Source organism: Rhea pennata, chromosome 16 (genome assembly GCF_028389875.1).
Source record: "Rhea pennata isolate bPtePen1 chromosome 16, bPtePen1.pri, whole genome shotgun sequence".
NCBI lineage: Eukaryota > Metazoa > Chordata > Aves > Rheiformes > Rheidae > Rhea > Rhea pennata.
In genome coordinates, this window is record NC_084678.1 from 16,642,840 (window position 1) to 16,871,482 (window position 228,643).

The 228,643-nt window shown below is 52.8% G+C and overlaps 9 protein-coding genes, 1 long non-coding RNA gene and 1 other non-coding gene across 24 annotated transcripts; 4 read left to right on the plus strand and 7 right to left on the minus strand.

Moving 5' to 3' along the window:
- Positions 1 to 901: 901 nt before the first annotated feature.
- Positions 902 to 5,983, minus strand: C16H20orf204 (chromosome 16 C20orf204 homolog). Its single transcript, XM_062589552.1, has 5 exons — positions 5,900 to 5,983; positions 2,180 to 2,314; positions 1,888 to 1,950; positions 1,608 to 1,760; positions 902 to 1,246 (listed from the first exon to the last, which is right to left on the minus strand). The coding sequence occupies exons 1-5, from the start codon at positions 5,981 to 5,983 to the stop codon at positions 1,100 to 1,102; spliced, it is 582 nt and encodes a 193-aa protein (XP_062445536.1). The 3' UTR covers positions 902 to 1,099.
- Positions 5,984 to 6,553: 570 nt separating this feature from the next.
- Positions 6,554 to 33,503, minus strand: PRPF6 (pre-mRNA processing factor 6). The gene is made up of 21 exons (XM_062589236.1): positions 33,356 to 33,503; positions 32,237 to 32,405; positions 31,344 to 31,462; positions 30,654 to 30,732; positions 29,559 to 29,735; positions 28,534 to 28,689; positions 27,691 to 27,785; positions 26,782 to 26,938; positions 26,398 to 26,560; positions 23,017 to 23,135; positions 22,132 to 22,350; positions 20,427 to 20,549; positions 19,521 to 19,642; positions 18,334 to 18,472; positions 17,306 to 17,425; positions 15,903 to 16,079; positions 14,912 to 15,045; positions 14,349 to 14,440; positions 12,121 to 12,235; positions 9,966 to 10,092; positions 6,554 to 9,179 (listed from the first exon to the last, which is right to left on the minus strand). The coding sequence occupies exons 1-21, from the start codon at positions 33,424 to 33,426 to the stop codon at positions 9,027 to 9,029; spliced, it is 2,826 nt and encodes a 941-aa protein (XP_062445220.1). The 5' UTR covers positions 33,427 to 33,503; the 3' UTR covers positions 6,554 to 9,026.
- Positions 33,504 to 42,920: 9,417 nt separating this feature from the next.
- Positions 42,921 to 48,098, plus strand: SAMD10 (sterile alpha motif domain containing 10). The gene is made up of 5 exons (XM_062589553.1): positions 42,921 to 42,990; positions 43,204 to 43,382; positions 45,216 to 45,384; positions 47,477 to 47,617; positions 47,985 to 48,098. Exons 1-5 carry the CDS (start codon positions 42,921 to 42,923, stop codon positions 48,005 to 48,007), a joined length of 582 nt encoding a protein of 193 aa, XP_062445537.1. The 3' UTR covers positions 48,008 to 48,098.
- An 8,386-nt stretch (positions 48,099 to 56,484) lies between these two features.
- ZNF512B (zinc finger protein 512B) lies at positions 56,485 to 98,257 on the plus strand. Of its 3 annotated transcripts, XM_062589587.1 has the most exons (19): positions 56,485 to 56,551; positions 57,044 to 57,183; positions 60,213 to 60,395; positions 61,100 to 61,222; positions 66,747 to 66,826; positions 67,627 to 67,755; positions 68,316 to 68,488; positions 68,656 to 68,909; positions 69,938 to 70,009; positions 71,771 to 71,905; positions 73,291 to 73,415; positions 76,036 to 76,128; positions 77,009 to 77,107; positions 78,115 to 78,402; positions 79,139 to 79,330; positions 86,827 to 86,928; positions 87,979 to 88,041; positions 90,668 to 90,766; positions 91,200 to 98,257. In XM_062589587.1, exons 3-19 carry the CDS (start codon positions 60,380 to 60,382, stop codon positions 91,491 to 91,493), a joined length of 2,337 nt encoding a protein of 778 aa, XP_062445571.1. In that variant the 5' UTR covers positions 56,485 to 56,551; positions 57,044 to 57,183; positions 60,213 to 60,379; the 3' UTR covers positions 91,494 to 98,257. The 3 variants fall into 3 exon arrangements, with proteins under 3 accessions (XP_062445571.1, XP_062445573.1, XP_062445572.1); XM_062589589.1 differs by lacking the exon at positions 77,009 to 77,107; XM_062589588.1 differs by lacking the exon at positions 60,213 to 60,395.
- A 1,932-nt stretch (positions 98,258 to 100,189) lies between these two features.
- On the plus strand, positions 100,190 to 128,562 carry UCKL1 (uridine-cytidine kinase 1 like 1). 3 transcript variants are annotated; one of them, XM_062589592.1, is made up of 15 exons: positions 100,190 to 100,297; positions 112,706 to 112,899; positions 113,579 to 113,685; positions 113,898 to 114,068; positions 114,648 to 114,719; positions 115,998 to 116,187; positions 116,696 to 116,757; positions 121,788 to 121,807; positions 124,328 to 124,426; positions 125,002 to 125,095; positions 125,858 to 125,920; positions 126,340 to 126,462; positions 126,887 to 126,994; positions 127,433 to 127,589; positions 128,182 to 128,562. In XM_062589592.1, the coding sequence occupies exons 1-15, from the start codon at positions 100,236 to 100,238 to the stop codon at positions 128,256 to 128,258; spliced, it is 1,599 nt and encodes a 532-aa protein (XP_062445576.1). In that variant the 5' UTR covers positions 100,190 to 100,235; the 3' UTR covers positions 128,259 to 128,562. The 3 variants fall into 3 exon arrangements, with proteins under 3 accessions (XP_062445576.1, XP_062445575.1, XP_062445574.1); XM_062589591.1 differs by lacking the exons at positions 100,190 to 100,297; positions 121,788 to 121,807 and adding exons at positions 107,434 to 107,834; positions 118,317 to 118,333; XM_062589590.1 differs by lacking the exon at positions 100,190 to 100,297 and adding an exon at positions 107,434 to 107,834.
- On the minus strand, positions 128,424 to 132,490 carry LOC134147990 (skin secretory protein xP2-like). Of its 2 annotated transcripts, XM_062589593.1 has the most exons (5): positions 131,738 to 132,490; positions 131,318 to 131,495; positions 131,017 to 131,101; positions 130,030 to 130,115; positions 128,424 to 129,563 (listed from the first exon to the last, which is right to left on the minus strand). In XM_062589593.1, exons 1-5 carry the CDS (start codon positions 131,828 to 131,830, stop codon positions 128,842 to 128,844), a joined length of 1,164 nt encoding a protein of 387 aa, XP_062445577.1. In that variant the 5' UTR covers positions 131,831 to 132,490; the 3' UTR covers positions 128,424 to 128,841. The 2 variants fall into 2 exon arrangements, with proteins under 2 accessions (XP_062445577.1, XP_062445578.1); XM_062589594.1 differs by lacking the exons at positions 128,424 to 129,563; positions 130,030 to 130,115 and adding an exon at positions 130,133 to 130,868.
- Positions 132,491 to 136,733: 4,243 nt separating this feature from the next.
- LOC134147782 (corticoliberin-like) lies at positions 136,734 to 137,687 on the plus strand. Its single transcript, XM_062589277.1, has 2 exons — positions 136,734 to 136,761; positions 137,099 to 137,687. The coding sequence occupies exon 2, from the start codon at positions 137,123 to 137,125 to the stop codon at positions 137,522 to 137,524; it is 402 nt and encodes a 133-aa protein (XP_062445261.1). The 5' UTR covers positions 136,734 to 136,761; positions 137,099 to 137,122; the 3' UTR covers positions 137,525 to 137,687.
- On the minus strand, positions 137,405 to 139,349 carry LOC134147783 (uncharacterized). Its single transcript, XR_009960063.1, has 4 exons — positions 139,212 to 139,349; positions 138,478 to 138,631; positions 137,807 to 137,938; positions 137,405 to 137,503 (listed from the first exon to the last, which is right to left on the minus strand). It is a non-coding gene; the product is annotated as an uncharacterized LOC134147783 (long non-coding RNA).
- Positions 139,350 to 143,216: 3,867 nt separating this feature from the next.
- On the minus strand, positions 143,217 to 181,572 carry DNAJC5 (DnaJ heat shock protein family (Hsp40) member C5). The gene is made up of 6 exons (XM_062589251.1): positions 181,492 to 181,572; positions 163,943 to 164,010; positions 155,755 to 155,875; positions 153,300 to 153,513; positions 151,482 to 151,653; positions 143,217 to 150,702 (listed from the first exon to the last, which is right to left on the minus strand). Exons 3-6 carry the CDS (start codon positions 155,859 to 155,861, stop codon positions 150,599 to 150,601), a joined length of 597 nt encoding a protein of 198 aa, XP_062445235.1. The 5' UTR covers positions 155,862 to 155,875; positions 163,943 to 164,010; positions 181,492 to 181,572; the 3' UTR covers positions 143,217 to 150,598.
- A 510-nt stretch (positions 181,573 to 182,082) lies between these two features.
- TRNAE-CUC (transfer RNA glutamic acid (anticodon CUC)) lies at positions 182,083 to 182,154 on the minus strand. The gene has a single exon. It is a non-coding gene; the product is annotated as a tRNA-Glu (tRNA).
- Positions 182,155 to 184,923: 2,769 nt separating this feature from the next.
- TPD52L2 (TPD52 like 2) lies at positions 184,924 to 201,655 on the minus strand. Of its 9 annotated transcripts, none has more exons than XM_062589031.1 (10): positions 201,545 to 201,655; positions 201,049 to 201,197; positions 199,757 to 199,905; positions 198,895 to 198,954; positions 197,348 to 197,407; positions 193,165 to 193,266; positions 189,126 to 189,152; positions 188,215 to 188,256; positions 186,927 to 186,975; positions 184,924 to 186,715 (listed from the first exon to the last, which is right to left on the minus strand). In XM_062589031.1, the coding sequence occupies exons 1-10, from the start codon at positions 201,561 to 201,563 to the stop codon at positions 186,620 to 186,622; spliced, it is 753 nt and encodes a 250-aa protein (XP_062445015.1). In that variant the 5' UTR covers positions 201,564 to 201,655; the 3' UTR covers positions 184,924 to 186,619. The 9 variants fall into 9 exon arrangements, with proteins under 9 accessions (XP_062445015.1, XP_062445017.1, XP_062445019.1 ...); XM_062589033.1 differs by having other exon boundaries at positions 201,049 to 201,170; positions 201,545 to 201,654; XM_062589035.1 differs by lacking the exon at positions 198,895 to 198,954.
- Between the last annotated feature and the right edge of the window lie 26,988 nt (positions 201,656 to 228,643).

The window sequence follows — 228,643 nt, forward strand, 5'->3', positions numbered from 1 at the left end:
GGCAAAGCTTGTGTTTGGGGTGGTTGCAGGGTCCCCCCTGCCTTTCTTCCCTCTGCTCGATGCAATTAAAATCTGTCTGCATTTGCTCTCGATTAGGGAAAATTTGGGGGGGAGGGGGGAAGGAGAAGAAAAGCAAAACAGAAAAGAGCAAAGCGAACCCAAGCAGCGCTCCCACGCCGGAGCCCCCCCGGGGGCAGCGGAAAGGGCGCGAGGGAAACGCGGCTGCAGCACGCAGGGGGCTCGAGCCTGCAAAAGCAGGACCCCCGCCCGCCCCCCCCCCCCCCCCCCCGAGCCGGCCGGGCCCCGCGCCGCCCGCGGGCTGCGGGACACGCGCCGCGGCCGGGCGCCACGCGCGGCCCGCTGCTGCCCCCTCGTGTCCGCCGTGGCGGGCTGCAGCGCGGCCGCTGCGCTGCCCCCGGGGCCGGGCCGGGCCGGGCCGGGCCGCAGCGAGGGAGAGCAGGCGGCGGCGAGGCGCGGGGAGCTTTCGCTTCCCCCCGGGAGCCCGGGCGGCTCCGCAGCCTCCGTCCACGCGCGCTCGCACGCAGGGGCGGCCGCCCACGCGGGGAACGGCCGAGGGGGGGGGGGTCCCGCCACCCCGCAGGTCTCGGGGCGGCAGTCAGGCAGCAGGGGCGTTTGTCCGTGCACGCAGGCTGGACGCCCACCAGGGCCTGCCAGAAACGCAGGCCGGCCCCAGCGGCCACCCGCCCCCGTCCCGCTCCCGCTCCCGCAGGCGGCCGCGGGCCCAGCGAGCGGCAGGCGCTGCCCGGGCAGGGACGGGAGCACCCCGCAAGTCAGCGCCGCCTCCTTCTTCCAGCGCTTCCCCTCCTCTTCCCTCGGTCTGCGGTTTTGCAGCCGGCTTCTGCAGCCACCCCGCAGCGGGGGAGCCCGCCGGCGTCCAGCGCCCGTTCCCGGGGCATCGCGCGGGACGAGCGGGCGGATTCAACTCTGGCGCCCGGCGGCATCGCCTCCGCTGACTCCGGAGCTGAGCGTGGGATCAAGACACCTGCAGCGCCGAGCCCAGAGCGGCGTCGCTCTCCGGGGTGCGGGGTGGGTCCCCCCGGGAGCCGTTACCTGCCGGGGAGGGCGGGGGCAGCGGGCCCTAGGCGCCCCGCGCGTCCGGGCCGGGGGTGTGCAGCGCGTAGAGCTTCTCCCAGCACGTCGCCAGCCTCTCCGCCTTCCGCGCGATCTCCCTCAGCTGCTTCCTCCGGCGGCCGGGCTCCCCGCGCCGGGGCTGTGCCGGCGGGCTCTGCTGGCAGCAGGCCAAGGACGCCCAAAAAGATCCCCCACGGTTAGAGAGGGTGGGGTGGGGGAACGAAAGCCACGGGGGGGGGGGGTCGCGGCCGCCCAGCAAAGCTGCTGCCCGGCGCCGCGGCAGGGCCGTGCTCCGCGCGCGGCTCGGGTCCCCGGCGGAGCTGCGCAGCCCCCTCCCGCGCCAGGAAACCCCCGGGGAAGGGTTAAACTCCAGTTTGAGCGCCCTACTGGATGCAGGCGCAGCCGGGGAGGGGGCACCGGGCCGCCCCGAGCTTCCCCCGCGGTCAGCGAGTTACGGGCTGCAGCCGCCGGGCGATGCCGCCTTGCTCGCACGCTCGCGCCCAAGCGGCTCCCACCTGGCACACCTTCCTGCAGTTCTCCCTGAGCACGAACTCGGTGTTTCTGGCCACCTTCCACACGGCCGCCTCCTCGGGGTCGCGCAGGCTGCCGGCCGCCGCCTGCCGCAGGGACGTGCTGATGGTGTAGATGGACAGCAGGATCTTCTGGTCCTGCAAGAAACGGGAGAAAGCAGCCCCGCGCCCGGAGCGGGAGGCTGAGGGCTCCGGCCGGGGCTCAGCCCGCCCGGCCCCGCCGCGCGTCTCCCAGGCCTCGGCGCAGCCCGCGGCCGCCGCTCACCTTGTCCGAGCGGCAGGCCGGCCCGGCTCGGCCGCTCCGGTCCGTCGACCCGCTCAGGGCTTTCTGGAGGGACGAAGCAAAGAGAAGGTCAGGCGCCCTGAAGCGCTCGTGCCAGCGCTCTGCCCCACCGCGCCGGCCAGGGACGTAACCCCGCGCTCGGCCTTCGCGGGCACCATCTTCCCTGCAGCGGGTCCCCCCGCCACGGGCGCGGGCGGCCGCGGGCCGGGTGGCTTCGCACAGCGAGGCCTTGGACCCGTCCCCCCCCGCCGCAGCGCCGGGACCCTCGGCTCACCAGGTTCTGGATCTCGTGGAAGATGACGGCGCGGTACTGCCGCAGGATTTTGGCGATGCTGCACCTCTTGCCTCTGCTCAGCACGGAGACAACCAGGAGGAGCAGAACAGCGCAGGAGAGCGCCCTGGGGAGAATCTAGGCAGGGAAAGGCTCAGCGTCGCGGGAGGCACCGGGGGCAAAGGCAGGGCTCCAGGCGCTGCCAGCATCCCCTTGGCACAAGCCCGGAGCGGAGCTGTCCCCCCCTCCTGCTGCCTCGGCTCTTCCAGGCACAGCACGGGCAGGACGGAGAGCGACCACATCCTCTCCTAGGTGTCCTGCCCGGCAGGACGACCTCCTCTTGGATCTGCCCCGCCAGGCCGCTGGCTCAGCCCGCTCCCCAGCTCTCGCGGTCCAAAGCCGGGTGCTCGACCACCCAAAGCCAGGGGCAGCCAAGAGGGACGTGCCGTGCGCCGCGGCGGGGAGAGGGAGGCAGGGAGAGGGACGTGGCGTGCGCCACGGCGGGGAGAGGGAGGCAGGGAGAGGGACGTGCCGTGCGCCGCGGCGGGGAGAGGGAGGCAGGGAGAGGGACGTGCCGTGCGCCGCGGCGGGGAGAGGGAGGCAGGGAGAGGGACGTGCCGTGCGCCGCGGCGGGGAGAGGGAGGCAGGGAGAGGGACGTGGCGTGCGCCGCGGCGGGGAGAGGGAGGCAGGGAGAGGGACGTGCCGTGCGCCGCGGCGGGGAGAGGGAGGCAGGGAGCCGCCTGTCCCCGCCAGCGAACCGCCACGGCTCGAGGCCGATGTTTTAGGGCACCTGCGGAAAGGTCTTTGCAGTCGCGCGAACCCAGGGCGAGGAGGCAGCGCGCAGCCGCTGCCGGGCGTTTGCTCAGCCCTCCCTCCCTCGCGTGCAGCGTCTCCTGGCCCGCGCTCGGCACCTCCTGCGAGAGCCCCGGGGCAGCGGGCGGTGGGAGAAGGCGGGAGGAGGGGGCCCGCGCAGCCGCCCCTCGGCGCTCCCAGGCGTCCCGGCTGAGCCGCGGCGGCCCCGGCAGCGCCGAGCGCGGCGGCTCCGGCGGGACCCTCCAAGGGATGGGGACAAGGCCAGGCGCTTTGAGGAAAAGCCAGCAGGACCTCAGGTGACCGCGACACCGGATATTTGAGCAGTCCCACGGCAGCGGGGCGAGGACGGGAAGCCCTGCGTCTGCCAGGAAGGGCTCGACAGCTCTCCGCCTCTGCCCGCTCCGCGCCGGCTGCCGACGCACCCGCGGCGCTGGGAGAGGGCACGGCGCCGGGGGCCCGTCCTGGCACGGGCACGCTCCCATCACCTCCTACTTTCTCCGGGAGCCCAGGGGCCGGGTTTCAGGTCTGAGCAGGCGGAAAGCAGCTCAGCTCCCTTGGAAAACGCAACCGCGCGCTGCAGGCAAGCGTGCGCGAGCCGGCGGCCGCCGAGCTCCCCCCGGCCGGGCAGGCGGCGTCCAGCAACGCGGGTGATTCCGGCTGCACCGTGGAGCTTTGCTTCCCCTTTCGCCCTGCGTCGTGGCGCGCTCTGCACCGGGTGCCAGCACCCGTCTGCCCCGCGGCACGGCCCGCGGCCCTGGGGGCTCGCTGCTGCTCCAGCCGCGTCTCGGCCAGCCGCGACGCGTTCGGCCCTCCGGCCCTTCGACGCAAACCGGAGGGCTCGCTTCCAGAGGCTGCATCCGATCCCGCGCGCACCCGCCGAAGGGCTAGTCCCGGCCCCAGGAGGCTCGGGCCGCCCGCCCTTGCCCTCCGGCTCGCAGCGGCGAGAGCCGAGCACGGGGCAAAACCCAACGCGCTGCGAGTCTACAAATCCACAGACAGGGAAACTGTCCGAACAGATTAGCAAATTCACTTAAAACCGGTACAAATCCCACTGGGGTCCTTAGCTTTCCTAAGGAAAGGGCACGTTCCTGTTGGCCAGGGCTGGGCCCCGTCCGGGGGGCCACACAGGGCGGCGAAGGACCTCCCCGGGCTGCTAGCTTTGCCCCTCTGCAACCCCTGCAGAGGGGAGAGATCTTGCCCCAGAGATGATTCAGCACAGAACCACGGGCACAACCCTCGGAGACGCAGAGCGGGAACACCGCTTCCATGAGGATACCCCGTTCAAAGTCTAAGGGTTGCTCTCAGGAAGCCGCCGCCGCCAGGAAGACACGGCCACGCAGCCTTGCTCAAACCAGCAAGTCGGGAACGACTTCCCTGAAGCGGCTTATTAAACAACTGGGCCCAAATTCCAGGAGAAAGCACACCACTTCCAGCATTTCCAGGCAGCCAGACCTGGCACCGAAAGCTCAGTCCCTAACAAGCGAGGAAGCGCAGTCTGCGGCGAGCAGCTGGGAGAGGAGCTCGGAGGGCGCAGGCGGCGCTCCCCACGACCGCCCGCGCGGCACGGAGCCTGCAAACCCCGGTCCTCCCCGCTGCCCGAGGCGGGGAAGAGGAGCTCAGGCGCCGGCCCGGGGGCGCTCCTTCCCCCGCCCCGCTCTGGGCCCCGCGGCGGCGCAGACCCCGCGGCTGCCGGCCACGCTGGGGAGGGACGCAGCCCCCCTCGCCGGCGGGGAGCACGGGTGCACGACGGGGCACAGTCGCAGCGCGCTCCGCTTGGCAGGGGAAGCTAATCTCTTCCCCAGCTCTAATCCTCCAACAAATAGAAGGAGATAAGGGAAATCACTGTTATTGATAGAGCAGTTCCTGGTGGCACCTGTGCTAGCCTCAGCCACCCAAGAAGCGAGGCACAAAACCCACTGCCTGCCCGGGAACCCACCGGGGGCCCCAGGTCCCTCTAAGCCAGATGGACCTGCTCAGGCCAGGAGCCCCCTGCCCCGTCCTGCCCACAGCAGCCCTGCTGCTGACCCAGAGCCCCTGGGCCGGACCGGACCATCCATTCACCACATTGAGGACAAGCAACGCTCAAGCCCAGCTAGGTCCAAGCCCCATCCCCACCAGCCCAACCCCATCCCTGCCGGACCAGCCTTCTCCACCAGCTCCACGCCCCATCCCAGCTGGACCAAGCCCTCCCAGCTCGGCCAGCCCCCTCCCAGCCGGGTCCGAGCCCCCTCCCGGCCAGAGCAGCCCCTTCCCCTCGGGGTTTGAGCCCCATCGTGCCTGGAGCAGCCCCCACTCCAACCACACTTCCCTTTCCGCCAGGTCCAAGTCCAAGCCGCATGGGTCTGAGCTGCATCCCAGCCAGGGAGAGCCCCTTCCCAGCCGCATCAGCCCTGTCCCGAGTGGTCCGAGCCCCCTCCCGGACGCCTGGAGCCCCAGATCGCAGAGCCATGGGGCAGCAGCCCCGACACACTCACCATGGAGCCCCCCGCCGGCTCCCAGGGAGGGGGGCCCGGCCGGCCTTGCCACGTCCCGCTCCGCCGCCGCTCACGGTTTGAACTTGGCTCCACGAGCGGGGCCGCGGTGGGAGGAGACGGGTCCGGCCCGGCCCGGCCGCCGCGGGGGGGCACCGCGGCGGAGCAGCCGCCGGCGCAGCCTGGCTCCCGCTCGCCGCCTCGCCCGGGGGGCCGCCCCGAGGGGAAGCCCGAGGCGCTTCGCCGGGGCTGGGCGCCGGGAAAGGCGAGACGGCACCGAGCGAAGGGAGAGCCGGCTCAAGGATCCCAGCCTCCGGGAGCGGGCGGCCGCGAGGCACCCGTCCTGCTTCGGCGGCGAAGGGTCCTGCCTCGAGGTGGAGCGCACAAGGCTCCCCCGTGCCTGGAGAGCCTGAGACAAGCTGGCAGGAGGAGCTCCACCGGGTCCAGCAGTGGGAGACGAGAACGGACGCGCGTCCCTGCCCGGGAGCGGGGCGCGAGCGCGTTGCTGCTGTTGTAGTTCATGCTGCACAAAGTACTCCAAAGCCCAGGATCCCAGGCCACTGTGAGTTTCGATTTCTGTTAGCGTGCATTTTAATCATTATCATTTTAGATTCCTTTTCAGAAACTGCTGCTAGACCAGCTTAGCACTTCCAGCTGCATGCCATGCCTCAAGAGTCAGTCCCTTCAATTTATCCATTTATAAGCATCCAGTGCAAGATCCCCTCAAACACTGTACATGCTGCCCAGCATCACGTTCCCTTACTTTCAGCCAAACAAAAAATTCCTCTGTACAAGTAGAATTTTGAGCAAGGCACATGTCAGCACTGGCACACCAATGAGGGCACAGAAAACAGTGCCCTGACTCAAAGTTTGCATCTTGTATGAAAATGATTAAATGAAAATTATCCAAACAGCAACAAGGTTCCACTGCAAAGTGAAGCAGATATGTTTCAGTAAGAAACAACTAAAATACTTGAATAATCCAACTTTTCTTAATCTGGCAAGTGTGAACAAATAGGAGGTATCTGAAAAAGGGCAATGTTCAATCACATGAAGCAGCAACCATAGCAAACACAAGAATATACCACTGAGGACAGGACCCATATAACTTGTTTATTGAACTCTATACACAGAGAAAGTTTATAGGAGCCATAATCCATTAAAAATGTAAAGATATCTACAAACATTAAAAGGTTGCGAGATTGATGATCCGTTTCATTCAAAAAAAAGGAATCTTATAATCCTGGGCCACAGGAAGAAAAATGTCAAATAGACAAAGGGCAGGTGGCAAAAGGAGTTTGGTGCTGCAAGGAAACAAACAGGCGATCTGGTACAGTTCTCCTTGCCCAGGTCTTCCAACTCATCTCAGTGCACAGCACAGCACTGGAAAGCATTCTCTCCTGTCACAGACCATAAAAAAGTCCCCAGTAAGTTCTTCCCTCGCACCATCCCAATCCCCGTGCACGTAGCAGAGCCTTCGCCTTAACAGACGCCAGGTGCTGCCACCTGAGCAAGGAGCAGGGAAAACGGACAGATCCTGACCAGTGGGTACCTGGCTCAGGTGACACGCTCCAAACACTCTCTACAATCTGGGAGTTTCTCCAGCAGCAAGAACCATTATCTCTGCAGTTTCAGCCATCCTTTTTCCACCTTAAATTCACACCAGCAAGAGGAGAGCATCACTGGGCAGTCTTACTGCAGGGCACAGGAATTTATATACCGTCTGCACTCAAGTTTTCCCAACTCCTCACTGGAGTGCCACAGCAGCTGGAATACCATAATCACTTCCTGAACCAGTAAGACACGGTTCTCATGTCTGAGAACCTACTGAGATGACGTTATGGAGGCAAAGTAAAAGCTATGCAGAAGCAATATGGCTGATGAAGGGCCATACAGATGGAGAATAATTATTGATGCCATAAAACCTCTGCACAAGTGTCTCTCCACTCCAAACACATTTCACTCACCTTTGGAAAACAAGTTCACAGGGCATCTGTAACCTACACCCTTCTTAATGAAATTGCAGCTTCACACATTTTCACCAGCTATGCAAGAGAGCACAAGAATTTCAGTTATAAATCCAAAAGAAAACTGGCTTTTGCTCCAAGGTGAACCACTTCTACATCAGTTTTAAGACATGGGCTTCTCAAATATGATGCTAATTTCAGCAGAAGGATGTAGGAAAAACTTGGTGTTACCACCCCTGCAGATATACTCCCAACATCTTTGTACAGAGCAGTAGGAGCCTGATAAGTTCGCAGGTTTTCGCACTATCAGACCCACTCTTCCCAGTAAGAGCCAAAGTGCAAGACCACGTTCAAAAGAGAACTTAAGGAAATAAACCCAAACAAACTATATTTCATACATATTTTCCAGGCAAGTGATAAGATTTTCTTCGACTAAATACACTACATAACACACGTACACATACCTGAATACTTTTGCTAGATCCTAGTATTTAAGACAGCTTATAGTTTTTAACTGAAAGAACGATCACAGGAAAAAAAATCAGGCTCTTTGGGTCAAAATAATACAAATCATAAGTACAAAAAAAACTTAAGATAGCTGATAAAGGGTCCTAAACACAAAGCTCTTCCTCCAATAAATTTTCTTTTTTTCCATATGCACTTGAAGAGTTATCCCAAATATCCAGACTGGAAACAGTTACGGCCTTAAAAACGCAGTCTCTCAATGGCTCTAATGAAAGGTTAACTCCTTCAAAAGGGTCTTCAGGGATTATTAGGTTTTGCCTTCTTACTTTAAAATATCACTGTGCTTAATGAAGTCAGACACCTAAAAGAATGTTACATCATATACATTAAAAAAAAAAAGCTGAAAGGTCTTTAAAAATATGCTCTTGAATTTCACAAAGTGCTTCATCTGCTCAGGTTAAGGAAATCTTAGTTGTGTTGCAGCTTGACAGCAAAGGAGACCAAGTCAAATCAGACTTGTACCCAAGGAAAGAGTCACCTCAGCCACTCTCCTCCACTGCCTGGTCTCCCCCCCCCCAGCAGACTTCCACACATCTCTTCAGAGTAAATTCTATGTACTCAGATAGCAAACAAACAGATCTGCTGACAAAAAAACAGCATCAGATGGGCCAAACACTAAAGAAACTGCACAAAGGGTGGCAGGACAGGCACCTCCGTGCTAGCGGAGAAACCAGAGGAACTGCTAAACATCAGCAACCCAACAAGCAATAATTAAGGCTCATATTTACAGAAGCGATTCAGGCATCAAAATGAAAATGCCAATTGAGCATCAAAATGCTCAACTCTCCTACATTTGCCTCAGCAGCAATGTTCAGAGAGAATTTAGATGCATTTGTGCTGCACATAGCTGATGACTGCACCTGTGAGCCAAGAGCACTACATCAGGAAGAGAAGGAAATAGACCTTTTTCTTTTTGGGAAAAAAAAAAAAAAAAAGAAAGAAAGAGATCTTTCATACTGCCACCAATCTCTTGTCCTCTAAAATCTGTCCACTGTAAGGACAAATGCACTGAAAGCAGGTAAGTAGATAGGGCTAGCCCTACAGAGACATTGATGCAGCTGAGTCAGCATACTCTAGAAAGTATTTTTAAGTTTGGCTGCCACAAGAACAAGAATCTCTCCGATCTTTTTCTGCCAGTTCTCTATATCCTTGGAGATATCACACCAGAGCTCTCCATGGCGGGGTTCTGCATTCTCACAGCGTTTCTTCACCTCCTCTTGTTGTTCCTACAAAGAAGGGAAACAGCAGTTTGCGAGTCTCTCAATGCCCTAATTTGTTTCACTGTAGAGCCAAAATGTTAACAATCCTCTCCAGAAGTAAACACTCTTCCAAAGCTTTTGTTTTGTTTTTCGTTTGTTTTAAGGCAACACGGAAGCCTGTGGCAGCAGCTGTCCTGTCTTGCTGAACAAACTGGTAGTGCTATAGCCAAGCAAGACCTGGTACACCAAAGAAGTTGCAGCAGAAACTTCCTTTGTGATACCACTGCACGAGATTTGTCAAATGAGAGGTCTCTCTGAAGTCAGAAGATAAACACTCTCATCATTTCAGCAAAGCAAGACAGTAAAACCCATCATAAGAAATTAAAAACACACTGTTCAAATGGCTGTGTTCACATGCAACCCATACTTGAAACTTGTAATAATGATGCTGGAATTGTGTAACTAGTCCTGTATCTTTACAGGAAAGTCTTCTCCTACCAGGAGACTTGTGTCTTAAAGAAGGAAGATTGATTTCATACATTTTTGCACAAACTAGCATGACTGTGGACAGCAAAGCTGCCTGAAACACAATTCAGCTGATGATACCACACGTGCCTGTTCATGTTCATTCATGATCAGGCGTGACAACCTCCTGATCTTTAAGCCACACAGGCAGCAGAAGCAACGGGCTCAGCTCAGTATTGCAGCAGTTCCCAGGACCGATTACTCAACATTAGGAAGGGATTCCTGCTACCTTCCTCCACCCCTTATCTGTGCTGGGGGAACAGCTCCCTTTCCCAGATGTACACTCACCTCTGTGCCATGTTGGAGCTCAAATTTGTAGAAGAAAGCCCAGGCATCTCCCAGGTCAGAATCTATCTTCACTGTTCGGTGGAACCATTCTCGGGCCTTAGTTATTTTACGCTCACTCCAGAATAACCTTTCAAGAAAAGTAAAGATTAGTAGCCAAATTTCCTCTTTAGAGAAACACAGCAACCTGCAAGCACTCAAGCAAGGTCCTACACGTATTGAAGTTCTTGGCTATCCCAAGATGGAAATATTAGATTTTGTAGATACCTGCCAGCTCTCCTATCCTCTGGGAAGAGAGAGACAGAGGACTAAAAGGGACATCCATTGCTTATTCTTTATTTTCCATCCAATCTAATAGGTTAAGTCAGCCCCAGTCAAACGAAGAGATAGACATTCCAGAAAAGGGAAATATTGTTCTTTGAGTTCAATCTTTGCTAGCTCATCTACTCAGTACTGTTGTTTTGGATTTGAAAGAGATAGCATCCTATACTACACCTTTTTCCACTCTTAAAATACTAAGAATTTGGAAGTTGGCTTTAGCATTTAATAATTACATAACTTCTAAAGAGTTGAAAATGTATGCAAGCAAGCTTAAAAAGTCTGCAGTCACATGTTCACACATTCTAAGTTGCTGAGCATTAACAGAATTAACCTATTCTGTGAGCCTCACTTTTTACAAGGAAAGGCAAGCACAGATTCCGTACTCAAATATCAGCTTGGCACTCAGCCTGCTGTTGTCATTTCAAAAAGGTACTTGTGAATGTTGAAATTTCTCCCCAGTAATTAGCCAGGTGAGTCAATAGTCTATTGGTTTCATTCCTTCACATTAAAAGACTCCATTCGAACTAGTAAGGTTTTTATCAAATCAGACAGCCATCCCTCATAAAGAGCTTAGCTAGCCATAAAATTATACAGCTTATGTGATTGTTTTTAAGCCCTATAACACTCTTGATTGATCAGTGTTAAATAAACTGATTTAAAGGAGCATGATAGCAGAAAGGCTAAACACCTGCAGGTAGCAGCCATTTACAGAAACTTACTTATTTTTAACAGAAAGTTTTTCGTAAGTATGAGACAGACCAAGTATTACTGTACCTACATGCAAGTCTCGATGGGAGGTGGAAACTGTTTGTGCTGGGATTAGCTGCTAAACTGAGGTTACATCAGAAGGTGTCCGGAATCAGTTTCAAAAAAGCAAAAGTTAACATTTTTCTCATTTGCAGCTAAAGCTGAACAAGTCAGCTGTCATTATCTGGCAGAAACCAGTGTTGCAGTCACTGGAGTGTATCCTACAGTTTTCTTTGGCTTATAGAAAAGCATTATGAAAGAATTGGGCAACATGCTTCTTGCATTAACCTCTTCTGTTATTCACAAAGAAAGAAAAGTATTTTTTTCTGATATTGTTTTATAGCCCTTTATACATTAGATTAAACAGGGTATGGCATGAGTCAATTAGAAAGTTTTTCATCACTGGAAGCCTCACAACTTGATCTAGGCAACAGGACAATTCCTAGTAGATTGTCTTCCCACTTGGAAGCAAACTACAGCATAAGCAGTAGTCTGCATTCTAGGAAGGGCCAAAACTGGGGAAAAAAGGACATAGTAGAAATTTAGAGAAGGAGAAGACTAGAAGAGTACGTTACTATAGCTCAGAACTAAAAAGGAACAAGAAAACACCACTGAAAAATATTGCGGTAGGGAGAGAAGAGATCAGGAATACACACAGTCACCCGCAAAAACTGGACAACCACCAAAAACTGTCCTCATTTTCACAAATACTTAAAACAGAAGTTAAGTAGTTCTAGCTTATTTGAGAGCACATTCGAGTACTATCCAAGGGATGCAAACGATAAAGAATTCTTACAGCGCAAAGAGCCAACCCTGGAAAAGGACTCGGTGAGAACATGTTACTACCTCTACTGCAGTCCCAGACCCACCACAACAGCTTGAGGACAGGTGGAGACTTCCAGTTTTGAATCAAGGGATAGGAGCAGATTTGCATGGTTACTAGGAGGCAGCTCAAGAGCTGCTGTTTGCTTTGAGGTTTATTAGCGCCGCTGCAGTCAGAATCACATGGTCTTGATCAAGTGCAATATTTCATCATAGACGCAGCCACACAAGAACAGGTGTTTTTACTGCATTAAGCTTGGGAACTCACTTGGCCACAGCCAACAGGACATGTGGGTCATGTTCACACTTCTTCAGAGCATCCACACTCTTGGTCTTTCTTTGTGGTCTTGCTTCAAGGAAAATTGCCTCTGACCACAGGATTCCTTGAACAAGTCCAATAGGAAGAATGTGTTATTCCAGAGATCAACCTTCCCACCCTCTTATCAGGTCAGTGCTCTCTGAAGTAAGAGACGCTGCTGTCCATAGCCTATCAGCTATATAATTCTCCTGCTCCAATCTCAGCCCCAAGCACTCTTTCTGCATGGGTACTTCACTCAGTGCTCCGGAACTTCGAGCTACTGCTGCCACCACACTGAACCTTCAGTACTGAATGTCTCTGTACCATAACTTTCCTGCAGCTTCTGTGTTCTCTGTGCTAGCAGACAGTGACCCAGGGCTTATGACTTTCAGGTAAGACATTACAAGCAGCAAAGCAATGGAGGGTAAAGCAGGATATAAGAACAGAAAGGTATCAATTTGTCTGAATAGGAAACTACAGTGGCAGATGTTGTCCCAAAAGGTGCAAAACACACCATTTAGAAACAGCTCTAAAGGTGCCAAGAGCACTACGGTCTGACTGATGCTGGCTCTCCACACATACGATGAAGGAGAAAGCAGCCAAGAGTAGGTCCAGGAAGGCCAGGCTTAATCCCTAGTTCCTTCCATTGCCAAAAGCCAAAAAGGAAACACGCTCAGAGGAGCGTGAAATCTTCAGTTCCTTATGTCAGCCAACGATACTTGCTGATCCCTTCCAAGCCAAGCCTGAAAGCTTGTGCCTGCCAGGACTCCCCCAAGTGCTCTCACTTCCCATAAACAGCACCATGAGAACATCCACAAGCTCTGGTGACTGCAGTGACAGACTGGACCAGAACTCTCTCCCTTCTTACCTTTAGGATTTGCTCTTTTCATACACGGTAAAATCACATTTTTCAGGCCTCTATTTTCAGGCCAGCTGAGGACACAAACATCATTTGTATTTCAGCTTCGCTCTTTGTACAGTCTGCCTAAATCAGGCACAAGCTACTGGAAGTCAATGTGGCAATCAATGGCTATTCAGCAATCAACGGCAATTCAGCAATGAAAGTCTCTGGTTTACATGACTGTAGGTGCCCAGCCTGCTAATTCCAACAGGCATTTATTTTGGTTTATAGAATTTTAAGATAGAGTTGGAAGTTATTTTATTAAAACAAAAACTTAGAAGCTACTGCTTATTTTTTTTTTAGTAAGAGGCAGATTCTGTAACAGGCCTGTGGTGTCAAACACACAAATATTAGGCCATGTGTTTCACAAGACATGGGGCTTGTGTGGTATTGCTTTATTGAACCATTCTCTGTAAGCAGTTTGGAATGAATTTAATCAAATCCTAAAAATCACTTAATTCCCAATTATTTCACTGGAACTTCGGCAACTGCCAATTAAACACCTTTCAAAATCCAGTCTGAAGGCAAACTAGAAAGGCTTGCCTGCAGTAGACTATTGGGTTTTGTAATTATGCAACATCTCTCCAGAGACATCAATGTGTTTAAATAATTAAGCCTTCCAACAATTCTGCCACAAAACAAGGAAGTGTCATCCACTCTCTCCTCCCATCCCACTGCTGGTTTGAACTAATTGATTTAGACTGTATGACCTCTTTGCCTTGTTCTAAAGGAGTTAAAATAATCAGAAAGCAGGACCAAACATGTGTGGTACATGCTCCACTAATCAGGACTACGACTGAGATTTGCTATCATGCAAGTTTTTAAGCACACAGGCTTTAGTAGTGCAACCGGTGCAGGCAAACCAACAGGAAGTCTTCTATAGCCAGCGAGATACTCCAATGAGACAGGGAAAAATATATCCTTTTTCCACCAAACTTAACTAAAAACTCTTGGGAGTCAAGGTCAAACCTTGGCACTTCTTCCTTTGCAGACTACTATTAGCTTCAGAGAAAAGTCACCCAAATCTGAGATGGTTTCACAGGAAATCTGTGAATAAACACAGACCCAATACTACACCGGACACTTCAGCAAAATGGAATCAACACCAATGACCTCTCTGGTGTGAGACAGCAACTGGGACAATTCAAAAACATTTAATATTTCCTTTGCAAGAGGATGACTGAGACCTCTCTGAAGCAAATAATGTTGAGACCTGGCCAGAAGGGACATCTTTGAGAAAGAACCACCTTCTTCTACTGAGAAAATACAACCATGCTGGAGATTTTGAAAAGCTTACCTGAATTGGGACATTCTTGCAATGCCTTGGCCATCAGAGTATTTGCAATATTCTTTAATCCAGCTCTGTATTCTAATCGTACAGACTCTAGCCTGGTGAGAGACCCAGTGACAGTATTTATGAGATCATATTCACTATGTAGAAACAAACAAGCTACATGAAGGACTCAAGAAATTAAAAACATCTGCCCATACTCAGGCTACATATACATGACTGACATCATCTCAATGCTCACTGTTTGAAAATAAATAGTGACGAGTTTATTCAGCAAAGCTTAGATCAAAAAAAACTTTTATGAAAGGGACTAAAATGAAAGATTCCTGAGTTTTCAAACTCTCTACGTAACAACTATCAGTAGAAGAAATAACAGATCCCCAAATCCTTAGAACATCTGTGTACCAGCAAGGATCACCATTTCTAGGATTCAGAAGTTATTTGTCCAGAGGAAACGCTAGGATGGGCATGATCTTAACTGCTCAGTTTGCTGGGAAGATGTGAAATGTTTAACCTGAAGAATGCATTGGCCTCATAGCTCAAATTGAGTTCATGTCCACACAACTCACCAGAGATCTGGATTCTTTGGATTCTTTAGGCGAGATTTTTCCAAGATGGCTCTTGCTCTAGTCAACTGCCCAACTTTTTCCTCCAGCCTGGATAGCAATAGCCATAGGGGTATGGAATGCGGACACTTCTTCAACTGTTTTAAAAAGGAAAAGCTTAAATTATCTGTAGGTTCCCTATATCTTATATTCCCTAAAGAAACATTCCCCCCACCACCACCATCTTTCTGGAGAATTTGGAAGAGACAAGATGAAGCTGATTAACTAAGAGAAATTTGAATGGTGTAATCTTATGGTTAAGAACAGTACAAAAATCTGCTTTGTCCCATATCCAAAAGGAACAAGTAGATGTATCAAGTATGACTGAGCTATCTATGTATCAAGAGAAAGTATATCTCTCCTTTAACAGGAGATGTAGTTCGTGCTCTGTCTGGAGACAGAGGGCTCTTGCACAGCTCAAGGACGGCAACAGAATATGCAGAGAAGACTGCCTTGGCTTCAAAGGCAATCAATAGGATACCACAGCTGGCAGCAATGAACATGTTTCCATATTACTTCCATGGCTGATGATTTTTCAGGATCATTCACATGCATGGACACCATTTAAGAGACATGAGTGCTGCAGTGACCACCTCCCTTCACTGTGCATATCTAAGGGCCCACTAATAGGCTTTTCTGTTAAGAGTTTTACTGTCAGTCCTTATAAGTCTTAAAAGATTATTGTGCAATGAGCTTTTTTTCCTACCAGTGATATGTCCAGCATAGAGCAAAGTCTCTCAAGCAAAAAAGTGAATTTTGCCTATAAATAGTGGGATAAGAGATGCATTTTTCCTAATTATTTCAAAGTCCTAATAATGTCTTTGTTATTGTTGCTGTAACAGAACAAAAATCACATCTGCAATTAGTCCGGAACAGTCTTCTACATTTTGCTTCGAAGACAGACATCTCTCCACACCAGAAATGCAAAGCAAACTTGCAATAACATACAACTTACCCCTTGATTATAAGCTTCCCGTGCTTTCTCTACCAGCTCTTTTTGTTCCTCTATTTGTCCTTTCATCATCCACAGTTTGGGGAAGTCCTCGTAGTGCTTCAGGGCTTCCTCACAAAGCTCCTGGGCTGCAGCAATGTTTCCAAGCACCCATTCTAACTTCACAGACTTCATGAAGACCTAAGAACGAAACAGAGTTGTTTATCACCAGCAGCCATTGAAAAACCATTACTCTGTCAATACAGAGGGTTCTCAGTTTCAGATATTCACTGAAGTGTTATTGATTTGCTACTGTTTGAAGGGGGAAAAAAAAGTCAGAGGTAAATAATAGTGGGAACATAACAATGAGAAAACTAAATGCAAATATTAAAAAGTAGCTGGAACAATGTGATCAGACAATCTTTATCTCAACTAGCAGAAAGTTGACAGTTATGTAGTATTTGTGCAAAGAGCACAGCTTTAACAGCATACTCAAATACATAAATTTGAATTTGTCTGCCAGCTTCATCAGCACACCCAGATCTTCCTCCAAGGATGCTCACCCAAGGCTACCAAGACCAGCTTTTCTTATTTATGGCTCTAAGTTGCAGCTGATGTCCCACTAATTACAAACTAGTAAATATACCTTGCTGTTCTCAAATGTCTTTCTTTTAATGAGGCATGGAGGCTACAGCTGTGAGAAATAACTTACAGATGGAAGGCAGTTCAGCTACTCTGACCCCAGTCCTCCTCCTTCCTAAACTCCCCCCACCTATCACTCAGCAAGAGATATCAAGTCTGACAAGAAATTCATCCTCAGCTGTCCCAACTGGGCAGAAGCTCCCTGACTGACAGAGGAAAAGGACAATTTAAGAGATCAAGAATGAAGGACAAATTTGAAGGAAAAAGTCATTTCCTCATAACATAAATCAGATCTTTTCTCTTTAACTTGTTGAAACTGTTTTCTACAAACAGCTGAAAATTGACAAAGTTTATTGTACCAGGTGCAACTCTGAAGATAAACACAAGAGTGTAACTTTAAACAACACACTAGCATTGTCATTAGCACTGAAAGCATAAGTTATCTGTTAAAGTATTTTCTCTCTTTTTTCCAAGGCACACTTTTTATGTGACAAGACCATTCTACAAACAGCTGTAAACTGGGAAATTCCTGACTTTTGCCATTTGGGCAAAAAAATCTGAAACCTTTCACTTGATCCTGGTCTTTTTTCCCATCATACCCTGATTTTATGTCGCAATTTGCTGGAGAAGCGCCATAGTAAAGCTGCCACATGCTTGGAAAGGCAATGGCAGGGAGCCATCTGGTCAGTCACTGAGACTGCATAACTGAAGGAACTCCTTCTTCTGCCTGGACTCCCCTACGCCAAGAGAGGTCTCATTCTCTCCTCCCCATCACACATCCTTACCCTTGCAGTGGGGGCACTGCTGCGAGCTTTTGCCAGCAGCCTCCTTGCTCTTTCATATTCATTGTTTTCTGACTCAAGCTTCACAGCAGCCAGCCAGATCTCCTCGCTGTTGGGGTTCGCCTGCAAGAACATAAAATGACAGATAAATGCATACAATGAATCAACAGCAGATTTAATCCTTCGTTTGATCCAGATTAAAATTGAAATCAGAGCTTCGTCAATCCACATTAGACATTTTTTTTGCAGTTCAAGCTCCTCCCAATCTTCTTTGACCTTTGAAGTTCATAGAAATTCTCCAAAACAGATGCGTAATACAAAGATATATGCCAGTTTAGATGTTGGATGCTTCTCAGTTGTTGAAAAGCATTAGTGCTTGATCTCCTGAAATTTCAGTTTAAATATCAAAAAGATCATACTCTGTCACAGTGAGACCCTTGTTTTATTACCTTTGAACAAAAAATAAATAAAAAAATAGAAAAATCTTGAACTCCCTGTTCAGAGAATCCCACTACTCCAAAACAGGTCATCTCAGTGGCAACCATGTTAAGGATTCTTCAAGATGGTTATATAAAAAAAAAAAAAAAAAAAAAAAAAAAAAAAAAAAGCCAAAACCAGATTTAAGAAATAAATATCTTTATCACCTACTTCAGGAGCAAATAATTACTGTCACTCAGCTTTTGAGGCCTCACTCCCAATGTTAAAACCGTATTGCTCTGCTCATATTTCAGTGCCTGGTGGAAGACTCCCCTCATTTTGCTATGGATTAGTGGTTACACATAGTGTAGCGACTTCATTATTAGGGCAGACCACCACTCTTTCAAACGAGCATTTTCAAAGAACCCATCACAAGAGGATTCTGATCCATGAGTGGGATTTGTGGGAGCTCAGTAAAATTAATGGTTTGTGAAATTAGGATCCCTCTCATTTTAGAAGGCAGCAGGAATCAGGTGAGCATCCACAGAAAAAGCTTACAGTCTGATCTCTTAACAGTCCTACTAAACACCATCACACAAGTCTAACATACCCACCTGGAAAGCCAGGGCCAAAATGCTTCTGGCTGCTGGCACATCTCCAGCCAGCCACTTGGATTTGGCTCCCATGAGCCAGAGCACTTCTGCTTTGGGACAGTGAGCAACAGCTCTCTGCAGAAGAGCCTCCAAGGATTCTCTGAGAGAAGAAAGAGCAAGTTACAACCATTCAAAACTGCCAAATGGGAGCTCTCACACACCGTTTCCACTATCACTCAATGTTATAAATATTGTTGCAAAGTCCAACATTGTAAACCTTGGTAAGTCGTTTCATAACAAGGAGAGGGTGAGGTCTTTTTTTCACAAGAGTTCTGAAATCAGGGCTCCACAAACGGCTCATTGTTCAGATACCTTTGTTTGAGAGCTTCTGCGGAAAGACCCTACATAAAAACATCTAATTTGTCTTGGAAAGAGCCATTCTTCTAAACAAACTCAAGTAGAAACTGGGACAGAAAGTTTTTCAGAATTATTACATGAAACTGGATTAATCTTACTGATTTTTTTTATCCTCTAGAAAACATACTTTTAAGCAGCACAAAGGGCTTAAACGCCAGCCACCATCAGGAAATGTACGAGCAGGATCAAAAGGGGGGGGGGGGGGGAAAGGGTGGGGGAAAGAAACTCACTGTCTGCAGTCACTTAAACATACAAGCCCTGTTGGCTTTAATAGAGTCAGTTCCACCTGCACAAGTGGTCTGTTACACAGAAACTTTGGGCAGAAAGTTCCAAACGCATCTGACAGAGCTTTATCATAAGCTTTAAAATAAGAAGATTGAACCACAGACATTGTAACAGCAGTCTTAACTCAGAATCTGATACATACTCCCAAGATGTTTAATCAAAAAAATGTCAGAGATGTTCAGACAGCTTCAGTGATCTCAGTTTAATTTATGGAAATTAAATGAAACACATGCTGTATTTCCAGGTGGTTTGTCACTCTGTATTCCCAGAATTTTTCCGGAAATCCACTCTCAAAGATGAGAAGCCTTCATTTAAAAAAAGTCAGAGATGTTCTGACCATAAGAAAGTCAGATCCACAAACACCATGAGCAAGGTTTTCACCAACTGAACCAACTTTGCTTGTGCAGCACAGAACTTTGATCCTGTAGCTTTTTGACCTGCCCAATCTACCATACTGTAACAAGAAGTATGAACCCCGCCATCCAAAGATTGTTCAGTACACTTACCTAGTTCCATGGTTCTTTTCAAAGTAAGCTGCTCGCAGCCACACACTTTTCTTGCTCGGGAAAACTTGCAAGGCATAAGCGTAAATTGCTCGGGCACACTCCAAAGCATTATGAGCAACACACTGAAGAAAAACAGATCAGAATTAAGTTAGTCTAGGGTTGTACCAAAATGAAGGGTATAATAGAATGACAAACACGTAATTCAATACAGAACTGAACAGTTCTGATTAATATACGAATTAGGGTATTACAGGTAACTGAATAGCAATTACTAGTTTTAGAAAATTCCTCTCTGCTTCTTTTTTATAAAATATACTTCTATCAGAGCATAGGCATCACTGGCCTTTCAGTGGGACTGACTCACAGGAAAACTTGAAAAATTATCAAGACATTGTAAAGGCTCTCAAATGTTTGCACTTAGTTTTTCTACAGACAGAACTATAAGCACTGTAGCATACGCCCACCTTCTGTAGGAAGCCTAATTCAAGGCTGCTGAAATGAGCATTTCTCCTGCTGAAATATAATTTACTTTTTAGTGCATGTTTAAACTACTTCCAAAAAGCAAAGAAAGCCTGGTAAAACTTTGTAAAAGTCCTCTGGTCCACTCTTACATTAACTCTTGAGCCACAGTGTTCATGCTTTCAAGCTCAACTCCAAACTTCTTTGACCAGACTGTCATCTTTGTTGACATCGCAAAAAGAGCAGCAAATAATCCAGCACAATCACCAACTTTTTGCTTAGGAAAAATCCAGCTCTGAAAACATCTCCACAATACACCAGCCTCCTAAGAGGCAAATTTGCACAACTTTGGCCAGTCACATCCACTTTCACTGACAAAAAAAAACATGTCATTTCCCAGGCATCAGTTCCATTTCCAATTCCCCCAATTCCCCCAGCTGAACATACACTGTCTGCGTCTTCCATCCAGGTATGTTTCCGATCTTCTTCCTCAATCCCAATCCCAATGACAGCTCTCATGATTGCTTGGCACGTGGCCACACTTCCAGCTTTATCACATTCCTCAGCATCCTAGAAACAAGAGTAGATCATTGTTCCTTTTGAGAAATCTGTTTAAAAGACATTAGATTCTGCAACAGCAACTCAAGTGCAAGCATACGGAAACTGTGGGTCAGTACCATATTAAAAAATTACTCAGTCATATCTTGCTTGACACTAGTGAGACTACACCCACTCTGAAGATGCTGTAGTTGTAAATACAGAAACAACCAAAAGTTGTTTGAGAAACACAGCTTGTCAATAACATCCACTGAGAAAGGAAGTGTGACAATGCATGACCTATCCCGCCTGAGAGGTGTTGTCTTACCACCTCGCTGACTTTCCCTGGGCTGGGCTAAGCAGGGACTTCATGAATAAGAAAAGCAGCAAAGATTTGAGACGAAATACTCTTTAACATCAGAACTATTGACCTTTCAGCTTTGGATTGATTCTCAAATTCCAGAAAGGGCTAAACAACAACAGAGATTAAATAAACATATGCTCAATCACTGTTAAATTACAGGTGCAAAGCCTCTCTCACCAAAGCACATATGGAAGAATGCTTTTTCCTGACGCAAAGTTCGTGGAAGGCCAAACATGCTTTGCCTAAACTTGTTAAAAAGACCTCTGATCAAGTAACTAATACAAAACAATTCCAGCACTGAAAAGGAACTTCAGAAGACAATGACAACAAGAGGTCCCCTCCTCCTTTTACATGAGGAATTAACCATTAATGGTTTTAGATTTTAACAAGAATATCCATTAAGTACTTTGTCCACTACCAATGTTCCTTCATGTACCAAGCCAAGAACACTTTGCTGCCTTGACCCACTCTAAGTGATTTGAATAGTAAATCTTTAGTTTATGCTCAAGCATAGCAATAGAACAAATTCAGGAGGAAAGAGAGGTTTTTAACCTCAACATCAAACCGGTTAAATGGCAGGAGTCTTTAAGTGATTTACTAACTCAGGAAGCCCAAGCATCACAGCTTTCAGATATGATCAAAACACTATGAAACTCCTATTTTTGCAGTACAGAAAGTTAAAAATACAATGACCTGTAACAGTGGTTTGAAACTGCACAAAAGCAGTGTTTTGTAAATGTTATTGTAGAACATGGTTCCACGTGCCAGCTGTGACTACTTCGCACAGCCTCAGGACTACAGACCAATATAGGACTAAGAATATTTTCTGGCTACTGCAGATGCAACATTTATATTGACTTCTTATCACACTGACAAAGAGCTCTTTTGGCAAACAGGTACCTTTTAAGCCAGTAAGAACATATGCAAAAATACATAAATGCTTCACTAGGGGTTTAAAGCCTCTATCCCACTTAAGGCAGCAGCTGCTTATTTTCCAAGACAGAAGTAAACTAGACATTCCTCAGCTCAACACACAACAGTGCTACTCCAGTGCACCACCTAACCACAGACTTGGTCCTCCTCAGCAAACTCCATAGTCTCACTCACTGAATTTTTACAGGAGTTAAAGCTCCACCGATAAACCTACTGAAAAATAACTGTTTCATAATATCTAGCATCAGGAGCCTTCAAAACTGAATTCAGATAGCTCAGCTTATCTGCATCTCTAAAAGAGACCAAGCAAGCAAACACCTGTATCCATTGCTCTCTGTTGATTTCCACGCCATTAGCCCTAAGAGATGTGATGGCTCTGTCAATGATTTTCTCCACCATCTGAGTGTTTCCATTGGCTTCCTCCAGTTTGGCAGCAGTAATCCAAATGTGACGATCCGTTGGAATATTCTCACGGGCTTTGTTTAGGACTTTACGAGCATTCTCATAAGTCTCCAGTCTTGCCAGTGCAAGCCAAAGCTACAGAACAACAAAGGATGTATTTTAGATTAGAACAAGGAGATGACAACACCTCAGTACAGCAGTATCAGCCCAGAAGAAATAAGAAGTTTTATGCTGTTTGCTACAAGTTGGCAACTGTCCTCATCATGTAGCATAACCAGGCTGCAGAACACCTATGCAGAAACAGCACATCCAGAGGTTACTACTGTTCTTAAAGTTAAATCTTACAAGATATTATCTTCTCTTTGCTCAGCTGCTGGACTAATATTCTCTGTGCAGATCACCTTTTAAACAGCTGAGCTTAAAATTTTTTGGTTCAATGTCTCAGAAACAAATAGCATTGTTCTAGGTTCCCTAAGCTGCACATATGCTTGGTTTCAGAACTGTCAAGGCACTAAATATGAATGCAAACATGGCTAATTGGCTGCCACAAGCACAGCAGTCCACTGGCCTAACTAACATAACAATTGCACAAGAAAATGAGCCATATAATGACTCCAGACAATTAACTTAGGAGAAAAAGAACACAGTCCACTACTTATCACATTCTTTTGACCATAACATAAAATGTCTGGTAGAAAACTCAGAGTACACTCACCTGCCTTTCGTTTCCAAAGTTTACCACTGTCCTAAAGCACTATATATGGGAGGTTGTTTTGTTTTACCTTTTTTTCAGAAACTTACTTCAACACTAGTTGGACAACATTCCACAGCCCGACTCAGCATGATCCTGGCATCCTCAGGTTCTTCCAACTCCACTGCTGCCTTCCACAAACGTACCGAATTTGGAACATGCTCAAGGGCTAAAGAGGAAGAACAGTTATGTGAAATGTGCTAAAGTTTACCAAAGAGAGCTATATTTTTCAAGGATGATACCTTAAAAGTTTTGCCCATCAAAAGAAACATAGACGAAGTTTCCTGAAAAATAAATGTGGGAATTACACTTGTCCCAAACAAAAAGACCTTTTTCCTTTTCTAGCAGTGACAGAAGAACAAACTGAAAAAAGCTAGCTTAAAATACTACTGGCACCAATATTTTTAACAGCAGTATCTACATTATCTCTTATAGACTTCAACAAATGAGAACTTAAAAATAGAAAATAAAAACTTAATTTCAATTGGAAACAGGTTTTGGTGAGCCAAAGGCCTTCCTCTGCACAAACTACACCCTTTTGAACAGTCTCGAGTCTCAGCATGGTCAAAAGGAAATTCTGGACCCTGATCAATATTTTACTTCAGATGTTTTCTTAATACATACCAATCTAGTTTAAAATTCCACATATGCAAGGGTTCAGTTCTACAGTACTCTAGTAAAAAATTTTACATTCTTTACCACTTCCATGTCTCAGGAAACTGCATTAAGACGTATTACATAACCTGTACAAACACAGATCATCTGACAAATCTACAAAACTCTTATTCCAACTGATATTTTGAAACATATGAGCATATATGTGACCTTAAAAATTAGGGAGCTTAACAATGCTAGGTCTCCCTTCAGGGAGAATTTTTTTTTTTTTTTATTTTAACCAGTAACAGCCCTTTTCCTTAATTGCTGAAAGCAACCCTTCGCAACTGAGGTCTCCTATAAGCATCTACTGATGGCTTAACAGATACTGGTTTAGCTTTCCAAAGAGTTAGACTCACTACCCAAAAATAAAACAAAAGGATGCATAAAAACTTAAAGGTATCAACAGGGCAATGTTAACAACCCAACCCACAGAATTCAAAGCGGTCTCTCAGTAACCCAATATGCGTTCCATCTAACAAAGAGTCTTTCAGGCTTCTTTAATCTTGTCCAAGCATTTTCTATTCCTGGCAGAAACTTCATTCTCGGCAGATTTTGCTAGATGGGCTGTCCAAAGCATTAAACTCCAAACCCTCAGCCTGTCTTTTCATAACCTTGTATCTTAAAGTGACACTGAGAAATTAAACAAACTTTCTGCCTTTTGTTACTACAACTTACACAAAAGATAACCACACTTAGTGCACCATTAGTTTCATTGCTTCCATAGCAACGATACACAAGCATGCTATAGCAACAGAGAACAGAACATATCCTTCTTCAATAAAACTATAGGACCACAAGTATGGGTAGGAAGATGCATCTGAAAATATTTTGAAACCAACTAGGATCCTAGTCAACAGAGTTCTTTTAATTATTCCTGCAATGGCTGAGGCATACTGCTGAGCCCAAACCTCACAGCACATCTGAGCTTTACAGAAATACATCGAGTATTTACTAGTAGCATGCTCTGAGAACTGGGGCATTAACTGCTCCTCAGAGTCTGCAGCAGCAGGAGATTTTTCTGAAGCATTTTAAGTGAGTTATATCAGTCTGTAAGAGCTGAAAGCACCACTCAGCAGGACAGAGCACGTTTTCATAGATAGAGCATTCAATTTCAACACCTCAAGACATATTTTAAGACACAGCTTGGTGTCTCTCTACTGAGACAGAGGCTTTAAAACTCTAGAGGTTCTGCTGGATGGTAAGAATATGCACAGACAATGGACAGAACAGCAAAATGTATTATGGAAGACTGCACTTCAGTCATGTTACCTGGCATTCAGCCTTTTTTATTTTTGGATAAATACTGGGTTACACTGCCTGTTATCTCAGGCCGCGCATGCAAACACTTTCAAATGATCAGATTTCTGATATTTCCTAGGTAGTCTATGAATGCCATGAAGCTGACTGCTAACATACAGAAATTAAAAACAGCATGATAAATCATGCTCCATTCCATGAACAGCTTTGAATTGCAGCTAATATAGATAGTTCCAAAAACTGACACGAGATGTTTTCTTAGAAAACACAATGTTTAATGCAAAAGAACAGACTCAGTACTTAACACACAAGATGCTTTCCTGCACTAGCCATACTCAGGAATCTGTTTCTGCTCATGTTTTTCTTGCAGAAGAACACACGGTTTCACAATAGCAGTGACACTCCTCAGAGGACTGCACAGTTCAGCCAATGAAAATTTAATAAGCAACATCATAGTTAATATCTGAACTCTCACAAGTTCAAGTATAACACCAGCAACCTTGGCATGCAAACCTTTTACCCATGTTGACACATGCAATAAAGAGGTCATTTCACCACAGATAAGCAATTTACATGCACTAGTAAGAGGAAGGAGGTAATTTATCCCCTTTGAAGCCATGTCATTTAGTATGTGGACTGCTGCACATAGACTCAGTAAAAGCATTAAATTCAGACTCTTTTCTCTGTCTAGATTAAAGTCACAAGAAATAATTGAAACAATTCAATAGTCATGAAAGAGTTAAACTCCACAAATGTGGGCGCAATAGCTTCAAGTAATCAAAGAATTAATACTATAGGAACCTGCAAGGAAGACCTGGATTCAGGGCAACAAAACGGAAGTGTTCTAAGTGTCAACACAAGATGAGTGTTTTAAGCGAGCATGGTTTTGGAAAAGTGATAAATTCCACAAAAGAGGAAAACCTCTGAGTGCAATAGAATAAAAGATGCAAGGTTTGCATAACCACCACAGAAAGAAAACTATTTGTCAGGAATACAGAAATTTGTATGCTAAAGTAAATCCCAAGGCCCCCCCACCCCAAGACGAATGAGACAAGAACCCTGAAGCCTCTAAAGCTCCTCCACCAGAAATTATTGTGGCCTCTGCAAGCTATAGACAAGTTGGAAGTCAAACACAAAATCTAATAACCTTTCAAAAACATAGCATGAAAAGATCTGTAGAACACCATTTTCCCTTTATAGCACCACCTTTTAATTGTTTTTCTCTATTCCTCTAAGTTTGCTCAAGTTTGAATTGTTTTTAGTAAATGAAATAGCATTTTGCAATTGCTCAGCAATAGCAGCTTTCTGCCTTGGAGTTTCACAAGTACTACACGAACTCCAGCCTCACTCAACAGCAGCAAGTTCCATCATTAAGGCACACTAACAACTGCGTGCTCACCAAGAAGGCAAAAAAGAAATGCTTTTTAAATTTCATGGCCTTGAACAATTTACAGTAGACTACCCACAGAGGCAGACTTAATGAAGGTTTTGTTCTCCTCATACACAGAAGTTCTCACCTTTCCTAAGAACACGTTTCTTTGCACGGATGTCTGTTTCCAGCTCCGCTGCTCTTATATATATCCGGACAGACTGTGGAAGGTGGCGGACAGCCTGGGCCACAACAGCCTTGGCTGTATCTCCAGGCTGCAGCCGAGCAGCTTCTAACCAAACATCTTCACTCTGTCAGGAAAGAGAAACAACCTTCCTTTGTATCAAAACAGGTACTATGAACAAGAACTTAAAATTAGAGCCTTTACGTAAACCTGCTCTTTTAATACTACAGATAAGGAAACTGTATCAGGCTATATTTGATAAAAGCCTAACAGAAATGCTGCCACTTGTAATCACAAACTTTTCCTAAGGCTCTACAGGGATCAGCAGGGAAGCAAAGCAATTCTGACCTTGGGGCACATCTCTGTTCCTTTCATGATGAGGTTCCGAGCTACTTGGAGTTTGCCAGTGACCTCCTCCAATCGGGCTGACGCTATCCAGGCTGGCGGATGATGAGGATTGGTCTCTCGTACAGATTTCAGGAGCAATCGAGCCTTCTTGATATCACTAGTGAAGGAGGAGACACAGGCATTAAAATTTTCAGTATGCTAGCAAACAACCCTCCCAAATCAGCAAGTGCTCTACAGCCAAATCTTCACAGTGACACTCAGACGCACAGTAACTATGACCTCAAACTTCTCCATACTGGGGACACATTATGTAAACCGTTTCTATGTAAACTGTCCCCAGTTTACAAAGAATATAGATTAACACAGCAAGGTCACAAAGACGACTGACTAAGGTGGTTTTATTTTTTAAAAGAGTAATTACAGTTGGGCACTTGCAGTGGGAAGCCAATAAGCTTGATGCTAAAACTGTTGATGCTAAAACTTCACTTAAACTAACACTTGCACATATGGTTTTGACTTGAATAGCAATTCTTTATGGAAATAAGTGTCAGGCTTCAAGTTAGAGAGGTTTTCAGCAGTCAGTCAAGCCTAAATTAGCTGCATGAATGTACAATTAACCAGATTGTTTCCTGGCTGGCAGGCAGCCACACATGGCCATCACTGTCTGGCATGTTAGACCAGGGACAGAATGGAAACTACTCTCACAATTAACATATCCAGGTCACATCCTAAATAAATCAGTTGAAAGCATGCGCCATACCTCACGTTAAAAGAAATCATCCCCAAAACTCATCTAGCATCTTTTACAAATTCAAGGTAAGCTAAAAACCATCCACTCCGATTTCCATTTATATGCAGAAACACAGCAGTTGTTAAAAGGTTAAATCAGCTAATCCTTCTTAAACTTACTTGATATCCCCTCCATGTGTGGGAATCATCGAATTCAAGTCTGTCAGATATCCTTTCGGATCCACTACAGTCTGGCCACTCACAGAGTCCGATACCTAGGAAAGTTAAGCCAGCACTACTAAAGTGACCACTCATAGTGTCACTATTTGTCTGCACACATTAAAGCATAGAAAGATGCTGCTGCTACACAAGAGACCTCCTAGATGTTTATTCATTACCAAAATCAAGGAAGGAGGAAAAACACACGGGCTCGTTACCTTTGTTTTCACTTCTAAAATTCAAGACTAAGGTTAAGTATTTTGCACCACTGGAAAAAAGGAAAAAAAAATCCAGAAACATGCACCTCAGCTTTCAGTCACAAAAAGGCCTTGCAGGTCTGCCAGCTAAAGTCGAACTTTTTAGTCTGAACTAGACATGAATTTGGAAGGATGTGAAGCAGCGGGGGGGGGGGGGGGGGGGGGGGGGGTGTCGAAGAAAAACAGTGCTCAACAACACTTTTCAGGAGCATTTGGTCCTGCATATATCTCCATGTACGACAGAAGAAATGCCTCCCATGGTAAAACTACCAATGCTATTTGTCTGAAGTGTACTTCTGGAATGACAGTTTATTCTCCCATAATGACCAAGAATCCAGAGGCAAACTGTTGTGTCTCAGGAAATTCTGTAAGTATAGAGGACAAGATTCAGGGAGTAGGAATACAAAATTATTTCTAGGCACAACTGAGCTATATTTCATGTATCTAATGCCCAAAAGAATAAAAAAGATTTTAAAACTAGGCCTCAAACAACTGTATACCACCAAGTAAACCAGCCACAAATCCCACCTTCCAGTGTCCTCCTTACCTGGCTTAGCCTCATATCCATCAAGGTGTTCCTCGCTTGGCCAATCTTCCTCATATCCAATTCACCTGTCCCAGGTGTCATTAAGCCTGGTGTCATTCCTCCTGGATATGGAGTATTCAAACCCCCTGGATATGGAGTATTCAAGCCACCAAATTGCTAAAAACAAGAGAAAAATGTGTTCCAAAATCTCTTATGCAATTTCAAAAAGAATTCAAGCTGTTAGCTGATCTGCTCCTACTCAGCAGCTAGAGGATATAGATGCCAAAATCCCACAGGTACTTCTGAAATTTTCCCTAGTACTGATGACAATACAAGCAGAACAGTGGCTTCCCTGAATCACAACACAATTCTCACACAGGTGTTGCAAATCCATAGGGTATTACACAAGCTTAATCAAGTCAGTGAAATAGATAATGAGAAAGAAAATGAAAGATATGAGTACAAGCATTTAAAAAGAGCACATTTAAACAAGAACATCTATTAAGTCACACAGACACCTGGGGCCAATTCAGTGCCAAGCAGTTTCTTCTACAACCAGCCTGCGGCCACACAGCAGTAAATTAAATTACACACCTTACTGTCAGCTGAAAACAAAACAATTTTAGAACAAACTCCTGGGCAGAGCAAGCTATTAGGGGAAGCTAAGCTTTATTTGCTGTTCCATATTTGCAAAAATCTTCAGCTGTTACAAAAATACTGATTATGCTCACTAAAGCTCTTATTACCATTCTACATCCAGAGAAAGACAAAAAAAAAAACATTTTCTTCCATATTTAGCATGAGATTCATCTTCTTCCCCTCTCTATCAACCTCAGGTTTTGTCTAGCAATGGGAATGCACAGAAATACTGGAACAAGCACAGGAATTTAACACCCAGCAATTCTTTTGACAGGCTCACAAACTACAGCCCTTTTTTAGTTATGTATCTTTTTTTCTAAATGCCACTAACAGAAGGTACAGCTTAACCCTCATCTTTACTTATAAAGGATGGATCATAGCTTCATCAGGTTTGCTTTTAGGCTCACCGTCTGGCGGGGGTCCACAGAAGTGTGATTCTCCCCTGACTGCAAATGCTTTGCAAAGAAGCTATCAGGCACAGGAGTCAGTTTCTCGTAACGAGGATTCCTCTGACGTTTGTTCCTGGCATCACCAACTTCTGGAATACTTAGCCATTCTTCTTCTGTGACTTCTGCTAGCTTCCTCTATAAAAACATGAGTTGCCAACATTATTCATCTTAGAAACCTGTTCCTTTTATTTTAACTTCTCACATTCTTTTTTTTTTCCTGAAATAAGTACAGACCCACTGAAAACTAAGCTCAAAGATCAGTTGTTTTTGTTTGTTTTCTAAATCTAGCATACCAAAGAATTAGGTGCATTTAATCAGAATTTGGTCTTAGTCCAGGCTGGAATTCCATACCAATTTTGTTTTTAAACTCAGTGCTACAAATACTCAGAATAATCTCAGTGCCTGCATCACTGAACATTATATTCTTAAGTGTTAAACAATAGAAGACATAGTTTTAACAATACATTTTATCTAACAGAATATTTAAATTCAGGAGATCCTTCTCAATTATTATTCTAATACTAACAAATTATCAGTCCCTTAAAGATGGGAGCTAAAAATGAGGATTAATTGAAATGGGGACTAATTAGAACAGTCATAATAACGCATGAAACAGCATATTACCAAAATTTGCATAGATTCCACTATGTTGCATATCCACAAGAAATGTGCATAGACAGAAAGAATCACTGCATTCTCACACAAAATGGTTTATTAAAAATATCATACTTCTATCAATTCCAAGCACATTTTTGAATACAGCTATCAATAAAGATAATATTGCTTTATCATTTACTGCAGATTCCATCACTTTAATTTAAATGAACGCTATTAACCGTACTATCTACAACCGTTAACTAAAAATTACACTGCGAAACGTGAGATAGTTTCAAACCAAGAACACTTTTCTTCCCTCTCAACAGAAAGTAATTTTAATTTAGAGAACAACTTGCATGCTTACAGACAAGATTTGAGCAAATAAATGCAGAACATGCATTCATCTCCCATACATGAAAGACTGAAGTCACATTTAAGAAAACATTCTTTCCTTACTTTCAAATCTGAGAACTGCTGCTGAATTTTGGGTCGTTCCATACGGTATTTTTCTATCTCCTCTTTCTCTCGTTGTTCCCTTAGGAAAAGGGGTACTGAAGTTATACTCAAAGTAACAACACTTTGTTTAAGGATTTGTGCAGCGTTACTATAGAAAAACATCTAATCAGAGGTAAGGCATAAAAAAATTATCCCAAGTTTATACTACCATCTTCGTGACAAAAAAATAAATATTTCATCAAATAAGACTATTATAGTGTGAAACCCTGTAGACAAAGCAATAAAAAAAGAAAAAAGTGACACTCACTGGTTTACAAGGCATCTACATTTAGATGTCTTTTGTAGCAATTTCTAGCATTTCACACAGTACGTAATATGTACATTAGCTCGGTATTTCCCTATATCGCCCTACTGAGTTACAATGAAGCAATCCAACCAAATCTACCACTGAAGAAAATAAGCAACAAGCACCAAGATCTGTTCAGGTTAAGTTGTGCCAAATATCCATGGCTTTTACAGCAACAGTGTCTAAGACAAGACATTAAAATAAATAAACCCAGTATCTGCCTCTGAAAATATATTCAGCAGATAAGGTCAAAATTCGAATTAAAAAAGGGAAGTAGTAGAAGAAAACTCTGAAACCCAGACCAACTCAGAAACACTCCTTACCAGCATTGCAACTAATCCTACCTTCTTTCTTTTCTCCGTTCATCCATCCTTTTATCCAAAGCTGCATAAATAGCGTCTGCTTCCTCATCATCTTTTTCATAGGGACCACTTGAGAACAGGCTCCCAGCATACCCATTGAACTAAGAATAAAATAAACAACAATAAAAAACATAATCCCCACTTTAAAACTCTTTTTATGTACTTAGTACAGCCCATAGTCATCCAGAATAACGAAAATGCACGAGCAAAATATTTCTAGTAAGACTGTATTAGCTAAGACATCCCTTAATATAAACAACTTTCTTCTACCATAACATAAAGGTCTTTATTGAACCACACTATTTCAACAGCAAAACCTTCTACTAAGCAATAAACAAGATCCCAGTATATAAAAGCCACATTCTTCCATTACCAAAAAGATTTTATTACTAAAATCAAACAAAAAGAGTAACATAATAGTTAACATCTCGTAACAGTTAAACGAGATTTAACACAAGTGTCTAGACAGGCCACGTGAGACAGATGTATGTCAAAGGAAAAGAGCTTAGATTTCATTTTTGCAAGAACATAGAAGATGCATCCCACAAAGCGCTTAAACTATTTTATTTATGGATTTCTTCCCAAGACTCTCGGGGCTCTATATATATAATTAAACCACAATATATGGATAAATGCCAAAACAAAAATCTACACGCACTATGCCATTATGTATAATGGGATTCTAAAACAAAAAGAAAAAAAAAGAAAAAAAGAAAAGAAAAGAAAAAAAACACAAGAGAAAAGGAAGCACTGCAGCACTGTTAGCTGACTACAGGGAATTTTGGCCTTGAGTTTTTGGATAATCCAGAGTTTCAGAGCTAATGGGCTCCTCTTCCTCTACAGAAGAAACACCTGAAGGATTGCTATCACATCACCTCATCATAATTGGTGTCATTCAGATCTTCATCATCATCATCAGCTGTCTGATTCTTCTTCATTTGATCCCCAACAGTTCTTTTCCCTGGCGGAGCATGACGATCATCCACGGGGTCATTGGCATCCCGGGCTGGGCCAATATCAGACCGGGTGGTGAAACCTGTGGCTCTGTGTTGAAAAAGCAGTAGCAGCTATTTAGAGCACAGCAACACAGTAACTACAGAGCCTGTTAAAATTACATAAAAACAGGCAAAAAAGATAATTTCATTCACAGGCATGGTATTAGCCAGTCCTTATCCCTACTGATCATAAAACCCATTGGAAACAACTATCCTCTTATAAGAACAACTCTATTTATAAAGACACTGGCAGCATGCTATCCTGCTCACTCCTCTACCATCCGTCATCTTGCACTCAGAAATGTATTCTGTTTTGAGATGTTTCTATCAATGGGATGCAGCAAAAAAGAGGACACACACCCTGCAGGTTGTGAGATGCATGCGACTGGTGTGTGTGTGGGGGGGGGGGGGCAGAGATCAGGGCTCTTTAGAAGTCCCATTTCCAGCTAGTCAGAGCTTTCCAGGGCCCAACCTATAGGATCTGTGTGTCCCCATCCACAGGGACGGGCCATACCGAAGTAGAGACACACGCAAATCAGGATGGGGTAAACCAAGGCGGGAACTCCGTGCCACCCAGGAACAGCTCCCCACCTCCGCAGGGTAAACCCTGCTGTCCAGGCACGGCTGACACCTGCCTCTTACTCCAGCCTCTCACCGCCACCCGCACGGCCCCGGAGGCGACGGCTCCTACGGAGCCCCGGCTCGGCAGCGCCGGCCCCCCCGCCGACAGCGCTCAGAAAGACCCTCGAACCAACGCGCGGGGCCGGGGCCGCATCTAAACACGCGCGGCCCCGCGGGACGGCGGGCGCGGAGCGCCCGGGACGGATAAAACTCGAGCCCAGAGACGCAGGCGCCTGCCCCGCGGGGAGGGCGGCGGGGCGCCGAGCCGGGCGCGGCCGGGCCCGGGGGAAGGGGCCGCCGGGCCGGGCGGGGCCAGGCAAGGCCGCGGCGGGGCAAGGCGGCCCCGCGGGGCGCGCAGGGGCTCGGGCGCGGCCTCACCCGCGGCCCAGCCCCGGCACGTAGCCCAGGGGCGCGGGCATGCCCAGGAACGGCTTCTTCTTCTTGTTCATGGCGGCGGCGGGCGGCGATGGCGGGCGGCGGAGGCGAAGCCGCTCCCAGGAGGCGCCGCCGGAAGCGGCCGGGCGGGGCGGGGCTACCCAGGCAGCCCGCGCGGCCGGAAGCGCCGGCCCGGCACTTCCGCCTGGCGCTGGTTTCAGGGTGGGGGGGGTAGGAGGGAGCCTCCCTCGCCCCCTGGCGCCCGGGAGGAAGCGCGAGCGCGGCGCGCATGCGCGCGCCCTGCCGGCACCTGCGCGCGCGCCCCCGCCTGCGCGCGCGTGCGCTCACGCGCGGACACGCACACGCGCGCACACACACGCGCACACGTGCACACGCACACTTGCACTTGTGCGCGCACTCGTGCATGCGCTCCGTGCGCGTGCGAACATGCACGGACGTGCTTGGCCCGCCTGCAAGCGTGCACGCAGCCGTGCCCGCGTGCACACGCGCGTGCACACCCACATGTGCGTGCACACAGTGCACATCTGCGCACGTGCATGCATGCACAGACCTCTGCACAAATGGCATGCACACGTACACGTGTGTGTGCGCACCGTGCACGTGTACATGCACACTGCACATACGTGGAATCCCACATGCCCCTTCGTGCATTTTACACACGCTTTACACACATGCACATATAAACACACGCAAGCAGATGCACGCACACCTGTTCACACAGAGGTGGACATACTCCCACGCACGTCCCACATACTGGTTCCAGTTCAGACCCGGACACCCGCGGCCGGGGGCGTTCCCCACACCGGGCCACCTACGTAACCCGCGGCCGCGGCACGCTAGATGCGTGTGCCGGCCCACGTGTCGCGGGGCCGGGGTGACCCAGCACCCGCACGCTTCCTCCTCATTTGCTTCTAATAAATGAGAGGGGCCTGACGGGGCTGCGGCGCGCCGAACGGAAGGCACGCGCGCGCTTTGAGTCACTCGGATCTTTTCTCGCTGATTAATTGCAAACTAGCTGCTTCCTCCTTTGCATTCGCAGCTAAGAGGCCGAGCGGACGGCGCAGGCTTCCCCCGAAGCGGCCGCTCCGCCGGCCGCGCGGGGCTCTCCCTGCGCGAGGGCCCTGCTGCGGCAGGAGTCGGAGGCGAACTCGGGCTCGGGGCGACCGGGGACGAGGATTTCCTCCGGGGGCAGCGGGCCGTCAGCCCGGGCGCCCCTCCCGCTGCCGCTCGGCGCTGCCCGGCAGCCGGTTTCCTTCCCGGGGGGCAGAGGGGCGACGGCACCTTCCTCGTCCCCCTCGCCCCGCTCGTGCAGCCCGGCCGCGACTTGTCTTTCGATAGGACGTAACGCAGCGAGAAGAGGCACCAGGGCAGCGCACGGCAGGAGGGGGACGTGTGCGGCGTCCGCCGCGGGGCTCGGCGAGCCGCCGGGTCCTCAGCGCGGCGCTCGCGCCCCAGGAGTGAGCAGCGCAGGATCTGACCCACCGGGGCTTCGACCGGCTAATAGAGAGCAGATGGAGCTGGCTGAACCTTATCAACTGAGACGATTTTGGCCCCCCCGGAAAAAAAAAAAAAAAAAAAAAAAAGTTTGCAAAACACGTAATAAACTAATTGTAATTTCAGCCAAGTTGGGAAAGAAAAAGCCCCGGGTGGGAGGAAGCAGAGGATTTTGTTGGACATCGGTGGATTCCTTCCCGCTCGCTCTGCCCGACCTTCGGGACGCGGACGGTGCTTTTAGCCTCGCGTCAGCCCAAACTGACGTCGTGCCCGGGCGAAAGGGGTCGGAACCGTGCGGGAACGGCGACATCGGCTGCTTGCACGGGCGTCATGTCGGGGCAGCTCGCGGAGCCGGCTGGCGGCACGGGAGGCCCCGTTACCTCCCGCGACGCTAGCGCAGGAGCGCGGGGCGGCTCGCCGCCCCTCCGGGAAGGCCTCCGCATCTGCCGTCGCCTCTAGCATCTCGGCATCCCCGCGGGCCGCCTTTCCCAGGCATGGGAACCCCGCGGGCTGCCTTTCCCGGGTGCAGGAACACCACAGGCCACCTTTCCCGGGCATGGGAACCCCGCGGGCTGCCTTTCCTGGGTGCAGGAACCCCATGGGCCGCCTTTCCTGGGCATGGGAACCCCACGGGCCACCTTTCCCAGGCATGGGAACCCCGTGGGCTGCTTTTGCCGGGTGCAGAAACCCCACGGGCCGCCTTTCCCGGGCATGGGAACCCCACGGGCTGCCTTTTCCCACGCCCAGAAACCCCACGGGCTGCCTTTTCCCGCGCCCAGGAACCCCACGGGCTGCCTTTTCCCGCGCCCAGGAACCCCACGGGCTGCCTTTCCCGGGCACGGGAACCCCGTGGGCTGCCTTTTCCCGTGCCCAGGAACCCTGTGGGCCGCCTTTCCCAGGCGTGGGAACCCCACGGGCCACCTTTCCCGGGTGTGGGAACCCCACGGGCCGCCTTTTCCCGCGCCCGGGAAGCAGCCAGCACGGTGATTGAGGAGGACGAAGCAGGGATGCCGGAGGCGAGCGAAGAGGCAGGCAGGGCAAGGCCGTCAGCCCCGATCAGAAGCAGCCACGCAGCAGGTTCGCCCTCGGTCCGCCCGTGCTCGGCCTCGACCCTGCACGGACGAAGCCTGCAAACCCGCTACAGTCAGAAACTGCACCTAAAGGTGAAGTTTCGGCCACGTCCAGCTTGCTGAATAAATCTCGCCTCCTTCCAGCGTGCTGGCATCGCGGGCAACGTGCTGAGGCTTTTCCTGAGCCGAGAGGCTCGTTTGGCAAGGAGCACGTTCTTCATTGAACCTAGCACTTTTTCTGTTCATAAAATATCCATGAGCACAGCGCAGCTTCTTAGAATATATATTCTCTTTCTTACTGGAAGGAATTAAGATATTACTTTGACTTTTTCTTTATTATTGCTATAAATCGATTACGGGGCTGGGAAGCGTGACTCACGCCGCTTCGCTGCGCGCTGGTAGACGATGGCATTGTGTGTGTCCTCAGGCTGGATCAAGTTGCAAATTTACAATTCGCTTTTGGGAAACAATATTTAAAAAGTCTGCACCAAGAGAAAGGAGGCGACCGGGGCTATGCTCTCAAATAATTAAAAGCTGCTTTGAAAAAAACTGTGACAAGCAAAAATCCAATTAGAAATATATCTCTATAAACCTCCAAATGAAAGAGCTTCCATATTCTCAAGTCCCTCTTGCGTCCGAGGGGATACGTCTGAGGAAACAGCTAGCAAGTCCCAAGCATTACTTTGCTGGTAAATCAGCTTCCCGGCCTGGAAGGGTTTCTGCACCCCGCCTGAGCGCCCGCGCGGGCCGGCCACGCGGGTGCAAGCTCGAGTTTCGCAGCACCTGAGCCAGCTCCCGCCTTGCAACAAGTATCAGCGCGAAAATAAATTACTTGCAGGCAGAGAAGATTTTCCTAATGCTAAATATGTCCGTGCCCTGTCGCGCTGAGCGGCATCAATCACCCCTCGCCACGCACGAGGTTTAGGCGCGAAGCTGTTCCCTCCTCTGTCTCCCTGCAAACGCCACGACAAAATCAGTTAAAACCCTTTGCGCAGAATAAAGAGCAGGGGGGGAAAAACCTTCCCGGGGTTTTGCTCGCAAGCCGTAGGCTCGGGGATTTGGGGAGCACGGCCAGGCGCGGGCGCCGCGCGGCCCCGGCGCGGGCGGACAGCTGGCTCGCGGCTGGATCCGCTCCCTCTCCCTCGGCGTCTCCTTCTCCTGCCGACGGGAGGTTTCGCCGGCCGAGCGGCCGGGCGCTGCGGCGCTGCAATTAGCCGCTTTTCTCCTTGGACAAATAACTTCCGTCTGCAATCTCCTTATCTCCTCCTCCTCCTTTCGGGGCTGCGGCGGGAGGAATTGCCGCTGGTTAATCGCTTCCTTTCTGCTCTGCAAAACGGAGGTGCTGAATCGCCCGTTCTGCGCCCCCCGGGGCGCTGCCGGAGGCAGGGCTGTGCCCCCCCCCCCCGCCCCGCGCCAGCCCCCGTGCCCTGTGCTTCGCCCCCAAATTTGTGACCTCCCTCGTGCTCAGGCCGGCGGCGGCAGCGCGGTGGGTCGCGTCCCCGCCGCCTCCCGCGTTACAGCCCGGGTTCGACGCACGGACTTCTCCCCCCTGTTATTTAAATCCTGTTTGTTTGTTTTTTAACAGAGCGAAGCCCCGAATCGGACGTTAAAAGCACCAAAGGCAGCGCCAAAGCCGGGACCGTTCGTTTCACGTGGCGACGCGAGGGCCGGCGTGCCGCGGCGGGCCCGGGCCGGCAGCCGCCGAGCCGGCGCGCTCGAGCCCGGCCGGAGCCGAGCCGCCGCAGCGCAGAGAAGCCAGCGGCAGAGGCGGGAGCGGGAGCCCCGGGGCCGTCACGGCTGCTTCTCCGGCCCGGCGCGCCGCAGGCGATTCTTGGTGGGTTCAGCCCGTCCCCGCTGCCCTCAGCTCAGGAGATGTCTGCGGCCGAGTCACCGCGTTTGGAGAGGAGACGCGAAGGGACGCTCAGCCGCAGGCAGGGTTTAGTCGATGGCCCAGAAACAACCGGGGCCGGGCGGGGGGGCCCTGCAAAAGTGGAGCAAGGCCAGAGCGGGCGTGTGCCCGGCGCTCCCCAGCGATGACTTTGGGGGAGAATAAGGCAAATCGCAGAGCGAGGGCTGCACGCAGCCGTGCGGATTTGCAGCCCTCCCGGGCGTCCCGGCGCTGCGGCTGGAAGCGCCGCCCCGAGCGCCGCGGGGACGCGAGCGCCGAGCCTCTCCTCCGCGCGCGCGAAACCCTTCCTGGAGGAGGGCGACTGCGACCAGAGAAACCAGGGGAAGCGGAGACCGGGAACAGGGCAGCTCCGATTTTTAATAACAGCTTGGCGTAATCTGTACACATTCTTCAAACGGCGTTAGCCTGTTCCTGCCAAGAGCCCTGTTTAAACATATTTCTCTTGGAGGATTTCTGACACGGCTCGAAAGCTCCGTGTGTAGATGGAGACATAAAAACTGGGAATTTAGGAGTAAGGGAAAATAGGTTCTTTCTTTATTTCCAGGCATTGGGTGGCTGCAGTAAGCAACGTTGCCCAAGCTTCTCTCTTCCAGCACTACTAGCAGGATGCTAATGCCGGGGCTGTGCGGGGTTGCGGGTATCTTCCCCTACTGCTGCCCGCGAGACGGTGCCAATGTTACACACGTGCATCAGCATCCCGCAAGTCCGAGTTTTTCAAGTCAGAGCGAGGGTGAGGGTGCTGCCGGTGCTGCAGGCTCGTGGGTCTCGCAGGGGCGGTGCTGGCGAGGCGTCGCGGCCACGTGCGGGCTTGGCGTGCTGCGGCCCCCGGGGGCGGGGGCAGCGCGGACGCGCGCGAGCCGCGGGCCGGGCTGGCCGGCGTGCGCCCGAGCCCCGGATAACGGCAGGGCGCGCGGCCCCTCTGCCGCTCCGCGGCGGTCCCGGCTCCGAACCGGGTGTGCAACCCAAGGCGGGCAACCCGGGAAAACGCGCTGGCGGGGCCGGAGCTCCCGGGGGAGCGGCGCGGCCTGGGGACGCTTGTCCCGCTCACCGCCCACCGGAGCCTCGTGCCGCACGGGCAGGGAGGAGCCGGGGAGCCGCGGGAAGGGGGGAAACACCGAAACTTCCCAAATTGGGGGAATTCGAGGAGTGGCGGCCGGGGGGCAGCGGGAGCGGCGCGGCTCGCGCTGAGCCGCCGCGACGGCCGCGCACCTGCGCCGCGGCCGCGCCGGCCCCGGAACCGCGGGCGGCGGCGGCGGCTCGGCCGGGCGGAGCGGAGGGAGCGGAGCGGGCAGCGGCGGCTCGGGCTCGGCCGGGCGGAGCGGGCGGCGGCGGCTCGGGCTCGGGCTCGGCCGGGCGGAGCGGAGGGAGCGGAGCGGGCGGCGGCGGCTCGGGCTCGGCCGGGCGGAGCGGAGCGGGCGGCGGCGGCTCGGGCTCGGGCTCGGGCTCGGCCGGGCGGAGCGGAGGGAGCGGAGCGGGCGGCGGCTCGGCCGGGCGGAGCGGAGGGAGCGGAGCGGGCGGCTCGGGCTCGGGCTCGGGCTCGGGCTCGGCCGGGCGGAGCGGAGCGGGCGGCGGCGGCTCGCGGCGCCGCCCCCGGCGCGGGCACCGGGGCGGGGCGGGCGGGAGCGGCCGGTGCCGGCGGCGGCGGCGGCGCTCGGGGGCGCGGGCAGCGCGGCGGCGCCCAGGATGAGCTGCGGCGAGGCCAAGGACGTGGAAGGTACCGCGGCGGCGGGCGGGGGGCTCAGGCGCGGGCGCCGCGGGCTGCCGCCCCCCGCCGCGGGGCGGGCTGCGCCCTCCAGCCCGGGGGCCCGCTGCGCTCCAGCCCCCGGGGGTCTGCCCCGTCCACCCCCCACGCTGCCCCCTCCATGCTGCCCCTGCCATCACAAGGATCAGCTCCTCCGTGCCCATGTGCTGCCCCCTCCATCCCCCCACGCTGCCCCCTCTATCCTGGGGGTCTGCCCCCTCCAGCCCCCCTGCACCGCCCTCTGCACCCCCCCATGCTGCCCCCTCTATCCTGGGGGTCTGCCCTCTCTGTCCCCCTTGCTGCCCCCTCCACCCCCCCCCCACGCTGCCCCCTTCATTCTCCCGCGGTGCCCCCTCTATCCCAGGGGTCTACCCCCTCCATCCCCCCACACTGCCCCCCACCCCAGAGCATGCCCACCTCCATGCCCGCCAGGCTGCCCCTCTGTCCCAGGGGGGCTGCCCCCACCTGCAGCCCCTAGCTTTGGGGGTGCTGGTAAAGCCGAAGGGGAGGCTCAGCTGGAGTGAGGGGGGCAGGGCAGCTCCGGCAGAGCAGGGGCAGGGCAGGCCTGTGGGCGACGGAGCAGGGCAGGATCCCAGGAAGAGCCCGGTCCTAGGAGAGGAAGGCAGCTCACATCCACGGAGAGGCTGCCCGGGGGCGCCTGGCTGCCGCCCTCGCTCCCCTCCGGCCACTCGCCCACTCCTGCCATGGATGCTGAGCCTGCAGCGATCCTGTCTCCGGTGCTCAGGGACCAGCGAACCGGGGCCGGCGCTTCCCTGTGCCTGGCAAGCGTCGCGGGGCAGCGGGCGGCCGGGGTGCCGCGTCCCGGCCGGCTCCGAGCCCTGGCAGGTGTCGGCCGCTGTTCCCTTCCCTCCTCCGTCCTTGGGAGGAAACGGCGGCGAGCGGTCGCAGGCCTGAGCGCCAGCACGTGCAGGAGGCTCTTGATTTAACCTTCACCAGCTTGGATGATGCTAGGGCCAAATTTGCCCCTGGGATAACCCTGCGAGGATTTATCTTGGGAATATTTCAGCTCTCTGGTGTCGATGCTCCTTTGCAAATGCGGTCGTGCGGCCAGCAGGTCTCAGGGTCCGGCTCAGCCGTCCACACGGACGCCTTGGGGGTAACGGCTCCACGTTCTGCCTGCCCGGCAGGTCCTGCGGAGCGTCGCCAGGGTCCCGGGACCGCGCCAGCGCGGGCGGTGTGCCTGCACCTCGTGCGGCAGCGGCGGAGACCCAGGCTGAGCGACTTGCCCTTCGTGGCCGTGCTCCGGAGCAGGGAGCTTTGCTCCCCGTTCGTGTCCGTGGCGCGCGGAGCGGGCTGCCTGCACCCGCCGGGAGGGTGCAGAGGGGCAGCCGTGCCACACGGCCGCGGGCCCGGCGCGCTGGCCCAGCGCCCGTCCTCTCGCTCTGTCGTGCACCCTTCTGAGCGCCCTTCCCCTCGCTCGGCCTTTAGGCACCGATGCCGGCAGCCTGCCGCGGAGCCGTCCGGGGTCAGGGCCCCAAGCGATGCTGCGAGCTCTTTGGCAGGGTCTGGGGGCACGCTGTGCCCCTGCCCCACGGCGTCAGGCCCCGCGGCATGGTGTCCCGCTGCACCCTGCCCCACTGCACCATGTCCCGCAGCGTTGTGCCCCATGGCATCATGCCCCACTGCTGCGTGTCCCGCAGCATCGTGTCCTGCAGCACCCTGCTCCATGGTACCGTGCCCCATTGCACCGTGCCCCATAGCGCTGTGCCCTGCAACACCATGCACTGCAGTACTGTGCCCCACGGGATCATGCACTGCTGCACCGTGCATCATTGCACTGTGCCCCATGGGACCATGCACTGTGCCCTGCCGCACTGTGTCCTGCTGCACTGTGCACCATAGTACTGTGCCCCACGGCACCGTGCCCTGCTGCACTGTGCCCCACAGCACCGTGTCCTGCTGCACTGTGCCCCATAGTACTGTGCCCCACGGCACCGTGCCCTGCTGCACTGTGCCCCATAGCACCGTGCCCTGCTGCACTGTGTCCCATAGTACTGTGCCCCACAGCACTGTGCCCTGCTGCACTGTGCCCCACAGCACCGTGTCCTGCTGCACTGTGCCCCATGGCACTGTGCCCTGCTGCATTGTGCCCCACAGCACCGTGTCCTTCTGCACTGTGCCCTGCTGCACTGTGCCCCATGGGTCCATGCACCATACACCATGCACCGCGGCGCTGTGCCCCATGGGTCCATGCACCATGCACCGCTGCACTGTGCCCCATGGGTCCATGCACCGTGGCGCTGTGCCCTATGGGACCATGCACTGCTGCACTGTGCCCCATGGGTCCATGCACTGCTGTGCTGTGCCCCATGGGACCATGCACTGCTGCGCTGTGCCCTATGGGACCATGCACCGTGGCGCTGTGCCCCATGGGACCATGCACTGCTGCACTGTGCCCTATCGGACCATGCACTGCTGCGCTGTGCCCCATGGGTCCATGCACCATGGCGCTGTGCCCCATGGGTCCATGCACTGCTGCACTGTGCCCCATGGGTCCATGCACCGTGGCGCTGTGCCCTATGGGACCATGCACTGCTGCGCTGTGCCCCATGGGTCCATGCACCGCTGTGCTGTGCCCTATGGGACCATGCACTGCTGCACTGTGCCCCATGGGACCATGCACCGTGGCGCTGTGCCCTATGGGACCATGCACCGCTGTGCTGTGCCCCATGGGTCCATGCACTGCTGCACTGTGCCCTATGGGACCGTGCACTGCTGCACTGTGCCCCATGGGACCATGCACCGTGGCGCTGTGCCCCATGGGACCATGCACCGCTGCGCTGTGCCCTCAGCTCTGTGCCCCACGGCACCGTGGCCCGGCCTCCCCAGCAGCCAGGCGCTGCCCAGCTGCCGCACTCCCTCTTCTATTTCTCCGGCGCCTTCTGCTTCCCGAACCCCCCAGGGTGCCGGTGACCCTGTGACAGCCGCACGTGAGACCTCCGCGGCTCCGCTCGTCCCCGGAGCGCGCCGACTCCTCGCCGGGCCCCTCCACCTCCGCGGCGCCGCAGCTGCCCGCCGGTGCCATCTGGCCGGCGGATTAGCGGGGAGCCGGCAGGGAGGGAGAGCAGCGACAGCTCCCGGATCCGGCGGCGCTGCGGGTGGAGGCCTTCCGAGGGTGGCGGCCGAGCGTGCCGCGGGCAGGGGCCGGGGCGGCGCGGGGAGGGGGCCGCTCCCCCTCCCCGCGCGGGGGCCGGCCGCGGGCAGCAGGCTGCTCGCCAGCAGAAGGACGGAGGAGCCGCTCGGCTGCGGAAGAGGTGCCGGGAGCGGGGTGAGGGGGGGCGGGAAGAGGCCGGGAGGGAGCATCCCGCCGGGATGCAGCCCGGCTGCCCGGCGCTGTGCTGCGTCCCGGCCGTGCCCGGCTCGCACGGCGCCCTGCAGCAAGGTGAGGGGCTCCGGGGCTGGGGTAGGGGCTGGGGTAGGGGGGGAACTGCGGCGCGAGCAGCCAAGGTCGGCGGCGGCTGTCGAAGCAGACGTCTCGCGTGATGGGTTTGCGCCTCCGTGGGCTGCCGGCCTTTCCCCGTAGGCGAGGAGCAGCGACGGGGAGGCGGCACCGCCGGCAGCCGCGCGCCGGCTCTCACCGCCCTTCCCTCCGCAGCCGCCCGCCTCGGCTTCTGCCGCAGCCTCCTGGAGCACACGGTGTCCGCCGAAAACCTCAGCTACCGCCGGCAGAGGAACCCGGGCAGCAGCCTCACCTGGCACGACGGCCGGAGCCAGCGGGCCGAGGGCGGCCGCGCCGTCAAGCTCCTGCGGCAGCCGGGCACCGAGGGCTCCCAGGTACCCGCGGCGCGCTCCCGCTCGCCCGCCGGCGCCGTTTTGCCGGCAGCAAATTTCTTGTAATGCCTTAAAGCCCTGCTGCGGTTCGGAAAGTCCCGGAGCCGGGTTTGGAGCGTTTCGTTTACCGCCTTGAATTCTGCGCTCCGTTGCATTAGCGTGCCGTAACGCGACGGGGAGCCGTTCTCCCGTGGGGACGAGCCTCTGCCCCGCGCGCCCCGAGAAAACTGCGGACGGGACCTGCCCGGGGCGGCGCTCGGGGCGGTAGATGCAGCCTCGGGCCGCCCGCGAGCGCGCGCGCGGGGACGGCTCCGGCGAGCCCGCTGCGCGCCGGCGCCTCCCGGCCCCGAGCCGCCCCTGCCCGCTCTCCTCAAATGCCAGCGCTCAATGTTCACGGCCGAGAGTTTATCGGAGAGACAGCGCGGCTCAGCCGGCTGGAAAACGAGCCGTTGACTCGTTGCCCCTCCGGCTCGGCCTCGGAGGGGGCCGGGGCCGCGCAGCGCCGTGGCCGGGCTCTGCTCCGCTCCGGCAGCGCGCCGGCGAGCAGCACCGCGAGGACGGCAGCCCGGGGGGAGCCGCGGGTTGGCGGCATCTCGGAGGGCTGCGTGGGTAAGAGCCGCCGGAGACTCGCCGATAGTTCTGCGTTTGATGTCGAAAAGCGATCGCTTTGCGCGGGCGGGCTCCCCCCGGCGCCCCCGCTCCTCGCCGGCGCCCGCTGCTAAACGCCGAGCACGCGGGAAGGGAGCCCCGGCGGGGCCGCGTCCGGGGCGCGGTGACCGCAGCGTGTCTGCAAACCCTCCTGCTGCGCTAATTATCCCTGCTCCTTCGTTAAGCATGCCTAATTAGCCAACGCTCGCTGGCGGGAGCCGACCCTCGGCACCTGCGGTCCGAGCGCTCTCGGCCCGTTGAGCGCCGCCGGGTTCCCGCGCCAGCTGCTGCTCCGAAGGCCGCGTGTTGCTCCAGCCTGCCGGCACGGCCCCGGCCCCGGCCCCGGCCCCGGCCCCGGCAGCGCGGCCGGGAGCGTCCCTGCGGCCACGCGGGGAGGCGGCGTCCGTGCCCCCTGGTGCCGCTCCGCTCAGCACCGCCGGCAGCACCGAGCTCCAGGGCTGCCCTGGCTCCTCGTGCCCAGCTCCAGGCAGATCCCTCCTCTCCCCTGCATGCTAAAATAAAAAAAAAAAAAAAAGAGAGAGAGAGAAAAGAAAAGAAAAAACGCGGGCTTCTGCATTCCCCAGCCTCGTTTCATGCCCTTGAGGCTGGACGCCTCCCTGGGAGAAGAGGACTAGCTGCTCTCTGCTCCTGCGGCACGTGGCATCTTCTCCGCCTCGTGCCGCACGCAGTCCGGGCTGCGGTGGCCCTGCAAGGCTGGAATCGCCGTCGGGCTCCTGCCGCTCCGCGCCCTGCGCGCCCTCGGCCCCGTCCTGCCGCCCATCACCAGCGCCGGGGCAGCGGCCGCCTGGGGAAAGCCTCTCTCGCCTGTATTTCTTGGGGGGGATAAGAGGATTTTTGCACAGCCCGGTCCGGCAGCAGCTCCCAGGAGCTTTCCCACGCTGTCCTCTCCCGCCAGACGTGCGTGCAGAAAAACGAGGCAGGGCCGTGGGCACGGGTGCAGAGGCGCCCGCGCCGGAGGTGCCCGCGCCAGGCGCGCGGCCGCTCGCGCCCGTCCGTGCGGCCCGGCGGCGCCCGAGGCTCGGGGCAGCGGCTCGGAGCAGGGCTCTCCGTGCCCAGGCCTCTCCCCCTTCCCGGCGCGCCGACCTCCTGCACGAGGCGTTTGCCTGCTCGGGGTGCCGAGCCCCGCTAACGCCCTCCCGCTCTGTCTCCCGCTCCCCGTCTCCGCAGGGCCGGGCCTGCGAGCACTATGGCATCTACCACACCAGCCCCACGCTAGGCAGCCTTAGCAAGCCGGCGGTGCTCTGGACCCAGCAGGACGTGTGCAAGTGGCTAAAGAAACACTGCCCACATAACTATCTCGTCTACGTGGAGGCGTTTTCCCACCATGCCATCACAGGTACGGTGCCGGCTCGTGCCAGCCGCCTACGGCGCCCGTGGGCCGAGGCTCCTTCCGCCCCGCTGCTCCGGTCCGCGGGACGAGCAGCGGCAGCGGATGCTCGCGCAAAGCCGGGGCGCTGGCGAGGCAGGGAAACAGCTCTGCGGCCGCGCGCGTCCCAGGTCGCCGCCGACGCCGGCTCGGGCAGCGCTGGTCCGCCGCAGCAGCCGCGTTAGCCCTGCAAAACCCGGGTTTGCAAAACCCGGGCAGGGACGCTTCTGCCTGCGCGGGGGGCACGGGTTCGACTGACCGAGCCCAGGCTCGTCTACTGAACGAGTCCAGCCTTGAGTCCATGATAGGAGTCGTCAGAAGCAAGGTCTCAGGGACTGCCCTCATCCGAAGCCCTCCGCAGCGTGTCAGGAGTCTCCGGAGAGCAGCAGGCAAAATAATCTTGAATGCTTTTTTCAACCAATTTCAAACTCCCCACTTCAATTCCATTTTGCAGTGCTCAAAGCATCTTTAGAGGGTTGAACCTGACAGAAGAAGTTTTGCAGATATTTTAACCTTGTTTTCCCCTAATCTAGATATCAGCAAATAGGAATATTTCTATTTCTAATACCAAAAACCTTTTTGCAGAAGAACAATTTCCACCCAACGGGGATAAGAATTGCCCACATCCCCTTCTGGGCCTGAATCCGACTGCAAACCTGGTGCTCTGAGCGGCCATAGCTGTCGGAGCGGTTCCCCCCTGCACCGTGGTGCTTGGCCCGAGATCCTGGCTCAGAGCCTTGCCCGGTGCCGGTGGGATGGAGAGGGGCCGGGCCGGCGCGGCGCGGGGAGAGGCTCCCCGCCAGCTGCTCCCCGTTCTCGCTGGGCCACCGCGGGGTGTAAAGACGAAGGTGAGGATTTCCAGAAGCAGAAGGATTCCCGACACCACTGCTCCCCCGTCCCGAACGAGCGATTTAGCTGAGAGCGACTCTCTCGGAGAGGCTCCGAGCGGCGGCAGCCGCCCGCGGTCTGCGGACTGCAGGGAGCGGAGCTGCTGGATTAACCTTCAGGCACGTACGCGCGCCCGCGGCCAGAGCCGGGAAAGGAGGGCGCAGATCGCGCCGTCTCCCGGCAAATCCCTCGCGCCTGCGGCTGCCGGCGGCCCCAGCGCTGCCCGGCCCCGGCACGGCGGCGGGGCGGGAGCTGCGCGCCCTGCCCCGGCCTCGAGCCCCGCAGCGGTGCTGCGGCACTAATGCGAGAGCTCCGCGAGCCCGGGCACGGGGAATAAAGGAAGCATTAGCAAATGTACGCTGGGAAACAAGGACAAAAGCCGGTTGAAAAACCCTCTTTTAATAGCCCCTGGACTGGAGGAGAGTGGTTTGACGGCGACGGTGACGGCAACGCTAATGCGTTCTGATGGGTACCTCTAATTTCCCCGTGGCGCTGCCAGCCTGCCCCGGTGGAGACGGGGCACGCGGGAAAACATGTCCTGGTGCGGGAGGTGGAGCGGAGAAACGGCAAGCTCCCGCACGCGGGGGCAGCTTACGTGATCGCCGGAGCCGGCCCCGGGTTTGGGCCCTCGAGCCCCCCACCCCCACCCCCCGCCGCCGGCTGGCGATGCCGCCCGCGCCGCGGAGCGAATCCCTGCCGCGGGACAGCGGGACGCAGCCGGAGGGCGGCGAGGGCGCTGGGTCCGTCGGGAGCATCCCGCCCGCGGCCGCCGGCAGAGCCCCGCGGTCCGGCTGCGCCGAGAGCAGAGCCGGCAGAGCGGCCAGCGCAGGCGGAGCCGGTCGGCGAGGCGCCGAAGCAAAGCCGGCCCGCGGGGCGAGAGCTCTTCCCCAGCTGGGCAGCGAGCGCTGATTTAAGCTCATCACGGTGCAGCCGTTCCCTTCCCTCGCTGCAGCAGCCCGAGCCTCCCCCAGGAGCGGGGCAGCGGCGGCAAACGCGGGCTGAGCCAGGCTGCCCCGAGGCCGCGGCGCTGCCGCGGGTCCAGGCAGCAAACGGGCTGCTTTAGGATCTCATCCGTCCGCCTCTCCGTGTTCCCGGGGCGGGAAGGTGAACCAAGCTCAGCTTCTCCGCGGCGCGTTAGCGGCCACGTGCCCCTGAGCGGCGGTGTGTTCGGCAGGTCGGGCGCTGCTGCGGCTCAACGGGGAGAAGCTGCAGCGCATGGGCATCGCTCACGAGTCGCAGCGGCAGGAGGTCCTGCAGCAGGTCCTGCAGCTCCAGGTGCGCGAGGAGGTCCGAAACCTGCAGCTGCTCAGCCAAGGTAGGGCCGGCGGGAGGCCACGGCGGGAGAGAGCCGAGCTCCGTGGGGGCTGCGCCCCCGCCTGCGCCCGCGCGGACGAGGAGAGCGGTGGGCCTGGCCCGGGCGGCTGTCAAAGCCTGGGGACAAGCGTTCGTCCTCTCCCAGCCGCGCGCCGCTGCCGCACACGCAGCCGGCGGCGCTCGCGGCTAGGACGCCTCGCGATGCACGGTCTGAGCACGGTGAGTTCGGCACCGTCCGGCTCCCCGGGCGCGAAGGCATGTTGCGGCGTTTTGCATCGGAGAGGCGGGGGACTCGCTGCGGCTGGGGCTGGGGGAGCCCGAGCGCCGCTCCGCAGGCTGCTCATCCGCTTCTCTCCTCCTCGTTCCAGCTTCTTTCGGCAACGTCTCCTAGCTGATCCCTCTGTTTGGCAGATTGTACCGACACTGTGAACCGAGCCCCTCTGGGATGCGCCGTGCACCACAGCTACGGAACCTGAATCGCACGCGTGGAATACGGAGAGACAGTTCACACCGCTCCGGGGCTTTTCTCCTTCTTCTCCTCTCTCCCTCTTTTTTATTAATATATTTCTGTGCAGAGATGGGATGCTTTCGTCAGCAGATACAGCTCCTGGCTGGCGGGAAATCAGGAAAACGGCCACCGGGACAGGTGAACTTTTGCCCATCTGAGCTTGACTGTTCGCAGGGAAAGAGACCGCCAAAAGGAGCCGGCGGCAGGCAGCGCCCGGCACTAAGAACGGGTCAAGCACGGTTATTCTTGGGACGGATCGGAGCCGTGCACAGGAAGGTGAAATCTTGTGCACACGAGTGACCTCCCGTGCCGGCTCCGGACTCTGCCGGTGTCCGTACCTCGGAGCTCGTTTAGGGAGCTTTAGGTTTCTCTTCGGACCGGGCTGTCTTCCAGCGTCCTCGGAGATAACGTTATCGGCAGCAAATAAGACGACCCGAGCGGCCCAGGGAATTAAAAGCAGGGCCAAGCCGCCGGAGCCCGGCTTCACTTCACAAATTAAAAAAAAAAAGGAGCTGAGTCACCGACGCTGGAAAACGCCGGGCCGCGGAAGGCGAAGCCGCGGGGCCGGCGTCGCCCGCAGGGCGCTCGGCGGTGGCACGGGCCGGCGTTCCCGTAGCCTTGCGGCTCGCCCCCCCTTTCCCCTCCTGCATCCAGCCCCCCGTGTCTATTTATGAGCCCTCCGGCCGTTCACCCCCAGGCGCTTTGTAGAGCTCCGCACCTTGGGCGCTGCGCAAGGAGCCGGGCGCAAATCCCCCCCCCAACACCCACCCGAGGCAGAGCATCCTGCACCCGTCCTGCGCCCCCACCCTGTTTTAACCCCTCCCGCGCGGAGCTGCCATGCCGGGGGGCTGACGGCTGCCGTTTCCCCAGCCGAGCCGAGCCGGCAGCGGGGAAGGAGGCGCGCTCCCCAGGGTTTGGGGCAGGGGTGGGCGCTCCGGCCCGGCCCCCGCCTCCAGCTTGGGCAGCAAGGGCAGAGCCGCGGGCCGGGGCGCTCCGGGAACAGCGGCTCCCGGAAAAGCTGCGGCCTCTGCCGTGCCCCCGATTCCTGGGAAGCGGGCGCCTGGAGCCGGGGGCCGGCTGCGTGCCCAGCAGCCTGTCCCCTTTGCTCTTAATAAAGCAAGAGACTGTTATTTTCATTTTTCTTTTCTTCTGGCTCTTCCCGTGGTTTGAACCTGCGCCTCAGGTGCTCCCCCCTGCCCAGCACCGGGAAGCTGGAGCGGGAAAAACCAGAGCGGGAAGCAAAGGCCCTTGCTAAGGGCAGCAGCTGGGTAGCTAAGGGTAGCAGGGACGGGAGGGGGGGCTCGCCAAAGCCTCCAAATCCGAGTGTCCTCCCACGCCTCCCATTCCTTCCACGGGGAACAAGAAAAGCCGCGGAGCAGCCCGGCACGTGCGAGCGGCGCGGCCCGGCTCGGCTCGGCCCGGCCCTCTCCGCACAAGCGTCTGGCGCCATCTAACGCCGCCGGCTCGACGAGCTCGGGGGTTTTCTCCGCGCTCGGCGTTTTTTCCCCTGCAATACGCAGGGAAAGGCGCTGCGAGCGCGGAAAACGCGGGCCCCGCTCCTCCTCCGAGAGGGGGGAAATGCAGCGGCCCGTCGCGGCGGCGGCGGCCGCGCGGAGGCTCCAGCGGGGTTTTCGGGAGAGGGGGGAAAAAGAGAAAGAAAGAAAGAAAAAAAGCCCGACATGGTTGCACGTGCAAAACACATGCCTAATTTGCCCAGGTAATTACTGAGCCTGGCTTGATGACAGAGATACCTCCAGGTCTGCGGCGCGGCTGATTGCGCCTCTCAGGCAGTAAATGATCCCTGTTCCCCAAACATTTAAATTTATGCGCAGCTATAAACAGACTGAGATCTCCCTGGCTACCCCGGGCTCCGAGGCCGCGAGCGACCGAGCGGAGCCGGGTGCGCCCGCCCGCTTCGGGGCTCCGCTAAGCCGCCCTGGGTGCATTCCCGTGAGTTACGGCACCTCCGGTGGGGTGAATCGAGGCTTCCCGCGCAGCCAGGCTGCTTTTGGCGACGGCCGGACCGGCTCGGGGATGCGCCACGGCCCAGGACGGAGCCGGGCAGGCGCCTCCTGCGTTAGCAGGTCCCCGCTGCTCTTCTGAGGCTAATCAATCTCGATTCATTGCTAATGAACTTGAGAACAGCGGCGGGATGGATCAGGTGCCACTCAGGGCGAGATAGATAATATAATTAAGGTTTCCTCAAAGGTCCCGTCTCTCTTACCTCGTTAATTAAGCTGATGCAGGGCACTCAATGCAGCATGCATAATGAGCGGCTGCTAATGGGCTGCTGCTGGGAGAGACCCCGGCTGCAGCGCTGCGCAGGGCTGCGTGGTGCTGCACAGTGCCCGGTGCTGCATGGTGCATGGTGCTGCACAGCACCAGGCGCCGCACGGCACTGCACAGCGCTGCACGGCGCTCAGCGCTGCACGGCGATGCGCAGCGCCCAGTGCCGCCCAGCAGGCAGTTCCCGGAGGAGGGTGGCCGCGGCGCAGGGCCACGGCGTTTCTCACGGGCCGCCTCGCTCAGTGCGTCAAGGCGGCATCGCTCCTCACCACGTGGCCTGGGCTCGTTTTTGGTACTTGCACCCTTGATGGTGACTTCCGATGGAGAACTAATGGGCTCTTAATAATGGTGACAGCTCCCTTAATTGGAAAGTATCGGAGCAGGGACAATTGCTTCATTTCCTTCTTTTTTTTTATTTTTCCCTCCCCCCCGCCCCTATAATTTCCTTCACACTTTTAGGTTCTCATTTGCAGCTCCTAGCTGGCCCTGGGGTGAGATGCCCCCTCGGAGCCAGGAGTTCTCCGGCGCGGTTGTGGGTGCGCGGCGAGGCCGAGGGGTACGCAGGCAGGGGGGCACCCCGGGGGGGCTGCACTCGGTCCATCATCGAGGACACTGATTGGGTTTGAGTTTTGGGGTTGTTGGGTTTTTTTGTTGTTTTTTGTTTTTGGGGGGTTTTTTTGCAAAGGCAATTAATGTGGTTTTAAGTAAAAACCTTAAAACCCCCAAAAATGAAATAAGCCGCTTTTGGTTTTCCCAGCAGATGATGTGTTTCCTCAAACCCGACAGAGATTTGGGGCTTTTTGTGCTCCTTTCGGTTCGGTCGCTGGCGGGGCGGCTCTCCAGGCAGCAGCGGCCGCTGCGTTAAGCCTCCTTCTCTGCGTTTCAGCCATTTTGCTTTCTTGCTATATCTAAAATTGAATCTGTTCGGATTTGCTCTCCCTCGTGCGCGCTCTCGCTTTTTTTTTTTTTTTTTTTTTTTTTTTTTTTTTTGCTTATGTTTGCTGAGCGCGTGCAAGCGCAGGGGAGGGGAAAGGGAAAAATCAGCATAATTCACAGTTCGTGCAGTCGTCTCGGGCTCCGATTTGCAATCGCGGGCCCGCGCGGCAGGGCGAGCGCGCGGCTGAGGGCGGCCCAACACCGCTCTGCAGACCGCCAGCGATTTATTTCTCTCTTTTTCCCTCCCCTCTCCGTCTCTTTGTTCCGATACCCGTGCGTGCGGCGGCGGGGAGCCGCGGCGCGGGGTTCGCGCCCCGCCGAGGCGAGCCGAGCCGAGCCGGGCGCGCGGCACCCGCCGCCGTTCCCGCGCTCTCCCGGCCGGCCGCGGAGCTGCCTGGGGGCTGCCGGCGGGGATAAAGCCGGCGGAGGCGCGGGACGTGCCCGGCTTGGCTGGCGGGGGGGGGATCTCCGCGTTCCCTCCCTGTCCGGCACGGGAAGCACCCGGGCCACGGCAGCACCGCTGCCCCTCTGCAAACTGCCCCGCTTTCCCGCTCGCGTCGGCGAGCCACCGGCTCGCTCGGGCAAACGCGCCCTCGCCGTCCGGGGAGCCCGGGAGCAGCAGCCGGGGCTGCCGGCTCCTGCCAGACGTTGCCTCTCCCAGCACCGGAGCGTTTCCTGCCGCGGGTGCTCGGCTCGCGGCACCGGCGCTCCCTGCGCGAGCGGATGACGCCGGCGAGGCTTTTCCACGCCGTTGCAACCCGCCGCGGGGCCGGCGCGCGGGGGGCGAGCGGGGAAGAGCGCTGCTCCGCATCTGTTCCGAATCTGCTGTTCTTCTCAAGTTCGTTGCAAGGCCTGAAAATAGTAACTGTGGTTGCCTTTATATTACGTTGTTTAAGAGTTTCTGCAGCTCAACCAGCCCGCGGGCGGCCGCTTTCCAAGCCTACGTCCAGCCCCGGCGGCGGCCGGGCTCCCGCGGCCCCGGAGCCTTCGGAGGCGCCGCCGGGCACGCGAAGCCCCTCGGCAGCCGGGCCAGCGGCACGGCGCCCGCCGAGGCTCCTGGCACTCCGCCGCACGCTGCACGGGGGCAGCAGGCTGCGCCCGCGCTCCCAGCCCCCCGCTCGCCCCCCGCTCCGCTGCTGCCCACACCTGGCAGTTAGGCAGAGCTCTTTGCATGCTCTCGCCGCAGACATTAATTACGCTCTTTCCCCCCGCATGGAGACAAAGAGGGAAATTGGAGGGGGGGAAACTCCCAACTTCCTTTTCTCCCAACTTCCTTTTTTCTTCTTTTTTTTTTTTTTTGCTTCACTAATGCAACATCTGCAGCCGCTGGCGGCAGAGCCCTGCAGCGGCGGGACGGGGCTTGGCACCGCAGCGCCCGGGGCCCGGTTTTTCCCTGGCAGAGGGGCTTTTCTGCAGCCTGTTCAGCCTGGAAGCGGAGGCTGCTCAGTCCGTCGGACTTGGGGAGCAGGGGAAATCAGACGTGAATAAAGCCGGGAGCCTTGCCCTGCCCAGGCCTCCTGGGCTGCACAGAGTTATCCGAGCTTTTTGTTCCGTTTCGGAGGCGTCTCGGCGCAGCGCGGTGGCCGGGGCGCAGGCTGGCCTGGGGCAGGGTGACGGCTTAGCTCCCGCCTTGCAAAACCCGGGAATTTTCCTTGCTTGCAGGAGAAGGCGCTAAGGGAGGATCCCACCCCGCAGCTTGGGATCGGGGCGCTGGGAAAGCCTCGGAAGAGCCCAGGGCTGCGCGAGGTTGGGATTAAAGCTGGGACCGGTGGGGTTTGGTGGCCGCGGGCGCAGGCGAAGCCGCTCGCGCACGGACCGTCCCGTCCCTGCCTGTCGTCCTCCGCTCCTCGCGGCTTCCTCCGGAGGGGAAGGAGGGATTTGTTCTCTCCAAAGCTGCTAATACCTCTGCGCTTCGCCCATGGTGGGAGTCTGCATCCGACTGCAACGGACCCTACGGAAGGGGAGCGCCAGGAGACATTCCCACGGACGCGGCCTCCGTCAGCGCGGCACCTCGGCCTTGCTCGCGATGCGAAGGGAAAGGCTGGAGCAGGGGAGCTGGGGAGCCAGCAAATTCCCCCCACCCGCGCCTCGCTGCGCCCCCCGCACCGTGAGCCCAGCGGGCGAGGGTCGGGCCGGCACCCCGGCGGCTCCGCAGGGCCTCGCCGCTCCGACGCTGCCACGCGGGACGGGACGGGCTGGGACAGGACGGGATGGCATGGGACAGGATGAATTGGGATGAGATGCAACGGGCTGCGTCGGCTGGGCTGCGACAGAACAGGATGGGATGGGATGGGATGAGATGCAACGGGATGGACTGGGCTGGGATGAGATGGGGCGGGATAGGACAGGATGGCATATGATGGGACAGGATAGGATGAGATGGGCTGGGGTGGGGTGGGATGGGACGGGACGGGGTGCGAAGGAATGGAACGGGATGGGACGGGATGAGTCAGGATGGGGCATTATGGGATGGGATGAGACGGGGACGTGGTGGGATGCGAAGGAACGGGACGAGATGGGATGCACTGGGACACGATGGGATGGGACGGGATGGCACGGGCCGGGCTGGGATGGGATGGGACGAGACGGGGTGGGACGGAGCAGGACGGCGTGGGCCGGGCCGAGCCGAGCCGAGCCGAGCCGAGCCGGGTGGCGGGGCCGCGGTGCGGGGCCGGGGCCGCGCTGCTCCCCCCCCCGCCGCCGCCGCCGCCCGCGCCCCGCTCCCACCTGCCGCGGGGGCGCCGCCCGCGCCCCGCCCCCCCCCGGGGCGGTTCCCCCGCCCGCCCCGCGGCCGCCGCGGCGGAGCCACGCGAGAGCCGGGGCGGCTGGGCCGGCGCGGGGCCGGCGGCGGGCGCGGGGCGGGCAGCGCGCATGAGCCGCGGCGGGCGGGAGCGGAGCGCGGCGCCGCCGCCGCCGCGCCGGGTGTCGCCGCGCCTGGGAGCCCCGCACGGCGGCCCGCAGCCGCGGGCGGCCGGCGGCACCGCCTCGCCGCGCCGCGCCGCGCCCGGCCCCGCGCCGCCGCCGCCGCCGCCGCCGCCGCCGCCGCCCAGGTAAGCTCCGAGCGCCGCCGCCGCCGCCGCGCCCGGGCTGCCCCCGCCTCCCCCGCGCCCGCGCCCGCCGCGGCCGGCGTCGCCATTTTGCCTCGTCGCTCCCGCCGCCCCTCGTCTCCTGCCTTCCCCCCGCTCCCCTCGCCCCGCCGCGGCCCGGCGGCTCCCCCCACCCTCGCCCCGGCGACCGGCGGCGGCGGCGCGGCCCCGCCGGCCGCCGGGAGCGCACCGGGGACGGGGCGGGCGATGCGGCCGCCCGGCCGGGGAGGGGCCGGGCCGGGCCGGGCCGAGCCGAGCCGGGCGGCTGGGATGGCCCGGCCTGGTGCGCGGAGGGCGGGTGGCCCGGCCCGGCCCGGCCCGGCCCGGGGAGGTGACAGGAGAAGGGGCCTGGCCGGGGCGGGCACAGGCGGACGAGAGAGCAGGCCGGGAGGCGGCGGGCGGCCGGGGCGGTGGATGGGACCGACGGGCCGGGGAGGTGACGGGCCAGGCCGGAGAGCTGACAGTCGAGGGGACGGCCAGGCCGGGAGGGTGACAGGCGGCGGCACAACCGGGCCAGGCAGGTGACCGTCAGCAGGACGGCCAGGCCGGGAGGGTGACAGGCGGCGGCACAACCGGGCCAGGCAGGTGACCGTCAGCAGGACGTCAGGCCAGGCAGGTGACGGTCAGTGGGAAGGCCAGGACAGGGAGGTGACAGGTGGCCAGGACAGCCAGAACAGGGAGGTGTCAGGTAAACGAGGTGACAGTCGGCAGGACGGCCAGGCCAGGGAGGTGATGGTTGGAGGGACGGCCAGGCCAGGGAGGTGACAGGCAAACAGGACAGCCAGGCCAGGAGGTGATGGTTGGCAGGACAGCCAGGCGACGGAGGTGACTGGTGGCCAGGACAGCCAGGCCAGGAAGGTGTCAGGTGAACGAGGTGACGGTCAGTGGGAAGGCCAGGCCAGGGAGGTGACAGGCAAACAGGACAGCTAGGCCATGGAGGTGACAGGTGGCCAGGACAGCCAGGCCAGGAGGTGATGGTCGGACAGGACAGCCAGGCTAGAGAGGTGATGGTTGGCAGGACGGCCAGGCCGGGGAGGTGACAGGCAGATGGGACGGCCAGAGCAGGGAGGTGACAGGCAAAGAGATGGCCAGATTAGGGAGGTGACGGGCGAAGGGGTGGCCCCAGCAGGCCCGGAGAAGGGGCATCTGGACCAAAGGCTGCATCCTCTCGTGCTGGGGACCTCTGGACGAGGGGGCACTGGGGACGCCCTGGTCACTGGCCGGCACCTGCTGCCACTGCCTTGAGGCAGAGAGGAGACCTGGGGCGGACGGGGCAGGCCAGGTCGGGGACGCCGCCGTCCCCACCCGGAGGGAGCGGGCTCCCGAGGAGGCCGGGCGGCAGGGGGGATCGCCTGAAGTTGCTGCTGCTCATTGTCTGCTGCGTTTGTGCGTGCGTGTGTGCGAGTGTGTGTGTGTGTGTGTGTGTGTGTGTGTGTGTGCGCTTTCCCCATTTGCTTTTGTGCTTGGGCTCGGCGAGGGGGAGGGACTTGCTAATGTGTTTCAAACAGAAACTTTAAACCATCAGAAGCTTCACCCACGCCCAGAAATAGTCACTTGGCTGAAAGACAGCGGCTTTATGCTGTTTTTACTTGATGAGAATTATTTCCTTGAGAAGCGCCTTTGCAGGGGGATGTTAAACGTGGGAACTAGCAGCCCCTGATTTGTGCTCGGATTTTGTTCCTTGCCTTTGCTCTTAGGAAGTGTTTCCTAGTGCATAACCTTAGAGTCCTTGTGCTGCAGCTGCAGTTTCTGTCTCAAGCTAGCCAAAAGGGTAATCGGCGCTGAGAGAAAGCAGATCCTCAGGTACCGGGAGAGCAGCTGAGATCAGGGAGCTTTGCTGGTTTCCATCGGCCGTGGTGTCCTCCTGTTGTCCCTCGCTGCTGGCCTTGGCGTGCCATTAGCTCCCGTGCTTGGCAGGGCAGGGATGTGCTGGTCGCTTCCTGTTATGGCCTTACCCACCCTGAGCATCACCACCGGCCGTTTGGAACCGTTGCTAAATTATTAACGATAAGTGGAGCGCATCGAGTGGTGACGGGGCTGCGCTGCGCAAGGCATGCCCTCGGCAATGGGACCTGTGCAGGAGTTTCAGCTGGAGAACTTTGTGTCCAGACCCCGCCAGGTAATTTTTCCTGCTCTGTAGCCATATGGGTTTGCTGGGGACAAGGGGATCCCAGCAGTCCATAGTGGATGGGATCCACCAGGATCCAGCCTGCCAGCTTAGCTAAAATGGGCAGCGCTCAGGTACAGCTGTCTGTACCATCCTGTAGACTTTATCCAAGGTAAAGGATGCACATTTATGCGTGGAGTTATTTCCCTTAATACTGTGTCAGACTGACCCAGATCTCCAGGCAGTCACCGGGGTTTCCCCAACCATTGCTCGAAGTCCTGGTTCGTGCGCTTACAGCTGTGCCTGGCCAGCAGAGCTCAACACCGTCGTAGAAGTGGTTTGTAACAGAAAATAGCTTGTCTAGGAAAGCGAAGCGAGTGTGACATTAGCGGTGCCAGTGCAGGCCGCTGCTCGTCCCTGGCTGCCTCTTGTGCTGGCCCGCTAGTTTTTTTCCAGAGTGGGAATGGGATGCTTTAAAAATGGTACCTCTCACTTCTGCCCCAGGTGCCTCGAGCCAAGCTGGAACGTTAATCCGTGATCCCTGCAGTGGTTTGTGCGCTCCCGCTGCATCCCTGGCTGGTCCGTCCCTCACCTGCTGCCCTGCTCCGATGGCACGAGCATAAGGTGCCCTCGCACCATGCACAGTAAGGACCTGCTGATATCTTTCTCCCTCCCACCCCTGCCATCCCATAAGTTGCAGAAGAGTTTTAACTAAAATTTAACAAAAGCATAGAAAGGCGCAGGATGTAATCTGTTGTCTGGTTTCAGCACGTGTTAGGCAAAAATGAGTGAGAAGTTTGGACATTACAAAAAACAATGGGCTGATTTCTGCTCTTTGGCTCCGGGGCGGTTCCTCCGGGATCCCTGGGATTATGTTGGTGGTAAGGGAGTGGAGTTTGGCTCTTGCTAAGTGGTTTATTTGTTTTTATTTTTCATTTAGCCAAAAATAAGAGGGAAAATTTTCAAAGAAGTATTTGGTGGGGAAACAAAAGAAGTTCAAAGCATCCTAAGCTGGCCAGAAAGGGTCTCCGTGAGGGGATAGATGTGTTAAGGGGAACAGGAAGTGATCAGCTGTGAGAATAGGGCTGAGCTGAAGGTACTGAGTGTGAGTGTCGTTTTTGGAAGGGAGTGTTCGAGGTGGCGATGCTCGGCTCCTGCCACGGCTCCTGTAGTTTAGCTTGCACTGCCCTTGGGTGTTAAGTAAGTAAGTAAATAAAGTAAACAAGTAAATCCATGCACAGCCTGGCCAGTCCCTGCTTCTGCAGCATCACGCAGCTTGCTCCCTCTGGCATCTTCCCAGGCAGCCAGTGCTGGGAGTCCAAGTGCAACCAGGCTCCTGGCCACCAACTTTAAAGGCAGCGTTCGCCCAACATGTAATTAATGTGATCTTCCTTAAAACTACCCGAATACTTGCAATGTTTATGTTGCAAATACAGATTTTTATGCTCTATAGCATGTCTAACTACAGCCCTGCCTAGATAGACAGGAGCGCAGTGCCCCTGAGGGCGTGCACCCGCTCCGCAGCTCTGCCGCTTGCAGGTGACTATCTGCGCCGCTGGGCATGTCGGGGCTCCTGTGAGATCTTTATCCCAGTGTTGCCTTTCCTGTCTCTCCCTCTCTCTGGAAGTGTGTATGTAGCCAAACAAGTTAAATTGCAGAGCTGCTGTGTTTAGGCACTAGCCCAGGTTTGATCAACATCAACTGTGTGAACTTCCCGTTGGTTTTCACCCAGCTGTAAAATCATCAGAGATGTTGTCTTCTTCAGCTTTCAGCTAGCTTTTTTTCTCGAGTCTTCTTTCTTTCTTTCTTTCTTTCTTTTTCCCTCTTCCTGCAAGTGATTTGACTGTGAGGAGAGCTGAGAGAGAGCAGAGGGGTTAGGAGATAGCAGAGGAAGGAAGGGGGACCAGAGTGTCTGTCTCAGTGTCTGACAGAGCAGGGACAGTGCGGAGACCTCTTTGGCCATGCAGATGACTTAGGATCCTAGATTTTGGCATTTCAGAATCACCACAGGAACCACTTCTCTGCTTACTCTGGAGACCAGCAGTTGTCCCTGGGAATGTACCAGCAGCTGGGGTCAGGAGCTGAGGTGTCCTGTTTAGCTTAGATGGGAAGACAATCAGGCATAAAAAAAGGTCATCTCTTGCTCAAATGGGAAGACGACCAACTGTAAAAAGGCTTTCCAGGCCTCTGGTCTCTCCAGCCACATGCAGTTGCCTCAGTTGTGGAGATGGTACCGCTCCTTCTCTCACCCCTGCAGCCAGGCTTGTTTGTTCAGACCAAAAGGTTATTGAATGGTTTGTAGAGAGCCTAGCGTCCCTCGGTCACTGGGCCTTCCCGATGGTGCTGGCAGACAAGCTGTAGCTAATACATGAATCTCCTACCAAAGGAACCCAAATTAGCTGAATAATGATTTCTGTGTTCAGCACCAAATGCCAGAGAACCTGTTGCCAAGACTGAAATTCTCATTTGATCCGATTAACCTTTGTGTCCGTGCAAACAACCAAATATTTGTCACCAGCTGAACACGTGCTGGAGGGTTTTGCCAGAGCTTCTCAAAGCATCTGGTTTGCACATGACAGGCAGCGCAAATCTCCCCGGCACAAGGATGCCCTTGTGTCCCGCGTGGTGGTGGCACAGGCGGTCAGTGTTGGGGTCTTGCTGACTCCTGTGCTTGGGCCCTTGACTTGCTTCACAAGGCCATGCAAGCGCGCTACCACAGCAGGCTCACTCGTTCCTGGGGCCCTGCGCAGTGCTGTCCTCTGCACGGTGGGTTGAAGGAAGACTTGTTTGTCATGTGCTCTGGGCATGGATGCTGTCACACCAGCCAGCTCCTCAGAGCGCTGAAATCACTCTGGTTGCAATGTGTAGCGTTTTCTGAGCACGTGCTTGGCACACCAGGGCTGTGGCTTTGGCTGGCTTGAGGCTGCCGAGCAGCACGGTGGCTGCTGCATGCTGCAGTGCAATGCCTCTTTCCCCTCAGTTGAGTTAAGTGATGCAAACAAGCAATTTTGTGGGAGAGTTTGTGGGCGAAGAGTCAAATCTGTGTTTTTTAGAATGTGTCTGTAGGGGAGAGAAGTGCAAAGCCAAGGGGAAGAAAGCACCGATTGGCGCTTCCCTTAGACGTGCTGCTGGGCGCCTGGCTAAGGACTGGTGCTGTTTCCTCAATGTGTCCTGTCCCAGGTCTCCGGGCCAAAAGTGGCCACGGTTATCAACAAAGCTTCCCTCCCAGAGCATGAAGCTCTCGTAGAGGTCTGGAGGACTCCTTTCTCCCTGGTGCCTGGGGCGCAATCCCCAGGGCCTTACTGCTTTTCAGTCAAGGGGAATGTGGTGTCCCCTGACAGCCCCCTTCATCAGGAATGTCTTAGCTTGCGTTGTCTGGACAGGAGGAACCACAGCGGTTCCTTAGTTTCTCTGGGAGGTTGATTTGGCACCATCTTCTAGATCCCAGTGAGGAGTTGATTTATGCATTAGAGAACACAGTAAATGTCAGTATAAATAGATAGTCATCCTTCATTCTGCCCCCTAGATATCAGCTGAGTTGTAGACACGGGGCAGGGATTTGGCTCCCTTGGTGTGATTGGCCTTTCCAGTAGAAGCTGGGACAAGGCAGGAGTTGTGGAGAATTTGAATCCATCTGCTTGGTCCTAGCAGTGACCACAGCTTGTCTCTCCAGAGCTGAATCTGTCACGTACTCCTCCAAAATCACCAGTTCTCAGACCTCCAGGAAATTTCATCTGCATTTTAAGAGGCATTTCCAAAACAGAAAGACACGAGTGTCTTCTGCGAGGTGGCTGGACGTCCTTCGTTCCTGTTGCGTTGTAGCCAAATGGGAAGAAGTCAATGCCAGCACATTCAGGTGACTCATTCTAGCCGACAGTTGCTCCTCCGCTAATTTGAGCGTGACAGAGTTTGGGCTTAGTGTGCATCTGAAGATACTTGGAATAAACTCAGGCGAGATCCAGCCGTGCTGTGGGCTTAGTCCTGCAACCACTGAAGTTGAGAGGTTGTTCTGCTGCCTGCTTCCGCTGGGAGTAAGATTGGGCCTTTTGCGATAATTTCTTATGTTCATTATTTATAGAGAAGCCAAATTGAATTATTAATGTGGAAAATTTAGATAACGTTAACAATTCTCAGTTTATAACAGTTTCCCATTAATAAGGAAAATTGGAAATTTATCACTACATCTGCTCATTAAAACTCACTTTTTTTTTCTTTTGGTGTTTTAAATGAAAGCATAGAAATAAACGAAGGGGAAAAGCCGTTTATTCGTTAGTTCTTTGGCTGAAGCCAGCCCATAATTTTTAATAAAGTCTTTGCTGTTGTATGTGGGGAGAAAACCAGCCTGTAATGAAAGCAGCTTTTCAACCATGTCTGTGGCATTGCTCAGCCATATAACAAATACTTAGAAACGCATCCTTTTTCTTCTCTTTGTGGCAACACTTTAGCTGTCCACTAGTTTTGTAAGTCCCCTCCCTACCCAGCAGCTCTCCTTGCTTTCAGTGTGCGTTTCTCCCAACTCCGTGGAGCTGTGAGTTTTAACATGTCCCCTGCCTGTTTCAGAGATGGCGGATTCCTATGCCTGTAAAGGTGGAAGGAAAACTGCAGGGTCAAACAAACCCACCGCGAGCAAAGAAAGCAGGACAGACACAAGGATAAATCCACCGGCAGAGATTTCCAAGCTTGGTAAGGAACGGAGTTTTCTTTCTGCAGAGGTGAAGGGAATGGAGGGGACAAGGGACAAATGCTTTGGATCTCCTGATGCACGTGAGCAGCTCGGTGCAGCCTCAGCTCCGTGGGTTTGAATGAGCAGGGTTGGATGTGCTGGGCCATGAAAGCTCCAGGCCCCTAGACCTGTAGGGAGCTGCTCCCTGGAAACAGGGAGTGCCGAGAGGGGAGGGAGAGAGATGATCTCCCTCTCTAGAGGGGCGTGCATCTGTCTAACGAGATGGGTGTCTCGCCGTCTATTTATCACGTTGGTAGCTAAGTGTTACATGAAAGGATGGAAAGGCTTAAACAAGTTTAGACCATCTGCTGTCTCCCGTGTCGCGTCCCCCAGGATGTCGGCTTGCGAGCGTACAAGCCCAGGGGACCAGCTTGCAAAGGGTTGTCACTGATGAATAGCTGATTTCTCTATCCAGGAATTTCTGGGCCCAAGGAGATTTTTCTCCTGTCTACTTATGCCAGGCAGATCTACGTTCTGAGCACAGAAATGCTCTGGCTGCCTTCACCCAAGCTAATGAGGCTGGCAGCTCTGGATGCTGCGGGGCAGAGCTAGAGCTGGGGCCCTGCTGCTCTGGGTGCGATTTCACTGTGTTTGGGCGGCTCTGGGCCTGAGGTTTAGCCAGTGCCTCTTCACCTCTCATCTTCCCAGGCAGCCAGGCATCGAAGTGCACAGAGGCTGAGGCTGACGGGACGTAGGCCACGACGCAGCCTGGGCCCCACCAGCTGCTCGGCGTACTGTCAGTCGCTGCCCTGGCCCAGCACTTGCACAAGGTGGGAGCCTGACTCATTTGAAAAACAGACTCCAATGATGTATCTCAGACTGGACATCCAAAATCCGTGGCCTCCTGGGGAAACTTTGCCCTAAACGTTTCCCAAATTTTGCTCTTACCTTGAGGCTGTTGCAGCTGTAATTGTTCCCAGAGCAGTGATTGCTACAGAGAATGAACTACATCTGCCTGCAGTGTAAATATACCTGGGTTTTGGGGATCTTTTTCCCCTGTGCTACATCCTGTCAACAACTTTAAAGGTAGAAAAGCCTTCCCTTTTTCAGCCTTTCCTTGTGATTTAAGTGGACATGATGGAGGGAAGAAGTTTCATTGCTCCTACTAGGAAAGTGCTGGAGGTGAAAACTTCTAACAGGGTTCACTTTGTCAAGGGAAGTTAGGCTTAACTACGCAGGGGAGAAAGGGACCTCCCTCATCGTTAATTTGCTGGCCCTGCTTGAATGTTGCATCCTGGTTGGCACAGGGAGTGCGTTTTCCATGCTGTACTTTTGGTCTTGGTCTGGAGAAGCAGTGAGTATATAGGAAAGCCCTCCCCAGTGGCCGCTTTTAGAGGACCTGTCATTTCTATCTTGCTGACTCGATGCACGACTGTGGTAACCGGCTACAGGGATGCACGGCCACGATGCCAGCCGAAAAACTGAGTGCAGTCTGGCTTGCCTATAAAAGGTCTGGGTTTTGCGCTGAGCGTGCTGTGGTGCGCGTTACATGCCAGCACAGCATGTACTCGCACCATGCTCGCTGCAGCTGGCCTTGCGGCAGCAGGCTCTGCGCTGGCACGTGGCAGCACCAGGAGTGCCAGTGCAGATGTGGGGAGAGGAGGGAGCGTTTTCTGCACTCCAGGGCTCTCTCATCCCAGTCCCTGCAGTCCCCACCTGGCCACTGAACGAGGATGTGAGGGGTATCTCATCTGGGAAGTCTCATGTGCTTCTCTGCGTGAAAAGTCTACAAAGTTTTGAAGCTTTTGCAAGTTGTGAAAAGCAGAGGGAGAGCAGAGCTGTCACCGGAGCATCCAACCATGCTGCATCCCTGCACATGCTGAGTTCATTCCGGAGAGAGTGGCCAATGGGAATGGAGACCCGCTGTTCTGGCTGCTTTGGAATATTCTGAACTTGGAGTATTTTGAAGCATTTTGGAGACGAAGCTGAAAAAAAAGGAGAGGGAGTAGCAGGTAACTGCAGTGTTGTGAGCCTTTGTGATTTTTCTGCAAATGCTGTGTTACTTGGTGTTTTTCATGAACCCCAACTCACGGAGTCCCAGGATGTGCAAGACTCCCACTCCCAATTCAAGCAGAAGGTGAGGCCCTCACTTCCACAGGCATGGAGGAAAAGCCTGAACCTGTGGTCTGACTGAGCCTGAACTTAACAGTGAAGAAAATGCAAAGGGAACCTGTGATGAACAGAAGCCTTTTGCAGAAACTCTGGAAGGAGTTGAGTGAAGCCCTGCAAAGATTCGCTCAGAGCTAGCATGGTCCAGGCGTAAGCTTGTAAAATTCTCCTCTCTCCTTTCTTAAGGGCCTTACATTTTGGGGCAGAGCAAAGCAGGGGAGAGCCCAAACCAAATGGGGAATTCTTATGACCGCTATGGGAGGCAGTGTGTAAAGCTGGAGAGGGATTAAGCAGCATTAAATACATGGTTGTGAACGAGTTTGGTCTAACAGCTGCAGGTACCTGTTGACACGCCAACTGGCTCTGGGTTGCTGTGGTCGTCCTTCTGGTTTATTGTAGCTCTGGGGCCCCACTAGAGCAATGAGGTTGACTTGCAGAGGGGAAGGTAAATGGCTTTTTAAGGACTTAATTTATATTCCATAAAGGTCACTGCTGTGTTGTACGTGAACAGTCACGTCTTGCCAATGAGGCCTTCTGGGTGAGTGGGATTCCCAGAGGATGCAACATCATCAAATGATGCTTTTATGGATATCAAAGCAGAGCAAACCAGCTGGCACAGCTTCAGGGGACTGGAAATTAAATTGTCTTGTTTGCTATTTTTCCGCTGGCTGGTAGGGTAGAAGGCATGAAAAAGGAGAGAGCGTGTGTTTTTGGCAGTGCTTTTATAGGTAACCTGTTGGCTTTCTGTTTAACTTCTGCCACTTGTTCCAAAAATCCTGCCTTGGCTTCTGAATACGGCCGGCAGCAGCCTCAGAGCTGAGCTCTGGTTTCTCAGGAGCTGGAAAGGTTGCAAGCAGTGCTGCTGGCCTATTCTTTTTATCTGCTTTTCACCAGGGAAGGGTCTTTTATAGGTTGAATTAGTTTGGGTTTTTTAACCTAAATTACCCTCTGCTAGCTGTTTTGGGGTTTCCTTTGCAGGGAGGTTTTTGGTTTGTTTCTGATTTTGTTTTTGTAGCAAATGGCTTTTATTCCTAGGCCTGTTCATTAAACCTTCAATCTCAGTTTTAGTCATCCGTACACATAGTTTCCGTAGGCCATTCGTATCCGTCCAGCTTGGCTTTGGTTTACAGTGACTCTCTGTATCACTTAAAGTTACAGGTTAGCCCTTAAAATATATTTGAAAGAGCTTTGTAGCGACTCCTCCACATCCGGCTGTTTTCACTTGGAGGCATGCTCGCTTTTTGCACGCTGGCTTCTCGCATCCACACATGTAGAGTTTGACTTGCTTTCATCACGTTGTTTTGACCAAGGAGTTGCCGTGCCTCTCTGCTGTTGCCTTTGCTTCCCTACTCTTGAGCTGTGCCTGCAAGTGAGTGTGCAGGCAGATTTGCACATGCCCCAAAACAGACAAGGATTTAAAAACGGGGCTCAGGTGCCTGCAGCCTTCTCTTGTTTGCGGTGTCGGCTTTTGTGGAGTTGCAGCCAAGCTACAAACCCAAGTTGAAATCTGCTGTGGAAAACAGCCATTGCTGTTTCCTGCTATTCCCATCACTTCAGCTCTGTCGTGACTTGTATTTTCCAAAATTGCCCTGATTTTGGGTGTTTCTGTTAGCAATTGTCAAGCTTGAAAACCAGAGCCCAGCAAAGGACCCTGAGCAGTGCAGAGCACCCTTGGTGCTGGGGTGCTGTGCAGAAGAACAAGCGCAACCGGACCCCACGGAGCATCACTTGCTGCAGCTCTTGCCTGCTCCTGCTCGGGGTCCTGAGCCGCTGTCTCCAAACCAACAGACAGCTATGCGCCTCCTCGGCCACATCTTCAGTCTCCCCTTCGTTGACTAAAGCTTGTAAATACAGCTGCAAGAGCCTGAAGAGCAAGAGGCAGGTATCAGTCTGGCCCCTTCCCTCGCCAGGTATTGCCATTTAAAACCCCGAGCTCTGCGCTTGGCTCAGGCAGGGTTTGAAGCTCCCTCCACGAGCATGTGGGGAGAGAGACCTGGAAACCCGGCAAAGAAATGAGCACGCCCAAACGTGATCAAAATAAGGAAAGCAGCAGCTCGGTGGAGTCGGATGACCCCCTCTGCGAGCTGTCCCTGCCTTCTTGCATGGAGCAGCCCTCGTGCCTGGGAAATGCTGCGTATGGCAGGCTCCCGAGTGGGGCCTGGAGGGAGCTGGCGCGGCAGAGAGGCCTGTGGAGGCTGCCGCCGGCCATGCACATGTCTCGCCACCTCCGGCGCACCCTGGTACCAGGCCACGTCTCAGGGGTCTAGATTAAAGGCCACGAAACATAATGCTGCGCGAGCGCTCGGGCAGCTGCCAGGCACGAGGCTTTGTAGCGCTCGGCACCTGCTGGAGCGCTCCTGGCCCAGGCAACGTTGAACTGGCTGCCGATTTCCTGATGAAGGAGACAAAGCTGAGCACGTCTTTCCGGGATGCCTGAAAACCACCTCGGTGACTGAAAACGGGAAATAAAAGCGGATTACTCTGATGAACTGCCTCAGTCCTTGCATACAAACCTTAGAAAGATTGTTGTGATGTTTGCACCACTTCACTGAAACCGCTTTAGATGTGAAATAAGTGAAACCAGAGAGTTCGCTGCCGTTGTGAACCGAAGTGTCTGGTCTGGGGCTCAGCACAGTTGAACAAATCGCAGTTGAGTCCAGAGTGCCCCAGCATCCAACATCGGAGGCTTCAGAGTGGGCCTGGCTGTTCAACCAGGTGTTGCAGTGTTGTTGCCACTTCTGAGTTGGCCACATTGCTGCCCTGCTGATGCACGGCTGGTGCCCCACGTTGCAGTCAGGATGCTAAGAGGGCCTGCTCTGAGCTTACAGAGAGCTGTGAACCCCTTGCAGAGGCAGTGTGCACAGTCCCCATGGCCTCCCTGCCGTATGAGCCTTGCACTGTTCGCAGCCCCACAGCCAGCCCTGGCCCTCTGGGCCCAAATTTCTTTTGCTAAGTGGTACGGCTGTTGAAGGATGTCTTCCAACCCAAGTGGAAGGACTTATAGGCCAGTTTTCTAAAGCAAACCTCAGCCGTACTGGAATTGCTCTGTGCTTTGCTTTCATGAATGGAAAGAGAGAGTGTCTTGCTGGAGGGAGACAGGCACTGGCCAGGCTCTTCTGTACCCAGGAGCAGCTGGGTTGTGTGCAGCCATCTCCCATGTGGGTATCTGCGGGTGCATGGGCTGTGCCCTGAATTCCCAGGGAAGCTGTAACTGCTTTCCAAAGGAAAATCTCCATCACCACCAAGGCTGCAGCAAATCAGTCCTTTGGCAGCCAGGAGGTGAGGCAGGACTTGCTGGGCAGCTGGTGGGGTGGGACGGGCAGGGCCAGGGTGGCCGGCTGGCTGGAGGGTCATGTGTGCTGCATCTGTTTGCAGGAAACGCAACCAGCGACAAAGCAGAAGGCAGGAAGAAGGGACGACCCAAGGCTGAGAACCAGGCGCTGAAGGACATTCCCGTAAGCCCCCATATTGCCTCGTCTCAGATGCAGGCCCCATCTCTCTCCCTCTGACTTGTCCTCTGCAGCAGCTGGCTGCTCTGAGCAGTTCCCCTCTGGAGTTAAACCTGCCCCTCAGGTGGTTTAATCTTAGTCTGGGGCTCTGCAAGATCTGGGCCCTTGAGCCTCCTCCTGCAGACCCCCAGCATCACTGAGCACCTTGGAAAATCCTGGTGTAGAATGGGACCCCCTGCTTCAGACTCACCTTTCTGGGGCCGTTCCCAAATGAGCTTTATTCTCTCACAGCTGCGTCAGGTTCGTTTAACGATCAGGAAGCACCGGGGAAGGGGTGATTTATTCCCTGCGGAATTGTGCAGTTTAATTTCAATGCAAGAGCATGGACAACATACAGAGAAGTTTGTCATGAAAGTGTGGGCACGGGGTGATTTACTAACTAGATGAAATGTGGGGCGGTTAAATCACCTAAGTGACTGATTTATTCCCGTGCCTGGGCGAGAGTGTGCTTTATGCTCTGGAAGGCATGGCAGGGTAAATTTTCAGGAGGAACCGCTGGCCTGTAGAGCCTGCATCATACAACTCCATTATGGTCCTGTTTGCTGGCAGGAGCCTGAGTGTGCTGAAACACAGCCCTGTGGTTTGCTCTGCAGTGGTGCAGTGGGAAGTGGCTGAGGAGGTGGATAGGAGCAGTGCGAAGGTCTGATTTGTGTCCCTGGGCTTCTCGAGGTGCACGTGCATGCATCATGCACCTGGGTATGTGATGCTCCTCACTCAGCTATGTCCCTCCTGTCTCCTGTTCTCAGCTCCCCCTGATGAACCAATGGAAGGACGAGTTCAAAGCTCACTCCAGGGTGAAATGCCCCAATTCAGGCTGCTGGCTCGAGTTCCCCAGCATTTATGGCTTGAAGTACCACTATCAGCGCTGCCAGGGGGTAAGGAGACCTGACGGCTCTACGTCCTTTCTTGCGTTACCATCCTCGGGATAAAGTCACACCTCTTGGGCCCTCAACCTCAGAAAAAAACGTGAGATGAAAAAAGGGGAGAAAAGCCATGAGGGCACAAATGGGACAGAGGCTGTTTGTGAGGTGTGTGTGAGAGTGCCAGGGTCCCTTCGACACTGTGTCAGGTCTAGCTCAGAAGTGACCTGGGCCATCAGTAGCTCCATTTCCGTGCGGAGAAAGGTATTTATGCAGTGTCCTATTTGCCCACCCACAGTATGTGCTGCTGTTAAAGGCACTTTCAAATTATCCCTCAACCAACCAATACAGAGTCAGAGTTTGAGCCAGACCTTTGATCCAGCTCTTAGTAGTTTGTTTGCCCCAAAGGAGCAGCTTGCCCCAAAGGAGCAGCAGCGACCATCTCCTCCTGTCCACCAGCCACAAAGCACTCCTGAGCTTCCTGGCCTCACTGCAGAGCGTGCCTCTATCAGGAAAAGCCTGGTCTTTTTGCAGTCTAATGTCAGTGACCGCCTGTCTCTTCCCATCCTGCACAGGGTGCGATTTCAGAGAAGTTAACATACTCATGCTCATACTGTGAAGCTGCCTTCAGCTCCAAAACCCAGCTAGAAAAGCATCGCCTCTGGAATCACTTGGACCAGCCAGTGCCAACCAGCAAAGCAGAAAACAAAGTGCAGAAGTCCATTGGGAAAAGCAGTGGCAAGAAAAGGTACCAGGTGGTAGTTGGGCTGCTTGGCAGTGGTGTGGGGATGGTTGGGAGCAGGGGAGAAGGGAAACTTTCCCACTTTCATTCCCATGGGCTAGGGAGGGGGAGAGGTGTCAGCAATGTTTATCTCTCAACCCCTCTTTAAACAAGCCCTCTGTGCTTTGCCCTAGAGCTGCTGAGAGTTCAGCTTGCCCAACCATCCATCCCAAACAGGCAAAGACGGAAAAGGCTGTGGCCCAGGACCACGCTGAGAATGGCGAGTGCCTGGTGGAGAACCGGGAGAGCAAGGAGTTTCAGATTGCAGCAGCAGAGGCGATTGCAGCCGCAACGCCCACGGCGAAGTCTTCGAGCTGCAAGGATGCTAGGCAGCAAGGGGGCAGCCAGGCTTCTCTGCAGGAGGAGGACCCCGAGAGGATGAAGCACAGTAAGATTAGAGCCCGGGACTATGTTGGTTCGGGAGCCCGGAGAGAGTGTCCCACAGGAAGGGCAGGGACTCTGCTCCAGGGAATGCTGCTGCGAGTTTACCTCCATGAGCAGTCGGATCTCAGATGCAAGGGCAAATAGGATCCAGGGAGGGCCTGCTGTGGGTGCCTGAGGAGCAGGGTAGGAACAGGATGGCATGGTGCTCCTTCCCCAGCAAAGTGTCCTGGCCGCTGGCAGTCAGCACAGGGCTTCCCGTGCTAGAGACTGCACCCTGCACAGCTGTCCAGGTTGGCAAACCTCAGTGGCCCTATGAAGCCTGTCCTCTCTGAGTGTATCTGATCTTTTTTTTTTTTTTGAACATCCTGGAAATTTTTGCCCCCACCAGTTACTTGCAGCAGCGAGTTAAAAACAGTTTCAGCTGTGGCAGAAGTGTAACTGTGGGACCCGTGTGTTTGGAAGTGGATTGAATTACCTGCAACATAGCAAGCTGCCATATGTCAGTTCTGACTGACTGTGGAAGTTTAAACCAGAGTGATTCTAGCAAACGCATTTTCTGTAGGAGTTGGGATAGGGTAAGGAGGCTCACTGCTTTGGATGCTGCTGCGTGGCTGGCAGGCTGTGACGTGCCAGGCTGTGGTTATTCCTACCACAGTGCAGTTTTGCGCTGCTTGTGGCCCCAAAGCGAACCCGCATGGATACCATAGCTGCTGAAGCTGTGCAGGGTATGGAAACCATTAGACATTTGGCACTACGTAGCGCCACAATTTCCAGCCATTGAATTGCCTTCCTTGGATACTACCATGTCTCCTCAATTGTGGGGGTGGGAAGCAGTGTCCTGTTACTGTTTGGTGAGGTGGCTGCTTCAATAGCCCCTTTATTTCAGGGTGGAAAAGGCCTCCATGGGGTGGATCCCTTCTGCTCACTCCTGACATGGAGTCTGTGCACACCCCTTGCCTTGGGACTGCTGCAGGCCACCTTGCAGCACAGTTATTTGACCAAATCTCTCTCTGTTTCTCTCTCTTGAGTCAGGAAGGAAACAGAAAACTCCCAAGAAATTTACAGGGGAGCAGCCATCCATCTCGGGGACGTTTGGACTGAAAGGTAACGTGGGGGCAACCCTTGCCAGCTGTAGGGTTGTAGCTTCTCCCTGGGGCATATCAGGGACATCCCTTCCCCGTGGTGGTGGCACATGGGGGTTGCCTGTGCATGCCTTGGGGGACGTCATCCTGGAGGAGCATTGGAAAGGGAAGGAAAGGCAGCAGTGCTGCCAACTCTGTCCATGCTGCCTTGGGAGCCTGTCCTGGGAAATGAGGGAAGAGGGGAATAGACCTGGCTTACATCTAATTTGTAACACAAGACTGAAGAGCTGCAAACACAAGTGGTCCGTGCAAAAGGCCCGAACAAAGGTCTGGGATGTAGCAGAATTTCCAGTGGAGTCAAGAAGGATTTGTGCTGTGTAGAAAGACTCAGAGCGCATCCATCCCCCAAATAGCCTCTCCAGTGCTGGTCGCTTTCAAGGAAGTGAATTCAAAGGGGGAAGAGATGCATTACCAGAATGTTTTCTGAGAGGAGATTTGGAAGTTGTCTTACTCAGCCTGACGAAGGGAGAGTGAGAGGGACTGTGGTTGTGCTCCGTAAACACCCTAGTGTGGGTACGAGGGAGGGAGGAAACCTGGAAGATCCCTGGCACAAGAGCAATGGGACTTGGACTGACTATGAAACTCATTCAATCGGGGAAATTAGAAGAAGGTTTCCAGGCACTGGAGGAGACAGCACTTTCCAGTATGAGTCCTGAGGGAGAGGCACTAATAGCTTTGAAGGAACTAAACACACTTACCAATGAGTGGATTGGATGTGGTCCCTCCGATTTCCTGTTCTCTGGCTCCTGGGAAGTCTGGGGTCATTTCCCTTCGCTTCCCCACAGAGGCGTTGCCATGGACCGAAACATCTGTTGTGGATTCCTCGTGAATAAACCGGACCCCTGACTCACTGCCTCAAACGGAGAGTGAGAATGGGCAAGCGTTCGCCTCTGTCACGCGGTTGCAGTGGGCCGCCTGTAACACCCCAGCACGGGTAGCACAGCCAGGGGGCAGGTGTTTTTTTCCATTCATTCCAAGAATCGCAACCCAGCCCTTCGGGGACACACGCACCCTTGCAGCGGACTTGAGAGCAGGTCTGACCCTGGCACTGGCATTGCCTCGGCAGCCTCCTTCCCCCGGAAGCGCAGACGCAAGGCTGAACTGCGTGTTGGTCTGGGGTGGTCGGACCCAGGGTCAGAGCCCTAGTCCTTCATTAACTAGGCTTTCTGAAGCAGCATTTGCAAGTCCCGTTTTCCATTTCTCGTGTCAGCATGGGAATTCTGAGGCATTCGGCACAGCAGAGCTGTGAGGGGGAGACTAGGCAGTGCTGCTGCTGCCATCACGCTCTTGGCACGTGCTGAGCCTTCCTCCTGCTCGCTTGGCTCTGCTCACCGCAGAGAGAAGGGCTGGCCTGAGCCAGCGCTTCAGTGGCTGACGGCCGGTGTCGTTAGCAGCCTGAATGGGGAGCACGTGCTTTGCCCGTGCACTCATGCAGGGGAGGGTTCTCCCTTTCTGGAAGCAGCCTACCCCTGCTTCACCCTAGAGTTTCTGTAGCCCATGAACTGACTGGAGCAGGGGAAATGATTATCCTTGTGTTTACAAATCACCATGAGCTATTTTGACATTGCCTGTCATACTTAAGGGCCTGGTTCTACACAAATACGGTCGTGGCAGACCTACAGCTGACTCAGTGTCCCCGTGTCGGAGATTTTTTTTCCTCCTGGTAAATTCAGGTCTGATGGTATTAAAGCAAGCATTGAATTAAAATTCTCTCCCTCTGCAGGTCTTGTCAAAGCAGAGGACAAAGCAAAAGCCCATCGAGCCAAGAAACTGGAGGGGAACGCCAACATGGAGGACCTGAAAAAGAAACCTCCTGGAGCTGGTGTGAAGAAGGAAATGGTCATGCATTTACCAGCAGGTAGGGCTTGTGGAAACAGAGCAGCGGCAACAGCTTTGTCCACAACTTAGCTGCTCTGCCAGCTCATTCCCTTGCTCTGCTCTGAGACTGTGTGGTCCCCCACCTTTGCGCTGCAGCTGGTGGTCCTCACATCCCTCCAGGCCTTGCGGGCTGTTTTACCAGGTTAGTATTCTATGAGGTTTGTGAGCAGAAGCATGAGCTGAACCCAGCACAAGACAAGAGCTGGAAGCAGGCAGTTCCCTTATGTCTGAGATACAGCACATGTGTGGAAGCAGCCACTGGTCCTAACATATTGGTGTGACTGCAGTGGCATCCTGATATTGGTACCTTGCACAGGGACAGAATGCTTTGCTGTAAGCACTGGGAGTTGACAGCCAAATCCTGGTTCCTCATGACTGCAGTTTGACCACAATTTGGATCAACTCCAAAGATGATGACATTTTTGTACTATCACCTTCAAGAATGATGCCAGTGCCTGGCTTCAGGGGCAACTGTGTTTCCCCTGAGCCTCCAAGGCACAGCCTGCATCCTAACACAGGTTGCTGACTTTCCCTGGAGAGCTCTGACAGCAGAAGGAATGCAGGATGTGCAAGATAAACACAGCTGCAATTCCTTGCACAGGTTTCAAATTCAAATAAACAGCTCTCTGATCTCACAGATGTGTGAAAGCATCCAAATAAACAGACTTGGCAGGTTGTATCCAGGCCAGGTTTCCTTTGCTGGAAATCTAGTGTGTTCTGCTGAGAACATGGCATGAACTCTGGGTCTGGGAGCAGGTTTTGGCCCCACATATCTGTTATTCTGGGTGTTTTTTAAGCTTGTCACAGCCATTCAAATAAACACATGGCTGGAAGCTAGCATGCCTATTAGCTGCCTGTGCTTCCGCCGGAAAAAAAGAAAGCCAGGGAAAACTGTCCAGGCACATGGTCCGGATGGAACCGAGACATTCACCTTTGTTTCACTCCCACTAATTGTTTCATTTGGCAGTGGGAGTTGTTCCAAGCAGGGCAAGATGCGGTGGCCAGGGGCATTCTAAGATTTAAACTCCCTATTTGCAGGATATGGAATGGAGCTGGAAAAACAAACCTCATTTTCCTTATGAAATGTGAGCAAGTCAGGCAACAATACATAAAGTGGCCCAGTGACCCAATTTGACTCAGGCGGCTGCAGGAATTGCATAGTGGTAGAGCTGCAAGTGCCTGTGTGATTTGTGCATCTAGATTTGACTTGACCCATGACTGTGAGAGAATTTCAGTAACTTTCCCCCCTAAAGTGGCTTTCAGCTGGCGAACCAAGACTTAAAAAAGGGCTCTCCTGACAAAAGCCCTGGGCAGGTTGTTGTCTGTGCTGCTGAGCGTAACACCTCTCTCCTCTCCCCTTGCCAGCAAACCCTGAGGACCAGTGGCAACGTGAGATCAGCGAGAAGGGAGAAGTTGCCTGTCCGACTTGCAGTGTTATAACCCGAAAAACTATTGTTGGGCTCAAAAAGCACATGGATGTCTGCCAGAAGGTAAGAGCTTGCCATCCTCAATCACAGCTCGTTTGTGTTTCAGGGGGGAATGCAGATATGCATGTTCTTTCAAGCCACGCTCATAAATCTGTATTGGTAGTTCCTAAAATTGATTCTAGGGCAGTTTTATAGAGCACTTGCTAGTCATCTAAAGAGAGCTGGCTGCTTGACTTGGATTCAGATTCACAGAGGGATTTGGGTACCTAATTTTCATCAATTCTGAATCCCTTTGTGGTCTGGGCCCCTTGTCCCAGTGTCTTCAGCAGAGTTGGATATTTCTAGTAGCTAACTGAATAGTTCTAAGGCTAGTGAGATTGCTGGGCTTGTCTGTAATCTAGCCTACTTCAGAGCTCCAGCTGTGAGATTTTACTGTGCACCGTGCCTCGCATCAGGCCAGATAAATTGTGGTTGAATGAGAGCACATCTCAGAGAGACATCAAGCCTAGATGCACTCAGGCAGACTGTGAAGATGCTGGAGTTCCATAACGGTGCAGTGAAAAACTGTCTCTCTGCCACAGCGCCATCAATCAGAGCAAAGGATTATGTCTTCATCCATCACCTGGCATGGTGCAGAGCCACCGTCACAGAAACCCAATGTGGGATCAATGCCTCCCGCTTGGAAAATACGTGGCTCAGCTTTGATTCCACATTCATTTGCTGTAAATGCCTCCTCAGCCTTTGCCTCAGCTTTTATGCAGCAGTGGGAGGCTATTATTCCTTATCCCTCATATTACATTGATGCCGAGCAGAATCCTGAGGTTGCTAACATCCTCGTGGCTTCAGGGAATGCGAGATCTTGGCCATTGTCTCTCAGACCTCCTGTGCTTCCTAAACATCTCTCTTGCCGGCAGGTTGCATGCAAGGCCAACCAACCTGCTGAGCGGGGATCTGCGAGAGCAGTCAGGCCTGGCTTCCCCTCTATAAATAGGTGTGTGGGTGTTCAGAGGAGGAAATGAGGCTCCCACAGCCTGCTAAGCTTGTGACAAGGGGCAGTAACCACTTCTCTGCTCCAGAGCCAGTGCCTGCAGGCTGAATCTGCCTGGAGAGAGGGCATCACTGCCACTCTGGGATATGAGAGCAGAAGTAACTGGCCTAGTGGAGCTGCAGGCTCTGGCCCCAGGAGCAAGTATTTTGCTGTCCTTCCCCATGAGGCATGGTCCCCACTGCAGCAGGCTGGGGCTGGGGCATTTCACAGCACCCCTGCCAGAGAGCAGCCTGTGAGCCTGTTCCCGAAACACGGCCACCCCTGGGTGCATGACCTCAGCTCCATCTCTCAGCAGCAGCTCTGTGATGAGCCCGTGGCATGCTCCTAGCCTCCCAATCCCCACCCCTATTGCTGCTTTAATGGTTTGTGTTTCTTATGATGGGAAAAGGATGGACAGAGTCTAGAAACTCTTATACAGCAACTGAAATAGGTTCCTCAACTCCAGTGTTGTCACTAAGCAGTCTACCCCATTTCCTTGGGCTCTGGAAAGGAAATAAAGAACAGAGATGGTTGTGACTTGCTAGTGCCTGCAGGAGATGACGGCAGGATCTCTTCCTTGCAGCCAGTTGATGTCTTAACAGGAACTTATTAGGGTATGAACACATCATGTTCTTCAGTCCTAACCACAGGAGTAAACCCCAAATTAGTTGAAATCGGCATGTGATGAGTCAGGAAGCTTTTAGATATCCACCTTGTTAGGATCAGTCCTTAGGTCTGGCGCACGATTAACTGATCAGGGCATAAATACAAGTGAGTCGCTCTCGGCTGGCTGCAGTTCGTTCCTCATTTCCCAAGAGGTCCAGGATGAGGGTGGGTTTGTAGCTCCATCTTCACCCCCCCCCCAACTGCTAGTTCAGACTCAACTGAACAGGGATTGGTGAAGGTGGAATGGCAGCCAGGCAGCTAGGACAGATGGAGCAGGGAGCAGACCCAGCTGTCCAGCCACTAGCTTTTGTTTCTTGGAGCTGGAAGTATTCATCTCTTGAGTCAATAAATTCTGATACCTGCTCCAAAAAAAATCAGGATCTGCTTACTCACTTTGCAAGTTCCCCTTGTAAATCAGTACGTCCATGGCAGCACGGTGGAACAGTGTGTTTTTAATGCCTCTCTCAAGTCGTTCAGGAAACCAAGTTCAGGGGTCAAGCAGCAGAGTACTATGAAGCGGGAAATATTCTGCTGATGGGAATTTTGTGATTTGCGCTCAGCAGCATCTTAATTCCGAACAGTCCAGATGCCCATAAAGTGTATTGTATGCTCTGTCTGTCATAGTTAATAGGGTTGCAGAGCACAATCCACTAATATACTGCTAGATCAAAGCTCCTTCTCTTACCTATCCCTCAAACAGGAAGACTGAGAGACCAGGTCCAGATGTTTCCACCTAATACGTTTTAAATCCACATCCAAAATGGAATGTTTTCCAAAAACTGGGGCATGTGGGTTTGATAACCGTTTTCAGGATGATAGAGAGAAATCTCTGGGCTGCAGACATGAATTGGGATGGGGTAAGAGGTGCTGAACTGCCTACTGATCCCACTGCTGCGAAAACAGCTTCCCGTGGGGTTAGAGCAGAGCAGCAGCCCTTGGAAAATCATACATGTAGTAACCTCCATGGTGATTTGCCTCTAATTTCTTTAGCTGCAGGATGCCTTGAAATGCCAACATTGCAAGAAGCAATTTAAGTCCAAAGCTGGGCTGAATTACCATACGATGGCTGAACATGTCAGCAAGGTAAGAATGCTGGCCAACTCTCACCTCACACCTCATTTCCCCTCTCTCCCCCGAGATGCAGATGCAGAAGATGAGGCAATCAGCGTCTGCTTTTCTTTGTCTTTTTTCAAAGAAGGGATTCAGAACACCATCCTTGCAGTGTCTTGCACTCTGCTCAGTCCAGACAGTAGCCTTCACCCTTGGCTGCTGTGCAAAACCATTCATTTCTAGGCAACTAGTTATGTTCATGTGGATCTCTGGGAACAGAGCAGAGGATTAGAAAAATAAAAGTTCAAATACCAGAAAGGGGGACTCTTCAGTGAGTTTTGAGGCAGATTTTGAGTGGCTAAGCTCTGCCTCCAAAACTATGCCCGTAAATCCGAGACTGATGAGTTCTGTCTTGCATGAATCTCACAGTCCAGTGTTTAGTGCTCTGCCATGCATATGAGAAGTAGCCACAAAATTTGTCATGAGCAAAATCTGGCAGGCACCAGTTTAGATGCTGTTCTTAAAAGTCTGATTGCATATGTCTCTGAGATACGAGGGCAAGGCATAACTGTATTTCTGCATGTCCCATGTTTACCAGTTCTGACTTGTCTTTTATCTGTGCATGAGTGTCCTGCTGTCTAGTCTACCTGGTGAACCTTCCATGCGGGAACTGCTCATGGATTTCTCAGTTGGCTTTTTGAGGGTAAATACAGGAAATGCATGGTCCATTTTGGCATATAACAGCGAAAACATTGGCGCACAGTAAAGCAGTGGGAGATCCAACATTTTTAACAGGAGGTTCATTCCCCACCAAGAGCAACTCCTGTGAGGCAGAGGTTTACCACCCGCTCCTGGCACAGAGAACATGAGTAAATGGTTGACTCTGTCGCTTCTGTTACTTCCTTGTTTCCAGCCTGTTCCTGTGGAAACCTCTGGACTTGGTGAACAGGAAGAGCGGGAAAGGCTGAGGAAAGTGCTAAAGCAGATGGGAAAACTGAAATGCCCCAATGAGGTATAAGAACAATTCCTGTTTCTTGTTCTGTGCGAAGATGGAAGGACTGAGTCCCAGTGCAAAGGGGCACACGTGCTCTTCAGGAACCCCTTAGCACGCTCTCAACTTTTCACACGAGTGCACCTTAGCTCAGCTGTCCCTGGCCTGTTGGCTCTGAGCGCTATAGCAAAGGGCCATCCTAGCCAGAGGGCTGGAAGTAGGACAGGTTGGAGAGCATTCCCAGAAGGACAGTTTCTGACTCAAGAACTCAAGCTACTGCTTGGAAAAGGGTGTTGTGCTGCTGGTAGCGTCCTAGGCAAAGCACAAAAATAAACTAAAATAAACCAAAACAGTCATAAGCCAGCTGCAGACAAGTCATGAACAGGTAAAGGGGGCATGTGGCAGAGCTTTGTTTCTGTGGGTGGTTTGCTCTCCATACAAAGCAGTCGCTGCCATGCCGACCTCTTGCTGCCCACCTTTCGTGTTTCTGAAAAGCCCTATCGGCTTATCAAAGTGTGGCGTGTGGCACAGAGGACTGGGGCTGCTCCCTCTGCCACTCTGTGTCCCACAAGCAACTGTTGCGTCTGTGGCTGTTTGGGAGGGAGCGGTTGGACAGCAGCAGAGAGAAAGCATGAGGTCTCCAGACCGTGGCATGGGATGCGAGGCCCCCAGTGAGCCCATGTAGCCCAGCAACATGGCTCTCTGCATGGGTGGAGAGCTGGCCAGTCTGGGACAGGGGCTACAGGTTAGGAAATGCCAGACCCAAGGGACCCCAAGTTTGGGGTGTAATCATCTCTCTCAGAAATGAAGGACCTAGAAGTCCTTCAGGCTGTCAAGGCCGGTGGAAGAGTGGCCTTGGGACAGGCCTGTTGGCTGGCGATTCCCCCATTGCTTGAAGGGGACAGGGTTTATGGGGGGGACTCTCCAGGACGTGTTCCTCCCTTCCATGCAGGAAGCATGGCACCATGACTGTTACAACATGGGTATGTGAAGTGACAGTCCCCCCAACCCTTCTCTTCCCTCCGTAGGGTTGCGTGGCCAACTTCTCCAGCCTGATGGGGTACCAGTACCACCAGAAGCGGTGCGGCAAGCAGCTCACCGAGGCTGACAAGCCTGTCTTCAGCTGCCCGCACTGCGGAAAGAAGTATAAATCCAAGGCTGGCCACGACTATCATGTGCGGTCAGAACACATGGCCTCGGTGAGCCCCCCGGACACCTCCGCAGCCCGAGGACCGGGGCCATCCGTACCTGTGGGTGACTGCAGAGCTGCAGAGCCTGCGGGCAGGACCGAGTCGGGCCGGGCCGAGCCAGGCAAGGCAGGTGCAGACATCGAACTGATGCTGGTTTTTTCCCTAACATCACACTGAACGTGCGTTGCACCGTGCGTTGTAGATGGGGAACTGACCGCAGCCCGCTTTGTTCCTGCGAGAAAGCAGGGGCATGTATTTAAGTAAGGGCAGCTGTGGCCTGCTCTGGAAGGCTGAGGCAGGGCTGGTGAATGGTGCAATGGGGAACACTCCCACTCCGGAGCGCGCGCTGAGCGCAGGGCTGTGCTCTGGCCACCCTCCATCCACACACTCTGAAAAAAGACCAGGCTGCTCCCTCAGCAGCCAGTGAGCGCCGGCTGCTCGCCAGCACTGGGGTGCCTGTCCCTGGGGACCATCCTCTTGTGCTCTTTTGATCTCTACTGACAGTGCATCTGACTCATAACTCTGTAACTCTAATAAAGGGAGACATTTATACACGTGGGAACGCTAGGAGCATGAAAGGACGTGATCAGTCCGACGCTCAGGCTGTCTGCCTGGCTGCGCTAGAAGGTGGGTTTGTTGCAGCTCAGAGGCTGAGCCTCAAGTGCTGAACAGGCCTGCAGAACTGGCCCAGAGAACTTCCAGCCAGCCTGGGGGCACACTGCAGTCTCTGCAGTCCCCACTTGCAGAAAAGCAGGTCTGCAAACACCCAGACAAAGTAGACCTGAGCATCCCTACTCCAGGGGGAGGAGAACTCACCTCCTCTGCCTTGGCTGTGCCCTGCCTGACTTGGTCTCTGTTTCAGCCTCCAGAAGAGCCAAAGGTGAAGCCGGAGCCTCCCCCCATAGAAGATTTTGAAAGGACCCCGAGTGGCCGCATCCGTCGCACGTCAGCCCAAGTGGCCGTCTTCCACCTTCAGGAGATAGCAGAGGACGAGCTCGCCAAGGATTGGACCAAGCGGAGGATGAAGGATGACCTGGTACCTGAAACCAAGCGGGTGAGGAGCATTCCTTCTCTTTTGTGCAATCTGTACGCAGGGATCCTGGAAGGCCAGTGTGGCCCCAGGGGACTGATCGTTCACGCCTCTTTATTTTCTGCATGTTAAGTGAATTAGTGGTGGTGGAGGCAAAATCATTGCTTAAGAGGCCATCTAGCACTGCCTGGGTCCCAGAGCTGCCTCCACTGATCTGGAGCCTCCTTACAATGCCTGGCTGAGGGCAGCTTTGCCCTTCCCACTGCCAGGACCAAGTTTAAACAGAGCAAAAGGTGGTGCTGTTTGGGCAGTGGAGAGATCAGAGTCTGGCGTAGAGGAGGTCATGGGGAGAGGTCAGTGGAGTTGGCAGTCAAGAGGAGCATGTGGAGAGCCTGAAGGTTGGATCTCAGACACTCTCCCTTGCGCTGTCAGGGGGCAGAGACACTTCAGACAGAATTTCCTTCCTTTCCTGCCTTTCCTTAATGCTGAGAGAGGCTTCTTCCACGGGGCCCTTGGAGATAAAGCACCGGCAGTATTGCCTGCTGTCCAGCAACCCTGCGGGGGCCAGCCCTCACCATCACCAGCTCTCTGAGAGAGCAGTGCTTCCTGCAAGCAGAGGAGTCCTGAGCATGGAGACAGGGCTGGAGCCCTGTTGTCCCCAGCAGCAATGCACAGTCATCCTGGGGCTGCAGGATCTGCTCAGCAAAAGTTGATGCCCCATCAACTCTGAGCTTCATGGAGACATTGGAGTAACATGTTAAATCAAACATATCATCGGGCCTTGGGAAAAACTGATTATTGGGAGTGCTCTTGAGCTGAAATTCCCTCAAGGAATGCTTCTTCTGGACTGTAACAAACAGTGAAACAGCAGCAAATCATAAGCCTTTTCAGTGCAGAAGGAAGAAAAGAGAGGAAGTGAAGAAGTTTTCAATCATTCAGTTGATACCTTTCAGCCAGCTCAAGGACACAAAGGAGAGCCAGCCTGGAAGTCATTGCACAAGCTGCACACCTGTTTCCTGGGTGCACAGCTTTGCAACGAAGTGTCGAGTCTGTAGTTTGCTCTGTGTAGTTGGGTATTTCTTGTCCAGTGCCCTGAAATTCACTCTGGGCAGGATATGGTGTGCATTGGGAAGGTGGGAGTGAGGGACACGTAAGCACTTCAGCCTCCTCCAGAGGTGAACTCCCTTAGAGCAGAGGAAGCCTGGAAGGTGTCTTCAGCCCAGGCTTCCTTGTGGTTCTCTGAAGTGTCACTTCAGCTCACAGTACCAATCTTTCTTAGGTGATTCCTCCTACTCTGCACTGCAGGGGGGGATATCAGATGAGCAAGGAAATGCTTTAGTGCAAGAGCAGCTAGAGTGTGGCAGTGCTGAGAGCTATGAGGGTGCAGAGTGTGGGACAGTCCCAGCCTGAAGGACCTAACTGTACCCCAGAACAGAGTCAAAGAGCCAGTCTGGAGAAGTGATGCAATTCACCACAGAAAATTGGTGGTACAACAGCTGAATTTGAGTGGAAAGGCCTTCCAGCTGCCCCTGTCCTGGCTCAAGTGCTCTCAGCAGAAGTGCCATCTTGGTCCTGCAACAATTTGAAAGAACTAAGCCTGACTCAGTGCCCAGCCTGCACACAGTGGGCAGGTGAAAAGCTAGCACACAAACCAACCAGCATCTTCCTTACGTGTCCTGACATCCCTGCGAGGCAGCCTCGATGCCACTACCTGTCTTAGGAGGGCTAGAGATTTTAGTGCCAGAGCTGGTTGAAAACGTTTTTTCCCCCATACTCTGTGTTTTTTGGGGGGAAGAGTTTGATGATTTCCAGATGACTTCAGCTGAAATGCATTTATAACCTAAAAAAGTCAAGCCCAAAGTAGCTGTTTCATTTCAAATACTATCTGCAGGCCTCAGGGAGGAGAGGTGTTCTGCTCTCTTCTCCCCCCTGTAGCCTCAAAACCTGCTGTAAAACAAGGCTCTTGATCTTGAGGACTGGGACTGCAGCCCTGTGTGGTGTGTTGCTCTCCCTGGCTGTTCCTGGCCTTGTGTTGCACAGATGAATTTTCAAGGCGGTCAGTGCATTGGGTGAATGTGTGTATGGCTGTGCGTGTGTGGGTGCGTCTTGCAAAGACTGTCATGTTCACTAGACAACAGTCTATGACATTTTTACTTGAGGAACAGTGCTAGAAGGCAGCAGGAGGCAGGTTCTTCCCAGGGAGGCTGGTAGGAGCTCTGCTGACTTCAGTATGTCCTGCTGGGTCCAGCACTGCTTTGCTGAGTAACGACTTACATTGCTTCAGACTAGTCTACAGTTCATAAGTGCCTCGGCTAAGAGTGTGGGAAAAACCTGCCAACTATGAGCGAGTGGAACATGCCAGCGAATGCCTAGACTGACCCAGTTACGGCCCCAAAAATAGTGCTTTCCTGAGAACTGGCTTCAGCCATCCTGGCAGGAGTGCTGTGTTGCAGGTCCAGGTCCTGGTCGTGTGGGAGGACCAGAGGAGCGGGCAGTGTCCCGCAATGCTGCTGCTGGGGTTTGTGGTGGCTGACCTTGGCGGGGAGCTGGCAAACCAGAGCTGCTGGTGCTGCAGAAAGACAAATGCCTGTTACCTGGGACTGGGGCCTGAGGAGTAACCACGTCAAGAAGAGCCAACACATGCCACCTCCTCTTCTCCCACAGACCATACCCAGCCATTGGGAGAACGCTGTGGAGTTTCACCGAGGCACAGTGGGGCCCTCGCTGGCTTGTATCTGCAGGAAGGTGGGAGAAGCGGCGGATTGCTGCTGCACCTATTGCCATTTCAGCAGGACCTGGGGATTTCCGCTTGCTTTTTTTTCATCACTTGCATCAGAGTAAAACCAGCTTGTCCCCAAACTCTCCACACTGTTACCACCACGGTCTCCCCATGAGAGGGGATTTTCGGGGAGCTAATGAAGAAGCCCTTCCCTAGGCAGCAAGGATTTTCCTTCCTTGGAGCAATTTAGTGTGCAACAATACTGCTTAAAACCTTGGGGGAAGTAGTGCAGCTCCTCAGCAAACTGATGGGATCCCACGGGCTCCCGAGCTCCTGCGTCTCCCGTGAGCCGTGCCGTGGCGCTCCCTCCCGAGGGAGTGCAGTGCAGTGGAAAGTGTCCTTCAGCAGATCAACTGCAAGTGGCAGTGCTGGGCTGCCCAAGGTCGTCTTCCTTAGCGAGCCCCTCAAGGCTGACTGCCGGTGGCAGGCATGGCCACAGGAGGGCAATTTCCCACGCAGGCAGCACCTTGTAACTTCGCCTTTAATGCCCTGGCCCCAGGGAAGCCTGCAAGCCTGTGCCAGCACTTTTCTCTTACCTTACCTTCTTGCTCTTTCTCCTTAGCTCTCTCTTTGCCTAACTCCCCAAAGGCCAGGCCCCGTGCACGACCCTCCCCTCCCCATCCAGATGGCAGCCGGTCTTGACTGGGGAGAGGAGGTTGGGTTCGAATCCCGTTGGTGGCCCGTGGTGGGATGCATTCGCGTTTCCCCGAGAGAATGGATTCCTTCGCACCAAAGCAATGGCATCGGAATAAACGATTGCTGCTTGGATCCCAGGCCCTCCGATGCTTCCCTTCTTTACTAACCAAATCCAGCATTTCTAAATATACACTGGAGTCTTATTTTCTCGCTCTGATCTTTATTTGCCTCTGGATAAGCTGAACCAGATGGAGTGTTTCACAACGGCTGCTCGCTGGGGATGTCAGATGGGGAAGGGCACACCCCTGCTGTTTTTCTGGGAAAACCCTCCGACTCTCCGCTGGCCTTTGCCGAGGCCAAGTGGACAATAACCTTCCTGTGAACAGTCTCTGATCACACCTTGATCCACTGAGAGAGGAAACGGGCTTTTGGCAGAGGAGCGAGAGACCGCGGAGGTTGCTGGGTGGCACGGCGCAGGCAGGCGGGTGCTGGACCTGGCTCTGGCTGTCCATGTGGCTGTTTCTCTGATCTGGGGCAGGGGAGTGATTCCTCTGCCCATTTTGGAGGACTGATTTAGAGAGAAAGCCTCCTGGAGCAGAGGGGAGAAACATCTAACAGGCAAGGCAGGAGAAAATGCCATGGAAATCCAGTTATTTCATGGTTTGATGTGTTTTCAGTGCACCTGTGGAACAGCCTGCGCTGCCGGAGGTTTTAGGGGAGGGAAGTCTGTGTGCCACGCGCCTCCCGGCTCCTTGGCTGAGCTGGGCTCCTTGCCCCAGCTCCGACGGGGGCTCTGCCCCGGCACGCTGCTCCTCTCCGGCCTTGCTGGGGCTCTTTGGGGAGCAGTTTGCTTTTGTGCTCATGCATGATGAGAGCTGATTAGCTGTGCGTGGCTCCTCGTGCCGCCTTGGACTGCTGCGTTAACGATTGATTAATTAACGACAGCTCAAGGTGGAGTGCATCGTTTAGGGACATGGCAAGAAAGGAGGGTCCAGTCCCCGCTGGGTTCCTCCGTGCGGGAGGTGCTGGGTTTTTGCTGGGGCTGCCGCAAGCCCCAGTTGCACCAGGCAGCGCTGGCGCTCGGAGGAGGACTGCAGAGCACCCGTGTCTCAGCCCTGTGCAGAAGCGCAAGCGTGGTGCATTTTCAAGCCCGCAGGTGTCTCAGCACCTCTCTGGGGTCTCTGTTGCCGCAGGGCCAGGCTGCTCTCGCAGCGTGCGGCTGGGGCAGACCCCGAGGGCACTCGCTGTAAACTCTCAGCAGAGCCTGGGTGCTCCAGGGGTGGAAAGATAGGGCTGTTTGCAGTGAAGGTTTGGTGTAGACCAGTCGTAGAACAGAAAGGCAAAAGTCATCGTTGGACTTGGGTTTTTAAGCAAACCTCGCTGTGGAACCAGAATAAATTCCAGAGCAGAAGAGCCTGGCTCGGGGTTGTCCCCAGAACAGTGGCCCTGTGATCCGGGCAGAAGCCAGCAAGTGAAGGAGCCAGGCTGAGCCCTGCAGGCCCGTCTCACTGTGGGCCAAACTAGATCTGAGCCAAAGCTTCCAGGTGAGACCTTGGTTGGGCTGAGTCCTTCCTTTCTTGCCATGCTGACAAGAGCTGATTTGGTGACAGAGCTGTCCAGAACTGGCTTTCAGCCAATGCTGTTGGATGTGTTTTGACTTTGCCTTCCAGTCAAAATTAGCTGTGGTTTCCCAGGGACAGGAACGATGGGCGATCAGAGAGACATGTCTTGCACTAGGAACCTCTCTAGCTTAGCAGGCCTGCTGAAATTGAAGTTTGTTGGCTTGGGCTGAGGCAGTGTGCATGGTTCTCATTTATTGTGATGTATTTTGGGGAAGGGGAGAGCTGTCTAGGGAGCAAGGGGATTGAAATATGAAAGTTAATTAAATAAAACTGTCAGTCAAAGAAAACAAGCCTTCCCACCCCAACATCCTCCAACTGTTGAGAAGAGATGGGCTGTGGCCAAAACCAGTTGTAGTTGTTTAATGATTTGGCTATGAAGATTTTCACTTACAGGCTGTTTGAGGAAAATGAATGGAAAAAAATAAAATATTCCATGCTTGAGGCTCCTTCTTAATAGAGACATAAAGATGACTTTGACATTCCCAGAACCACAGCGCCCCAGGAAGACAGGGATTTGCATGTTATTGTGCAGTGCCTGTGGGAGGAGAGCAGGAGGGATTTTTCCCTGGAGTGGGAAGCCAGAGCAGCAGAATGCACATCTCTGAACATCCCCCCTCGTCTCCTCCCGGGGGATGCGCGGAGGGAGAGGTTGTTGCTGGGGTTGTATGTGGTTACCATTAATGTTTGCTCATTCATGGGACTGATTGGCTTTTAATTAAGGAGGCCGTTTGGCATCCCAGCTCTCAGTATCAATGACAAAAAGGGTCTCCTGTGTTCTCCCCCGGAGGTGACATTGCCTTCCCCGGTGGTGGACCAGGCGGTTGGTAGATGCACCATGCCAGCATTTCAAAGCGCTGTGCTGGCATCTTACACAGCTGTGAAGCATGACAGAGGAGCAGCACGCTGGGGCTTGGGGGGTTTTTCCACATCCGTCCTTGTAACTGTTCCTGCTGCTGTTTCGCAAGGCCCCGTGCCCCTGCCCGTCGCCAGGAGCGAGGTCTCCCCGGGCTCCCTTTCTCCTCCGCCTGCGCTCCTGCGTGCCGAGACGGGGCAGAGGGGAACGCATGCTCGCATCCCGCTTAGCTTTGCATGAAAACGAAAGGGCTGTGCCTGAGGCCAGCCCGCCGCTTCGCAAATCTGGCAATTGCAGTGGGAGCTGCCTTTTCAGGGAGCCAGAGGTTTCGGAGCAGTCTGTTCGGCGAGGCCGGTTGCCCCAGCCCAGCTGGACAACAGCAAATCCACAGCTTATCAGCGTGTTCAGGAAAAATCACATCTGGGAAAGAAATACAGCCAGCTGCCTCCCCATGTCGTCAGAAATGTGAACTCTGAGTCCTCGGGGCACATTTTAAAGCACAGCCTGTTTTTGCACCTCTCTGCAAGCACAGTTTCTGCTTCCTTCCCGGCGAGCGCAGATAGACAGACGTGACAGAGGCACTGCAGCCACATCCGTCAGCGCTTGGCCTGCACAGGGCTGCGGGCAGAAGGGCCATGGTGGTGGCTGAGTAGGGAAGCAGCTATTTGGGCATTGGGTACCTCGGTCTGTACATCACAAGCCAGTGCAAATTGCCCAGGCCATGCTCTGCCGTGGGGAGAGCGTGGGCTTTGGTGCCCAAGGAGCATCCTTCAGTCCTGGCAGAGCTCATTTGGTGAGGCCAGGAGTTGCGTCAACATAGTCTTGTGGCTGCAGGGCAGCTCAGGTTGCAGGCAGAGCATCCTGTGTCCTGTGCAGATCTCACCATAGCCGTCCTGCTGGCACCTCTGGAGTCAGCCCCGCAGCAGCAGGCAGAAACCAGGCCTTGCGGGTACGGGCAAGCGACGCGATCGCATGGCGTGGAGATGCTGCCGACGTGTTTGTATGTGCTGAACAGGCAGAAGCGGAGTTCGAAGGGCCAGCCTGCTATGCTAAGCCTCAAAGTTGCTAATAAAGCAGTAATTAAAAGCACTTGGAAGCACTCCTGCCAAAAGCAGACAGAAACACAGGAGTCTTTCATTGTTTAATGGGTTATACCCATTAATCAGTGGAAGGCAGCCACGGAGGCTCTTCAGACTTGGCGGCCGTTCCCTCTGCCCAGCCTGCAGGGTTGCTGGTTCTGCTGGTTATGAAATGCAGCAGAAGGGCCACTCTGACACAGTGCGCCGGAAGCGCTGGGTCCAGGCCTGGCCCCCTTCAGCTGGCGGGAGAGCAGACCCTGGGACATCTCTCCTCTGAAGGCAAGAGGTTTCCAGTGCTGCTTGGGCACGGTCGTAGCACAGGCGATTTCTGCCATGCTCCTCTGCCTCTGTCCTCCAGCCCTGCTGCCTCCTCGCCGGTGGCACAGCAGCTCGGACGCAGGGGGCTGATGACATCTCGAGGCGAAGCCTCCCAACTAGTTTTCAGCCCCAATTTGTTTCTCTGGGAGGCAGACCCCATTTGAGGACCAAGGACTCATCCAAAGCTGGGACTGGTGCGTGCTGCTCTGCTAATCATGTTCTGTTATTCACAGCTCAATTACACCCGACCAGGACTTCCTAAGTTAAATCCGAAGCTCTTGGAAAACTGGAAGAACGAAGTGAAGGAGAAGGGTCACATCAACTGTCCCAACAACGTAAGGACCATTTCTGTTCTTCTCTGGGCTGTCCTGGTTGCAGGCTGCGCTAGGACGGGGGATTTTCATGCCAGAAACCCACCAAAGGCAGATTGTCACTCAGCCCCTGAAGGAAACCAGCAGTGAAACTGTGGTGGTGTCTGGTTACTGTTAGGACACCCATTTCACCAGCTTTCCCTGTAGTTGCTGAAGTGGCTGCTTAAAGCCCATCCTATCCTCAGGAGCTTGCTGCTGCTCTCAAGGATTCAGAGGGGTGCAGGGGCACCGTGTCCCCTAGTAGGAGCGGGTGCTCTTGGGCTGATGGTTCAGCTTGGATTACCCAATTCAGGTTCTAGAGATGCCTTTGGGCAGTTCCCAAGATCAGGACGGAGCAAATGCTGTGCTGTCTGTGCTTAAAAGTCTCTTGCAGCATAAAACTGAGACCAGTTTTAAGTCTGTTTCTTAAGATACATGGGTAGGCACAGATCTTTGGGACATGGTGTGTGAGCTTCATCTTGCTGTAAAATGCAGCCTTGGCCTGAGCTCCTAGGGAGGTGAGCTCCACCCTCGCGCTGGGCCACTGATTTATGATCTGAAACAAAGCCTTGGTAATGGGAATGTGGAACGGGGCTGTGACCGCAAGGCTGGGGGAGACGCGCTAGCTAATTAATGTCATACACAGGCACTTTGAAAAGATGTTGCTCAGAAACTGGTCATGCTGCTGCCCGGGTGATTTCTCTTCTCCGTTAAGCGTCTGCTGTGGCTCCAAGAACTCCTGTAGCCCAGCAGGGCCTCCTGACTGCTCACAAATGTACGTTTTTCACAGAGACATTTACGGGAGACATTTTTCAGCCCGTTGCAGAGGGATGTGGCCACATGATTCCCATTAGCATTAATAGGAAACGTGTGACCAGAGCCCTCTGCCTCTCGGAGAGCATTAACCTCACGCTGATTAGCCTGGACCAGTGGCCTTGCTGGCACAGCAGGCTCCTGGCCATGGGATGAAGGAAGGCAAGGAGATGAGGCAGAAACGTGGCAAACCCTCCTTTTTTTTTTTCTTTCCCCCCACAGTGCTGTGAAGCCATTTACTCCAGCGTCTCCGGGTTAAAAGCTCACTTGGCCAACTGCAACAAGGTAGGCCACACTTCTTAAAGCTTTGGCTCTGAGTTGGAGGTGGGTCTTGTCTTTCTCTACTTGCTTCTTCTCCGGAAGAAGCAGGCCAAGGGGTAATGGCGCAGGTTAAATGTCACAGTCGCCTTCCTGTGACGGCCAGACAGTGTCAGGAGTGGATGGAAGACAGATACTGACTGCATGCTGCTCCCAAATCCTGCCCACGGGACCGCCCTCCATCCTGTAACCCCTTAGCTCAAGGCAGGGTAAGAGGCCCATGAGTTGTGGCCATTTGACGTTTTTGCACCATCTCGGTCCATGGCCTGACCCAGCTGCTCACTGCTGCACCGTTCTCCTGGGCAGGACAGGACCCTCGCGACAGGCAGCCGAAAGCAGAGGCCTGGGCCTTGCAGATGTCAGGGAGGGGATTTAGCTCGCTTCTGAGCCTAGGAGGAGAGATCTCGCCTGTGCAAACATCCTCACTTGAGGGTCAAGACCTTCGACACAGCTAGGGCCTCAGGGATGGGGAGTCTGAGTAGCGCCAGCTCCCCAGGACCCCACTGCCCTAGCCGGGTAAGGCTGCTGCTCCAGCCAGCAAACATGGTCAGCAGCATGTCAAACAGCTCAGAGCCAAGAAGGAAAGCTTGGAAGCTGAACCTTTTCCAAGGGCTGTGGGAATTAGGGCCCTTTCTCCATGGATTTGCGCAGCAAACCTTGCATCCCCTCAGGAATCTGTACAGAGAGGCAGCTCTGCATGTAACGGTGCGTTGTGTCCCTGGAATGGAAAAGGCAATGGTCTGTCTAGGGACTTGGGGGTGCCCACCGACACAAGCTCTGCTCCGCTTGCTAGACAGAGCAGTAAATGGGCTCCAGTGGCCTGTAGCCACCGCAGGAGGAGGCATCAGGAGCTCAGCGTAGGTCCCTTAGACTGGAACTGAGTAAGAGCTAGTAAAGCTTTATACTCTGAAACGTTTCCAGCTGCAGCTTCCATTGAACATAGCTTCCCGGAGGCAGCTCCACTACATACCCCATGGTTATTAAAAACAAACTTCTGCACTGCACCAACACTAGCTGGAACATCAAGCCCTAATGAGCTCATTTAGAAAACAGGCTGCAGAGATCCAGCAGAAGAAGCAGAATTTATGCAGGATAAAGTGCAAATGTTGGAGACAACATCAGTTCTTTTGCTAATGTGCAGAATCAGGCAGCCCATGAGCAAACAGCCTTGGGGGGGGGGGAGATGGAGGCTCTGAGGATGGCGCAGGCCTGTGTTAACACCACCTTGCTTGCACCGGCACGCCTGGCAGCCCGGCTGGCTCGTCTGCAGGTGCCGTTGTTACCGCTCCAGTACCTGCCTGCAGAAAGCACCTAGCCATTTGCATAAGGATTTTATTTAAGCTCACGACCACATTGCCCCGGTCTGGCGAGTCTGACGTAGCCCGCCCTGGGGCCAGGGGCTGTCCTTCCCGCAGGCGTGGGGCACAGCGAGGGCAGGGGCTGCGGGTCCCCCAGCTGCCGACCGTGGCTCCCAGTGCGAGACTCAGAGCCTGGGGCTCCAGGTCCCTACCCGGGGGCTCTGCCCGCACCCACTGCAGCCTGCGCAGGAAGCATTTGCTGTGGTCACGAAGAGTTTGACTAGAGCAATGAGTTTAGCTTTGCAGTGGAAACATGCGTAGCCAACCATGGCAAAACCAGAGTCACTCACATGGCCCCTCTGGAGCTGGCTTGAGCGATCTTTTCTGTAAAATCTTACGGAACTGGTTGAAATACATCAAGCATTAACAAGGGTGAAGAAGACTCCCAGACCCTGCCCCATCCTCAGAAGGGATTGATGAGCTGAGATGATTTTTGCATGAGTATTTATGAAGGTGGCTTGCAGCAGGCCCAGGCCTGCCTGCGCACTGCCTGTCTTAGAAATGAAAGACCTGTCTAACTCCAGATTTACAGCACGGACCCAGTTCTGGAGGAATTCCCACAGAGCATATATATCGCCTGAAGGGGCCCATCCATGAGCCCCTAGTCAATAGAGAGCACATTATCTCCCGTGTGCCGTGAACTGCAGCAGCACAGAGAGATCAGTCATTCTCACAAGGGCTCTCATGACAGAAATCCAGCAGTTGCTGCATCTCTTTGACAGCGTAGAAGGAAAATTAGGTGAGTCTGTTGGACGTAAATTAGATGACTGTTCAGTCCCAGTAGATGGCAGATTTGCTGACGGCAGGAAATGGGGCATTCGGCCACGTTAGCCTCCCGTGCGCACGCCTGTGGGCACACGCGTGGTGCTGGTGATAACGCAGCAACTGGTACTTGTAACGCACAGACAGCAACACCCCCCCCCCCGAGCTGGTAGGAACCTGCGCTTTGATGCCTGGTTTTCCTGCCGTGGTGGCCCACGCTGCTGCCCGGTGGTGGCAGCCGTGCTAACGCTGCCCAGGTAGGCTGACAGAGCAGAGTCCTGCTGCAGTTGTGACCTCCTGGCCTGGGACCGAGGGCCAGCGGAGACCTTGTGTGTTGGAAATGAACGTTTCTTTTCCGTCGCTTCAGGCCTCCTTTCACAGAGGTCCGTGGCTGGAGGAAGGGCAGGGGACGCGGCTCCTTCGGGCCGTGCTTGGCTCTGCTCCGGGCTGCAGGGGGATGCTCTCTTTTGCAGGGGGACCACTCAGTCGGCAAGTACCGCTGCCTCCTGTGCCAGAAGGAGTTCAGCTCCGAAAGCGGCGTGAAGTACCACATCATCAAGGCTCACTCAGAGGTAAGGAAGCGGCTAGGGCTGGCCTGGGCTGTTCCCTGCTAAAACGAGCCCGTGTTTGCTGTCCGCCCCCTCCATCCTGTCTGCGTGGCGTGCAGCATCGCTGCTCAGCAGCAGCATTGCTGCAACGGGTTCTCGACGTGGCGCAGACCTTGCGCATCTTGTCATGCCGGGGGGAGAGACCTTGCTGGCCCTCTTCGGGTCCCTGACACCCCCGGGCTGGCCATGGCTGCTCAGCACCCACCAGCTCATCATCGGAGAGGCCCCTGCTTCTCATCGGGCGATGACAGCGGGGTGCGGACAGGTGTCCTGCCTGGCTGCGGGGAGGAGGGCAGGAGTGGCAGCGGTCAGCATGTGCTGGGCACATCCAGCCCGAGGGATCACGCCATCCGAGGAAGGTCCCTAACCAGCCACCCTGGTCTCCTCCCGGATGCAGAACTGGTTCCGGACCTCCGCCGAGTCCAACCGAAAAAAGAAAAGCAGGGAACAGCTTTCTTCCAGCAAGGAGGAGAAAAAGAAAAGCACAAGCGGGAAGAAAAGGGGGAGGAAACCCAAGGAGAGGCCTCCAGAAACGTCCCTGAAAGGCAGAGAGAGCGTGGCAGTAAAGACTAATCACAAGAAAATGCTAGAGCACTGGGAAGGCTCCCGCTGCAGCCCCGACGGGGAGGAGCGCGTCCCCAAGCCCCCCAGCCACCGGAAGGCGGGAGCCAGTAAGATGCCCGAGAAATGAGCAGCTCAGAGACTTGTCTCCGAGGATTCGTTTACAGCCCAGGGTAACAGGGTGGGGGTCGCTCCCGGTTTTCTGTCCCCCCCCCCTTCCTCTTTCCACATCCCCCACCCTTCACTCACCCCCTTTTTACAAAAAAAAAAAAAGAAAAAAAGACAAAAAAATACCAGTTAACCACTTTAAGCAAAGTCATGGACCTTGTTTCACACTGGAAAACAAACAGGATCAAGCAAGCTGGACCGCTCTCTACCCCTCGCTGCCCATGTACATACCCCTCTGCCTTCACGCTGCTGCGCCGAGGCGGGCTGTCTGTCCGTCCTGCCCCTGCCCGGCGCCGTGCTGCCTTCCCCCTCTGCCCCTTCCCCAGGACTTTCCTCCTATCTCTGTGCGTGAAACTGGTGACGCGTAAGTGAAAGAGAAGTGCAATGGCAGCAGGGCCTCCTTGGACAGGGCCGCTCTGCGGCTGGCTGTGCTGGGGCGGGGGACGGCCGGACGCAGCGGCTCTCCCCGCTGCCCACGTCCCAGTCCGGCCAGTCCAGTCCGGCAGGGAAACCTTGGGCAGGCTGGAGCCTTCTCGTGCAGGCGCCGCCTGCGTTCCTGCACCCGGGGAGACGTTTCCAAAGATGTTTAACCCAAGCAAACGGCCAGGCAGGGTCAGGAAGGGCCAGGGAACAGCAGGGCCTGGCAGCAGGCACCGGGGGAGACTGGGTGGTGCTTTCCCCACAGCGTGTTCCCAGCACGGAGCGGAGAACCATGCTGGGGCTGTCCTTGGCAGGGATCTCCTCCGCGGTCTGCTGGCTTCGTGGCCTGCTGTGATTGCTCGGGGCAGTGGTTCATCTTCATCGTCGGAGCTGGCGAGAGCGAGCCGCATGGAGCCACGAGCAGGCGGAGTCGGGAGAACGCCGTGGCAGCGCCGGCGGTCCCGAGGAGCAGGGGAGGCAGGGCAGGGCTGGATGCGGGCTTGCCTCGTGCAGGGTGCGAGAAGGGAGGTCGGGAGAGGTGCTGAGCACTCGCAGCCCCCCTGGAGGTCGATGGGGGAGGAGGGTTGCTGTAGGACAGGTTCGCTGGTTTAGTGGAAGGTTGTGGAAATGCTCTTAGCACCTTGGAGCGTCACTGGGAGACAGGGAGGAGAACCTGTGGGATGTGGGAGAGCTGCAGCCTGTTGCTTAGATGCTCTTTGCAAACATACCTGGACACAAAGTACTGTACCGAGCTGCTGCTGATCCCGTACAGCCGACCCGCGAGCCGCGGAGCTGGGTGGGCAGCGCCGGAGAAGGCTCTGAACGGAGCGGGCAGGCAGGGCTGAGCAGCAGAGCCTGCGGCCAGCTGCCCTGCAGGGGATTTCACGTTCCCTCTCCTGCCCCGACCTCAGAGGTGAGGATTGCCCAGCCTGGGGGAGAGCGGGCGGACGTGGGACGGGAGCAGCTCCCGTGCTGAATCACGGCGGCAGCCCCAGGGCCGCCTGTCCCCAGGGCCGGGAGCAGTCCCTGCGTTTGCTCGCCCAGCTCCTTCGCCAGGCTGGGGGGAGGTCCGTAACGGGGCCAGGGGCAGCACCAAGTGACAATCATGGCTCCTGCTTTCCGGCGAGTCCCAGCTGGTGCCCGCTGGACAAGGCACATTGCATACGGCTTGTCCCTCGGTTGGGGCATGCTGCAGCTCCTGGGGACGAGTCTCTGCTCCCCTCAAATGCACCTGAGCCCCCGACCATCCCCCTTGGAAAGGGGATTTGGAATGAGGGTCTCTGAAAGATGCATTTTTCCTTGCTTGTTTTCTGTTCCTGGTCTTTTTCTCTGTATTTTCCCGCACTAATAGCATCATAACACCTCGTTCTGACCTGGAGGAAACCATCCCCAGACCAAAATGTGTCTGTCTCTAGACAAAAACCAGGCTACCTCTATCCTTGGGATACGGACACGTCTCGCTGCAGCCCGAAAGGCGGTTACAACAGTTTTCTCTCGGTAACAGAACGAAAACCTTAATTTTGCTTTTCATTCGTTCCCCTGCTCGGGACTTGGGAAGGTGATGTCTGTGGGGGAGGCAAAGTTCTGCTTTTACTTTAGTCAATTAAAATCTCAACCCTCGCTTTCCCCCGCTGCTCTGCACGGCCCGTCCTCCGCCCCGCCGAGGCGCAGGATTGCTTTTGTGCTCCGAGGAACCGTGCAGCGATAATTAACGCCCGTCTCGACTGACACGGCATTGCTGCTGCGGAGGAAGAGGGAGAGACACGGTTGTTGCCCGCGTTGGGGAAACGCTCCTTTGGGGCGCCTCTGCTCGCGCCCCCGCCGCGGCTCCGGCAGCTGGGTGCGGGGATCTGCGTTTGCCCCGGCAGCGCTCGGCCGCGGAGGCGAGAAAACCCTGTCCGCGCGTTCGCCCGGTGTTTAGGTGTTTACAGAAGACTGTTAGTTGCGTCGGGCTTTAAAGCAATTAGTGAGACAACTTAATTAGTCGCTGTGGCTCATCCTGTTTGTCTCTCGCGCTTCAGCTGAGCTTTGTTTTGATGGGTACAAATCTTATCCCCTTGGGGAAGGGCGATGCTTTCAGTAACGGCAAGACCTGAACTCTCGCAGCCTGCAAAACCTTTGCGGAACGGCAGCGGGGGGATGTTCGCCTGCAGAGGCGGGGGGAGAGGGCGCGAGCGCGGGACTTCGTGCGATGGCTCGATGGCTCGTTGGGTAGCAGGAGCCCAGGGGCTGGCGCCTGCTTGGCGCGGAGCCCGGCGGAGCAGCCAGTGCTGCAAGACGCCGTGAGGAGGCTGCTATTGCCCCGGGCCCGAGAAAAACGTGCTCAGAAGCACCGCCGGGCCGGGCCGTCCTTGGCCGGCACCGGCACCGCAGCGGGAGGTCGGGCCCGGGGAGGTGCGGGGCGACGGTGTATACTCTTCAGGTTGTTATCAGCTGCAAAAAGAGAGGGAGCAGCGGTTTGGAGCAACTGCGCAGGGCGGCAAGGGGACACTGGCAGCACCTGGGAGCTCCAGGAAAGCGGCACAGAGTTATGCACTGAAATCTCTACATTGGTGCTTTAAGTGGCCTGTTCTGGGATGTTTTTTTCTCCCCAAAACGGCCAAGAATCTGGCAGCTTTTGCTGATGCGAGAGGGAGCTGCTGGCTCCAAAAATCAGCTCACTTATTTAGGAGCCTAAGTATGGAGTCAGAGGCTCCCTCCAGGCTCCTGCTCATTGAATAGCTGCAAACGAGGTGCCGCCGGGGAGCCGCGATGCCCCGGCGAGCCGAAAGCGGAGCCGGGGCGGCACGCCGAGGCTGCTGGCGCTGCCGGGGGCTGGCGAGCCCGCGCGCGCCCTGCCCGCTGGCTGCACCGCCGCAGCCGCGGCTTCGCCGGTTGCTCAGGTGATTCTTTTCCTTATTCCCCTTGGTCCCAGTGGAAAGAGAGCAAGGTCTGGGAAAGCCATAAATCCTTGGTGACAGCTCACCCCAGCGGGGGGAGGGGATGCCTAGAAAAGTCTGAAGACTTCCTCCCAAAAGAGATTGATTCATTTTCTTCCAAAATCCTCCTTCCCTAGAGGGATGTGGCTAAAATGACTGTGGTTTAGGACTCGCTGCTTGGGCCTCCCTGCAGCTCGCAGGCTGCGTCGGCGGCTGCAGCCCCTCTGCTTGGCAGGGGGAGCGGACCGGGACTCGCCTTGAAAACGGCCCTGCGTTTCGAGGCGGCCTCGGGACGCAGCGGGGGGAAGGCGTGTTGCGTTGTCGCTCCCGCGCGGAGCAGAGCCTGCCTCGGGCGTCAGTCCCCGGCTTGGCGCGGGGTTTTACCTTCCTGCCGGCGGCCGAAAGCCGTGAGGTCCGTGCCTGCGTCCCAGCGCACGCAGGCGCGTGCCGCTCGGAGAAAGCACCGCTCCCCGCTGCGCGCGGGGAGGATCGGGCACGGCGACTGCCGGGTCCGGGCTGCAAACGGGCCGCGGCGGGCGGTGCCGAAGGTTTCGCGTGAGCGGCGACGTCGTGCTGAGCTTGCGCGGGGCGAACGAGCCGCCCGTGCGCCGCGGCCGTGCCGGCCGCCGCTCGCGCGTTCGCACCCGTGCGCTGCCCGAAAGGCTGCTCGTCGCCCGCGCTGGGGAACATCGCAGGGCTCGGTGCTCGCTAACGCGTAGTTAATGTGATTCGCGTTGGTTAAATTAGGACGCGGCGCTCTGCGCCGTACGGGTGCCGCCGCGGAGCTCGGCCCGGGCACGGCCGGTTTCCCGGTCTGCGGGGAGGGGTCGGTGCCGTGCCAGGCCTGCCGGCAGCGGGGCGAAACCACCCGAGGCGCCCGGGCTTGGCTGTCGTCGCCGTCCCTCTGCCGTCGCGGAGGCAGCACTCCCGTCGTCCGATGGAAAATTTTACAAGAAATTGAGCTCTTCAAGGTTCTTTTCCTTAAAAGGTATTTTTTCCCCACGAGGCATTAGTCAAAGAGGAAAACGTTCTCCCACTGCTTTCTCCTTTGTAAAGGAGGAGAAGTTCTGCAAAAAGCATTAATGATCATGAAAGTAGACGGATATATTTTTTCTGAAGTGCTGTCACGTAGCCAGAGCCGGCGGCGAGGGAGCCCTGAGCTGTTTGCAGCTGGCTGCCTCGCCGCGAGCCGCCCGGAGCCTCCCGCGGCGCCGCGCGGCCCGGCAAATCCCAACCGACGCGAAGCCGAGCGCGGGGCCGAGAGCGGAAAGCCGAAAGCGGAGCGTTAGAGCGGAGCGGGGCCCGCGGGGCCCGAGGAGAGAGGGCAGCGCCGGCGGGGAGCGCGTCCTGCCCCGGCTGCCTTCTGCTGGCCTGCGGCCAGCCGGGGACCGGGAGCTCGGCTCGCTGAACGTGAATCCGTTTCTTCCTGGGCCTCTGGTCCCGGCGATCCGGCTGGATCGTGCCAAGCCAAAGGGACCCCAGCTTCCACGGCAGAAAGGGCCCAAAGGTTTTATTTTCATTGCAGGTGAAAAACTAAATGGAATAATAACTCATCAGCGATGAGTCTTGATGCAGACGTTACACAGCTTGTCCCAGATTTCAGCGGGAACCGCTGCGTCCGTCTCGCTACCCGAGTCGATGGTGCAAATCCCCATTTGCTTCCGCAGCGGCAGCTTTCAAAGAGAGAAGCCGAGGCCGGGGAGGGAGCGCGAGGCTGGAGCAGACCGCGAGCGGCCGGGCGCCCCCGGGCCCTCCGCCCCGGCCGCGCGGGAGCGGGACCTCCCAGGGCGGCGCGGTGCGTCCCGCTCGGGAGCTCGCCCCGAACACAAGCAGGCGCCGGCACAAGCTCCTCATTCTCCGTTTTCTTTTCTTTGCCCAACCGCTTTGCCAGGAGCGAGTCCTCAAAGCCAAGTCGGTGCAGATCCCGGTGTCCCGAGGTCTGGGAGAGAGCAGCCCAGTTGCCCCCGAGGGACCGTCGTCCGGAAAGGCGGGTGAAGGCGGCTGCTGTTGCTCGGGGTGGGGGTCCCAGCAGGCACCCCCCGGGGCAGGGGAGGGCGCTGCGAAAGTCGGGGCGTTCTGCGCCGCGCGCCCTCGCGGCGGGAAAGCGGACGGTCTCTGCCTCGCCGTTCCCGCTTCTGCCGCCATCGCTCTCCTTGGCTCCCGCGGCCCCAGGACGCGCCGGAGCGGGCAGGCGGGGAAGGGGGAGCCCGGGCCGGGGGCGCCGCTGCCCGGCGAGGGGCTGGAGCGAGGCGCTCCGAGGGGGTGGGCGAGCTCGGCCGCAGCCCGGACGGGCCGTTCACACCTTTATTTCCGCGCTTCTGCGGGGAAAGCGGGGCGAGAGAGCTCCTTCCCCGCTCGCTGCCCTTCGCCAAAGCGATCACGGGAGCGGTGGCCGGGGGCCGAGCCCCGCCGCGCAGCGCCGTCGGGCATCGCTGCGGGACGTTGCCTTCCTCGGTGGCTCCCGGCGCAGGCGAAGGCGCTCGGGGCGCGCGGCCGCGGCGCGTCCCCTCGGCCAGGACCCTGCTGCGGGAGGGACCCGCCGGGCACCCTCGCCCCGGGTCCGCTGTCCTGCAGGCGCTGGGCCGTCTCCCGCCCGGCGCTGCGCCAGCCCGGCCGCGCGGCGACGCCGGACCTGCGCTTTGCAAAGCAAAGGGCTAACCTTGGAGCGGGTTTCTGGGCGGGCGGGCAGCCTCGCGTCCCGTTGCTCGTGCAAACCTGGCAGCAGCCTCCCCGAAACGGCTCCCGCAGCTCCGCTTGCAGGTAGCGGGCAGGAAGCCTCACCGCGAGCCCGGCGCGGTCGGCTGCACCCCGACAGCAAACGCACCGTTCGGGGCAGGGAGAAGCGGCCGCCTCCGAGCACGTCCCGCGGGGACACGTCCCTCCCCGAGGTCGCCGCCGCGGACAGGAGCGCCGAAAGGGGCCCAGCGAGCTGCCCCCAGCCGGGAGACTCACGCACGTTCACGTAGGGACCGATTCGTTCTTTTCTTTCTCTCCTTGGTGCCACCCATTCCACAGCATATCCGAATGTTTCTCGTCAATGCCAGTTATTAGTGCATAAGTGTATTTTGGGGAAAAAAACAAAATGGAAAAAAAAAGAATTTTCAATTTATCACTTGTAACCATATATATAAATATATAAATATATATATTAAAAAGTGTTTATTTGCAAAAAATAAAATTGTTTTAACAGTAAACTATCTTATAATAAACTCCCAATTTGTGACGATCTGTTCTTTTGTTAATCATTGACAAATCCTCAGTTTGAGAGTACTGTAATAAACAGCTATTAATAACAGCGCCACTGAACACCTAGAAGGGATAAACTCTATGTACTGTATGTATTAAAAACAGCTGTATCAAATAAATGTTTATTGATTTTTTATTATTACTATTATTGTTGTTTTGCAGTTTGGTGTGAGAGTTTGTTGGAAGCAAGGGGGTCCCGGCTAGGGGGGGTGAGCTGCAGACGGCCCTCGCTGCCGCTTTGCCGACGCGGTTCCCGGAGGCGCTTGCAGCTCGGTTCAAGCCCAGGCCAGTTTTCCTGGTCCCTCGATGGGCACAAGCACGCGGGAAGCGGCCGCATCGAGAGGCCCCGCGATCGGATGGGCTGTTCCAGCAGCACCTCCAGCCTCGCGGGGGAGGACGTTTCCCGGGAAATGTGCTGGCTGCGTCTCTCCCGGCAGATCCACCCGGAGCCTGCCCTTGGCACGTTGCACAGGGATGCTCCCACGGGCAGCCCAGACCCCCAGGGGCATCTCAGACCCCCAGGGCAGTCCCTGGACCCAGGGGGCAGTTTGGACCCCCAGGGGCAGCTCGGACCCCTGGGGCAGTCCCTGGACCCAGGGGGCAATTTGGACCCCCAGGGCAGCTCGGACTCCCAGGGGCAGCTCAGAACCCCGGGGCAGCCCCTGGACCTGGGGTGCAGCTCGGACCCCCGGGGCAGTCCCTGGACCCAAGGGGCAGCTCGGACCCCCAGGGGCAGCTCGGGCCCCCGGGGCAGTCCCTGGACCCGGGGGGCAGCTCGGACCCCCAGGGGCAGCACGGACCCCCAGGGCAGTCCCTGGACCCGGGGGGCAGCTCGGACCCCCAGGGGCAGCTCGGGCCCCTGGGGCAGCTCGGACCCCCAGGGCAGTCCCTGGACCTGGGGGGCAGCTCGGACCCCCAGGGGCAGCACGGACCCCCAGGGGCAGCTCGGGCCCCCGGGGCAGTCCCTGGACCCGGGGGGCAGCTCGGACCCCCAGGGGCAGCTCGGGCCCCCGGGGCAGTCCCTGGACCTGGGGGGCTGCTCGGACCCCCAGGGGCAGCTCGGGCCCCTGGGGCAGTCCCTGGACCCGGGGGGCAGCTCGGACCCCCAGGGGCAGCTCGGACCCCCGGGGCAGCTCGGACCCCCGGGGCAGTCCCTGGACCCAGGGGGCAGCTCGGACCCCCAGGGGCAGCTCGTACCCCCGGGGCAGTCCCTGGACCTTGCTGCCCTGGAGCCCAAGGCAGGGACATCCATGCAGGGCCGCAGCCCGGTGGCAGCAACAGCAGTCGGGATGGGGTGGAAAAGCCCTAGATCTCGTCCTCTGCTCTCACGCAGGAGCTTCACGCCGGTGCTTGCGGGGGAGACGCGTCTAACTGTGCCGCTTCCAGCCCTCTGGGGAGCGGCAACGACCGGGTTTCGTCCTTCCTCCGGCGAGAGCCGCCGCGAGGCGAGGGAAGCCGCCGCGGACGGCCCCGGCCTAGTGCCACTGGATGGAGCTCGTGTTACGGCCAAGCTCGCCGGGCTCCGCCAGGCCCAGCAGGAGCCTCCAGGCAGGGCGCAAGACTCCGAAAACCGGGGTGAGGAGCCGGTGAGGCAGGACCGGGGCGGGGGGGGCAAAACGGTTCTCCCGGGGCGTCGCGGGATGGCGGCGGCGGCGGGAAGCGGCAGCGCTTTGCACAGGGCCTCGGGGCGCAGCAGGGAAATCCCGCTGACAGGGACGGTGCGCACGGCCGCGCCGGCCGGCCTGGCCTCCGGCTGCGCTCGGGGCGGGGCCCTCGCTCCAGGAGCGCGGCGAAACCCCCCGCCCAGGCCCGCCACGACCCTCCCGTCCTGCGGCGGCTCCCGGAGCCACCGACACTGCAGCTCCCGCGGTGCCGCGCCCCCCCCCCCCCCAGGACTACAACTCCCGTGGTGCCGCGCGGCCCCCCCAGGACTACAGCTCCCATGGGGCCGCGCGGCCCCCCCAGGACTACAGCTCCCATGGGGCCGCGCTGCCGCCCCGTCCGCCTGACTACAGCTCCCGTGATGCCGCGCGGCGGCGGGCCCCGCCCCCGGCCCGGCCCGCCCCGGCCCGCCGGGCCCGCCGCCTCCCCTCCCCTCGCACCGGCGCACCGGGAGCACCATGGCCGCGGCCCCGGCGGTCGAGGGGGGCCCGGCGGAGCGGCCGGCGGCGCCGGAGGACAGGTAAGGGCTGCCGCGGGGGCCGGCAGCAGCGCTGCGCCGGCCTGGTTGCCATGGCATCGCCCGCGGAGGGGCCGCGCTGCCGCCAAGCACGGCCCGGCCCGGCCCGGCCCGCGCGGAGCCGGCCTCATCCCCGGGACAGCGCCGGGCGAAGCGGCTGTCCCGCCGCGGAGCTGCCTGCACGGTCTGGGGCAGGGTTTGCGGCCTCGTGTGCCACCCGCCCCTCGGGGCACAGGGACGTCGCGCCCCGCAGCTGGGTGCAGCCCCCGGGTCGGGGCCTGCGGGACAGGGATGCCCCCCCGGGGCTGCCCGCGCCATCTGGGACGGAGCCCCGGCGGTGGGCATGAGCCCCCCGGGCAGTCTGTGCCGCCCGGAATTGAGCACTGGGGCCAGGGAAGTCCCCAAGGGCTGTCCGTGCCACCTGGGATCGAGCCCTGGGGACAGGAGTGTCCCCCCAGGGTTGTCTGTGCCCTGGGTCAAGTCCTGGGGGCAGGAATGGAGAGGAATGCCCCCCCCCAGGGTTGTCTGTGCCCTGGGTCAAGTCCTGGGGGCAGGAATGGAGAGGAATGCCCCTCCCCCCCGGGTTGTCTGTGCCGTGGGATCAAGTCCGGGGGACAGGAATGTCTCCCCAGTGTTGTCTGTGCCTGGGGACAGGGATGTCCCCCGAAGCTGCCCAGGATCGATTGCTGAGGACAGAGATGTCCCCCAAGGGCTGTCCGTGCTGCCCCTAGGACGCCTGGGGCCAGAGCACTGGGGTGATCCGCAAAGGTGCGTGGTGCTCACAGCTGAGCTGGGGTGATCTGCCCTCGGGGTCCTGCTGCCAGCAGGGTTTGAAGCTGCCCCGCTGCGTCGTGCCCTTTCTGGAGCTGCTTCCCCCTCAGGGCCAGGCCTGGCGACGGCGTCGTCTTCGTCACCTGGCCCTGCTAGGGGAGGCCGTGCTGGGCGGGAGGGCGAGCAGGCTTCCTGTGTCGCTGCCCGGCTTGTCAGTGCCCCCGTGACACATCCTGTCCCGTTACGGAGCGGTGCAATGTGGTTGATTGCTTGCAAAATTGCTCACTGCGATCGTCATAGGCGGCTCTTGCTGTGGCCCTAGAGCCAGTTTCCGGGCGGCCCCACGGAGCGCCGCAGCCGAACTTCTGCTGCCTTCAATGGCACAAGGGCGTTGGTGGGGCTGGAGCCTCCCTGAAACCACTGCTCGCCTTTACCTTGCTTTCCTGGAAAAAAACTTCTTCTGCACTGAAGTCTTTCAACAAAGACAGTTTCTTAATGTAGTAGATTTGCATATCGCAACCTTTGGAAAGTTTCTAGGAAGCATGCTCCCAGCTGGGGCTCAGTCACTGCTTTTCTTCTTCCTCGTTGGATTTTGTCATGACTGGCAGATTAATCCGCGGTGAGGATTGGTCGCTGAAACGTGCTGAACTTGAGCTGTTTGTAGGTGAACCGGTGTGTGTGCGTCCACTTTAGAGAACGTGAGGTGCTGGTGAAGCGGGGAGGGGAAACCTCCCTGCCATTTCCTATCAGAGGAGAAACATGTATTTTTTCCCCCACTCAGAAGACAGATTTTTCCCTTTCTTTTTCAAATGCTTTTGTCCTTGGGCTGAGAGGAGAATAATCGATTCCAAATATGAAACGCCCAGGCAGCCTCTCAGAGCACGACCGAAGTGCTGCTCGCATTGCAGTCTTTGTTTTTCACTCCTGGAACGGGACCCGCGGGAGCACGCCTGCGCTCAGCAGGAGCCGATGGTCCCTGATGCAGAGAATGACCTTGGCTGTGACCACAGAGAAGAAAACTTTCAAACTTGGGTGCTGTGATTCTTTGCTGAACAAGCTGGGCTCCAAGTGAGTCAGTGAAAAACAGACCACTTATTTCGATAGCTAAATATGGACCCAGCCTTTGAAATGTTGCCCGTGCCCTTCCTGTGAGTCAGTTGCATCAGTTTGTAAAATGGAGATTGTGAACGTTAGTTAAGTATTAGGGGAAGAAAGAGCCTTACTGAGTAATACTAGTTAGATAGGGGATGAGTAACTGAATTGTATAACGGCATCTATTTTAACCAAGGAGCAGGCTGCCGGTTAAATTGACCACGGGGTTTCCATGTTCCAGCAGGGAGAGAATGCTGGCTTCACTTTGTATAAATAGCAGCAAGACAATTGGTTTTGAAAAGAAAAATGTTTATCCTTTTGTATTTAGTAATCAAAGCCCTTAACAGAGTTTAAAACTGTGTGCATGTGAACCATGCAGGGGCCTATTTCTCTCCATGCTTCCAGCACTGATGGAGAATAATTAGAGGCAAGGCAGGGACACCGCTGCAAAGCATGGTGCAAGTTCAGGGAAAACTGAGCTCTGAGCTGGGTTTCTTTTGAAGAAGTCCTGGCTGCTGGAGGCAATCGCTGTAACAGTCCAGGCTGCTGGCCCCGTCCTGTCCTGCCTGGGTCACTTGGCATTTTGGCCGAGGCCGTGGAGCTGGCGCTTCTCTTGCTCTCTCCCTGGGATGGGTTTGCAAGAGAAGGAAGTGGCAGGTCTCTTGCGGGCTTTGGTGTCTAGGCATTTCCCACTATGAGGGCCCCGGGCATCCTCTTGGCATCCGCCAGAGCTGGTGGCAGAGCGAGGGCAGGTCGGTCCCTCCATCCTGATGCTCAGGGCTTCAGAGCCTTTTTTGTGTGTTCCCCACAGCAGACTTGTTCTCTGGACCAGCTGACCAACAGCGTCATCAGGGTGATGGGATCCCGCAGCGTCTCACTGTGGTTGCTGAGTGAGGCTGTTCCTGGTGCAGGGCAGCACCACATAAAATAAGGGTTCACATCCTCTTTTTGCACTAGGCCGTAGCAATGCTCTCGACCTGATGCACAAAGGATGCAGGTGCAGCCTGCTGCCTGTCGAAGCTGGACTGAAGTAAGTCCTCTCCTGCTGGTGGGAAGGAAGGATTCTTCCCCCATCCCAGTCCAGGAGCTGCTGAACAGGCTGACTGAGTCTCAGGTCCTTGTGCTTAGCCTTATTGTTGCCCCAAATTCAGTGGGAACATCAACTTTCTAGCGAACCCAGGCGTAGCGAGTCTGTTGCCTGCGTGAGACGTTTGCGCAGCGAGCGCTCGCCGTCCGTGTCAGGCCTGGATCCCGTGCTCTTGCGTTACCGCAGCAGGGTCTGCGTCCTGCCCCGTGGCTGTGCTGAGCGGCAGCGGCTGCTGCGGGCAAGCTGTTCGCGCAGCAAAGGACGAGCTGCGGCCAGAGGGCTGTTCGCAGAGGTGCTTGCTCAGCGCGGTGTGCAATCCTGTGTCCTTCCCACCCCAGCTTAGCAGGCTGGGCAGACAGTGACTTGATTGTGGACCAGGTCATCTGTCACTTGGAAACTATCTGGAGATCAGACTGAGCTTCGTAGTACAATTATTTTCAGCTTAAGTAAGATACAAAAGCCAGATCTAACTCCAGGTTGGTACATGCAGACCAAGGCAAACTCCAGAAAACCAAATACTTAATAACATGTTCTGAGATAGGAATGAAATGAGATAGGAACCACCTTCAAACTCATGCGGTTCCTGCTCCTCTGCACAGCTGTGATGAGAGCTCGGTGAGTGACCCAGGGCCTGCCCTGCCTTGGACAAAAGAGCTTCTCCTGTTAGTTAACATACACATCGAAGCCAAGCTGTATTTTAATGCAAGCACCTCTTATCTTTTGGCTAGATGTTTCCTGAGCTTTTACGTGGCCTGCATGAATTCGATCACAATATTCGGATTACAGTGACCAAAACAGGAAAAACCATGTTCAATTTGGCTGCCGTCCTTAAATCCTAAGGAAAAACAATTGATCAACTTTCCATCTCTGGAAGAAAGGTGGAGGAGGAAAAGGGGACTCCAGTATCTTGTGAATCAGAACGTGTCCCATCCTGAATTCTCTGGGATAATTTTATAGTTCCTAGCTGCCCAGCAGTGACTGTCCCTCTCCCACCCGTGCAGTAGCCTGCATCGCCCTTGCTGCAGGTAAAGTCCTCTTTTCCCCATCTCCAGCACACATGGAGAACATCTTCGTCTCTTCCTGTGTGACGATCTTCATGTAATACAAGGAGCTCAGGTGTGCTTTTTTATTTCACTTTTTTTTTTAGATTAAACAATTCTATTTCTTCAACTCTCCTTACAGAATGAAGTGAGTTGAAGTAGTTGCTTCCCATACAACTTCATTAACCTTCACCATTTTACTGTTTCTTGCAATATTAAGTCCAGCTTCTGGAGTCCTGTGATTATAGAGAATCAATTTGCACTTAAAAATCTTCTAGAAGAAAAAAGTCTGAAAACATGATCTTTGGCCGGTTTAAGAGCTCAGAAACCAGGAAGCCACCTGACGAGCCGTCTGATTTCCCTGAGACATCTCGCTCCTTGAGAGCTGGTCTCACACCGTGGAGTTGGCACCATTTTTGCACGACTGTCGCTGGCGGTATCGCAGACTGTTCGTCTGGAAGATCAGCACGGTCTTTGCGGGAGGCGATGTTTGTTACCGGAAGGCAGAGCTCTCCGTCCTGCTTCCGCGTGATACCTATCATTCTTTTTAGCACTCTGTGTCCCCACACCAGCTCTTTGCTCCAGGTCGGGGGTGATTTGCGAAGGCAATGTTTGACATTACTGAGGGCTTTTTTTTTTCTTGTTACTGGGATTAAAAGTTGTTTTAGGCAATTCTCTTCCTACCTGGGAGCTCAATGAGGATGTTGAATAAGCTGTTGAGAGAATTGGTCCCATTGCTTGGACATTTTAAACAAAGACAGGAAAAAAGGCACCAGGGAGTATGTGATAAGGAACAATGATACATTGGCAAGGACTTGTTAAGTTCAAATTTCTTGTCCTTTTTTTTTCTTCTTCTTTAGTAGAAAAGAATAGAAATCGCTATGGAAAAGAATTTTATTTTTAAACTTTTGAAAGGGCTTTTGCAGAGAAAGGGGAATTGATACTAAAATTACAGGATGGAAAAGGTTCCTTTGATCATCAGTCATTTTATTGGCATTGTTAGGGGTAGTGGCGAAGGCCAGCAGTTTGAGCTGGGGACATGTTACCTCTGCAAACCTCTGTCACAGTTTCCCTCTTCCTTCAGTCAGCTATTCAGAGGCCAAAGTCTTTTCCTAAATGTCCCTGGTTTTTAGCAGTATTAAAGGGCAAGCAATTAGTAATTAGAGATTTGTTTCAGTATAATGTTCTCCTCTGTCAGTCCCGCTGCTGGGCATGAACAGAAGCGTACTGGTGTGTACCTTACAAGACTGGGACTTCCTAGCTAAGAAATCGTTCTCTTGATGTCCTTTGGGATTTATTCTCTGTTTCTAGAATCAGCAGTATTGCATTAAATGGGACCCATGTCTCAGTGCAGGCAGGATCCAGGCACTTGGGCTTTTTCTTTCAGAGCCAACTGGAGTTTGGTTTCAGCTACATATGTGGCTTCACGGGAAAAATCTGGCCCTTGAATGCCGCACTTGCCCCACTGAAGGGCAGAGGCTGCGAGGAGGCCGTGTGCGGTGCTCCAGATCTGCTCCAAAGAGCAGTCCCCGCTCTGGGTGTCCCAGAGCTGGGCTCGAGGCCTCGGCGGGTGGGCTAGCCTGCGAGCTGGGCGCAGCAGGAGCTCGCCTGCCAGCGCGCACAGAGCTGGGCAGGCGCTGCCAGGTCTCGCTGGCGTGCCTGAGAGTGCCGCAGGACACCGCTTGTGCCGGAGGTCACATCGGGAGCTCCTCTGTGCTGGCAGACCTGGAGGTCCGGTCGTGTTTGGTGCTGCCCATGCTATGGCAGCACTTTGAGTTGGGACACGTGGGTGCAATGTGTCCCAGTTTCTGGAATAACCCCAGTGCATCTGGAATGGCTGAGGGAGAGGTCTTTTCACTCTTTCTGGATCTGTCTCCCAACATCCGTCCCGGCTTGATGCTAAATGACAGAGGAGCATCCTCTGCTGCTCCTCCGCTGGAGACGGGTGCGGTGAAGCAGAGCTCTTGTCTAGCCGGCACGGAAGGCGGGTTGGGGAGCTTATTCGGTATGTGCAGGACATCATCGTGACTCACTGTGTCACTGGCAGAACGTGCTTGCTGCTCCCTGCTTAGGGTTTTGATGTGACCTCAGCTACCTCCTCCCTTCCGCATCAGCCAAGTACTGTTTGTTGGGTGCTGCTCTTGCCTCAGCCCATATGGTGCATATGGGTGTCACATGGAGGCGTCCGTGACTTGGGAGCGTTGTCCGGAACCGCTGCAGACAACTTCTCGTGTGCCATGGGAAAATAAACGGCCTGCAGGCTCCTGTTTGCTCTAGCTGACTGCTCCGGGGCTGCCCCAGGCCCTTTCTGCCATGGTGCCCAGTCGTCTCTGATCCTTCGCTGGGTATCTGGTCCTTCGCCCCTGGCTGCTTACGAGGGGCGAGGAGCCGCTGGGAAGCTGCGCCGCTGAACGGCAGGGAGGGCAGCAAGCGCCTGGCAGCGGGAAGGCTGGGAGCGCGCAGCGCGGAGGCCTAGGCAGCCGGGGGCACGTTATTCTTAGTCCGCCACAGCCCCCCGGGGTGTTGAGTTTCAGCAGCTTGTTTACGCTGAGGCCGGAGAGCGAGGAGACGGCAAGGGGCAGCTGAGCGGCCGCGGGAGCGCTCGGGGCCGGACCTGCCTGCCGCGTGGGGCTCTCCAGCCCCGCGCCGTCCCCGCAGGGCTGCCCCAGCACGCCGGCGCGGGCAGCAGCGCCCCGGCCCCGAGCCCGCGCCGGTGCCTGCGGCTCCAGCGGCGCGCGCCAGGCCGTCCGCTTGGGCCCCAATCCGTGTCCCCCTGCCCCGAGGCCGTTCCCCCTCCCCCCCGCCCACCCACTGGAGCACCCGCCGGCGCCGGCACTGGTGCCAGCAGCCTTCACCCGCGCCCGGGGGCTCGGCAGCCCCGGCGCCCGCTCGCTTACCGGGCGGCAGGGCCGATCTCCGCGCTCGCCGAGCCGGCTCTGAATGTCAGAGGCAGGTGAACGAACCCTGCTCCCGAAGAGCACCGGCACGCCGGGTGTTTATTTGTCTGTCACCAGGGGGGCGGTTAGAGGAGGTGTCACTTCTGCCCCCCCCCCTTTTTCTTTAATCAAGCCAGTGCTATTAATATCAGGTAATGAACGTAATCTCTAGGTTAAGCTATCCTCTTATGCGCGCCGACCACTCCACAACTCCAAGCACAAGACACTCCCCCGGCAGTGCTCCTCTTTCCTCCATCCTCCTGTCCCTGTCCTGTGCTACCGCTTCGGGCCCTGCACTTCGGCTAGGGGTTTGCCTCCAGCCCGGCCCCCTCGGGGCCCGATCCCCCCGCGCGCCCCTCCGTCGGCGGCGACGCTCCTGCGCATGGCTTCTCTCTGCGCGGTTCGTGCCGAGCGCTTCGCTCGCGCGGCAGCCCGATCCTAGCGCCTTGGGCACGGAGAGACGGGAAGCCAAAAAATCCACGGGCACGCACGTAGAGCCAGCACCCCTCTGCCCGGGATCGCCTGGATCTCTGCAGTGGGGTCAAAATGAGCAGTCCTCCCACCTACTCCGGCGTCCGGATATCGGGCTGCTGGGCCCTTGGGCCTGAAGGCAGGTGAGTGCCCCCTTTGCTTCGGTTTGGCGGTTTTTTCCTGTTTTCTGGGGAGCAGATTCTCGGCTGCCCTGCTCCTGGCAGCCCTGCTCCCGCTTGGCTGAGGCTGGGAAATCGCAGGCAGCAGCTGGGGGAAAGATCAGCTTCCCACGGGACGCGGGACAAAACCAGTGCAGAGAGCCTTGCACAGCAGCCTTTCCGGGACAGTCAGCGGGTGGATTTGAAGGTTGAACGTTTTGGTCAGCACGTTGTTCGTGGGGCTTGGGATGGTGGAAGAGCTCTCCCGTTCGGCTGGGAGGTGTGGTTTGGGGTCTGCTGGTTTTCCTTGCAGGCTGTGGGACCCACAGCAGGCTGCTGCACGGGGGCACAGGGAACGGGCCGAGCGTGGCGCTGGGGCACAGAGGGGTCCTCCCCCAGCCCCCGTAAACCCACACCTGGGGGAAGCAGAAAGCTCCCTGTTGGTCCGTGATCTGCACAGCTCCCATCCCTCCTGCCCAGACCTGGCCGGGGGTTACTGCAGGGTGGTTAAAGCAATGGTATTAACTTCACGCTATAAATAGAGTTCTCCTTCTCCGAGTGCTTTATGTTGCGAATAGGTGCACTGAAAATGCTTTGTCCCTGCTTCAGGGAATTTTAAGAAGTGTTAGAAACCAACAGCAAAATGAGATGCCTAAGAAGTGCCCGGGATCAGCCATTCTTTTGGAGGGCAGGAAAGCCCTTTCCTGGCAAATGCAGCAGTAGAAAACAAGCTGCAAGTACAAAACTTGAAGTGTAACATTAGTAGAGAATTTATGATCTTTGCAGCACTCCAAAACAACTGTACAACCTCCGTCTCCCCCAAAGCCCATGTTTATCTGAGACAAATCATGGGAAACTGATTTAAGAGGCGGATTATAGAATTTGTATAAAGGTCCAAAAGTATTTGGATGAGAAAAGACATAGCAAGTGAGCTTTTGGAACAGGATTAAAATGATCTTCTGAATCCAAGAGCAGGTCCCCTGGGAGTGCTAGTAGAGGATGGCTCTGCTTCTCACAGATGGAAATTCCTGTACTCTTCCTTCCTTGCACGTGTCTGTAATCCCACAGCGATCAGCGCAAGGAGTACTCCCTGCAGTCCCAGAGCGGATCTGTCCGGTAGGTCCCTGTTGAGCCCAACATACTTGGTGTGCTCTGGGTGCAGGTAACTGGGGAAACTGGGAGGTGCTGGAGTGAGACACGAGCACATTCGGTTGTCAGCTTGGACACATGGGCTGTAATTCTGGACATGGCTGAAGCCATTGCGGGCCAAAACCTCCTCGTCCCCGCAAAGGGCCGAGTCACGTCGGGTCTAAGCAGAGGTGCCAGCGGCACATCTCGGAAAGATCAGCCTGGTGCTCTGTCTCTGGGGTCTCGTGAAGTCTGGATCGAGGTTTCAGCAGTTGTCAGTAGGTTTGTGGCTTCTGGCCTCTATCAGCGTCTCCGCGTGCAAGACGCCACGCGCCGGCACGCAGCCTGCTCCAGAGGCTGCCTGGACTCGGCCGGCTGCGCCTAGCCACAGCGGTCCCCGAGCGGAGAGGAGCTGCGGCGGCTGCCTTTGCACAAGGTGTGTGTCGCGCGCTGCGCGAGCGTTACTCCGAGATTTGACTTTGTGCCGTGAGGTTAGCAAGGGAGAGCTTAGTGCCACGTTGTGTGAGACGCTTGAGGGGACAGCCTGAGCCTCGTCTCCCTGACCCGCTCGTGGGCTGGGACCCTGCGCCGCCCCGAAACCGATGTGTGCCGCCCTGGAGAGAAACCCAAGTGCAAAGCCCTGCCCAAGGAGCCCTCCGCGGTAAATCTCCCCCAGCAGCCCTCGAGTAACCGCAGTCCCTGGAGAGGGGGGCTGGACTGCAGATGAAAGGAATGATTTTATTTTCTGGTAAACAACTGTCTCTTTGTCATCTCTGCTTTTATCAGACTAAAATGACTTTGTTTATGTACCAGCATCATCGTCTGATGTCAGCCCTGCTCTGGGAATAGTGCACGGTGGCTAATTGCTGCTGCAGAGTCACTTGCAGGAGAGGAGAATAAAAGATCCCATCTGTTTTTGCCTTTTCTGCCATATTATTTCCTTTTACACAGAAAGAAACTCCAGAAGGCTTTCCTGGCTGATCTCACCTTGTGATGTTGCTTTTAAAAAATGATTGTTCCGGTGTTTATGGCTTTTGGGCAAGCTGGAGGCCTGCGGCGCTCAGTCCTCGCTGTGTGCGCTGAGGGCTCGTGCTTGCAGTGGGCAGTTTTTAGGTTGGTGCTCTGGTCCTTTGGAGAGACCTTGCAGGTGAACAGCAACACTTGTAGAGATAACATTGATGTAGGAGTGCCTGGAGCAGGGGAAAGAGCTGGAAACTGCGCTTTGTTTGGAAGAATCAGGCAAAGTCAGGCAAATAGCTATTTCCTACTGCCTTTTTGAATGGGTGCAGATATGGGAGAGGTAGAGTTGTGTGATGCTGTGCGAGGGCTGCCAGGGATAGGCAGGGATAGGAGCGAGTTTTGCTGGGTGCCACGGGCAGCTGTGGGCGTCAGCGCAATGCTCCACTCGAGCGAAGCAGTGTCCCGTGGCGGGCTGCTGCCCGGGCACGGGCAGGTCTTGCATCCCACTCCGCTACGGGGTTCCTCCCCGGGTGAGCTCAGATGACAGCACCGGGGCTGGGCTGGTGGACCAGGGGATTTTCGGTCCGTTTGTCCTTAACCACGAGCCCACTTCCCTTCTAGCAGAAGCAGAGACCTTCTCCACCCCACAGTTTGCTTGTGGCCTGCACTCGTGTTGTGTCCAGCACCGAGATGTCTGTTGATGGGGATTGCTGCAGAGGCTTTAAGCACAGATGGCTGGTCTCAAATTCTGATCATTATCTAAAAATGTTCTAAAAAGGGATGGATGAGGGAAGGCAATTAATCCTCATTACCAAAACAGCTTAAAAACAAACAGAAAAAGAAGTTCATAAAACCCTACAGCTCTTAAATCCTTTCAAGAGCAAAAAAAATTAACGGAAAGGCATCAAAGCCCCTCCAGCTGGGCCAGGCTGTATCAAACCATGCCCGCTTGGTGCGTTCCTGCTGCTCAGGGCTCTGACCTTGTGGCGATTTCGTCTCTACTGCGGGCACGGTTGGGGAAAGAAGAGTGGCCACTAGGCAGAGAGGAGCGAGTGTGAGCAGGGGAGCTCTTTGCACCAACATGGAAATCAAGCCCCAAGGCTGGATCTGGCCCTACGTGCTTGCCTGGCCTTTCCGCTGAAGCGGCTGAGGGGGGAGCACGGTGGGCGTCCTGGCCGGGCTGGGGAGATGATCCCTCTCTAATCCCTTGGCCGTGTGCCTCCTTGCTGCAGCCAAGTCCCTGGGCCAGCGGGGAAAGGTTGCAGCCTGTGGCCGTCCTGCCACGGCTGCCCCGGCGGCAGCACGGTGGCCGGCAGATCTTGGCTTCTTCCCCTCCTTCTCTTCTCAGCCTGTCCTGCCGTGGAGGCGGTTTTCCTTGGCCTCTGCCCAACATTTCTGGGACATCTCAAATGCATGTATTGTGCTCAGGGAGGAGGCGCTTGAGCCAGTATTGAAGGCACCCTTTGCCCTTGCAGCGTGCTTGGTATTTGGGGGAAAAGACTGATTTCCTGGCCAAGGAATTCCTCTGCCTGCACTGCTGGGCACCTGGCTGTAGAAACCAGGCAAATGACCCCACTGCCGTTGCAGGAATGGCACTGCTGCCTCAGCTTCTGCCGTTCCCGGGCTGTTTTGCAGACCCTTAGCTGGGAGAAGAGATGAGCTAATCCTGCTTTCAGCGCTGGCAAATCCTTAACCCCTTCTGTGATCTTACAAGGAGGAAATATCCCTCCCGAGACTCAAACAGAAAGTAGGAAGGAGCAAAGATAGCAGGAGCTGTTATAAATAATCCTTCCCATCCCTGCGCTGGCTGAGCAGTGCGGCTGCAGCTTATCTCTTGGCCAGAGTCCACTTATCGCCTCCCAGCCTCTGCCTTCCTGCTGCCAAGTACGAAAGGGCTCTGGAAGGTAGTTCGTTCCTCTCCCTACCCAGGGCCACAGTGGGAGGTTAGATAAGACAGAGGCATTTAGCAGCTCAGCGCTGGCTGCTCCAGGGCTGCATGCAGCACCCATTTGCACGGCGCCCGCTCTGTGCTGGGACTTGGGCCACAGAGTGAAGCAGATGCAAACAGCTTTGCAGCCTCTGCGAGGGTGTTTCTCCCTGCAGCTCCAGCCACAACACCGTGTGGAGCCCTTCTGCCTGGCACAGGCAAGCTCACAGCCTTGTGCCAAGGGGTTTCTTCTCTAACAGATGGAAAGACTAGAGGTTTGGCACATATTGGGGAACTCTAAATGGGACTAGAAGCGGGACTCTGTGTGGAGATGAGCGCAAAAGATGACAAGAATGTGCAAGGCAGAATGAGGTCTAACTGTATCTGGGGGTTTGGCCTCCCTGCCCCAGAAAGGTGTCTCGGGCATTTCAGGACAGGTTATTGCCCTGTGTAGCAAAACTCCTCTGTGCGTACGGGAGCTCAAACACAAGAGTAATACGTGGGTTCCCCAAGCAATGACACTCTAGGATACAATGCTTTCATTGCACCTTTTCCAGATAAAAAAGTGACACTACATGAGAAACTTGTAATGGCCTGTGACCAAAGAGGCTTGGGTGCTGGCAGAGGTACTGCAGAGTTGTGGGCATCTTTCCCTCTCCTCTGTTGTGTCCCTCCCTCACCCATACTGGCAGCACAAGGTCCTCCCAGAGACCCTGCTCCCCAAGCACTAGCAGAGTCAGACTCCTTACTGGGGACAGCCTTGCTGTGGGGTGCTCTGGCCCAGGGAGGACGCAGGCTTCTTTTTGCACCACCAGCTAACTAAATTTCTTTCTGTCCCCAGCAACAGCAGTGCTGAATCCTTAGACCGGCTGTATCCTGCAGTGGGGTCCACCAAGCCACCTCGAAAACGGACCACTAGCCAGTGCAAGTCTGAGCCACCCCTGCTGCGGACAAGCAAAAGGACCATCTACACAGCTGGCCGACCGCCATGGTACAATGAACATGGGACACAATCCAAAGAGGCCTTCGTGATAGGTAAGCAGAGGCAGCGCATGTCAGTGCTCTGTTTCACCTCCGCGCTTCAGCTCCCTGGTGTTATTGTTGAAGCCATGAGTTGCGCCAGGGCAGGCTAGCGCTGGAGGCAATGGTGTACCTATCCTGTGGGTCTCAAGGAGTCCCTGGGAGGATTCCTGCTTCACCCAAGCTCTTTACAACCTTCAGGTTGGCTCCAGACTCAGGGCTGTGAGTTGCTTAGCTGAGGCAGGAGCAGGGAGGGTCCCCATGGTTAGTCCAGTGTTGACTAAGTGAGCGCCTACAACTGGGCAGAAGCGGGGAGCTTGCAAATTGAGATGATATACTATTGCAGGCACTGGGTGGATCACAGTGTTTCCTGGCTGTTCCCACAGCTCTTGTACTTGTTGCCTGAGTTATCACGAGTTCCCAGGGATTTAGTCCAGGCTGGCTGTCTTGCCAGAGCTCCCCTTGTTACACAAGCATCATATGAAAGGTTTCACAGCTTTTGCTGCCCATTAGTGGCAATTACAGTACATCCCATTTGGCATTTTCAAGGATAACTTCTCCCTCGTACTGCCTATCAGTTTCCCTTTTCGGAAGTTCCTTCCAACTCAGTGCAACAGAGCAAGAGCTGGGCTCTAGCCTATGCTTGGAAAGGCAGACTGTGGCTAAGGTGGCTTTGTCTCCTCCTCTCTGGCAGGTCTGGGAGGAGGCAGCGCCTCTGGGAAGACTACAGTGGCCACAATGATCATTGAGGCTCTTGATGTCCCATGGGTGGTTCTACTGTCCATGGACTCCTTCTACAAGGTAAGGCTGCTTGTCATCCTGGCTAGGCTTCTTGGGCTACCCGGGTCCTTGGCGTAAACCCCCTGATGGGGGAAATGCAGTATTTGACAGCCTCGTGTTTTCTCCTGGCCCTCTCGGATGGCAGTGCTGTTGCTTGAGGGGGCTGGTAGGCAGGAGAAGCACAGCGGTGGGGAGGGGATGGCTGCAGGCTCTAACATCTCCCTTGTGGACAGGTATTGACCAAGCAGCAGCAAGAGCAGGCGGCTAGCAATGACTTCAACTTTGACCATCCTGACGCCTTTGACTTCGATCTGATCATTGCCACCCTGAAGAAGCTGAAGCAAGGCAAGAGTGTGAAGATCCCAATCTATGACTTTACCACCCACAGCCGGAAGAAGGAATGGGTACGGGGCACGGAGGGATGTGGGACAAGACGGGGGGAGGGACTGCCCTGCCAAGGAAGGGACCCCTCCAACCCCTGCTTCTTTCAGGCAGCAGACTCTTGCAGTCACCTTCTGCTCTCTGGCTGTCTCAGGGCACATATATCAGGTGAGCAGCACTGCTGTTGAGGACGCTAACAACCCGGAGAGGACTGGCAGCAATTAGCACGTGGCAGAAGCAGGCGCATATAGAGCAGGAGTATGGTTTCATCTGGACTGGAGAGGCAGGAGCAAGGATGTCTGTGCAGTCTATATGAGTCTGTTCAGTCTGCTTACAGGGGCTGGGATGTTACGAGGGCTGTAGGCTGTGCAGAAGAAGGCAGTAGCTGGAAGGATCCTGTTTGTTACATAAAATATCCCACCAGCAGCTTTTTGGAGTGCTATCAATGACTTCAAAGCCCAGGGAATAGAAAAGAAGCAGAAATTCACATCCTTCCCGTTCTTGCTAATCTCCCTGTTGCATTATTGTTTTCCCTGGAATTGGGGTATCTTTAGGAGCATCACGTGTTCTCTGTCTAACCACATTGATTTCTGACTCTACAGAAAACCTTATATGGTGCCAATGTGATTATTTTTGAAGGCATCATGGCATTCGCAGACAAGGAGCTCCTGAAGGTGAGGAAAGATTTTGGAATCACTTTGTGGGAAGCCTGACAGATGTGAGTGCTCCAGCCCCTCTGTTCTGCAGTCTGTTATCAGAGTATATTGTAGACAAAGAGAGTCCCACTCCTGCAGGTGCCCTGGGGCTCCTGTGTACTGCTGCACAGGACCTTGTTCCCCTGCAATGCTTCAGTGCCCACTCCTACAAATCAGCACTCTACTCCATGGCCTGCTGGGGGATATGGTGGGAGGATGCTTTCTCCTGAGATTCAGCAGCAGGGAAATGGATTGTCCTCCAGGTTATCCCCAAATGCTGCAGTGCATCGCTGTATAGGAGAAATAGGCTTTGACTCTTGCATAGGCAGGTGGAAAAACCCCTGACAGTGGTCAGGCTTTTCTACAGAGACTTTGATCTCCAGCCCTTTCTTCCCAGGAACTAGGAGCTGGGTGGTGACTTGGTCCCTGGCAGTGATGATGTGTAAATATGCCTAGACATAACCCACCTCCATGCTGCCTGTCTCAGCTTGCCTAGCCAGAAGCAAAGCCTGCTGTGCTGCTTGGCAGTGCAAAGCCCTGAGTTCCCAGGGTGAACTCATTCAGCACTTCAGGGTCAGGTGATGCTTTCCTGGGAATTTTTTTGGATAAGTGAAAAATAGGAGGAAGTGAGCCGTGCACAAACTTAGCCAAGTTCATTCGAGTAAGTGTCCTTCCCTGCCAAGTGAGTGTTTGTTTTATGCTTTCTTGGAGCAATGATGACCTCCAGTGGACAGCTGGGTAAATCCCCATGGAGCCTTTCCTCCAAACAGCTGTCATTCTTGCCTTTTGCACTTAAGGGCAGTGTCATGAATCTCAGCCACAGAGTCGACCTGCTGTGCTTGGCTTCATTCCAGCATTAAGAAAACAGCACTCCTGCATTAGGCCAGTTGGTCTGTGTTACGGTCATTAACTTCTCTTTTTTCCTCACTCTTACATAGCATCCAGCTGAAGGGTTGGGGGCTGTTTATAAAGGGGGACAGGTATTGGAGCAGGACAGGTCTTTTGGGACATGAGAGTAAACGGCAAATGGCAACGAGGGACTTGTTGCAATATCTGCCCTGCCTTTGGGTAGCAGGTTCAGAGCCTGCCGAGGCAAAGCTGACATCAGCCCAGCGTCTGTCCAGGCCAGAGCCAGAGATGAGCCACGCTCCATTGAACAAGTGCTCTGCTGAGGGTAGGGCTCAGCCTCCTGTCTGTGTCTGGTGGAGAAGGTTCATCCAAATTACACACTGTGTATTCCCTCCCCTCTCGTTACAGCTCCTTGACCTGAAAATATTTGTGGACACGGATTCCGACATCCGCTTGGTGCGTCGCCTGCGCAGGGACATCAGCGAGCGTGGCCGTGACATTGAGGGTGTCATCAAACAGTACAACAAGTTTGTCAAGCCTGCCTTCGACCAGTACATCCAGCCCACCATGCGGCTGGCTGACATCGTTGTGCCCCGAGGTACCTGCCCAGGGCTGTCCCCAAACTGGTGTGTGACTCAGTCCTGAGTGGAACCTGGGCAGCGCAGTCCTTCTGCTGTCTCTTTTGCTCAGCTCTGCTGACCAGTCCCCTCGGCGCTCCGGCTGATGAGGACAGAAAAGAGGCTGTACTATGCAAAGCAAAGGTTCACTGGTTCATTCTCTCCAACACTAACCAAAAGCAGATTCCTAAAGGAAATTATAATAACACTTTTACCTCAACCAGCCTCCTGCCCTACAAGCTCCTACACCTTAGGGATTTAAAAGCTAGAGGTGACTTCTAAGTATACAATAATAGATAATTAAATAATAATAATAGCAAGAATGTTTCCTGCTGAGTGATGGTTTGCAAGGGGAGGGCTGTTTTAGGAAAGCAGGAATCCTGTGTTCTTGGCCTTAGAGGGAAACAAGGGAAAGAAACTTGTTTCAGGCACTGTTAGCACTGTGGCTCTGATGCAGGCCATGTCTGTCTTGTTTTTGACTTCCTCCAGGGAGTGGAAACACAGTGGCCATTGACCTGATTGTTCAGCATGTCCACAGCCAGCTGGAAGAGGTAAGAGCTGCCTGGTCACCTGGGTGTCTCTGGTGAGGGTCAGCCTTGCCTGTGCAGTTGCAGCACTGCCAGGAACTAGTGCTAAAGCACGGTGCCTAGGCAGGCATAGCCTGGTTTCCGTCTGTGCTCCAGGAGTGTGAGCAGCAGGGCTGTCCCCAGTAAATCCTCCAAGCTCAATCCCTCTGTTTCACTGAAGGCGACCGCCTCATCCCTGTGCTCTGCTTAGTGCAACCTTCCTCTGCAATCTGTGTCCAACAGAAGCTTCCTTCCTTCCCTGTCTCTCTGGGAGAACTTGTCCAGTGAAGACAAATTAACCATCCTCAAATGTTCTAAGTGATGTACCCTCCCTGCCCTCACAGCCTTCTCAGGCCCAGCATCGCACCAAACCCTGCAATATTTCACTATCTGGCTGCTGGCTCTGGCTTCTCCTCTTCCCCCCCTCGCAGACACTGCTGCACGCAGTCTTTCCAATCAGGAGCCCAGTTTTCCACCTCTTTGTCAGGTGCAAAGTGGTGGGTTTGGATACCGTGGATATCAAAGCCCAAAGGCATGTCACATTTTAACTTGCAACCTGAGTCCAGGTCCAGGCATACACTCCTTTCGCTTTTCCCATCGCTAGCTTTAACAAATCTTTAATTCTTTGCTCTGTCCTGGGCTAGCCCTGACGAGTTGGTTGAGTCTGAGACCCTTCGATCAGAGGATGTTGTTTTATGCTGCCATTCCCTGAGCAGCACAGCCTCCCCCCACTCCATGTCACTGGACAGGCAGTAGCTTTGATGTTTAAGTTGTGAAGAGGTTTGCCAAATCCTAACACTGCAGTGCTTTCCAGCCTTGGAGTCACTTTGCTTCTCAAGACACCTCTCTGCTTGGAGCAATGTTCTGGAAGGTGACAGGAGCATGACCTGGAGATGGATGCACTTGGAAGTAAAGGTCATGATTCCTGTAGGCCTTTCTGAGCTCCCAAATGGCAGGAGCACTCAGTCCCTGGAAGCAAGGCTGCCCACCACAGCATCTTGCTCCCCACCTCTGCTCAGCAGAGACTCCTCTTATGCAAAGGCATTGGACGGTTCCCCCTCCCAGAGCTCCCGCTCTCTGCAGGGCTGCAAGCAGCTCTCGGGGCCTGCTTTCCAAGTGCCCTGCTTTGTAACACTGAACTCTGGCAGGTCAAAAAGCTGGTTTCTACACTCTGCTCCTAGGTCACAGGAGCACCTGTTTGTGCAAGGCCCACTGCCCTGGCATCATTTCTAATGCCAGGAGCACAGACCAGGAGGGCGAAATGGCTGTTTCTCCCAGCTCTTGGGATCCAATAAAAAAAAACTCTCAGCTGCATGCTGCAGCCCACAAATGTGGCAGCTCCTACCTAGAGCTCTGCTGTGAGCCTGGCTAGGGGTTGGCTTGGGGAGGGGCTTTCATTTATTTGGGAAGGGGAAGAAGGGGAAAAGGCAACATGTGACTGCAGGAAAATATTCCTGTTTTTCCTTTTCTTTTATCTTGAAAACGACCCTGATGTTGACAATGCTTAATACCGATTGCATTGTGTCTTTGTGTTGCTGCCGCAGCGTGAACTCAGTGTCAGGTAAGAGTCCCTAACTCTGTCCTGTCTGTGCAGCCCGAGGCATTTCCAATGCCAGGCACTGCTTGGCTAACCGTGACCTGTGGTGGGGACCAACAGCTCACACAACACAGCCTCGTTACACTCAGAGCTGACAAAAGGTCACCTTGTCCTCGGCTCTGGGGCCGGCAGGGCCAGGGCTGTTCATCAGGGTGCCAGCAGCTCATACCCCGCCAGAGCACAGAGCTTGGAAGCTGGGGCAGGGTCAGGTTTGTTAATTGGGGACCACAGATCTCTGCAGGGTGGGAGGTTTTGCATCCTGGGATTGTCTTTTATTTTCCTTTATTTCCTAAGACAAATGGATGTGGATGAGAGCCACTCTCCATCCCTGAACAGAGCTTGGCTGCAAGGACACTTGAAATCACAGTAAGGGTTTAAATTAAACAAAGCTGCTCGAGGAGGCTGGGAGCCCTGGATCCACACTGTGCAGAGAGGCTCCAAGCCTAATGGCACCCAAAAGGAGCATAACAGCTTCAGCATGGTGAGATACCTCTTTGAGTAGGACAAATTCCACGGCAGTTACTTTGGGACTAAGAAAATACTTAAGCCATAATCCAGCAGGATTTCTAATTTCTCAGTACCTACAGGTGGATGCTATAAAGCATACAGCACTTTACTTAACCTCTTCAGCATTTGGATCCAGATGGGACTTATGCTCTCTTACTTCCATTAAGCAGCCAACTAAGTTTCCAGGTATTTTTGAAGGAAGGAAGTGGGATGTGTTACTGCAGATGGGTTTTCATTTACATCTCCATCACTGTATGGAGACACTTAACTCAAGTAACCCTAAAATTTACATTTGGCATACAAAAAAGCTTTTAAAATACTTAAGATGAACAGGAAACTCTCTGCTTTACTTGTTTTTCTTTAAGCCATTTCTTTCCCAGACGAGTCAATGATCTATTTTATTTCTTTCTGTTAGTTTGTTTAACACCAAGGGGCTTGACATTTCCAAAGAGACATTGCAGTGCTATGTGTAAGCTTCCCTGTGTGTCTGGAGAGTCAGGTTTGAAGGTGCTGTTTAGTGTGGAGAGAAGTTTGTTGCTTTAAAAGATTACAGGAAGAACATTAGAGAACAGATGGAGATACAGATAGATAGATGTAAGATTTCTTTTCTCTCCACTTACTCTCCTTTTTTCACAAAGTAGCACTCTGCAGAGGTGATCTTTGAACTTTCTTCATGCACCTTAAAAATCAAGCATTTAATAATGTGTTAAGACAATATCAGTAATTTTATGTTACTAGTTTGGAAAGGTAACTTTGACCACCACAAATAACTGTGATAACTACAGCCACAGAAATTCTTATGTTCTGTTTAAGGTTTGTAGTTTCCATTTATGTCTTTGCCAGAAACTCTGGAAAAAAAATCCTGCAAAAATCTGTTTATACTCCTGGAGTCACAGTGGTTTTATTGCTGCCGTGGTTTCCAATAGCTCCTTTTGCAGCTCTGGGCTAGAAAGGGGAGCGAGGTGGATGGAGATGTATATCAAGTGAGACATACTTGGCAAATATGGGCTTTTCAGCTAAAACAATTCCCCATCCTCCAGTCCTGAATGGCTTCATCTAAATGTCACAGTCGTTCTGATGTCAGTGCCTTTTGGTGGCTGTGGGGACGTAGCTAGGCCTTTATCTGTAGCTGGTGGAATAAAACCTGAATGTTTAGATCTGGCCCTAATCCTAGATACCTTTTTTTGGTCCTGTGTGACTGTCAGGTACTCAGATTAGTGAATTCTCAGGAGTTTAAAGGAAATGGTGCTGTTCGCTGGACACATGGCCCCAGTTTTCCCCTCTGTAAGTGTTGGCTGCTGAGGAACACAGTTGCCTTCCTCTGTCTTTAGAGGACAGAAAGACACTTTCAGAGTGCAGGTCAGGTCTCAGTGTCATTGCAATCAGGAAGTGTCACGTCCGGCTTCACACGTTTAACCGTGTAGGTGCTGGAGGTGTAGTTACGTACACACACTCCCTTTCCCCCACACCCAGGTGAGTATTTTATCTCATGCCCAGCAGCGGAGCTTGGGCCCGCAAGGCCGAGCCTGCCGAGGTACGACGCTCACAGCCAGGCATGTTTTCTGTCCCTGCTGCCGTTCTTTTTTTAGCAACAAACCCAGTTTTCGGAGCTGGTGCTTTTTTTTTCAGCTGAATTTCCCTTGCCAATCAATATCCCCCCCCTTCCCCAGGTCTTGATCAGCTTGGCATGCCCTTTGCCAATTGTGTCTTTAAATATCAACCCGTGGTGCAGTTTAATAGCCCTTGTTTGAAATGTCAGCCGTGAAAGCCAGCCGCTGTACGTGTTTGAAATGCCTTGACTGCATTAGCTTCTTTGTAGCTGGATGTCTCTTGTCTGCTTCCTGTTTGATAGCATGTTCAACAAAGAGCTGAGGATGTTCCCTGAAGCCTTCCTGAGAGATGGTCACCCCCTTTCTCTCTCTCTTAGTCTTTCTTTCTTCTTTTTTTTTCCTTTTTTAAAGCTTTTGTGCTGGGGAGGGAAAAATAAGTTTCCAAAGTGAGACATTTTCTTGATGCGCCCATGGCTGCCTGTCTGAATTTTCCGTCGCCGTGCCGCCACGCGGGGGGGGGGGGACAGGAAGCCTTGCTGTCCCGCACGGGCCGCCCGCTCGTCGCCGCAGCGGAGCCCCGCTCCCTCCGTGCCTGCCGGCCAGCCCGAGCAAGGGGGCAGCCGCAGGGGCTGAGCTCTTCCCTCTGCCTGGCCCCTCGGCACAGCGGCGTACGAGCCCCCCACCGAGGGACGGGGACCCCAGGGCAGGCCCGAGTGGACGCCGGGGCAGGTTTCCCGGCAGGCAGGGACAGAGCTGGGAATATCCCATTGCTCCCAGGCTGGGCCCCTCCGTGCTCTCGGCTCTCCGAGGCTCGAACGGAGCCAGGAGGTGCGTGGCCGTACGGGCCCGCCGCAGAGCCGCGGGGCCCCTTTGCGCGGGAAGGGGCGCAGGAGGGGTTTGGACGAAGGTTTTGCAAGCTTGGCCCTGAGCACCCGCCTTTGCGCGGGAACCGCGGCAGCTCGCCAAGGGCCGGGCAGCCCTCGAGGCGTCTGGGCACGGAGCGCCGCCGTCCAGGACGGAGACGTGACGGTATCCCGGCGGTGACTCTGGGGCGGTGAGAGCAGACGGGGCTTTTCTCCCTTGGAGCCGGGGCTGCGTCTGCTGAGACGAGAGCAGACGTGACGCCGCTTGGCCGCCCAGGCGGGTGCGCTGGGTCCGTACTGCCTGCCGAGCCTGCGGCAGCGGCCCAGGCACCGCGCCGGTCCGGGAGCCAGCGATCAGTCAGGGCTTTTTTTTTCCCCCCCCCTTGGACTAATGACGGTGCTTTCTCCTTTGTTTCCTGTTGTGTTTGTCCCTCTCCCCTTAAACTCTCGTGTTTCCTGCCTTGTCTCCCCTGAACATCCCTCCTACCTGGTGAACAGAGGAAGCTGCGCTGGGATATGTGAGGAGACAAATGCTAACGGCCGTGTTTTGGTTGTGACGCTAACACCGGCGGATGGGGGCGAGGGCCGTGCAGCGGGAGCCGCGTTACTAACCTGGGCAGGGGGTTCGGACAGACCACGCGCAGGGTCCTGCTTTGCTGGGGCTCTGCAGGCCGAGGCAAGGAGGAGAAACTGGAGAGACTTTATCCCGTGCCTCCATCCTGGCAATGGCGCTTGCCTCTGTTTCCCCGGAGAGAGCCATGGGGATGCCCGCAATGCTGAGCGACTTTCGCGGGCTCTTGGGGGATGCCAGGCCAGAGCAGGGTTGAATCCTGACCTGCCCAGCCCCACACCGAGCACCAGCCCCTGAGCAGGCATTGCAGGAAGGCACAGAAAGCTCAATGACAAATCGCTGACAGCGTTTCAGCAGAGCCTGTTCACAGCTCGGGGTGCAGGGGAGGTGTTCCCGGGCACGTGGTGCCGCTCGCAGAGGTAGGAGGACTTGCTGGTATTTGTGGCAGGGAACAGGAGCTGATTGACACAGCTTGTCACAGCAGAGACTGGGGCAGGAGAGGAGCTGCCTGTCCCGCTGGCAGCGGAGGACGCGGGGCGTCCTAGGGGCGCAGACGTGGCGGTGACGGAGAGGTGCCCGTAGCCCGCTCAAGCACATGCCCCCGATGGGCTGGGGCAGGTAGGAAATAGCCCTGCCTGCGCGCTGCCTCCCCACGGCCGCGCCGCGGGCTCCTGCCCGTCCGGAGGGCAGCGGCGTGTCGGTGTACAGGCGCTGCGCCGCCGGGAGCGGGCACCCTCCGCCCGCCAAACGCAGTGCTCCCGTCCCCAGCCTGCACCGGCAGCTCGGGCCGCGTGGCTCTGCGGCCCTGGGGCCAGGAAGGGGTTAGGCTGAGCTGGATAGCAGAGGTGCCTGCAGGATCTGTCCCGGGGCCAGCAGCAAGGGGCTGGTGGCAGGCCAAAGCTGGAGGAAGGAGGGGAGGGCTGCAGGAGCAGAGCTGCTTGGTGCTGCTGGCAGCATGGGCCTGGGCCTGGGCAAACCTCTGAACACAGCTAACCCAAATTTTGGTGACTAACAGTGTGGCTCCTTTCTCTGATGGCTAGTCCAGGGCCTTGAGGGCTGCTAATCCCAAACCGGAGGTCTTCCGGCCGTGGGAATAGACTGGGTTGGTACAGCCTGCCTGGCCCCTGGCAGCGGCAGGTCTGCGGCGGGAACACAACCCGCCTCGTGCTCAGCAGCAGTTACGAGCTGGCTCAGCTCTTGGGAGCATTCCCTGCAGAGGGACTGTGCTGCTACGCAGAACTGGAGTGGGCAAAAGAAAGGAGCCCTTAAGTACCCTGCAGGCCTTGGGAATGTCTCGTTTGGTGTTGGTTGGCTGAGACTAGGAGATGGCTATGCGGATGGAGGCCTCAGGCCATCTAGCCCTGCCATCCTCCATTCTTAGTCATCTTCTCTGTCTTCTTTTCTGCTTGTGTGCCTCTGTGTGTGTGTGTGTGTGTGCAATTAATCCAGGTTTCTGCTCGATTTGAAACTTATTCACCAGGTGCTTTCATTTGTGTGCTTTCTTCTTCTCTTTCCCAACATCTCTCTGATTGGAAACAGCTGCTCTCACGTTTGTGGTATGACGTGTGGCTTTCTGAACCCAGCCCTCCTCCCAGACAAAGTTGCTTGTCCATCCTGCCTAGCCTTATGAGAGCCAGATAGATGTGACCTTCATCTCATTACTATCGCTCTCAAATAGAGAGGTGACTAATGGGGATCCATTGTAAGCTTCCTAGTGAATGGTGTTCCCTTGATCCAAGAATAGCTCTCAACGCTATTAGTTATGTGAAGATGAGTCACACAGAACCAGTCCTGGCCAGCAGTAAAATCTTGAAGCTGTTCCCAGTTTGGTATTGATTTGACTATCTGCAAATGGGGCAGACAGTCTCTGAGACGATCTCAATGCAGCCTGATTTCTCAGTCCCTCGCAGGTCGGCAGAGCCCTCCCCGTGACTCTGTCCTATCTGATTGAGCCATGTGCCAGCGCAGGTGGCCTGGCTCAATGTCCAGTTCCTAGTGACGTCCATCTCTTGTCTTCCAAGCGAGAGAAAGCTGTGCAATGGCTCCTCCTCACCCAGTGAGTTCAGGATCCATCACCAGCCTGTAGCCAGCTAAAGACTTAAGCAGAGGAACATTTTGGTTTTGTTTTCTATGGAAATTTTCTTCACAGCCTGTGGAATCTGGAGGGCAAAGTCTGACATGTCCCAGCTGCCTAGTGGGAAAGGAGCAGATCCTTGGGCTGTGAGGCCTCCTGCCTCCAGCTCTGCCTCTACTGACCACCTTTTCCCTGCTCCTCTAGTGCAAGGAGGTCCCTTTGCCATCACAGATGTCTGGGCAGGGCTGGCCCTCATGTGGCTTGGCTGGATGACTTGTGTGTGTATTTGCAGTGTGAAATGAACTCTGGGAGGATGGCTGTGGCCGTGTGCTGCACTCCGGCCTTTGGGCAGGCTTCGCCTGGAGTGGTTTTGATGTTGTGTTTGTTTTTCAGGGCAGCCCTGGCCTCTGCCCACCAGTGCCACCCCCTTCCTCAGACCCTCAGTGTGCTGAAGAGCACCCCTCAGGTGAGGGGCATGCACACCATCATCAGGTAAAGCCTCCAGCACCATGACCCCTTGGGCGTCATGGGGTTTGTTTGATAGCTTGGTCGGGCTCAGGTTTGTTTTTCAGAGGGCTGATGTTGTACCCTGTCCCTGTGGCTTGGGGGGTGTGGGACAAGACACCCTTCACCTCTCTCGGGTCGTGTAACATGGTGTTGGCTTTGTGAGACATGGTGTTGGGCCCAAGCCAGAGCATCTGCCCACATGTGACACCTGTGCTCTGCACCCTTGGGGTTTGTACGGGGAGAGTACGAATGGGTCACACGGAGGCGAGACTTCACCAGGCCACAGTTCAGACCATGCCGTGGTAGGGCCCTGATGCAGGAGTTGGGCTGGGGGTGCTCTTAGAGGCATCCAGTGGCTTGAATTGCTCCATGGTCCTGCCAACAATTTATCTGCTTTTTACCTTAAAATTGCCATTGCAGTTCCATCCCATGGGCACCATGTAAACAAGTTAGAGCCAGGGCCAGGGGAGCTGCCTTCTTCCAGGCAGCATCTGACTGTGTCAGCATATCCTGGGACACATTTTGGCCCAGAGCTTACATTGCCTTTCCCTTCTCTCTAGAAACAAGGAGACCAGCAGAGATGAGTTCATTTTCTACTCTAAGAGGCTGATGAGATTGCTGATTGAGCACGCACTCTCATTTCTCCCTTTCCAGGTAGGTTCAGGCTGTACTGGGAGGATGGGCAGTAGGGTGCTGTGTTTGCATCTCCAGTTTCAAACCTGTAACTGCCAGGAAGATGGAGCAGTCCTGGGTCTCTTCTGCAGTCTTCCCCATATATCAGCCTTTTCCTTCTGGATTGAAATGGGGCCAGGATTCCCCTATGCTGTGGAGCAGTGATGTAACCCCATGTGATCTGTTCCTTGCTAGAACAGCCAAGCATATTCAAGGAGGGAAGGCCTTTTACTGCCCCTGTTTATCCCACTCTGGTGATCCATGTTCACATGCCTCTCAGTGCCCTCACGTTGCTGTCCATTTACTGGGGAAGGCAGTGCTGGGAGGTTGGAGATGGGAAGGCCATACTGAACTAGGCAAGCATCCGCCTGTAAAGCTGTACCTCCTGCAACAAGGCCCCAGTGGACAGGTTAACAGCATGGCAAAGACCTCAGACCAGTCCCACTGGCAGTCCAGGGACTGGTGCTAGCCTGTGGACTGAGCTTTGCTGTCACACACCCCTAAACCAGCATTTGGAGGCTAGAAGGTCCCCTAAGAGATGACATCCTTTGGCACAGCCCTAGGAACAAGTGCAGGAAATGGTCCCATTTCCCGCATGTCTGAAATGCCTATTTCTGGGTGATGATGCTTTGTCCAGCCTCCATTTCCAAGGGCCCAAACCAGTGGACAACTGGCTCCCTGGTACCAGGGCTTCTCCAGGGCCATGTCAGAGCCTGTAGTAACACTTCCACATGGTTTTTCTAGAGTTGCACAGTCCAGACTCCTCAGGGACAGGACTACGAAGGGAGGACATACAGCGGGAAGCAAGTAAGTGGACGTAAAAGGCACTATTCAAACCTGTTGTGTGGGGCTAGATTGAAACCCCATGCTTTCAGGAGAAGGATGCCTCTGGCTTCCTGGGGCTTTGATCCGGCCTGCATTTGGTACCTGAGGTACCCGCAGTCATGCACGATACCTGATATTGTCAGGACAGGTGGCAGCCCAGTGGCCAGGGATGTCACCAGCATGCTGCAGTGTCACTGTGCCACTACTGCCCTCCAGCTGAAGGGAGGGGGGGGACTCAGAGCAGGACAAGCCTCTCCTGGAGGGGACGTGCTTGGGTTGCCCACCACAGACACTCACTGTCCAGGCACAGCACTGTACTGGGAGCATAGTTACCGATCTAGTCTAGTCCTCATCTGTTCACTCCATTGTGCCTTGCTGTTCGTCCGTGCTGTGCGCTGCAGATCACCGGAGTGTCGATCCTGCGAGCGGGCGAGACTATGGAGCCAGCGCTGCGAGCTGTGTGCAAAGACGTCCGCATTGGGACCATTCTCATCCAGACCAACTGCAACACTGGCGAGCCGGAGGTAAAGGCTCAGGCCCTGCGCTGGTGAGGGAATCTCCTGGCCATCAGCATATATTTGGGAGGTGACTTGGGTATTTCATAAGAGCTCTTCAGAGATCTGAGAGTTGATCTTGGCAGGGAGTAAGTGCTCAGAAAGCAAGTGCTTTGAAAGCCTCTGAAGTGGGTTTTCTAGTGTGTTTGTGCATGCAGGGACTGGTTTGCTGTCCAAGTGTTTGCCACCAGTGCCTGGCCCAAAGCAGACAGCTTGGGTCCTGGAGATACAGAAGAGCATGAAGGATCCCAAGATGGACTGATGTAACCCAGCTGTAGGCACCTCCAAGAGAGGGGATTGGCATGCCTCTCAATTTGGTGTGTCAGGAGAGATCTGTGCGTGACGTCTCATGCCTCTAGACCCTTGGGCTGATCTCTTTCTTGCCCCTGCCCAGCTCCACTACCTGCGGTTGCCAAAGGACATCAGCGAAGACCATGTGATCCTGATGGACTGCACAGTCTCCACGGGTGCAGCAGCCATGATGGCAGTGAGGGTGTTGCTGGTACGTAGGCTGTGGGGCTTTCTGCAGAGGGCAGGTGCTGGGTCAGAGGTTTGGTTGGGCCCCAAGAAACATGCAAAGCACCAGCCTGCAGCCATCCTGGGGGGGGGGGGGGGCTTTCCATTGCAACTGCCCCCCCCCCAGCAGAGGAGGAGGACAGGGGATACAGCATGAGCTGGGGTGACGTTGTAGCCTGGTACTGACAAAGTCACCCCTTCCTTTGGCAGTAACAACCTGGATTTAGTTGGTTTCTTGGTCCTTTGCCTAGTAACCTTGGCCAGCTGCAGGGAGGAGAGGAGAAAAAGTGGCTCCAGGAAGGCCCTCGATTGCTGCTTCTGGAGACACAGGCCATTACATAGCTCAAATACCCATTGCTTCTCAGCCCACGTGTCCAAGCTGCATCTCCCACCCTTCTGCCCTGTCTCTCTTCCTCTCCCACAGGATCATGATGTCCCAGAAGACAAGATCTTCCTCCTCTCTCTACTTATGGCAGAGATGGGTGTCCACTCAGTCGCCTATGCTTTTCCCCGGGTGAAGATCATCACCACCGCTGTGGACAAGAAGGTGAATGACCTTTTCCGGATAATCCCCGGCATTGGTGAGTAACTGAGTAGGAAGGAGCTATTGCTGGGGAATTTTGTTTCTGGCCCACTCACCAGAGGAGGTGAAACCTGCTGGTTGTCAGCAGCAGCTTAGATCTGGCCTTGTTTTACCTGGGAACTTGCAGTCTCTCCCAGATCCTGCTGCCACGGGGGTGGTGGAGTCAGTGAGTGAACGTACACACTCTGAGCACCATCAGGTATCCATGGCCTTGTTGGCAGAGAGGGCTGCTCCATGTGCCATGAGCCTCCTGCAGCCCAGGTGGAGAAGTTGGGCTGGGACAGTGGAAACAAACCTGTGCCTGCCTCATTCCCTGAGCTGCCCTCCAAAACAAGCTCGTCCAAGACAAACTCACTGTGTTCTCTCATCTTCACCTCTGCTGTGCCAGGAACACCCCTGCCACGAGGTGCTAAAAGAGCCTCCTGGCTGCTCCAGTTCTGCATCTCCACAAATTTTTAGCTCCATTCGAGCTGTCAGATGAGCCTGCTTTTGCGTTGCTGTGTACTGGGAGGAGGGCAGGCTGGCGGGGCTGGTTCCCAGGGCTCCTGCGGAGCTGCACCTTGACTGCATCTCTCTTGCTGTTCCCTCAGGGAACTTCGGTGACCGGTACTTTGGGACGGATGCTCCTCCTGACTGGAGTGACGATGAAGATGCTCTTAGCACTTAGCTGGACATGGAGATGCCACTGGAGACAGGCAGCTTCAGCACCGCACCTTAACCCTTTCCTGTCCATTGCAGAGAGATTGCTCCTTCCTCCTCACCAAGCATAGATATTTTTTTCAAATCTTACATTGGAGACCTAGGGTGTATTTTTTCAAAGAAACACAAATCCTAGTTTGACCTTGTGGACAGCCACATGTCCCAGGGTAGAGTGGAGTTAATTTATTTTAATTTAAATATTTGCCTATATAAGTTATTGGAGATATTTTATAAAGAAAAAAATAATAAACTTTTTCTCTGTTTTTCTTGAATATAGCCATTGGTTAGCGACAGCAAGGCCCTGAGGAGCTGCTTGTCTTCCTGGGCCTGCCCAGGAGGAAGGGTACCTGCCGAGGTGCCGCGGCACAGCGGGTTCGCTCTGACCTGCTCCGGCTGCAGGGGTGGGTGATGAAAGGCAGCGAGACCCTGCTGAAGAGCCCTGGTGCTGCTCTCACCGCTGCGGGTCCCGGCCGGGCGGGTGCTCCGTGAGCAGCCCTCCCACAGCCGGGCCCGGGAGGGCAACTGCGGCACATAACCCCCCCTCAAACCGATCACAGGGCTGCGAGCAGAGCCCGTCTCGCCGCTGCCGGCAGGAAGCCGCCAGCCGAGCAGCCCGGAGAGGGGCACTGAGTCAGAGCGGGCGGTGGCGGGGGAGCTTCTTTCCCGGCACGAGTCGAGGGGACGACGCGGCAGGGGCCGTAAACGGGCCGAGACGAGCAGCCCCGGCCCGGAGCCGGCTCCCGCCTGGAGCCCGGGGCTGCGGCGGGGGCAGAGGCTCTCGCAGGCCCCTTGCAGGCAGCCGCCGCCGCCGCGGCTCGTGCAGCAAACGCCCGGCTCACCCCTGGAGGCGGCAGGGGCCGAGCTCCCGCGAGCGGGCGGTGGGCGCCCGAGCCCTCCGCCGACCTGCCCTCAGAGCCGGCTAAAAATAGCCCCCGGCGTAGGCGGCGGGAAGCGCCGGCGCGGAGGGGTGGCGGCGGTTTGGCCAGCGACCCCGGGAGAGCCTCGAGGGCCGGGGCCCGGCCGCTGCCCTCGGCGAGCCCCGTTTTACCCCAGCAGCGCTGCGCTCCGTGCCAAAGCACCCTGTCCTCCTCCCTCCCGGCCTCCGGCCATCCTCGACGCCAACCTGGAGGCGGTGGCGCCATCTCGGGGGTGGGGGGAGGGGGGCAGCGGTGGTGCCATCTTGGCGGCGGCGCCATCTTGGAGGCAGCGGCGCCATCTTGGCCTCGTCCCCCACCCTTCCTCTGGAGCGCGGCTTTGCCTTGTTTACAACCAGCTGCCAGCGGAGGGGGGGGGGGGGGGGAAACAAAACAAAAACAACAACCAAAAAAAAAAAACCACAACAAAAAAAGACCCCCCCCCCGTGGTAGCCTGGCTCCCCCCGCGCAGCCCCGGGCCGGCGACCGCCGCCCAACCGGCCGCTTTCCGCCTCCCACCACCACCCCAAACGCGGCGCCGCCTTTCCCCTCGCGTTCGCTGGGGCCCGGGGCCTGCGCCGCCGCCAGCCACCAGCCGCCCACGGCCCGGGCAAGGCTGCGCCGGCCTCGAGGCTGCAGCCGCGCCGCCCGCTCCCGGCCACGGGGCTGGGAGGGCGGAGGGGGCCCCGCGCCGCCGCCCCCGCGCAGCCGCCCCCGCGCCGCAGCCCCTTCCTGGGCCCCTTCTGCCTTTCCAACTCCCCCTTCGTTTGCTATTAATTCGCTGCAAAGGGGACGGCCCGGGCGGGCGGCCACCCCGCCGCTCACCTGGGCCCTCGGCAGCTCGGCGCCCCTCGCCGCCCCGGCTCCGGCTCCGAGCAGCCCCCGGCTCCGCAGCCTGCAGTCGTGGCCAGCTGCAAAACAGGGGAAAAAAGAAAAGAAAAGGGAAAAAAAAAAAAAAAAACAAAAAAAAAAACAAAAAAAAAAACCAGTTTCAGGTTAGTCTAAAGGGGAGCATTTGTTCCAAACAGCCCCTGATGGGATTTGCTCTCGAAAAACGTCTCCTCTGCTAAAACAGGCAGTTTTTCAGAAGTCAGTAGCAAAACTGCAGTGGAAAAAAGGTAGGTATGTATGTATGCATGTATGCTGTACAAGGCAGCACTTTTTTAAACCCTGCAATGAGCCAATGCACTTGATGATGCGTTATTACAGGTTAATGTTTCTGCTTGGGCCAGCGCTGAGAATCACTGGCGGCTCTTTCATGGGCATTTTGCATTAAATTCACACTCTTGCTTGCTTGCTTACAGTGATCCTTGGTCAAGCCGCCTCGCCAGAGACACGCTTGCCTATAAAAATCAGCTATTTAAAAAAGAATTCATTCCACCCCACCAAACATACGTGCCGGGTTGTTTGACCCTATCAGCCCACACGCTGACTCAACCTGTTGCAAAGGGAAAGGTTTGGGCAAGAGCTCGGCAAAATAACGGGCCGCGTAGGCAGGGCGCAGGCGCTCGGCGCCGGGCGGCGCGGAGGCCTCGCTCTCGTCCGGCCGGGAACCCGCTCGCTCGCCGCCGTGGCCCGGCTGCCGCCGCCGCTCGGTGCCGCACGCCGCTGCGGGGCCGCTAACCGCGTTGGTTTAGCTGCGTGAAGGGTCTGCTCGCTGCCGCCTGGGAAGTGCGGAAATTCGGCTATGGTGAGTAGAGGGGTTTGCATGCACACATTTGACAGAGCTTGTAGCAGCCAACCCGCGCTCATCTGGCTTTCTTTCCTACTGTTTTATAGTGCTCATCGTTAACCAAAGAAGTTACAACGCACCTGCAAACTCTGTACAACTTCCCCAGGAGGAGGTAGCAGGAGCTCCAGGACTTCCGCGGATGTTGCAGTTTCATTTTTCTGTACCCTGCCAATAGGTTTGCACAGTTGAGCAGTTTCATCCATCATCTTCCCCATTGCCTCATTTTTTTTTTAATATTAATTAATATGAAATGATTCTTTCAAACTAATGATAATTTGCAGAGCAAATTGCAGGTGACAAGAACTGCAGCATGCTCCAATGCAATAGCCAGGTAGCTAGATAGTCAAATTACTGTACAGAGCTTTTTTTTTCCAGCAGTACCGTGAGCTGGCTGAGCACAGGGCACCCAGCCGCGGGCGCTGCACACCTGGGCGTCCCGGGGCGTCAGTGAGGCTGCTCGCGCCGAGCGCAGGGGCCTCTGCCTGTGCTGGGATCCGGCAGGAGCATCACACCAATGCGGCAGTCGGGATGCCTCCACGGTAGCCAGCTCTGAAAAAGCCTGGTTGGAAGAACAAAACAGTCAGTGCAGAGGAAGCAAGCTTGGATCTGAAATGCTCCTTCTCCACTTTCAATAAACAGAATGGGGAGAAAAAAGCAAACATGTGGCGGCCTCTGCCTTGCTTTCACTTGCAAAGAGTAGCGGCGGCATTTCCCGCGCTCGTCGCTGCCCACGCTGCAGCCGAGGGGGCCACCACGCGTGCGGCCAGTCCCCACCACGGGGACCCCAGGAGGGAGTCGCACCTGGGCGAGGAGCACGGCTCCCCGCTCGGCCCCGCGCCGCGGCAAACCGCTCCTCTCCTCCGGCGCCGGTGCGCCCGGATCCTTCGGGAGCATCGCTCTTTCCGCAGCCCGTTTCCCACCTTTCCTGGTGTTTTCCTCACACTGCTCCCAAAGTCTACGGCCAAAGTGGCTTTTCTGGGCCTGCCGAGGTTTCACAGAAAGATTAAAAAGTAGAATAAAGATCGTTGCCCTGCAGTTCTGCCTCGCTCAGAGCCGCAAGCCGCCGGCGCTGCTCTGCGCCCCGGTTTGGGCATCCCCGGGGGGGGGCTGGCGGCCAGGTGGGAAGGGGCCGGAGACGCCCACGCTGCCCACAGCCCAAAACCTGCCTCGAGCCTGGGCTGCGCTCGGGGCTGAGGGCGTTCGGGGAATTTTGGGGGGGGCAAAGCGAGGGACCTTGGGGTGTGGGCTGAGGCCGGGGTGCTCGCACGGGGGACGGGGACGCGGCTCCCGCAGCAGCCGGGCGCGAGGGGATGCCGGGGTTCCCGCGGTTCCCGCGGTGGCGGGAATCCTCCCCAGCTCCCCGAAGCCGCGCGCTTCCTTGTTTTCTAGTAAGTTGAGAGACCTGCTAAACCCCCCCCCTTTTTTTTTTTCTTTTTCTTCTCTTCACCGCCCTGTCTGTCCAGCGTGTAATGGAAATTTTACCGCAGCCGCTCGCGCTGAACAAACAGGAAGCCAGCCGCAAGCGCGGCGCTTCGCGCGCAGCCCCGCTCAGCTGAGCCGAGCGGCAGCGCGGCCCATAAAAGCGGGAGCGGGGGCGGAGGAGCGCGCGGGGCCGGGGCCGGCGCGGGCGCCCGCTCGCCGCTCCCGGGGACGCCGCGGCGCTGCAGGTAAGGCGGGCGCTGCCCTGCGCCTTCTTCTTCTCCCTTCCGCACGAGCCGTTTCTAGCTGCTCTTGGGAGTCCTCGAGGGCTTCAGCTCGGCTCCTCCTCGCGAGCGGGGAGGCGTCCGCCGGCGCTCCGGCGCTCTGTTCCGCGCTTAAACTTGCTGCTAGGAGCTCGCTGCCGCTGGCTTTTCCTTTCTGTCTTTGCAAGCCCATTTGCAAATCTTAAAAACCCAAACAAACCAAACAAAACCCGTGCTCAGGTTAGCGACAGCGGTCTTCAACAAGGTAAACCTGGGTCGTGGCTCTGCAAATCTTTCAGCCTCAGTTCCCGGCGGAAAGGTTTGTTTTTCTTTCGTTTGCTCCCTGGCCGGGCTCCCGGCGGGTGCCCGCGGGGCGGAGGGGGCTCGGGCCGCGCTCGGGACCCGGAGAGCTTCCAGCGAAACGAGGAACCCAGAAAGGGCCAGCGGCAGCTCGATCACAGGGCCCTCTGAGCCTTTCCCAACACCTCTCTAGGCCCGCTCGGGTTTTGCACGGCCGCGATCGCCTGTGCAAAGTTCAGAAAGAAAAATCCTTCTTTTTTGTAGTTCATTCATTTTTCTCATTTATGGGGCGGGGGAGGGGGAAGCTCTGCCATCAGACTGCAAGGAAAAGGCCGAGAGATCCCCTTCCCTGGAGGATGTTAAGGCCTCTGTAGAGTGCGGAAGCCGGTACGGGAATTTCCGCCTTACCTGGTCCACGCGGCCGCGGCCGCCGCGGGGTGCCGGCGGCAGAGCGGGGCCGGGGCGGCCGCCCAGGCGAGGGGCACCTCGAGGACTGTCCGACCTGAGAATGGTGAAACACGAGGGTCAATCTCAGGTTCGTCAGCCCACGAGACGCCTTCTCCAGAGCGGGAGAGGCCGCCCGGCGCCCCCGGACGCGCCGCGGCGGAGCGGGGGGGCGGGAACGGGCGCGGGAACGGGCGCGGGGCGGCCCGGGAGCCGCGGCTCCGAGGCAGGGAGCGCGGGAGCTGCTGCCGCCGGCTCCTTCGGAGCGTCCCGGCAAGCGGAGCCGGCTGACGGCTGCGGCGTGCCCGGAGCACTGCTGACGCTCGGCTCCCGGCGGCTGGGGCTACAGGAAGAGCAAGTGACAGCCTTAAAAGCGGCAGTAATTAATCCCCAGGCGGCGCGCGGGGGCTCCTCAGCGATGGCTGCGTCGTTCGTTGGTGATTGGGCCTTAAAAAAAAATGTAAAAAAATTTTTTTTTAAAATCCAAGTTGAGCTTCCTAAATAAACCGAACGAGCACAAGGCGTGCTTATCGGATTCGCTGCCTTTCCTATAATTCAATGACTAATCCTAAAGCAGAGGGACCTGCAGAAAAACGCAGCAAAGCGCTACCACCCCCGAGCCGGCCGGGGGGGACAGCGAAAGAGGAGACGGGCTCTGTAGCCGGGGGGCCCCCGAGGCCCAGCGAGGCGCTGCGTAGCCACGGCCGTAGCCTGGCAGAGCCCTGCCCTACGCGTGCGCCGCGCACACCCGCGCCGCGCGCCCCCGGGTCCCGCGAGTCCCGGCCGTGCAAAGCCCTGCCGTGCAAGCCGAGGTCCCGGAGCTCGCGTCGCCCTTGCAAAACCCCGGCCGAGAGCCGCGGGGACGGGGCCGCCGCGGTGGAAATGCGCCAGCCCTCGGCTTCCCGCACCGCAGTTTTCACGCGGCCATCGTGCACAGCAAGCGCAGACCCGGAGCCCGGGATCTCCGGGGAGCTGCCGCGGGCGCCCGGCAGGCAGCAGCTCCCAGCAGCGCCTCCAGGCTCATTAATTTCCCGGAGAAGCAAGAGCCGCCGGACGAGCTCCCTTCCGACCCTTCCTCGGCGCCCCGCAAGCCGCTTCGGCTTCGCCTCCGCGTGAGGAACCCAAACGTCCGAAGGAAACGGGCAGGCGGCCGACCCGCCGCTGGAACCTCCGAAGAGGTTCCAGCACGCCCCACGGAGAACAGTAAATCCTTTAATCGAGTAAACGTTTGCTTTTTGGCTCCTCTGTCAAAATTGTGCCTCTACCTAGAAGCTGGACCCAGGTTAACGCAAGTACGGAGGCTGCTCCGAGCACCGGGAAAGGACCCGGCGACTCCCTCGCCCGGGGGCTCTGCCGGTCCCGAGGAGACTGGAAAACGGGGGGGTTTTTTGCCCTGCGGATCGCGCCGTCACCCGTTACTCAGCCCCGGCGCTGCAGGGAGCAGGGGCGCGAGATGCGTGGGGGAGAAGCCAAGCGACGGCGGGCGCAACCCGGCGCCGGGGCTCCGAGCGCCCGGCCAGGGCGGGTTCCCCCCTCCTCGCAGCCCAGAGCCCTCCTTGCTCCTGCTGCGCGTTCCTCCCAGGGCGCGAGGGAGCGCGGCGGAGCCCCGGCTCGCCGGCCGGCCGAGCTCGGCTTGGCCCGCTTCAGGGACCCCCCAGAAAGCAGCGTCTCGGGGGTCCCCAGCCAGAGCGTGACTCTGCTGCGGTTGGCGGGGGGGGAGGCTCGTGCCCTTCACTCAAGTTCTGGTTAATGCGCTTTTCTTTTTCCCCTTTTCTTCCTCCTCCTCCTCCTCCTCCTCCTGAAACATTCAATCCTCAGGAGGGAATTTTAATTTTAGAGGCAGCACTTTTGCAAGTTGAAGTGATTGCTTAGCTCCAAGTGCTGAATGATGGAAGCTCCAGCAGGGAGGGAGGAAAAGGCGAACGAATCGCGTGTACGAGTCCCTCGGCCCCCAATCTGCATCCAGAGGTGCGTCCGCCCTGGGTGAGGAGGCCGAGAAAAGAACGTTTCCTTTGCGTTCAGCCAAAGGAGGCAAATTGCGCTCCAGAAGCACATTTAAGCTTCTGCAGTGAAGTTTTGATCTGCGTGATATCACGGAATGAATCACGCGGACGCGCCGGGGAGGACGCCGGGGCGCGCGCTCGCTCGGCAGCTTCTGGAGGAGAAAAGCTCCGCGAACCGACGGGCTGCGAAGCCGAGCGCGGCGCGGGCAGAGCCCACGCACACGCGTGTGCGCCCGGGCACGCCTGCCACTCGCCCAGCGCCCCGCACACGCCCGCACGGGCACGCGGGGCTTGGCTTTTCGAGGGGGCCTCGCTTCGGCTTCGGGGTTAAGCACCCGAAAAAGCCGTTTGCTCGCGCCGCGCCGCCCTCCGGGGCCGGGGCTGGGGCGGGTTTCGGGAGCCTCGGTAGGGGAGCCAGGAGGCCCCGCGGACGCAGACGCCCCTACGCGGGGCTGGAGCGGTTGGTGCCGGAGCAGCCCGGCCCCAGTGCCAGGGCGGGCGGCAGGTCCCGGGGGTCCATGGGGAGCGGGGGGAATGACTCACCCGCACGTGCCCCCGCCGTCCTTACACACAATCTCCCTTGCACACGCATGCACACACGCACGTGCACAAGCTGCTCCAGGCGCTCCTCACCCCCTCGGTCGCACCCTGTCTCGCAGCTTGTCCCCCGCTCGGCTCCTTAACGTCCCCAAACACGCGCTGCCGCCCCCGCACGCGCCCCTCGCACCCGCTTCACACCCTCCGCACGCCCACCCTGCGCCGCCGCCTGCACACACCCCTCCACCGCCCTCACCCTCGTCTTGCACCCCCCAGCCTTGCACACCGTTTGCTCGCACACACCGTCACTCGCTTCTGCCCCTCAGGTCCCCATAAGCCCTCGCGCAGCCCGGTCAGGACCCCTGCGTTCCCACGTGCTGCACACACGCCCACGTGCACGCAACCCTGCACACACCTGCTGCACATGCACACACATCCCCTGCACACACACGCCCACACCCACATACACGCCCGCACACCCACGCGCACACATCCCTTGCACACGCATGTTGCTGCACACGCAGTTGCACCCCTGCGCACCCCGGCACACACACGCCTGCGTGCAGACACCCCGCCGCACACTTGCACGCGCGCACACTTGCACGCGCGCTTGCACGCCCGCGCGCGAGCGCAGCCGCCGCGGCCCCGCGCGGCCCTTCAGCACCGCGGACAGCGCCCGCCCGCGGCCCCGCGCCGCGTCACGTGGGCCGCCCGGTATAGCGCGGTCACGTGTGTGTGGGGGGGGGAACCGCCGCCCCTATATAGCGCGGTCACGTGGGCCGCCGCCCCTATATAGCGCGGCGGCGGGCGCGCGGCGCCGTCTGCGGGCGAGGTGCCGCGGCGGAGCGGGCGGCGAGCGGTGAGCGGCGCCGGGGGGAGCCGGGACCCCCGCGAAGCAGCGCCTCCCTCGGGCTCCCCACGGGAGGGGGGCGGTCCCGTCCTGGGGGGGGGGGGATCCCCGTCCCTGGGGGGTCCCGTCGCAGGGACGGGGGGGGGGGGTATGAATGGTCCCCATCCCCGAGAGGGTCCCGTTGCGGGGGGGGGGGGGGGGTCCCATTCCCAAGGGGGTCTAGTCACAGGGATGGGGGGGTCCCCATCCCCGGGGGTCCCGTCTTGGGGGGAGGGGGAGTTTCCAGCCCCGCAGACAGCCCTGACCGCAGCGGGGGGCTCTGGGGGGGTGTGGGGGTGTCTTGCAGGCGCCCGGCCCCGGAGCGGCTGCGATGCGGGTCAGGATGATTTCGGCTGCCTCGGTCCTCGTCCTGCTCTTCCTGCCCTCGGAGACCTGCTCGCCCCTGCAGTGGCCCCGGGGCCCGGCCCGCCGCCTCGCCCCGGCCCCCCAGCCCACCTGGGAGCCCTGGCCAGGAGCCACGCGGCCCCCGCTGCCCGACGCCAGCCCCCCGGCCCAGAGACTGCCCCAGCTCTGCCCGCCCCACGGGGCAGAGCCCTCGGCGGCCCCCCGGGCCCAGCGGGCGCTGCACGCCGGCAGGCGGCGGGACGGCAAACCCAACTCCCTGGACCTCACCTTCCACCTGCTCCGCGAGTTCCTGGAGATGTCCCGGGAGGAGAGACTGGCCCAGAAGGCGCTGAGCAATAAGCTGTTGCTGCAAAGTATAGGGAAGTGAGGGGGGGGGGAGGTTCAACGGAGACGCGCCCCACAGCAAGCGGCGGGGGGCTGGCCGCGCTCCCCGGGGCGGGGGGCGGCGTCCCCTCCGGGGGGGCCCCGCGCACCCTGCTGTCCCGCGCATCCTCCTCCCTGTTCTGCATTAAAGTCGCCCTCGCACCTGCCCCGTGCCGTGCTCTGGCGCTCGCGCGGGGACACCGCTCCGCCGGGACGCACGGCTGCGCGGCGCCTCGAAGCGCCGGCTGCTCCCCGCGCGCCCCCGCCGACCCTCCCCGCGTCTCACCTGAAACGCCGGCGTGGAGCAAGCGCGTGGCCGGTTCTCCCTGCTTGCGCAGGGCTGAGATTTCTCCAGCTCCGCTCCGCTGCACGCGGCGCTCGGGGGTGTCGTGGCTGGCTCCCACGCTCCGGTCTGGATCTGGGGGGAAAAAAGAAAAAAGAAAAAAAAAAAAACAGAAAATGCACCACCCATCGGCAGCGGCCGCCCGAGCCGGGTCTCGGGTGCACCGCTGGGCTGCGAGGGCCCTGCCCCAGCTGCCCCTTTGGTTAAGGGGGGAAGTGAAGCCCTTTGCCCGGGGCACCCCACAGCACCGAGTGTCGGGCAGGCGGCAGGATCCTACCGGGCTTTTCTGCTCGACGGTTTACGATCCCCCCGTTTCTCCCTGGTGCCGTAAGCAACGCGAGGAGGCGGCGGGCGCAGGGGCGGGGGGGGGGGCGCGGAGGGGGCCGCGCCGCACCAAGCCCGTCCCGGCTCTCGGGGCGCCCCTCCTTCGGGGACCCAGGGCCCCGGGGAGCTGCCGGCGCACGTGGGGCTGATCCCCCCTGCGGGCTCCCGGGGCTTCCTTGCAGCCCTGTTAACCAGCCCAGAAGAGCGCCGGTGGCTCCCCGCGCCGAGCGGCAAGCGCAGCTAAAAATACACTCGCGCCGAGCCAGCGAGAGCGATTCTGGGTCTTGCACCTTGCGGGAACACAAAGTTTGATCTTCTTTGAAGTAGGCTGGTATTTACACGGGGCACGCTTGCCTCACACGGATAATGTGCTGTGATCATCCTGTGGGCTGGCTTTTAGGCTTTTATTCTTTTATTCTTTTTTTGGTGAAGGTATATTTTCTCCTATTAAAAAAAAGAAGAAGAAGAAGAAGAAGAAAAAAGTAAGGAATACATAAAAGCAGTAATTACCTCAAGGAAAGGGAGGAGCAGTCCGTTAAAAAGGAGGCAGTTACGCACTGCCCGAGCCAGCTCCGAAGCACTTTTAACCCTCTCGGGAGGGAGCTTTCGCCCTCGGTGGCTTTGGGGCCGGGCTTTGGGGAGGGGTGGGCAGGAAGGGGGAGAGCGCGTTACCCGACCGCTCCCGGGGACCGACGGCCAGCGGCCTCGGCCGGGTCCCGGACGCTGCCGCGCCGTCCCGGTGGCGAGCGGCTCCGGGGACCGGGGTCTCCCGCGGGCGGGAAGGCGACCGCAGGCCGTCGCAGGGGCGGCGGCGGCTCCCCCGGCCCCTGCCGGGCTCCTGGCCGCGGCGCCGGCGAGCTGCGGCTCTCCGGCGCGCTCAGAAGAGCGGCGTCCGTGTAGGAGCTTTCCTGGCAGCACAGGGCAGCCCCAGGAGCTTTACAACCGCCCCACTGCTTAGCGGCGGGGGCTCCTGGCACGGTCCCTCCCCGTGCCACCGTCCCCGTCGCAGCCCGCGCGGCCTCACCCGTTCACCCGGCGAAGGCAGCTCTGTGCACGGAGCAGCCCGTCCCGCCGGGCCGAGGTCCCGCCGCGCCGCTGCTCGTCCTGCGCCGGGAAGCCTGAGCGGGGGCAGCTCGGCGCTGGGCGTCCAGGGCCCCTTCGCGACCCGATCTCCCTCCGGGATGGCGCAGGCGCAGTCAGACGTCCGCGCAGAGCCGGCCTCTGCGTCCGGCGCTTGTCCCGGTCCAAGGTCACGGCGCAACCGCCGGCTTCTGCCGACTGCAACGCGGGCAGCGGCAGAGGGGCAGAACGTCCTTCATCAGTCCTAGCACTGGGCCACTGCGCGCTTGTACTCAGCATTTCAAAGCGAAGGAAAATCCATGGTAGGTTGGTGGCAGTGGGGGGTAGTCAGGAAAGCAAACTGTACTGCTTTATAGCGCGCAGTGAACAGCAGAGCACTGTCCCACGGGAGGTCCAGTATTGAGGTACAAGGGCTTCACCCTGAATTGGGGTTGAAATTCATGCACGCAAATAATCCACGATACAAACCACAAAGTGGCTTGTAAGTAGCTTTAGTTCCGTTATAGAGAATAAACGACATTCTGCAAGAAAAAAAAAAAACGCCAGGTTTGTCTGAACCGCTCAAAGGCACCGAGCTCCGGCCCCGCGCAGCCCTTGAGCACCGCGGCCCGAAGACGCCCGCCGGCAGGACGCGACGCCGTTTCCCACGGGCCGGCCGGGGATCGAGGGGAGGATGCAGCGTGGATTTCGCGGCAGAGCCCTGCCGGAGGACTGCCAGCCCTCCGCGGGCTCCAGCCCTGCTCCTGCTCCCCTGCACTGCCGTGAGCAGAAGCTCCCACCGGAGCGGGACCCCCCAGGAGGTACCAGCCTTCTGCTGCGTGCCGACGTCCGTCGGGGGAGCGACCCTCCGAAGGTCCCCGACGTCCGTCGGGGGAGCGACCGTGCCCTCCTCGTGCTGCCGGGTGGGCACCGTGCCCGTAGTGCGGCGGATGCTGGGGGTCTCTTCCACACGCTCCCCGCAGCTGGGAGGGGGTTTGGCCTTTAAATGAGGCCTGGAGCTAAATGAAGAGAGAAGAGCAAAGAAGGGAGGAGAGTGTGAACACTGGGATCGTCTTGGGGATTTTTGTTTTGGGTTTTTTTTCTTCCTGTTCCCGGCAAAGAGGGAGCACGCCTGCAGCCGAGCCGGAAAGGCACCTCCGGCTGCAAACCCTCCCGGGGCCCCGGGGGAAGCGCCTCCCGCAGCAGGGTCCCGGACCGCTTTCATCGGTCCGGGCTGGCTTTAGCCTGGAGGGACCCGGCTGCGGGTCGCTGGTGCCTGGCAAGGGCAGCCCCGGCCAGCTGAAGACACCGGTTGCTGTCGAGCACCCTCGGGCCATTAGCTGGAGCAGTTTGCTCCCACCTCTGCCTGCCCTGCCCGTGCTCCCTCTAGACGCTGTCCCCAGCCACACGCATGCACAACCCTTACGGCAGCAGGGTCGAGCAACGCGGGAATCCTTTCTCGGTTCTCGGCACCGGTGCCAAAGCCACCCAAGTGCCCTGCAGCCAGGGCAGGGTTCACCCGTGGCACGAGGGGCCCGTGCAGCAGAGCAGAGCTGCACGGTCCCAAGGGGACCGAGTCCTGCAAAGCGAGAACAGGTCATCAGGGGCTGTGTGCAGAGCAAAGCAGGACTGAAATTCCTCCTGAGGGGACTCAGAGAGAACAGTCGCAGCACCCAAAAGCCAAGGAACAAACCTGTCTGAGCACAGGCCGACTCCTGCTTGGAGATGCTGACGATGTTCTCGATCAGCAGGTTCCTCTGCAGACTGCAGGCTCCGAGTCTGTCCAGGCAGCGAAACCTCCCTGCCAGCCCTGCGGCGGTTCCTCCAGACTCAAGCGCAGATCTTCGTTGGCTACCTGTGGGCGTACATTACTCAGCTGGCTTGAAAATTCCCGTGAGACTATTTAAGGCAGTTCTAGAAGCCACAAATCCTACCAGGCACGGAGGCAAGCTGAGAGGAGGCCGTACTTTTAAAAGCAGTCAGGGCCTGGAGCGTGGGACAAAGTGCAGGCACCAGACACTCTAAATAGCTCCAAGGCAGGGATGAAAAGGGTCAGAATAAGGACATACGTGACACACCAGCGACGCCGAGTCCATACCTGTGAACTGGGGAAAAGGCTTGCCGCTGAGAGCGGCAAGTGTGCTCTGAGTTGAAACGTTAGTATTTGGTACTTACCTTCTTCCAGCTAACTTCTGTCAAATGGGGAATTCACTCTTCAAAATTACTGGGGTTGCCAGGAAAGCCACATGGATCATAAAAGCTGCTAGTGCCAACAGCACAACCTTACAGTAACGGCAATGCTTCACCTGTCACAGATCCAGGTTCAGGGGTTCAGGCAGAGCGCTCAGAGCACCGGACTTGCGTTGTTGCTGAATTCCCACCTTGGCTCTGAAACAAGTCCCGTAACAGCCTTCGGCACATCTTGCACTTGTCTTTGCTTCTGTGTCTCCACTTGTAGCAGTAAAGAGTAAAAGAGTCTCAGATGATGCAAGCATCTTAGTGAAGCGAAATTTTTGCTGTAAACAGACGAGCAGATCTTCAAGGTCTGCGTGCTGGGCCCCTTCCGTGGAGGCGCTAGGATCACTTCTCCTAACGCTCAGCAACAACAACTTCTATTTACATCCCAGATATCTGCCACGTTCCGGCTCCGATCCCTCTCGCTTTTCGGAGCTGTAATTTAGGGGCAGAACGTCACGCAGCGCTTCGAGAGGTCAGGATACCCGCGGCTTCCCCAGCGCAGCCCTGCCTGGGCTGGCAACGGCGGCGTCTCCCGGCCCGGGGGCTCCTCCGTGCGCAAGCCTCCCCGTCAGCGTCCCCCAACCGCATTTTAGCACGTTTTAGGAGAACGCCACTATAGCGGCTATTAATGGCAGAGGCCTCGGCTCCACCTGCAGAGCAGGTAGTTCTGCAACACAGACAGCTTGAGAAACGCAGCACAGCCGACAGCAAAAGGGAACCCTAGCATTTCAGTCACTAGTTCAAAAGGAGAACGGTCTGCAATTGTAGGATACGCTTCACCCCCGCACAGTTATTCAAGGTTTTAACAGGAAAAGGCTAAAAAGCAAAAAAGTAAACTAGCAGCCCTAAGACAAGAGAGACACGGATTAGATTATCTACCCTGGCAGGCAACCTCCAAGTCTGAAAAGCCGCTCAGCCTTTCTGTCTCACATCACCATCAGTGAAACTGGAATAACAGTCCTTTTCTCTCATATACACCAAAGGAATATATTCATTAAAAGACAGAAATGCACTAAACTCTGCAACAGGGAGCAAACATCTAATACGGAAAGGATATCTCTCTCTACTAATACCTTCCTAAACAATCCTTTCTGCACATTACGGATAACAAACATCTGCAGGAAAAAATCATTGGATTGCAAAGATGCATGAGGTACAGCAATTGTATTCAAAGGATATCCTACCATAGGATTAGTTATTTCTTTATCTGAGCACATGTACAGAATTCACTGAAAATACATTCTGCCAAATACATGTCAGCGCTGTGCTATACATACACCAATTCCTCTTTCAGAATTGCATTAATCTTAGTAAACTCCACGAATTTACACGATTCTCAGTTCATGTAATTTTTTGGTCATTTCTACAGGGTTTCACTCCTCCCAAGTTTCCAGAAATTTTTGTGCCTATTTCATAAATTCAGGATCCCCACGATACCTACATTTGGCATGCAGTCAAACAGCCCATTACATGTTTCGGGTCTTTGGCCTTTAGCGCTCAGAGCCAGCGACTCCGAGACGCAGGTGGAAGGGAGAGGGGAAAGGGGCGCAGCTCCGCAGCCGCTGATGAAGACCAGCCGTCCGACCTCTTTGAGGTCGCCCACCTCAACACACTCTGCCTCACCAGGTCAGGTCCTTCGGGCAGCCAGCCACGCAGGTGCTCGTTTTCATGATGAGTCCAAGTGTACAAATAAGGAAAGAAAAAGCCCATGTATATTTCCGCTTTGAAAACATTTATTTTACAACAGTGGTTTCAGATAATTTAGCAATCTTTATTTTAGTTTATATTCAGACATACAATACACAAATTGCCATGCTAAAACATAAAATAATTCCTTCTGCTGTAACTGCGTGTATGTACAGGAGCTCAGTAGTATCGAGTGTTACAATCCACAAAGTTCAGACAGCCACATTTACTTACATACAATTCAAAGTGTGGTCCTTTAGTAACATAACAAAATATATATATGTCTATATTATAATTGCTTTTCAGATGCATTTATACTTTGATTGTTTTTACAACAGCTAACTTTTTTTTTCTTTTTTCTTTTTTTTCCCCCCCTTTTTTTTTAATGTGGGCTTCTCTCCCCACCCCCTCCCACCCCGCTGGAGCTGAAGTACAGTGCAAATGCAAAATGCATTCTCTCATTATATTTTCAGCTCCCACAGGCTTCATAAAGAGGCCAATATAACAAAACCCCATAATGAATTACTTATTTTAGGGCCTTGCTCACATGCAAAATTAATCTGAACTGCCTCGGATGTCTGTGATAACGCAAACCAAATAATCCACACCCAACCCCAAAAAGTGGGAGAAGGTGGGGATGTAGTGGAAGGAAGGAATGACAACAACCGGCTTAAGTGGCACACATCCAAACAAGGAAACATCAAGTGTTTTGAACTTGGCAAACTTCAAAGTTCATCTATAGTGACAGACACAAATATAACTTCAAACATGTAAGTAATAAAAGGAATTCCCCATATATTTCCCCATTTCTGCTGATTGCCATGAAGCAGAAAACTCACGTGTGTTTTGTATGATAGGCAACAGCTTCTGGAACATAGGGCCCAACTAGGGCCAGCTGCATTCTCTACCCAATATGACTAGAAGTAATTTGGTGGTACATACACGTACGTTGGCCACAGTCTTTTTGCCTTTATGCAAATCACCAGCTAACTTTAGTTTTATGACTTGCAGTATTTCCAAGTCTTATGAATCCAACCTGTAAGCACTATAAATTGAGTAACTGGACCAGACTGTGCAAATGCATCATACGATTCAAGTTTAAATTCTCACTAGCAAGGAGGGAAGACTTTAGGAATCCACTTGAGTAGAAGATTGATTTTTCCCTTTTCTAACAGCACAGCTCTCTCACTAGTACTACCTATTTATTTATACAACAGGATCCTTTCACCACTTCCTTCATCAGTCACTTAAACTGACAAATCTTATTTGTTTTTTCCTGCAGTTGAAAGGAGAAAGCACAATCCTGGGCACACAAAACTCACACCTTTGGCTTTTCTGTCTGAGAGTTCATAGAAGTACTTTGAGCCAAATTTCATGTTTTACCACCAAAGAAGAAACAGCAGCAAGTACTAGATGCACACCTGTTGTATAAATATATACATATGTGCATATATACATACATACACACACATGATGTTGCAATCCAAAACCTACAGCACAGGTTTGGACCTTGCTTTGTGAAGTCACCGAGTCCCACTTTGTAGAGTACAAAGTAGTTAAAACCAGTATAGGAAAAAAAAAAAAAAACATATCAATGTATTCTATTATACCTTTAGTGATTAGCATATTGACCATATTTAATATACCCCCACATACCAGCCCATGCAAGTCAAAGTTATTCCAGAGATTGCCCTTACCCTCCTTGCTATTGTTGGGTTTTCTTTCTTTCCTCTATGGGAGAGGTAAATCCCAGCTTCACCTTCACGGGACAGGGTCTAAGAGCAGTTGGCAGGAATCAGGTAGATCATCACATTTTTTTGGAAGCCATTGCTGTATACAGAATATGATAAGTGACCATTCACAAACTACAAGAATACACCCACGTTGCTGGCTGTGGGGGAAAGGGAGCAGAGAAGACAACAGCACTCAAGTATGGATGGCCATTTTGTGCAAGAGGTTCCTCTATACATATACATAGCTACCAATAATTCCCAGCATCTCTCCTTCTAACAACCAAATTAACTGTACATGTAACTGGTATTTTATTTTCAAATGACAGAATAGCTTCCAGATTTATGGAGTTTGGCTTGTGCAAACAAAAACAACAGAAAGCTTCCCTTACACAGTTTTTTCTTGTAAAGAAAGCACCATCTTGGAATGAAATGGGAATTTCAGTCTTGCAGAGTCTTAGACAGCAGTTAAATCTCCAAATACAGTACGTAGAGCAGACCATAGTTCTAGCAGGACTTGAACCCTGACAAATTACCTGTCACCTATACTTCTTTCAAGATATTTTAAGCAGTTGTTGGCATAATGATATACTACAAACTAGATGATTTCCACTATAATAAGAGAAGCGGCACCAAACGGTAAAGCAAGTTAAGTTAATACCAACCTTACACTATAAATATTTGTATGGTGGGGGGAGAGGTTATGTTTCAGTGCTCTGATTCTAAGATTAATGCAGATTGAAACAGCATCCAGAATTATTAACACGAGGCAGGAGCTGCTGAGTGGCAAAAGCCTGCCTGACTACCTAGGAAGAATCTCCTGTTAAACATTAAGCCAATATTCAGTTCCATTGGGTAGGAAAAAAAAATGCAGCACAAAGGCATTTCCTAAGTTATTTGGAAATGTCAAGAATACTGAAGGGCACCAGATAAAGGGCACAAACTAGTTAAGAAAACAGGTACCTCTCAAGGACTGCATATGTTACAAATACTCAAAGATTAGTCCCTAAAAAGCATAGTCACATCCCACACTACATAACAATTTAAAAAATGGAACAGGAGTATATTTTCTGTCAGGTTCCTGCCCTGGTTATACCTGTAATGCTTATATGCTCCGACATCAAAGGTTTTTAACGCACCGCCCCCCAACCACAGCACTGTTGCCAAGACTCAGTATTTCTTAGTATCATGTTAAAGCCCTCTTCCTAAGCAGGTGTTTCTAATTATACTGTAGACTGTGTACACAAATTTCAAGAGCATTACATTTTCAAGAACACTATGAGCACTAATATCTAAAGCAGTTTAAAAATACTACAAATGTAAAAATAAGACTAAAAAGATAGTGTCTCTAGAACATCACAGCATGGAATTAACAGAAATCTACACAATATCAGACACCATTGATGTTTAAACAAATTTATATACAGATAAATATTTAAGAACTTTCTACATATATTACTAACAAAATGAAACTGGCATTTAACAGGTGCGATGCCCCTTCATTCACTTCAAGTGAAATATTGAATTATTTGTTGTACTACATTGGGTTTGGGGAACTCCCTGTGCACAGGCAGGACAGGGCACAGCAAGCCCAGCACCAGCTACTTCCAAGACAGCTTTGCTGCTGTCAGAAAAGACGGTACCTAAACATTCCTTGAAACGAGGCAGTAGCTTTCCTTATTTATCCTAAGTTACAAATACCATGGCTCTCCATACAACAAAACTTCCGGATAAAAATCGGTGGTCTTTGATATCAGCCCATGAAACTCTCCAAATCAGATTCTCCCATACACTCCTCCTAAATACAAGGAGCTACAACTGTTAAGAAAACAGATGCTGACTAGGTTTGATGAGCTAGATGGAAGTGGCTGAACTACTCAAACAGAGATCTCACGTAACTCGTTAAAACGATGTGACGTGTCAAAACAAAACAAAACAAAAAAAAAAGGAAAGAAAGAAAAACAAACCTCAGTTTTTAATTCTGGCAACACACCAAATAGAAATCAACAGTGCTCAGGTTTAATTTTGGAAGGAAACATTCTGCATATAAGCCAGTAAAAAGTATTTTCACCCAGATTTTATTGCCTGTAAAGCTATGCTATTTCAGCTCTGGCAGGGACATTGCAGCTCCATAAACTTAAGCTCTGAAATGCAAGTTGATCTTAAGTGCCAGATTTTTAACCACCATTTCCAATACAATCTTGCATTCACTGGGATTCAATTTGGCCATTTTGCAAAGACAGAACTGCGACTCATGCAATCCCAGGACACATTTGTACCTTACTTAGGACATAAGGAAAAAAGTGGGCATTAACCTACCTATCTTCTGATTATACAATTTTTGTTTTAAAGAAACACTGTTTAAATAACTATTTCTTACACAGTTTGAGAAGTCAAGAAGACATTAATATATAGTAATCTTAAACTCAGAGATATAAAACTAACCTGGGCAAACTTAGCAGTTTTAAAAAATACTCATATTCATATTTCTCTCCTTCATTCCTTGTTGGGATCTCAGAGTAACTTCACTTGGAGCATCTAACATCATATGAGCATATACAATATACAGGCAAAATTATGACTCCCGCAACCACAGAAAGAACTGAGAAGAAAGCAGTATCTCTTAAATTCATGACTTGCTAAACAAAAAACTAATTGCTGGTTGGAATGTTGGGTTTTGGAAAGGAGGGGAACTGTTTGTTTGTTTTTAAAACAGAAAATTTATCCTGAAAGTCATCTCTTTCAAGTAGTGCAAAACATGGATAAAGGTATCATCTCCAACCTTCATCTGCTCTATATATTTCAGTTTTGACACTGGCTCACACAGAGAAATCTGTAGGGCTTCCTCACACTGCACTGCTTCTGGGGAACAGAGTAAGAGTGACTCTCACCATGGCCCGGCGGTACATTAGACAAGTGCCTGGAGTGCTCAGTTTCCATGCCACAATCTCCAGTCAACTCTTCTAGTCCAATGTAAGTACCCCAGGGTGATTAAGAAATAGAACCTTATTTGGAATTAACACCAACAATCAACCCCGAGGTAACGAACATCAGTTGTTCCACAGCAAAGCAACAACCAGCCTTTTGTGTTACACATCTAGACCAACACACGGGAATGGAAGAGTATTATAGACAAGGAAACACAAGGAAACAGCATTTTTCTCATTCTACCAAGTCACTCTTAACAACTATGCTGATTTACAAAGCCAAAAAAGTTTTAATGCTTTATTTTTATCAAGAACATTGACTGATTTGCACAGATTATAACGGCAATTTTGAGCAGCGAGTTTTTAAGGGGATAAAGTCTGCACAGATATTCAAGCATATTCAAGGGTGGAATTCTACTTTAAGAACAGGTTTCAGACAAAATCTACACAAAAAGCCCATGAGACATTATATTCTCCACCTTAAAAATTACTTTTCATTACAAGGGGTCAAAGACTTTGATTAATAAAGACCTCAAGTCAAATCATATATGACTGTCCTCAAAGCCACACAAGACAGTTTTGCCTGATACAAAAAGTTAAATAAGTAAGCCACAAAGTTTCAGCTCTGAAGGACTATCAACAAGGAAGAATTTACTTAACAACTGTGTTTCTTAAATCTCATCAGTTAATTAAAAGTTCATTTTGGATTTTTGAATCTCAGTGTGTTATGGAAAGCATACCTATCTGCAACAAGCTCACACACAGGCAATAAATGTGCTTGTACCAACTGCTACGGCAAAGTCCGAGTTTGCAACCATCTCACGCTTAGTATTTAGACTGTGTCAAGAACCTTTTCTTTTACCTGATATGTTTAACAGGGTTTCACATCAGACTATCCGCTCTATCATTTTCAGCCCATGGAAAGACAGAATGAAATATATTCAGACAGATTTTCACATTTCTCTTTTCCCCTTTTATCTGGGCAATATCCAGAAAAACTGTACTTTTTTACAAACCTAGAACAGCCAAGTGGCAGTATGCTTTGCCCTCCTCAGGCAGGAGAGTCCCCTTTATTTTCAGATAGTCTTCCTACAAACTGTCAGTGCTTTAACCCATTCAAAAGCAACACTTGGACCTTGTAAAAAAGTAGCATAAAAGATTGTCAAATAAAATACTGGATGGGTCAATGGGAGGATTTAGATCACTCCCCAGGAGAAATAGGTGAAAAATGAAAAGGGGAGCTAGGGGACGAAAAGGACAGTGGAGGCAACATGATATAAAACCATGAAGATGAAAATTAAAGAAGCTGTAAATAAATGCTAAAAGTGTCAAGTGCAGATTTACTGGTAGCTATTCTAGATCCTGACTCAATATTATCTAAAGCAAGATTATTAACAACAAAAAATATCAGCAATTTACCAGCTGACTAAGATGTTGTCATAAATCTCAATAATCCACAGTTTCAAGAGTAGTATTCAAAAATGATTTGGTTTCAAAAGGGAAAACCTTTCAACAGTTTTCCCATAGTTTTTATGAGGAGCAGAAAAACACTGATGTAAACAAGTCTAAATGCAAGACTGTGCAAATTATACAATATAAACAGAAAGAAAGGTGTTTTGTTCTTAAAAAGTTATTTAAGTATTCCACAAAGATGTTCATGAGAAAATTAAAGGGCTTCTGTGTTATCAAAAGCTGTTTAAAAAAAAGGTAATACCCTATTTGTATATTTGAATAATTTACATTCTAATAGATTTCAATTTCTAATTGATTCTAATAGATTTCTAATAGAAATCAAATTTTGTTTTTGTTTTTTTTTTTTTTTACATTTACACTATTGCCTACTATCTGCATTTTATTTACTTGGCCAATTAAAACTGATGAACCAGTTTCACCTCAAGATTCTCATGTATTCAGAAAAGCTGCATTATTTGCTCTTCAGAATTTCAGGAAAAAACGTCAAACTGAAACAGAATTGTGCTTGAAGTTTAAAGTCTACCATGACCACCACCGAATAAACCTACTTACATTTGGTTTTGTGGCAAATTAATCTTCGCGGTTACACTGTCACTGAAGATCTCCTTAGGCAAAAACAGCTGTTCATCTATTTATTCTTCAAAGATTGGAAACTCTCCCTTTTAATTTTCAAGATAGATTTATTTAAGCTGAAAACCAGCTTTAAAGAAAAATCTGGTTCTGCAGTACTGGCATTTTTGGTTCTTGGCTTTGTAAACTTGCTTAGATAACAGTGCAGGAAAAGAAGGACAAATGAGAACTGACTCATTGCATTCACACGAAAAAACATGAACTTTTAAAGGTCTTCAGCAGCTCAGCTATATGGAAGCATGGTGGCTTCTATGAAATGCTTTCTTTTTTAAAATCTCATTTTTAGGCCAATACCACTGCTTAAAATGCAGAATGTCTCCATCACACTTATTTTGTGACAACTCAGTACATTACACCACATTTAACATAACTCCATACATGCTATTAAAAAAAAAAAAAGGAGAAGGAGGAGGAAAGGAAACAAATAAGATCATAGATAAACTGCTTTAAATACTGCATGCTACAGCACTTCACGTATCATCAAGATACGACACAGAAGGTGACAAAAGGCTGAAGGGATTACAAAATATTTTCAGCAGGTTGGAAAGCTGCCTTCTTACTGTGGCAGAATTTTTCCCCCTCCCCATCTCTACTTCTAATGTTCATGATCCTAGTGTTGAGTTGGCCATGTATTTATTTATCCATTCTAATTACAGTATTTCCTTAACTTAATTAAATCCGTCAGTGTGGTAGCTGGGGTGAGAGTCAGCTGTGAGCTGGGTTGTCTCTGTGGCTGATGCTGGCTGTATCACAATAGGTGTGTCTGAGGCCTCTGAAAAGGGAAGACAAAAGGTTTAGTATACTGAGGAAGAAAACCAGTGCCCTGTGTTTTGTTACGTATTAGTTACGTCCCTCTGAAACTAATACAATTTTACACTCCTCTTTAAAAGCACAATGTTGATACACTGTTCTTCAGTCTGTACACAATGCCAACGGACTCAAACTAATACATGAACCATTTATTACATTTTTTTATTCACCTAAGAGCAGCTGCTACTCTCCCACCATTCACAGTTTCAGTTAAAAACATGATCAGAGCACACAGAAAAGTCTACATTTAAAAGAAATAATTGGTTTAACTCTACAGAAGTTTAGGTGCTTCATAAATAGTAATGGATATAGCTAGGTGGGTAGCAGTCCTGTCTCCCTTATACCTGACATAGTTTACAAAACTGCCATGATACTTCCTATTATTTGGGACAGAGAATCCCTTTGTGGAGCCACAAGAGTCTGGCATATATGTTATTCAAATGAATGTTGAAGGGAGGCTAAATGATGATCACCTACTTCTCTGAAGCTGACCTCTCCAAGATCTGTGAAGAACCACTGGGATTTCTTATGAGTTTACAGGAACTACATTTCTGGTGGTGGCATTACCCAGAGCAACTGACTCTCATGCCACAAATACTCACCCCTCCCACACATACACAATTAGAGATCTATGCCAACCTCTGTAAAGCAAGCATTGCCTCTTAAACGGGAACCCTGAGCGCTAGGTCAGAGGCTCTGCTAATATGGTAATTCTAGAAACCCCATAGCTTTTTCACCTACCTCTTTCATCTGACTGCAACTGTGCCTCCAAGTCCTCTGGAGAGACGTAGTATTCCTGCTCTTCACCTTCAGGAGGTTTAGGTTTACATTTCCCACAGCAACAATTACAGCAGCAGCACAGACAGCAACAGCAATAGCAGCCTGTGATCAGCCCACAGAACACAAACAAGGCCTGCAGAGGGCAGAAGGAAAAGAAATACTTGTAACCTACATCTATCACACTGTAACCACTGAGTTGGTGAGAATCAGATATGGAAACCAGGGACGAAAAATAAAGCATTGTAAAGACAGCTTTTTAGCTATAAACTTTGAGATATATGCTGATTGAATAAAAAATGTGCAAAACTGGCTACAGTTATGATAATTTCACACTGAAGTGAATACTGATTCACTGAAGTGAACACTAGTTCACCTGAAAAATTTTCTAGAAATTAGGTTTAGAGTATCTGTTTCTGCTACATATGCAAAAGAATAAAAATTTAAGCAGCATCCCCGTACTGAAACCCAGAAGTACAATAGTCTAGAACAGATTGTAGCTTGTATTAATATGGTTGGATTAGATTTACACTAGCTAGTGGAAATACAGATTGCGATGTGCCTATAGAAGCAGGAACTTAGAATTACCAAAGGTTGCAGTTGTTCATATTGAAGTTAGAAGTACTGGGGCTAGAACGCTACCAATATCCGAGCAAGTCAACTTAAAATTAGCCATGCTGGTCAGTGTGCCTATCACAGTCAGAGTGGCAAAGGGCAAAATTAAAATATTCACACTGATCACTGCATAACCATTTCAAAAAAAAAAATAATTTTAAAGATAGCAAGTCAGCATGGTGATATAAATATTTCCTTACCACAGGAAAATCAAGAAATAGAAACAATATTGGCAACAATGAAGAAAAATGAACCCATGAAGTGAAATGCCAAGGCTAGGAAACAGCTTTGATCAGCCACAACACATTGTAAGCAATATCATTTCACTAAATAAAGCAAGCTGGTGCAGTTATAGTTTCTTACTTCGATTTCTTAGCCATAATCTTTTACTCATTGTATTGTGTGCAACAGACTGCAACCATGTGAACTCTGAAATGCAAAGCTTGAAAATGTAAATGTGAGAAACGCATAGTCTATAGATTGCTTGCATTTTTGAATAAAAGTGGTAATTTAAAATATATTACTTAAATGATAAAAGCATATTATGATTAAAAGTGTTATGAGTCCCATAAAATATAATAATTATTTGGTGCTGGAAAAGGACTCCTAGAAGGCCTCAATATAATAATTATTATACCTACTATTCAGTGCACACAGGAAAATAAAGTATTTCTGGGGAAACATGAGCTTGCAGTGTCATTTGCTATACTAGTGACACTCAGGTCTGTTTATGCTGCACCAAAAATGAGGATTGACTAGTGAACAATTAATCTGAATTCCGCAAAACCAGAGAATAGCTTTTGAGGAAGTCTGTTAGCATACTTCTTTACAGGATCTTATGTGTGGGCTCAAGTTTGCAGTCAGGAGTCCTCTTGTAAAATTATTTAGTAGACAATACCAAAGGGCATACCCCTCAAACCCTCACTGCTTTAAATCCACTAGGAATACCCAAGCTTCTCTTAATAATGCAAGTGTTACTATTATTTAGACCCAGATCATTGATAGACAACAGAAAAATACTTGTGAACTAGAGACTGCAACACAGTAAGAGAAGGTTAAATTACAAGGTGTTAAGAGATTTGGCAATTTCCAAGAATAAACAGAAACATTCAATTTCTAAAAATTTTGAATGTAAATCCAGAATAACTTCTTTGCACTTTTATTTACCTTTGCCCACCAGCTGGATAGGACGAAGTATGTATTCACATTTTCTTCTCCAAACTGCTCTGCTACATACAGACCCAGAGAACCATACTTATCATAAATGTTTCTCTTTGTGGCATCAGTCAATATTGCATGTGCATTATTGATCTCTTTAAATTTTTCTGCTGCCTCTGGATTATCAGGATTCTTATCAGGATGGTATTTCAATGCAAGCTTCCTGCAGAAGGAAAAAAAAAGAGATTGTTATGAGTTAAAAACTAGGATTTGGGCTCCTGGTTTTTGACTTCTTTAATTCATTCCATTATTTCAGATAGATAGCCTGTGACTCTTTCAAGGGAGACTCCTAAGGTGCAGTTGAAAATGTTCATTCTGCTATGGTTTCCTTCACCTCTGATTTTGTTTCCCTCTTTATTCTTTCTTAGGTGATAGCAAAGGGCTAGAGCATAGGCTAGCTAAATTCAAAGGACTCATTTCAGACTGCTTAAGTGGACTCTCAGAAACTCACTGGGGGTAGGGGGGGAGAAGGCCACTGCAGACAAAGAGAAAGCATTCGGTTTTTACCCCTCAGCTCCTGCAATTTACACCATTAAGTTTTACTTCTACTAAAGCAAGGACCAAGCTAACAGAAAAAGACACACCACAAGCCCATGACATAGGTTCAAAGGGTAAATACAAGCAAGCTGCCACAGCTAATCTGTAGTATCTGAACACAAAAATAGAATAGACAATAACTTGTGGTTATTTCACCAATTCCTGTGCAGAAAGAGAACAGTTTTTCAGTTCAAGCCTCACGAAAATAGAACAAGCTTTCAGAGTTTCGAGACACCAGGAAATCACAATGCAGCTCCGTAATCATTTTACATCTCTCACAACTAAATGACAGCAGTTTATAGTCCCTTTGAGGTCTCTGAACACAGCACAACGCTTCAGATTAAGTGTTGATAAATTTGCCAGTTGAAGCATTGTCCAGGCAATAAAATAAGTCAGTAGAAATAACTGGCCAAACACTTTCTAAATGAACACAGAAAAAAATCCCACTGTTTTGAAGTCTGAGCCATTTGTGCTCCTAAGTAGAAAAATGCTACAGAATTCTACGCAAAGTTTTCCATCACCAAAAAAGGTACTTGTCCTACAGAAAATTACCACGAAAGCCCCATATTTAAGAAATAGCCTAAAAGCCTGCACAGCAGTTTACACATGACAACTTTCAGATTAAAAAAATATTCAGATAAACACAAAGTAAGGATTTGGGCAAGGGCACATTTGCCACACACACAAATGTATCACAGCATTCACACAATAAATTGAGTGTGCACTTGAAACACTCTAGAGCTGTAAAAGATGTTGCTTGGGAAAATAACTTCCAGGGCTGCCACTAATGGCATGGTCTCAGCAAGGACTGAAATAATCAGAGTTTTTATAATTACAGAGAAGTTATGTAAACTTCATTGAAATGGCTTGGCTACTATCAGGCTGCAATAGATAAGTATTTTTCATTTGCCATTTCCTATACGTGCATAAACCCCATAGCTCATAGGCCAGCAAAGGGTGTTGCAGATACAGTGGTCAATCCTCCTTTTACAAAGAAACAGCGGAGAAAACAATACTGCAGGAAGTTTCAGGTAAGTATGAAGCACTACTTTTCATTCTGGGATTTTGGAGTGTTCTCATTCCAAAGAAAATCTTCAGCAGTTTTTCCTCAATGAGGAAACATTATCTCCTGGTTGCTAAGGCTGCCTCAAAATTTCCAGCTAAGTTTTTAGAAAGATGTGGATAATTTTAGAGAGTCTATGAGCCCATTTATTCACAGATTTCACTAAGCAATTACAATCAGTACTAAGAAGTGACTTTAAAAGGGAAAAAGTCATGGTAAATGTTAAAGACTACAAGAAAAAAAAATGAAAAGAGTATCCTCAAGTAAAGATTACTACTGACCCCTAGTGTAATGTTAAACCCATTGCCACTAGTCCATAGTCATATAAAACCAGAGCTCATGCTTAAGGTAAAGAAGCAATTGCATATAAGCAGATTTGGGGGGAATGTGGGAAAGGGGGACAGTTGCAGTACTCTTCTTTTGGTTTTTAACTGGACAATGCGAAGCCATTTCACTTATCTGACCCTTCAAAAAAAGAAATACAGTAAAAGTTCCTCTTTTAAAAAATAATCACCCCACTAGTAGAAAAAAAACATTGTTGATACTCAGTTTTCATCTTTATTTGCATCTTTAATCCACACCTCACTGTGCCAGAATTAAAATTGATGGACAAAGAAAGAATATTGCATAGCTATGGTCTCTGTAAGCCAGACACAATGCTCTGTAACATAAAATAAGAATTTAATGCTGAACCGACTGTCTTAAACCTTTGCTGAACTTTAAATAAAAGCTTCCAGAATGAGACTGTGTACTAATTTAAGCTCTTTGTTCTATTTATCAATCAGTGTTAGACTTAAACTTTACCTGTATGACTTCTTAATATCGTCAGAAGTTGCATTCTTGTCCAGTCCTAGCACATGGTATAATGATTCTCCAGAGGTAGACAGCGAACGTTGCCTCTGGTCTGCCATGTTGAGTTAATAACCTGAATAGAGAATGGTCCCCAAACAAACAAATGATTAAGAAATGCTTTAACAAAACAGAACACAGACCTCATTCACCAAATCACCCTTTAAACCAGAGTTTTCACATAAAAATTCCTTTGTTTTTTTTTCTTTTAAAACAAGGTTTAAATGGGCTTTGAAGAAACAACTATTATTTTCAGCACAATTCCAGGCACTACAGAATCTCAATTCCATTCCTGTCAAAAACCTGAAATCAACAGTTGAGGTATAGCTACAGGTATGTACTATACATCCCTAAAGCCCCTTCATCTTCTTTCTTAGTCTTATTACTTAGATAATTTATCCTTGGCAATACCTATAAGAAAAACTTGACAACAGACAGGTGGTTATTACACTGAGGCTGTCTTTTTGCAATGCACCTCTATAGTGCTAAGCAAAAAGATCTAATTCAAGGACTAGAGATTTCGTAAGCTACCTAGAAATAAGTTACTCTGTTTCATTTTAAGCACTATGCAAAAGTACTGTACTGAAGAAACAAGTCCCTTGTCACTCACCATACAAGCTGGGCAATGCATGGTTTTCCAAACTTCCCAGCAACACATCTCTATGCCGATGTGAGTGACTTTATGCACTGTAGGTCTAACGATCTGCACTGGGACAGCCACCATGGCTCCATCCACAGTAGCTACATATCACAGAAAAGTCTACTTATACGAGCAAATAATCATGAGATACTGCCTTGCCTGGAGAAGGCCTATGTATCTCAGAGCAACCATCCAATAGCAACTGAAAGCCAAGAGTAGGCTAAATTGGATACGCTTTGTTATGTTAAAGAAACCTCCATCACCTCCTGAAAGCCCCAGCCTCTCCTCCCGTCAGTGTCACTGGGCCAAGCAGAATCCTTTAAACAAAACTGCATATGGCTAGGCCTGTGCATCCCAGTATGAAGAGGGGAACAGCTGTCCACTCAAAGAGGAGGCAATCTTCCCTCTTATAATTTATAGCAGTGGATCAATATTTAACATGTATTCTAGTTAAATGATAATACTTGAATGTGAATTAAGCTCCTAGTCTAAATTCAAATACAAAAGACCCTAGAGGTCTCCCGTGGGACATGTCACTGACAGACACGCTATGTCCTCTAACATCCTTAGGAGATTAGCATTTGCCATTCTTTAGCTGCAGAACTGCAGCAAGGATGAGCATTGAAGAGAGGACTATTGGCTATTTTTGGATTATGTCATTACAGTTAGCCTACATCAGATTATGCAGTCTTTGAAAAAGATATTTAAAGCACCAGACTTTTCTAATTTAACCCTTTATCTTCTATAATAAAGTTAATAACTTTAGCTTTTAAAGGGCTACCTAAACCAAATGCTCTAAGAGGTTGCTTCTTTCACTACAGGTTTCTTAAGCACAAATTTACAGGAAGAACTGGATACATTTCCACTCCACAGAGAAAACAATCCTGTTTGCTATCACAGTGGAGAAAATTCCTCACTACCCTTAGCATCTTATTCCTGAGTAATTTGTGTCAACTCCAGGTCATCATCTCACTGGGTTCAAATTTTCAGAGAAAACACAATTTAGATAAAAGAATGACAAAAAGTACAAGATTATGTAAAAACAAAGACGCAAGGATAATAATAATGCAGAAAAACACTGAGAACACTTTCGTTTTAGTGTTCAAGTCTACCTGTTCTGAAAGCATATCCAAGTGTACCAATCCGGATAGTGCATAACAAACAAGCAGCCAAGTAAGTCTAAAAATACAGTCCAAATACCATATTTTGAGCATTTTCTCTGTAATTGAAGTCAATTGTAGTGAGTTCTACATAGTTATTTACTGATGTACATTCATACAGACCACCAGTTTGCTCACATCACTTTCTCAATAGCTCTCCAAGATGCAGCTTGCCATACTTTCCTATGATTCATACAAAAGTTCCTTTGACAAACCTGATGAAATTCTACCCTGACACTCGATTTCTTTGTGAGTCAAAAATAGTCAAATAAAATTCAAATGGCTAGGGAAAAGGGAAAAAAAAAGAAATTTAACAAATAGATCTTTTTAGAAAATACCTTCTTTGAAATTTTAAAGTCAAAAAAAAAACTTTGGCTGGTTTAAGTAAATGTCTGCTAATGTTCTGGCAAGCCTATCATTTGGAAGGTAGAGAAATGCTATCACACAACCACCATAGAAATAACACACCTTTTTGCTGACCACGGGATTAGAAATGGAAGTCATTTCTGTTCTCTGGATCCTCTCACACCCCCCCATCCCCATCTAAACATTTCACCTAAAAACAATAAAACTTTCTATTAAAGAAAAGATTAATCTTCCAAAAATCGTTTAACATTTGAGAACACCTCTCCCGGACTAATAAAGATGCTCCACTCAGCAGTTCACCCAGCAATCCACACTGGCTGGGGTTGCTGTGATCTGAAAAACTGGTTGTATTAGGGTCAGATATATACCACTAGGCTTCACTATGAAATTGCCATCAAAAGTCATATACGGTTCTATCAGTTACAGGTTATACAGATCACTCAAAAAGGCTAGTAATCGCAATAAAAAGGGCATTAGAAGCAATTATTCAGTCTCACCATTATCTCTCACTCATTATCTAAACATTTTCACCTTAGAATGACCATGTCTTTTTATTTCTAAATGCAAGGAAGCATGTATTTCAAAATTAAATCTGCTTAGACTGCAAGGACAAACTCAAATTTCTCCCTTCCTGAAAGCACAACAGTCAGACATTTTAAATATCAGCTAATGGTCTTGTTTCTTTTGGTGCTAGCAGGAACAAAACTAAAGAAAAGGCTCTCATGTTAGATACTAGAGGAAATGCTTCTCAGCAGCACATTACTGCCACTGCCATTAACAAGATTTGTAAATATCCCCCAAAATCCTGAGAGTGTAAATACAGTGCAACCTGTTACAATGTGCTGCTAATCCTCGTGCATGAAATACAGTATTGCTGAATGAAAATTACATGGATGAATCAATCATTTCACATCTATACAAGCAAATCAGTGACATTTTGCTGATCAGTCAGCATAATACAACTGCTGATACAATCTCATACTGTTGATATGCCTCACAGAAAACACATCAATTCTGTCCTTACCAGTACATGGGTGCTGCTACGCTTTTTAAGGTGTGAGCAGGTGGCAGGGATACGGATATAGACATTAAGACTTTTCTTATTCACCTCAGAGTCTATGGTTAATACTTTTCTGCATTTGGCCTTCCCAAATTGATTCAACATTGGGAACCATGTCCAGTTTCTTTAAATTTCTATAGGTAGAAATAGCAGGTAATTTCTATACCTGCTAAACTAGCCATTTCACATCTAATTTCCCCCAAGAAGTCATCAGCATCTCTGCTAAGTTTAATTAAATTCTACCTATTGAGGAAGCTATATATTAATGAAAAGAAAGAAAAAGAAATAGCTCTAAGCCCTAATGCTTTGGTTAAGAATTTATGATATAAGAAAAACACACCCCAAATCAAGAAGGTGAAGATGTCGGTAGGGAGAGAACCAAACTCTTCTCTTTTTTCTTTTTTTTTTTTTCCTCCTTTAAAGGATAGTATTAAGCTACTGAAAGGTTTCTGCACAAGAGGAAAGACATTGACAGCTCAGAGACACAATACAACTGATGCACTTATTTGGGCATTATCTGATCCAGTAAAAAGGAAAAAAAAAAAACACTTCAGGAAAGAAAGAGTTCTGCATAACACATCCAAGAACACACTAGGTAAACCTCCTCAAGACAGCTAGTAGTCTGCCTGGCGGCAGCCTCCCTGCCCCCCTCCCGAAGCAGTCCCAGGCTGAGGTCAGAGCCCCGTGATCCCGCTGTCTTGCAGGTAATCTAGCTAATCGCAGAGGCCCGCTCCAACTGGCTGCCCTGGCTCCCCTGCGCCGCTTCGCCCCCTCTCTTCAGCTAAGACCACCAGCTCTTCTCACAGTCTTCCTAGAAACTTCTCGCGTGCAATGACCATCCTGCCAATCATCCATCAGCAGCATCCAGTCAAGAGAAGCTTGTCTCTCTGCCCACTATTTCAGTGCCTTCTTGACAGGCTGTTTCTCAGGGACCTGTGGGATTAATCTAAATTCAGGATTAAAAAAACAAAAACAAAAACAAAAAATCCTGTTTGAGATTTTACATGTTAGTTTAACTTTTCCAAAGAAGGTATCGCCTCAAACTGGAAGCTTGAGGGCATTACGAACATTTGTGGCATTTAGGTTGTTAGAAGTCTCTCTGTTTAGGCATAACGAGCTTTCTTTAAAAGCAATCCAAAATGCCCTCGGTGCACAGATGCTGCAGGTATACACTATGTTCTGTTTAATAAACTCTGCACTGTTAAACTAAGACTAACTTGTTTTTTTAAAAAAAGTGAAATTAGTTTGATGCAGGCTATGTCTATCTGTGTGTAGGCTGCTGTCAAAAGTAGAGAGACACACAGAAATAAAATTTCATACTGCTACAATCTTCAATCATTTCAGACCCAAAAGTTCAGCTTATCTGGAGCTCAGAGTCTAGTCTAATGGGGTGCTTGTAGTTATTTTTCAAATCTGTTAAGATATGGACAAGTAGACCATAGCGGAGAATGAAGAAGGACAAGGGGGTAACAGGAATTCATCTGGGATGATTTGTTATTTAAAAGAATGGAACAGGTCAAGTCTTACTACTATGTATATAATCCTTGGCCCTTCAAATATGGGACAGAATAAGACAGACAAGGTAGAAGCTATTCAAGTTTAATATAGGATCAGGATATTATCTATCCTGCTATTTTACAACTGGCTCTAATCTACAACATTGAAAGCTGCTCAGTACTTTTAAAAAGTGTTGTATCCAGTGGTAACAAGCCATCTGCTATATATCCTAACCAAGCAGGATTTCCTGAAGAGGTTTCTCTCAGACAGCTATGAAGAAAAGTAATCCCTTGGATTAAACAGCATCATTTTTAACCATCTGGGTACCACCACGTCCTGCATTAGTCAGCTTTAACAGAAAATGTAGCTGTAGCACAACAAAAAAAGTATAATTGCTACCATCTTGATTAAAAGACTTGGATTAAACCTAATCTATTATATGGAAACCAGTCTTAACATTTTGAAGCACAGAAATGGTAAATTGGACCTTGGAAAGACTAGTTGTCTTTTTAGTTTCCCCAGAGCTGTATCTAATTTTGAACCTGTTGGCCTACTCCAATCAAACTTGGTAAGGAGGCAAAGGTCTCAGAAAGGTTTCATGAAATTGGTGACATCTTTGTTTGTGCCAGGTCTGCTGATCTTCAAACCCTTTTGTAAGCCAAATTTTGCTCAATAAAACAGCAAACTATTATTCCAGTCAAGAATAATCGACAGTTCTCTCTCGTTCTAGGGAATTAAACATTCCCTAGACAGAGAACATTCCAATGAGTGACAGCACCAAAAAGGGTGGTGTTAGCAGATCAGATAGTGGTCAGAAGCAGGGAGGACTAAAACTTCTCTCTTTTGTCAAGAGCAAACCTCCAAACTGGATCAGCCACATTTGACAATTTAGCTTTAGATCAGCTGAGCTAACAGTTAACTGCCCGCAGAAAAGGCAGTCTTGCTTTCTCTCCCAATCCCAGCTGCCTATTTCCACTGCTTCCAGCGCAAAGGCACTTGCATTCATCTAACCCCACAGTTAGTGGGGTTATCTAACCCAAACCAGTGCAAAGAATGTAAGTGGAGAGAGTGGGGAAAAGAATCAACTTTCCCCCCAAAGCACACTTATTTCTGTGGTGGGGAGGCTTCTTACACTATTCACACAGTCAACAGATGCTTTTAACAACACTGAACCGCAAGTCAGATCACTGCTAGCAAGAAACAGTCTTACAGCAATAAAGCTATGGAGGGCTAATTTAATGGAAAGTATCAACAATACTTCAGCGTCATTAGCATTTGAAAGCAGATTAACAATGGCAGCTTTTCATTTTGCTTCAAAGCTTCAGTATTAAGTATTTATTCACTAACAAATGTTTGGAAACTTTAAAATACCAAGGTACCCAAAATATCAATTTCCACATTTCAGATTAATTTTGCGCTTTTTTTCCAAACAAGTAATAAAGGCACTGCAGCTCCTTCCAATTTCCTGGATGCATGACTTCTTTTTTAAAAGAAGAGCTGAAAATGTTCAGCACCACTGATAAATCTGACCCTCCTTCAATAACAGGTAAGTTCCTGAACCTTAACAAGGCAAGCAACAGGCGGCACAGCATTTTTTGAACAGAAAGCCATTAACAGGAACTCCTTCTGGATCTCTTTTGCATCCTGCTTCATTTAAATATGGAACTAAAATTCTATTTTACAGGACATTCTCACTCTATGCTAAAACACCCTGCTAGGCGTGGAACACACCATTTCAGTGAAAATACTAAGCTTGCCAGACCCCATAGTGTCTCCTTCTTGAACACTGACACAGCTGTGGGGTCAGTTTTCTTTTTCTTTTTTCTTTTTTTGTTGTCGCTATTTTTGCTTTTGTTTTAAATCCGCATCTAAAAACATCTTGTTGCCCAAGACACGCCAAAATAACATGCATCACATACACTTCTAGAGCCTTATATCCCATAATACCTAATTGCATAGCTATAGGAAAATAAATCTAGTTATTGTACTAAAGTATTCCACTCCAATATGTTTGCTCCTTCACATTAGACACTAAGGATACTTGGAAGTTTACCTTAATAAAGAATCTGATGAAGGGAGGGGGAACTAACCCATATTAATTTAAAAATAGTCCTACAGTAGGACATTGCAGTAAAACATTAACCAGAATTTTTTTTCTTAGTATCTGTATATTCATAAGTTCAAGTTACTAGAAATCAAACCATGAATGCAAGTGCCAAAGTAAAGATTTCAGCAGACCTTTAAATACATGCTGTCCAAAACAATTTTAGCAAGGATCTATCTTCAGTGCTGGGAATCTGGTTGCTACTGGTGGTTCTGAAAACTGGAACACTGCTGTAACAGACATGAAATCCACCATCTTGGGCTTGGTAGATGATACTTACCCACTAGATATAGGACAATGGAGAGTCATTAACCTTAATGGATACACTCTATCCAAATTGCAGGAATGCAAACGAGTTTGGTTGAAACCAGAAGAACCAATCCGTCTGAGTCTTTCTATAGGTAGCCAGTAACACAGAGAATAGAGAAATTCCCAAAAAGGGACAGATAAGAAACAACAGGAAAGAGAAAGAAAAGAAACCCAAAGCAATGTAGGAAGTGTTGGACTAGAAACGAGAATGCTGCTTTCCTAGCAGAGCCCAATATAACCGAGGTATCAACAGTATAACTGTCATTAATATATACTACATGTAATGTTAGTGACTGTAACATAAGGCCTAGTTGTCAAGCTTTTTGCAACCATAACAATTGCAACAGTGTATTAGCAAACACTAAAGAGCCTTGCTTGGAAATGGTTTATCAACTTTTACAAAAATTACATCAGTTGATGTTTTATTATACAACAAGTTCACGAAGCAACAGAATATTTTGGGCAAGATGTGTATTCCACCAGGCATTTCTGCCAACTATCTTTTGCCTGATGAAAATAATGCCAATTAAATTTAAGATTACCAGTTTTTCAAAGTTTTCCAAGGCGGAAGATTAAATACAGGTGTTAATCTTAAAAATACTTTGTCTCAGTCACTATTACTAGTAAAAGTCTATACAAAAACCACAAAATCAGAAAACATATTAGTAAATATTGATTTATCCCAAAAATGAAACAACACCACTGGCCTCTGCATCCTGTCCATCTGTCTTAGATTAATTACGGTAGTTCTCATAATCTGGTATTTTTCTAGGGAAAATTTGTTTTTTGAAGAGAAAAAGAGAGAAACACACATACAAGATTATACTATCAACACAAATACTTGAAAGGCATTTTAAACTTGGCTTAGTGAAGCAGTAGAAGAATTTCTATGTGAAATTCTGAACTTCACACCTTCAACATTATCTTGCATTTAATCGAGGTGGGGTTTTTTTGGTTGGTTGTTTTTTTTTTTTAAAGCTACAGGAAGTCAAAAAAGTGTTACTTACCTGGGATCTATTTTCACTGGTTTACGGTAAGTGGTAAAGGCTTCTACACAGCTCTAAAATTGGATCTCCTAAAGATAAAACAAAAGCAAATCAAAACTTGTTGTAGTAAAATAAGATGGTGATAACTTTGTAACAACCCCTCCTTTGTGCTATGCTAACAATAACAGATGGAAGTGAAATAGCAAAAAACAAAACAAAACAAAAAAACCCTCTCTAAACTTACAAAGAATTCACACTTAAAATAGATAAATATTGAAGCCATTGGGAATCTACACGTGTTCTGCAGTTTGAATAGGTTTAACAGCCACACACCTTCCTATAACATAGTCAGTAATCTAACAGTGAATAATTTTGAAGGCTGCATTTTGTTACTTCCCTTATCCTTTCATTCAAACAATGCCTTGCTGGGATTTTCTATACTAAAACAAACCTGAGGTTTTTTTACTGTCCGAAATACTGTTTATTTTATTTCATACTGCAGTAATATGTTTAGAAATGATCAGCTGTCAATGAAAGTTACAAATATTTTAAAGTATATTTTCAAGAGCCCTACGCTTTTATCCATGGCTTCAGCATCTTCTCACAGACTTTTTACCGCATGATACACAAACTCATACAAAACAGGGACACCACTCACACAGATTTGTCCTGGATCATGCAAGAACTATGCTATAGTTATCTGTTTAAGACTTTAGACTTTTTCATCCTAGGCACATATATCTACTTAGAGAAGCGTGTTTCTGAAGTCTTGATAATCTGCAATGTTGTTAGAGACTGCTAAAGCAGCTTAAACTAATACAACGGACTGCGAACAGTGGCATACAAGAAGCAGGAACACATCCTATTCTGCCACACCTGTGAGGCAGCAGCAAGACCCAGGCAAAGCGTAGGGCTAAAGAACAGCAGCATGATATATAGCTAGAAATAAGAAAAACCAAATGAAACCAAAATAAATTCCAAATGAAACATTTTTTTTTTTTATAAAAAACAAAGCATATGAAAAACTCCAGACAGCTATTTCGTATCATCTCTCCCTTTCCACGTACTCCTGTGCGCCCTCCCTGTCAACACAGCAGCCAGCTGCAGTACAGATTTCTGGGGTTTTTCTCAATTGGGTTTCTGTTGCAACTGGCAATTCTAATTCAGTGACTCAGGAATGTTTTGATCTACACACCCAATCTCATTATGCAGTAGGCTAGATCCACTGACCTAGAGCTCTACATAATACCCTGCCTGTAATTACTTGTAAATATCTTCTCATTATTAGGTGATATTCAAAATACAAGCAAACTGAGAGAAAATGAAACGACAGAAGCCAGTAAAAAAATGGAAAGAGTTTAAAACCACAATTAATCACGACTGTTTTCTGGTTTCGAGAAAACAAAGACCACAAAGAAAAGAATTCCAAGAAAGGAAAGGAAAAAAACAATCAAGAGCCACAGAATATTTATATAAGTATGAAAATCAAAAGGAAAGAGTAAAGAATGACCGCGATAAAATAACAATAGACAGCAAGGCTATGTTAAAAAATGGGCAACATTAAAATTATGGAAAGAAGTTTTACCACACAAGTGAAGAAATAAGTTTAAGAAGTTTACCTGTTCTTTCAACTGTATTGCTCATTCCAAAAAAAATTCTATTGATTCATTTGTTCTGCAAACCTGAATCTGATCTATCCAACATTTATTATGTTTTCTCTATGTATCGTGACCACAGCTCTTAGCACACTTTCTTCCTCTAGCCAATAAATCAATCCAAATTTTTCCTTTTGGAAATCTATCATGTTCTCTTGTCTATTCTTTGTGATAAAAAGCTTATCTGTTTGTCCTAATCTCCTCTGACATACATAGAAGAACCATTTTTATTTAACAGTTCTATTAACAGAATTGTCATCATCCCAAATAGTATGTCGTTAAAAAGAAAAAGAGAGAAGTATCTGTAGAATACCTATCATAGTTGACAAGTATCTGAGGAATCAGTGCTGCAAAGACAAACAGAATAAAAAATACAAACTGAACAAAATAAAAAACTCTTCAGTCTTTATTTTCCCATTTTTGCTTGCTTGCATGATTTACAAAATGAATCAGTACAAAAAAAAGACACAAAGAGGCTGAAGGTAAAGCACACTGCTTCGTAAGTGCAACTCAGGAGGCTGATCATGAAACGTGTTTTAAAACAATAATATTCTAGCTGTCTTAAAATAGTCATCTTTTACCTGTTTATTGAACTACTAGCACTTATTATTTCACTAAAGCATTCAAGAGTGAATCTTTTATATATAGGTGGATTATACTTTTAATAACAACACAAAACCTCATGGCTAAATTTTACTGTAGTCCTTTGCTGAAGACCATGTAAGAAATCTCCTGTCTTGGAAGAGAATGTTTTTATATTCTGCAGTGTAAGAGCCATACACAGGACAGGTCTTACAAGCACTACAAATCAGAAGAATTATTTTACTTCATTGCAAATTACAAACAACCATCAGTATCTAAGGGTTGTATTTTAAGTCATGAGATCTGTGCATTACTAAAGTTTGAATCAAAATTTTTGTTTTTTTAAAAAAAAGCATGATTACAGAAAGCTGCATAGAAATATTTGTGACTTGAATTATGCATGGCATATACTCACTCCAATCAGTTTTTACAATTTAGCCCTAATGTAAATCCAACCTAGTATTCAGGAAATTAATCTCAAACACATACAGCTTTGTTGTCCTCTCCACCACAAAAATGGAGCTCTAGTAAGACCAAATTCATTTGCCTTTGAAACAGAAGATGCACCTTGATCAGTGAAAGATTATGACTTTAAAGTATCAGTTAAATTCTCTGAAGTATGAGGCATAAAAAAATAGAAACAGAGTTGTAAAATAAATGAAATCAGGACAATACAACTCTGCTAAATTCAAATCCAAATTGATTTAACAGCCATCATTAACAATTGAAATAAAGGTTACACTGAAACTTGTGACAAACTCAACTAGAGCAATGTTAAGTGTTGCTTCTCTAATAAGCTTAGCAGATTAAAATTTAGCTATTTAAGTCTGATTGACCAACTTGTTACAAAGACTTGAGACCTTGTGCACTATACAAAAGTAAGATTCAAACCTACTAAAGGAGGACCTTCAAACCAGGAAGAAAAAATTTTAAAGCATTAGATTCACATTTTCCATCCTCTTACCTCAACTAAAAGAATTACACTTTAAAAACATGTGTTTTTCAGTGGATTCCTTACTTAAGACTCCATTGCTCCTATTTAGTCCTGCAGCAAAAATTGTTTACATCATCAGTCATTTGTATGGTAGAGTACAAATGTCACAAACTACATAAGCCATAAAAATATAACTCAATTTGCCCACCCGGCTATTTAAAAGTTTATTAAAAACAGTAAATTCTGTTTGCTTGCCTCTGTCTTACTCTTAACTATTTCTCCATATAAACTTTTACAGTGTTTGAATTCCTGTAACTACTCACAGCAAGTTCACTAGAACATACCAGAAAAAACACAATATTCACTCCTGTGAGTAGAGTGATACCGAAGTATCTTATTTCTCCTAAAGAAATACCCTACACTTTTCAGAAAGCATTTATACAGAGGTATAGTTATATTCATACAAGTCAAGCTGAATCACATAGCTAATAACTATACCAATATAGGCAAATCAGTAAATTTTAAACAAAGTCCTGAAAGACAAATGGATGGGTTTACTTGAATAAGAATAGGAATTATACTGCTACAAAACAGCTGTAGACAAGACAACCAGAGATTTCAAAGCGGTAATAAAAGCAAAATTTGAAAAAATGAACATGTCTATTCTTCCGTGTGAGAAAGGGTTCAGCAAATTGGATCACATTGTTAAAACACAGCCACTGACCTCTAGAAAGACTATTCAAACTGGCTTGCCAGTTTTGACAGGTTAGGATGAGCCTTCTATTACTTGACCGAATAACTGTACAATAAACATACAGAAAAGTGAGACAACTTTACTCGGGTTAAGGAGACACAGCTGATCTGATCAGCAGCTTCTTACAGCACAGGCAATTTTTGCCTAGTCAAGAATAAATCAGCACAAACAAAGTAGGATTGTACAGTACTAAAAGAGGTCTATAACCAGTGTAAGGAATAAGAAATGATGCCATGATATTGCTTAGATGCAAGCACATCTTTCAAACTACCGACTGCTCTGCAAAAGAAAATATAAGATTTATTAGAAATTAATTTGAAAGCATAGAGCAGGGGAAGGTTACCCTCTGTAGCTATATCTACAGCAGCAAAAAACGGAGAGAAAAAGAATGTGAATAACTTCTTTTGCTATCAGTCATGGAGGTAAAACCTAAAACTTTTCCCCTCTCCAAAAAATTTCAGCTTATGTACATTTTGCAATTTGCAAAACCATACTTGTAAGTCTAAACTATTCCACAATTAATTTATCATTGGAATTGTTTCGTTTTTAAACAAATACATCAGTTTCAGTCTAACCAAGGCCAGCTTTTGTTAATGACTTCAAAGATCATAATACATTTTATTTTTGTATATTCTTTTACCAGTTAATGACCAAACAGTAGAAAATAATTCACATATGTTCAACCTGGCATAAAATTATCACACCTATTGCTTCCTTCTCAGAAATGTTACCTCTGTTTTCAATTTATTAATCTCTACCATTCAGTTCTGAATTAATTATCTCTTCCCCTACCAAACACACAAATCTCCCTTTTAAAAAAAGATATGAATAAGAAAGGAAAATACACAAAACTGAACAGCAGAATTTATAAAACCAAGTTTCCAGAAGCTATCGCTCACCAAGCCAAACTAGCTCAGGAAACAGAAAAGCTAAAATGCCTTCACAAAACCACTAGGAACTCAAAATAATTGTGTTTGCAAAGCTAGATCCTAATATTTTTTTTTTAAATCTACAAAATTTTGCTCTTATTAAAAAAATAAGTTTTTAAAAATAGGCAGAAAAGGAGAATCCTTTTTTTTTTTTCCTTCGGATAATAGTTTTACCGCAGCCATATCCAACCAGGTCTTCCTAGCCTAAGAAGAAACACAATGATTCTACCACTTTTATCCATTTAGTTAAGTTTTGAAGATCTTACTTCCAGTGTTTTATCTTGAAGAAAAACATTGCGAAGTTTGAATTATGCATATCTAAAAATTCTTTCTTATCCTAACTGCTCAGGGAAGGGGAGGAGACTTTACTGTTTCAATATTTCACTTCCTCACATAAACTGCCAGAGGAAAGAACATTATAATTTCCTCCTGTCCAAAAAAAAAAAAAAAAAAAGGAAAGAAAATAAAGACTTCTAACTTTCAAAAACGTCTTTATTAGACCCTAAAGAAACAAAGACAAAGAAATACAACATATTTTCCCTCTTTCAAATAACACTAAATTCTTTTTAGAAACATAAAAATACTTCCTTTACTAATTGCAAGATTACATCCAACATCACAAGCTTCAGCCAGCTAAGCTATGAAAGACACGAACAAATGTGCTAGTGATCAACACAGTCATGTTTTAATAACATAACCTGTTTTACTCAAGGGTTAGGGACTTAATACTACTACAAAGCACAGTATCAGCACAGCATCATCACTAGGAAGACGTTACCAACAGAAGAACATCATTATACTCTAGCAGTAAAATCATCTCAGAAGGGTATAAAACAAGAACAGGGTACAGTCAGCCTCTTATTATACATTTATGGATTATATAACTTATGAACTAATAATACCCTTATGCAGACACAGTCCAGTTCACTAAGAGCTGTATAGCCACCTCCACACAGCACTCTGGGGCATGAACTCATCGAGCAGTATTGGCTCAGGGATCCCTACACTTGAGCTCTGCCAATGACCTTTCTTTTCTCTGTAAAACTTCAATTATTCATATCAATAATATAATGTGTTGTGTATTGCCAATTTGCTTCATTCATGTTACCCTATTCCTCTTTATCCTGCATTTGCAGGCTCTTTATCCTGCATACAGGCGTCTGCTGGCAGTATTAAATGTATCAGGCCAAACATATCTGCAAACCCCCAGTCAGATAAACACTGTCATAACTTTTTGGTGCAAATTTGGCAATTGAGCATTTTGCTGGTATAGCTTAACGTTAAGGCCCTCCAAGCAATGACAGCAGCTTAAGCATCTAGGTCAGCAGAGCTAAACCAACTTTAGATGAAGGTCTTTGGCATAAACACACCAATTATCACCAGTCCCTGTTACTCAAACATCACAGACAATGAGAAGTCACTCTTGCAGTCCTCCAACTACAAAAAACACGCTAGGACAGAGCAATCACTGTGTCTTTTTTTTTTTTTTTTTTTTTGAGAATAAAATTTCATATAACTTTTAAAAAAACAAAGCCTCCCCGCAAAAAAAACCTCAAACCTCCTGCTTCCCAGAAACTACAGATTAAAACAGCAACCCTCTAATATATATATTAATTTATAGTCATTTAAAGTTAGCTATATTGGCACGATCTGTAGCAATATTTTAGACCTCATTATGTCATTCAAGATATGGGTATAAACCACCTAAAAATTAAAGACATAAATGACATTTCCAGCCTCAACTGCATAGCATTAAACTGTGTCATTTAAACCGGTCTGTCCACGCGAAAAACCTAACACTCTTCTGCCCTAGGATCACCAGATTCTTCACATGGAAGTAGAGTACTGCAAGCAAATAGCAATAATGACATTAGTGTTCCCTGCCACTGAACTGCACAATCTGATCGAGTTTCCCCCAAAAAATCACCAGGAATAAGTGGTTCTCTGGTTATAAATGGGGCATAGCATACAGGATAAAACCTCTCTAAATTCCAACACTATGCTATAGGGATTGTATTGTGCATTGCTACACAAGGCAGGCCATCTCTATGCCTCCAGAAAAACATCTGCTCAGAACTCAACTTGTTAACCGACATAAAAAACATGACTTGCTTTTTCTACATTTGATGTCATCTGAATTAAGAACAATATTCTCCCCAGCAACTGAAAGTCCTCAGCACGTATCCCTCAATACTGCAAATCAGAAAAAATCAGTTTTAAAATCCAAGCACACAGAGTAGTAGAACAGGCCCGAGAAAACTGTAAGGAAAGGATTAATGGCAAGTCAGATTTTAAGGAAAATATAAATTCACTAAGCCAGGTAGGACATTAAAAAAATATAAAAATAAAAAGGTTTTGGACATGCAAGACACTTGAGTTATCTTCACATTTCACACTCCTTCTCCCTGAATAATGTCAAATTTTACTGAAAGTCATTTAAAGGACATGAGGAGATGAGTTTCATACCTGCCCCATTTAATTCGTTAGCCCGTGGACATCTGGAAACATAAAAGGAGTGAAGACGAGATTTCCACAATAAAAATCTGAATTGAGCAGCATAGCTCCTATCACTGATATTACTATTTGTTGTTTTGGCATGAAAATACAATACAAGGCTCTTTCTTTTGAGGCCTGGCATATGTTGGAGGGGTGTGCCTTCATTGAAAATATTTTTGTTTCACTTTAGGTTAACTAAAATCGAGTAGATGTCCAGAAATAAATGCATAGTGAAGACACAGCAATTAAGTTTCTTGGGATAGCAGAAACTCATTCATTCCCCAGAGATCAAAACTGGTTTTCATAGCACGGAAGGTGCTCGCTATGAGTGCTTTGCTAATGTAACCATGCTCATATAGCATATCAAAAACATATAAACCAGTATACCATTCATATGTTTAAGTTGGTCTGGACCGTGTGGAGCTCAGGACCTAAGATCTTATTTTGTATCTTTATTAGGCATATTTGGCTAGAAACATATTCAGATAAATCACAGAGATGGGTAAAAGTGGTTTCAATTTAAAAGGACATCTTCTTACAGGAGACAAACTTTGGGGTAATTTCTAAGTAGATAGTATGGTTTCACCAACAAACCTTTATTTTATACTACTATCAATCCTACAGAAACTGCTGATAGTTAATTCCACTTTCTCTCATTCTGCATACATTTAATATGCAAACTGTGAGACAAAATTTGTCCTCAGTTCCACCATACAATCTTGTAATAGTATTTCATGGCTTTTAAAACAAACAAAACAAAAAATCTTCCCACTCCCAATTTAGAAATAATAATGTAACTGAGAACAGCATTTATCCTACTGATTTTCCCACTAACTCCCTAGTGACTAACACGAAAATACACAGCTTGAATTTCTGACTGTAGACTTAGTTTGCAAACCTAGTAGTTAAGAGAAAAAACATCCTATAGACTTTAACTGAGTTATTCTAACATAGTAATGGGAATAAGAAATAGAACATCTGAAAAAAATGCGTATTTTACAAACCAAGTTTTCAGACTAGAATCACACTTCAGAGGGCTTACAATAAAAATGTCAGTATGTTACTGTGTATAGTTTAATCACTGTCCTTCCCAAAACACACTGCTTTTAGTTTTGGTGTAAGGTATAGAATTAATCACGTTCGGTCTTTTATTCACTTAAAGCAATGGCGAAGAACATGAAGCTTTTGTGACTGCAATGTTTTTGCCCTTCCCGCTGATCTTAATACCAGACTGTAAGAGATGCCTCTTAACTCAGACCGTATACATGTCACGATGCTGTCAGCACAGCTTTGAGCTAGCATCAATGTTACGGGTAATCCTCTAACCAAGAGTGCCTCTTCCTGAAGACCTTTACCAGGGAAACAGTTAGATGCAAAACACCACTTATCTTCATTTAGAGTTTTAAGTTTTTTGGTTTGGGGGATTTTTTAATAATACTTCACTCATCTGCGCATTTTAAACGGCAAGGAAGGAAGAGTGAAAACCGTTACTGAAAGATAATTTTTTTAACAGAAGAGGAACTAACTTGTCTTTATACAGAAGACATCAACTAAACAAATCACCGGAACAAACAGTTTTAAGATAAGATGCTGGAAACTGGGGTAAAAAGCTGCATATTAGAGAACAACTACGGGAGACATAGAATAGAGATGCTGGATTTTCATCAACTGAGATAAACCTTCCATTTCCGTATCAGTAACAGAAACAAAATAAATTTGTGTTGATTTTTGTCCTTGTTATTATCCAAACCACTCTGCAAAACAATAATGGATGCCTGTGAAATTATAAATACAACATCTTCCAAACAACTTGTGATTAGGCCAATTTGCCTGGTCTTCCTAAGTTAACAGTGAATAGCAAGTCTCATGTGGAAAAGCAATTTTTGTAAGTGCAACAGAAACTCAGTAAGCCAGCACGCAAATTGGAAACTTTGTGTGAAAAGAAAAAAAGAATGAGGGAAACAAGTGTTAAGGAAGATAAAAATCCTCACTGTTTATCTTCCAGGAAACTTGTCAAATATTTCTGTTTAAAATGCATTTATTTTGCTCAGTGTTAAAAAATGGGCAACTTAAAACAGGTATGTTACTTTCTGCTATTAACTTTAGGGCAGTCAAAAGAAGCACTGATTTATTGGTGATTTGTCGAACCAAAACTCGATAATAATAATAAAAGGAACTTTGCAAGAAAAGACACGGTTCATCACTTATTTTCTTTCACCACTCTGATTTACTGCGCAGAGCAACTTCTTGAGACACACACTAGACTCATACTACACACAGAGAAGTTCCCTGGGCAACAGATCTAGTTACTGCTATTTGGTTTTGAACAGTAACTGAATCAGATTTTTAACCAGTTTAGAGTATATAAGCACGTCTGGCTATACCTTCTGAGAAATGAGTCATCTCAATTTTTGATTGAGCTACCAAACAGTTTAGTGTTCCCTGCCTACCTCACTTCCCTCCTCAACCTATAAAGAACAGTTGGCCAGGAGAGGCAAAATGAGGGTGTACTGTGAAGAGTGGAGGATCTAGGAGCTGCAGAAGTTAAGCAATGTAGGGTGAAAGGGAAAAAAGAGACATTTGCTCCCACCAAAGTTCCACTGACCACTCGGAATATTCTCACCCTCTTCCAGAGTTCCCACCAAGCAGCTAGGACCCCTATCTGAACCTTTAAGTGAAAAAAGTTAGTTAAGGCATATTGAATAAGTCATCAAACTGGTTCAGATCAAACTAATTATTAGCCTGATCTGGAAGCATATCAGGATAACTCCAATCCCTGCCGAATCTGAACTAGAACATAACTAAAAAAAGGACTGTTTCAATTCCCTAAGCAAGATACCAGATGATTTCACAAGGTCCGCATGTGTCCCTTGTAAAGCATGTGAATACTCGTTAATTTTATTCCTCTTTCACCCGCTGTTACCACAACCATCACATGCCTCTCATACAGACACACTGCTGCACTCTACTCTAGTATCTAAACAAGATCTTAACACATCCCATTTTATCTGCTGATCACACTTCTCTCATCTTTCTAAATAATCAGAAGCAGGAACTCTAGCTTCATGCTGACTTTACAGCTACAAAGAAATAAAGAAGGATTAAGACATTTCCTAACATACTTCCTAAAAACTGCGCTTTAACTGCACATCAAGTAATGATAGATGCAACACGAAATTATAAACATCTCGGTGCAAACAAGTCTTGGTAGAATGAATCTGTGCCTACTATATTCTAGATTATTTACAGACGTTGTCACTATTAACTCCAGACATTTTTGTGGGCTGTTAAGATTTCAAAGTCCCCCTCCTTTCTATAAGCATCTTTATAACTAAATTACATTATTACAGCAAGTATTCCTAAATCTTCATACCATTAAAAGCAGATTCATAAGAAAAACCCTTTAATGACTGGCCTAATCCAGACAAAGGCCCAAATATATTTTACATACTGTCCCTAAAACTGTGACTCAAAAATTACAAAATATTCCTGAGACATGAATAAAATTGCTAGGATACAACAATCACAGTAACAAAAAATCCTGTTAAGATATAAAATATGTAATGACAGACGGAAGAGAAAAGAATATTTCATTTGAAATACAACCAAAAATTTAAAGGCATAAAAGGAGAAAAGAAACAAACAGAAAACCTATGCAAGTCTACTTTTTGTAAATTTGTGCGTGGCTACCGTAATAGATTACTCTACTTTGCACTTTTCCCCACTTTCACTGCAAACTATTATCAACATATAGATCCTACATATTCCCTTCTTCTAGACTATCCTATGACAGTTGCAATAAATACTCCAGAATATCCATAGCTACCGCATAACACGATTTTAACAAGAAATGAAACAAAGTAAAGTTCTGCAAATCTCATATTACAATAGTGTGATAGTATACAATAGTATTCCTAGATCAAAGTTAAAATTTGATTCTTTATAGATATGTAAATATACTGTATATTACTCAGAATAAGGAAATGGTTAGAATGAAACTACTTATGTTGATAAATCATCCAGTACTGCTTTAATGCAATGAATAAACCAGGGTAGTGGCACCCTTCTCATTGTGAAAAGAGAAGAGGAGAATGTAAGCAGGAGGTTGCAGTTAGATTTTTTTGATTGTTTTTTTCCTAACAATTTCTCCTCCATGTTATTATATATTGCATGTCTTTATAATCAAGTCTAAAGAAATATTTACTTCTCTAATTCATCTGCCAGAACTCATCAGACCATTATTATCATAAAAACACAAGTTAATGGAAGCATACTCGTAACTGCTCCTTTTGTGCTGCTATTTTAAATTGTTAAGACAGAAATATATATGTGTGTGTATATATAACATATACACACACACATACATACATATATATATATATATATATATGTGTGTGTGTGTGTATTTATGTATGTATATATGTATATTTACCATGTCATCAAAAAATGAGCTGGCTAACACTGCTTTGGAAGGAGGTAACTGCATGCCACCAAGTTTTTCTATTTCTTCCCCCATTCCTCCATCAAAATTTAGATCACAGAGCTGAAGTATATTTTTAAAAAACAAAACCAGAAAACTTTAATCAAAAAACTCTATTCTCATTACAAAATACTTAAGGAGATCATGAATGAAAAAAGAGAGAAAAGCTGCTAATTTAAAGCAAGCTGGGTCTAAAGCACTTTTTTCTGTCTGTGTGGGAACTACTATACCACTGCCTACCACATGCCTTGAATTTTCTTCAACTGATGCACTCACAAGATCATTCAAAACTTACACCTCTAAGAAAAACGTACTGTAATTTTACAATTGGCACTTCAACATGTTCGAATTGAAAGTGTTTCAGCGTTACTGAAGAAGGCAGAATAGGATTTTTAAAAGGTACATTTTAGTGCAATATAGAAACAAGGTAAGTACAATTAGGAGAAATTGCCAGGACATCTCTCTCACTCTAACCCAAGAAAAATCTACATATCAACAAAGTACTAAAAAATCTGCAGCTTAAAATCAACAGTTTTAACTCTTTCAATTATTCTGCAGCTAAAAAGTGCATTATGCTTTTTGATAGCTCTACCACTTCATTAAAAATCTTAAAATAATGTTTTGAGGAACTTTTCTTCTGAAATGCAATTCTTTTACAGTTTACACTGATAGGAAACAGTACCTCTGAAGCTTTTAAATATATATTTATATATACATACATATACACACACATGCACATGTACATACATGTATACACATGTATTATATATATGTGTATACATATATATGTGTATAATACATGTACTTTATAACTACTGTGCTGCTTTTATGGGTTAAAAATACAGTAATCGAATTTCTAACTAAATCTTAAAATATACTACTGTTCAAATTCCTATCTTTCAAGATTAAAAAATAGTCACTAGTTAACCGGTTAACCAAAATCATCACATAGTGGTTGACACAGTAACAAAACCATCATAATAAAAAACACACTAAAACAATGGTGAAAATCAATGTATAGCTTCTGAGAGATTATAAATGTTGGCAATATGATGATACTATATGCTGACCAAGTGTACCAAGATCAGTCCCCTAATCCCTCTTCGCCCCCCCCCCCCAAGTTTTGTTTTGCAAGAGTCCAGAGAATCGCCAAATATTCCTGAATGTCTAAAAGAGCTTTATTGGCCAGTAACTAAAGAATTAAATACACAAAGTATTTATATAGATCAGTTCTATAAGATCAGTTCTACTGATTTTTATTATTGGAGCACAAATAAAGCAATTTTTTTTTTACAATGTTGAAAAAAATCACTTTGATCATCAGTGTTAGGTAAGTTCCTCATACCTCCATCTATGTATTTTTGACACGATCCATCTGTCTTACAGCACAGGTGGTCATACAACTATTTCCTGAGACTGTAAACTGGTCCACTGCAGTCCTTTGTGCCATCTGTTTGCAAGTTTGGGGTCACATCATGAAAATTAAAGGACTTGCCAAACAGAACACAAACCTACTCTTTGAAAATTTATTTCCTCAGACTAGCGGTGGGAGACAGAAGGACCACACCTTCCTAAGAACAGACAATCCCTCTATGTGCCACTCCGTCACCTACCCAGTGAGTCATGAAACAGGCAAGTAAACCTCAAGGAGGATGACCACTGCAGGAGCTGCGGAAGAAGCCAGTGTGCCCTCGGGCCTGCTGGACAGCTCCAGAGGAGCAAGCCCGACCAGCAAGCCTTTCCTCCCAGTTTTAGTCTCATCCACAACGACAGGATTCTTGATGTGAATGAAAAATTAAGTGGCAAAGCAAAACAGACAGGACTCATATGGCTCAAGATCAAACTGTGAATGAAAAGCAGTTAGCTTATTAAAATTATCTTAAAGTAACTCCAATGCCTGCATGTTTGACAGGATGGAAAAGCAGTAAAAATGCTGGAGGATACTGTTTTGCATGCTTTGGGGAAGATACTAGAGCATTCAATTGTATACGTAATAGAAGCTTTGTATGAAAGTTCTGTCAATCTGTTTCCTTTGCAAACGTATAGAAATAGTATTTAAATCTGGATATTAACATCAATAGTACTTTAAAAAGAAAACACTGGCAAACCGAACAAAAGGGAGAAACATGGCTAATTATAACAGACAAATAATAATAATAATAAAAGTCTTTTTCATGGACAAAAAAAAATCTGCAGAACCATTTTCTGATCTTATATTATGTCCACTTTCCTGTCAGCAAATTTTACTTTTAACCAAAACCATATTTTATTAAGTAATTCACTCAGGCTGCAATTAATATTCACTGTCAAAGTGCCTTAAACACAAAGAAAAATCTCTCTCAAAGTTTACTAAGAGAAGATACAAGATGATTAGCAGCATCATTGATGATGACTACTACCTCCTAATAGCGTAACTTGCAAATTAGACTTCATAACTGAAGTTAGGTTGATGACCATGCTCCATCAGTCACAAATCGCATGGGCTTACTACAACTGAGTTACCAAAAAAAAAAAAAAATCAAAAAAACTAACTCATCAAAAAACAGATTTCTTGGTATTTATAAACAACTGAAAGATTATTTATACTTTTTGGATATGATCAACACAGAGATAAGATCTATGTTAAAAGACAAAACATATTACAAAGCCATGACTTTTTTCAGATATTCACTGATAAGAGACAGTTAGATAAAGCACACAACCGCCCTGTGAAGCTAGGAAACCACTACGTTAGTCTTCCAGCACTTTGCATCTACAGCCTATTATTTATCAATACAAAGCATCAAAAAATTAGCAGGAAAAAAAGTCTCAGACTAAGCTGCAGCTTCTTCCCTTTCATTTAAAGGCAGTGAGCAGTAACTAAAATGAAATAAAGAAGGAAGGAAAGAAAAAATATTCATTCATGCTTATAAAAACTTATTTGATTGAAAATCTCATCTCCAATTTCTAGGTCATCCACAATACAGGTTCCACAGGGCCAAAGCTAGCACCATGACAAGTTTCTCAGAAGTACATGGAGCACCACAGAGCACAACCTTAAACCACGAGTCTTAGAGCACAGGAAGGCAATCAAGAAAAATAAATATTTTTTCATTTTACAGTCCACATATTAAAGATAATTTCTCATCATCTCTAGCTTCTGTCTCCCCTCTTTCCTCACTCCTAAAGCATAATTTTATTTAGAGTTATTAGAGCTAAGTCACTAATGCCAATGAATTTGACATCTATTTCTTAGGATCTTCTAGTCAGATTAGGACTCTGCCATTTTATATGAAATACAAACAAAAACGTAAACAGTAATCCCAATCAGCCATAAATTAATGGATTCCTTAAAACCTAAAACCATTTCATCTGAAATTGAGTTTATAATAATAATTTTAACTTAAACATGGCTGATAATATCCAAGAATTTAAACAAGTAAACATCTTGAAATATTTTAAAAGGAAAATTAAGAATCTTTTGTCTCCTTTCAGAGATGCATACTTTTGATAGCTTAACTTACCAATGAAATGGCTGAAACATCACCAGTCAGCCACTGGCGGCCCACAAGTTTTTGCCTCAACAGTAGCAAATTAATAAGGTATCTAAATACGTATTTAACATTTTCATTTCCTTAAGAGATGCTAATATGAGACTATCAGACAGATATTAGCTGTAGGAATAATTTCTTTGTATTGATGCAAGATGATTTACCAAATTTATGCAATTTTTTAAAGCTCTATGGCATAAGAGTGAATATTATGCATACAGAGCTCTACAGCAATGACTCTCAGCATACATTGCATGGAAAACAATGGATCAATAAAAACAAACCTAAAGAAAATAAAAAGTGTTTAGCTTTCCTTTCTTTTTACAGCGACAGTCAGGCATGGACGGCTTTCACCTTGCTCTCCAAGGGAGAAACGGCTCTATCGGTGTAATATACTCCAATAATAAAGTCAACTGCATTGTGTCACTATGCATATAACAGCAAGATACTGATAAAGCATAAAAGCAAGAGCAAAGCGCTATCTGTAAATTCACTGCCTATGCTTCATCCAGTTACATTCAAAGAGAACATCATAAGAATTACCTGACTAGAATTCTTAATTCAAGAACCAGAAAATACTGCACAAATAAATAAAATTGTGCTTCCTTTGCAAGTTTCTTGTTTTAAAGCCTGGATTTACTTTCCATTGTCAATACATCATTAAACACATAATAATCTGAGCAGTAACAAATTATTTTTTAAAAAATAAGTAGAACAATATAAGGAAGGGGAAGCAAAAAAAAAAAGGGGGGGAATCCCTCAAGCTAAGAACAGTCATCATGAATCATAGATTGCACATAATATAAATAACTTTCATTTAGAATTCACCTTTGCAGGCCTCTTGATTTCTTTTTTGGAATTTTTCACAGCTCAGAGACAGAGGATGCAAGCCCCTAAAACACCATGGTTCTCTCAACTAAGGAATGCGCATGTGGGTGGGAGGAGGAGAAAGACGGGATTTCCACCACCACCCAAAGCAGGAGGTCCCCAAGGAAGACACAATGCCTATAATTTTTCCAATGCTGTATCACAAACGGATGCTTTATGAAATCTGTAGCAAACTGAGAAGACTTGCTTTGTCCCACAAAGACAGAGCACCCCAAGAGCCAATTCCACACACACCCCAAATCCAGGTTCAAGAAACGCCTTAGTAATCGGCCACCTTTACGATCCAGACCCAGCAGACAGCAGGAAGAGGCAGGAATATCCCACCTTCCCCTGAGGCACTCCATTCTCTCTCCAGTGCCCTCTCCTCCAGCTCCCCTCACAGCAAAATCTCCCTCTTAATTTTTAATTCTCCCACCCTACTGCCCACCTCTACTAGCACCCCGCCCTTCCTGGCCACTGCACCTCCCCAGCTCCCCTTGCCCCCTTCATCCTCTGCCCTTCTCCTCTCTCTGTGAGCTCCATCATCCTCCTCACTCCGCATTGCCCCTTCCCCTACGCCTGGCAGCTCCTCCCAGCCCTTCTCCATACCCCTTCTCCTCCCCCCTTCCATGCCCTACCACTCCCCCCCAAACCCATCTTCCTTCCCCCTCAGCTCCTTCATCTCTCCAGAAACCCCATCCACTCTGCCTCATCCCTCTGCCCCCCAGTGCAAAGCCCCTCAATGTCCCCCCACCCCCTTGCCTGGTCCCATCCCCCTCAGCCCCGCAACATCCCCCCCATGCCTCTCTCTTGCCTGGTCCATCCCCTCAGCCCCCCAGTATCCTCCACATCCTATTGCTAGGCCTGGCCCCATCCCCTCAGCCCCCCCATCCCACCCTCATGCCTGGCCTTCATCCTCCTCAGCCAGCTAATAACCCCCCCATCCCCTCAGCCCCCCAATGCCCCCCCCTCTTACCCTCCGGCTTTGCCCTGTCCCCTCAGCCCCCCAATATCCCCTCACCTCACCCCCCCGCCTGGCCCCGGCCCCATCCCCTCAGCCCCTAATATCTCCCCATCTCACCCCTAGGCTTGGTCCCATCCCCTCAGCCCCCCCAATATCCCCTCATCTCACCCCCATGGCTCCATCCCCTCAGCCCCCCAGTATCCCCCCGGCCTGGCCCCGTCCCCTCAGCGCCCCCCATCCCGCTTCCCCGCCTGGCCGCCCCCGGCCGCCCGCGCCGCAGCGCCCCCCCCCCGGCACCGCCACCTCCATCTTGGCGTCCGGCCTGCGGGCCGGGCCCGGCGGGGCGAGCGAGGCCCCAGCCGCGCCGCGCCGCGCTCACCTGCGCCCCGCGGGCGGGCGGGCGGGCGGGGGCCGGGCAGCCCCGCGCAGGAGGCCGCCTCGGCGGTGTCGCGTCGTTTCGCGGCGCGGTGCGGCGCGGCGGCTGCTCACAGCGACGAGGCGGCCGGGCCGGGCCGGGCCGGGTAGCGGCGGCGCCCCCCGCCCTCAGCAGCTGCCGCGCTCGCCGCCGCCGCCGCCGCGCGCCCTCCGCCAGACACCGAGCGGCACCCGGCGTCGCCGACCGCGGGCGGGGGAGGGGCGAGCGCCGCCGCACGGCGACTGCGCGCGCGCCCCCGCCCCGCCCCCGCCCCGCGCGGGCGCGAGCACGCAGCCCCCCTCAAACCCCCCCCCACCCGCGGCGAGGCGCGCGCGCGGGTGTGTGTGTGGGGGGGGGGGGGGGGGGGGGGGGCTGAGCTGCGCATGCGCGCAGGGAGATTTGCGGGTGGAGGTATGCTGTGGGCTGCGTGGCAGCGTTACGCGCGTCGCGGAGCCGCGCGAGTCCGCGCGCGTTTGCGGGAGACACCGACACGCGCCAAAAAGCTCCCAGAAAAGCGTTCAGAACGATGGGAGGAAGGAGGAAAAAAAGAACTCTTTCCCTGACCGGGAATCGAACCCGGGCCGCGGCGGTGAGAGCGCCGAATCCTAACCACTAGACCACCAGGGAGCTCTGAGTGAAACTTTCCGCTCGGCACTTGTCAGGAGTCCCGCCGGGCCGGTCGCTGCCGCGCGGCGGCGCCCCCTGGCGGCGAGGGGCGGAGCTGCAGGCGGGGCGGAGCGGCCGGGGTGGGGGGGGGGGGTGCTGCAGCGCACGTACCTCGCAGCGGGCAGCAGCGGGTCGGGGGGGTGGTCGAGGTGGTGGTGGTGGGGGGGGGGGGGGACACCATGGCTTTCCCGCCCTCGCCCCGCACAGCTCGCGGCAGGCAGCTGCCGGCACAGGAGAGGCGGCCGCGTAGCGGAGGCCGGCAGGCCCCGGCGCTGCTGCTGGGCCCGGCCGCACGGCGCCTCGTCTGCGGTGCTCCGACAGCCTTTCCCGGCTGCCGCCTCTGACTCACGTTTCAAAGAAACGCACGATGACGAAGGCTGTTTGCTGCTGGAGTCATCGCTGCTGATGGCATCACACGCGGCTGTGCGCGATCCCTGCTCCTGCTGCAGCTCCCGGTGGCCGCGGCAGCCCCCGGCCCTGCTCTCAGCGGTACCAGTGCTCCGGAGCGGATCCAGCTCCTTTCCCCTCGACACCAGCTATTTGCTGGACTCACCAGTGCGGATATTGGGTCTGGGGACCCCGGGGCACAAGCCTGCGATGGACAGGAGATGCTGGACTCACCCCAGCCCCCACGCAGGACCGGGCTGGCCCTAGGCAAAGACCTCAGCATGGCGCTGGAAAAGGGACAGGGGTTGTCGTCACACCCTAAGGACACGGCTGATTTCCCTGGAGGGAAGAGGGTTGTTCTGCCTCCAGCTGCCATCTCTGTCGCACTGCCCAGGGGGACCCACGTGCTCCCAGCCCCTGGAGCAGTTGTGCAACCCATTGCAAGCACAAATATCAAATCTTTCTTTTTTTAAGGAGGAATCTTATACAGACAAGGAAAAAAAAAAACATTTCCTTTTATCTCTTTGCAATCAGTTGCTTTTTAATTTTGTCACTTAACTGCTTGTTCTTGCTCTGGGGGACGGAGCAACCTGGCTTCCTCTGACCCTTTAACCGCTTCGCGCGCCTCAGGCATGGGTGCTCACCGTCTCCTTTAGCATGAGGGAGGTCTCTCTGCAGTGTCACAGGTGGTTTTGGTGCCCTGCACAGGGCTATCTCATCTCTCCTTCCAAGCCAAGGTTGCAGGCTCGGGAGCCACCTTAGCAAGCAACAACAAACCATGATGGTCATGGGGATGACCTTGTTACTCTATGTTTTGTACCGAGATGTTTCATCTAAGAGAAGCAACAGTGGGGGGGGGGGGTGGAGAAAGGGGAGCAGCTCTAAATACACACACATCTCCAAGACAAATCTCCAGACCAAAACAGGCTCTGAGAAAGCAGGAGAGTTGCCCTGGGACACCAGGAACCCAGAGGCCCTTCTAAATCCACCAAGACTACTGACAGAGTTGGATTATTGTTATCAAACCCCTTTCCCTTGGTTAAAGCAGAGCAGGTGTGTGTTCAAGAGGTTGCCAAGGTGGCTATGTACACTTCTGGCCTTGGGTTTTCATGGGGAAGGCAGGTGCATTTTCCCCAACCCAGCTTGTACCCACGCACAAGACACTGCAGTCAGGGCTCAGCCCAAATGGGAAACTGGGGCTTTCATATGCAAGAGCTGGCACCCAAGGAATGCACTTAGATACCAGGAACTGGCAAAGACGCTTTGAAGCCTATAACCAGGAAGGTTAAACAGTGCTTAATTAACCTTCCTTCAACACTTCAGTTCCCTTCATAGAAGAGATTAGAGAGAAAGAAAAGCACCTCTCTACCCCTTCGGGCTCTCCCCGGGGAGCTGCCAGACACAGCTCCCCACCTGGGGCTCTCCCTGCCTCACTACCTGCTCTAGGATCTCTCCTCCACAAAAGGCTCCAGGATGACCTATTATATTGAACCCCTTACTCTTAAACCACTTGCAGAGAGAGGCAGTTTTATTCATGGAAGTCAAATAGCAACTCCACCACCACCACACTGCCCCCCAAAACCAAAAAACACCTCAACAAATCCTGCACACACAAACAAGACAAAAAATCCTCACCACCAGGCAGATGCATCAGTTCAGCCAGACAACCTTCCTCTGAAGATACAATACAATGTGCAGTTTTGGCACCCTGTTGTCCTCTCTTATACCATTTACCTACTCTCCACAGCTCCTTTTAAATTTAAGGGAGCAGATCCCAGTTGAAGTCATAATTTATCACTTCCGCCTTTACGGTGCCATTTAAATCAGTAGCGACTGCTACGCAGCTTCCAAGAAGCTGATCCCTGGGGTAGCACACTGTAAATATGAGCCAGCATCACAGCTGCTCCTTTTCCACATTAGAAGTTCCTCACGCTTCAGCTCCAACTGCCAAGGTTACCGCTGCAGCCACAGCCCAACACTATAAATCCAGAAAAACAGAGTAAGGAAGTTCAAGGCATGTCTGGCTAACCTGCAGCACCAATGCTTAGAAGTATAACATTGCTTAGAGGAAATATGTGGGGCTACAATGCCCCCCACTTTAGTTGAGCATAGCTATGTGTGTCAGAAGTGGCTGGTGTTTAGTAACTCAAATGGGAATTCCAGACTGGAAACATTATTTAAAATATCACTTAATGAAAATCTTCCAGAGATCCAACAGACCACCAAGTCAGAGAGGAGCACTTACCAGAAGTTACTGCAGGTAGCTGGAATTTGCCCAATGCATTCACAACACTAAGAACAGAATTCAGTACTGTTAAATAGAATGAGACAAAAAACATCAACTCATTTTCTCCCAAAGGAATGCTTTATTGACACTTCTCCTCCGCATTTATCTGTAAAGAGAAACAGTTCAATACCCAAGCTCCAGCAGTACCCATTTCACTGACACTGTTCCTCACATTGAGGCTGGCTTTAGTCACAAACAAGGAAATCCCATAAATGACACTCTACACTCCACCTACTGCCTAGTACATCTGCCTTCTAGGATTTCATAGCATGTCCCCAGACCTGAAGAGGGAGGGGAGCAGGAGGTGAGGGAAACTGAAATTAGTCAAAAGATAAAAGTGTCAAAACTTGCTTCTCTAGAGAAGAGGCAGAGAAAGTTCAGTCCCTCTAGGGTGATAACCACTAAAACTACTCAGATATGTACATAAACAAGTCTAAAGACCTGAGTAATCCCACTTCACCTCTAAGGCACAGAATTGCTCACTCTAGGTGTTTTTGATGTGCCTAGAATAAGATCAGGCCTCTATAGGAAAACTTAGTTGTACAGCTCCTGAGCAATGAAGTTGGACATCAGAATAGCAAAACATCCAGCCACTTGGGAAACTGGTTGAGCTTCATGACTCGCCACCATTTTTTGTAAAGCAAGATCATAGCTGGGGCTCTCAGCTGAGAGAACATAGTCACAGTCAGATGTACCAGATGGAGTGTCCCACAGAGCAAAGACCCTCCAATACAGTGTCCATATTGCTAGAGACAGCTTTGTCCTTCCCTAATCTGGACTTCTTGCTAGCAGCCTTCAGAAATTCTTCCTCCAAGAATGAACGCATAAACTGAGAAGGGAGAAGCAAGTTTCATACACTCAAGCAACAGAGCGCACCACTGAAAATTAACACAAGAACTGGCTTATAAGCATGCTGCTACTACTGTATGATGCAAAACTCCAGTGCTCAATATTCAGCTTTGTAACCCTCACAGTCCCCTCTATAGAGAAAAAATTATAAACAAGTAAAGCATAAAGTGATGTAAGGCTTGCATTTCAGAGTCCAGGGGAACATTTCCCTATATGATGCCAAAGCTGTTTTTTTTTTTTTATTTTTTTCCCTCTCCTTAAAGTTCATTGCATTTAAAAATAAAGATTTTAGTTTTGTTAAAGCTAGAGCATTAGTGTAACAATGAGGCAGCTGCTAAGTGAAGTTTCCCTTTTGGGAGCCCAGAAAAAAGTTCACCCCATTTACCAGACTACCCCACTGAGAGCAGGAAAAAAACCATAATGGGAGAAGGCTGGGAGATCACAAAGTAACTGCATGGTGTGCTCTGAACACAGAGCATCACCAGAAGCTGAGGCTAAGATCCTCATGCACTTGACTTCTCCTTTAACTGTTCTCCTCCTTTCCTGCTCACAGTTACTTTTTCCTGTCCAAAGTTATGAGAGCCAAGGAAAAGATTTTTCTCTCTCTAAACCAATGGCATTTCTGAGCTACCTTAAGGAAACTCCATTTTGAAGTGCTCTCCCAAAAGGACAGCACAGTGATACATTTCATTTACAAACTTTAGTGTAAAATATTTGTGTACAAAACTTTGCATTCTCTTTGACTTGGATCCAGTAGCAGTGTCTATGAATGGATTATGGATCTCTCTAGACTGGCTCTCAGCCCCTTCTTGCACTCGCATGTTGTTGCTGTTGTGAAGATTTGGGAAGGAAGGGGGCTTGCTCTTGCAGTTGTGCACAGCCGTGCAAAGCCATATAGCAAGTCTAGAAAGGAGCATTGTCTTGTGGAGGCTTGTCTCCAGCTCCTGGCGGGGAGTGGAGGCCATCAGTGCTATTTTCCCTGCTGCCCACCACTCTGGACTGAAAGGAGAAAAGAGAGTTAGGATAATAAGAAACCAACACTGAGAATGACAAGTAAATTCTCCTTTGTCAAGGTCACCTCCCGTAGCAAAGACTTCATGCATCTGAGAGGCCTTTTGCCTGAATACTAGTCTACAAGAAAAACATGGCAGAAATTAAAGTTTCTGCCTAAGATTTCACACTATGTTTATGAGACAGAGGAGACAGTTACCTTTATGGTTCCAACTCTATCTTCAAATGACTTGAAGGTTGCAGAATTCCTTGAAGAAAAGAAGGAAAAAATAAAAAAAGACAAGACGACAAGTTAGTTCTTAACTAAAATAGGCCACCCACTGTGACCAGGCTCTCTTGCCCTTCCCATGTAAGAGCAGTAGTACCCAAACACTTCTAGCTCCTCACTCAGCTGTCTTGTGGCATGAATCTCACACACAGGCAGAAGCACTACATACAAACTCTAAAGACAGACATTTATACCACAGGGGTCTGTGCACTCCAATTTACCTGCCTAAGCAGAGAACTTAGTTGGAAGCCTTGTAAAACTAAGAATTAGTTTGTTTTCTGCTTATACGCTGACTCTCTAGTGATTTTTTTTTTTAACTAAAAGCATACTTTCTTAAATAATGGAGAGAAAAAGCTGAAAAAGATTTAAAGGCTTCACTTTCCCATATTACATCCTGCTGGCAGAACAGGAAGAGCTATGTGCATGAACCTGCAAGATTTTTACTGACACAGAAGTGATCATTTACATCAGGAAATACTCTTAGAACCTCAGCACAACAAATTAAGCAGAAAAATTCATATTTCTAACGAAGATAAGCCAGTCATTTGACAATCTGAACAGCTTTTCCACTTGTGAATGATTCCAAGGAGTGCTCTGTACTGAGCTTTCAGACCAGGCAATTATTCATACAGAGTTATTTTCCCTGCATAAGCACCAGGAGCTGGGAAGTGACTAGCCTCATCCTAGTTACTTTTACTCAGATTCATATTTGTGCCCATAAAATAGCCTCTGTCAATGTGAAACGAAGATGAATAGGGAGAGCTTCTGTAGGCCTGGTCCAGTTTTAGCAATCGTTTGTCCTACATGGAGATCTGATGCACCATGAAGGCATTTTGAGAAGAGCTCCTAGCTTCTAAGCTAGAGACAGAAGATTCAAGTTAGGATTCACCTTAGTATTAGTAATGGCTGTGCTGCACATTGTAAGAGGAGAACTGTAATCCCCTTCAGGGACCTCTGAAAGCTACACGTTTCAGGTAGACTTTGGTACAGCTGCAACAGCGCACTTAGTCTATTTTGATAGTTATTAGCACCTGTAGTGTTCTCGGACTAACAAAGCCTTGAATTACTCAAGCTGCAGGACACAGCTACCCCATAATCAAAGTAGCATCAGTTGAAGTGAACCAATTGCACAAATTAGAACCCAAAATCCCCCACAGGGCACAGTCTGCTACATATCCCACCTACCCCACTCAGGAGAGACAGGGGTTTGCTACATTACCTCATCGTTGGCATACTTATCGAGTGGCGAATGGAGTAACTGCTACTTGGAAGCATTCAGAGCAAGGAGGAAAGAGTTAGACAACAATTTTAAATAGACATTGTGTAAAAGCAGTTTACCCCCACTTCCAAGCACTTGCTGCCACACACAGGCTGCTGTGGACAACTGAAGCAATAAGAGCTAGCCCTCTCTTCCCTTATTTTCACAGCCTGCAGCTCAGAACTAGTTCTGTATCATAGGACTGTTAGCATGAGTACTTAACTGAGAAAGCGAACAAGCAGAAAATGAACATAGCGCATCATTTAAAAGCTCTTCTAAATTTGATGGACAGATCTGCTTATGTCAGTACACGGAAGCAAATCTCCCACAACACAATCCTTAGAAAAGAGGTTTTTAACTATGCTCAAGACAAGAGACACCTGGCCTATGATCAAAAATCTGATGGATGCAGAGGTGAGGCATGGGCACCTCTAGGAGACAAAAAAATGTGCATGACCGGTTTTACTGTATCAAGTTACTCACATTATCAAGTTTTACTAGCAAAGACTTCTTGCCCCAGGTTTTCTTTCCCAAAACTTGGGCTGACAGAAAGACGCAAAAGCATGCAGCAAGTGCTACCAAAAGGTACGCTGAACCATAAGCTTTCAAATTGGTAAGTTGTTGTAAACTGCTCATGGTCCCATTATATTATAATTAAGCTAGGGGTCTCATACTTGCAGTTGTGTTATATTCTTAACCTGCACTGCAAGTTGCAGCCATGATATAAAAATTATAGGAGATGATTTTAGCTAGATTTCTCATTCCATTTCAAAAGCATTGACAAGCTTTACATAATCAGCCTCCCCTTTAACATCTGCAAAGACTTGGCAAAGTAACATATGCTCATTTAGTAGCCTTGAAGAATATCTTACCTAAAGGAATGCGAGAAGGGATGAGCCCTGAGGAAACCCACGACAGCAGAGGGGGAAAAAAGGGAAGCAGTAGTCAGACACTTGTGCAGATCTAAACACTAAATACAGGACAATTAAGCAAGGACATGGTCACAGGACAAAGTCAACTGCCCAGAAGGAAGCCTCTCAAGATAAATTAGAGAAGCAAACAAAAAGCAATTGCTTTTCATTAATTCAAATTACCTAAACTAAGATGTTTCTTCAGAAGATGAGAGCAGAATCTACACTAAGTCAGAACAAGGGTGCTGAATTGAGGTGGAAAAGAACAGCGGGAAGATTTACTCATCCAGATCCATTTTTTTCACTTGAAGTTTTAGAGCACTTTTTCCTAAACTGAGGTTTTATCTTTTACCAAATTAGCTAACTAAGGTACCTTGTCCACCTCCCTATGAGATCTCATTTAAAAACAGCACTGCTCAGACTGCTGGTTGAGCACCTCTGCAATAGGAACCAAACAGATGCCTGCACATACGTTGCCAAGCCTGCAGATCTTAAAAGTTATACTTGGGGGGGGGGGTAGGGAAGGGGAGAAAGGGGAGGCAAAAAAAACCCAAACAGATCAACATAATAAAAAGATAAGAGCATATGGATAGAAGGTATGATGCTTAACCCACAACCCAAGTACTGATTGCCCATTTTTAGGTTCCAAGGCAAACTATCACATGGAAGCTACCAGCTTTCCATGCCGGATTTTGCACTACAGTAGCATTTCAGTAGTCTGAAATAATAAGCCAAGGTTTTCTACTTCTACTAAGACTGCCAAGATAGTCTGAAGAGGTTTCCCTACTGGAAATGCCAGTGTTCTATTCCACTTAAATATTGTTTTTATTCGCGCAGCAGGAAGCAGTCATGGCAAGCTGGATGTGACGTATTTGGCAAGGAGTACAAGGGCCCTTCCTTACAGCTATAGCAAAGATGCTAGGCTTCATGATTTCATTTCCCCATCTATTCCAATCAGCTCTTTGGCTGGATAGGCTCCTTGTAATGCTGTCTTTGCATGCAACATAGAAGTTAACTTGCTCTCACTTAAAGCAATGGAACACAGAATATGTATATCCATGCACCATGCTACTCTGTACGTAATTCTACAAGCACCAGTAAATTTGCTCAGATTCTTGACCTGGGCTTAACTGTTATCCTTTTTTTCCTTTCATGAGGATTTAAATTTTATATAAATTCAAGAAACAGCCGCCACCTCTGGGGCTCAGATTAACATTTTATAATAAATTTGCTTGTAGTATTATGTACAGTAGCAAACTCGATCAGACAACATGAAAGGTATTGAGGACAAAAACCACAACGCAAGCTGTTATCACACAAAAGAAAACACTTCCAATTTGCAGTTTAATGAAGACAGTAAGATGTAATAACGTCTAACAGTTTATTTTTTAACTGCAAGTGGAGATAACAGAAAAGGCTGAAGTAGCCAAAACTTGAGAGAACCCACTTGTTAAAGATACACCCCCCTCCCCCAGCAATCTACTAGAACAATAGCTTTAATACATTTAGTACAGTAATCACATAAATGTCACAATTTCTCCTCAAAATCTGCAGCTATAGCATTTGAAAGTGTTTTGACCACTCTGTTAAAGCACTGTAAAGATTGTAGCCAAGGACAACTTACTCTCATTTCATAGCATTTCTGTCCAGGCGGTTTTAATGGAATTATAACTACGCCCTCTGAATATCAGAGGTGTTTGTCCCACATTCATCATCCTTTCCTTGCATTTATCAACCGGTGAAAGCTGACTAAACAAGGAAATCCTTTCTGTTATCTCAACACTTCCAGTGTTGGAAGATAAACCTGCTTTAGAAGTGAATTTGTAGTGTAGGAGGAAAAAGTACAGTAACAACACTGATTATAGCGTAGGCCACAAGGCCTAGAACTGAGATTCTCCAGGAACAGATATCATCCTCATCCATTCAGAGAGGTGATCACAACAATAAAACAGACTTCACTCCTTGTAATCTCTGATCACATATCAGAATACCATTTACAGTTTCACTTGGCAGGCACAGAAAACAGAACAGTTCCTGTGCAAGTTTATGCTCAGAAGCTAAACTTCAGTCACAATCAGAAATATCAAGACTTCAGCACAACAGAGGAGACAAGTTTATAAATCCAAAGAAAAACTGAAAGCCTTATTAGAAGCCATTACTGCGTTCCCCCATAAGGCCATATATACAAAGCAAGTCCTACTGAAATAACTGTGGTAGAGACAATCCCAGATTATCAGTAAGACAGCAGCTACCTCTAATATCACATCACTCAAGGTATTAGCCATAAAAATGAATATGGGCGTTTAAGTTATGACTGTGCTGAGCAATACTATTGTTGCAGAGGTCTGATATGTATGTAGTCAGACCAGCTCTGTCACCAAGAGTGACAGTTCCACTCCTCACTTGGCCACATATCCCCTCCCTCCATCATCTGCTCCTGGGATAGCATAAATATTTGCACAGCTGCACAGTGAACTGGATTCTACCAGCCAAAATATGACAGGCAGGACCAAGGCTGTCAGAACAGCTTCTGGTGGCAAGATCAGTTGAGGAGTTCCCCGTTTGGTCCAAAAAGGTCAGTTCCTATGCCTTTGCAACAACAGCCTCACCAGTCTGCAGAAGGCAGTCAAATTTATTTTACCATTATCAACTTGGCAAAATATATTACCATTACATCTTGCCAGTGTCTATCTGCTGGCAGCTTAAGTGATTATATATCTAAATCTCTTCTTTCAGAAGATAAAATAATTTCTAGGGAAAAAAAAAGTAAAATTTGAGTACTAGAAAGGCCGGAAAGCCAGCTAGTCCTCTCCTAAATTCAGAACAAGCCACAAAAAACATTCACCAATAATTGCTCTCCAGGAACACAGTAAGTAACTCCATGAGGATAGATGTAGAGTTTCAGTTCAATGTGATCAGAGACCAACAAATTCTTACCACTTGGATACTCCCAGCCACAGTGGAATGGGAAAATCCCTACAAAGAATGACAACTGCCTGTTCAATCCAAGATCTGATACATCATGTTAAATACAAGCACCAAGGATGCTTCCTTAATAATCTAGACAGCTTGTACATTAAGAATTAGCTCTCAATTCTGAGGAAAAAAAATGCAGGCAGAGTATTTTGAATGAAAGCCTTTGACATCACCATTAACACGGAAACAGTCTTTTGCTTAAACTCCTGAATGAGGTAAATCAGCTCTATCCTTAAACTTTGTACAGCTGAGAAACTCACAGGGCAAGAACCTTAGCCAGCAGCCAGAAGAACCAGCCCTCCTTTTTCCATTGCAGAGGGGTTTACATTTGCAAATACTTCAGCTGTCATCTGCTTCAGGAAGCTAGATAACCACCAAGCCCAAGAAGAGTTATGTCATTATAGTCTTCTGAATCAGTTCATATCTTCCAAAACACACTACATAGCCATGCTTGAAAGTCACACTGCTCTTCTCCATGGAAAGATGGTGCATGGAATTTGAAACTGCACAATGCACAACATCCAGACTTTGCCCCAGTTTAAAGCACAAAACAGAACATAGGAATGACAACCCCTTCCTAATTCTAAGCATAACAATGAGAAAGCAGAAGACTAATTCAATAATGAAAAGTGTCAAATTTTACGTTATATGCAAGAAGCTAGCATTAAAGTTGCAGCACAACCATATGACAATAAAAAGGGAAGGGAACTAAAAATGTTCTGTCAGCTCTTTTGAGCTGAATTAGACTAAGTGCTTTGAAATGAGCTGGTTTTATTCTATCAACACAAGTCTTAGAACACTTTCAGAGGAGACAGCAATAGTTTTTTTCCTGAGGAGTGTTTAAGAGCGTTTAATGCGTCCCAAAGTCTGATGTACATGACCACACGGAAGAAGCTACTCCATCAATAGCAAAGTGCTGCCAACCAAGTAGGGGAAAAAAGGAAAAAGCCTAGCTATTGTCTAAAGTCTCAAAACTGTTTAAATCTTTTAATTAAAACACTAGAGCACAAAACCGAAATCTTACCTCATGTCGCCAAGTTTCCTGCTGATAACAGAACCTACATTGGAAAGTGCTGCTGAAGTCTTCTGTCCTGCCTGGGACAGGGTTTCCTGGGTCTTCTTATAACTATATAGAAGAGAAACTAAGTTGAATTAACATGTAGATCCAAAAGCAAAAAGCACCCCACCTTTTTGAAAAAGGAACCCATATTAAAGGAAAGAAGCTAGGCTAGTGAGCTTAACTGACTTCACTAAAAAAAGCCCACTCCGGTTTTACACATATTCAAAGATAAAGTTTTAAAAAAATCGTAAGTGTAGTAAGTGCAGGCTTAGCTTTTCCATACACTTTGTATTTTTAAATCTCAAACATTTGCCAAAAAAATCCCAGTTTTCCACATGGGAATTACACATCATAGCATCATACCCGATCTGCTCTAAAATTGTATTTTGATGTCCTTCAGAAAATAAGTCAAAGAACCTATTCCATAATACATTTGCAGCCCTGAAGAAGCTGTAACATTTGTTAGTGTTAGGGAACAGAGGGAAGAGGCAATACTGATGTTACTGTCTAGAAAAGAAATGCAGAAATGAGCATTACCTCTACAACTGCAGTTTTGAATTAAATTGGTACGGAAGTTTCCCATCAGTTACCATTAACCACAATAAGTCTGACAGTTTATGCTTGGCAGCTGATTACATTTGAGAAGTTTATATAAGAACTAGAGAAGACAGACACTTGAGAACCTTGGTTTCCTTCAAATGAGACAATTTTAAGAACAAAGATTCCTTAAGTCTTTTTCATCAACTCATCCTTTAAGTTCTTCTACAGTTTGCATTTAACATCTAGATTTACGGCATTCTTCAAACTGTAAGAAAAGGTTCAGGTAGGAACAAGTCCATCAACTTAAGCCAAATTTTTTTATTTCAAATATTTAATCTGAGGGTGGGTGTAGTGCTTCCCCCCCCCCCATTCTTTTCTGGTTTTTTTGCCTATCCACTTGTATTGTAATATTTAAGAGAAAAATGACTTAATGTTCACATCTCCGAACTTCTGAGGCCAAAAGCAACATGTTTACAGCTGACTCAATTCTTTATATCTCATCCTCTCCAGAGCAGAGTGCAGGAGACAATGCCTAAACATGTTGCTTTAGTTTTTTTGTTGTTGTTGTTTTTTAGACCCTAATCAAGTATTTTGGAATCATGAACGTACACAAGACAAATAGGGCAAAAATGCATCAGCTTTATTTCTACATCTGCTGAAGGAAGTCTTTTCATTCTTGTAACCTAATATTTTCCAGACTAATTCCACTAATTCAGTGACTCCAGAAGAACCTAATAGGCTATGCCCAGACAGAGGAACTCAACATTGTTTCTTTACAGCGTGATGTTTTGTGAGAACTAGTCATCTCAAGACTATTTAGGAGAGCAGTAGTTAGCGTTGCTTGCTCATAGACATGCTTTCCTATCATAGTAAGCTCTGAACCCCAGGGCCTCACACTCATTGAAATATGTTGTGCTGACCACTTCTACCCAAGCCAAGGAAAAACAGCTTGAAACTGAACTCTCTCTGATCAGCATCAAGTACCAAAGCAGTGATAAGAGGAATAGTTTACAGAATCAAATGACACCATCACACCAAACACACTGCAAACTCAGATATTAGGCCTAGCTTCAGCAGACAAAGGTAAGACACCTCCCAACTGTTGTTTCACCCTTGATAGCACTATTTCTAAGCCAACTCAAGACGACCTAGCATCCAAGTGCTGTTCCTTCTGCCTGACAGTGCTCCTTCATAATGCCAAGACAGCTGTTTGTGCTGACAATGATTAAGATGAAGGAAGTGATCCAGATGAAATATGCTTGGAGGAAAAAAAAAAAAAAAAAAAAAAACACACAGCTGCTAAATCAGATCCCCAACCTGGTTCTGCAGCCACAGTTCTCACACATGCACACCTCACAAGTGCAAGCAGGAGGTAGAGTCAAGGAAATGCAGAGGAGGTGAGCTGTTTCACCCAGAACTGCCGTCATTGGCATACATATGGAAGCACATCTGAGACAACCAGGGTCAAGGCATACCAGACTTCAATGCAACTTAACTACAGCTAGCTCTGACCACCCATCTCCTACCCCCTGGAAAAAAAAAAAACAAAACAAAAAAAAAACCAAACACACAAACACACTACTCTTCTGCAACTGACACTGCCAGGTTTACCACTAGTACTAATTCACACTCACTCACTTTCTTCCCTTAATGTTGGTACAAAGCGTATTGGAATAATCCAGATCTGGAAGTAGAAAGTATGAGCTATGATTAGTACCTTGCTGTTCTGATGGGCAATTTGCTCAAAGGAGAAGCTGTAGAAGAGATCTGCGTCCACTTCAGAATCCTGTGGTATACAAACACTTCACTGCATCCCTCTCCTGCACATCCTTCCAGGGAAGGGCCAGAGCTGCACTCTCAAATTCTTCTTTACCATTAGTACCAGCTTCCTCTCATTTGCTTTTATACAGCAATCACCATTTGTGCTCTCCGTCTATGTTCAAAATCCAACTAAGCCATCATCCCAGTTACAAAAAAAATGGAGCTAGAGACAGACTGGGCTGATTTCTGTCCTCTCTACACACACACAGCTTGCAGAGGACAATTCAAGTTCTGTAGCCAGGAACAGCAACTACCAGGAAATTCAGTAGTGTACAAAAGCACCTAAGGTCACAGGTTAGGCCCATTTCCAGTTCAATCAGGCCACCTGCCAGCTACAATTCAGAGAAGCTTTGAAACAACAGGAAAGAAGATGTCTTTGCCAAACAATCCCAAAACACAAGTAAAACCTCATCCTTTGCTTCCTTGAACTCGACCACTAGTACTTACTGAGCTTTAGATAAAGGAAATGGAAGTTGTTTGTTTTCTGAAATGTTGCTAGAATCTTACCTTTGAAGCACCCTTGCCTCTCTTAACTGGCATCTGTCTTGTTAGCATGAATTGTCACTCTGTCTAGTGCCAATGCAAGCAGGAAAGCTAGTGTGCCACAGCTATTCAAGGCCCTTAGCACTCTACAGAACCACATTTCTAATGTATTTTTCTTGCACTTAAAGTACAAGGAAAAACATATGACAAGAAGTTTTCTATTCTAGCAGGCACACCCAAAAAAGAATTATGATTAAAAACTGCCAGAATCATGTACACAGTCAGCAAGGATAAAGGTCATTCACTACATAGCAAGCAGCAACAACTAACATCTTTTTAATCCAGAAAACATACAATGAACTTGGAAGGTAGAACTTGCCTATTTGAAAGCTTTTCTGAGCACAGGCAGAAAGCAGGACTATCATCTTTCATCCCTCTTATGAAGAATACTTTCTATTGACACAAACTGCCAATGGCAAGCCAGTTATAGGCTGCCTCTCATGTGCTCAGGTTAGAAGACTGAATTTCATATCCACTACAAAGAACTGGACAATCTGGCTTACCCAAGCCCTACACATACCACAGTCTAAATCAGTTCAGAAAATAAAGACACTATCTACTTGCTCCCACTGCACTGCTGTCGAGGAGTCTCCTGTACACTGTGGGAGAGATGCAGTGAGAAGGATAAAGGCCAACTTTCATAATACACTTTCATGATTTAGTCCAGTTGAGAATTTAATTCCAGACATTCAATAAAAACATGACTAAGAGACTGTTCACATGCGCAAAAAAAAAGAGGAGTATAACAGCTGCGAAGTTTAAGCTGTTCAACTTCATTTGGGGCTCCAAAATGACAGAACAGCTGCCTTGGACACTAAAGTTGTATTTGCTCTCATCAGGTACTACAGGAAAAAAGAAAAAAAAAAGGTTCTGATTCCCCACAGAGCAACATGATTACATGTTGAGGCATTACAAGAAGCCAGTCTATTCTATCACTTGTCAGCTGAAGTTATAAAACATGGCATGCAAGTCTCAGGTGCTCAGTGGCTCCTGCCCGTTGCCCTGTAAGGGCAGGCAGTCATTTGAAGAGAACGTCACTCAGACCACAGGAAATCATTCAGTTACTGAGCTGATGAAAGGCTACTTCTCACAGAGGATACATTTATCAGTTTTTAAAAAAGTGAAGGCTTGAAAAAAGTTTAGATAGGACTAAAAGCAGAGAACTGTGAGCAGGGGCAGAGAGTGCTAGAGGCAGCAGGCTGTCATGAAAGCATTTGTTAATGCTGAAGGTTAAGACACTCACGCTTCTGATTGAGTTAATTTTTCATTCCAGTCCTCCAGTGTGCTGCTGGCTGAAAGATATCTACAAACACAACGGAGGTTAGATTCAGTGCCAAGATTCATGACAGATGCTTCTTTTGACACTTTCCATAGCATTAGTGTCTCTTTACACTTAAGGTATCATAAGTTCCCCCCCCCCTCCTCTAAGTAAGAGGGAGAAGAGTTCTTTGAGAGGGAAGACAACATCCAAGTCCTGGATTCTTTCTTATTTAAACATATGCAAACACTGAGCACAAAGCAAACTAGACCTGCAGATTAGAAGGTGCCAAGATTTTTCAAATGGAAGACTTCATATCACCTACTCCCTCCCTACACCTGCATGGTAGCTACACACTAAAAAGCACAGAGCAGTGAGCTGAGCACAAAACTAAAAATTTGACTGTCACACCCAAGGCTGCATCAACATTGCATGACCTGGACAAACCGTAAAACTGACTCATCTTCTAATCCGCAGAGTGCATGTGTGTACATACACCTATACGCATATATATACACCAATATCCTGTTATTTGTAAGAATTAACACTTGGAAAAAACAGATTGAATATACCTGCTACAAGTGTCTGGTACCAGCTCAAACGACACACAAAAGCGGTCAGAGGTGATACATGTCAGGCAGTTCATGCCACACATGGAGAGTTAGCTATCCCTCATTAAACCAGAGCTAACTGTTTTGCCTATTGAAGAAAACCTTCCAACCCACATCCACTCTTAGCTAACTTAAGATCTCCTTGAAAAAAAACACTGAAGGGAAAGAATCCTCAGTTCAGAAAACATTCAAGATCTCCCTGACATTTAACTATACAACAAAAATCAAAATGATGCATGTCTAATATGAATTGAGGGCTAATACAACTAAAGAATGAGTTCTGGAGACAAAGGTAGCCAGACATTCCTTGTCCACATTTATCACCTGCTTGTATATACTGCAAAGACTAAACCTCATAGCTGTCAAAAAGGATCACTACATCAATCCCACAGAGCCCCAGTATGGAAACTTTCAAAAGCTAATGTATGTATTTACATAGCCCATGTTTTCAGCTACAGTTGAACGCCTTCAGAGACTTTGTCTCCCCCAAGGCCATACAGGAAGCCAATGATCAAACTGATCGCTACCACATCTGGTGAGGAGAAGAGAAATAGTTTCAGAGTAAAAAGATAGAGGTCTAGTAATAAGACATCTGGTTATAACAGACTAGCCTAAGAAAGACCAGTTACAGGAAAATTATTATTTTTTTTTAATTTAAGTGTGGTCTGGTAACTGATTGGAATTTTTCTGCAGGGGAAAGGCTACCAGAGAGATGACAGCAGTAGCTTTTATTCATCTCCTTCCCAACTGAGGGATGCTTATAGTTGGAAGTCAGGCATGCTGCTAATAACAGTCCTGACTATAATTCACCATATCTCCAGCTCCCAATCAACCCCTGATGCCTGAAAGAACAAGGAGCAGCACAACTGGGGAACGGAGCAAGGAGCAAGAAGGTGTTGCTGAGGAGCCCAAGGCACTCACAAGTCAGACTGTGTCACTTTCTCATTCCACTCTCCAAGTTTCTTAGATGTTTCCACATAACTAGAAACAGAAAGTATTAATGAATATAGTTTCTTCAATATTCATTTTTAGAAGACAATAACAGATTTAAGGTAAAGGAGTAACAAAAGCTGGACAAGGGGTGGGGATGGGAGATGAGGAAAAGAAAAACAGTGAGATGAGCTCAAAAATCTACAGTAGCACCATGAGTAACTCTAGATTGCAGTTAAGCAGCACAAAACCGTTTAGACTTGGGGGGGGGGGGGAAATCAAAAAAATCTGTGGATCCTCAGAGCCCCTCACACTTGGGCACAAATATAACAACATTAAAAACTTACCTCTTTGACTGTCATTCTGGAACTGCCCAACAGCACAGCAACAATACTCTTAGTACTTGTTCAGTAACACTAGCATCGTATAATTTTGCCCCAAGAAGCATAGGCTTTTTAATTCAAGCTGTGCATCCTAGGAAATAGGTAGCCTCCAAACTAACATTAGAAAGTAGAACTTCAGCACTTTTTGCTTCTCTCTAAGCCTAAGCTCAGAGCCTGAGCTCAGAACAGAACAGTAGCAGCCTGCTCCCCAAAGAAATGGTCAGAAACAGGCAAATAAAACCATTCTATTCAGTGGTGATCTAGATTATCAAGATTACAGACATGAAAGTTTTATTTACACCGATACGTGAAACCAGTGAAACAACCAGATTTATTCTTTTCTCCTTTTACTCTATCTATCCATCAGAACAGAAGTCTGTCATTTGGAAAAGCCTTGGAATGTAATGCTTGGAAATAATTTCTATTGAGTTATACTTAAATGTGAAACTTGTGCCACAAACAACACTTACGCATTGGAGACTTGGACATCGTGCCAGCTTTTAGACAGGTTTTGTTTTAACCCATCCAAGGGAGTCAAACCTAGTTTCCTCTTCAGCTCTCCACAGTGCCTCTCTTTAGCAGCCAGAACTTGTCTGAGAGTACCAATTTCTTCTTCAACCTTAGAGAGAGGCACATGCATATCTTAATACCACAGCCTAATAAAGTTCTGAAAATTAAATGGACCTCCCCCACACTCCCCCTGCAAGAAAAAAAGTTTTGTTACCCTGAGTATAAGAGAACTTATGGAAACTCTACATGCACACAGAACAAATCAATTGAGCATAAACGGTGCTGCAACAGGACACTTGCACCTCAGACTTCCATCAGGAAAACATCCACAAAAGCTAGTATATTGGCTGCTTAATATCACTGAGACTTATCAGAGCTTGACCCTAGCATTGTAATTTCAACAGTAACAGCAGGTATCATTTTAAATCATCTACCAAATACTTCTTATTAGCTAAGGTTTCTATTTTATAGTTCTCTTCCTCTGACATCATTAAAACAATGTTCGTTCTGTTCCAGATGGTCACACAGGTCTAAGTAGAAGTGATACCACCCTCATGACAAACAACACTTTCAGTACTCTGAAAAAGACATAAGAAGGATCTCTAATAAGCAGCTGGTTTCAGTTGCTTCTATTTTATAATTTTCTTCCTCTAGCATCATTAAGAGCAGGAGAACAACTCAAACCATCTTCTACTGCATTTTAGATAGAAATTATAAACTGACCTTTTCAAAACTTATGTGCTCAAATTTTAGGGTATTACATTACAAACTCTCAACATTTCAGAAGCATATAAGCACCAAAAATAGTTCCCTACAAATATCCAGGAGGAAAAAAAAAACATAAGAAAAAAAAGGGAGTATATTAAGTAGTTCATTGTTTCAGGTTCCCAACAAAAAGCAGTTTATTTTGCCTACCACTTACCTAAAGAGTTTTCTGACTTCAAATGAAGCCCGAATTAAGTTTACTGCACAAAAAAATTTCCTTACAGTCCTAAACTAAGAATAGCTCTGGGAAGAGCACACCATGTTGTCTGAAGTATGGGTTAGCTTTGCGGATTTTAACAATGAACTAAGTGATCCAGAGACCCAGGTAACACCAATGTAAAACTGAAAACAAACAAACAAACAAACAAAAAAAAAAAACCCAACACCCTGCTCCTGTGGTACATCAGATTCCTGCTTTTCCCTTCCCAGGGGAATGTAACTACAGGTATACATAGTTCCAGCTGATAAAACTCAAGTGTCATTTTACCTTTGCAAGCTCAGATCTCAATTCCTCCTCTTCAGCAAGAGTGAGCCCTTCAGGTGCACAGGTCCTTGCTGAGGCAGCAGCGTTATCCACAGGAACGTCTGTCATGCTGTCCGACAGCAGACCTTTGTTGGGAGAGTTAAGGTTGATATCTGTCACAGACAAGAGGCAGAACGCAGACAGGATAAGCGGCCAGCAAGCAAAGCACGTTATGCAAACCTGGGGAGGCTGCAGGGGAAGGTGAAGGAAGGGGCAGATGCTTTACAGAAAGAGGAAGAGAAACTCCCGAGCTTCCTCCGCAAGCACCTTGCGGCGGCACGGGCAGCAGAGCGGCCCGCGAGCTGGAAGCGGCCTCCCGGCCCCGCTCGAGGCAGCGGCCGTTGAGGAGCCGCCGCGGGGCCCACACGAGGCCGCAGGGACGAACCGCCAGCGCCCTCGGGGAGCCCCGGCCCCGGCCCCGGCCCCGGCCCCGGCCCCGGCCCCGGCCCCGGCCGCCTACCCTGGCTCGCGCTCTCCATGGCGGCGCCCCGGCACCGTTCAGCCGCCGCGGAAGAAGAAGCCGCCGCCGCCGCCGCCGCCTCCCTCTGGTGACGCAATCAGCGCCGCGCCGCGCCGCGCGCCGCCCGCTTCCGGGGAGGCGCGGGGAGAGGGCGTCACCCGCCGCGTCGCCACGGCGACGGCGCCACGTTCCCCCGCGCCCCCCTCCCGCGGGCGGAAACGTCAAACGGGGCGGGGGTGACATCACCGCGGGGAGCGGGGGATGACGTCATCGCCTGGGACTGCGCGTTGTGTCGTAGCGGGACGAGGAGGGGCGGGCTCGGGCGCCCGGGGGTGGGAGCTGCTGGGCCCTGGCAGGCGCTAGGGTGCTTCCAGGGTGCCAGGCCCTGCCGTGGGGCGCAGGGGCCCCGTGTGGGGCTCAGGGTGCCAGGCCCTGCCGTGGGGCGCAGGGGCCCCGTGTGGGGCTTGCAGGGTGCCTGGCCCTGCCGTGGGGCACAGGGACCTGTGTGGGGCTCAGGGTGCCAGGCCCTGCCGTGGGGCGCAGGGCCCCCATGTGGGGCTCAGGGTGCCAGGCCCTGCCGTGGGGCGCAGGGGCCCCGTGTGGGGCTTGCAGGGTGCCTGGCCCTGCCGTGGGGCACAGGGACCTGTGTGGGGCTCAGGGTGCCAGGCCCTGCCGTGGGGCGCAGGGACCTGTGTGGGGCTTGCAGGGTGCCAGGCCCTGCCGTGGGGCACAGGGACCTGTGTGGGGCTCAGGGTGCCAGGCCCTGCCGTGGGGCACAGGGCCCCCATGTGGGGCTTGCAGGGTGCCTGGCCCTGCCGTGGGGTGCAGGGGCCCCGTGTGGGGCTTGCAGGGTGCCAGGCCCTGCCGTGGGGCACAGGGACCTGTGTGGGGCTCAGGGTGCCAGGCCCTGCCGTGGGGTGCAGGGGCCCCGTGTGGGGCTTGCAGGGTGCCTGGCCCTGCCGTGGGGTGCAGGGGCCCCCATGGGGTTTGCAGGGTGCCAGGCCCTGCCGTGGGGCACAGGGCCCCCATGTGGGGCTCAGGGTGTAGGGCCATGCCGTGGGGCACAGGGACTCGTGTGGGGCTCAGTGCCAGGCCCTGCCATGGGGCACAGGGACCTGTGTGGGGCTCAGGGTGCCTGGCCCTGCCGTGGGGTGCAGGGGCCCCCACGGGGCACAGGGTGTCAGGCAGTACCGTGGGGCACAGGGACCTGTGTGGGGCTCAGGGTGCTAGGCCGTGCCCTGGGTCACATGGGGCTCAGGGTGCCAAGACCTGCTATGGGGCGCAGGGGCCTGCGTGGAGCTCAAGGTGCCAGGCTGTGCCATAGGGCGCAGGGTGCTGTGTGGGGCAGGGCCCTGCTTTGGGGCTCAGGGTCCCGCAGTGCCGTGGGGCTCAGCGCCCCCGGGCCGGGCAGGTGTGGGGTGCAGGGGGCCCGCAACGGCCTGTGCCGGGGGCCCTGGCTCTGCACTGGCCCAGTTTTCCGTGCGGGTTGTGGGGCGGTGGGGGTGCCCGGCGCCGCTGGGGGGCCAGGCCTCGTCCCCCAGGCGCCGGCCCGTGGGGCAGCAGGGGCTGGCGGGGGCCGCCGCGGTGCCGAGCGTCGGTCTGGAGGGAAGGTGGCAGCACGAGCGCGGCCCTTTCCGCTAGAAACCCCCCGCGCTGGTCGCCTTTAGTCCCTGGAAATACCCCCACCCCCCTGCACCCGGCTCTCCAAAGGGATCTGCAGGAAAACCCGGCTGCCTCCGAGCCCGGCAACCCCCCGAACGTCGCCTCTCCTCCCCAGCCCCGAGCTGCGGCGCGGCGGAGCGTCGTGCCGAGCCGGAGCCCGTCGCTGGCGCCGGCCCCGGCAGGACCTCGGGGGCGGCGCGAAGACACGCGGCTTCGCGCCCGGAGGCCGCCTTCTCCCCGCCGGAGGGGAGCCGCTGCCCGTGGGGAGCAAGCCCCCAGGAGCGCTGGTCAGCTCGCAGCGGGGCGCTGCCCCTGCCCCGGCGGGCTCGTCCCCGCCGCGGTTAGAAACGCCCGCGTTAATCGGAAAGTCGCTGGGAAACGCGGATCCCTTTGCTCTCCCTCCCTGGCTTAGAGACGCCGCTCGGAAGAGCGGTGCGGATGCCTGGCGCGCTCCTGCCGGCACCGCCGGCGCTGCGGCCCGAGGCGCCGGGGCTCGGGCTACGCCGCTGAGCCGGAGGAGACCGGCGGGGACAAAAGGCTGGGTTTCTCGCCACCGTCCCTGCGCTGAAAATAAAGAACTGAAAATAAAGAGCGTCGCCTGCGAGCTTCCCAGCGAGCTGGCAGGTCTCTCGCTCTGCCCCCCGCCGTGCCGCGCTCCTGCGAGCCGCCGTGCAGCGCCGGGGCAGCCTGCCGTCGCGCTCCGCTGCGTCCCCTCTCGGCCTCGCTCGCCCTTGCTCCGGGCAGGTATTTATTTCCCCATCTGCAGGGGACCTTCTCTTTTCTGGAGAGCTAAAACCTGCCTGACTTTGATTTTGGAGGGACTGCTCATGGGCTTAAAGCCGGGCGTGTGCCGGGACGCTCCGGACGTGACGCCTCAGCTGCTGCCTCCTCCTTGAGCTCTGCAGCCGTCGGAAGCGCGCTGGGGAAGCCCTACGCTGCTCTGCTTCTATTAATTTTGCAGTCTGGCTTGTTGAAAACCCAATTCGGTTATAATTTTGTTTCTCATTACTTTCATTTTTCGGAGCCTTTTCTACCTGGTCTTTTTTCATTGCCCGAGACGAGCGTGAAAAGGGAAGCGAATGTAAATGGGGAAACGTGCATCAGTTTTTCAGAACCGTTCCCGGCAGCGGGCGCTGGGCAGCGGAGGAGAGCGCGTTTGAAAGCGTTGCGCAGAGGCGCTGTTGGAAATACCCTTTCTGGGGCACGGCGGATCAGCTCAGACAAGTGCCCCAAATTCCCTTGGGTCGCACAGCACCGCCGTATATCCCAGATATTTTGAGGAAAAGGATAGGGGGAGTTTTAAGAGCTTGGCTCTTTTTTTCGGAGGGGAGTAGAACTGCTCCAAAGAGTTTGGAGCCTCAGCACAGGTCTAATTTTAAAGCGGGGCCCGGTGCAACGCCGGGGGGTGGCAGAGCCCGTGCGAAAGCCTGGCCAGAGCCTGGATTCCTGAAAATCTGGCCCCGGGAGACGAGTGCAGCAGGAGCAGCTCGGAGGCATCACGGCTTGGAGGGAGCCCTAATGGCCCCCGATAGCTCCGTCAGGCGTAAAAACTGGATCTCCGAGCCCGGCACCGCTGCGCCGCCGCCGCCAAGTTCCCCTTTCAGTGCTGCTGGCTGGGCTTTTTGCTCGCATGGGGCTTTTTCGGCATTCACTGGTAAATGCCGAAATGTCAGGCCCGGAGTCGGTTCCCTTCGCTGGCGCCCCGTCCGGCCGCTCTGCTCGGGGCCGAGCGCGGGAGCCGGCGCTGGAGCGGGACGGCGGCGGCGTGGGCTCCGTGCCGGGGACCTCCCCGGGCTCTCCCGTTTCTCCCGTCCCGCCGTTTGTCCAGCCCGGCTGCCCTCGCATGGCAAAACAGCCATTTCCCTGCACAAAAAAAAAAAAAAAAAAAAAGAGGAATTGCGGGCGCGGCAACGCGAGCGGCAAGCAGCACCCTCGGGCGCCGCGGGGCCCCCGCCGGGCGCCAGCTGCGTGGAGCGCGGCCGTTCCCAGCACGGGCACGGCGGCGTTCCTCTTTCCAGACAGCATCGCCTCCCCGTCGTCGAAACTGCCGCCGGCCGCATGCAACCTTCCTCTTTTCTGGAGACCTAAAATAACCCTGGGCCGGCGCGGGAGGCAGCCGGGGGCCGCGCTTCCGCTTTCCGAGCCCCCGGCGGCGCGGAAGGCACCTTCTGGAGGGGGCCCGCGTCCTCCCCGGCCGCGGGCAGCGCTCGCTCTCGCCCCCCAGGGCCGCCGGGGGCCGCGTCTCCGAGCCGGGGCGGGGGTTCGAGGCCAGAGCGGCTCCGTCCCCGGCAGCGGCACCTCGCACCTCTCCCTCCTCGGGCGCCGGGTTTCCCTCCTCGGCCGCCCCTCCGCGTGGCGTTAACGCCTTTCCGCGCTCCTCGCCCGGGAACTCCCTCGGCAGCTTTGGGGGCGACGCTGCTCGTCTCAGCAGCTTCGGAGCCGCTCCGGGCAGGCGGGCGCGTGGAGCGTGGACCCCGTGCACCCGTGGGACTGCGCGTGCTCGCGGGTCCCTGTGCGCTCACGGGCCCGTGCACGCTCACGGCTCCGCGTGCATTCACGGGAAAACACACACTCACGGGTCCGAGGGCACTCACGGGGCTGTGCACACTCAGAGCTCCGCGTGCATTCACGGGAAAACACACACTCACGGGTCCGAGGACACTCACGGGGCTGTGCACGCTCACGGCTCCGCGTGCATTCACGGGAAAACACGCGCTCACGGGTCCGAGGACACTCATGGGGCTGTGCACGCTCACGGCTCCGCGTGCATTCACGGGAAAACACGCGTTCACGGGTCCGAGGACACTCACGGGGCTGTGCACGCTCACGGCTCCGTGTGCATTCACGGGAAAACACGCGCTCACGGGTCCGAGGACACTCACGGGGCCGTGCACGCTCACGGCTCCATGTGCATTCACGGGAAAACACACACTCACGGGTCCGAGGGCACTCACGGGGCTGTGCACGCTCACGGCTCCGTGTGCATTCACGGGAAAACACACACTCACGGGTCCGAGGGCACTCACGGGGCCGTGCACGCTCACGGCTCCACGTGCATTCACGGGAAAACACACACTCACGGGTCCGAGGGCACTCACGGGGCTGTGCACACTCACAGCTCCGCGTGCATTCACGGGAAAACACACACTCACGGGTCCGAGGACACTCACGGGGCTGTGCACGCTCACGGCTCCGCGTGCATTCACGGGAAAACACACACTCACGGGTCCGAGGGCACTCATGGGGCTGTGCACGCTCACGGCTCCGCGTGCATTCACGGGAAAACACGCGTTCACGGGTCCGAGGACACTCACGGGGCTGTGCACGCTCACGGCTCCGTGTGCATTCACGGGAAAACACGCGCTCACGGGTCCGAGGACACTCACGGGGCCGTGCACGCTCACGGCTCCATGTGCATTCACGGGAAAACACACACTCACGGGTCCGAGGGCACTCACGGGGCTGTGCACGCTCACGGCTCCGTGTGCATTCACGGGAAAACACACACTCACGGGTCCGAGGGCACTCACGGGGCCGTGCACGCTCACGGCTCCACGTGCATTCACGGGAAAACACGCGCTCACGGGACCAAGCGCAATGGGCCGCGGGCGCTCGCAGGTCTGCGCGCACGCACGGGGCCCTGTGCACCTCGCCCGGCCACGTCTCACCCTGCCAGCGACGCGATGCCACCGTGCCGAACGGGGCAAGGGCTCAGAGGTGCCCTTGCAGAAGGCACCTGCTGCCTCCCCCCTTCCCTCGCCTCGTCCCGGGGCTGGAGGGCCAGATGTGCCCCAGCTGTGGAGCGACAAGGAGGGGGACAGGGCTGCGCAGCTGGGCTCTCGGGCGCGAGGGAGCCGCTCTGCCACGGCGGCTGCAGCAGCGCTCAGCCTGCCCAGCTCTCGCTGGCACCCAGCACGCAGCAGAGGTGGGGGCAGGATGCGGCCCCCTGGCGCTCCCGCCAGCCAGGAAACGGGCTGGACACAAAGCCACCTCCTCCCTGCTTTCGCTCCATTTTCCCCTGCTCTGCCCAGGCTGCTCCCAGGCCCGTTTCCCACCCCGCTAACCTCACCTTGGGACGCATCCAGCACCATCTGCTGCTTGGAAAAACCCTGCTCCCTAAGCTGCTCTAATCCCCCAATCCTATCTGCGTCCCGGGCGGGATGCGGAGGGAATGGAGAGGTGTCAGCAGCGCCGGCGCCGCGGCCTGCGGGCGCTGACGCAGGAGCTCCCGCCTCGCCGGCCCGGACCTTCCACCGCAGAAAAATGTGAAATGCAAAATTCACACGACGATTCTGCAGATTTTTGGTTTTTTTCAAGAGGACAAGGAAGAAAAGCGATGGAAGGTTTCAGCCGTGCCCACCTCCGTGCCCTCCCCGGGGAGCAGGGGGAGCTTTGCAACGCGCGCGGGCGGCGGAGGGCCGGCGTGGGCCCCGGGCAGGGAGCATCTCCCGGAGCCCCGAGCGCAGCGTCCGGCCCCGCGCCCGCCCGGGAAGCTGCGGAGGGGCGAGATGCCCCGAGGGCCGCGCGGACGGAGGCAGCGGGAGTGACCCACCGCTGGCAGGAGAAGAAAGGAAGCGGTGGGAGAAGAGATAGCGGCGGAGGGAGGGATGCGCGGCGAAGAGCCGCCCCGGCGAGCAGAGGAGCGCAGCGGCTCAGGAAGCCGGGGCCGGCGGAGAGGTGATGCGGGGGCTGCTCCCCCCGCTCTGCCGGCCGAGGAAACGCAGGGGAGATCTTCCCGGAGGATGCCGGGCGCGGGGGGAGGAGAGGAAACGGCGGAGACAGCTGCCGAACATCTGGCAGCGGCGCCGTCCCCCCGGGACGCCGTGGGCCGGGCCGGGCCGGCCAAGCGCGGGGGTCCGAGCCAGCCCTCCGCTTCCTGCCCCCTCCCTCCGCTGCCAGATGCTGCTCCCAGCTCGGGTGCCCGGTGCACCCAGGGCACCCGCGGGGGCCCGGCCCACCCTTCCGATGCGGCCGACACCTGCTTCCAGTTCGGTGCCGGTTCTCCGGCTCTGCCAGGAGCCCGCCGCCCCCGTGACGCCCGGGGGAAGCGCGGCCCCGTCACCCCCGCTGGCCCCATCCTTGGTTGCCTTCCCAGCTCTGGCTGGGCGGATGCAACCCGGGCGGTGAGCTCCTGGCCCCTCTGTGCCCCGGAAAACCCGCCTGGATGGGGCACGTTCGCCGCCTTGGCATCGCTGCAGGACTGGCAGCCAGCGGCCCCGGGGCCGGGCCAGCCCCCGTGCGGAACAGCCCCGGGAAGGCAGTAATCCCTATCCCACCGCCCTATCCCACGCTGGCAGAGATGGGGCCAGCAGGAACCGGGTGGAGAGGCAAGTCCAGCAATTCACTTTTGCCAACCCGAATCTGCCTGGATGCAGCTTGCCCGGTCCGAACTGCTCCGGAAGCATGGAGCTACCCGTCCCAAATAGCTGGGTACGGTCGAAAAGAGAAGAAGGATTAGACACAGGCAGTAAAAATAGCCTCTCTTTTTAAAAATAGGTTCTCAGGATTAAAAATAACCAATGTTCCCAAAGCCATTGCTCCAGGGGGGAGCAAGCACCGGCCAGGCTCGGCCGCCCGCTCCCTCCCCACTCCCGGACAGTTAGGGCGTCGCGGGAGCCTGGCGCTCCCCGGGGCCCTCCGGCAGGAGCCCCGCGGCCCTGTGGCCTCGCCGCCGCGGCGCTCCCTCCATGCGGAGGACCATGCTCCGGATGGCTCAGCATGCCGGCTCGGCACCAGCACCAGCACTGGCACTGGTGCAGGTGCCCCACAGCCCCCTCCCTGCTCCCTATCTGCTCCAGGCCCTGGCCGGAGTCCAGATGGCCTCCAAAATCCCATTTCCGAACTGGAAACCAAACCCACAAGCCCTGCCCGGAGCAATCCCCAGTGGTGCTCCTGGATTGTCCCAGAAACCCGGGGCAGGTTTTCCCCGCGCGCTCTCTGCGCGAAGGAAGGGGCCGGGGGCCCGGCGTTCCCGGCGGCGCATGCGGCATGGTCTCGGGACAAGCCGTGGAAAAGCCCAGGCTGGAGTTCTGCGGGTTTCCGTGGAAGAGGCGAGGTGCAGCACGCCGGCGCGGCGAGCGCCCGGTGCTTCCCCGCGGCTCGGGGACTGTCCCCGCTCGCCGCCGCCGCCGGCGGAAAGCCCCGGCAGGGGCGACGCTCGGAGAAGGGCAAGGCCCTGCAGGGACCGCTTCCTCTTTGTGGGTCGGTGCAGATTCGCCGCTGGGCGCTGCGCGCTCTGCGTCTGTCTCCCTGGAGCTCAGGACGGGGTCGCTTTCCTGCAAGCAATAGAGATAAGAAAACGAGGGAGAGAGAAAAGATGCAGGGCAAATTGCATCTCATATTCGCTGTCACTGCTGAGCTGAAATCTTAATCCCAGCCGCGCGGAGAGGGGAGCCGGGAGGGAAGGAGCGGGAGCGGGGGATTTTCTGCCGTCTCCCGGGAGGCGAGGGGGCGGCTTTCCCGCGGGAGCGGAGGCTGCCGGCCCGCGGCCCTGCCCGCGCCGGGGACGGGGTCGCACGGCGGGCTGCGCGGGCAGGGAGCGCTGCCCCGCTTCCCGAAAGAGCCGGCAGAGGAAACGGCGGGCCGGGAGCGAGGATTTCTGCCGATTGTGTCGCTCCCGGGGCGGTGCCCTCTCCCGCCAGGACCGCCGGCGGAAAGGGCGAGCGCGGGCTCGTTGGCGGCCCGCGGGGCTGCGCCGCGCTCTGAAACGCGCCCCAAAGCCCACACGAGGGAACTGGAAAAAAGGGCGGAAAGCAAGGGCAGCGGCGCGGGGCAGCGCCGGCTCGGCCCCGGGCGCCCCTGCGAGGGCGGCCCCCGGCCAGCGCCCGGCACGCGGCAGCGAGCGGGGGGACGCGGCGCCGCGGGGGCCCCGGCGTCGCCCAGGGAGCCTGGGCTGGCCTGGGAGCGACGGGAGAGGGGGACGCGCAGGCACTGCCGCGGCGTCGCACCCGGAGCCAGCAGGAGCGGAGACGCTCCTGGGAGGAGGTGGTCAGAAACACGAGGCCTCCACGCAACGTGCGCGGAAGAGCCCACGTGGCCGTGCCACGGGAACCCGGCCGTGCTGTGGGAACCCGGCCGTGCCATGGGAACCTGGCCATGCTGCGGGAACCCAGCCGTGCCGTGGGAGCCTAGCCATGCCACGGGAACCCGGCTGTGCCACGGGAACCCAGCCGTGCCACGGGAACCCGGCCGTGCCGTGGCAGCCTAGCCATGCCACGGGAGCCCAGCTGTGCCACGGGAACCCAGCCGTGCCGTGGGAGCCCAGCCGTGCCACGGGAACCCGGCCGTGCCACAGGAACCCAGCCGTGCCGCAAGAGCCTGGCCGTGCCGTGGGAACCCAGCCGTGCCGTGGGAGCTCGGCCGTGCCACGGGAACCCGGCCGTGCCACGGGAACCCAGCCGTGCCGTGGGAGCCCAGCCGTGCCACAGGAACCCAGCCGTGCCGCAAGAGCCTGGCCGTGCCGTGGGAACCCAGCCGTGCCGTGGGAGCCCAGCCGTGCCACGGGAACCCGGCCGTGCCGCGAGAGCCTCGCTGTGCCACAGGAACCTGGCCATGCCGTGGGGGCCCGGCTGTGCCACGGGAACCTGGCCGTGCTGTGGGAACCTGGCCGTGCTGTGGGAACCTGGCCGTGCTGCAGAGCCTGGTCAAGCCACACAAAACCCAGCTGTGCTGCGGGAACCCGGCCATGCCACGGGAACCCGGCTGTGCCACAGGTGGGAGCTGCCCTTGCTCTGGTCTCCTCGCAGGGGCTGTATTTTTAGCTGGCGGCAGGCGCCTGGAGCTGGGGAGAGGCCTTGGGACCGTGGCTCCGGGGCAGACAGACAAACCGACGTGTCTCCTGAGCGGAGGTGCTCAGCGGGAGCCGGGGCTCGGCCCCTTACCCGCAGCCTGAGCTCGGGCACGGGCAGCACCAGGCGCTGCCGGAGGGGGAAAGGCCCGAGCGACGGAGGACAAGGACGAAGAGCCGGCCCAGCACCCCCAGGTCCCTTCCCCGGGGCTGGCCAGGGCGCGGAGCGCCGTGTCCCGGGCACCGCCTGCGCGGGGAGGTGCAGCGGGGCCGGAGCCGGCAGCCGGAGCATTACTGAGTTTGACATTTTCACCTCCACCTCCTGTTTTCTGCTCCCCTCCCACTCGGCGCATGGAAACAGCTTCTCTTTCTCACTGTAGTTTTCTTCCTGCCTTTCCGTTCCTCATGGCAGCGACATCGGCAGTGCTGGACTTTGCGTAACCTCTTCCAGGAGGGCAAAGGGAGCCCCCTCCCCGCGGCTGCCCGTGACGCGGCGGCGGCGCGGCGGCGGCGCGGCGGCACCGTGCAGAGCACGCGGCGCGGTCGGCAGCAGCCGAAGCCCTTGTAGCAGGAGCCTTGCAAAGAACGAAGCTCGGTTTCTGCCCTGACTCCTCCGCTCCTGGAGGCGTGTGAAAGTGCGAGACACTCGGCTCTTACTGCTTCAAATAGAAATAAGCTCCTAATTCTCTTAGCTGCAAAGAAGAGTTACAAAGACTCAGCAAGGGGCAGCACGGGGCATATGGAGAACGGTGTCCCATTTTGATCCCGTAACTGGGGTCCAGCAAGGCCCCAGCGCAGCAGTGCGGGGAAGCCCCACAGACACGTCCCGGCCCCGGTGTGGGACGCACCACGGGCACGTACAGCTCCGGGGTGGATGGACCAGGGCAAAACCCCGGCAAGCCGCTGCGGGACATGCTTCCCCTTTCCCCGGCAGCAACGGGAGCCTCACGCCGAGCGGCACGCGCTCCGGCCTCGCCCGGGCAGGAACCAGGGCCTGCGGAGGGGAAGTGACTTCCTGCACATACACCCCTGCACAGCAGCATCCTTGCACAAGCATGTACAAACACACGCCAGTCCCACATGCACCTCTGGGCACATGCACCCAGCCCACATGTCTGCACACATGCTCATAGACTCACAAGCATGTGTGCAGCCTGCTGCAGGCAGGCAGTCTTGCACACATGTGCATGCGGCTTCGTGCACACAGACCATCTTGCACACACGTGCACGCAGCCCGCTGCAGGCAGACTGTCCTGCACACACGTGCATGCAGCCTGATGCAAGCGGACCATCCTGCACACGCGTGCACCCATGCTGGTGCATGCAGGCTGTGCTGCACGCGTGTGCACCCATGCCGGTGCATGCAGGCCGTCCTGCACACGCGTGCACCCATGCCGGTGCACACAGGCTGTGCTGCACGCGTGTGCACCCATGCCGGTGCATGCAGGCCATCCTGCACACGCGTGCACCCATGCCGGTGCATGCAGGCCGTCCTGCACACGCGTGCACCCATGCCGGTGCATGCAGGCCGTGCTGCACGCGCGTGTACACAGGTGTGCAGGCAGGCGCCCTCGCTCGCAGAGGGGCCGCGGTGCCCCGCGCTGGCGGTATCGAGCGAGGCGCGGGGCAGAGCCGCTGCCGCCATCCGCTCCCCCCACCCGGCCCCCTCGCCCCCGGCCCGGCGTTAGCCGGCTGATCTGGCTCGCAGCCTCCCTTAAGTCGCTTAAAGGGGGTTAAAAACAGCCGCTGTCGCCGCGCTGTCCCCAGGGGACCCCGCTCAGCGCCGGGGCGATGGCCGCGGAGGCCGCCGCGGCCCCCCGGCGCTGCCCGCGGCCGGCAGCCGCGGGAGGGAGGGCGCGGGCGGCCGCCGGCGTCGGGGCGGCCCAGGGCCCCCGCGGCCATCGCCCAGGCCCGCGCGAAGATGGCGCCCGCCGTCGCCGTGGCAACGGGCCGCCTGCCATGGCGGCGCTGCGGCCTGCTGCCGCCCCCGCGGGCCCGGGCTCCGGGAGACCTTCGCGTTTTCCCCGCTGTTAAAAATAGCCCGAGATTTATTTTCTGGCAGCCTGGAAAGCCCCCCGGGGCGTAAGAGAGGAAGCGGACGGGCTTCTGCCGGCCGGGGGGGAGGTGGGGGGACGAGCGGAAAGGGCAGGAAAGGGTTCGTGCGGAAACCCCCCGGGCCCGGCTCCGGGGCTGCTCCCAGGGCCCCGGCTTGTCCCCGCCGCCGGCCGTGCCCCGCTCCGGCCCCCTCCTCCGGGCGCCCCGGCGTGACCTCCCTCGTCCTTCCCGGGCCGCGTCCCCATTTCCTGCGGACGTTTTCGTCTCCTCTCCCCGCCACTTTTTTTTTTTTTTTCCTCTTTTCCCCCCTTCTCTCCAGCCCCCTACGTTATCAGTCTCGTTATTATTTCCTCCCTGTCCACCCACCTGCTTATTTTAGCTGCTTCTTCCTTCCTCCCAGCTGCTTTCCGAGCAGGCTGCGCCCACCCGCCACCACCTCCCCCTCCGGCAGCCCCGGCCCCCCGCGCGCCCCCGGCCCGCCAGCGTCCCCTCGAAACCCTCCGCCCCGCGCCCGGGGACCCCGGCCGTGCTGGGGAGCTGGGCGATGCCAAGGGGCAGGCCGAGCCATGCCGGGGAGCTGGGCAATGCCGGGGAGCCGGGTGATGCCGGGGAGCCGGGCTGTGCAGGGGATCTGGGCCATGCTGGGGAGCCGGGCCATGCTGGGGAGCCGGGCCATGCTGGGGAGCTGGGCAATGCCGGGGATCTGGGCGATGCTGGGGAGCTGGGTGATGCCAGGGAGCCGTGCCGTGCCAGGGATCTGGGCCATGCTGGGGAGCCGGGCCATGCTGGGGAGCCGGGCTGTGCCAGGGAGCTCTGCCATGCTGGGGAGCCGGGCGATGCTGGGAAGCTGGGCCATGCCGGGGAGCTGGGCAATGCCGGGGAGCCGGGTGATGCTGGGGAGCCGGGCTGTGCCGGGGAGCTGGGCCATGCTGGGGAGCTGGGCGATGCTGGGGAGCTGGGTGATGCCGGGGAGCCGTGCCGTGCCAGGGATCTGGGCCATGCTGGGGAGCCGGGCTGTGCCAGGGAGCTCTGCCATGCTGGGGAGCCGGGCGATGCTGGGGAACCATGCCGTGCCAGGGAGCCGTGCCGTGCCAGGGAGCTGGGCCGTGCCAGGGAGCCAGGCCGTGCCAGGAAGCCGGGTGATGCCGGGGAGCCGGACGATGCCGGGGAGCCATGCCGTGCCGGGGAGCCGTGCTGTGCCGGGGAGCCAGGCGATGCTGGGGAGCCGTGCTGTGCCGGGGAGCCATGCCGTGCCGGGCATCTGGGCGATTCTGGGGAGCCGGGCCATGCCGGGGAGCCGGGCTGTGCCAGGGAGCAGGCCGGGCCGTGCCAACCGCAGAGGCTCTATTTTGAGCAGGATGCCGCAGTCGCTTTTTGGCTAATTGAAGCCTGCGGCTGCTGTTTCGGGCTCCCTCCTTGGCTCCCTTGGCCGCGGAGCCGCCAGCTCGGTTCGCTTGTCCTCAGCCTGAACCCGGCCCCGGCCCCAGCCTCGGCCCCGGCCGGCTGGGGTGGCGCTGCCCCTTCGCCCCCTGCACCCAGGCCTGTGTCTTCCCCTCTCCCCGGAGAGGAAACCTCTTTCCAACACGCTCTCTTTATTCGCGCCCGCAGTGCTCCACCATGCAAACGGCCTGGCAACGGAGCATCCTGCAGCGGGGAGGGACGACCTCCCGGGGCCCCTCCCGGGCACTTTGCTGCAGCCTCCCCTTCCTCCCGCTCTCCTCTTCCCTCGCCAGCTCCTCAGATGCCGGGCTGAATTTTCCCAGCAGACATTCATCCCGTTCCCAGAGCGCTTCCGAGCGCTGGAGGCAGCAGGAAGCCAAGGAGGGCGCCCAGCGTGAAGCCCGCTCCCGGCTGGCGGCCGCGCCGGGCGATGCCGTGCCGTCGTTATTTATTTAAAGCAGGAGCTTCGCGGGGCGCGTGCGTCCTTCAGGAGCACAGCGGTCCGCCGAGAGAGAGCTGCCTGCCTCCCTCCGAGGGCCCTTTCTCGCCTGCTGGGGGCTGCGGCTCAGCCCTGCGATGCCCCACGTCCAGGGGGCAGGACGCAGCCCCCCAGCACGCACACCTCTGCCACGTCCTCCCCGCGGAGCAGGGCAGCCTGCCGCCGACGTGGGGCAGAGCCGGCGGGCTCGCGAGCGGGGCACCTCCGCTGCCGTCCCGACCGGGCCAGCTGGCTGCCCGGAGCCGCCGTGCCGCCGCCTGCCTCCGGCGCGGACGCCCGCGCGGATAACCTTATTAGCGGCGGGGACCTGCGGCGCGGTTTCCAAGGAAACCCCTCAGACCGGGCAGCCGCGGGAGGAGAGATGGGAAGGGGAGACGGGCGGGACGTCCGTCGCCTCGCTTTTCCCAGCCCGGCCGTCCCCAGGGCACGGGTGTGCTCGGCTCGGCCCGGAGACGGGACCTCTGGGCGCAGGTCAGGGTGTTCCCGTCCTCCCGAGGGCCGGAGCCTGCGGGCGGCTCCGGGAGAAGAGCCCAAAATAGGAGCTGTGGCTGCCCGCCCGGCCGCCGCGCAGACGTCAGGGCCGCCGGTGTTCCCGCGGGACGGCCGCCCGCGCCGGGGACAAGCTCCGAGGGACGAGCTCGGGGCCAGCCCAGCTCTTGGGGGGTGCAAACCTCTCAGAAATAGCAGGTTGCAATAAATTCCCAGGGGGTGGCCCTGGCTGGAGTCACCTCGCCCGCAGGCATGGGGACGAGGACGCGGAAAGCGCCCGGCTCCAAGAGCTCCGGGCTGATTTGGCCTTACTGTCCGCTGCGTCGTGCAGGCGCGAGGCGCTGCGCTGCCGGAACAGAAGCGGCTCCGCAGCGGGGGCCAGCGAGGGCGAGCGGCACCTTCCCAACCCCCCGATCCGCTCGGGGAGCGGCTTCCCCGTGGCCGTCCCTAGGGCAGACCGTGGGGGTTTCGCACGCGTTTCTGCGGCGACACCAGCGGCACCTCTCCGAAGGGCCGGGCACAGATGCCCCCGATATCCATCCGGGCGAGGAGCAGTGAGAAACCTTTGCATCTCCTTCATTCCCCTGCAGGAGCCTGCGCGCGCCCGTGCTCCCGCGGGAGACGGGGTGGAAAACAGCCATCCGCCGGGAGGATGCAAAGCTTATCAGGGGAGAAAGGGCTTATAGCAGACCGGCTGACGTAACCGGAGAAAACAGGCCAGCTTCCCAGCTCGCGCCAGCGCTTCCAGCTCGCGCCACGCTGCAGGACGGTGCCGCCGCCCAGCCCACGCCCGAGCAGCGGGAAGCGTCTCGGCGCAGATGGCAGGGCCGCAGGCCCGTTTTTTGGAGGGGGAGCAGCGGGATAAACCGGGCATCGGTGCCCGGAGCCGCCGGGGCGATGCTGCACTCGACCGCCGGCGCGGCGGGGCTCGCGAGCGCCGGACGCCGGCTCTGCCAGGCAGGCCGGCGCAGGGACAGACCGTGCCGCAGGGCTGCCGCCGGCCGGCCCCGGGCGCCGCTTCCACCCCGGCCCTCCCTCCCGCCTCCATCTGCTCTCGCAGGCCTCTCGCTGGCTGCGAGCGCGAGGGCGAGCGCGGCCCTTCGGCAGGAGCTGTTTCTTATTACCATACGTTCCGGTCCATTGCCCTTAAGATCTGCATCCTCGGGACCTCTGCGCCGAGGAATTAGATTCCTCCCTGTTAATGAGTTTGTGCCAGTAAAGGGCTCGGAAGATGTAAAGCTCTGCGTAGGAGCCGAGCATCATTTTTGTTATTGATTTCCCTGCACAGCCCCTGCGGTACTGCTCGGGGACGCGTATCCCCAGGGCAAAACCCTCGAGCCCTTGGGAAGGATGTGACCCTTTTCTCAAGGAGAGACTGAGAAATCCTTTCCGTGCTGACACGTCTCCTTAAAGCTGCCAGCTCTCTAGATTTTCAGGAGCAAAACATCAGTGAATGGAGCTTGCAGGACAGTAAATGCCTCCCCGAAAGGAGGAGGAAAGCGCTGAGAAGGGCAGCCGTGCACGCGCGCACTGCTGCCCGCCCCGCGCTCCCGCTGGGAATCAGCCACCCCGGCTGCAGGACGGACCCAGGCGCAGGCTCGAGTCAGGGACCAGGGCCGAGCGCCCTGGCCGGGAGCCGGGGAGGCACCGGGGCATCCCCAGACCTTGCTTGCATCCCGCCCGCCCCGCGGTCCAGCCGCTGCGCCCGGGCGTCCGGCGGGGCAGGGACGCGGCGCCTCCCTCGTCCCCGGCGCGCCCAGGTGCCTTCGCTCGCCACCGCTTCGCTGGGAGTCTCAGGGCTCGTGGAGTTGGTACGTCGGAGCCGGGCAACCCATGATTCAGGAGTAGGAAGCCGTTCGTGGCAGAAGGCTGCATCAAGGGCCAGTGGAAGCGATCGGAGTCGCACGTCAGCAACAGCGAGCAAAGATGTCATTCCCGTGAATAACGAACGGCTAATTACACAGTCCGGCACAAAGGGAAGACGAGATAAAATTGCTCCAGGTTTATCAAACCTGGCAAATTCCCCCTCCCAGTAAATAATTACTGCACTCTTAACAGGGCTCTTTTTATTAACTGATGTAATTTAGTCCTGGCCCTTTTTTAAGACTCAAAAAGCATCTTTAGCAGTGAGCAAATACCCTCGTGCCACGTGCTGCGTGCGGGGCACCAGCAGGAGAAGACGCCAGGCTTTTTAAACTAAACCGGCCCTTCTTTCGACCAGCCCTCGCCAGGGCTGCGGTGAGCCTGGCTAGCCGCGCGCGTGCCTCCGCCGTGCGCGATCCCCGGTCCTTCGACAGCCCCGGCGCCGGGCAGCGGGGCCCCCGGGGCTCGCCTGGACGCGGCTGAGGGTGAGCCGATCCCGTGCCGGTGACAGTCCCACGCCAGCGGGAGGTTGGGTAGAGACCCCCCGAGGCCCCTCCTGACCGCGTTTCTCTGCTGCGGGGCCCTCGGCAAGGTGGGACCTGCCAAGGTCTCGTCACCCAGGGCGCTGGAGAACGTCCGCACGCTTCGCAGGGCGAGTGCAGCCCGCTGCGCCCTGGCCGCTCCGCACGCCGCTCTCGCCTGCTCGCAGCACCCTGGAGCCGGGCTTGCAGCAACCTTGGTGCTTCCCTCCGGGCGGGATGAACCCTCCGGGCCCCCTGGGGTGGCGGGTCCCCGCGGAAGAGGCTCCCGGAGCTGCAGGGCCGGTCATCGCCCTCGCGGCCGCCTCCGGGCGAGAGCCAGCGGATGGAAGGTTGGTAAAGGGCAGATGCAGCAAGGAGAGGAAAGTGCAGAGCCCAAGCTTCACGTGAACTCCCCAGGAGAGCAGCAATTAAATATCTGCCGCGATTCTGCTGAACGCTCTGAAACGGCAGCGACCGCGACCGCACGTCCCGGGTATCAGCTCCGGAACAATTCATAAGGCGCAGCGTTCGCACCACCGTCCGGCTGGGAAACCCTCTCCGGCATTTAGCCGAAACCTTGCCCCCAGCCTCGGCAGAAACGCTGCGCCGGCACGGCGCGAGAGCCCGCCGGGCCGGCCGGGCCGGGCCTGTCTCCGGCAGCCGGCGGTGTTTTATGCTTCCAAGGAAAGCTCGTAACCTCCATAACGCACCTAATTGTGCAAGACTGCGCCAGAGGGACGAGGCGGAAAAACCTTCCGGTCCCCAGCTGGCGATTAGCCGATGCCCTGAAGCGACAGCACTCTTGGCCCCTGTAATTTTACCCGGCCTGGAAACGGTGGGTGCAGGGACAGAGCAGAGCAGTGCACTGGGCGTGCGTTTCGCCCCCTTCCTCGCCAGGGCTGAGACGCTCCCGGCTCTGAAAGCCCTCGGTTTTACAGGGCATTGGGCAGGTTCAGAGGCTCCTCAAGCCTCCCGTGCAGCTTTATTACCTTTAAAGTGAATTTGGCACCGCGGGAGTGTGGGGGATCACCAGGGCTGAAGGCAAAATCCTCGGCACGTCCGCAGGCACCGCCGCTCCCAGGAGCAGCCGTGCCCAGCCCCAGCCACTCGGCCTCGGCGGGATGGAGGGACGGAGCGGCCGGGCGCCGCGGGGGCCGGGCAGTGCCGAGGTCGCGTCCACGTGTCACCCAGAGCCATGACTCCGCCGGCCAGGGAGCCTCGTGCAGGCGGCGGGACGAGCCGAGGGCTCCGACAGGGAGAGCGGGACCGAGCAAAACAGGGAGGTGAGAGCGGCTCGAGGCAGCCCCGGCCCCGGGCTGAGACGGGAAGGTGCCAGCGCTGCAGAGGACCCGGAGCCGTGGGAGTCTGGCAGCCACGATGCTCTCGGAGCCACGCGAGTCCCGGAGCTGCGATGCTCCTGGAGCCATGGGGTTCCCGGAGCCTCAACGCTCCCAGAGCCACGCAAGTCCCGGAGCTGCGATGCTCCTGGAGCCGTGGGGTTCCCAGAGCCGCAACGCTCCCAGGGCCACGCGAGTCCCGGAGCTGCCATGCTCCTGGAGCCGTGGGGTTCCCAGAGCCGCAACGCTCCCAGGGCCACGCGAGTCCCGGAGCTGCCATGCTCCTGGAGCCGTGGGGTTCCCAGAGCCGCAACGCTCCCAGGGCCACGCGAGTCCCGGAGCTGCGATGCTCCTGGAGCCGTGGGGTTCCCGGAGCCGCAACGCTCCCAGGGCCACGCGAGTCCCAGAGCTGCCATGCTCCTGGAGCCGTGGGGTTCCCAGAGCCGCAACGCTCCCAGGGCCACGCGAGTCCCGGAGCTGCCATGCTCCTGGAGCCGTGGGGTTCCCAGAGCCGCAACGCTCCCAGGGCCACGCGAGTCCCGGAGCTGCCATGCTCCTGGAGCCGTGGGGTTCCCAGAGCCGCAACGCTCCCAGGGCCACGCGAGTCCCGGAGCTGCGATGCTCCTGGAGCCGTGGGGTTCCCGGAGCCGCAACGCTCCCAGGGCCACGCGAGTCCCAGAGCTGCCATGCTCCTGGAGCCGTGGGGTTCCCAGAGCCGCAACGCTCCCAGGGCCACGCGAGTCCCGGAGCTGCGCTGCTCCCGGAGCCGCAGGGGCCGGGCCGGGGTGGGGCTGCAGCTTTGGGAAGCCTCCCTTTGCCGGGAGCCGCCGGAAGCGCATCCGGAGCCTTTTGTTGACCTGGGCTGGACTCTGCGAAGGTCCCCGACAGCCTCCACCCGTCCCCATCCCCGAGGGCCCTCCGCGGGGACCGGCCGGCTTTGAAAGCAGGCAAACAAACAGGCCGCCGGGTTTGCAGCCGCCCCGGCTTCCCCGGTGGAGCTGCGCGGCCGCGTGGGAAGTGGCTCCCGTTGCCCTACGGGGCCGGACGCCTGGGCCCCCGCACGGCCCCGCTGCTCTGCACGAGCAATCCCCCCCTTTCCCCGGGAAAGGCAGCGCTCCGAGCTGGCGAAGGTCGTGCTGCCCCCTCCGCCGGGCTGCGCGAGCCGCGGGAGGATTTCCTGGTCGGCAAAGGGCAGCGCTGCCCCTTGGCCCAGACCCCTCCGCACCGGGCTCTGAGAAATCCCTGGGAAATAAAAAGCTAAAGCCTGGAGCAGAATAAAACCGGACTAATTATTGGCTAGGGAAGGGAGTCGGGAGGGAGATGCTGCGCCGAGGCCGGAGGGCGGGGAGAGGAACGGCGCTATTCCCAGCTCTGCGACTGACTCACCAGGCAGCCTTGGGAAAGCCACTTAATTCCTTAATTACAAAATGCATACATTAATACACGCGGCTCTGCGACGGCTCACGGAGGCTCCGCCGGCGGGGGCTGCCGGGGTGCCGGGCAGCCTAATTAGCTGCTGTTTGCCGAGCACTTGGCTGCGGGCGGAGGAAGGGTGCATGGAAGCACCGGGCGCTCCCACCTCCTCCGGCCGCGCCAGCCCGCGCTCTTGGGGGAGATGCAGCTGTGCCGCTGCGGATATGGAGCCATCCCGCTGAGCTCTGTGGCTTTTCTCCCCGTTTTTCCCAGGCAGCGGGTTGGCTCCGGGCTGGAGGCCTCCGGAGGAGCCCGCTGCAGTGCGGCACCGTGCTGCCCGAGCCCTGGCCGAGCGCTGGGGCCGCCGCTGCGATCCAGCAGTGTGCATCTGCTTCAGGAAACGGCTAAAAAATGCGTGTTAAAAAAAAACAAAAAGGCTCCATTTTTGGTTCCCGTTTCAGGGCCGGCAGCCTCTCCGGCAGGCAGGAGCGGCGGCTTCGCCCCGGCGCCCGCGGGAACCGAGTCGCCGCAGGGGGATTACTCCCGGCTGACGTCGTTCCCGTAAATCGGGAGAAGGGGGTTGTCCGGTGGCTGCTTGCTGTTTGGGGGATTTTTGGCGGAGTTTCCGTCGGTCTTTTCCCCCACTGCCTTGCGAGGGCAGAGCCCGGCGGCTGCAGGTGGCCCGAGGCAGGGCCCGTGCCGCCCGCGCACCGCGAGGCGGGTGCTGGAGGAGCCCCGGCCGAGTCGCCCGGAGCCCCGCGAGCGAGCGGGGCCGGCGCCGCGATCCCGGAGCTCCACCTTCCCGGGCTCCGTGCCGAGCCGTTCATCAAGGTCGTGGCAGCGGGCAGCGCGAAGCCGAGGTGATGCGACTATTTCTGTGTGCTGAGGGAACTTCGCTGGCCTGATTCCCATAAATAAAACACGCCGGGAACAGCCCCTTCTCTGTCCTATTAATTCTGGACCCCAGGGGCCCAGCTATGTGTGCATTCAGCAGATCCGCGCTGCCGGCTCCGCTCCGCTCCCCGGTGATCCCGGCCGAGCTCAGGAAGCTTTGAGAGCCCCCAGCTCTCCTGAGATGCAGCGTGTGAAAGCTTCAAGGGCATTTTATGGAAAATTTGTGCGTTTTCTTAGTCCCAAAGCCATGAGGAAGATTCCCCAAGGGTGTGGGAGGGTTGCGGGACTGAGGAGAGCAGGGCTTGGGGGGCCCCGCGCTGCTGCTGCCCCAGCACTGGCCCTTCCTGGCTTCCAACCCTGCTCCTGCTCTCCAGGAGCTGGAGATGCTTCTGCCCACTGCAATGCACTGGGAACCCAGTAGCCTGTGCCCAGCACCGCAGCGAGACACGGTCCCCAGACTGCTGTGCCGGCACCCTTGTGCTGTGCTGTGCAGGTGTCCCTGTGCTCTGCTGTCCTGGCATCCCTGTGCTCCTCTGTCCCAGCATCCCTGTGCTCTGCTCTCCCGGCATCCCTGTGCTCTGCTCTCCCGGCATCCTTGTGCTCCTCTGTCTCGGCATCCCTGTGCTCTGCTCTCCCGGCATCCCTGTGCTCCTCTGTCCCGGCATCCCTGTGCTCTGCTCTCCCGGCATCCTTGTGCTCCTCTGTCTCGGCATCCCTGTGCTCTGCTCTCCCGGCGTCCCTGTGCTCCTCTGTCCCGGCATCCCTGTGCTCCATGGTGCCGACGCTCCTGGCAGATCAGCTCAGGCTCGCGGTGTCTCAGCAGTCACTGAGGGCGTTCGCGGGGTGATGGAGTTTAATATCCGGCTTTTCCTCTAGCAGGGACCAACCTGCCTCGCTGCCGAACTCACGAGCTGCTGCAGATTTCGCCTCCTGCTCGCAGCGTCCCGTGACGGTGTCGTCTGCACCCGGCAGCAGGTCAGCGGCTCCCGCGCCGGCTCCGTGTGCGCACCGGCCTGGGCCACCCGTGCTCGGCTCGGCTCGGCTCGGCTCGGCTCGGCGCCGCGTGCCGTTCCCGGGGGCTGCGGTGCCCATCGCTCCCGCTCTGCACGGCCGCAGCGACGTTCGGCCTCCCCGGCTTCTGCTTCGCGTCCGCAGGGAGCGGGGCCCGCGGAGCCGCCGGAGCCGCGCGCCCGCCTCGCCGGGCCCCGGCAGCCGTACCCGGAGGCCGTGGGCGCCCATTTCCAAGGGACGCCGGCTCACCCTTCCTTCCGCAGGAAAACCTGCGATCAGATAACGCCGGCACACTTGCTGGAGAGAATAAACAAGCTCGCGCCTGCACGGATGCGGGCTGCACCCCTTCCCAGCGCCGGCCGCCGCCGGAGCGGCTCGCGGCGCGTCTCGCTCCCCGCGCCCGCTGCGAATCCCGGGGCCCGGCGGCACCGACCCCCTCCGAAGAGGCACCGGCGGCGTTTTCCGCCCCGGGTAGCGATGGCTGAGCTCGGGGCTGCCCCGGCGGGAATATTCCCTCGAGGCCGGGGCGGAGGCCGGCGCGGAGGAGCCTGCTCCGTGCTCCTCGGAAGGGGAAAAGCGGACCGCGCCGGAGGCCGCGGGGAGCGGAGAGGAGCGGCGCCGCGCGGGCTCGGCTCCGACCGCCGAGGGCAGCAATTCCAGCGCGGCGAGGGCCGGCCGCGGCCGAGCTGCTGGCTTTGCGCCGGTCATCCGTACTCGCCTGCGTCCCCACGCCGCCGCCCTGAGCCGCGGGCGCGTGTCCCGCCGGGCGAGGCGCAGAGCCTGGCCGCCGCCGCTGCGGTTTTCCCACCCGGGGCGGCGGGACGGGCACCGGGCTCTGCCGGGCCGGGGCCGAGCCGGGGCCAGGGCGGCAGGGAGCCCGGGAAGCGCGGGCTGGGGGCCGGGGCCAGGAGCCGGCGCGGCCCGGCGGGCTTTCCCGGGGCTCGCTGCGGAGGAGGAAGCATCTTTCCGAAGGCCGCTGGCTCGGGGAGGGGTTTTCCGCCGGCTCTTCGCTGCCGTCGCAGTGGGCGAACCCAGCTGCGGGATCCCCCCGCTGCAATTTCACCCCCCCGGGGGCTCCCGCCACCGCTCCCGGCTTCGCCTCCCTGCGGGAAGCCCGGCGCGAGGGGCCGCGGGGCTCTCGGCGATCCCCGCACGGGATCCGCCGCGCCGAGCACGGCCGTCGCCAAAGCCCCCGGAGCCCCCGGCACGGCCCCGGCGCCGCAGCTCCTCGCGGGGTGCCACCCCCAAGAGCCGCTGCTTGCACCGGCGCGAGGCCGGGCTGGGCGAGCGGGACGCGGCGGCGGCCGCTCGAGCCGCCCCTCACTGCGGCTAAAAACGGTCCTTTCGCCTTTCATCAGAGCCTGATCTTTGCTGCCCTACCTACTTCAGAGAGAAGCTGGAGGTCTTCGCCGCCTCCCGCACGTCTCCTTTCAAACTCGCCCTTTGCCGGGGAGTATTTTTAGCCTGGAACGGCTCGGCCCGTTGGCCCCCTCCATGGCTCGGCCGGGTCAGCCGCGGCCGACAGCGGGGCCGGAGCCTCGGAGACGGCGCAGGAGAAGAAACGGCGATCCGGGGCGGATCTGTCGATGCCAAGGGAGACGCGGCGGGCCGCGCTCCCGCTACCGGGCGGCAGCTCATCCGCGCGGAAAGCTGCCGCCGGAGACCCGCATCCGTGGGAAACCAAGCGTCATTAGTTCTGCCGCTCACAGAACGGCTTGTTCATGCTAAATACTATTAACTGTCTTTAAGCAGCTTCTAGTATAAACTAATTTATTGACAGCCTCATCACTCCTCATGACAAGCGATTTAATATAAATTCAAATATCATGCAAAATGCTTCTTGTTTACTTAATAACACTTTGCGACTCCTTTTGCCAGGGTTCTCCTAATTTTTTAATTATTTTACATTAGGAAGCAATCGCATGGACGTGGGCTACCCCGACGCCGGCCGAATGCCAGGAAGCGCCCGGGTGGGACGGCCCGTCTCCCCGTCCCTGGAGGCATCAGCCGGGGCTTGCGGCACAAGCCCTGCTCCCACCGTGTCTAGCTGCCGCTCGGGCGAGGAACAGGGAGCCGGCGTGTTTGCCGCAGTGGCGAAATTCAGGTGAGCTCTTTGTCCCTCCCAAAGCCCAAGAGGGGAAGGAAATGGAGGTGGGGTAGCGCACAGCGAAAGGGAACGTCTTACCAGGCTGCGCTGAGACCACCCGAGTGTCAACTGGAGCGGTGCACGAATGAGAGCAAAATTTGACTTATGGTATTTAACCTAGATAAGACTCGAATGTGGCCTAAATTGTTAGGCAAGCGACAAATTGCCTGACTAAACCCAAAACCACACTCCACAGACTGGAGGGGTTATATATATCTGGACTGTCGCTTCTGCGTTTCCCAAGTGTGGATACGCGCGGGCCGTATTTATACAGCTCGCCCGAAACGAAGGGCTCCTGCGCCGGGCTGCAGCTTGTTTGCGTCCTGCAGAAACTAGAAGCGCTGCAGACAGAAGAGATTTCTGCTGAGGCTCTCTTAAAGGTCGAGCAGTTTGAGCCACTACAGCAAAAAGTCTTTAGCTTAATTGAGAGCCAGATAAGATCTTTAACGATGCCAACGCGAGTGTGTCGTCAGGGGAACGTCCCCGTTCGTGTCTCATGACCGTGGAAGAGAGAAGTGAGTTTGGCCATCTCTGAAGGGGCCGGCGTGACGTAGGCGAGGTAATCTCCACCAAAGGTTGCAAGCAAGAAGGACACTGATACTGGAGGAGGAAATGAAAGATAAGAATTTATTCTAAATGTATCGGCACTGTACTGTTGGTCTCAGGAAAAAAGAAAAAAAACCATGCCCCAGGCACTTCTTCTTTCTAGGCGCGCGGAGAGGCCAGCTTCAGCAAAGACCTGCAAAAGGAAAAGATCTGATTAAAGGATACGTTGTCTGTCTGCCTGTCCAAACCCCAGAGCGCAGAGCTTCTCGAAATCAATACCCGAGGAAGGAGGAAGCCTGCTAAAGGAGTGAAGCACCAGAGCACTGAGACACAACAAGAGAGAGCGACCCTGAGAAAAGCCCAAGACCACCAAAAGGGCACCGGAGACCTTCCATTGCAAGAGGAGGGCAGTGTCACTGCCGTAAAAAGTGCTCTGCTTGAGCTTGGACTGTAACTGAAACGACCGGTGACTTCTAGATGTAAGAGCACGGTGCCTTCGGCTGCCTCGAGGCTTCCCAACAGGGAGGGCAAAACCAGGACCTCGCTGCCGCCGGGCTGCCCCGAGGCGCCCAGGCGCACAGCGGTCGCGTCCCGCCAGGCGCAGCCGCGGCGTCTGCCGGCCCGGGCAGCTCGTACCCTCACCGTTGTCTCCAGCCAGCCCTGAATGAGCAAACACCCGGGAGCTGACCTCACCCAGGCCATGAAAATTTTGGAGTGGGGCCTGGATTTGGCAGCTCGGACGCTTCCCTCCTGGAGCGTTCGAAAGGGAATGTATTTTTGGAGCATTAAAGATCAACTGTTTCTGCATCTGGCCAATCCCTTTCAAGAGCAGCACCAAAGGAGGTCAGTGGGATGCGGCTGGTCAAATATTTTGTACATGAACATCATCTCTCACCCCCTCAAGTATTTGCAGACCTGAGAGCATTTCCTGTTGTTCCCCCAGCTGAATAGTTGGTGTCTCTGCTTTCTTGAGCAGGATAGTGCCGTGTGCCTTGGTTAATAATGAAGAAAAGAAGGACCACCCCGGTACTGCCCTTCAGTACAGAAAATAAAACTGAAGCAGCATAGTGTGTTTAGTCACACAAATGGAAATGGATTTACCCAGCAAGTGGTTAAGTGGCAACGCGCGATACTGAGAAAAAAATATGCGGGGGTGGTGGGGGAGATGGGTGGAAAGAGGGAGTTTTATTCTCCAGGGTTTTTTTTTTTTTTTTTTTTTTTTTTTTTTGCAATCTCCATTCACCATATTTAGTAGGCTTGTGACTTGCCCTTGCTAGCTCATGGAGAATTCCCCCAAGTGTTTACTCCCACAACCTAGCAAATGCCTCAATACACATCATGGAAAAAATACAATCGACATGTTCACTCCCACTAGAGAAGGAATTCTGACTTGCCAAGCACCGAGCAGGAGTACGTGTGCGAGAGAGAGAGACGAATACTGCTTCATTAGCTCAGCTCCGATGTGGTTTACTCCCCAGATGACCTGGTCAGGGCTGCACACCACCTCCCGCTCTTCCTCCGTGGTACAGAACCAGCCGACCTTTGATCCGGAGCAACGCGGGCAGGAATGCGGGGCCTTTAACTCTTTCTTTTGACATCAGAGAGATGGAGAGAACTTGGTTGCCAAAGTTCGGGAATTTTCAGGGATGCAGAGCTGACGCGATGGGTAGGAGCAGAGCCCAGCAAAGTTGCTTTCTTCCTGCTTTAATTAGAAAAGAACAGGCTTTGGTGATGGAGATTAGTTTGTACAGTGCATAGAGCTGCCGCTTGAAAACAAAAGGAGGATCTTTGCAAGCAAAGCTTACAGATTGCGAATCTTTGAGGATTTTTGGCACTTCTACTTCAGAGCACAAAACTTATGGGGGGTGAGGGGCGGGGGAAGAGAGTAATTAGGCCACTTTTTTTATCAACATGCTTCCAAACCCAGCAAATTACAAGGAGGCACAAGATATTATTTTATTAAACGCAACATCTGCAAAGCAGACATATATATATATATATACACACACACACATATATATATATATATAAAAGAGTCTAGAGCCCAATAGAGGATCTGGAACAAGGATGCTTTAGGATTAGTTACGATTCTGCAAACAAGACACTGCACAAAGGCAGCAACGCGGGGGCTGTCCCCGTCCCTGCGCCTTGCGGGACACACGACCACCCCAGTCTGCCCCAGCACGGGGGAGAGCGACGGGGATCGTGCTGACAAAGACGGGCTTATTAACAGCGGTATGTTCGCTGACACTGTGTAAGGAGAGACCTCAGACATGTGGGAACATAGAACAGATAGCAGAATTTAAGAACATGTGTGCCAATGCACGTGTGCTTAATTTGCGCAACCAATTACTGTGATTAGCCACTAAGCGTTTGCATGTGGCTTCATCTTGGTTTTGCTGGTAGCTGAGTATATGTTCAAGTGTTCATATATTCTTCAAGAAAGCAAAGGAGGTGTGTTGGGGCACTTCCAAGAGCTCTTGTGCTACAGGAATATGACTTTTACCTGCCTCCCCAGTGGCTAAAAACTATCACTGGCATGATTAAAGTCTTCACCTCCTGCTGCACGGCAGTCTGGCTTGATGAAATCTGTGATCTGGCGGTTTGAAAAGGGCGGCATACAGAGGATGTAGACTCAGCCTGAAAACACACGGTCTTTAATCTCTGACATTTCTCGTAAGAGGTGCATCCTTGTGCTTCAACCTCTCCATTGCACATCTTGTTTATGGCATTTTGCACACCGAAAATCTGGTGGACTACACTGATTTTTCCTCCAGGTCTTCTTTTTCTCTGCATTTTCCATGTGCATTCTCTCATTACTTAGGGGGAAAAAACACCTCTCTTCTAGGGACAGACTGAGTAAATTGCAGTATTTTGCCTAAAGTACAGTACACACTTTAATTAAGGGGGGGGGGAAAGGAAGCTATGTGTAATTGGCAAAAGAATATTAAACCTTTTCAAGTCTTCCCAAACCCTTTGTGCAGAACAGCTTTAGGAAACTCGGCCTGACGCCACCCTCCCCCTCTTTGAAAGCATTCCCCAGGGCAGTGCCCAGGCTGCAGCTGCTGCTGCTCATGGGGGAGTGAGTCCAGCCTGACACACACAACTAAATAAATAAATACTTTCTTCCAACAAAGACCTGAGGAAGAAACCCTGGGTAGGAACAGAATAAGAGAATGTATGTGCAGAATCTAAGGAGTTCGGGGATAACAGGGTAAGTTCTGTCTCAAGTACAGAAGTGCAAAGAAAGTCAGGAGTGTTTGCAGCTGCAACCAGGTATAATATAGATTTTATGTAAAATAGATATATTTACATAAAAATATAGCTTGATTCACAATCAGCCTTTATAACCTATGATTTCTCTACATTTCAATGTGAAGCCTAGAAAATAGATTTAACCCATACAACTAGAGCCTGCACAGCCAAGAGACTAACAC

What these genes read in the sequence shown, in the direction of transcription:
- C16H20orf204 (XM_062589552.1), bottom strand. Translation starts at nt 5,983, where the DNA reads ATGAACTACAACAGCAGCAACGCGCTCGCGCCCCGCTCCCGGGCAGGG. An exon ending in TCCACGAGATCCAGAACCTG is followed by an intron (nt 1,951 to 2,179) that starts GTGAGCCGAGGG and finishes TCGTCCCTCCAG; the next exon opens with AAAGCCCTGAGCGGGTCGAC. An exon ending in ACTGCAGGAAGGTGTGCCAG is followed by an intron (nt 1,247 to 1,607) that starts GTGGGAGCCGCT and finishes TGCTGCCAGCAG; the next exon opens with AGCCCGCCGGCACAGCCCCG.
- PRPF6 (XM_062589236.1), bottom strand. Translation starts at nt 33,426, where the DNA reads ATGAACAAGAAGAAGAAGCCGTTCCTGGGCATGCCCGCGCCCCTGGGC. An exon ending in AGCAGTTCTCAGATTTGAAA is followed by an intron (nt 29,736 to 30,653) that starts GTAAGGAAAGAA and finishes ATGTTTTTATAG; the next exon opens with AGGAAGCTAGCAGAAGTCAC. An exon ending in GGGAAGCTTATAATCAAGGG is followed by an intron (nt 15,046 to 15,902) that starts GTAAGTTGTATG and finishes TTTTTAAAACAG; the next exon opens with TTGAAGAAGTGTCCGCATTC.
- SAMD10 (XM_062589553.1), top strand. Translation starts at nt 42,921, where the DNA reads ATGCAGCCCGGCTGCCCGGCGCTGTGCTGCGTCCCGGCCGTGCCCGGC. An exon ending in GCACGGCGCCCTGCAGCAAG is followed by an intron (nt 42,991 to 43,203) that starts GTGAGGGGCTCC and finishes TTCCCTCCGCAG; the next exon opens with CCGCCCGCCTCGGCTTCTGC. An exon ending in TTCCCACCATGCCATCACAG is followed by an intron (nt 45,385 to 47,476) that starts GTACGGTGCCGG and finishes TGTGTTCGGCAG; the next exon opens with GTCGGGCGCTGCTGCGGCTC.
- ZNF512B (XM_062589587.1), top strand. An exon ending in GGCAGAGATTTCCAAGCTTG is followed by an intron (nt 61,223 to 66,746) that starts GTAAGGAACGGA and finishes ATCTGTTTGCAG; the next exon opens with GAAACGCAACCAGCGACAAA. An exon ending in ACTTGGCCAACTGCAACAAG is followed by an intron (nt 88,042 to 90,667) that starts GTAGGCCACACT and finishes TCTCTTTTGCAG; the next exon opens with GGGGACCACTCAGTCGGCAA.
- UCKL1 (XM_062589590.1), top strand. Translation starts at nt 107,767, where the DNA reads ATGAGCAGTCCTCCCACCTACTCCGGCGTCCGGATATCGGGCTGCTGG. An exon ending in CCATGGACTCCTTCTACAAG is followed by an intron (nt 113,686 to 113,897) that starts GTAAGGCTGCTT and finishes CCTTGTGGACAG; the next exon opens with GTATTGACCAAGCAGCAGCA. An exon ending in CAGACAAGGAGCTCCTGAAG is followed by an intron (nt 114,720 to 115,997) that starts GTGAGGAAAGAT and finishes CTCTCGTTACAG; the next exon opens with CTCCTTGACCTGAAAATATT.
- LOC134147990 (XM_062589593.1), bottom strand. Translation starts at nt 131,830, where the DNA reads ATGCTCCCGAAGGATCCGGGCGCACCGGCGCCGGAGGAGAGGAGCGGT. An exon ending in GAGCCGTGCTCCTCGCCCAG is followed by an intron (nt 131,496 to 131,737) that starts GTGCGACTCCCT and finishes TCTTCCAACCAG; the next exon opens with GCTTTTTCAGAGCTGGCTAC. An exon ending in CTGTGCTCAGCCAGCTCACG is followed by an intron (nt 131,102 to 131,317) that starts GTACTGCTGGAA and finishes ACCTATTGGCAG; the next exon opens with GGTACAGAAAAATGAAACTG.
- LOC134147782 (XM_062589277.1), top strand. Translation starts at nt 137,123, where the DNA reads ATGCGGGTCAGGATGATTTCGGCTGCCTCGGTCCTCGTCCTGCTCTTC.
- DNAJC5 (XM_062589251.1), bottom strand. Translation starts at nt 155,861, where the DNA reads ATGGCAGACCAGAGGCAACGTTCGCTGTCTACCTCTGGAGAATCATTA. An exon ending in TATCCAGCTGGTGGGCAAAG is followed by an intron (nt 151,654 to 153,299) that starts GTAAATAAAAGT and finishes TGCCCTCTGCAG; the next exon opens with GCCTTGTTTGTGTTCTGTGG. An exon ending in GTTGCAGTCAGATGAAAGAG is followed by an intron (nt 150,703 to 151,481) that starts GTAGGTGAAAAA and finishes TTCCCTTTTCAG; the next exon opens with AGGCCTCAGACACACCTATT.
- TPD52L2 (XM_062589031.1), bottom strand. An exon ending in AAAGTGACACAGTCTGACTT is followed by an intron (nt 197,408 to 198,894) that starts GTGAGTGCCTTG and finishes TTGTGTTTGTAG; the next exon opens with ATATCTTTCAGCCAGCAGCA. An exon ending in AGGAAACTTGGCGACATGAG is followed by an intron (nt 189,153 to 193,164) that starts GTAAGATTTCGG and finishes GGGTTTCCTCAG; the next exon opens with GGCTCATCCCTTCTCGCATT.